This window comes from Ranitomeya imitator, chromosome 10 (assembly GCF_032444005.1).
Source record: "Ranitomeya imitator isolate aRanImi1 chromosome 10, aRanImi1.pri, whole genome shotgun sequence".
In the NCBI taxonomy this organism is placed as follows: domain Eukaryota; kingdom Metazoa; phylum Chordata; class Amphibia; order Anura; family Dendrobatidae; genus Ranitomeya; species Ranitomeya imitator.
The window spans coordinates 517,639-805,996 of NC_091291.1; the positions used below are offsets into that span (position 1 = coordinate 517,639).

Sequence of the window (288,358 nt, forward strand, 5' to 3'; positions counted from 1 at the left end):
TTACTGCTGGTGATGATATAACAATAGGAGGCAGCACTGTGTATAGTCCTGTAGAGTATATATTACTGCTGGTGATGATATTACACTAGGGGGCAGCACTGTGTATAGTCCTGTAGAGTATATATTACTGCTGGTGGTGATATAACACTAGAGGGCAGCACTGTGTATAGTCCTGTAGAGTATATATTACTGCTGGTGGTGATATAACACTAGGAGGCAGCACTGTGTATAGTCCTGTAGAGTATATATTACTGCTGGTGATGATATTACACTAGGGGGCAGCACTGTGTATAGTCCTGTAGAGTATATATTACTGCTGGTGGTGATATAACACTAGAGGGCAGCACTGTGTATAGTCCTGTAGAGTATATATTACTGCTGGTGATGATATAACAATAGGAGGCAGCACTGTGTATAGTTCTGTAGAGTATATATTACTGCTGGTGATGATATAACACTAGGGGGCAGCACTGTGTATAGTCCTGTAGAGTATATATTACTGCTGGTGATGATATAACACTAGGGGGCAGCACTGTGTATAGTCCTGTAGTGTATATATTACTGCTGGTGATGATATAACACTAGGAGGCAGCACTGTGTATAGTCCTGTAGAGTATATATTACTGCTGGCGGTGATATAACACTAGGAGGCAGCACTGTGTATAGTCCTGTAGAGTATATATTACTGCTGGTGATGATATAACACTAGGGGGCAGCACTGTGTATAGTCCTGTAGAGTATATATTACTGCTGGTGATGATATAACACTAGGAGGCAGCACTGTGTATAGTCCTGTGGAGTATATATTACTGCTGGTGATGATATAACAATAGGAGGCAGCACTGTGTATAGTCCTGTAGAGTATATATTACTGCTGGTGATGATATAACACTAGAGGGCAGCACTGTGTATAGTCCTGTAGAGTATATATTACTGCTGGCGGTGATATAACACTAGAGGGCAGCACTGTGTATAGTCCTGTAGAGTATATATTACTGCTGGTGATGATATAACACTAGAGGGCAGCACTGTGTATAGTCCTGTAGTGTATATATTACTGCTGGTGGTGATATAACACTAGGAGGCAGCACTGTGTATAGTCCTGTAGTGTATATATTACTGCTGGTGATGATATAACACTAGGAGGCAGCACTGTGTATAGTCCTGTAGAGTATATATTACTGCTGGTGATGATATAACACTAGAGGGCAGCACTGTGTATAGTCCTGTAGTGTATATATTACTGCTGTGATGATATAACACTAGGAGGCAGCACTGTGTATAGTTCTGTAGTGTATATATTACTGCTGGTGGTGATATAACACTAGGAGGCAGCACTGTGTATAGTCCTGTAGTGTATATATTACTGCTGGTGATGATATAACACTAGGAGGCAGCACTGTGTATAGTCCTGTAGAGTATATATTACTGCTGGTGGTGATATAACACTAGGAGGCAGCACTGTGTATAGTCCTGTAGTGTATATATTACTGCTGGTGATGATATAACACTAGGGGGCAGCACTGTGTATAGTCCTGTAGAGTATATATTACTGCTGGTGATGATATAACACTAGAGGGCAGCACTGTGTATAGTCCTGTAGTGTATATATTACTGCTGGTGATGATATAACACTAGGAGGCAGCACTGTGTATAGTCCTGTAGTGTATATATTACTGCTGGTGATGATATAACTAGGAGGCAGCACTGTGTATAGTTCTGTAGTGTATATATTACTGCTGGTGGTGATATAACACTAGGAGGCAGCACTGTGTATAGTCCTGTAGTGTATATATTACTGCTGGTGGTGATATAACACTAGGAGGCAGCACTGTGTATAGTCCTGTAGTGTATATATTACTGCTGGTGATGATATAACACTAGGAGGCAGCACTGTGTATAGTCCTGTAGAGTATATATTACTGCTGGTGATGATATAACACTAGAGGGCAGCATTGTGTATAGTCCTGTAGTGTATATATTACTGCTGGTGATGATATAACACTAGGAGGCAGCACTGTGTATAGTTCTGTAGTGTATATATTACTGCTGGTGGTGATATAACACTAGGAGGCAGCACTGTGTATAGTCCTGTAGTGTATATATTACTGCTGGTGATGATATAACACTAGGAGGCAGCACTGTGTATAGTCCTGTAGAGTATATATTACTGCTGGTGGTGATATAACACTAGGGGCAGCACTGTGTATAGTCCCTGTAGAGTATATATTACTGCTGGTGATGATATAACACTAGGAGGCAGCACTGTGTATAGTCCTGTAGTGTATATATTACTGCTGGTGATGATATAACACTAGGAGGCAGCACTGTGTATAGTCCTGTAGGGTATATATTACTGATGGTGATGATATAACACTAGAGGGCAGCACTGTGTATAGTCCTGTAGAGTATATATTACTGCTGGCGGTGATATAACACTAGAGGGCAGCACTGTGTATAGTCCCTGTAGGGTATATATTACTGCTGGTGGTGATATAACACTAGAGGGCAGCACTGTGTATAGTCCTGTAGAGTATATATTACTGCTGGCGGTGAGTATAACACTAGAGGGCAGCACTGTGTATAGTCCTGTAGAGTATATATTACTGCTGGCGGTGATATAACACTAGGAGGCAGCACTGTGTATAGTCCTGTAGTGTATATATTACTGCTGGTGATGATATAACACTAGAGGACAGCACTGTGTATAGTCCTGTAGTGTATATATTACTGCTGGTGATGATATAACACTAGAGGGCAGCACTGTGTATAGTCCTGTAGAGTATATATTACTGCTGGTGATGATATAACACTAGGAGGCAGCACTGTGTATAGTCCTGTAGAGTATATATTACTGCTGGTGATGATATAACACTAGAGGGCAGCACTGTGTATAGTCCTGTAGAGTATATATTACTGCTGGCGGTGATATAACACTAGAGGGCAGCACTGTGTATAGTCCTGTAGAGTATATATACTGCTGGTGATGATATAACACTAGAGGGCAGCACTGTGTATAGTCCTGTAGAGTATATATTACTGCTGGTGATGATATAACACTAGAGGGCAGCACTGTGTATAGTCCTGTAGAGTATATATTACTGCTGGTGATGATATAACACTAGGAGGCAGCACTGTGTATAGTCCTGTAGAGTATATATTACTGCTGGCGGTGATATAACACTAGGAGGCAGCACTGTGTATAGTCCTGTAGAGTATATATTACTGCTGGCGGTGATATAACACTAGGAGGCAGCACTGTGTATAGTCCTGTAGAGTATATATTACTGCTGGTGATGATATTACACTAGGAGGCAGCACTGTGTATAGTCCTGTAGAGTATATATTACTGCTGGCGGTGATATAACACTAGGAGGCAGCACTGTGTATAGTCCTGTAGAGTATATATTACTGCTGGTGATGATATAACACTAGAGGGCAGCACTGTGTATAGTCCTGTAGTGTATATATTACTGCTGGCGGTGATATAACACTAGGAGGCAGCACTGTGTATAGTCCTGTAGTGTATATATTACTGCTGGTGATGATATAACACTAGGGGGCAGCACTGTGTATAGTCCTGTAGTGTATATATTTACTTGCTGGTGATGATATAACACTAGAGGGCAGCACTGTGTATAGTCCTGTAGTGTATATATTACTGCTGGTGATGATACAACACTAGAGGGCAGCACTGTGTATAGTCCTGTAGAGTATATATTACTGCTGGTGATGATATAACACTAGGAGGCAGCACTGTGTATAGTCCTGTAGTGTATATATTACTGCTGGTGGTGATATAACACTAGAGGGCAGCACTGTGTATAGTCCTGTAGAGTATATATTACTGCTGGTGATGATATAACACTAGATGGGCAGCACTGTGTATAGTCCTGTAGAGTATATATTACTGCTGGTGGTGATATAACACTAGGGGGCAGCACTGTGTATAGTCCTGTAGTGTATATATTACTACTGGTGATGATATAACACTAGGAGGCAGCACTGTGTATAGTCCTATAGTGTATATATTACTGCTGGTGATGATATAACACTAGGAGGCAGCACTGTGTATAGTCCTGTAGAGTATATATTACTGCTGGTGATGATATAACACTAGGAGGCAGCACTGTGTATAGTCCTGTAGAGTATATATTACTGCTGGTGGTGATATAACACTAGAGGGCAGCACTGTGTATAGTCCTGTAGAGTATATATTACTGCTGGTGGTGATATAACACTAGAGGGCAGCACTGTGTATAGTCCTGTAGAGTATATATTACTGCTGGTGATGATATAACACTAGGAGGCAGCACTGTGTATAGTCCTGTAGAGTATATATTACTGCTGGTGATGATATAACACTAGGAGGCAGCACTGTGTATAGTCCTGTAGTGTATATATTACTGCTGGTGATGATATAACACTAGAGGGCAGCACTGTGTATAGTCCTGTAGTGTATATATTACTGCTGGTGATGATATAACACTAGAGGGCAGCACTGTGTATAGTCCTGTAGTGTATATATTACTGCTGGTGGTGATATAACACTAGGGGGCAGCACTGTGTATAGTCCTGTAGTGTATATATTACTGCTGGTGATGATATAACACTAGGGGGCAGCACTGTGTATAGTCCTGTAGAGTATATATTACTGCTGGTGGTGATATAACACTAGAGGGCAGCACTGTGTATAGTCCTGTAGAGTATATATTACTGCTGGTGATGATATAACACTAGGGGGCAGCACTGTGTATAGTCCTGTAGTGTATATATTACTGCTGGTGATGATATAACGCTAGGGGGCAGCACTGTGTATAGTCCTGTAGTGTATATATTACTGCTGGTGATGATATAACACTAGAGGGCAGCACTGTGTATAGTCCTGTATTGTATATATTACTGCTGGTGATGATATAACACTAGGGGGCAGCACTGTGTATAGTCCTGTAGAGTATATATTACTGCTGGTGATGATATAACACTAGGAGGCAGCACTGTGTATAGTCCTGTAGTGTATATATTACTGCTGGTGGTGATATAACACTAGAGGGCAGCACTGTGTATAGTCCTGTAGAGTATATATTACTGCTGGTGGTGATATAACACTAGAGGGCAGCACTGTGTACAGTCCTGTAGAGTATATATTACTGCTGGTGATGATATAACACTAGGGGGAGCACTGTGTATAGTCCTGTAGTGTATATATTACTGCTGGTGGTGATATAACACTAGAGGGCAGCACTGTGTATAGTCCTGTAGTGTATATATTACTGCTGGTGGTGATATAACACTAGAGGGCAGCACTGTGTATAGTCCTGTAGAGTATATATTACTGCTGGTGGTGATATAACACTAGAGGGCAGCACTGTGTATAGTCCTGTAGAGTATATATTACTGCTGGTGATGATATAACACTAGAGGGCAGCACTGTGTATAGTCCTGTAGAGTATATATTACTGCTGGTGATGATATAACACTAGGGGGCAGCACTGTGTATAGTCCTGTAGAGTATATATTACTGCTGGTGATGATATAACACTAGGGGGAGCACTGTGTATAGTCCTGTAGAGTATATATTACTGCTGGTGATGATATAACACTAGAGGGCAGCACTGTGTATAGTCCTGTAGAGTATATATTACTGCTGGTGATGATATAACACTAGGGGGGCAGCACTGTGTATAGTCCTGTAGAGTATATATTACTGCTGGTGATGATATAACACTAGGGGGAGCACTGTGTATAGTCCTGTAGAGTATATATTACTGCTGGTGATGCATATAACACTAGAGGGCAGCACTGTGTATAGTCCTGTAGAGTATATATTACTGCTGGTGATGATATAACACTAGGGGGAGCACTGTGTATAGTCCTGTAGAGTATATATTACTGCTGGTGATGATTATAACACTAGGAGGCAGCACTGTGTATAGTCCTGTAGTGTATATATTACTGCTGGTGGTGATATAACACTAGAGGGCAGCACTGTGTATAGTCCTGTAGAGTATATATTACTGCTGGTGGTGATATAACACTAGAGGGCAGCACTGTGTATAGTCCTGTAGAGTATATATTACTGCTGGTGATGATATAAACACTAGAGGGCAGCACTGTGTATAGTCCTGTAGAGTATATATTACTGCTGGTGATGATATAACACTAGGGGGCAGCACTGTGTATAGTCCTGTAGAGTATATATTACTGCTGGTGATGATATAACACTAGGGGGAGCACTGTGTATAGTCCTGTAGAGTATATATTACTGCTGGTGATGATATAACACTAGAGGGCAGCACTGTGTATAGTCCTGTAGAGTATATATTACTGCTGGTGATGATATAACACTAGAGGGCAGCACTGTGTATAGTCCTGTAGTGTATATATTACTGCTGGTGATGATATAACACTAGGAGGCAGCACTGTGTATAGTCCTGTAGAGTATATATTACTGCTGGTGGTGATATAACACTAGAGGGCAGCACTGTGTATAGTCCTGTAGAGTATATATTACTGCTGGTGATGATATAACACTAGAGGGCAGCACTGTGTATAGTCCTGTAGAGTATATATTACTGCTGGTGATGATATAACACTAGAGGGCAGCACTGTGTATAGTCCTGTAGAGTATATATTACTGCTGGTGATGATATAACACTAGATGGCAGCACTGTGTATAGTCCTGTAGTGTATATATTACTGCTGGTGATGATATAACACTAGAGGGCAGCACTGTGTATAGTCCTATAGTGTATATATTACTGCTGGTGATGATATAACACTAGGAGGCAGCACTATGTATAGTCCTGTAGTGTATATATTACTGCTGGTGATGATATAACACTAGGGGTCAGCACTGTGTATAGTCCTGTAGAGTATATATTACTGCTGGTGGTGATATAACACTAGGGGGCAGCACTGTGTATAGTCCTGTAGAGTATATATTACTGCTGGTGATGATATAACACTAGGAGGCAGCACTGTGTATAGTCCTGTAGAGTATATATTACTGCTGGTGATGATATAACACTAGGAGGGCAGCACTATGTATAGTCCTGTAGAGTATATATTACTGCTGGTGATGATATAACACTAGAGGGCAGCACTGTGTATAGTCCTGTAGTGTATATATTACTGCTGGTGGTGATATAACACTAGGGGGCAGCACTGTGTATAGTCCTGTAGTGTATATATTACTGCTGGTGGTGATATAACACTAGGAGGCAGCACTGTGTATAGTCCTGTAGAGTATATATTACTGCTGGTGGTGATATAACACTAGGAGGCAGCACTGTGTATAGTCCTGTAGAGTATATATTACTGCTGGTGATGATATAACACTAGATGGCAGCACTGTGTATAGTCCTGTAGTGTATATATTACTGCTGGTGATGATATAACACTAGAGGGCAGCACTGTGTATAGTCCTATAGTGTATATATTACTGCTGGTGATGATATAACACTAGGAGGCAGCACTGTGTATAGTCCTGTAGGGTATATATTACTGCTGGTGATGATATAACACTAGAGGGCAGCACTGTGTATAGTCCTGTAGAGTATATATTACTGCTGGTGATGATATAACACTAGAGGGCAGCACTGTGTATAGTCCTATAGTGTATATATTACTGCTGGTGATGATATAACACTAGGAGGCAGCACTATGTATAGTCCTGTAGAGTATATATTACTGCTGGTGATGATATAACACTAGGAGGCCAGCACTGTGTATAGTCCTGTAGGGTATATATTACTGCTGGTGATGATATAACACTAGAGGGCAGCACTGTGTATAGTCCTGTAGAGTATATATTACTGCTGGTGAGATATAACACTAGAGGGCAGCACTGTGTATAGTCCTATAGTGTATATATTACTGCTGGTGATGATATAACACTAGGGGGCAGCACTGTGTATAGTCCTGTAGTGTATATATTACTGCTGGTGATGATATAACACTAGAGGGCAGCACTGTGTATAGTCCTGTAGAGTATATATTACTGCTGGTGATGATATAACACTAGAGGGCAGCACTGTGTATAGTCCTGTAGAGTATATATTACTGCTGGTGATGATATAACACTAGAGGGCAGCACTGTGTATAGTCCTGTAGTGTATATATTACTGCTGGTGATTATATAACACTAGGGGGGAGCACTGTGTATAGTCCTGTAGAGTATATATTACTGCTGGTGGTGATATAACACTAGAGGGCAGCACTGTGTATAGTCCTGTAGAGTATATATATTACTGCTGGTGATGATATAACACTAGATGGCAGCACTGTGTATAGTCCTGTACTGTATATATTACTGCTGGTGATGATATAACACTAGAGGGCAGCACTGTGTATAGTCGTATATATTACTGCTGGTGATGATATAACACTAGATGGCAGCACTGTGTATAGTCCTGTACTGTATATATTACTGCTGGTGATGATATAACACTAGAGGGCAGCACTGTGTATAGTCCTGTAGAGTATATATTACTGCTGGTGGTGATATAACACTAGGGGGCAGCACTGTGTATAGTCCTGTAGTGTATATATTACTGCTGGTGGTGATATAACACTAGGAGGCAGCACTGTGTATAGTCCTGTAGAGTATATATTACTGCTGGTGATGATATAACACTAGAGGGCAGCACTGTGTATAGTCCTGTAGTGTATATATTACTGCTGGTGGTGATATAACACTAGAGGGCAGCACTGTGTATAGTCCTGTAGAGTATATATTACTGCTGGTGATGATATAACACTAGGGGGCAGCACTGTGTATAGTCCTGTAGAGTATATATTACTGCTGGTGATGATATAACACTAGGGGGCAGCACTGTGTATAGTCCTGTAGAGTATATATTACTGCTGGCGTTGATATAACACTAGGAGGCAGCACTGTGTATAGTCCTGTAGAGTATATATTACTGCTGGTGATGATATAACACTAGAGGGCAGCACTGTGTATAGTCCTGTAGTGTATATATTACTGCTGGTGGTGATATTACACTAGAGGGCAGCACTGTGTATAGTCCTGTAGAGTATATATTACTGCTGGCGTTGATATAACACTAGGAGGCAGCACTGTGTATAGTCCTGTAGAGTATATATTACTGCTGGTGATGATATAACACTAGAGGGCAGCACTGTGTATAGTCCTGTAGTGTATATATTACTGCTGGTGGTGATATAACACTAGAGGGCAGCACTGTGTATAGTCCTGTAGTGTATATATTACTGCTGGTGGTGATATAACACTAGGGGGCAGCACTGTGTATAGTCCTGTAGTGTATATATTACTGCTGGTGATGATATAACACTAGAGGGCAGCACTGTGTATAGTCCTGTAGTGTATATATTACTACTGGTGATGATATAACACTAGAGGGCAGCACTGTGTATAGTCCTGTAGAGTATATATTACTGCTGGTGGTGATATAACACTAGAGGGCAGCACTGTGTATAGTCCTGTAGAGTATATATTACTGCTGGTGGTGATATAACACTAGGAGGCAGCACTGTGTATAGTCCTGTAGTGTATATATTACTGCTGGTGGTGATATAACACTAGGAGGCAGCACTGTGTATAGTCCTGTAGAGTATATATTACTGCTGGTGATGATATAACACTAGGAGGCAGCACTGTGTATAGTCCTGTAGAGTATATATTACTGCTGGTGGTGATATAACACTAGGAGGCAGCACTGTGTATAGTCCTGTAGAGTATATATTACTGCTGGTGATGATATAACACTAGAGGGCAGCACTGTGTATAGTCCTGTAGAGTATATATTACTGCTGGTGATGATATAACACTAGAGGGCAGCACTGTGTATAGTCCTGTAGTGTATATATTACTGCTGGTGATGATATAACACTAGGGGGCAGCACTGTGTATAGTCCTGTAGAGTATATATTACTGCTGGTGGTAATATAACACTAGGGGGCAGCACTGTGTATAGTCCTGTAGAGTATATATTACTGCTGGTGATGATATAACACTAGGAGGCAGCACTGTGTATAGTCCTGTAGAGTATATATTACTGCTGGTGGTGATATAACACTAGGAGGCAGCACTGTGTATAGTCCTGTAGAGTATATATTACTGCTGGTGATGATATAACACTAGAGGGCAGCACTGTGTATAGTCCTGTAGAGTATATATTACTGCTGGTGATGATATAACACTAGAGGGCAGCACTGTGTATAGTCCTGTAGAGTATATATTACTGCTGGTGATGATATAACACTAGGGGGGAGCACTGTGTATAGTCCTGTAGAGTATATATTACTGCTGGTGATGATATAACACTAGGGGGCAGCACTGTGTATAGTCCTGTAGAGTATATATTACTGCTGGTGATGATATAACACTAGAGGGCAGCACTGTGTATAGTCCTGTAGAGTATATATTACTGCTGGTGATGATATAACACTAGAGGGCAGCACTGTGTATAGTCCTGTAGAGTATATATTACTGCTGGTGATGATATAACACTAGAGGGCAGCACTGTGTATAGTCCTGTAGAGTATATATTACTGCTGGTGATGATATAACACTAGAGGGCAGCACTGTGTATAGTCCTGTAGAGTATATATTACTGCTGGTGATGATATAACACTAGAGGGCAGCACTGTGTATAGTCCTGTAGTGTATATATTACTGCTGGTGATGATATAACACTAGAGGGCAGCACTGTGTATAGTCCTGTAGAGTATATATTACTGCTGGTGATGATATAACACTAGGAGGGCAGCACTGTGTATAGTCCTGTAGTGTATATATTACTGCTGGTGATTATATAACACTAGGGGGGAGCACTGTGTATAGTCCTGTAGAGTATATATTACTGCTGGTGATGATATAACACTAGGGGGCAGCACTGTGTATAGTCCTGTAGAGTATATATTACTGCTGGTGATGATATAACACTAGGGGGCAGCACTGTGTATAGTCCTGTAGTGTATATATTACTGCTGGTGATGATATAACACTAGAGGGCAGCACTGTGTATAGTCCTGTAGAGTATATATTACTGCTGGTGATGATATAACACTAGAGGGCAGCACTGTGTATAGTCCTGTAGTGTATATATTACTGCTGGTGATGATATAACACTAGAGGGCAGCACTGTGTATAGTCCTGTAGAGTATATATTACTGCTGGTGATGATATAACACTAGAGGGCAGCACTGTGTATAGTCCTGTAGTGTATATATTACTGCTGGTGATGATATAACACTAGGGGGCAGCACTGTGTATAGTCCTGTAGAGTATATATTACTGCTGGTGGTGATATAACACTAGAGGACAGCACTGTGTATAGTCCTGTAGAGTATATATTACTGCTGGTGATGATATAACACTAGAGGGCAGCACTGTGTATAGTCCTGTAGAGTATATATTACTGCTGGTGATGATATAACACTAGAGGGCAGCACTGTGTATAGTCCTGTAGTGTATATATTACTGCTGGTGATGATATAACACTAGAGGGCAGCACTGTGTATAGTCCTGTAGAGTATATATTACTGCTGGTGATGATATAACACTAGAGGGCAGCACTGTGTATAGTCCTGTAGAGTATATATTACTGCTGGTGGTGATATAACACTAGAGGGCAGCACTGTGTATAGTCCTGTAGAGTATATATTACTGCTGGTGATGATATAACACTAGGGGGCAGCACTGTGTATAGTCCTGTAGAGTATATATTACTGCTGGTGATGATATAACACTAGAGGGCAGCACTGTGTATAGTCCTGTAGTGTATATATTACTGCTGGTGATGATATAACACTAGAGGGCAGCACTGTGTATAGTCCTGTAGAGTATATATTACTGCTGGTGATGATATAACACTAGAGGGCAGCACTGTGTATAGTCCTGTAGAGTATATATTACTGCTGGTGGTGATATAACACTAGAGGGCAGCACTGTGTATAGTCCTGTAGAGTATATATTACTGCTGGTGATGATATAACACTAGGGGGCAGCACTGTGTATAGTCCTGTAGAGTATATATTACTGCTGGTGATGATATAACACTAGGAGGCAGCACTGTGTATAGTCCTGTAGAGTATATATTACTGCTGGTGGTGATATAACACTAGAGGCAGCACTGTGTATAGTCCTATAGTGTATATATTACTGCTGGTGATGATATAACACTAGGGGGCAGCACTGTGTATAGTCCTGTAGTGTATATATTGCTGCTGGTGGTGATATAACACTAGGGGCAGCACTGTGTATAGTCCTGTAGTGTATATATTGCTGCTGGTGGTGATATAACACTAGGAGGCAGCACTGTGTATAGTCCTGTAGAGTATATATTACTGCTGGTGATGATATAACACTAGGAGGCAGCACTGTGTATAGTCCTGTAGAGTATATATTACTGCTGGTGGTGATATAACACTAGAGGGCAGCACTGTGTATAGTCCTGTAGAGTATATATTACTGCTGGTGGTGATATAACACTAGGGGGCAGCACTGTGTATAGTCCTGTAGAGTATATATTACTGCTGGTGGTGATATAACACTAGAGGGCAGCACTGTGTATAGTCCTGTAGTGTATATATTACTGCTGGCGTTGATATAACACTAGGAGGCAGCACTGTGTATAGTCCTGTAGAGTATATATTACTGCTGGTGATGATATAACACTAGGGGGCAGCACTGTGTATTGTCCTGTAGAGTATATATTACTGCTGGTGATGATATAACACTAGAGGGCAGCACTGTGTATAGTCCTGTAGAGTATATATTACTGCTGGTGATGATATAACACTAGGGGGCAGCACTGTGTATAGTCCTGTAGAGTATATATTACTGCTGGTGATGATATAACACTAGAGGGCAGCACTGTGTATAGTCCTGTAGAGTATATATTACTGCTGGTGATGATATAACACTAGAGGGCAGCACTGTGTATAGTCCTGTAGAGTATATATTACTGCTGGTGATGATATAACACTAGGGGGCAGCACTGTGTATAGTCCTGTAGTGTATATATTACTGCTGGTGATTATATAACACTAGGGGGGAGCACTGTGTATAGTCCTGTAGAGTATATATTACTGCTGGTGATGATATAACACTAGGGGGCAGCACTGTGTATAGTCCTGTAGAGTATATATTACTGCTGGTGATGATATAACACTAGAGGGCAGCACTGTGTATAGTCCTGTAGTGTATATATTACTGCTGGTGATGATATAACACTAGAGGGCAGCACTGTGTATAGTCCTGTAGAGTATATATTACTGCTGGTGATGATATAACACTAGAGGGCAGCACTGTGTATAGTCCTGTAGTGTATATATTACTGCTGGTGATGATATAACACTAGGGGGCAGCACTGTGTATAGTCCTGTAGAGTATATATTACTGCTGGTGATGATATAACACTAGAGGGCAGCACTGTGTATAGTCCTGTAGTGTATATATTACTGCTGGTGATGATATAACACTAGGGGGCAGCACTGTGTATAGTCCTGTAGAGTATATTACTGCTGGTGATGATATAACACTAGAGGGCAGCACTGTGTATAGTCCTGTAGTGTATATATTACTGCTGGTGCTGATATAACACTAGAGGGCAGCACTGTGTATAGTCCTGTAGTGTATATATTACTGCTGGTGATGATATAACACTAGAGGGCAGCACTGTGTATAGTCCTGTAGTGTATATATTACTGCTGGTGATGATATAACACTAGGGGGCAGCAATGTGTATAGTCCTGTAGAGTATATATTACTGCTGGTGATGATATAACACTAGGGGGCAGCACTGTGTATAGTCCTGTAGTGTATATATTACTGCTGGTGATGATATAACACTAGGGGGCAGCAATGTGTATAGTCCTGTAGAGTATATATTACTGCTGGTGATGATATAACACTAGAGGGCAGCACTGTGTATAGTCCTGTAGAGTATATATTACTGCTGGTGGTGATATAACACTAGAGGGCAGCACTGTGTATAGTCCTGTAGTGTATATATTACTGCTGGTGATGATATAACACTAGAGGGCAGCACTGTGTATAGTCCTGTAGTGTATATATTACTGCTGGTGATTATATAACACTAGGGGCGAGCACTGTGTATAGTCCTGTAGAGTATATATTACTGCTGGTGGTGATATAACACTAGGGGGCAGCACTGTGTATAGTCCTGTAGTGTATATATTACTGCTGGTGATGATATAACACTAGGGGGCAGCACTGTGTATAGTCCTGTAGTGTATATATTACTGCTGGTGGTGATATAACACTAGGAGGCAGCACTGTGTATAGTCCTGTAGAGTATATATTACTGCTGGTGATGATATAACACTAGGGGGCAGCACTGTGTATAGTCCTGTAGTGTATATATTACTGCTGGTGATTATATAACACTAGGGGGCAGCACTGTGTATAGTCCTGTAGAGTATATATTACTGCTGGTGATGATATAACACTAGGGGGCAGCACTGTGTATAGTCCTGTAGAGTATATATTACTGCTGGTGATTATATAACACTAGGGGGCAGCACTGTGTATAGTCCTGTAGTGTATATATTACTGCTGGTGATTATATAACACTAGGGGGCAGCACTGTGTATAGTCCTGTAGTGTATATATTACTGCTGGTGATGATATCACACTATAGGGCAGCACTGTGTATAGTCCTGTAGAGTATATATTACTGCTGGTGATGATATAACACTAGAGGGCAGCACTGTGTATAGTCCTGTAGAGTATATATTACTGCTGGTGATGATATAACACTAGGAGGCAGCACTGTGTATAGTCCTGTAGAGTATATATTACTGCTGGCGGTGATATAACACTAGGGGGCAGCACTGTGTATAGTCCTGTAGAGTATATATTACTGCTGGTGGTGATATAACACTAGAGGGCAGCACTGTGTATTGTCCTGTAGAGTATATATTACTGCTGGTGATGATATAACACTAGGGGGCAGCACTGTGTATAGTCCTGTAGTGTATATATTACTGCTGGTGGTGATATAACACTAGGGGGCAGCACTGTGTATAGTCCTGTAGAGTATATATTACTGCTGGTGGTGATATAACACTAGAGGGCAGCACTGTGTATAGTCCTGTAGTGTATATATTACTGCTGGTGATGATATAACACTAGAGGGCAGCACTGTGTATAGTCCTGTAGAGTATATATTACTGCTGGTGATGATATAACACTAGAGGGCAGCACTGTGTATAGTCCTGTAGTGTATATATTACTGCTGGTGATGATATAACACTAGAGGGCAGCACTGTGTATAGTCCTGTAGAGTATATATTACTGCTGGTGATGATATAACACTAGAGGGCAGCACTGTGTATAGTCCTGTAGAGTATATATTACTGCTGGTGGTGATATAACACTAGAGGGCAGCACTGTGTATAGTCCTGTAGTGTATATATTACTGCTGGTGGTGATATAACACTAGGGGGAGCACTGTGTATAGTCCTGTAGTGTATATATTACTGCTGGTGGTGATATAACACTAGAGGGCAGCACTGTGTATAGTCCTGTAGTGTATATATTACTGCTGGTGGTGATATTACACTAGAGGGCAGCACTGTGTATAGTCCTGTAGAGTATATATTACTGCTGGTGATGATATAACACTAGAGGGCAGCACTGTGTATAGTCCTGTAGTGTATATATTACTGCTGGTGATGATATAACACTAGGAGGCAGCACTGTGTATAGTCCTGTAGAGTATATATTACTGCTGGTGATGATATAACACTAGAGGGCAGCACTGTGTATAGTCCTGTAGAGTATATATTACTGCTGGTGATGATATAACACTAGGGGGCAGCACTGTGTATAGTCCTGTAGGGTATATATTACTGCTGGTGATGATATAACACTAGAGGGCAGCACTGTGTATAGTCCTGTAGTGTATATATTACTGCTGGTGGTGATATAACACTAGAGGGCAGCACTGTGTATAGTCCTGTAGAGTATATATTACTGCTGGTGATGATTTAACACTAGAGGACAGCACTGTGTATAGTCCTGTAGTGTATATATTACTGCTGGTGATGATATAACACTAGGGGGCAGCACTGTGTATAGTCCTGTAGAGTATATATTACTGCTGGTGGTGATATAACACTAGGGGCAGCACTGTGTATAGTCCTGTAGAGTATATATTACTGCTGGTGGTGATATAACACTAGGGGGCAGCACTGTGTATAGTCCTGTAGAGTATATATTACTGCTGGTGATGATATAACACTAGGGGGCAGCACTGTGTATAGTCCTGTAGAGTATATATTACTGCTGGTGGTGATATAACACTAGGGGGCAGCACTGTGTATAGTCCTGTAGAGTATATATTACTGCTGGTGATGATATAACACTAGGGGGCAGCACTGTGAATAGTCCTGTAGAGTATATATTACTGCTGGTGGTGATATAACACTAGAGGGCAGCACTGTGTATAGTCCTGTAGAGTATATATTACTGCTGGTGATGATATAACACTAGGGGGCAGCACTGTGTATAGTCCTGTAGAGTATATATTACTGCTGGTGATGATATAACACTAGGGGGCAGCACTGTGTATAGTCCTGTAGAGTATATATTACTGCTGGTGATGATATAACACTAGGGGGCAGCACTGTGTATAGTCCTGTAGAGTATATATTACTGCTGGTGATGATATAACACTAGGGGGCAGCACTGTGAATAGTCCTGTAGAGTATATATTACTGCTGGTGGTGATATAACACTAGGGGGCAGCACTGTGTATAGTCCTGTAGAGTATATATTACTGCTGGTGATGATATAACACTAGGGGGCAGCACTGTGTATAGTCCTGTAGTGTATATATTACTGCTGGTGATGATATAACACTAGAGGGCAGCACTGTGTATTGTCCTGTAGAGTATATATTACTGCTGGTGGTGATATAACACTAGAGGGCAGCACTGTGTATAGTCCTGTAGTGTATATATTACTGCTGGTGGTGATATAACACTAGGGGGCAGCACTGTGTATAGTCCTGTAGAGTATATATTACTGCTGGTGATGATATAACACTAGAGGGCAGCACTGTGTATAGTCCTGTAGAGTATATATTACTGCTGGTGATGATATAACACTAGAGGGCAGCACTGTGTGTAGTCCTGTAGAGTATATATTACTGCTGGTGATGATATAACACTAGAGGGCAGCACTGTGTATAGTCCTGTAGTGTATATATTACTGCTGGTGATGATATAACACTAGAGGGCAGCACTGTGTATAGTCCTGTAGTGTATATATTACTGCTGGTGATGATATAACACTAGAGGGCAGCACTGTGTATAGTCCTGTGGAGTATATATTACTGCTGGTGATGATATAACACTAGAGGGCAGCACTGTGTATAGTCCTGTAGTGTATATATTACTGCTGGTGGTGATATAACACTAGGGGGCAGCACTGTGTATAGTCCTGTAGAGTATATATTACTGCTGGTGATGATATAACACTAGAGGGCAGCACTGTGTATAGTCCTGTAGAGTATATATTACTGCTGGTGATGATATAACACTAGAGGGCAGCACTGTGTATAGTCCTGTAGAGTATATATTACTGCTGGTGATGATATAACACTAGGGGGCAGCACTGTGTATAGTCCTGTAGAGTATATATTACTGCTGGTGATGATATAACACTAGAGGGCAGCACTGTGTATAGTCCTGTAGAGTATATATTACTGCTGGTGATGATATAACACTAGAGGGCAGCACTGTGTATAGTCCTGTAGAGTATATATTACTGCTGGTGATGATATAACACTAGAGGACAGCACTGTGTATAGTCCTGTAGTGTATATATTACTGCTGGTGATGATATAACACTAGGGGCAGCACTGTGTATAGTCCTGTAGGGTATATATTACTGCTGGTGATGATATAACACTAGAGGGCAGCACTGTGTATAGTCCTGTAGTGTATATATTACTGCTGGTGATGATATAACACTAGAGGGCAGCACTGTGTATAGTCCTGTAGAGTATATATTACTGCTGGTGATGATATAACACTAGGGGGCAGCACTGTGTATAGTCCTGTAGAGTATATATTACTGCTGGTGATGATATAACACTAGAGGGCAGCACTGTGTATAGTCCTGTAGAGTATATATTACTGCTGGTGATGATATAACACTAGAGGGCAGCACTGTGTATAGTCCTGTAGAGTATATATTACTGCTGGTGATGATATAACACTAGAGGACAGCACTGTGTATAGTCCTGTAGTGTATATATTACTGCTGGTGATGATATAACACTAGGGGCAGCACTGTGTATAGTCCTGTAGGGTATATATTACTGCTGGTGATGATATAACACTAGGGGGCAGCACTGTGTATAGTCCTGTAGTGTATATATTACTGCTGGTGATGATATAACACTAGAGGGCAGCACTGTGTATAGTCCTGTAGAGTATATATTACTGCTGGTGATGATATAACACTAGGAGGCAGCACTGTGTATAGTCCTGTAGAGTATATATTACTGCTGGTGATGATATAACACTAGAGGGCAGCACTGTGTATAGTCCTGTAGAGTATATATTACTGCTGGTGATGATATAACACTAGAGGACAGCACTGTGTATAGTCCTGTAGTGTATATATTACTGCTGGTGGTGATATAACACTAGGGGCAGCACTGTGTATAGTCCTGTAGAGTATATATTACTGCTGGTGATGATATAACACTAGGGGGCAGCACTGTGTATAGTCCTGTAGAGTATATATTACTGCTGGTGGTGATATAACACTAGGAGGCAGCACTGTGTATAGTCCTGTAGAGTATATATTACTGCTGGTGGTGATATAATACTAGGAGGCAGCACTGTGTATAGTCCTGTAGTGTATATATTACTGCTGGTGATGATATAACACTAGAGGGCAGCACTGTGTATAGTCCTGTAGAGTATATATTACTGCTGGTGATGATATAACACTAGAGGGCAGCACTGTGTATAGTCCTGTAGAGTATATATTACTGCTGGTGATGATATAACACTAGGGGGCAGCACTGTGTATAGTCCTGTAGAGTATATATTACTGCTGGTGATGATATAACACTAGGGGGCAGCACTGTGTATAGTCCTGTAGAGTATATATTACTGCTGGTGGTGATATAACACTAGGGGGCAGCACTGTGTATAGTCCTGTAGCGTATATATTACTGCTGGTGATGATATAACACTAGGGGGCAGCACTGTGTATAGTCCTGTAGAGTATATATTACTGCTGGTGATGATATAACACTAGAGGGCAGCACTGTGTATAGTCCTGTAGTGTATATATTACTGCTGGTGATGATATAACACTAGAGGGCAGCACTGTGTATAGTCCTGTAGAGTATATATTACTGCTGGTGATGATATAACACTAGAGGGCAGCACTGTGTATAGTCCTGTAGAGTATATATTACTGCTGGTGATGATATAACACTAGGGGGAGCACTGTGTATAGTCCTGTAGTGTATATATTACTGCTTGTGATGATATAACACTAGGAGGCAGCACTGTGTATAGTCCTGTAGAGTATATATTACTGCTGGTGGTGATATAACACTAGAGGGCAGCACTGTGTATAGTCCTGTAGAGTATATATTACTGCTGGTGGTGATATAACACTAGAGGGCAGCACTGTGTATAGTCCTGTAGTGTATATATTACTGCTGGTGGTGATATAACACTAGGGGGCAGCACTGTGTATAGTCCTGTAGCGTATATATTACTGCTGGTGATGATATAACACTAGGGGGCAGCACTGTGTATAGTCCTGTAGAGTATATATTACTGCTGGTGATGATATAACACTAGGGGGAGCACTGTGTATAGTCCTGTAGTGTATATATTACTGCTGGTGATGATATAACACTAGGGGGAGCACTGTGTATAGTCCTGTAGAGTATATATTACTGCTGGTGATGATATAACACTAGGGGCAGCACTGTGTATAGTCCTGTAGAGTATATATTACTGCTGGTGGTGATATAACACTAGAGGGCAGCACTGTGTATAGTCCTGTAGAGTATATATTACTGCTGGTGATGATATAACACTAGGGGGAGCACTGTGTATAGTCCTGTAGAGTATATATTACTGCTGGTGATGATATAACACTAGGGGGAGCACTGTGTATAGTCCTGTAGTGTATATATTACTGCTGGTGATGATATAACACTAGGGGGAGCACTGTGTATAGTCCTGTAGAGCAGAGGTCCCCAACTCCAGTCCTCAAGGCCCACCAACAGGTCATGTTTTCAGGATTTCCTTTGCATTGCACAGGTGATGCAATTATTACCTGGGCAAGACTAAGGAAATCTTGAAAACATGACATGTTGGTGGGCCTTGAGGACTGGAGTTGGGGACCCCTGCTGTAGAGTATATATTACTGCTGGTGGTGATATAACACTAGAGGGCAGCACTGTGTATAGTCCTGTAGTGTATATATTACTGCTGGTGATGATATAACACTAGGGGGAGCACTGTGTATAGTCCTGTAGAGTATATATTACTGCTGGTGATGATATAACACTAGGAGGCAGCACTGTGTATAGTCCTGTAGAGTATATATTACTGCTGGTGATGATATAACACTAGAGGGCAGCACTGTGTATAGTCCTGTAGAGTATATATTACTGCTGGTGATGATATAACACTAGAGGGCAGCACTGTGTATAGTCCTGTAGAGTATATATTACTGCTGGTGGTGATATAACACTAGGGGGCAGCACTGTGTATAGTCCTGTAGTGTATATATTACTGCTGGTGATGATATAACACTAGAGGGCAGCACTGTGTATAGTCCTGTAGAGTATATATTACTGCTGGTGATGATATAACACTAGGGGGAGCACTGTGTATAGTCCTGTAGTGTATATATTACTGCTGGTGATGATATAACACTAGGGGGAGCACTGTGTATAGTCCTGTAGAGTATATATTACTGCTGGTGGTGATATAACACTAGGAGGCAGCACTGTGTATAGTCCTGTAGTGTATATATTACTGCTGGTGATGATATAACACTAGGGGCAGCACTGTGTATAGTCCTGTAGAGTATATATTACTGCTGGTGGTGATATAACACTAGAGGGCAGCACTGTGTATAGTCCTGTAGAGTATATATTACTGCTGGTGGTGATATAACACTAGGGGGCAGCACTGTGTATAGTCCTGTAGAGTATATATTACTGCTGGTGATGATATAACACTAGGGGGCAGCACTGTGTATAGTCCTGTAGTGTATATATTACTGCTGGTGATGATATAACACTAGAGGGCAGCACTGTGTATTGTCCTGTAGAGTATATATTACTGCTGGTGGTGATATAACACTAGAGGGCAGCACTGTGTATAGTCCTGTAGTGTATATATTACTGCTGGTGATGATATAACACTAGGGGGAGCACTGTGTATAGTCCTGTAGAGTATATATTACTGCTGGTGATGATATAACACTAGGGGGCAGCACTGTGTATAGTCCTGTAGTGTATATATTACTGCTGGTGATGATATCACACTAGAGGGCAGCACTGTGTATAGTCCTGTAGAGTATATATTACTGCTGGTGATGATATAACACTAGAGGGCAGCACTGTGTATAGTCCTGTAGAGTATATATTACTGCTGGTGGTGATATAACACTAGGGGGCAGCACTGTGTATAGTCCTGTAGAGTATATATTACTGCTGGTGATGATATAACACTAGAGGGCAGCACTGTGTATAGTCCTGTAGAGTATATATTACTGCTGGTGGTGATATAACACTAGGGGGCAGCACTGTGTATAGTCCTGTAGTGTATATATTACTGCTGGTGATGATATCACACTAGAGGGCAGCACTGTGTATAGTCCTGTAGAGTATATATTACTGCTGGTGATGATATAACACTAGAGGGCAGCACTGTGTATAGTCCTGTAGAGTATATATTACTGCTGGTGATGATATAACACTAGGGGGCAGCACTGTGTATAGTCCTGTAGAGTATATATTACTGCTGGTGATGATATAACACTAGAGGGCAGCACTGTGTATAGTCCTGTAGAGTATATATTACTGCTGGTGGTGATATAACACTAGAGGGCAGCACTGTGTATAGTCCTGTAGAGTATATATTACTGCTGGTGGTGATATAACACTAGGGGGCAGCACTGTGTATTGTCCTGTAGAGTATATATTACTGCTGGTGATGATATAACACTAGGAGGCAGCACTGTGTATAGTCCTGTAGAGTATATATTACTGCTGGTGGTGATATAACACTAGGGGGCAGCACTGTGTATAGTCCTGTAGAGTATATATTACTGCTGGTGATGATATAACACTAGAGGGCAGCACTGTGTATAGTCCTGTAGAGTATATATTACTGCTGGTGGTGATATAACACTAGGGGGCAGCACTGTGTATAGTCCTGTAGAGTATATATTACTGCTGGTGATGATATAACACTAGAGGGCAGCACTGTGTATAGTCCTGTAGAGTATATATTACTGCTGGCGATGATATAACACTAGGGGGCAGCACTGTGTATAGTCCTGTAGAGTATATATTACTGCTGGTGATGATATAACACTAGAGGGCAGCACTGTGTATAGTCCTGTAGAGTATATATTACTGCTGGTGGTGATATAACACTAGGGGGCAGCACTGTGTATAGTCCTGTAGAGTATATATTACTGCTGGTGATGATATAACACTAGAGGGCAGCACTGTGTATAGTCCTGTAGAGTATATATTACTGCTGGCGATGATATAACACTAGGGGGCAGCACTGTGTATAGTCCTGTAGAGTATATATTACTGCTGGTGATGATATAACACTAGAGGGCAGCACTGTGTATAGTCCTGTAGAGTATATATTACTGCTGGTGATGATATAACACTAGGGGGCAGCACTGTGTATAGTCCTGTAGAGTATATATTACTGCTGGTGATGATATAACACTAGAGGGCAGCACTGTGTATAGTCCTGTAGAGTATATATTACTGCTGGCGATGATATAACACTAGGGGGCAGCACTGTGTATAGTCCTGTAGAGTATATATTACTGCTGGTGATGATATAACACTAGAGGGCAGCACTGTGTATAGTCCTGTAGTGTATATATTACTGCTGGTGATGATATAACACTAGGGGGCAGCACTGTGTATAGTCCTGTAGAGTATATATTACTGCTGGTGATGATATAACACTAGAGGGCAGCACTGTGTATAGTCCTGTAGAGTATATATTACTGCTGGTGATGATATAACACTAGAGGGCAGCACTGTGTATTGTCCTGTAGAGTATATATTACTGCTGGTGATGATATAACACTAGAGGGCAGCACTGTGTATAGTCCTGTAGTGTATATATTACTGCTGGTGATGATATAACACTAGGGGGCAGCACTGTGTATAGTCCTGTAGTGTATATATTACTGCTGGTGGTGATGTAACACTAGAGGGCAGCACTGTGTATAGTCCTGTAGAGTATATATTACTGCTGGTGGTGATATAACACTAGGAGGCAGCACTGTGTATAGTCCTGTAGAGTATATATTACTGCTGGTGATGATATAACACTAGAGGGCAGCACTGTGTATAGTCCTGTAGTGTATATATTACTGCTGGTGATGATATAACACTAGAGGGCAGCACTGTGTATAGTCCTGTAGTGTATATATTACTGCTGGTGATGATATAACACTAGAGGGCAGCACTGTGTATAGTCCTGTAGTGTATATATTACTGCTGGTGATGATATAACACTAGAGGGCAGCACTGTGTATAGTCCTGTAGAGTATATATTACTGCTGGTGATGATATAACACTAGAGGGCAGCACTGTGTATAGTCCTGTAGAGTATATATTACTGCTGGTGGTGATATATCACTAGAGGGCAGCACTGTGTATAGTCCTGTAGAGTATATATTACTGCTGGTGATGATATAACACTAGGAGGCAGCACTGTGTATAGTCCTGTAGAGTATATATTACTGCTGGTGATGATATAACACTAGGGGGCAGCACTGTGTATAGTCCTGTAGTGTATATATTACTGCTGGTGATGATATAACACTAGGAGGCAGCACTGTGTATAGTCCTGTAGTGTATATATTACTGCTGGTGGTGATATAACACTAGGAGGCAGCACTGTGTATAGTCCTGTAGAGTATATATTACTGCTGGTGGTGATATAACACTAGGAGGCAGCACTGTGTATAGTCCTGTAGTGTATATATTACTGCTGGTGATGATATAACACTAGAGGGCAGCACTGTGTATAGTCCTGTAGTGTATATATTACTGCTGGTGATGATATAACACTAGGGGGCAGCACTGTGTATAGTCCTGTAGAGTATATATTACTGCTGGTGATGATATAACACTAGAGGGCAGCACTGTGTATAGTCCTGTAGAGTATATATTACTGCTGGTGATGATATAACACTAGAGGGCAGCACTGTGTATTGTCCTGTAGAGTATATATTACTGCTGGTGATGATATAACACTAGGGGGAGCACTGTGTATAGTCCTGTAGTGTATATATTACTGCTGGTGGTGATATAACACTAGAGGGCAGCACTGTGTATAGTCCTGTAGTGTATATATTACTGCTGGTGGTGATATAACACTAGGGGGCAGCACTGTGTATAGTCCTGTAGTGTATATATTACTGCTGGTGGTGATATAACACTAGGGGGCAGCACTGTGTATAGTCCTGTAGTGTATATATTACTGCTGGTGGTGATATAACACTAGGGGGCAGCACTGTGTATAGTCCTGTAGAGTATATATTACTGCTGGTGATGATATAACACTAGAGGGCAGCACTGTGTATAGTCCTGTAGTGTATATATTACTGCTGGTGGTGATATAACACTAGAGGGCAGCACTGTGTATAGTCCTGTAGTGTATATATTACTGCTGGTGATGATATAACACTAGAGGGCAGCACTGTGTATAGTCCTGTAGTGTATATATTACTGCTGGTGGTGATATAACACTAGAGGGCAGCACTGTGTATAGTCCTGTAGTGTATATATTACTGCTGGTGGTGATATAACACTAGAGGGCAGCACTGTGTATAGTCCTGTAGAGTATATATTACTGCTGGTGATGATATAACACTAGAGGGCAGCACTGTGTATAGTCCTGTAGTGTATATATTACTGCTGGTGGTGATATAACACTAGAGGGCAGCACTGTGTATAGTCCTGTAGAGTATATATTACTGCTGGTGATGATATAACACTAGAGGGCAGCACTGTGTATAGTCCTGTAGTGTATATATTACTGCTGGTGATGATATAACACTAGAGGGCAGCACTGTGTATAGTCCTGTAGTGTATATATTACTGCTGGTGGTGATATAACACTAGAGGGCAGCACTGTGTATAGTCCTGTAGTGTATATATTACTGCTGGTGGTGATATAACACTAGAGGGCAGCACTGTGTATAGTCCTGTAGAGTATATATTACTGCTGGTGATGATATAACACTAGGGGGCAGCACTGTGTATAGTCCTGTAGTGTATATATTACTGCTGGTGATGATATAACACTAGAGGACAGCACTGTGTATAGTCCTGTAGAGTATATATTACTGCTGGTGATGATATAACACTAGAGGACAGCACTGTGTATAGTCCTGTAGAGTATATATTACTGCTGGTGATGATATAACACTAGGGGGCAGCACTGTGTATAGTCCTGTAGTGTATATATTACTGCTGGTGGTGATATAACACTAGAGGACAGCACTGTGTATAGTCCTGTAGAGTATATATTACTGCTGGTGATGATATCACACTATAGGGCAGCACTGTGTATAGTCCTGTAGAGTATATATTACTGCTGGTGATGATATAACACTAGGGGGCAGCACTGTGTATAGTCCTGTAGTGTATATATTACTGCTGGTGGTAATATAACACTAGAGGGCAGCACTGTGTATAGTCCTGTAGTGTATATATTACTGCTGGTGATGATATAACACTAGAGGGCAGCACTGTGTATAGTCCTGTAGTGTATATATTACTGCTGGTGATGATATAACACTAGAGGGCAGCACTGTGTATAGTCCTGTAGAGTATATATTACTGCTGGTGATGATATCACACTATAGGGCAGCACTGTGTATAGTCCTGTAGAGTATATATTACTGCTGGTGATGATATAACACTAGAGGGCAGCACTGTGTATAGTCCTGTAGTGTATATATTACTGCTGGTGGTGATATAACACTAGGAGGCAGCACTGTGTATAGTCCTGTAGTGTATATATTACTGCTGGTGATGATATAACACTAGAGGGCAGCACTGTGTATAGTCCTGTAGTGTATATATTACTGCTGGTGATGATATAACACTAGGAGGCAGCACTGTGTATAGTCCTGTAGTGTATATATTACTGCTGGTGGTGATATAACACTAGGAGGCAGCACTGTGTATAGTCCTGTAGTGTATATATTACTGCTGGTGGTGATATAACACTAGGAGGCAGCACTGTGTATAGTCCTGTAGTGTATATATTACTGCTGGTGGTGATATAACACTAGGGGGCAGCACTGTGTATAGTCCCGTAGAGTATATATTACTGCTGGTGGTGATATAACACTAGGGGGCAGCACTGTGTATTGTCCTGTAGAGTATATATTACTGCTGGTGGTGATATAACACTAGGAGGCAGCACTGTGTATAGTCCTGTAGAGTATATATTACTGCTGGTGGTGATATAACACTAGGGGGCAGCACTGTGTATAGTCCTGTAGTGTATATATTACTGCTGGTGGTGATATAACACTAGGAGGCAGCACTGTGTATAGTCCTGTAGAGTATATATTACTGCTGGTGGTGATATAACACTAGGGGGCAGCACTGTGTATAGTCCTGTAGAGTATATATTACTGCTGGTGATGATATAACACTAGAGGGCAGCACTGTGTATAGTCCTGTAGAGTATATATTACTGCTGGTGGTGATATAACACTAGAGGGCAGCACTGTGTATAGTCCTGTAGAGTATATATTACTGCTGGTGATGATATAACACTAGGGGGCAGCACTGTGTATAGTCCTGTAGTGTATATATTACTGCTGGTGATGATATAACACTAGGGGGCAGCACTGTGTATAGTCCTGTAGTGTATATATTACTGCTGGTGGTGATATAACACTAGGAGGCAGCACTGTGTATAGTCCTGTAGAGTATATATTACTGCTGGTGGTGATATAACACTAGGGGGCAGCACTGTGTATAGTCCTGTAGAGTATATATTACTGCTGGTGATGATATAACACTAGAGGGCAGCACTGTGTATAGTCCTGTAGAGTATATATTACTGCTGGTGGTGATATAACACTAGAGGGCAGCACTGTGTATAGTCCTGTAGAGTATATATTACTGCTGGTGATGATATAACACTAGGGGGCAGCACTGTGTATAGTCCTGTAGTGTATATATTACTGCTGGTGATGATATAACACTAGGGGGCAGCACTGTGTATAGTCCTGTAGTGTATATATTACTGCTGGTGATGATATAACACTAGGGGGCAGCACTGTGTATAGTCCTGTAGAGTATATATTACTGCTGGTGATGATATAACACTAGGGGGCAGCACTGTGTATAGTCCTGTAGAGTATATATTACTGCTGGTGATGATATAACACTAGAGGGCAGCACTGTGTATAGTCCTGTAGAGTATATATTACTGCTGGTGATGATATAACACTAGAGGGCAGCACTGTGTATAGTCCTGTAGTGTATATATTACTGCTGGTGATGATATAACACTAGAGGGCAGCACTGTGTATAGTCCTGTAGAGTATATATTACTGCTGGTGGTGATATAACACTAGGAGGCAGCACTGTGTATAGTCCTGTAGAGTATATATTACTGCTGGTGGTGATATAACACTAGGGGGCAGCACTGTGTATTGTCCTGTAGAGTATATATTACTGCTGGTGATGATATAACACTAGGGGGCAGCACTGTGTATAGTCCTGTAGTGTATATATTACTGCTGGTGATGATATAACACTAGAGGGCAGCACTGTGTATAGTCCTGTAGAGTATATATTACTGCTATTGATGATATAACACTAGGAGGCAGCACTGTGTATAGTCCTGTAGAGTATATATTACTGCTGGTGGTGATATAACACTAGGGGGCAGCACTGTGTATAGTCCTGTAGAGTATATATTACTGCTGGTGGTGATATAACACTAGAGGGCAGCACTGTGTATAGTCCTGTAGTGTATATATTACTGCTGGTGATGATATAACACTAGAGGGCAGCACTGTGTATAGTCCTGTAGAGTATATATTACTGCTGGTGGTGATATAACACTAGGGGGCAGCACTGTGTATAGTCCTGTAGTGTATATATTACTGCTGGTGATGATATAACACTAGGAGGCAGCACTGTGTATAGTCCTGTAGAGTATATATTACTGCTGGTGATGATATAACACTAGAGGGCAGCACTGTGTATAGTCCTGTAGTGTATATATTACTGCTGGTGATGATATAACACTAGAGGGCAGCACTGTGTATAGTCCTGTAGAGTATATATTACTGCTGGTGGTGATATAACACTAGAGGGCAGCACTGTGTATAGTCCTGTAGTGTATATATTACTGCTGGTGATGATATAACACTAGGAGGCAGCACTGTGTATAGTCCTGTAGAGTATATATTACTGCTGGTGATGATATAACACTAGAGGGCAGCACTGTGTATAGTCCTGTAGAGTATATATTACTGCTGGTGGTGATATAACACTAGGAGGCAGCACTGTGTATAGTCCTGTAGAGTATATATTACTGCTGGTGGTGATATAACACTAGAGGGCAGCACTGTGTATAGTCCTGTAGAGTATATATTACTGCTGGTGATGATATAACACTAGAGGGCAGCACTGTGTATAGTCCTGTAGTGTATATATTACTGCTGGTGGTGATATAACACTAGAGGGCAGCACTGTGTATAGTCCTGTAGAGTATATATTACTGCTGGTGATGATATAACACTAGGAGGCAGCACTGTGTATAGTCCTGTAGAGTATATATTACTGCTGGTGGTGATATAACACTAGAGGGCAGCACTGTGTATAGTCCTGTAGAGTATATATTACTGCTGGTGGTGATATAACACTAGGGGGCAGCACTGTGTATAGTCCTGTAGAGTATATATTACTGCTGGTGGTGATATAACACTAGAGGGCAGCACTGTGTATAGTCCTGTAGTGTATATATTACTGCTGGTGATGATATAACACTAGGAGGCAGCACTGTGTATAGTCCTGTAGAGTATATATTACTGCTGGTGATGATATAACACTAGAGGGCAGCACTGTGTATAGTCCTGTAGAGTATATATTACTGCTGGTGATGATATAACACTAGGAGGCAGCACTGTGTATAGTCCTGTAGAGTATATATTACTGCTGGTGGTGATATAACACTAGAGGGCAGCACTGTGTATAGTCCTGTAGTGTATATATTACTGCTGGTGATGATATAACACTAGGAGGCAGCACTGTGTATAGTTCTGTAGAGTATATATTACTGCTGGTGATGATATAACACTAGAGGGCAGCACTGTGTATAGTCCTGTAGAGTATATATTACTGCTGGTGGTGATATAACACTAGGAGGCAGCACTGTGTATAGTCCTGTAGAGTATATATTACTGCTGGTGGTGATATAACACTAGAGGGCAGCACTGTGTACAGTCCTGTAGAGTATATATTACTGCTGGTGATGATATAACACTAGGGGGCAGCACTGTGTATAGTCCTGTAGAGTATATATTACTGCTGGTGATGATATAACACTAGGGGGCAGCACTGTGTATAGTCCTGTAGAGTATATATTACTGCTGGTGATGATATAACACTAGGATGCAGCACTGTGTATAGTCCTGTAGAGTATATATTACTGCTGGTGGTGATATAACACTAGGAGGCAGCACTGTGTATAGTCCTGTAGTGTATATATTACTGCTGGTGATGATATAACACTAGGAGGCAGCACTGTGTATAGTCCTGTAGAGTATATATTACTGCTGGTGGTGATATAACACTAGAGGGCAGCACTGTGTATAGTCCTGTAGTGTATATATTACTGCTGGTGATGATATAACACTAGGAGGCAGCACTGTGTATAGTCCTGTAGAGTATATATTACTGCTGGTGATGATATAACACTAGAGGGCAGCACTGTGTATAGTCCTGTAGAGTATATATTACTGCTGGTGGTGATATAACACTAGGAGGCAGCACTGTGTATAGTCCTGTAGAGTATATATTACTGCTGGTGGTGATATAACACTAGAGGGCAGCACTGTGTATAGTCCTGTAGAGTATATATTACTGCTGGTGATGATATAACACTAGAGGGCAGCACTGTGTATAGTCCTGTAGTGTATATATTACTGCTGGTGGTGATATAACACTAGAGGGCAGCACTGTGTATAGTCCTGTAGAGTATATATTACTGCTGGTGGTGATATAACACTAGAGGGCAGCACTGTGTATAGTCCTGTAGAGTATATATTACTGCTGGTGGTGATATAACACTAGGGGGCAGCACTGTGTATAGTCCTGTAGAGTATATATTACTGCTGGTGGTGATATAACACTAGGGGGCAGCACTGTGTATAGTCCTGTAGAGTATATATTACTGCTGGTGGTGATATAACACTAGAGGGCAGCACTGTGTATAGTCCTGTAGTGTATATATTACTGCTGGTGATGATATAACACTAGAGGGCAGCACTGTGTATAGTCCTGTAGAGTATATATTACTGCTGGTGATGATATAACACTAGGGGGCAGCACTGTGTATAGTCCTGTAGGGTATATATTACTGCTATTAATGATATAACACAAGTTGAGGCTAAATCAGAGTAGAAATACTTTATTGAACTACAAAACCTGCAAATAACAGAACGGTCACAGCCAATTCCCCAAGATGTTGGACATTGCAGGGTCTCACTCTTCCACTGACTCTTCAGGATAAGAGCAGCTGAGACTTCAGATCTTCCAGGGCCGACTTCCCCGCCGGTGGCACGCACACAGAGAAGAGGTAACAAGAAGCTCAGTGGGGTAACAGTCCGTTCCTGTACAAGGCCAGTTGATCAGATGGTCACAACTTGGCTTCTCCAAACATATCCATGGAGCCAGGCGACTGCCGGGTCCCATTCCACAAACATATCCATGGATTTGCGATGATCAATGATTCAGATCTGTATTCTTCCAGCTGACGCACTGGTCCCCTGATCTGTCATCCTATAGAATGACAAATCTACAGGTGAATCTCATAAAATTAGAATATCATCAAAAAGTTAATGTATTTCAGTTTTTCAATACAAAAAGTGAATCTCCTATATTCTATAGAATCATTACACACAGATTGATCTAATTCACGTGTTTATTTCTGTTAATGTTCATGATTATGGCTTACAGCCAATGAAAACCCAAAAGTAATTATCTCAGTAAATTAGAATACTTTATAACAGCAGCTTGAAAAACTGATTTTAAAATCTGAAATGTTCCCTACTGAAATGTATGATCAGTAAATGCGTTCTATACTTGGTCGGGCTCCTTTTGTATCAATTACTGCATCAATGCGGCGTGGCATGGAAGCGATCAGCTTGTCACGCTGCTGAGGGGTTATGGAAGCCCAGGTTGCTTTGATGGCAGGTTTCAGCTTGTCTGCTTTGCTGGGTCTGGTGTCTCATCTTCCTCTTGATAATACCTCATAGATTCTCTATCGGCTGTAAGTCATAATCATCAACATTAACAGAAGTAAACATGTGAAATAGAGCACTCTGTGTGCAATGACTCTATAGAATATACAAGATTCACTTTTTGTATTGAACTGAAATAACTTCACTTTTTGATGATATTCTAATTTTGTGAGAAGCGCCTGTGTGTCCCTCGTGATGAAGCCATGGTGTCTTGGCTGCTGTTCTGTACAAAGTCTCTGGTTCCTTTGATCTCCGGATGTTTTGAGGTATTGGCTGAATCTGTCTCATGCTACAGAGGCATATAACCTTTTTTTATAGTTATCAACTGTCCTTCATGCAATATTCACAGGTAAAGGAGAAGAATAGTGATAAAACCGACACGCATTGTTTGATTATTTAATTTATTTGAATAGTGTTTCCTCCTGTATTTTGCAAGTCAACAAACTGGCTGGCCTGGACAATGTGTAATCAACATATCAGCAAACATCATTGTTCCATGACCCTGCATCGCTATTCATCCAGGATAAGAGCACAATATGTTCCAACAAATTGTCAACTTACAAGCCAATATGACAGGTTTACACAAGCAAAGTCTGTTTTCTTGAGCAACCAGAATGAAACACATAAATTCAGAAGTCAACATATAACAGTGTATTCCCCCTGGCTTGCTGAAAACAGATGTCTGGCTAATTAAGATAAATGCTGTGTTGTTACATGCACCATCTTGGGGTATTTTGCTGAGACTCTTCTATGTGTTATCTGCCTGTTTTGTCCAATAAAGCATTGCCACAGTGGTCTACCCTCACCTTGTGTTGTCTGTGTAGCCCTATGCCCACGTTAAAGGGAGAGCGGGCATTCGGTGGAATGATCACTGGTCCATGTGGTCTTGAGCCAGCAGACTAGAGCATCCACTGACCCCCATGTCTTCACATTATGTAAGAGCACAGATAATGTAGTAGAGGTTACATGCAGTCCTATGTAAGAGCACAGAGAATGTAGTAGAGGTTACCTGCAGTCCTATGTAAGAGCACAGATAATGTAGTAGACGTTACCTGCAGTCCTATGTAAGAGCACAGATAATGTAGTAGACTTTACCTGCAGTCCTATGTAAGAGCACAGATAATGTAGTAGATGTTCCCTGCAGTTCTGTGTGATACTTTTTACCTCCAATGTCTGCTTTGATGTGAAGGACACGGGAGTGTTGGATTTGTCCTCTGCCTGTAAACATCTGGTGGAAGCTTCAGCCCCATCCTTGCTTTTCCGCTTGTTTTTCAGGTGGAGCCTCCAGAGTCTCAGCTACAAAATACAGAAATCAATAGGGCCCCGCTGAGTACAACAAACTGAAAGTGGCCGAGCGATAATAGCCGCTGCTCGGAATGAGCTGCTGATTACCTGCCGTGACAAGAATCCTTGGCTGTACACACATCTCTGCTGGAGGTGGCTAGAAGAAGATGAGAAGATTCCCCCACAGATGAGCAGGGCAAGGTCGCCTCACATGAGCACGGCCAGATCGCCTCACATGAGCACGGCCAGGTCGCCTCACATGAGCACGGCCAGGTCGCCTCACATGAGCACGGCCAGGTCGCCTCACATGAGCACGGCCAGGTCGCCTCACATGAGCACGGCCAGGTCGCCTCACATGAGCACGGCCAGGTCGCCTCACATGAGCACGGCCAGGATGTCTCACATGAGCACGGCCAGGTCGCCGCACATGAGCACGGCCAGGACGCCTAATATGAGCACGGCTAGGTCGCCTCACATGAGCACGGCCAGGTCGCCTCACATGAGCACGGCCAGGATGTCTCACATGAGCACGGCCAGGTCGCCTCACATGAGCACGGCCAGGACGCCTTATATGAGCATGGCCAGGTCGCCTCACATGAGCACGGCCAGGACGTCTCACATGAGCGCGGCCAGGTCGCCTCACATGAGCACGGCCAGGTCGCCTCACATGAGCACGGCCAGGTCGCCTCACATGAGCACGGCCAGGTCGCCTCACATGAGCACGGCCAGGAAATCTCACATGAGCACGGCCAGGTCGCCTCACATGAGCACAGCCAGGACGTCTCACATGAGCACGGCCAGGTCGCCTCACATAAGCACGGCCAGGTCGCCTCACATGGCCACCAAATCACCACAAACTTCACCAAATAACTGATAATTCTACCAAATACTCAGAACCATAATCAAATAGTGAAAAAACGTGAAATTAATTAAACAAAAATAATCAAAAATTTCATCAAATGACCAGAAACTACAAAGAAAATCTGATATGTCAGCAAAATAGAAAGTTGAGCAAATAGGCAGAATGTTAAGCACATGGACCCATCAGTTAGCTCCAATGAATTTACTTTTATTTTACTTGATCATGTTGAATTCTAGACATTTTTTCTGGACTTCTCAGGTCCCTGCAAATTCAAATAAGTCATCACTTTTACACCACCGGCTGTTAACAAGCTCAGTCTGCTCCGCCTGTGAATACAAACCAGCAGAGCACACATCTGCCCCCAAAAGTCAAGATTTGTGGACAGTTTGCACTTTTTAGGTTAGAAAATTGTAGAATGTGCTGTGTAGGGTATAATTTCCCCGCCGGTTACATCCTTCCTCCAGCAGCTGGATAGGGAGAGGTCACCGGGACATTGAGGCCACCTTCCCACCATCAGGCAGTAGCAGCACTCTGGGCGCCACGTATGTTCGCTAAACAGGTGACTCCTGTATGATCACCGACAGCGTCCAACAGATTTCTATTGTGGACATTTCTGTTGAGGAGACTGGTATCTCCTCTACAGATAATGGACATGCTGCAGCTCGTAATCCCACACCGCGGGGGGGGGGTGTACACAGCATCAGATAGAAGCATTGAGGGTGCGGGTTTCTATAAATCCTACACTGTGCTTGTACTGTGCTGCATCCACAGCGCTGCTACTCCTGATCATGGGCAGGCACCCTGGTAAGGCCATTTTGGCATCTCACCTTGTGGTGGTGGACAGCATTGGGTTTTCTGTTATTTCAATGCACTGGACAGGTAATAATAGAGGCACAATCGATGTATTAGCACGGGCAGATGGAGGGCTCCCTCAGTTGTCCTTCGCATTGCTGTATACAGCACCACTATACATTGTACCCCAGTATGCAGCATACATACCACTACTCATACACCGATATCTACAGTAGTGCTACATTCATTTTACTATTTATCGGCCTTCAGCTCGGCCTCGAGCCTCTTGATGGACGACTGATCTTTAGGAAGGTGGATCTTGCACAGCCTAGGTAGGTCCACCAGGGTCTTCTCCGCAGTTATCTTGGTAGTATTCAGCCATCGGGTTGCTGGTCTTCCTCTTCACCTTAGAGTTAGGGTTAGCGACTGATCCAAAGCCGGTGCCCCCCTCCCCCACCATGACTAAAACCGGGAGTCTGCCAGGGGGAATAAAGTTTATTTTCTCCCCGCAGCATTTGGGTATGTGCCAGCGCCAGGCACGTTAACAATGCTATTGACCTCAACACACCTCATGAAAACAACAAATCACAGAAACAGTGTTAGTTACATTAAATGTACTGTGAAGTTAGATTAATATGGACATGATACAGGGAAAAAGTCGCAAGGACTATACCAGAACGAAGAAAAACACGACAAAAAGATCCCAAATATAATTTAAATAATCAATATAAATTTATTAAGTGATCAGGTAAAGATGGCAAAAGGGAAGGACAGGGAAGGAGGTACGACCACTAACACATGTCAAAAAGTAAGGAAATTATATTTGGGATCTTTTTGTCGTGTTTTTCTTCGTATTTTCTGGTGACAGGTTACCTTGTTGATGATTCATCCAGCGATTTTTGATTCCTTCTTCACTTACGACAAGTCCAGCCTTCCTGACAGGATGCCGTCTTGTCTGTCAGCCCGCTCTCCTCTGAACCGTGCCGGGTCGCCGTGTTCTGTTCAGGCTGTTGCTTTGTGGTTGATGTAAAGGTCCCTAATGAAGCTAGTTAGATGGTTAGGCACAACCATATCCTTCATGGTATCCACAGATTTTGGTGATCAACAGTCAGAGGCTTTGCTGTGGTCCATGAAGCAGAAGCTGATTTCCTTGTGTATTCTTTGGCTTTTTCCATTATCCATCTGATGTTAGCAATCACGTCTCTCGCTCCTCGGCCTTTTCTGAACAGAAACAAAATAAACATGTAAGTAAATCTGTAAAAGCAATGGTGCAGAGAAATAATAGTGGGGACTTCATAAACACCGTTTTTGATAAAAAAGCATAAAAGCCATCTCACCGGTGTCTATGTGAACAGATGGTCCTCACCTCTAATATTAAAATGTTACCATGTCTCAAATTAAAGTCCATGTGAATAAGGGCTGAGCAGGAGCGGGTCACGAATGGATACCTAGCGAATGGGAAGCTATATAAACATTACTTCCAGCTCATAGAAAGGAATGCCGCGCCGTTACATGCACTAAGTGCAGAAAGCTGAAACCTAGCTGAAAAAAATGGACTGGCGTATAAGTGGGTATGCATGCAAAATAGGAGCACGTTCACACTGTCCACTAAACAGACAAAACCCAAGACAGACACAAAGTGAAAATATTGGGAGTTTGGGACCATCCAATTTTACATCACCTTGACGCTGGTGAGCTGGCCTTTATGTTTTTTAATAAAGAGCATTGTTTACTAATGTAATTTATCTTAGTCTCATCAGTAACTCTCCTCAGGATCTCGCTATTCCTCGGTCCAGTCTCTCCTAGCTGTGGATCACCCCTTGGCAGCACTGCACACTTATTACTCTCTAAACGCTCCTATATGACTATGAGGTAGTAGTCTTCATTCCCTGAGGCTATCCTTTCCCACTGTGGGATAGTCCCAACTCTTAACTCTCACACTACTCTCTGATGGGCAGAACTTCCCTACAAAACAATATTTTACAGTCAACTGTCTATATCCTACTTCTTACCGTAATGTCACTAACTATGTCTTATACTGCACACTCCCAGCACTATTGTCACGGTTCACAGGGAGGATACCTTTATCATCCCCACCACTCACAGCAATTTGTCATGAAGCCAGGTTGTTTGGTTGCCCCTGGTTCTTTCTGAAGGGGATTTATCTATATCCCACTTCCCAGTTCCGATTTGGAACGTGCAGCTCTCTGGCAGCCCCCCTTACCCTCAGGTCAGTCAGATTGGTACTGCACCCAGGATAATTAGTCACCAGAACGGCTGCTTTACTTTGTACTGGCTAATGGGCACACTACAGCGAGGGCGATATAACTACTCCCACTCAGGCGGGAGCAATAATTATCAACGCCGCCATCGCTACAAAGACTCCCAAACGCACAGGACAAATCCGCTGCCACCAGCTCCGATTTCGTAATTATTAATGGATCCGCAGCCAACCCAGATTAGTAGCGTAATTCACTTCAGAGGATGTGACCGTACGTTATAGAGCAAGGAGAGACAAGCTAGTAATTTTATATTTTACTCCAAAAAAGGTAGGCAGTGTTTACAGAAGTATAAAAAGATATTATAAAGAAGAAAAATATGGGACAATGTCAAATTGTCCACCACATGAGTCCAAATCTGCTGCAACCTGTCCACCACAGTATCTACACCAGGACAGTCTGAAGACTCAACCTGCCCTGAAGAGAAACGAGGATGGAAACCAGAATTGCAGAAAAACGGCAAAACCAAAGTAGCCGAGCTGGCCCGATTATTAAGGGCGAACTCAGCCAACAGCAAAAAGGACACCCCATCATCCTGATCAGCAGAAACAAAGCATCTCAGATATGTTTCCAAAGTTTGATTAGTTTGTTCGGTTTGGCCATTTGTCTGAGGATGGAAAGCCGAGGAAAAAGACAAATCAATGCCCATCCTAGCACAAAAGGATCGCCAAAACCTTGAAACAAACTGGGAACCTCTGTCAGAAACGATGTTCTCTGGGATACCATGTAAACGAACCACATGCTGGAAAAATAATGGCACCAAATCAGAGGAGGAAGGCAATTTAGACAAAGGTACCAAATGGACCATCTTAGAAAAGCGATCACAAACCACCCAAATGACCGACATCTTTTGAGAGACGGGGAGATCCAAAATAAAATCCATAGAAATATGCGTCCAGGGCCTCTTCGGGACCGGCAAGGGCAAAAGCAACCCACTGGCACGAGAACAGCAGGGCTTAGCCCGAGCACAAGTCCCACAGGACTGCACAAAAGAACGCACATCCCGCGACAAAGACGGCCACCAGAAGGATCTAGCCACCAAATCTCTGGTACCAAAGATTCCAGGATGCCCAGCCAACACTGAACAATGAATCTCAGAGATAACTCTACTAGTCCATCTATCAGGGACAAACAGTTTCTCCGCTGGGCAACGGTCAGGTCTATCAGCCTGAAATTTTTGCAGCACCCGCCGCAAATCAGGGGAGATGGCAGACAAAATTACCCCCTCTTTGAGAATACCCGCCGGCTCAGGAACACCCGGAGAGTCAGGCACAAAACTCCTTGACAGGGCATCAGCCATCACATTCTTAGAGCCCGGAAGGTACGAAACCACAAAATCAAAACGGGAGAAAAATAACGACCATCGAGCCTGTCTCGGATTCAACCGTTTGGCAGACTCAAGATAAGTCAAATTCTTGTGATCTGTCAAGACCACCACGCGATGCTTGGCCCCTTTCTAGCCAATGACGCCACTCCTCGAATGCCCACTTCATGGCCAACAATTCACGATTACCAACATCATAGTTACGCTCAGCAGGCGAGAATTTTCTAGAAAAGAAGGCACATGGTTTCATCACCGAGCCATCAGAACTTCTTTGCGACAAAACAGCCCCTGCTCCAATCTCAGAAGCATCAACCTCAACCTGAAACGGAAGCGAAACATCTGGCTGGCACAACACAGGGGCAGAAGAAAAACGATGCTTCAACTCCTGAAAAGCCTCTACAGCCGCAGAAGACCAATTGACCACATCAGCACCCTTCTTGGTCAAATCAGTCAACGGTTTAGCAACAGTAGAAAAATTAGCGATGAAGCGCCGATAAAAATTAGCAAAGCCCAGGAACTTTTGCAGGCTCTTCACAGATGTCGGCTGAGTCCAATCGTAAATGGCCTGGACTTTAACAGGGTCCATCTCGATAGTAGAAGGGGAAAAAAATGAACCCCAAAAATGAAACCTTCTGAACTCCAAAGAGACACTTTGACCCCTTCACAAACAAGGAATTCGCACGAAGGACCTGGAACACCATTCTGACCTGCTTCACATGAGACTCCCAATCATCCGAAAAGACCAAAATATCATCCAAATATACAATCAGGAATTTATCCAGGTACTCTCGGAAGATGTCATGCATAAAGGACTGAAATACTGATGGAGCATTAGAAAGTCCGAATGGCATAACCAGGTACTCAAAATGGCCCTCGGGCGTATTAAATGCTGTTTTCCATTCATCGCCCTGTTTAATACGCACAAGATTATACGCCCCTCGAAGATCTATCTTGGTGAACCAACTAGCCCCTTTAATACGAGCAAACAAATCAGACAGCAACGGCAAAGGATACTGAAATTTGACTGTAATTTTATTAAGAAGGCGGTAATCAATACAAGGTCTCAAAGAACCATCCTTCTTGGCCACAAAAAAGAACCCTGCTCCTAACGGTGATGACGACGGACGAATATGGCCTTTCTCCAAGGATTCCATTATATAACTCCGCATAGCGGCGTGTTCTGGCACAGATAAATTGAACAATCGGCCCTTAGGAAACTTACTACCAGGAATCAAATTAATTGCACAATCGCAATCCCTATGAGGAGGTAGGGCACTGGCTTTGGGCTCATCAAATACATCCCGATAATCCGACAAAAACTCTGGAACTTCAGAAGGAGTGGAAGACGAAATAGACAAAAATGGAACATCACCATGTACCCCCTGGCAACCCCAGCTGGACACAGACATAGATTTCCAGTCCAATACTGGATTATGAACCTGTAGCCATGGCAACCCCAAAACGACCACATCATGCAGATTATGCAACACCAGAAAGCGGATATCCTCCTGATGTGCAGGAGCCATGCACATGGTCAATTGGGTCCAATACTGAGGCTTATTCTTGGCCAAAGGCGTAGCATCAATTCCTCTCAATGGAATAGGATACTGCAAGGGCTCCAAGAAAAAACCACAGCGCCTAGCATACTCCAAGTCCATCAAATTCAGGGCAGCGCCTGAATCCACAAATGCCATAACAGAATAGGATAACAAAGAGCAGATCAGAGTAACAGACAATAGAAATTTAGACTGTACCGTACCAATGGTGGCAGACCTAGCGAACCGCTTAGTGCGTTTAGGACAATCGGAGATAGCATGAGTGGAATCACCACAGTAAAAACACAGCCCATTCCGACATCTGTGTTCTTGCCGTTCAGCTCTGGTCAAAGTCCTATCACATTGCATAGGCTCAGGCCCATGCTCAGATAGTACCGCCAAATGGTGCACAGCTTTACGCTCACGCAAGCGTCGATCGATCTGAATGGCCAGGGACATAGACTCATTCAGACCAGCAGGCATGGGAAACCCCACCATGACATCCTTAAGGGCTTCAGAGAGACCCTTTCTGAAGATTGCTGCCAGGGCACATTCATTCCACTGAGTGAGCACAGACCACTTTCTAAACTTCTGACAATATATCTCCGCTTCATCCTGACCCTGACACAGAGCCAGCAAGATTTTCTCTGCCTGATCCACTGAATTAGGTTCGTCACAAAGCAATCCAAGCGCCAGGAAAAACGCATCAACATCACGCAATGCCGGATCTCCTGGCGCAAGGGAAAATGCCCAGTCTTGAGGGTTACCACGTAACAAAGAAATAATGATCTTTACTTGTTGAACAGGGTCACCTGAGGAGCGAGGTTTCAAGGCAAGAAACAATTTACAATTATTTTTGAAATTCAAGAGCTTAGATCTATCACCAAAAATCAAATCAGGAATTGTAATCCTAGGCTCTGACATCGGATTCTGAACCACAAAATCTTGAATGTTTTGTACCCTTGTAGTGAGATTATCCATCCAAGAGGACAGACCTTGAATGTCCATGTTTACACCAGTGTCCTGAACCACCCAGAGGTAAAGGGGAAAATAGAGACAAAACATACTGCAAAGAAAAAAAAATGGTCTCAGAACTTCTCTTATCCCTCTATTGAGATGCATTAGTACTTTGGGCCACCTGTACTGTTATGACCTGGTGGTCAGGACTATAATGGACCTGGTGGTTAAGAGCACACAGAATGACCTAATAGTTACTGATAATAAGGACGAGCTCTGGGACGTGGGAACTCTGCTGACCGCAATCCCTAAACCTATCAAACACACTAGAAATAGCCGTGGATTGCGCCTAACGCTCCCTATGCAACTCGGCACAGCCTAAGAAACTAGCTAGCACTGAAGATAGAAAAATAAAGCCTAGCTTGCCTCAGAGAAATTCCCCAAAGGAAAAGGCAGCCCCCCACATATGACTGTGAGTAAAGGTGAAAATACAAACACAGAGATGAAATAGATTTAGCAAAGTGAGGCCCGACTTACTGAACAGACCGAGGATAGGAAAGGTTACTTTGCGGTCAGCACAAAAACCTACAAAAAGACCACGCAGAGGGCACAAAAAGACCCTCCGCACCGACTCACGGTGCGGAGGCGCTCCCTCTGCGTCCCAGAGCTTCCAGCAAGCAAGACAACAAATTAAATAGCAAGCTGGACGGAAAAATAGCAAACCCAAGAAATACAAGCTGGAACTTAGCTTCTGATGGGAAGACAGGTCACAAGAACGATCCAGGAGTGAACTAGACCAATACTGTAACATTGACAGGTGGCATGGAGCAAAGATCTAAGTGGAGTTAAATAGAGCAGCAGCTAACGAATTAACCTCGTCACCTGTGAAACTCAGAAACACTCACCAGAGGAAGTCCATGGACAGAACCAGCTGAAGTACCATTCATGACCACAGGAGGGAGCCCGACAACAGAATTCACAACAGTAAACACGGCATAGTTACACCACTCGCTTATGGAGAAAATCGCTCTTTGCACTCATTGGGTTTAGCTTCTAGCAATTTCAGGCAGTTATAGATCCCTCGATGGACATCTGGAATATATAATCCTTATATCTGTAACCCTGATCAGTGTAAATATATATAACCTTACAAGAACAATAGAAGCTCGTGCTTTCCATACCACTTTTAGCCAGTATCAGATGGGAGGGGGGAATGAGGAGTGGAGGGAGACCTGCTTGCCGCTCATAGCCATAAAAATTCTTGAGGGAGGGGGAAAATGTATAGGATTACACACACAGGCAAAGGGACAAAGAGTGGCTTACTATTCCAGCCTTGTGTTGGCAGGCAGAGGAAACTGCAGCTGAGAGCACTGTATGTGTAAGTGAAGCAATCAGAACTTTCCTATTTCCTGACACTGCCCCCTTTTGGACTGCGCTATGGAGGCAGAACCTCATGGTACCCCTCCATGCACACCTCAGCAGGTTCGCACCGTTGCGACAACCCATCTGCATTGCCATGCTCTCTGCCCATTTTCTGTTTGACTGTAAAGTTGTACTGCAGTAGGGCAAGGCTCCAGCATAGCAACCTTCCGTTGGTTCCACACATGGCTTGTAGCCAGCGCAGAGGGTGGTGGTCAGTCACCACAGTGAAGGTGAGACCGTACAGGTAGGGCTGCAAACGTTGCAGAGCCCAGACTATGGCCAGGCACTCCTTCTCTATGGTGGAATAGGCCACTTCCCTTGGCAGAAGCTTCCAGCTCAGGTACAATACGGGATGCTCTTGGTTCCCAGAGTCGACCTGGCTGAGCACAGCACCGAGGCCAAACTCGCTGGTGTCAGTCTGCACCAGGAACGGTCGACTGCTGTCAACTGCTTTTAACACGGGAGAGTTGCACAGGGCTGTTTTCAAAGCCTGGAAGGCCCCCTCACAGCCGTTGGTCCAGTCAACTATTTGCGGTAGCTTCTTCGTGGTGAGGTCCGTCAAGGGCTTTTCCAGGCTACTCTAGTTCTTTAGGAAGCACCTATAGTCCCTGTAGTGCCCAGGAAGGACATCACCTGTTTATTAGTCCTGGGGGTGGGCCAGGATGCGATCGTGTCCACTTTCCCAGGCTCTTGCTTTATTGAGTTCCCGCCTACCCGGTGCCCCAGGAAGTGGACCTCTCTCATGCCCATCTGGCACTTTCCCGACTTGATGGTCAGACCTGCTTGATGAAGTCGCTGTAGCTGTTTATCCCAGGAGGAACTGAAGATGGTAATGTCATCCAAGTACGCCACCGCTTACTTCTCCAGTCCCTGAAGCAGGTGGTTGACAATCCACTGGAAAGAGGCAGGGGCACTCTTCATGCCGAAGGGCATGACCGTCGACTCGTACAATCTGAAGTGTGTCATAAAGGAGGACTTCTCCTGCGACTCGGGGCTCAGGGTAATCTGCCAGTATCCTCGACTCAGATCCATTATGGTCAGATATTCTGCGCCAGCTAACCGCTGAAGCAGCTCCTCAATGCGCGGCATTGGGTGCGCATCAGAGGCTGTGATGGCGTTGAGCCCCCTGTAGTCCACGCAGAACTGGGTGGTCTGATCCTTCTTTGGCATGAGAACTACGGGTGAGGCCCACGCGCATTTTGACAGTTGAATCACTCCCAGCTATAACATCTCATCAATCTCCTGGTGCATAACCTGCTGCACCTCGTCAGAGATCGGATAGAGTGTTCGCCGTAGGGGGGCATGATTCCCGGTGTCCACCTCGTGGACCGCTACCTCAGTCCTTCCAGGTCGGTTGGAAAACAAAGCCCGGGAGGGTTCCAGCGTGGTCCGCAACTGCGACCGCTGGGGTTTGGGTAACAAGGTGCTTACCTCCACGTCCTCGACGGACCCACCGGCCTTGCATTGGGCCAGCGTGTCCAGGAGGGGTCTGTCCTCCCCAGCTACGGGCAGGCTGCAAACCGATAGTACGAAGGCTTCATGTTCATGATGAGCCTTCATCATATTGAGGTGAAAGACCTTTTGCCTACCCCGAGCGTGGCCAAGCGTGACCACGTAAGTGACTGGGTTGAGCTGTTGGTGGACGACGTTCGGGCCTTCTCAGGCTGCCTGAAACTTATCTTTTGGTACGGGGAGCAGCACCCACACCTTTTGACCCCCCTGGTAGGTCCGCTCCCGGGCGTTCTGGTCATACCAGTGCTTCTGATCAGCTAAGCCTGCATCATGTTTTCATGCACCAACTGCGTAAAGGCCTGCATTTTGTCACAGAAGCGCATGACATACTCTACTATGGATACTTCAGAAGGGTTTGGCTTCTCTTCCGAGGATTCCTTTACCAACTCAAGGGGTCCCCGAACTCGCCTGCCGTACAGGAGCTCGAAGGGGGCGAACCCCGTCGAGACCTGCAGAACCTGTCCTGTAAGCGAATAGCAGGTGTGGGAGGTACCGCTCCCAGTCCCGTCCTTGGGTCTCAACCAGCATGTGTAGCATCTGTTTGAGGGTACCATTGAAGCGTTCACACAAGCCATTGGTCTGTGGGTGATACACACTCGATGCTAGATGCTTCACCTGTATTCTCTTACAGAGAGCCTCCATTAGGGGAGACATGAATTGTGTCCCTTGATCGGTAAGCATCTCCCTGGGAAATACTACACGTGAAAAGATAGCCAACAGGGCATCCGCCACCTTATCTGCCCTAGTTGAGGACAGAGCTACTGCCTCTGGGTACCGGGTAGCGTAGCCTACCACAGTGAGGACGTATTGCTTTCCAGAGCTGCTGGGGACGGCCAGTGGGCCCACAATGTCCACCGGGATCCTCTGGAAAGGCTCCTCTATCACTGGCAAAGGGATCAGGGGAGCCTTAAGAGCAGACCCCATCTTCCCCACTCTTTGACAGGTGATACAGGAGCCGCAGTAGTTTGTCACATCTGTCCCCATCTTGGGCCAATAGAAGTGTTGAGACAGCCGGGCCTTAGTTTTGCTGATCCCCAAGTGTCCAGCGATCAGGATCTCATGGGCAATCCGCAACAACTCACCCCTGAATTGGTACGGGATGACCAGCTGTCTTTCCCTCAATCAGGGACATAATATGCAACCATCCTCCCCAAATCAATCCCGAATAAAACATCAGTGGGCAAGTTATTGGACAGCCCCACTTCCTTCACCCCGCTCCCGGCACACCCGGGACATTGGCAGGGGACAGCGGATGCCCCCAATCCGGTGACAGTCAGGGTTTTTCCCAGAATAATTTCTTTAGAGGATGCTATTTCGGGTGGGATGAGGGTTCGGTGTCCTTGAGCGACATCGCCCCCCATGGTGACGTGCTGCACATTGTCATATGCAACACCCTAGGTAACCGGTTGTTGCAGTGATGTTGTATCCTTCGCGGAGGGTAATATCATGCTCAGAGGCAATGGAGTTCTCTTTATCAGGTAAGGCACTCACATGCAACATATTCCAAATCCAGGCCACGAGGGGGAGCTCAGGACCCGGATTCAGGGGAGCTTCCCCCAAATATGGATATATGGCCTGGTCTGGAGGAGGAGTTAGCCAGTCTAGGAGAGACACAGAAGGAGAAGGAAGTCTGAGAGAGCAGACAGAGAGGCCCAGCAGCCATGTTGGAACTGCAGCCTCTGGAATGAGAAAGACCCAAAGGGTTGTATGTTGTCGAGCTTCAGAGGAAAGGAGCAAAGGAGAGGAACAGGGCTCAGAGGGGAACTGTGACCGGGCACCCTCAGAGCCGAAGCGCAGTACCGGATACCGGGAGCCCGAGGCCTTAGCAGCAGCACCTGAGAAGCCCGGGGCATGATAGAGTCCCTATAAAAAGGCTCAAGCTGCTCGTCATGCAGGTACCACCTGTCCCAGGACAGAGGAAAAGAGGACTTTGCCAGTAAGCTTCAGGCAGTAGGGACCTCACTATGGGACCCCTGGGAACCCCGTTTCACCTGTGGGAAGCGTTACCATCTTTGCTGCAACAACATCCCCCAGAGGACCCCTTTAAAGCAGAGCCGGTCCCACTATTAACCGAACACCACAGGTGGCGTCACGACAGACTCATTTGCAATATCCTTTTAAAGACCATTCCCTTTCAATTGGACGCCCAAGGCCACTGACCGGGTCGCAGCAACCGTGACATCCCCTTTAAGACCGGACCCGATACCGGGTATCCCACTGCCCTGGTAGGGCGCTCCACATACACCCTCCCAACCGCCCCAACCACGAAAAGAACTGCTGCATTAGGCCCTGGGGCCTTGGCTGGGGGGTTCCTCTGCTTCTCCGGACAGTTGGCGCTGATATGACCAGTCCGTTTGCAGGAAAAACACTCTCCAAGGTCGGTGATTGGTCTGGAGCTGTTGTCAATGGCTACAGGGCCTCTGGTGAGTTGACTGGCAGGGGTACTGGCGATGGTTGCAGGCTTATCCCCTCTCCAGCTGGTGGTGACTGGCTTCCGCACTTCCGATTTTTGGTTGGCCTCATAGGCATCGGCAATCTGCGCTGCTTTAGTCACGTCTTTATGCTCTCTGTCCATCACGAACTGTCGCACCTCAGCTGGGCAAAGATGTAAGAACTGGTCTTTGATCATCAGGTCCTGCAGCTGTGCAAAGGTGGTCACTGACAGTCCTTGGGTCCACTGGTCAAAGTGGGTCCTGAGTCCATGCGTCACATCTCCGTAGCCGTCTTGTGGGCCACGTTGGAGGTTCTGGAACTTTCTATGGTAAACCTCAGGTGTAAGCTGGTACTTTATCAGGGCCTGCTTGATGGCCTTATAGTCTTCATCTTGGTCTGACAGTAGAGCAGCAATGCCTCCAGAGCTTTGACTTTTAGCCCTTGGGTCAGGTATCGGGCCCATTTGTTCCCAGGCAGCTGGTACTGTCTGCAGGCTTTCTCAAATGCCCGCAGAAAAGTGTCCAAGTCTCTGTCCTTTTCCATCACAGGAAAGTGCTCTGGCCGGGGTTTAGGGGTCTGAGTGCTGTTGGGTTCACCGTTGGACTGGGACGACCTCAACCCCTGGAGTTGGGCTAACTCCAGCCGCTGCTCCCGCTCCGCTTGCCGATCGGCTCGGGCCTCCTGCTGGTATTGCTGGATCAGCCTCAGACGTCCCTCACGGTCATCAGCAGGGAATTGTTCCAAGGCCACCTGCAGGTGGGGGTCCAATCCGCCCTGGTTGCTAGTAGGGCTGGCATTCAGTGTTTGGAACTCAGCAGCAGCAACATTTTGCGCTGGTTCTGGCTTCTGTGTCCACTTGGCTCTGAGACCGGGCTTGGTCCGCTTCAAATTGCTGAAGTTACGTGACCAATTGAGCCTTGGTTTTGCCCTGGGGGGCCAGCCGTGGTGCGTGCATACTCCAACAAGAGTGTCCTTCTTCTGCTGGGTGTACCAGCCTACTCCTTTTGCGGTCATCATTGCCAAATAAAAATAATCGCAAGTACACACAATTGTCTCAGGACTAGTAAACACTGAGCTTGTTCTCCAAAACTTTTTTGTGCCAAGTCCTCCCAAGAATGGTGCAAGTTTTTAGTGAGAGGAATGATTGCTCAAACCAGATCACTAATGCTCTATTATCCCACCACTGCCACCAATATGTCACGGTTCATGGGGTGGATACCTTTATCATCCCCACCACTCACACCAACTTGTCATGAACTGGGGTTGTTTGGTTGCCCCTGGTTCTTTTCTATATCCCACTTTCAAGTTCCAGTTTGGAACTTGCATCTCTCTGACGCCCCCTTACCCTCAGGTCAGTCAGGGTACTGCACCCAGGAAAATTAGTCACCAGAAAAGCTGCCTTACTTTGTACTGGCTAATGGGGACACTGCAGTGAGGGCGATATAACTAATCCCATTCAGGCGGGAACAATAATTATCAATGCCGCCGTCGCTACAAAGACTCCCAAACGCACAGGACAAATCCGCTGCCACCAGCTCCGATTTCTTAATTATTAACGGATCCGGAGCCAACCCAGATTAGTAGCGTAATTAACTTCAGAGTACGTGACCATACGTTATAGAGCAAGGAGACACAAGCTAGTAATTTTATATTTTACTCCAAAAAAGGTAGGCAGTGTTTACAGAAGTATAAAAAGATATAATAAAGAAGACAAATATCGTATGTACAGTACAATTACAAATAAAATGGGATTAAAGTTGAAAAAACACTTACATAGGGTTCAGATCATTTCATCTCGTGGCAAACCATGTGCTGTGGGGGAATGGCGAGCATATATCCAGATGCATCACCCATGTATAGCAGCTAGACCCCAGACAAAAGACACGTGAAGACTGCTGCTTCACCCACTTATTTTCTAGCCTAAAACCAAGACACTCCCCCTGTGGTGACCTCACTTAGAGGCTGAACCCTCCTTTTTTCTTAGAGTTATGGCAACCATTTTTATGCCTAACTCCTTGTATGAACCTCATATATGAAAGACACAATGATCAGGAGGTGAACCACTTCGGGGAGATCCTTTTAAGTGTAAACATGGCGTAGTTACAGCACCCGCTTATGGAGAAATTCGCACTTTGCACTCATTGGGTTTAGCTTCTAGTGATTTCAGGGAGTTATAGGTCCCTTGATGGACATCCGGAATATATAATCCTTATATCTCTAACCCTGATCGATGCAAATATATATAACCTTGCAAGAACAATAGAAGCTCATGCTTTCTTTACCAGTTTTATCCAGTATCAGATGGGAGGGGGGAATGAGGAGTGTAGGGAGACCTGCTTGCAGCTCAAAGCCATAAAAATTCTTGAGGGAGGGGGAAAATGTATAGGATTACACACACAGGCAGAGGGAAAAAGAGTGGCTTAGAATTCCAGCCTTGTGTTGGCAGGCAGAGGAAACTTCAGCTGAGAGCACTGTATGTGTAAGTGAAGTAATCAGAACTTTCCTATTTCCTGACAACTATGCATTAACTTATCACAGTGTATATCACAATACAGTGCAATACAATTCACGTGACATAATATAGAAAGACGCAAAGCATAATACACTCAACGCGATTGGTGTCTTCTGGAGTAGGAAGGCGACAGTCCAAACCCCGTCCAAATACACAGGTCATTGTGCATCAGAATCAGGCTCTCGATTAAAGACTTGAGCTGTGATATTGTGTTGAAGGTTTTGTAAACAGTTGTTGGTCCTTACAAGCTCTTATGTATAATGAGTCAGGGGGACAATTTCAGAGATGCGTACCCTCAGATTCTTCTATCTATGACCTGCATCCTAATGACTGTTCTCATTTGATGTTGCGCTCCTTTAAGTTGTCAGTCAGTGACTTCTTCAGAGATGAGATGAGCGGGTTTGTGTCTTCCGCTCCTCATTATCACATTGCTCAAAGGCAACACTCATCTATTCTCCAACTTCCAGATGCTAATGGATAATGGCTAATGTTGGATATCACATGGCTACGTGACCAAGGACTAGATCCTGTGTAGAAACAACGTGCTGAAATTTGGATCTGAAAGTCGGTTGAGAGCAGTTGATTGCAAGATGAGAATTTCACTGATGGAAAACATCTGATGTGGGGGAATGAAGTGTTCCTCCTTATCTTTCCTGGATATAGACTTTCCGCGAAGCTAGAAGAGAGGTCTGGACAGCGCCTTTATAACATAGGATTTCCCTCTGCAATTCCTTATTATTAAGGGCAGTGGAAACACTCTTGAGTTTCATTGTTTCAACAGAGCTGAATGAGATTGTGTAGAATCCCAACACATGGATACTCTGGCTGAAGAGAATGAAGGTTTCTAGCACATGAGATCATGAAGATGAGTCGCCCGCCTGGGCAGTGGGGTACTCGGTACCGGGTCCGGTCGCTCTTAAAGGGGATGTCACAGTGGCTGCAACCCGGTCCGTGGCCCTAGGCACTCACTTAAAAGGGGGAAAGGTCTTTAAAGAGAATTTGGTAATAAAGTCTATTCGTGATGCCACCTGTGGTTCTCGGTCAGAGAGGACCGACGCTGCTTAAAGGGGTCCTCTGGGGTGATGGTGTTATGATTATTATTATACATTTTTATAGCGCCATTTATTCCATGGTGCTTTACATGTGAATATGGGGCAAATATAGACAAATACATTAAACAATGGTGTTGCAGCAAGATGGTGACACTTCCCACAGGTGAAGCGGGGTCCCCAGGGTTCCCAAGATGTATGGCAAGGATGGTGAGATGCCAGTAATAAGGGAAGACACAGAGTTGTAAAGTCTTTACCTGGTTTACTGGTAGAAGCAGTTCACAGTCCAGGATACCAGGCACAGGTGGTGATGTGGTCCGGCCGGCTTGGAGGCAAAGGTGACCCCTCTACCTGGTGAGGTCCGCAAGCCTTCCTACTTGCGCTGGTGTGCGAAGTCCCTGCTGCCTGAAGCTTGCTGGCAAGGTACTCCTTTCATCTCCTGTCCTGCACGGTGGGCAGTGAGTCATTTTACAGGGTCTCTATCATGACCCGGGCTCTTAAGATACTGCTTCACCTCAGACTTGGTGTGGGCAAGTAACGTACAGTCTAATGCCCTCTGATTCTGCTATGTGTCCTAGAGTACCACAAAAGCCTCAGGCTCCTGGTGCCCGGTTTCTGCGCTTCGGCTCTGAGGTTGCCCAGTCACAGTTCCCCTCTGAGCCCTTTTCCACTCCTTTGCTCCTTCCTTCAATGGCTCCACTACATACAACAACCCCTTGGGTTCACGTCCTTCCCTGGAGCTGCAGCTCAGTCCAGGCTGCACGGCTCCATTGTCTGCTCTCAGTTTCAGACTTCCTCTCTCTTCAGTGTCTCTCACCAAATGCCTAACTCCTCCTCCAGACCAGAACACTTACAGGGGTTGGACCAAATAATGGAAACGCCTAACATTTTTCTCATCATAATCTTCGAACATGTGATAAACATGCAAACCGTGACTGCCAGCAAACATGACAGACCTTAATTGAGGTTTCTTTTTGTGTCTTCATTTTGTGGCAACTGCAGTTGATTGTTCCTCAAGCCATCCCCAAATGAAGTGTGTTCAAAAACACCACCATCGGAAACTCGACCATTCATGCCAACATCCACATCCACGAACTCATAGTTCGCATTGACAAGGGCCATGAGGATCACACTGAAATATCCTTTGTAGTTGTAGAAAAATGATCCCGAATTGGCTGGTTGCGTGATGCGCACATGCTTTCCATCCAAGGCGCCACCGCAGTTTGGAAACTGCCACAGCTGCTCAAAATCGGAAGCAATCTTCTTCCAGTCATCCGCCGTCTTGGGAAACTGCAAGATGAAAAGGAAACATGTACAAATTAGGAAAAATATATTGTTGTGCACATACACTCTCATGTGGACATCCTAGAGTGATTTACGCGCAGTATGGAGTAGTCAAACAAAGTCAACAATCCTGAGTATGCAGGCAGCCATTTTATCAGACTGCTTAACTGACTGAGAGGGGTGCTAAACAGTATATCGACATAATATAATCTATAAAATAACGCTGGGAGCAGCAAATTAAAGAACGGTGGCGCAAGATGGGAGCAGCACATGTCAGAATGGAGGCGCAGGATGGGAGCAGCACATGTCAGAAAGGGGGCGCAGGATGGGAGCAGCACATGTCAGAATGGAGGCGCAGGATGGGAGCAGCACATGTCAGAACGGGGGCGCAGGATGGGAGCAGCACATGATAGGATGGGGGCGCAGGATGGGTGCAGCATATGGCAGGATGGGGACGCAGGATGGCAGCAGCACATGACAGGATGGGGACGCAGGATGGGTGCAGCACATGTCAGAATGGAGGCGCAGGATGGGAGCAGCACATGTCAGAACGGGGGCGCAGGATGGGAGCAGCACATGACAGGATGGGGGCGCAGGATGGGAGCAGCACATGTCAGAATGGAGGCGCAGGATGGGAACAGCACATGACAGAACAGGGGCGCAGGATGGAGCAGCACATGATAGGATGGGGGCGCAGGATGGGTGCAGCATATGGCAGGATGGGGACGCAGGATGGGTGCAGCACATGACAGGATGGGGACGCAGGATGGGTGCAGCACATGTCAGAATGGAGGCGCAGGATGGGAACAGCACATGTCAGAACGGGGGCGCAGGATGGAGCAGCACATGACAGGATGGGGACGCAGGATGGGTGCAGCACATGGCAGGATGGGGACGCAGGATGGGTGCAGCACATGACAGGATGGGGACGCAGGATGGGTGCAGCACATGACAGGATGGGGACGCAGGATGGGTGCAGCACATAACAGGATGGGGACGCAGGATGGAGCAGCACATGACAGGATGGAGGCCATATACCAATGGAAATGCTTGCCACCCGGGCGTAGAACGGGTTCAATAGCTAGTATAATATATCAACATAACATATCACAGCAGCAAAAAACAATAGTAGTAAATATACAGTCACCTCCATATAATGCCTTAAGCTCTGCACAATGGCCTCGCATGTCTCCGGAATCACAACGCTCAGTAAAGGCCTGGAAACAGCAGCGGAAAACTGCAAATCCTGAAGAGACCTTCCTGTGGCCAGGAACCGCAGTGTCACCGCCAACCTTTCATCCACGGGCACGGCTGCACGCATCGGCGTATCCCGCCTTTGTATGAGTGGCGTAACAGCAGCAAGTATAATCTTGAAGGATTCCTCTGACATCCTAAGGTAGTTTCGGAAATCATGAGGGTTATTATCACGTAACTCTCTTATGAGACTCATGAGTGACAATGTAGATCTTTTCTGCAGCCAGCTCCGGGTCCACATGCGACGTTTTCGTTTTGGACGTCTCTCCTCTAGGAGACGTGCTGCCTCAAACACCAGAGCAGCAGCGACAGAACTCTCACCGGAAGTGAGCATACTTCCTACAAAGAAAACAAACGTACAATAAATACACATGCTTACAAAAAAATGTTTTGACCATTGATCTAAATATATATGGTGCTACCGGCTTAAACGGGGCAGTCCACCGCGCAACAGCTATATCTGTAAAAGGATAAAATAGGCCACGCTACAGCTGTCTACCTGAGGCGCTCTGGCCTACCCTACTCTCCATAAGGAATAATCGTCCACGCTCCAGCGTTAACAGGAGGTTAACAGGAGGTATCCTTGTTGAAGCGCACCATCTGCTACGCTGTAGCGTTGTACATACCTATTGCGGTAAAAGTGTAGTTTAAAGTCCAGGGAATCCAGGGATTTAGTTCTGTTTCAAGCAGTTCTGTTTCCAGCACGTGCTCCAGAGAGAAAAGAATACAGCGCTCGACAGCTCCGGTTTTATCGGCCGGGAACAATAGTATTACGTCTGTCGAATGAGCGCACAGTATTGTACCGCCCAATCAGCACACAGGAAGTGGAGATTTGGGCGCTCCTACGTATCCAGTTCCTCCACCCATTACATCGTATACAATATCGTGCACACCTATGTTACACCATGCGATCATGCCGCCACAGCGGGACACTTGACGACGAAAGAAAGTTTCAAACGATGTGCTACGACGTACGATTCTCTGCGGGGTCCCTGATCGCTGCTGCGTGTCAGACACAGCGAGATTGTAAGTATATCGCTGGAACGTCACGGATCGTGCCGTCGTAGCGATCAAAATGCCACTGTGTGACGGTACCCTTACTGTCCCCAGAGTATTTCTCGGGCAATGGGAGGTGAGATAAAGTCGGAACAGAGGTGGCAGTGGGTAAAGCTGCTGCAGCCACGGTAGCAGCCTGAACAGCTATTGCGGTAACATCCACCACCGAGGTTGCACGCTCAAGAGACGCCAACCGGCCCTCCAGAGGCTGGATGTACCCCTGCAATCGCTGTTCATCTGCCATTACTTAGCCAGATCCTGGCGCTAGTATACTGTTAGGGTTGACGGAACGCACTAAATATATTTATTAGATGGGATAGGTGCATTCGCAACCCGGGATCCACCGTGCAGGAAAGAACCTGCTGCTAAGCAAGGCGGCGAAGCAAAATAGTATAAACGAACTCTGTTACTTCACAGAGCCCGTAGTAAAGAGAACGCCGTGCCCTGTTTAGCTCACAGGGGACACAGCTACTGTGTAGAGCAGACAGTGGTCATGCAGTCCAACCAACACGCTGCTCCTCTCTGGTGGAGCCGGAATTCTAATGGCTATTAGCCAGCCCTGAATTCACTCATAAGAAACTCCTCGCCGGAGGTGCCAGCATTCTAGGGGCTTATTTCAGCCGGGTCCCTGACTGCATACACAAAACTCCTTCGCCGGAGGTGCCAGCATTCTAAGGGCTTATTTCAGCCAGGTCCCTGACTGCATACAGAAAACTCCTCGTCGGAGGTGCCAACATTCTAAGGGCTTATTTCAGCTGGGTCCCTGAGCACACACATGACCACACTGGCGCTGAGCTCGTACATATTTGATACTAACGCATGGCCTTTATAGCTGTAGCACCTACAGGACCTTCCAAGAAAGGACCAATGGAAGGCTGCCACAGAACTTGATCAGGTACAGGACCTTCCTGGAGGACCAGTGGAAGTTGCTGCAGTACCTGAGCATGTGACTCTTGATCTCCACTGAGAGATCTTACCCGGGGCATGCTCAGTGTGTGCAAAGCAGGACTTAGTTCCAGAAAATCCTGCTCGCCGCAGATCAGTGCAGGGTACAATAGTAGAGCCTGGAGAGGCAGCAGTAACCCTTTGCACAGTATCAGATTCAGTGAGACGCTGGGACCAACGTCTCCACTGAGCAGGCTCCACTGCGGCTGATGCAGAATGGGAGACCGCAGCAGACATGGTTCGAGATTCCCCCTGTGCAGCGGCGGGAACTCGACTCCTAACAGTTACACTGTTAAAGCAGAATACAGTGTCTGTTCCTGAGTGTGTGATATCGTCCAGAAACACGACTATGGGATCAGCAGGATTTGCAAACATGAGTTTTGTGCAATACTCCCACACATCAGACGGGACATTATGTTTTCTTTGCCACTTCACACAACCAGGGCAAATCCAGAACCGTTGGAGTGTAGAGACCCTTCAGGACTTAATAAGGGATTATTTCATAATGCGAAGACCCCCACCTTCAGTCATATGCTATAAACAATCTGTGTCAGTGTTCTTTGTTCAAGTGGTGCTGAGCCGATGGCGCAAATAGGAATAGGTTCAGCCACGTTTGAGCAGACAAAAACATGAGTTTTAGCAAACTCAGCATCCACCATACTGACTCCAGCTCCACTGTCTACAAACCTAGAACGTTTTTCAGACCTGCTCTCTAGCACCACCTCTCCTGTCAGGACAATACAAAAATTGCAGGTTGAAGACGAACCCACCCCTTGGTTATCAAGCTCAAGGCTCCCAAGGGTTAATCGAGTTTCTTTTTGCTTTGGAATTACAGGACATGCCCCAATAAAATGTCCCTTTTTCCCACAAAAAAATACACCTAATTTCTTGCAAATGTCAGAGGAAACATATGACATGAGCGCGCCTCCCAACTGCATGGGTTCCTCTAACTCCGCAAGTATAGGTTCAACCCTGGACCTTCTCTCCAACACCAGAATCTTGTTCCTGAAAGAGGGCTCAGAAGCAGGTAGGCTTACCCATCTGTCCCTCAGGCGTTTATCCGAATAGCCAAGGAAATGGCAGTGTCCAGTGATTCAGGAGTTTCATACACTGGTAATGAGTCCTTTAACCTTTCAGTGAGGCCCTGAAGGAATTGGCTTCTGAGAGCTGGGTCTTTCCATTTGGTATCAGTTGACCATCTGCGGAATTCGGAGCAATAAGTCTCCACTGAACGATGCCCTTGCTGAATGCAACGCAGCTTGGATTCAGCCAAGGAAATACAGTCAGGATCATTACAGATCTGGGCTAGGGTCCTGAAAAACTCCACAGATTGGAGACACATAGAATCATGTGGAAAAGAAAAAGCCCAGGACTGAGGTTCCCCCCTGCAACAGTGAAATAGCAATTCCTACTCGTTGCTCCTTATCTCCAGAGGAGTAAGGACACAGTTTAAAATATAATTTGCATATACCTCCATAACCAAAAAACCTGTCCTACCCCAAGAAAACCTGTCCGGGAGGGCAATTTTGGATTCAAGCTGGACTGGCCTACAGACAGTGTCCCCCATAGTAGGAGTCTGCAGCCACTGCCGTCACTGCTGAACCTCAGAACGAAGGTCAGTCACCTCCAGTGCCAACCTCTGCTGGCGGCTCTACAAGCACAAAAACGGGATCCATGAGCCCAGCTAAAGAAAAAACCCACACAGAAAAAAACACCACACACGTGTTTGCAAATGTGAAAGGTGGTTGATAATGTCTTGCAAAGTGTAGGAAAAGTTAAGTGCAACATGAAGGGATAAGGAAAAGGGAAGCAAACACTAGGAAAGGGAGCATGGAGCTGTGATGGAGCATGAAAAACTCGTACTGTGCTGGAGCATGGAGGACTCGTACTGTGATGGAGCATGGAGGACTTGTACTGTGATGGAGCATGGAGGACTTGTATTGTGATGGAGCATGGAGGACTCGTACTGTGATGGAGCATGGAGGACTCGTACTGTGATGGAGCATGGAGGACTCGTACTGTGATGGAGCATGGAGGACTCGTACTGTGATGGCGCATGGAGGATTTGCAATGTGATGAATGATGGAGGACTTGTACTGGGTTGGATGATGGATGACTCATACTGTGATGGAGCATGGAGGACTTGTACAGTGATGGAACATGAAGGATTCGTATTGTGATGGAGCATGGAGGACTTGTACAGTGATGGAACATGAAGGATTCGTATTGTGATGGAGCATGGAGGACTTGTACAGTGATGGAACATGAAGGATTCGTTATGTGATGGAGCATGGAGGACTTGTACTGTGATGGATGATGGAGAGGACTTGTACTGTGGTGGAACATGAAGGATTCGTTATGTGATGGAGCATGGAGGACTTGTACTGTGATGGATGATGGAGAGGACTCGTACTGTGGTGGAACATGAAGGATTCGTACTGTGATGGAGCATGGAGGATTTGCAATGTGATGAATGATGGAGGACTTGTACTGGGTTGGATGATGGATGACTCATACTGTGATGGAGCATGGAGGACTCGTACCGTGATGGAGCATGGAGGACTTGTACAGTGATGGAACATGAAGGATTCGTATTGTGATGGAGCATGGAGGACTTGTTCTGTGATGGATGATGGAGAGGACTTGTACTGTGATGGAACATGAAGGATTCCTACTGTGATGGAGCTTGGAGAGGACTTGTACTGTGATGGATGATGGAGGACTCATTCTGTGATGGAGCATGGAGAAGACTTGTACTGTGATGGATGATGGAGAGGACTTGTACTGTGATGGAACATGAAGGATTCCTACTGTGATGGAGCTTGGAGAGGACTTGTACTGTGATGGATGATGGAGAGGACTCATACTGTGGTGGAGCATGGAGGACTCGTACTGTGATGGAGCATGGAGGACTCGTACTGTGATGGAGCATGGAGGACTTGTATTGTGATGCAGCATTGAGGACTCGTACTGTGATGGAGCATGGAGGATTTGCAATGTGATGAATGATGGAGGACTTGTACTGGGTTGGATGATGGATGACTGACTCATACTGTGATGGAGCATGGAGGACTCGTACTGTGATGGAGCATGGAGGACTTGTACAGTGATGGAACATGAAGGATTCGTATTGTGATGGAGCATGGAGGACTTGTACTGTGATGGATGATGGAGAGGACTTGTACTGTGGTGGAACATGAAGGATTCGTACTGTGATGGAGCATGGAGAAGACTTGTTCTGTGATGGATGATGGAGGACTCATTCTGTGATGGAGCATGGAGAAGACTTGTACTGTGATGGATGATGGAGGACTCATTCTGTGATGGAGCATGGAGAAGACTTGTTCTGTGATGGATGATGGAGGACTCATTCTGTGATGGAGCATGGAGAGGACTTGTACTGTGATGGATGATGGAGGACTCATTCTGTGATGGAGCATGGAGAAGACTTGTACTGTGATGGATGATGGAGAGGACTTGTACTGTGATGGAACATGAAGGATTCCTACTGTGATGGAGCTTGGAGAGGACTTGTACTGTGATGGATGATGGAGAGGACTCATACTGTGGTGGAGCATGGAGGACTCGTACTGTGATGGATTGTCACTTTTCTGCTCGTTGATTGTCCACCGTTCTTGGGGCTCTGTAGAATTTATCTTATTCATTTTGCTTCTCTGGTGATTGAGACATGATCTGGGCACCATTATGAAATGTGTTTTGCAGACTGGGAGCAAACGCCACCGTATAATGCCCTAGGGTTAGGGTTAGGGTTAGGCATGGCTTCATCTTCTGTCCAGCCAGGGCTGATGGTGAGCAGTGTGTGGTGGGCAGCAGATGTAGGATGGAGTGGTCCTTCCTGCACCATTGGCTGCTTGCCTTTGACAGGCAGGCTGCCCCTCCTCCTCCTTGCTGCCTGCCTATGTGTATGTGAGAACATGGTTTTAAAGTGCTCTCGGATTTGCTGGCATCTGTATCACAGTGATCCTGTCAGCTTGTAGAGAGAGACAGCCAGAGATCCAGGCAGTGTTTGCTTCCAATGGCACAGGCGGCTGGGATTGCTTGCATGCTGTGTATCGGGGTCTCTGTTCTCATCTATGTCTCTGCTGCTGGCAGTGAAGGTAAGAGTCAGTTTGCTCTGGTCTGACACTTTCATGGCTCCACTTCTAGTTTGTTATATTGCATGCAGATTTTCTTTATTTTATTCCTTTGGCCAGAGGTAATCATTATTTACTGCGTGTTTCATCTATTACAAAGCCGCCACGATCCCCATGACATGACGGCGATGGAAGCAATATTCTGTCACTCTAAAGTTGCATCTGTCATTGATGCGGGGTGCCTTGGAGGTGCGAACAATCCTCTGAGGTCCTCCAGACAATGTCGGCTGCACTTTGCCTGGGGCGACATGGTGGGACAACTCCTTTGAAGCGAGTACATTGACTGGGGAGCTGACAAACTTGATATCTGATGACTGACACCACCACAGCTGTGTCCATGACACTCGCCTCCTTGTCGCACCCTTTAGTCACATCCAACTTCTTCCCGTTAGGCAGACCCTGCAGAAGAGCCCATCCAGGTAACATTATAGTCTTCTGATACAATGGTGTGGATTTCACTGCCCTCGGGAACTGATAGCCATATATCGGGTAGTTATATGAAGTCTGCCCATGGGGACAGCGAGCCTGTAGTCTGTAAAGCGTTGGCCAAGCTGAATGATTACTGATATCTAACTTCCCAGGAGATCTCCCTGTGGCAGCTCATCCGCCTGGGCTGATTTATGCCAGAACATGGAGAAATTACCCATTACAGGTGCTGGCTATCCAAAATGTATGGCCAGTCAAGGAGAAATTATACATCAGATCACAGCCACCATCGCACTGTACCATCAGAAATCAAAGGGACCTTCATGGTCTGTAATGAGGAACGTTCAATGTGACTGCTCCCACCACTATGTCTGACCCATGCTATTGACGGTAGCCCCTTATGCCATCGACAATGTGTAAATGAAATCCCTGAGATCACACACAACTGTTTTTCACCCATTAGCTGGACTGCCATATGAGAATGAAACTGAGAGATGCCACTCAGTGCCATCTCCCGATGCCATCCCTAGGTGCCTTCCCTCTGTGCCTTCCCTCTGTGCCATCCCCCGGTGCCATCCCGCGGTGCCATCCTCTCCATCTGAACTCTACAGTCAGAGACTGATGGATCCCTGTGTATACAATCCTCATTCCTTTACGTGATCACCACATTTAGCTCTTTAGCTGGACAAACACCTTAAATAACTATCGTGAAGGCTCATTAGTTTGACGTCAGTCCTAATTATTCCCCCACATACTATACATGTTCATTGGCATGCATGAGTTTCCCAAAAGGAGAAAGCTGCTTTGAAATGCTCCTGTCCCCTCCATAATCCTCTGTCCTTCCTAGGCCCATCTGTTTCACTGCAAATTCTCTGTTCCACTCCTGACTGTTCTGTCCCCTCCAGACTCCTCTGTCCTTCTGCTCTAGACACATATCTCCTCCAGGACCATCTGCATCCATTAGACCCCTTTGTGCATTCCAGAATCTGGAGTCCATTCTAAATTTTTCCTTCCAACTTATCTGTCCTCATAAGGCTACGTTCACATTGGCGTTCCGCCAATGTGCGTCGCTGTTGCGCCGGCGACGCAGCGGCGACGCAGCGGCGACGCGCCCCTATGTTTAACATAGGGGACGCGTGCGTTTTTAGGGTGGCGTTTTTCGACACTTGCGTCGTTTCCGACGCTAGCGTCGGACGCAAGAAAATGCAACAAGTTGCATTTTCTGTGCGTCCGATTTTGGTCAAAAAACGACGCACGCGTCGCAAAACGCGCGAGTTTTTGCGTGCGTCGCGCGTTGCGTCGCCGACGCAGGGCGGCGCAACGCTAGTGTGAACGTAGCCTAAGATCCCTTTGTCCTTCCTTCAAACTCTTCTGTATTCTCCAAACTCTTCTGTCCCTTCAAGATCAGGTTACCTTGATAAGGACCATTCTGTCCCCATACAGATGTCTGTCTCTTCCCAAGACCCAACCAACCCCTCCAGAAATTTAAGTCTCCTTCAAACTCCTTTGTCTCCTATAGACATTTTTTCTTCCAAATGATTGTGTCCTCTCATCAGGCTCTTCCGTGTCCTCTAGATCATTCTCTCCCCTCCATACACTTCAGTCTCTTTAGACTCCTTTCTCCTCTCCATAAACCCCTGCTCTGTCTAGATCTGTCTGTCCCTTCTATAGATTTGTGTCCCACGCTAAACCCATCTTTCCATGATGCAGACTCTTTTGCCCTCTCTAGAGCATGCTATCCACTCAAGAATCAATGTATTCTCTCCAGATTCATTACTTCCAGCGCAATAATGTGAACTCCAGACTTCTATAGCCCCTACAGATCAATCTGCCTCCTTTAAAATGACACATTCCTTCTAATCACTAGTTGCAATAAATGTTCTGTGTCTGGAGATCTCGGCCATGTAATGTCCGTCTTATGGGGTGGAGATCATTGGTCCTGTAATGTCTCATGTGGTGGAGGTCTTTGGTCATGTAATGTCATGAGTGTGAAGATTTCAGTCATGTACTGTCCAGGGTCGATGATGTCCCCAGTCATGTAATGTGTTGCTTGTGGGGGTCTAGGTCATGTAATGTCCCTAGTGGTTAAGGTCCTTGGTCATGTATTGCACGGCATGTAGAGTTTTCAGTCATGTAAAGCCCCGTGTGATTGAGACCCTCATTCATGTAATGTCCCATGTGATGGAGATCTTTGGTCATGTATTGTCCTGAGTGTGGAGGTCTTGGTCACTTAATGTCCCGAGTCATTCAGGCTCTCAGTCATGTATTCTCCTGTGTGTTGAGCTCTAAGGCATGCAATGTCCCATATGGTTAGGGTAAAGTGGTCCTCGGTCACGCAGTTCGCAGTGTGAGAAAATGTTGCTCATGTAATGTTCTGAGTGTTGGAGGTCTCGTTCATGTAATATCCTGCTTGTGGAGGTCTTGGTCATGTAATGTCCCATGTGGTGGAGGTCCTCTGTGATGTAATGTCCTGGATGTGGAGGTCTTGGTCATGTAATATCCTGGCTGCAGAGGTCTTGGTCATTTAATGTACTGCGTTTGGAGGTCTTGGTCACGTAATGTCCATGTAGTGTTGAGGAGTTTGGAGGAAGAGAAGGACAGAAGAGTCTGGAAGTGGACAGATGAGCCAAAGGGCAACAGATAAGAGTCTGGAGGGGAAAGAAGTCTTTAGGTGAAAAGAGTACACTAGAAAATATTATGTTATAAAAATAAATATTATAAAAAAAAAATACAGAGAAGTCTGAAAGAGTTGAGGCAGAGCATTCTGATGGGATCAGAGGAGTCTGAAGAGGTGAGAGGTGACAGAGGTCGGAAAAGAATATAGGGGTCTATAGGTGATAGAGGTTTGGGGAAAACAGAGGCAGAGGGAAAAAGAGGAATATGCATGAAACAAACCAGTATGGAAAGAGAAAGAATACATATGGGTTTGAAGAAAAAATGAGAAGTATGAAGGACAGAGAGGTTCATACTGGACTGAGGGGCCTGTAGGAGGATAAAGAGTCTAAGGACAACAAACAAGTATGGACAGGACAGAGAAGGATCTGTAGGTGACAGAGGAGTCTGGATTAGGGTTTTATGGTAACAGAATTTTTGTTTGTTTTTTTAAAAAAAGGAAATAAGATAATGATTATTATGATGATGATCAACAAAAGGAGAATAATTACATAGCAAATACAAATGGCCATCAATTTCGATCAAGGGATGGGACAGGATAAAGGGAAAGGGTATATACAGTGCCTTGTGAAAGTATTCAGCCCCCTGGAACTTTTCAACCTTTTCCCACATATCGTGCTTCAAACATAAAGATACCAAATGTCAATTTTTGGTGAAGAATCAACAACAAATGGAACACAATTGTGAAGTTGAATTAAATGTGTGTGAACACGTGTCCACAGGTAGGAATTGGTTGGCTGTGTAAATTTAGAAACTAATCCGCAGCATTGCACGCTTGGCGGTTCCAAGCGCTGTGGATTAGACTGGGGTGGAAAGAGATGATTTGCATAGCTCCGCCTACTGCAAAGGATTCTGGGTAAACCAGCTATTCTTTGTATTATGCTGCTTGCAAGTACTTTCCGTTTCAGGAAAGCATCCACTATGTATTTCCTTTAAGTAGAGGGCTTTTCGGTCTCTTTCGTCCCGCTACATTTAGCCCAACTTGGGTCTCTCCCTAAGGTGGCTAGCATGTGTGTATCGCTTGCTCACCGAGCCCCACTCCATACAGCCAACCAATTCCAGCCCTGTGCTGATGAGGGCCTAAAGCCCGAAACACGTGTCCACAGGTAGGAATTGGTTGGCTGTGTAAATTTAGAAACTAATCCGCAGCATTGCACGCTTGGCGGTTCCAAGCGCTGTGGATTAGACTGGGGTGGAAAGAGATGATTTGCATAGCTCCGCCTACTGCAAAGGATTCTGGGTAAACCAGCTATTCTTTGTATTATGCTGCTTGCAAGTACTTTCCGTTTCAGGAAAGCATCCACTATGTATTTCCTTTAAGTAGAGGGCTTTTCGGTCTCTTTCGTCCCGCTACATTTAGCCCAACTTGGGTCTCTCCCTAAGGTGGCTAGCATGTGTGTATCGCTTGCTCACCGAGCCCCACTCCATACAGCCAACCAATTCCAGCCCTGTGCTGATGAGGGCCTAAAGCCCGAAACACGTGTCCACAGGTAGGAATTGGTTGGCTGTGTAAATTTAGAAACTAATCCGCAGCATTGCACGCTTGGCGGTTCCAAGCGCTGTGGATTAGACTGGGGTGGAAAGAGATGATTTGCATAGCTCCGCCTACTGCAAAGGATTCTGGGTAAACCAGCTATTCTTTGTATTATGCTGCTTGCAAGTACTTTCCGTTTCAGGAAAGCATCCACTATGTATTTCCTTTAAGTAGAGGGCTTTTCGGTCTCTTTCGTCCCGCTACATTTAGCCCAACTTGGGTCTCTCCCTAAGGTGGCTAGCATGTGTGTTAAATGTATTGGTTATTTTAGATTTTTGTGGAAATTCAAAAACTGAAAAGTGGGGCGTGCAATATTATTTGGCCCCTTTACTTTCGCTCCAGAAGTTCATTGTGGATCTCGGAATGATCCAATGTTGTCCTAAATGCCTAATGATGATAAATATAATCCACCTGTGTGTGATCAAGTCTCCGTATAAATGCACCTGCTTTGTGATAGTCTCAGGGTTCTGTGTGAAGCCCAGAGAGCATCATGAAGACCAAGGAACACAACAGGCAGGTCAGTGATATCGTTGTGGAGAAGTTTAAAGCCGGATTTAGATACAAAATGATTTCCAAAACTTTAAACATCCCAAGGAGCACTGTGCAAGCGATCATATTGAAATGGAAGGAGCATCATACCACTGCGAATCTACCAAGACCCGGCCGTTCCTCTAAACTATCATCTCACACAAGGAGAAGACTGATCAGAGATGCAGCCGAGAGGCCCATGATCACTCTGGATGACCTGCAGAGATCTACAGCTGAGGTGGGACAGTCTGTCCATAGGACAACAATCAGTCAGACACTGCACTGGGATTAACAATCATGGTTATTCCACCAAATATTGATTTCTGAACTCTTCCTGAGATAAAACTTTAGTATAGTTATTTCTAAATGATTATGACCTTGTTTTCTTTGTATTATTTGAGGTCTGCAAGCAATGCATATTTTGTAATTTTACAATTTCTCATTTTCAGAGATAAATAGAAAATGTATTGCTTGGAACTTCGGAGACATGTTGTCAGAAGTTTACAGAATAAAAGAACAATTTACATTTTACCCAAAAATATAAAGAGAAAAATCAGAGAAACTGAACATTGTGCAGTGGTCTCCTCATTTTTGCCCAAGCTGTACATGTCCACCCTGTATATCTATGGTGATGGGGTCACACCGTACACTGATACCATCTCCTTAATATTAGGGTATCGGGGGAGCATAGACGATCGGCATATACAGCGGCTGCTGCGCTCTGCTGAGAATCTATACGGTCATGTATGAATAGAGGTATGAACCCACAGGGCCGGGACGTAGCTCCAACACCGTAATTTATCCTCTCACGGTCCTCCTCTCCAATATGCAGCTCAGTTTTGGGGACTAGCTCATGATGCCCTCTGTGCGTCAGACATAGCCCTGAGACTATCACAGAGCAGGAGCATTTATACGGAGACTTGATCACACACAGGTGGATTATATTTATCATCATTAGGTATTTAGGACGACATTGGATCATTCAGAGATCCACAATGAACTTCTGCACTGAAAGTAAAGGGGCCTAATAATATTGTACGCCCCACTTTTCAGTCTCTGAATTTCCACAAAAATTTAAAATGACCAATAAATTTCGTTCACCTTCACAATTGTGTTCCACTTGTTGTTGATTCTTCACCAAAAATTGACATTTGGTATCTTTATGTTTGAAGCATGATATGTGGGAAAAGGCTGAAAAGTTCCAGGGAGCCAAATACTTTCGCAAGGCACTGTATGACCACTCTGCACAATCGAGACTGCCCCAGAAGAGCCAATCTATTAAACCAAACATTCAGAAAAGAACGTTATACACATGGACATAATTCTTTATTTTCTTCTAGTCTGAAGCGGTCAGCTGTTCCCACCAGCTCCTGCGGTAGACTGAATGGTAGACTTCGGGCTCGCTCACATAAGCGTACATGTTGGACCATGTGTGTCTTATCGGATAACACTGTGACAAATGATATTGTATGGGGCACTACTGATATATGGTATAAAACATCAGACTGTACTCGGATGACATCCTCGGACTCAGACAATGTAGAAGATGGATAGATCTTGTTCTCCATCTTCTCACCTGTGCTGCGATGCTCTCATCAAATCACAGTAAACTGACTGCGAGTATCTCGGAGGAGAGAATCTACACTCGTGTGACCCAACAGTTCTCATGGTAAAAAAGTTTTGTATCCTCTGGTGAACGAACCTTTTTTCTCCAGACGGCATGCCCCGTTACGTGATACATCTTTTGACAGTATTTTTTGTATGGGTCATTTATGTACTTATGTATGTCGCCCCTTAGACATCTCTTCTCAACGCTAAAATTATTTTAATTATTTTAGTCTTTCCCCATAACCAAGATCCGCCCCACTGCTTATCAGTTTTCTGGATCCTTCTTTGTACTTCTTAGAGCTTAAGGACATTCTTTGTATGAGCCAGTCCCCATATTGGAGAGGAGGATCGTGAGAGGTTAAATTACGGTGTTGGAGCTACGTCCCGGCCCTGTGGGTTCATAACTTTATTCATACATGACCGTATAGATTCCCAGCAGAGCGCAGCAGCCGCTGTATATGCCGATCGTCTATGCTCCCCCGATACCCTAATATTAAGGAGATGGTATCAGTGTACGGTGTGACCCATCACCATAGATATACAGGGTGGACATGTACAGCTCGGGCAAAAATGAGGAGACCACGGCACAATGTTCAGTTTCTCTGATTTTTCTCTTTATATTTTTGGTAAAATGTAAATTGTTCTTTTATTCTATAAACTACTGACAACGTCTCCGAAGTTCCAAGCAATAAACTTTGTATTTATTTTCTGAAAATGAGAAATGGTCAAAATAACTAAAATATGCATTGTAGACCTCAAATAATAGAAAGAAAACAAGTTCATAATCATTTAGAAACAGCAATACTACTACTACTACTAATAATCTTTATTTATATAGCGCCAACATATTCCGCAGCGCTTTACAGTTTAACAGTTTCAATCACAACAGACATAAGTAACAACGTTAACAATACAATAATTAAAGCACAATAAGCCGCCCCTGCTGGTGAGAGCTTACAATCTACCATGAGGTGGGGGAGATACAAAGTACAGGTGTGTATTTACAATGATATATTTACAATGAGGGTCCGGCCATCTTCAGGGGGTGGGGGATAGATGGAGATAGTGAATGGGCTACACACACACAAACATAAAATTACTTTGATTAGGGAACGTGATGGGCTGCTGTGAACAAATGTGTTTGGAGGAAACGCCTAAAACTATGCAAGTTGTGGATGGTCCTAATATCTTGGGGTAGAGCATTCCAGAGGATTGGCACAGCACGGGAGAAGTCTTGGAGTCGGGAGTGGGAGGTACGGATTAGTGCAGAGGTTAGTCGAAAGTCATTTGCAGAGCGCAGCGGTCTGTTAGGCCGATAGACAGAAATGAGGGAGGAGATGTAAGGGGGCCGCACTGTGGAGAGCTTTGTGGGTGAGAACAAGTACTGTGAATTCTATCCTGTAATGAATGGGCAGTCAGTGTAACGACTGGCAAAGAGCGGCACGTCCGAGTAACGATTAGCCAGATGGACGACCCTGGCTGCTGCATTAAGGATAGAAGGAAAGTCGAGTGAGGGGGAGGCCAATTAATAGAGCATTGCAGTAGTCCAGGCGGGAGTGGATCAGGGCGACAGTGAGGGATTTTGTTGTTTCCATGGTAAGAAAAGGGCGTATTCTAGAGATGTTCTTTAGGTGTAAGCGGCACGAGCGGGCAGGAGATTGTATGTGGGAGGTGAAGGAGAGATCGGAGTCAGACATAACACCAGACAGCGCGCCTGCTGCCGGGGTGTTATTATGGTGCCACCCACGGAGAGGGAAACGTCAGGTTTAGGGAGGTTAGTAGATGGTGGGAGCAGAAGAAGTTCAGATTTGGAGAGGTTGAGTTTCAGATAGAGAGTGGACATGATGTTGGAGACTGCGGACAGACAGTCAGTGGCGTTCTGTAGTACAGCGGGGGTAATGCCAGGGGATGATGTGTATAGTTGTGTGTCATCAGCATAAAGATGGTACTGAAAGCCAAATCTGCTGATGGTCTGTCCAATTGGGGCCGTGTAGAGAGAGAAGAGAAGGGAGCCAAGGACTGAGCCCTGAGGTACCCCAACAGTGAGAGGAAGAGGAGATGAAGTGGAGCCAGAGAACAGAACACTGAAGGAGTGGTCAGAAAGGGAGGAGGAGAACCAGGAGAGAGCAGTGTCCTTAATACTAATGTTTTCACTCAAGAAGAGTTCAGAAATCAATATTGTGTGGAATAACCATGACTGTTAATCCCAGCTTTCCTGCGTCTTGGCATGCTCTTCACCAGTCTGTCACACGGCTCCTGGGTGACCTGATGCCACTCCTGGTACAATAATGTCAGCCGTTCTTCTGTGTTTGATGGCTTGTGACTATCCATCTCCCTCCTGATTACATTCCAGAGGTTTCCAGTGGGGTTCAGGTCTGGAGATTGGGCGGCCATGACAGGGATTTGATGTGGTGGTCCTTCATCCACACCTTGATTGACCTAGCTGTGTGGCATGGCGCATTGTCCTGCTGGAAAAACCAGTCCTCAGCGTTGGGGAACATTGCCTGAGCAGAAGGAATCAACTGTTTTTCCAGGAGAACCTTGTATGCGGCTTGATTCATACGTCCTTCACAAAGAACAACTTGCCCAATTCCAGCCTTAATGAAGCATCTCCAGATCATCACCGATCCTCCACCAGATCTCACAGTGCAAAACACTGGGGCTTGTACGTCTGTAAATAGATACATGGATAGATAATAGATATATAGGATAGATATATAATAACTGGATAAATAATAGATAGATCATAGATGCTAGATATATATATAGATAATAGATAGATTATAGATAACAGATAGATAGATAGATAGATAGATAGATAGATAGATAGATAGATAGATAGATAGATAATGGATAGATGGATGTGTAAACACTGCTGACATCACACATGAACCTGGTGTGAACTCGGTCACAGGGAGGGAAAGCTCCACATTCATATTCCGCATTATTCCTGGAACACGGGCCGATAATGGTTTAATTATCAATGTGAAGGGAATTGTTCCAAAGGAGCTGCAGCCGCCGGGAAGTCTCTCGGGAAGGCTTTGAAGTTTTAATCGTGTGCAATTGTAGCTGGAGGGGACAGTTCCTACATCACTGACCGTAGAGCTGCCAGTTATAAAAATGCTCTCATTAAAGTTCGGACTGCAGCCTCCATTATCCTTTATAGCAGCTCTATAAGTAATAATAATATAATAATAATAATTTTTATTTATATAGCGCCAACATATTCCGCAGCACTTTACAATAAGCAGGGACATTGTACAGACAATAAATTCAGTACAAGTTAAGACAAATTACACAGTGACATTAGGGATGAGGTCCCTGCTCGCAAGCTTACAATCTACAAGGAAATGGGGGGACACAATAGGTGAAAAGTGCTCGTTATTTGAGGTCTGGCAATTATAATAAATAGGGATTTTCATATAAAGCTGCATGATCCGGTCATCAGCCCGTGTGTTTAAGTGCAATAGTCAAGTATCAAGTGCAGTTATCGTGTGCATAGAGGGTGTGGAGACAGATGAATAGTAGGGGGCAGATTCAGAGTAATATTTGGAAGGAGGGAACAGGGCAATGTTAGTTTACCGAGTAGTTGATGTGGTAGCCTTGTTTGAAGAGATGGGTTTTTAAAGCGCGCTTGAATAGGTCGGGGCTAGGTATCAGTCTGATAGTCTGGGGAAGTGCATTCCAGAGAGCTGGCGCAGCACGAGAGAAGTCTTGGAGACGGAGGTGCGAATTTCGGATTACGGGGGGTGTTAGTCATTTGTAGAACGGAGGGCACGTGTAGGGCGATAGACGGAGATGAGAGAGGAGATATAGGGCAGTGCAGAACTGTGGAGAGCTTTGTGGGTGAGAGAGATGAGTTTATACTGGACCCTGTAGCGAATGAGTAGCCAGTGTAATGACTGGCACAAGATGGAGGCATCGGTGAAGCGGCTGGACAGAAATATGACCCTGGCTGCCACATTCAAGATGGATTGGAGAGGAGAAAGTTTGGTAAGAAGGAGACCGATCAGAAGAGAGTTGCAGTAGTCCAGATGGGAATGAATAAGAGCGACAGTAAGAGTCTTAGCAGTTCCAAAGGTGAGAAAAGGTCGGATTCTGGAGATGTTTTTAAGATGCAGGTGACAGGAGCGAGTGAGTGATCGGATATAGGGAGTAAAGGAAAGTTCAGTGTCGAATATGACCCCAAGACAGCGGGCATGCTGCTGGGGAGTTATGGTTGAACCCTCCAGGGTAATTTCGATGTTGGGTAGAGCGAGGTTAGTACAGTAGAAGGGAGAAACACAAGAAGTTCAGTTTTGGAGAGATTTAGTTTCAGGTAGAGGGAGGACATGATGTTAGAGACAGCAGACAGACAATCCTTGGTATTTTGAATTAGGGTAGGGGTGATGTCAGGGGAAGAAGTGTATAATTGGGTGTCGTCAGCATAGAGATGATACTGGAACCCACATCTGCTGATTGTTTGTCCAATAGGGGCAGTGTATAGAGAGAAAAGGATGGATGGAGAGATAAATAACAGATAAAAGACAGATATTAGATAGAATAGATAGATAATAGATTATATATAACTAGATGGTGGCCCGATTCTAACGCATCAGGTATTCTAGAAGTTGCATGTCCCCATAATATATTGCCCAGCCACGTAGTATATTGCCCAGCCACATAGTATATTGCCCAGCCACGTAGTATATTGCCCAGCCACATAGTATATTGCCCAGCCACGTAGTATATTGCCCAGCCACGTAGTATATTGCCCAGCCACATAGTATATTGCCCAGCCACGTAGTATATTGCCCAGCCACGTAGTATATTGCCCAGCCACATAGTATATTGCCCAGCCACGTAGTATATTGCCCAGCCACGTAGTATATTGCCCAGCCACGTAGTATATTGCCCAGCCACATAGTATATTGCCCAGCTACATAGTATATTGCCCAGCCACATAGTATATTGCCCAGCCACATAGTATATTGCCCAGTGACATAGTATATTGCCCAGTCACGTAGTATATTGCCCAGTCACGTAGTATATTGCCCAGCTACGTAGTATATTGCCCAGCCACGTAGTATATTGCCCAGTGACATAGTATATTGCCCAGTCACGTAGTATATTGCCCAGTCACGTAGTATATTGCCCAGTGACATAGAATATTGCCCAGTGACATAGTATATTGCCCAGTCACGTAGTATATTGCCCAGCCACATAGTATATTGCCCAGCCACGTAGTATATTGCCCAGCCACATAGTATATTGCCCAGCCACATAGTATATTGCCCAGCCACGTAGTATATTGCCCAGCCACGTAGTATATTGCCCAGCCACATAGTATATTGCCCAGCTACATAGTATATTGCCCAGCCACATAGTATATTGCCCAGCCACATAGTATATTGCCCAGTGACATAGTATATTGGCCAGTGACGTAGTATATTGCCCAGTCACGTAGTATATTGCCCAGCTACGTAGTATATTGCCCAGCCACGTAGTATATTGCCCAGTGACATAGTATATTGCCCAGTCACGTAGTATATTGCCCAGTCACGTAGTATATTGCCCAGTGACATAGAATATTGCCCAGTGACATAGTATATTGCCCAGTCACGTAGTATATTGCCCAGCCACATAGTATATTGCCCAGCTACGTAGTATATTACCCAGCCACATAGTATATTGCCCAGTGACGTAGTATATTGCCCAGTCACGTAGTATATTGCCCAGTCACGTAGTATATTGCCCAGTGACATAGTATATTGCCCAGTCACGTAGTATATTGCCCAGTCACGTAGTATATTGCCCAGTGACATAGTATATTGCCCAGTCACGTAGTATATTGCCCAGTCACGTAGTATATTGCCCAGTCACGTAGTATATTGCCCAGTGACATAGTATATTGCCCAGTCACGTAGTATATTGCCCAGTCACGTAGTATATTGCCCAGTCACATAGTATATTGCCCAGTCACGTAGTATATTGCCCAGTCACGTGGTATATTGCCCAGTGACATAGTATATTGCCCAGTCACGTAGTATATTGCCCAGTCACGTAGTATATTGCCCAGTCACGTAGTATATTGCCCAGTCACATAGTATATTGCCCAGTCACGTAGTATATTGCCCAGCCACGTAGTATATTGCCCAGTCACGTAGTATATTGCCCAGTCACGTAGTATATTGCCCAGTCACGTAGTATATTGCCCAGTCACGTAGTATATTGCCCAGTCACGTAGTATATTGCCCAGTCACGTAGTATATTGCCCAGTCACGTAGTATATTGCCCAGCCACGTAGTATATTGCCCAGTCACGTAGTATATTGCCCAGTCACGTGGTATATTGCCCAGTGACATAGTATATTGCCCAGTCACATAGTATATTGCCCAGTCACGTAGTATATTGCCCAGTCACGTACTATATTGCCCAGCCACGTAGTATATTGCCCAGTCACGTAGTATATTGCCCAGTCACGTAGTATATTGCCCAGTCACGTAGTATATAGCCCAGTCACGTAGTATATTGCCCAGGGACGTAGTATATTGCCCAGCCACGTAGTATATTGCCCAGTCACGTAGTATATTGCCCAGTCACGTAGTATATTGCCCAGTCACGTAGTATATTGCCCAGTCACGTAGCATATTGCCCAGTGACGTAGTATATTGCCCAGCCACGTAGTATATTGCCCAGCCACGTAGTATATTGCCCAGCCACGTAGTATATTGCCCAGCCACGTAGTATATTGCCCAGTCACGTAGTATATTGCCCAGCAACGTAGTATATTGCCCAGCCACGTAGTATATTGCCCAGCCACGTAGTATATTGCCCAGCCACGTAGTATATTGCCCAGCCACGTAGTATATTGCCCAGCCATGTAGTATATTGCTCAGCGACGTAGTATATTGCCCAGCCACGTAGTATATTGCTCAGCCACGTAGTATATTGCTCAGCGACGTAGTATATTGCCCAGCCACGTAGTATATTGCTCAGCCACGTAGTATATTGCCCAGCCACGTAGTATATTGCTCAGCGACGTAGTATATTGCCCAGTGACGTTGTATACAGCACAGAGCCACATAGTATATTGCCCAGTGACGTAGTATATTGCCCAGTCACGTAGTATATTGCCCAGTGACGTAGTATATTGCCCAGTGACGTAGTATATTGCCCAGCCACGTAGTATATTGCCCAGCCACGTAGTATATTGCTCAGCGACGTAGTATATTGCCCAGCCACGTAGTATATTGCTCAGCGATGTAGTATATTGCCCAGTGACATTGTATACAGCACAGAGCCACATAGTATATTGCCCAGCCACGTAGTATATTGCCCAGCCACGTAGTATATTGCCCAGCCACGTAGTATATTGCCCAGTCACGTAGTATATTGCTCAGCCACGTAGTATATTGCCCAGCCACGTAGTATATTGCTCAGCGATGTAGTATATTGCCCAGTGACGTTGTATACAGCACAGAGCCACATAGTATATTGCCCAGCCACGTAGTATATTGCCCAGCCACGTAGTATATTGCCCAGCCACGTAGTATATTGCCCAGTCACGTAGTATATTGCCCAGTGACGTAGTATATTGCCCAGTGACGTAGTATATTGCCCAGCCACGTAGTATATTGCCCAGCCACGTAGTATATTGCCCAGCCACGTAGTATATTGCCCAGTGACGTAGTATATTGCCCAGTCACGTAGTATATTGCCCAGTGACGTAGTATATTGCCCAGTCACGTAGTATATTGCCCAGCCACGTAGTATATTGCCCAGCCACGTAGTATACAGCACAGACACGTAGTATATTGCCCAGCCACGTGGTATATTGCCCAGCCACGTATGTCACAGGTTAAAAAATAATAAACATATACTCACCTTCCGGAACCTGCCGCATGCATGGAGTGGTTACCGGAGCGTCGCGAAAGGTGAGTATATAATGATTTTTTTTTATTATTATTTTTAACATTAGATGTTTTTACTATTGAAGCTGCATAGGCAGCATCAATAGTAAAAACTTGGTCACACAGGGTTAATAGCGGCAGTAACGGAGTGAGTTACCCGCGGCATAACGCGGTCCGTTACCGCTGGCATTAACCCTGTGTGAGCGGTGACTGCGGGGAGTATGGAGCGGGCACCGGGCACTGACTGCAGGGGAGGGACTAATCGGACTGTGGCTGTCGCTGATTGGTCGCGGCAGCCATGACAGGCAGCTGGAGAGACCAATCAGCGACTTGGATTCCATGACAGACAGAGGCCGCGACCAATGAATATCTGTGACAGACAGAAGGACAGACAGAAAGACAGAAGTGACCCTTAGACAATTATATGGTGGATAGATAATAGAAACTGTAGATAATAGATAATAAATAGATAATAGATATACAGATAGAATAGATGATAGATAATAGATAGATAAAAGATAGATAGGTAATCCTTCTATATTATTTCAAAACATTCATTTTCGGTGATTACTTTGTATCTCCGTTCATACTGCACCCACACACACAACTGATACACCATTCGAAAGGTAAACTTGCCCCCTTCAGCAAGAAAATAGCCAACAAACCACATATCCACGATGTGATCAATAAATACAGTTTAAACATTAATTTTCATAAACCTGAAGTAAGGAAAAATGACCTGCTTACAGACATCACAAACAAATCCTAACATTTGCCTTGGGGCTTTCCAGCTTGCCGAACTCCTTGCCCAGCCGATTTCAGGCACATTGGAGGATTGCACACTTTACTGCAGGTGAGTCACATATGCAAACACATTTGTAAACATGCACTGCTTTTTCAGTGATTACTTCGCCCCACACACACAAATGGTGAGTCACATATGAAAACACATTTGTAAACATGCACTGCTTTCTTGGTGATTACTTCTCCCCACACACACAAATATTACACCATTTGAAAGGTAAACTTGCCCCCTTCAGCAAGAAAAGACACAAACAAACCACACATTCACGATGTGATCAATAAATACAGTTTAAACATTCATTTTCAGAAACCTGCAGAAAAAAAACCAATAACCTGCAGGTGGAACCACAACCTCAAGACCTTTTTTTAGCCTCTACTTATCAAACGAATTTGTTGTATTACCAATCTACATATATACAGTAAATAGTTATCTGTGTTCATCATCTCATTAATTACATTAACATTTGACCAGCTTGATTTTCCTGAAATTGCCTGCACCCCCGACAACCAATAAGTGAAAATTTCGCCCGGGCCAACTAGTAGATAGATAATAGATATATATTTTTTCTTTTTCTTTTATACAAATGGATATTTGTTTGGAGGACCCTGCACCCTGAATTTATCTATACGGTGCTGTTCCATTTTTTTCTTCTAGATAGATAATAGATAGATGATAGATAGATAATAGAGAGTGGATAATGTATAGAGACATATTTCATGAATGTGAAGGTTAGGGTGACATCACAGAGGTTGCTGCCTTGTCGTGTCTGGTGGGCTCTCCTGAATTGGCCACCTCCATGGTATAAGAATGTTCTCTATGGCAAGGATGCTGTTTATCTGTCACATGTTCACAGACATTGCAGACGCTGCCGTCTTCCTTTGTTTGCTGAGAGATAATTTCATAGCTACTAGACCCATGGCTGTGAAACAGACACTAGACGGATGCTAGTGGTGCCGATGCTAACGTCACCTTTTCTTTCTTTCTAGTGAATTTATTAGACACGGCGGTGGTTCCGGGGGACTGGGGCTGGCTCACCTACCCCCCTCATGGGGTAAGTACAGTGATGGCAGCGAGCAGCATGTGTCTGTGTGTTGGAGGATGGCAAGGGCTCCGGTGCAATCGCTCACAACACTTCAGGTGTAATTGGCTGTAAAATTGGAGCAGAATTTGTGTGAGGAGAGCAATTGTGGTGTCTGTGTGCAGCCTGATCCCTTCATTCTCCTCCTGTGAGACCCCAGTCTAAACCTTCAGTCTAAACCTCCAGTGAGTGACAGCGAGGTGGCCCCTCATCCTCCCCAGCCAGAAGCGTTGTCCTGGCACAGAGGCGATCTGCAGTGATACGTGTTCTGATAAGTGCAGCAGGGTTAAGGTTGTCATCTGATGATGGCTCCATGTATATTTCTGTCTAGAGACAGAACTGTGAGATGATGGACACAAAGACCTTGGTATCTACCAAACATTCCCATCACAATGATCATCAAGGTTCGTGAAGAACTAGAAATCATATGTATTGATACATGACCTAAAATGAAAAGTGCCTGTAAGAAAAACCTAACAGAATCGTGACCCAGGTGGTGGAAAACATTGGCGCACCATGTGTAGAGAATGGATCCTCTCCAGTATCATGGAATAACCTGGACATTGTCACAAAGGTGGTGGAAGATATTGGCTCTCCATGTGTAGAGAATGGATCCTCTCTGGTATGGTGGAATAACCTGGACATTGTCACAAAGGTGGTGGAAGATATTGGCTCTCCATGTGTAGAGAATGGATCCTCTCTGGTATGGTGGAATAACCTGGAGATTGTCACAAAGGTGGTGGAAGATATTGGCTCTCCATGTGTAGAGAATGGATCCTCTCCGGTATTGTGGAATAACCTGGAGATTGTCACAAAGGGGGTGGAAGATATTGGCTCTCCATGTGTAGAGAATGGATCCTCTCCGGTATCGTGGAATAACCTGGAGATTGTCACAAAGGGGGTGGAAGATATTGGCTCTCCATGTGTAGAGAATGGATCCTCTCCGGTATCGTGGAATAACCTGGAGATTGTCACAAAGGGGGTGGAAGATATTGGCTCTCCATGTGTAGAGAATGGATCCTCTCTGGTATGGTGGAATAACCTGGAGATTGTCACAAAGGTGGTGGAAGATATTGGCTCTCCATGTGTAGAGAATGGATCCTCTCCGGTATGGTGGAATAACCTGGACATTGTCACCCAAGTCATGCAAGATATTGATACTTCATGAATAGAGAATGGATCCTCTGCAGTATGGTGGAATAACCTGGAGATTGTCACAAAGGTGGTGGAAGACATTGGTGCACCATGTGTAGAGAAATGCCTCTCCAGGATGGAATAATTGCCTGGACACCTTTACCCAGGTAGTGTCATGTCTTGGATTATAGACCTTTTGCACAGTTGTTGATTTAGGGCAGTGGTCCCCAACCTTTTTGACCTAGAGAGCCACATTCAGTACTGAGAGGGTCGCGAGCTTCATGTAGCTCTGACAGCAGGTCGTGAGCAACATTCTGCTCCTGTCCCCCTCAGTGTAGTGTCAAGCAAAGCCCCCATTATTGGTTCAATGATAACCCAAGCTTTTCGACAGAAATAATTCCAAAGCAGTGCACTGAGATCCAGGGGTTACCACAATGCCCCAATTCAGTATTCTCCCATCAAGGACTGACAACACACTGTCGCATCCAGCTTCAAGAACCTCCTCTAACCGGTAATATCATCCTCCATACATAAAACACCTGCAAACCCCTAAGACCAGTATATTTGTATCCAGATCTGCTCTTCTGTGCAGGGCTACTCAAAAATTCACCATTTTCTGATGTGCTCTTCATACCTATTTGCTAGACCTGGAGCTAATGCACCGAGCTGGCATACAGTCGCGAGCCACAATTCATGGGACCGCGAGTCACATGTGGCTCCCGAGCTACAGGTTGGGGACCCCTGCTTTAGGGTGAAGTCCATTTCTTCTTCTCAGTGCCTTGACAGTTTTGGATTGAACGCAGAACATATTGAGGACATTTATTCATGGTGACAGATATGTGACTGGTTGGCTGCTAGATCCCCCATTGATCCCCCACTGCCTGACATTTTAGGCAGTGTTTCCTGTGATCTGCAACATAGATCAGGCACATGGCCCTCTAATATTTTGTCGTTGCTGTCATGTTGAAAATGACATTGGGTCCCAGCAGAATAATAGCTGTAATGAATAATGAAGTCCATGCCAAAGAGCTGATGATAAAACCAGAGATTGGCTGGAGGAAGCTGTGCACGTAGCAGAGAGTTCATCTCATCTGTTGTGTCAAGGGTTAGGGTATGAAGATGCCGGTCTATGTGGCCAAGCAGTCATAGCTGATGGGGAGATTGAGGATCCCCAGTCTTCTACCCAGGCCAATGCCACCAGAGCAGCCCCTGAATCCTCATCATGTCCTCCATTCTAGTCCTCCAGCATAGTTTCCGTCTTTTTAGTTGACATTAACTGAAGTCATTAGAAAAGACCTGAAGTCGACAGAGTTAGATCCTCCTCTTGTTAATTAAGCTGTCCTCATATGCGTCTCGCTAGGGGATGTTATCACAATAGCAGCAGACGAGACAGGCTGAACCTCATTTATTAAAACACTGCAAGCTGAGGGATTGTGGATGAAAGTCACAGATTGACCAGGTATTGGGCCAGAGATATCAAGCTGATCAGAATCTCACCTTTCTCTTCAGTTGAGAAGATGGCTCAATTCAGCAAAAAGAGAATTTTCAGCATCCCATCAGCTTATGAAGGGCTTTTTAAAGACCACTAGTTAGGGTTTTTTTACGTTCTATTTTAAGGTGAAGAATAAAACTTCAAAAAACCCTTCTGTTCAGTTCCTCGCGTCATCTGCTGAGCGCCCACTCCCTAGGATATTCACAAATCCTTGCTCAGCGGATGGTGGGTACTTTGTGAGATGTCCCCCTGGAACTGATGGGTGGATGGCTTCAGACTTTATAGGAGCAGATTATCCAGTCCCTTCCGGGCACGATAAATGATTATCAGTAGTAGGCAAGTAGTGTTCAGTGGTGGCCTCACATGAATAATTTATGGTGGCATTAACTGGCATCACGTCCAGTTCTTACTACAGCTTTATAAGGGTGTTCTCAATATTTTACATCCTAAAGTAGAAAACCAAGAAGAAATACTATTAGCAGAGTTCCTGGAAGCTCAGGAAGACAACTCCACAACTTTATTCATGCAGGAGCAAACATGAAGGCTACAGAACAGAGATGTGATGCTTCTTCCATCTACAGACGCTGTCCAGCTAAGAAGACTAGTGTGACTGCCACTTGTGGGGCTGGCTTTGTGTTTGAGGAATGGGGCAGAACCACAAACTTATTATACTCCTGTCAGGCTGCTGGGGGCTGCCTCATTGTGTTTCCTTCTCCCATACAGCTCTGGTCCGGTGTCTCCTGTCTTCATCTAGACCTCATCTGCTCACTGACCTTCTAGTTCCTCACCCAGCTTTTCCTTTGACCATGGTTTTGTCTTCTGCTCCTCCAGCTGCTGAACTGACTAGTTAAACTATGCATACTCACTCCATCACACAGCGTGGCCAGAACCCCTTCCCTCCGGTCCATCACATAAAGCACTCAGCTCCCTCCTTCCCTATGGTTCATCATATGATGCAGCCAGCATCCCCTCCTTCCCTCCGGTCCATTACACACAACAGCCAGCATCTCATTCTATCCTCCCGTCAAACAAATGGAGCCGTTAACCCCTTCTTTCCCACTGATCCATCAGACTTAACAGCCAGCACACCCTTCTATCCTCTGGGCCATCACAAAGATTGGCCAGTATGCCCCTCCTATGGTGCATCATACGGAGCAGTCAACTCCCCTCCAACCTTCCAGTCCAACACACAGAGCATCCTATCTTCCGGTCCATTGAACGGAGCAGTCAACTCCCCTCCTACCTTCTGTCCATCACACAGAGTTGCCAACATTCCCTGCTTCCCTCCAGTCCTTCACATGGAGTAGCCATCACCCTTCCTACCTTCTGGTCTATCACAAAGAACAGTCAGCACCCCCTCCTTCCCTCTGGCGATCACTCAAAATGTCCAGTGCCCCCTACTATTCTCAGCCCAGAGACATCAGCCAGCACATCCACTCTCCAGTCCATCGCACAGAGCGACCAGCACCCCATCCCACACTGTGCTACATCATATGGAGTGGACAGCACCTTCTCCAACCTCTGGTCCATCGCACAGAGCGACCACCACTCCATACTCATACCGCACTTCATTCCAGCATATAGATTGACCAGCACCCTATCCTGCACTGTGCCCCTCATGTAGAGCAGCCAGTGCCCCCTCTAACCTCTGGTCCATCGCACAGAGCGACCACCACTCCATACTCATACCGCACTTCAGTCCAGCATATAGAGTGACCAGCACCCTATCCTGCACTGTGCCCCTCATGTAGAGCAGCCAGTGCCCCCTCTAACCTCTGGTCCATCGCACAGAGCGACCACCACTCCATACTCATACCGCACTTCATTCCAGCATATAGATTGACCAGCACCCTATCCTGCACTGTGCCCCTCATGTAGAGCAGCCAGTGCCCCCTCTAACCTCTGGTCCATCGCACAGAGCGACCACCACTCCATACTCATATCGCACTTCAGTCCAGCATATAGATTGACCAGCACCCTATCCTGCACTGTGCCCCTCATGTAGAGCAGCCAGTGCCCCCTCTAACCTCTGGTCCATCACACATAGTGGCCAGCATTCTTTCCCACCCTCCATTCCATCACACACAGCAGACAACAGCCTCTCATCCTCCAGGCCATAACACAAGCCGGCCAGCATTGTCTCCCTCCCTCTCGTCCATCGTACAAAGCGGTCAGCACCCCTCTTCACCCTCTGGTCCATCACATGGAGTGGCCAGCAGCACCTTCTTACCCTCTGGTCCATCACATGAAGGGGCCAGTAGCACCTTCCACCCTCTGGTCCATCACATGGAGAAGCCAGCAGCACCTCCTACACTCTGGTCAATTACATGGAGTGGCCAGCTGCACCTTCTACCCTCTGGTCCATCACATGGAGCCGCCAGCAGCACCTTCCCCCCTCTGGTCCATCACATGGAGCAGCACCTCCTACTCTCTGTCCCATCACATTGAGTGGACAGCAGCACCTTCCACACTCTGGTCCATCGCATGAAGCGGCCAGCAGCACCTCCTACTCTGCTTCATCACATGGAGTGGCCAGTAGCACCTTCCACACTCTGGGCCATCGCATAAAGTGGCCAGCAGCTCCTCCTACACTCTGGTCCATTACATGGAGTGGCCAGCAGCACCTTCCACACTCTGGTCCATTACATGGAGTGGCCAGCAGCTCCTCCTACACTCTGGTCCATTACATGGAGTGGCCAGCTGCACCTTCTACCCTCTGGTCCATCGCATGAAGCGGCCAGCAGCTCCTCCTACACTCTGGTCCATCGCATGAAGCGGCCAGCAGCTCCTCCTACACTCTGGTCCATTACATGGAGTGGCCAGCAGCACCTCCTACTCTCTGCTCCATCACATGGAGTGGCCAGTAGCACCTTCCACACTCTGGGCCATCGCATAAAGTGGCCAGCAGCTCCTTCTACCCTCTGGTCCATCACATGGAGTGGCCAGCAGCACCTTCCACACTCTGGTCCATTACATGGAGCAGCCAGCAGCACCTCCTACACTCTGGTCAATTACATGGAGTGGCCAGTTGCACCTTCTACCCTCTGGTCCATCACATGGAGTGGCCAGCAGCACCTTCCACCCTCTGGTCCATCACATGGAGCAGCCAGCAGCACCTCCTACACTCTGGTCAATTACATGGAGTGGCCAGCAGCACCTTCCCCCCTCTGGTCCATCACATGGAGCAGCCAGCAGCACCTCCTACACTCTGGTCAATTACATGGAGTGGCCAGCAGCACCTTCCCCCCTCTGGTCCATCACATGGAGCAGCACCTCCTACTCTCTGTCCCATCACAGGGAGTGGCCAGCAGCACCTTCCACCCTCTGGTCCATCACATGGAGCAGCACCTCCTACTCTCTGTCCCATCACATTGAGTGGACAGCAGCACCTTCCACACTCTGGTCCATCGCATGAAGCGGCCAGCAGCACCTCCTACTCTGCTCCATCACATGGAGTGGCCAGTAGCACCTTCCACACTCTGGGCCATCGCATAAAGTGGCCAGCTGCACCTTCCACACTCTGGTCCATTACATGGAGTGGCCAGCAGCTCCTCCTACACTCTGGTCCATTACATGGAGTGGCCAGCAGCACCTTCCACACTCTGGTCCATTGCATGAAGCGGCCAGCTGCACCTTCTACCCCCTGGTCCATCGCATGAAGCGGCCAGCAGCACCTACTACTCTCTGCTCCATCACATGGAGTGGCCAGTAGCACCTTCCACACTCTGGGCCATCATATAAAGTGGCCAGCAGCTCCTCCTACACTCTGGTCCATTACATGGAGTGGCCAGCAGCTCCTCCTACACTCTGGTCCATTGCATGAAGCGGCCAGCTGCACCTTCTACCCCCTGGTCCATCGCATGAAGCGGCCAGCAGCACCTCCTACTCTCTGCTCCATCACATGGAGTGGCCAGTAGCACCTTCCACACTCTGGGCCATCATATAAAGTGGCCAGCAGCTCCTCCTACACTCTGGTCCATTACATGGAGTGGCCAGCAGCACCTTCCACACTCTGGTCCATTGCATGAAGCGGCCAGCTGCACCTTCTACCCCCTGGTCCATCGCATGAAGCGGCCAGCAGCTCCTCCTACACTCTGGTCCATTACATGGAGTGGCCAGCTGCACCTTCTACCCCCTGGTCCATTGCATGAAGCGGCCAGCTGCACCTTCTACCCCCTGGTCCATCACATGGAGTGGCCAGCAGCTCCTCCTACACTCTGGTCCATGACATGGAGTGGCCAGCTGCACCTTCTACCCTCTGGTCCATCACATGGAGTGGCCAGCAGCACCTTCCACACTCTGGTCCATTACATGGAGTGGCCAGCAGCTCCTCTTACACTCTGGTCCTGTAATGACGCATAGTGTGTGTCACCAGGGGAGCCTATGGGGGTGCTAGCAGAGAGCCAGGAACCGAGCGCAGGGAGTGTGTGAGCTAAAGCACACAGGACCTGACACTAAACAGTCACGTGATCACGGGGGCGGAGCTACCATGTGTGAGGACGGGGAAGCAGCATAGAGCGAAGAATATGGGGCACAAAACATAAATGTAGTCAAATGGAGAGCCAAGGGTCAAAGCCAAATGAGAGCGAGGTACTTAGGGTTGAGACAGCAAGAGTACCGAGACAAGCCAAGGGGTCAGAGAACCAGGAAGGACAGTGCAGTACAGAGCAGAACACAGAAGCAGAAGTCAGGGGACGAACCGGGTCATACACAGAAAAGCTCACACACACACAGAAGCACAACAATTACAGACGAGTAACCTGGGTCAGCAATCCCTAGCCGAGTAAACGGAAGCATCACCGACACTGGACCCAGGAACTACAAGCATTATATTGCCACCCCAGAACCAAAGAGAGTCGAACTATCTTAAGCCTGACCTGACCAGGACAGAGCCAGAACCACCCCGTCCAGAGTCATGACTGTACCCCCCTCTCAACGGGTGGCCACCCGACCCCCAGGTTTCCAAGGAAATTGGGCATGGATGAACCACACCAGACAATCAGCATGAACCGATCGGGCAGGAACCCAGGATTGATCCTCCGGACCATACCCTTTCCAGTTTACAAGATACTGGAGGGTACAATGGACCATCTGGGAGTCCACAATGCGCTCCACCTCGTACTCCTCCTGACCATCCACCAAAACGGTTGGCGAGGGACCCAATGACCCTTCTTTGACAGCCCCCAAAGGTTTCAGCAGGGCCCTATGGAATACATTGGGAATCTTAAAAGGCAATGGGAGACACAACCAAAATGCCACTGGGTTAACCACTTGCGTGATCTCATATAGGCCAATAAACTTAGGCCCCAATTTTGCCGAAGGAACATTAAGCTTAATGTTCCTCGTAGACAGCCAAACTTTATCCCCAACCAGGAAAAGTCAGGGGACCAACCGGGTCATGCACAGAAAAGCTCACACGCACAGAGGCACAACGATTAGAGACGAGTAACCTGGGTTAGCAATCCCTAGCCGAGTAAACGGAAGTATCATCGACACTGAACCCAGGAACTGCAAGCATTAAATAGCCGTCCCAGAACCAAAGAGAGGTGAACTATCTTAACCCTGACCTGACCAGGACGGAGCCAGCACCACCCCGTCCAGAGTCATGATAGGTCAATTACATGAAGTGGCCAGCTGTACCTTCTATCCTCTGGTCCATCACATGGAGCAGCCAGAAGCACCTTTTACCGTCTGGTCCATCACATGGAATGGCCGGCACCCCCTCCCATCCTCTATTCTATCGCAGACAGCAGACTCTCTTGCCCTCCGGGACATAACACAAGAGTGCCAGCATCACCTCCCTCCCTCTGGTCCATCATACAAAGCCGTCATCAACCCTTCTCACCCTCTGGTCCATCACATGGAGTGACCAATAGTACCCCCTACTCTCTGCTCCTTCACATGGAGTGACCAGCAGCACTTCCTACACTCTGGTCAAATACATGAAGTGGCCAGCAGCTCCTCCTACCCTTTGGTCCATCACATGGAGTGGCCAGCAGCACCTTACACCCTCTGGTCCATCACATGGAGTGGCGGCCAGCAGCACCTCCTATCTACTGGTCTATCACATGGAGTGGTGGCCAGCAGCACCTCCTACCATCTTGGTTCATGACATAGAGTGGCCAGCAGCTCTTTTACCCTCTGGTCCATCACATGGAGTGGCCAGCAGCATCTCCTGCCCTCTGGTCCATCATATGAAGTGGCCAGCAAGTCCTCCTATCCGCTTGTTCATCACGTAGAGTGGCCAACAGCACCTTCTACTCTTTAGACCATCACATGAAGCAGCCAGAAGCACCTCCTACTCCCTGCTCCATCACATGGAGTGGCCAGCAGCACTTCCTACCCTCTGGGCCATCACATGGAGTGGCCAGCAGCACCTCCTATCCCTCTGGTCCATCACATGGAGTGGCGGCCAGCAGCACCTCCTATCTACTGGTCCATCATATGGAGTGGCCACAGCCCCTCCTACCATCTTGGTTCATGACATAGAGTGGCCAGCAGCACCTTCAACTGGTCCATCATATGGAGCGGCCGACACTCAAGCAGTTTTCAATCTTTAATCATTAAGGTCCAGTTAATAGCTAGTCAGCTAGAACATGAATATGACAAGACTTCCCCAAGTATCATCGTCACTCTGCACTTGGTTCATTTCTAATTATTGTCAGCCCATGGCGAAAAGGCTTAAAGTGCAGGCCACTGGGCTGTGACTCTAGATGTGTGGACTCCACACGTCTTGTGCTTGTTGGTATTAAATATGTGATTATTTTTCTGCCAACGGCAATATGTTACGGTGGGGAGTCTCCTCAGCTGTAATTAGCCTTTATGTCTGGCCGTGCGGCTTCATTTCATATTACACTTTAGTAGAATTCACCTGTAAAATACAGGAATCAAATTAGTTTCATGAATCTAATAACAGATAAGAACTTTCCAGAGGAATGCACACAATATTACTGCTGCAGATAAACAGGACGGGATGGTTTCCAGACGTCTGCTCTGTGCTTCCAATTCTAATGATATGACCCAAGAGCCGGTGTGGAGATCAGGCGCTTGCTCTTCTGGCTGGGTGCATTGTAGCCAAATCTGATTCCACCTAGTTTATATGAGGAAAGCTTCACATCCAGGGTAGTATTGATTCTAGACCATGGTCATGACCTGTCTACAGATTCTTCAGAAGAGTCAAGAAGGTATCTTACAGGAAATGCTTGGCTAATCTTCTTTCAATGGTCAAGGCTCCGGAGCATTCCATAATGTAATGTCCTCGAGGAAGGAAAGAGAGTGCAGAAACTAAATTTCTCATGATCGTCAGTATAAATTAATGGTCCTAAGTAATCACCCGATTTCTTCATTCTTTAAGTTGCCTGCATTCTCGGCCTAGTTCACCACATCAGCCTCCTCCTCCCATAGAGCATTGTCTCCTCTTGTAGAGATTTGCCTTTTCCTTAGAACGTGGCCTTTTCCCATAGAGCATGGCCTCTTTATATTGAGTATGACCTCTTCATATTTAGTGTGGCTTCCTCTTGCAGAGACTTGAGTCTTCTCATTGAGCATGGCCTTCTCATATTGAGCTTGGCTTTCTCTCATTGAGCATGACCTCCTACTATTGAGTGTGGCTTCCTCTTAGAGAGCCTGGCCTCTTTCTGTAGAGGCTTCTTCGTGTTAAGTTTGGTGTTCTCCTTTTAAGGACAGCCTTCTTTTGTTGACCATGGTCTTCTCCATTAGATTGAGGCCTATTCACATTGAGGGTACCTTTTGAAGGTTAAACAGTCTTCTCTGCTTAAGTGCGGCATCCTACTGTAGAGAGTGGCCTCTTCTCATTGAGCTTAGCCGTCTCCTATTCAACGTGGTCTTCTCCTATTGTGCCTAGCTTTCCTCCCATTGAGCATTGCTTTGTCTCATAGAATGTGGCCTCCTCCCGCTAAGCATGTCCTCTTTCCATAGAGAGTAGCCTCCTCTCATAGAGTGCAGTCTCTTCCCTTAGAACATGGCCTCCTTCCATGGAGAGTAGGCCCCATCCTGTAAAGCGTGGCCTCCTTTTGTAGATCGCGGTCTCCTCTCGTAGAGCGTGGTTTCATTTTGTACAGCGTCGTCCAATCCCACAAAGCAAGGACTTGTCCTGTAGAGCATGGACTCATCCCTTAAAGGGTGGCCTCATCCTTGTAGATCATAGCTTCGTCCTGTAGAGCGTGGCCTCTTACCGTTGTATGTGGTGTCCTCCCGTAGAGCATGGTATTCTCCCATTTCTCCTGTTTCTTTGTGCTTATGTTTTTACAACTGTTCAGAGTTTTTTCTTTTCAAGGATAAAGTATTGCAGGTGCCACATTGCCGCATTGAATGTGTTAAACATGCCACGTTCTGCCGGGTTCCCCTGCCCAGCAGACTCCGGGTCCTATCTGCATCTCACCTAATAAGACAGATTGATATCACTAATTCTGCCGTGGGAGACACGGCTATTTTCTGATGGCACAAGCTGTGCTACATAAGTCCGACCGCTCACTCCCTGTTTATAGGCTTAGGATCGATACCTGCTGTTCTCAGCCCATCTCATTACCAAAACAAGAGATCCGCGATGAGGCTCGGAAATAATCATATCATTATGCGAAGATTGTGAGAACAGTCAGAGCAGATTAATCTGCAGAGATGTCCGCACCGAGGCTGGAAACAATCCAAAATGCAGAAAGTCACCCTACAGTTAGGGGGATCTGTCACCAAGTGTTTGCTACCCCGAGCCCCTGATTCCAGCAATGTGCCCCTCAGGACACACTTAGGTTGTAGTGTCTTCTGTGCTATAGCATGCACATTACATGGAGGGACGTGTGTGACTGGCAGGTTCTTTTCCGCCCTGGAGTCTGGGAACAGATTTGTGCTTGGCTATGGCAGTCAGATCTGCTCCATACAGGGTTGGGTATCTCTAGGAGCAGGCACTGCCTGGATTTGAACCCCATTGAATTTGATGTGGTTTACGAGGCGTCTCGTACATGGTGGACTCCTGTATTGTAGAAACTACTTTTGGAGAAGTGAACTTGTATCAGATCATATCTCTGATCTTTAATGAGTGGTGTGTTTCTCATAAGTCCTTGAGCCTTCTAGTCATGAGGCTTTCACATAAAATACAAGTATGTTATCAAATCTTCCGGCAGCAGGAGACATAACCCAAAAATGCACAAGTCCATGATGTAGAGAGCTGGAAGCCATGGTGTCACCAGTGCTGCCCTGCCATGCTCGCACCACGTGCCATCAGCATTCTCCTCTCTGCCTTTTGTCCCGACATCTTTCAGTGGCGATGACTTGTCGTCTTCACAGTTTCGACTTCTGCCGAGAATCCTATTGAGTTGATGCCTCTCTCCAGCTGGTGACCTTCACAGAGAAGGGCTCCATGTCTAGCTGACCAGTTCAGTATCATTAGGCCCCATTACCAGCTATAATTCCTGGTCATGGTGCCTACAGCTACCACTGAGGGAGGCTCAGTCACTGACTAGGTGGAGCACAAGTTGTCAGGATGAATATGTGACAACATAGCTGTTTCTAGTTTTATAGTTGTGTGTATGGTTGTGAAAGGTGTTGCGCTGCTTGTTTTGGAGTTGTTTGCTATCGATTATGCATGTCACACAGTTTTCTTCTATCTTTCACAGTGGGACTCGATCAATGAAATGGATGAGTTCTTCAGCCCCATCCACACATACCAAGTGTGCAATGTCATGGCTCCAAACCAAAACAACTGGCTGCGGACAAACTGGGTGCAAAGAGATGGTGCTCGACGGGTATACGTGGAGATCAAGTTCACACTGAGAGACTGTAACAGTATGCCCGGGGTGCTGGGCACCTGTAAAGAGACCTTCAACTTGTACTACATGGAGAGTGACCGAGACCTCGGCAGCAGCACCAGAGAGAGTCAGTTCATGAAGATTGACACCATAGCTGCCGATGAGAGTTTTACCAATGTGGATCTTGGGGTACGGAGGCTCAAGCTTAATACAGAAGTCCGAGAGGTGGGGCCCCTGAGCAGACGTGGATTTTATTTGGCATTTCAGGACATAGGAGCCTGTATTGCCATTGTGTCAGTGCGAGTATATTATAAGAAGTGTCCTCCAATGGTTCGGAACTTGGCTGCCTTCTCAGAAGCAGTGACAGGAGCTGACTCATCATCTTTGGTGGAAGTCCGGGGAGAATGTGTGGGGCATTCAGAGGAGAGAGACACCCCAAAAATGTATTGCAGCGCAGAAGGAGAGTGGCTTGTTCCCATTGGGAAGTGTGTGTGCAGCGCTGGCTTTGAGGAACGAAGTGATTCTTGTGTAGGTAAGTTTGAAAAACTGGAGAAAATTCTTTCCAGTATCTTCAGAATAACTTTTGAGACTGTAATAATAACCTATATCCTATTGTAATGGGTACTAGGTGCCGGGGAGCAGAATCTGCAAGGTCAGGACAAGAGGAGAACCACAACATATCTGGGAGGTTTGTGAGGATTTGGAGGACTAATCTGCATCAGTCTCCTCACTTCAGAGCACCTCCTATTGGCTAGTGACTCCTGTGGAAAGTTTATGTAGGTGTAAGGCAGGTTGTCTTTCTGGCTCAGGCAATAACTTACTCACTGTAGCCTCGGGCCATGGCTGAACACCTCAAAATCAGCCACAGCCCCTACTAGATCTCCGACTGCAGCGTCTCCTAGATCTTCGGCCAGAGCTCCTCCTAGATCTCCGGCCGCAACTCCTCTTTAGATCTCTGGTCGCAGCTCCTCCTAGATCTCGGGCCACAGCTCCTTCTTAGGTTTCAGGCCACAGCTTCTCCTCGATCTCTGACCACAGCTCCTTATTAGGTCTTTGGCCACAGCTTCTCCTAGATCTCCTGCCACAGCTCCTCCTAGATCATCGACCACAGCTCCTTCTTAGGTATCTGGCCACAGCTCCTCCTAGATTTTCCACCACAGTTCCTCCTAGGTTTCCAGCCACAGCTCCTCCTAGATCTCCTGCCAAAACTCCTTCTAGACCTCGGGCCGCAGCTACTTCTTAGGTCTCTGGCCAGAGCTCCTCCTACATCTCCGGCCACAACTCCTTCTTAGATCTCAGGCCACAGCTCTTCCTAGATCTCCTGCAACAGCTCCTCCTAGATCTCAGGCCACAACTCCTTCTTAGGTCTCAGACCACAACTTCTCCTCAGTCTCGGACCACAGCTCCTTCTTAGGTCTCTGGCCACACCTTCTCCTAGATCTTCTGCTACAGATCCTCCTAGATCTCAGGCTACAGCTCCTTCTTAGGTCCTTATTTCTAGCACATGTCCTGATCACAGGCCTAGAACATCTTATCGTACCCGATGAAGCTCCTATCCTAGTATCGTCCTTATTTCTAGAACATGTCCTGATCACAGGCCTAGAACATCTCATCGTACCTGATGAAGGTTGTATCCTAGCATCGTCCTTATTTCTAGCACATGTCCTGATCACAGGCCTAGAACATCTCATCGTACCCGATGAAGCTCGTATCCTAGCATCGTCCTTATTTCTAGCACATGTCCTGATCATGGGCCTAGAACATCTTTTCGCACTTGATGAAGCTCCTATCCTAGTATCGTCCTTATTTCTAGAACATGTCTTGATCACAGGCCTAGAACATCTCATCGTACCTGATGAAGCTTGTATCCTAGCATCGTCCTTATTTCTAGCATATGTCCTGATCACAGGCCTAGAACATCTCATCGTACCCGATGAAGCTCCTATCCTAGTATCGTCCTTATTTCTAGAACATGTCCTGATCACAGGCCTAGAACATCTCATCGTACCCGATGAAGGTCGTCTCCTAGTATCGTCCTTATTTCTAGAACATGTCCTGATCACAGGCCTAGAACATCTCATCGTACCCGATGAAGCTCGTCTCCTAGTATCGTCCTTAATTCTAGAACATGTCCTGATCATGGGCCTAGAACATCTCATCGTACCTGATGAAGCTTGTATCCTAGTATTGTCCTTATTTCTAGAACATGTCCTGATCACAGGCCTAGAACATCTCATCGTACCCGATGAAGCTCCTATCCTAGTATCTTCCTTATTTCTAGAACATGTCCTGATCACGGGCCTAGAACATCTCATTGTACCCGCTGAAGCTCCTATCCTAGCATCGTCCTTATTTCTAGCACATGTCCTGATCACAGGCCTAGAACATCTCATCGTACCCGATGAAGGTCGTCTCCTAGTATCGTCCTTATTTCTAGAACATGTCCTGATCATGGGCCTAGAACATCTTATCGTACTCGATGAAGCTCATATCCTAGCATCACCATTTTTCTGTGGATTGTGAATATTGTATTGTTAATGATCAGAGCTGTAGGACAAACTTGCGATGTTGCGTCCGGACGCTCTATTTCTGCTCCTCGGCTCCTGTAGGAGGCTGTATGGAGAGAACATTACATCTCCAGGATCATGAAGCTCATGCCGCTCCTGCTCCAGCTGTGTAAATGCTGATAGATGGCCTGTTGGAGCAGGCTGCCGATATAAATGGAGGCGTTGGGTCCCAGTGAGACTCTTTAGAGGGATATTTGTTTGTTTGGCTCTATAATGGCTACTTAGTGGAAAGGTGTCCTCTTCTTCAAACATGAAAATGATGTTTGCGCAGATCGGCAGCGTCTCCCCAGACATCCTACGGCAGAACTTTATCCAAGGTTAATGCTGATGGTGGAGTCCGACGTCTCATTAATGACTTCAGAGAAAACCAGCTTTTGGATGATGCTGCATTAAAGGGATGTTACCGTCGTCACAGAAGGGTGTTGTTGGCGCTTGTAGAGGCATGCACGTCTATCGTTTTCTGCCTAGAAAGATCTGCAGCCATTTGTTAGATATTATTACAGCTCACCGCCTAGACCGCTGCTGTACACCTTGTAAGTGCTGCGCTGACGGTGGCCAGCAGAAGCTACGAGCACGCTCCAGCAATGGTGGCCAGCATCACAGCAGTGTTTTATAAGCCCACGGCTAGCAGCAGGGGTTGGTCTCCAAGGCAACGAGCTGTAAACCAAAAAAAATCCAAAACGAAAGAAATTATTAACCAATAAACTGCAAAATTGCCTGAACTTCTGAACATTATGTGACAATACTGTCACGAATCACAGAGAGGATATCTTTATCATCCCCACTGCTCACACTAATATGTCATGAACCGAGGTTGTTTGGTTACCCAGTTCTTTCTGAAGGGGATTTATCTGTATCCCAGTTTCCAGTTCCGGATTGGAACTTGCAGCTCTCTGGCGCCCCCCTTACCCTCAGGTCAGATTAGGTACTGCACATAGGATAATTAGTCACTAGAAAGGCTGCCTTACTTTGTACTGGCTAATGGGCACACTGCAGCGAGGGCGATGTAACTACTCCCACTCAGGCGGGAACAATAATTATCAACGCCGTCCATCGCTACAAAGTCTCCCAAACGCACAGCACAAATCCGCTGCTGCCACGAGCTCCAATTCCTTAATTAATAAAGGGTCCGGAGCCAACCCAAATTAGTAGCGTAATTCACTTCAGAGGACATGACAGTACGTTATAGAGCAAGGAGAAACCAAGGTAGTTATTTTTTTATATTGTACGCCAAAAGATAGGCAGTGTTTACAAAAGGGTAAAAAGATATTATAAAATGAGATGATTGTGTATATACAGTGCAATTACAAATAAAAAGGGATTAACAGAAGAAAAGAACACTTACAGTTCTATTCTGTCCCCGGGGCCTGTGGCTGCAAATATGGCTCTGTGAGATGCTGAATCTCTTCACCTTACTTACAATTGGCGACGTTCGCAGATAGTTTAACTCAGCTGCCGACACACATGTTATGACAAATCCAGAAGAGACTTTGATTTCTTTAAGAATCCTTGTTGAATGCATAAACAGCAGCAGGTAAAAAAGACTTTCTTGAGACAAGCTGAAAGCACATGTGCCTCTAATGAAGCAAAGATGGAGACTGAGACACAGGGAGAAGAAGGAGGAAGTGACATGACACCCAGCAGAGGGAGACAGAAGGGACAAACTTGATGGAAAGGGAGGATTTCAGCTATGCAAAACACAGGAACACATAGCAACAATAAACAATATGAGAACTGCAATACAGCATGTAAAATATACAGGACAGTCTGTAAAATGTCTCATTCATGGGACATAACAAGTTCCATATATCATTTCAGCTCATGGAAGACCATGTGGCTCGGGGCTAGTGTCTCTCAGCTAGCTTCCTAGTCAAAGGCCAATGAAAACTGAGCTCTCAGGGTCTTATACCCCTTGGTTGTGACATCACTGAGTGGCCAGAGCTATGGAATCCACTCCTCCTTTCTCAGAGGGACTCAGAGTTATGGAACATTCATATTCACCATAGCTCCAGGATGCAACCTCGTATAGCTACGACGGACTCACCATTGATCTTGTTTTGCGACTAGCATTCTAGTAAGACCAAACATGATCTGGCTATGCACCATGAGTACGTAGTAATTTGTTCCTCGGATACCAAGGGTATAGGAAATTGGAGAACGCACTGGGTGATGGCCCGGCCGATGCACATACCAACTATATAACATTCATATCTCTGTCACTAATTGGGGTCAAGTTATGCCTTACTATTAGGTTTGTACATTAACAGAAGAGTACATGGTTTCAGACAAACTGGTTTTCTGCACACTCCTGTATCGAGAGGGAGGGGGGGCAGAGTCCCACACTGGAGTTTCAAGTTACAGCTGTATTCAGGGGGTCGGAGAAGCCCACAGCGTGTGTCTGTGCTCAGCTTTAATGAACGTGGCAGAGCTCAGTTTGCGTGATCATAGACCAGGGGTGGGGAATCTTTTTTCTGCCAAGGGCCATTTGGATATTTATACCATCCTTTTGGGGCCGTACAAACTCAGCCCACAAAGTACATCCTGACTCGGGCACTGGTTTCAGAATGTAATCTTTCATTGCATGCCCTTCAGTGTTCAGCAGTGAACGCTGCATATGTGTGCTAACAGAGCAAGAAGAAATTAATGAGCTGGTTGTAATCAAAATACACCTCTCTGCCCAAGAATGCGGTCCCTGAGAATCAGCTCAGGGCCTGATTAAAGGTCATCGATTGCCATAAATGTCCAGAAGTATTTATGACGTGTAAAGGAAATGATACAGGGGTGAACTACTTATTGTAAAATATATATCTGATAATTGTGAGGTGCATTAGTATTCACCCCCGAGTCAGGGAAATTTGTTAGACCACCTGGCACTGCAATTACTGCAGCCATCTTTTGGGGTCAGTCTCTCCCACCTACCTCTGCAGTCTTTTGGGGTCAGTCTCTCCCACCTACCTCTGCGGTCATTTGGGGTCTGTCTCTCCAGCTTTACACATCTAGGTGACATTTTGCCCCATCTTTGCACACTCGCTCAGGTACATTGGATGGAGACGTCTGTGATTAGTAATTTTCCCATCCTGTCAGAGATTCTCTGGGATTTGGGTCAAGAATGTGACTGTGCCAATCACACACAGAATATGCTCTGATCTAAATCCTCCATTGTGGCTCTGGCAAGATGGTGAGGGTCATTGTGGTGCTGGAGTTTGAACATACACCTCAGTCTCAAGACTTTTGCAGCCTCTAAGGTTTCCCTTCAGGTTTGTCCTGCATTTAGCTCCTTCCATCTTGCTATCAACTTCTGACCAGCTTCCCTGCCACTGCTTAAGAAAAGCCTCTCCACGGCATGATGCAGCCACCACCTTTGAAGGTGAGGATGGTATTTTCAGAGAGGTGTGTAGTGATAGTTTTCCTCCACACATGGCATTTTAGCTTCATCTGTTTGCTGTGCCCCTTAATTGAGACTTCTTATGCCTTTCTTTGTTCTTGCCCTTCTTGCATAAAGGGCAGATTTGTGGAGTATACAGCTAATGGTTGTCATGTGGACAGATTCTCCCCCTGAGCTGTGGACCTTGGCAGCTCCTCCAGTGACCATGGACCTCTTGGATGCTTTTCTAATTAGTGTTCTAAGTGTTTGGAACGACAGGTTAGATGGACAGCCATGTCTTGGGAGGTTTGCAGTTCTGTCATACTCCTTCCATTTTTGGATGATGGAATGAACATTTGTCCGTGAGATGTTAAAAGCTTGGGCTATTATGACTGCAGAGACCCGTGTGTCGTAACCAGTGCCTTCCCCCGTCCCACCACTCCGTAATAAAAGATACCAACAATCCTGGATGGGTTGAACAGGTCGGTCACAGTTTTATTAATTGCAAAGTAGAGAAGGGCAATTACACATCGCGACGCACTCATTGCTGAAGGCCCCAGCCGACGACCGCTGGGCCAGCAAGCCGATGAGAGGTTACGAACCTTTGCCCCCCTCTACCTACCGCCACTGTGACGTATATAAAAGAACATCAAAATCCTTTTTTTTTTTTTTTTTTTTTTTAAATTTAAAATTCAAAACATTTTAACAGTAATTGCACAGCACATTTATCAATTTATAAGGGAGGGAGGGTGGGACAACAGCTTCCAAGGGTCAACCGGGGAGAAAGAGGGAGAACCTGGCCCGGTCACTAGAATTTAACCCCTGAGGGTGTGGCCTGACTCACCTCCTCTCCCCGGTTGGTCCGCTGGGCGTCCCAATCATGACCTCACCTGGGGAGGTAGTGGGAGGGGGGAATTGGGCACTGCACTGATTTCCCCTCTAGCTATCCCTTAGGGGCTCTGCAGTCAGAGGCACGTTCCTTATACAGTGCCGTGCCTACCAGACTGCAGAGACCCGTGTGTCGTAACCAGTGCCTTCCCCCGTCCCACCACTCCGTAATAAAAGATACCAACAATCCTGGATGGGTTGAACAGGTCGGTCACAGTTTTATTAATTGCAAAGTAGAGAAGGGCAATTACACATCGCGACGCACTCATTGCTGAAGGCCCCAGCCGACGACCGCTGGGCCAGCAAGCCGATGAGAGGTTACGAACCTTTGCCCCCCTCTACCTACCGCCACGGAGGATCATGTGTATGACCTACACAAGACTCCGACCCCCACACAACATCATTAGAGCCTGTTCAACACCATCCCGCAAACCCTCCAAGAATATGTCCAGTCCGATGTCCGTGAGGTGGATGCCATCTGGTCTCAGCAAAGCAAAATTGTTCCCTTCTAACTCCTGGTGTCGAACCACAATGCCGTAATTTTCTCTCACAAACTTCGACATCTTTGTGTTAATCCTTTTTCTTGCGTTTTCGATGGCTTTTACGTCCTTAGCTCCGTGCCAGACCGCTCGAGGTATTATCTCTGACCACACCACCACCATATCTGGTAATAAACAGACAAACCGCTCGATGTCCGTTGACATTACTGTGTACAGCTCGGCCCCTTTCCGCTTGCCCAAATCATTGCCTCCGGCATGTAGCACCAGAACCACCGGCCCCTTGGCCTTCTTAGCGATGTCGACCAACTCCGGGAAGATCTGACGCCACCGAAGCCCTCTGACGCCTCTCCAGTTGACTTCCAAATTCGGGAAGCCAAAATTGGTTCCCCCCGTCCTGAGTTTGGCCCTTTTGCACGCCCAGTAGACAAAAGAATGCCCCACTACCCAAACTGTGGGCTTAAAGCTGCCTGGAAGAGACAAGAAGTGTTAGAGCAGGTCTGGTCTTATGTATCTTGCAAAGCATGCGGATTTCCAGCGGCCCATTCTCTGCACCTCGACTTCCGATACCCCCGCTCTAGCTGCTTCGGTCGCCGCCCCTATTCGGAATGAATGTGTCCCATATTCCTTTGGAGCCACGCCGAGTGCCTCTAGGCACTGTCTAAAAATCGCTTGAAATTGATATTTAGTAAGAGGGGACCCGTCGGTGTGTGAAAGGAGGAATCTACCCGGATGTCTTACTAGCGCATAGTTTTTAACTATTTTTACGGGGCATATAGGGCCGCCTGACGCCTTGACCAATACCCATGTCCCCCTCCCGGTGGGGTCGCACTTGGATCTCCGTACTCTAATGCGCAGAGCTTCGCTGCATATGACGAGGTCTTCATTGATTAAGCCGCCTATTGATGCTGTTTTTGACTGGGGCACTAATTCGCTGATGCGAAGTGCCCCGAAGAAGGCGATTGCGAACGCTGCGGATATCAGCGTTGCCTCGTATTGTGATTTGCACACCGATGAAGAAATTGCAATTATGTCGGCCAGCAGCCTTAAGGAAACTGGGCGTCGGCATTCCTGACTAGGTTGCAACCTTCTCCAGCCTTTAACGGCTTGTTTGATGAAAAAATATTTGGTTACGTCCACCCACCCCAGCAGCTGAAAGAAGAATGCTATTCCCGACAGATGACGTTGCGCTAATGTCCCTGACGCACCTCCCTGCCTGAGCTTTTCTAAAAGTTCTACTAGGACGTCGCATCTCGTCCGGTTGCACCTATCGACTGGTCTTCCTTGCGTTAGCGAGCACCACTCCTCCCACGCCTTACCGTAAACCTGCCAAGTCGCCGGTGTCACCGAAGCGCGGATCAAGGGCATCAATGATTGGCCACCATGTCCAAGAGAGAAGGAGGACACCGCAGGCCCGACGTTCGCGCCCTGGGGAGGAAGAGTTTGAATGCCTGCCAATCGGAAGATAACAAAGAGTTAACAATTTTATCATCGACAGTCGCCGTAAATCTGGCCCGGCACCAGATGTTGTGCTTCAGGCATAATAGTGCTAGGCGGCGCAACAGCGCGAGTACCGGCTGAGAAGAAGAGGACATGCTGTTTAGGGCTTTTGCTGTTCTCAGCTGTTTTGTTGTAAATCTGATGTTTGTATTTTCCAATTGGGCACCCCATAGCTCGACTGATGTTACTATTGCCAAAATTTCCACCAGTGCTGGGTCACGGCCCCATGCGGCCGTGGTCCATAGTTCAGGCCATTGGCCTTTGCACCACTGGTTTTTGTATATCGCCGCGAAACCATCAGTAATATTTCCACCAACCATCAAGTCTAAATCTTTGCTTGGCGTCTCCTGCGCCATAACGCATGTATGCCCATTGTAGGACTCCAGGAATGTCCTCCAGACCAGCAAGTCTGCCTTCAGGGAACGGTTTAGCCTAATTCTGTGGCTCGGCTGGGCTATGCCCTTGGTTGCCAGTGATAGTCGGCGTGAAAACGCTCTGCCCGCCGGCATTACACGACAGGCAAAGTTGAGCAATCCTAGCAGGGACTGCATCTGCTGCAGGGTAACTTTTTTTGCTTCGTAGCAATTTTTAACCATTTGCAGAGTTTTTTGCAGCTTATCAGCTGGTAATCGAAACACCATTGCATTGGTGTCTATTTCTATACCGAGGAAAGGCAAAACGTTACAAGGGCCGACTGTTTTATCCGGTGAAAGTGGTACCCCAAATTTTTTGGCTAAAAACTTAAACTTTTGGAGAAGAAAGGAGCAGAGTCTGGAGTCCCCGGGACCGACGAACAAAAAATCGTCGAGGTAGTGAATCGTTGAGTTGCTACCAGTTTCGTATCGTAATACCCAGTCTAGGAAGGTGCTGAAAAGCTCGAAGTAATGACAGGAAATGGAGCAGCCCATTGGTAGGCACATATCAAAGTAAAATAGCCTGTCCACCTCACGGCCTAATAAATGAAAACATTCCGGGTGAACGGGCAAAAGGCGGAAGGCTGACTCTATGTCGGATTTCGCCAGCAGGGCACCGGGCCCGGCTGCGCGCACGAGCTCGACTGCCCTGTCAAAAGAAGAGTAGGTTACGGACGAGTCTTCCGCGGGTATTGCGTCGTTAACCGATGCGCCTTTTGGGTAGGAAAGGTGATGTATTAGCCGATATTTTCCTGGCTCCTTTTTGGGAACAAAACCTAAAGGCGAGATTCTGAGATTTTTAAATGGCAACTAACTAAAAGGTCCCGCCATCCTGCCCAGCTCAACTTCTTTTTGGATTTTTTGCTGTAAAATATCAGGGAATTCGCGTGCCGATTTTAAATTATTTGCAATAGTTGGCGAGGGGCTGGGTTTGAAAGGGATATAAAAACCGTGTTTAAAACCGAAATATAGTTGCTCTGCCGCTTCTTTATTGGGATAACGGCTTAGCCATGGGCCCATTGCGGTTACATTCACCGGGGTTAGACCTCGCAGGTGCTCTATTTGACTGGCGGGTACATCTGGCCGCAGGGTGTCCTCCTCCGCAGGAGGAGCATTCGTGTCTATATTTACAGGACCCTTGGAAACGGCAGTATCCATCGTTAAACAGTAAGCAGGCCCCAGGTCCGCGTGCGACCACTGTGTTCTGGCCTGCTGCTGTTGAGTGATAAGTGGTCGCTGCCGAAAAGGGGGGCTGCTTTTGGGACAACATCAGTCGTAACCAAACGTCCGTCGCTTTCACCCCCCAGCCCAAGTCTGGTTGCATGGCCAACCGCCTGCGGAACTCCTCGTCGTACCGTTTCCATGCCGCCCCGCTGTGACACTTATATGAATTATATATTAGATCTTGGTAAATAAATAATTCGGAACAACGCTCTGGGTGCTTTTGGCCCATTATACATCCGAGAACCGCGAAGGCCTGGAGCCAGTTATTCATTGTTTGAGCTATTTTTGGTTTGCTCCTATCTTGCAACCGCTCGCCAGTCCTCCTTTCCTTGTCTACGGACTGTTGGTCGGCCGATATCAGTGACCATATATCCACATAACCATTTTCCCAAATTTTTTGCTTTGTCTCCAAGTCAACATGCGCTCCCAGTGGGCTAACTCCACAGAAAAATGCATCCTTGTGCAGACTAGCTGCTTGGGTGGTGCTAGCATCAGTTGGTACGCCTGGGCGTGTCAACTGTTGAACTAGGGTCTTAATAGCGGCCGCCAGCTCGCTTTCTCCCACATTTTGCATTGTAGAATGTTCACCAACATCAAAGAACTCACCGCTGTCAGATGCCGGCCGAGTGTCTCCGGACGGAGGTACTCTGGCTCCTGCCGTGGCGCTGTCCTGGTGCTGGCCGCCCGCCCAGGAGGATGAAGATGGCAGGCCAGCGGCCAGCGCCGTGGCACGGGGATGTATTCTCGTCTGGTGCCGAGCGTCCCCTGGAGAGGGAGGTGCTCCGGCGTCAGTTGTCTCCATGGTTCGGTGCTGGCTGGTGGACCGGGGAGGTACGTATGGTGTGTCTCCCTGTGCGTCAGGCCAGGACGGAGCTCGGTGCTGGCTGGTGGACCGGGGAGGTACGTATGGCATGTCTCCCCGTGCGTCAGCCAATGAAGGAGCACGTGACGGATGAGATCTGTCATGTGCTCGATGATGAGAGGCTATTGGGGCTCCGATCTCTGCCTGGTCGGTAACGGGGGGTGTCAGTGTCTGTTCCCACCGGGTACCCGCTCTGGGTGTCCGGTGAGACCGCCGTCTTTCGGCGTGTGACCGGTACCGCCCGTTGTGACTCCCCGATGTTTCTGAACCGGTTGTGGATGGCGAACGCCATCTGGAGGAGCGGGATCTGTGGTGGCTCCTGCGTGAGTGGTGTCGGCGTCTGGAGTGGGAATGGCGACAGCTAGAGGGACAGCGGGAACGGTGGCGGGAATCTACTGATGAGGGTGAGGACGATCTGCGGCATCTATGTCTGCGATCGCCCTGTCTAGGGGTTGTGTTAGGTGCATGCACCTCGGGAGTAAGGGGGAAGTTATCTTGGCCACGGGGCGTGAGTGGCGGTGCAGGGGGTAGAGACGGGGAAGGTGCAGAGACTATTAGGCTGGAACCGCAGGGTGAGCGCAACAGGGCGGGGACTGATAGGAAACTGTCTGCAATTAGCGTTTGGGAGCATGGGGGTGTTGGCGGCGCGTAATTTATTGCAGCTGTGTTAGTGTTTGGTGCGACTGTGTGCGTGTTTGGTGCGTACATTCCTGGCTGCGGAGCGTGCTGGCTGGTCTGAATAGACCAGTCATCACGCTCCGCGGCCGTGTTCGTGGCTCTGGCCCCCGACCGCCGCCCGCCTCCCCGCACAGGCAACGCTGATGTGCCTGCTGGGGGGACGCGGTGGGCCAGGGGTGGGCTGGCCAGAGGTCCAAAGTGAGGGACCTGGCTCGGGGAGCTTGTGAGGGCCGTGTTTGAGGCGCCCCCCCGGCCAATTTGGCGGGTTGGGGCCCCGCCGCTGTTAGTGGGCGGTGCTTGGCAGTCCCAAGCCGGCATCAGGGAGAGGGGATTCCCTGACGCTGCCGGGGACCTGCGGTATGCCTGGGCCGGCTGCCCCCCGGTCCCCCTAAGCGGCTGGCGCGCCACCGAGGGGACCGAGGCGGCGGGCGGCCCCCTGCTTGCTCCTGCACTGGAGGAAGTGGGGCCGGAAGTGGGCGTGTCCTGCCCGGCCCGCACTGCACTATGGGAGGCAGGGCGGGCCTGCATAACATGGGAGGGCGGCGGATGATGTGCTAAGCGCGCCGGGCCCCGGGTTTCAGAGCGGGGACAGGAAGTGCCCGGGGCCCGGACGCGATCGGCGTATGGAGCCGGCACCCGGCACCGGCGGGCAGCGGCGCCAGGGGCAAGCGCCGAGACCTCCGCCGCGCATCCCGGCGCCACACGTGGTGTAGAAGCACGGCGACCTGGCAGCGCCGGCTCCCCCCCAACACGTAGGCGCACGGGAGGACGGGAGGACCGCCCCGAACGTCTGCCCTGGGGCGCCGCTGCGGCCCGGTCAGCCGGAGCGCCAGGGGCTAGCAGCTGGAGCCCCGAAGGACCGGAGTCTGCAGCCACAATGAGCTGGTGAGTGGGGGTCAGCAGCGCCGGGGAGACAGGAGAGGACGGGGCCCCAGGAGGGGGGATAAGCCGGGACGGAGCCCTGGGGGAGGACGGAGAGGCCAGGGGGTGAGAAGAGGACGAGGCCCCAGGAGGGGGGATGTGCAGGGATGGAGCCCAGGGGGACGACGGGGAGGCCTGAGGGGATGCCAGGGGGTGAGGAGAGGGCACAGGAAGGTGAGCACCCAAACCAGGATTAGGGGATCGCGACCATTGCTCACCTTCCTGTGCAGCTCCTTGCTGTAGGGCCTCGGTCGCAGGGGCAGCCATGGTGGTCAGGAGATCAGGGACAACAACAGCTTCCAAGGGTCAACCGGGGAGAAAGAGGGAGAACCTGGCCCGGTCACTGGAATTTAACCCCTGAGGGTGTGGCCTGACTCACCTCCTCTCCCCGGTTGGTCCGCTGGGCGTCCCAATCATGACCTCACCTGGGGAGGTAGTGGGAGGGGGGAATTGGGCACTGCACTGATTTCCCCTCTAGCTATCCCTTAGGGGCTCTGCAGTCAGAGGCACGTTCCTTATACAGTGCCGTGCCTACCATTATAACCTAACCCTGCTTTACTCCTCTCCACGGCTTTATTCCTGACCTGTCTGGTGGGCTCCTTGGTTTTCATGATGCTGTTTGATCCCTAACGTTCTCGCACAAACCTCTGAGGCCTTCACCGAACAGCTGTAGTTATACTAAGAAAAACTCACACACTGGTGGACGCAATGTACTAATGTGACTTCAGGATGTTATTTAGGGGCATCAGACTATAGGGGGCTGAATACAAATGCACCTCACAACCGTCAGATTTGTATTTTGACAATATTTAGAAAATCTTGTATAATTTCCTTTTATACTACACAAATACTTTGTACTTTGTGTTGGTATCACATAAATCCCAATAAAATACATTTAAGTTTTTGGGTGTAACGTGAAGAAATGTGGAAAAGTCCATGAGGTATGAAGACTTTTACAAGGTTCTGTATGTAGCATCCCTGTAGTGATCAAGCAGAGTGTCTGATGGTGACTAAGACTTTCACCTATAGAAAGACCTATGAAATGCCACCTGCTATAGAAGGTGCCACACGTGGGGTGAGAAGGAGGTGAATGATCAAGAAGCAGAAAATGTTGGGACTGAACTCTCCATCATGAGTGCAGGGAGCCGGGATTCCAGCTCACCAGTGTTGTAGGAGAAGCCTACAGGTGCATGGGCACATGAGCTTGTCAGATGTGAATGGGGAAAGGATATCTTCACGTTTATTTCAGGAGCAGAAATATACACAGGAGAGCTCAATCATGAAAAGCAACGCCTTTTATCAAAACAAGTGTTCCCTGCCGCCAAAAAGGTTAGAGCAATGAGACTGTTCTTACATTTTCAGACGTTGTCAGATTCAGTTATGAAATCAGCCATTTCTCAATGATTTTGTCTCCTGAAATCAAATCTGACAATGAGAATCTTTAGTTTTTTTGCTTCCATGACATCAAAGAGTTTTCCTTTTACTGCTATATACAGTGCCTTGCGAAAGTATTCGACTCCTGGAACTTTTCAACCTTTTCCCACATATCGTGCTTCAAACATAAAGATACCAAATGTAAATTTTTGGTGAAGAATCAACAACAAGTGGAACAAAATTGTAAGGTTGAATGAAATTTATTGCTTAATTTAAATTTTTGCGGAAATTCAAAAACTGAAAAGTGGGGCGTGCAATATTATTCGGCCCCTGTAACTTAATACTTTGTTGCTCCACCTTTTGCTGCGATTACAAGTCTCTTGGGGTCTGTCTCTATCAGTTTTGTTCATCGAGAGACTGAAATTCTTGCCCGTTCTTCCTTGGCAAACAGCTCGAGCTCAGTGAGGTTTGATGGAGATCGTTTGTGAACAGCAGTTTTCAGCTCTTTCCACAGATTCTCCATTGGATTGAGGTCTGGACTCTGACATTCTAACACCTGGATACGTTTATTTGTGAACCATTCCATTGTAGATTTTGCTTTATGTTTGGGATCATTGTCTTGTTGGAAGACAAATCTCCGTCCCAGTCCCAGGTCTTTTGCAGACTCCAACAGGTTTTCTTTAAGAATGGTCCTGTATTTGGCTCCATCCATCTTCCCATCAATTTTAACCATCTTCCCTGTCCCTGCTGAAGAAAACCAGGCCCAAACCATGATGCTGCCACCACCATGTTTGACAGTGGGGATGGTGTGTTCAGGGTGATGAGCTGTGTTGTCTTTACGCCAAACATATCGTTTGACATTGTTGCCAAAAAGTTCGATTTTGGTTTCGTCTGACCATAGCACCTTCTTCCACATGTTTGGTGTCTCCCAGGTGGCTTGTTGCAAACTGTAAGCAACACTTTTTATGGATATCTTTGAGAAATGGCTTTCTTCTTGCCACTCTTTCATAAAGGCCAGATTTGTGCAGTGTACGACTGATTGTTGTCCTATGGACAGACTGTCCCACCTCAGCTGTAGATCTCTGCAGTTCATCCAGGGTGATCATGGGCCTCTTGGCTGCATCTCTGATCAGTCTTCTCCTTGTCTGAGATGAAAGTTTAGAGGGACGGCCGGGTCTTGGTAGATTTGCAGTGATATGATGCTCCTTCCATTTCAATATGATCGTTGCACAGTGCTCCTTGGGATGTTTAAAGTTTTGGAAATCATTTTGTATCCAAATCCGGCTTTAAACTTCTCCATAACAGTATCACGGACCTGCCTGTTGTGTTCCTTGGTCTTCATGATGCTCTCTGTGCTTCAAACAGAACCCTGAGACTATCACAGAGCAGGTGCATTTATACGGAGACTTGATTACACACAGGTGGATTATATTTATCATCATTAGGCATCTAGGATAACATGGGATCATTCAGAGATCCACAATGAACTTCTGCACTGAAAGTAAAGGAGCCGAATAATATTGCACGCCCCACTTTTCAGTTTTTTAATTTCCACAAAAATTTAAAATAACCAATAAATTTTGTTCAACTTTACAATTGTGTTCAACTTGTTGATTCTTCACCAAGAATTTACATTTGGTATCTTTATGTCTGAAGCATGATATGTGGGAAAAGGTTCAAAAGTTCCAGGGGGCAAAATACTGTATAATTAATGCATAAAAGTGTCAGTGCTTTGAAACATTATTATTTTGCGAATATAAAGATGCAGCATATTTTGTGCCAATTTTCTGATATTTGGAGAAAACTTAGTAACAAGTCCAATAAGTAAAACATCCAACAAATATTGTGCCATATAAACAGGTACAGAAATTGCTCTACAACATTTGCTCCGCATTCAGTGACGACTCTTTTGCTTGTCTCTTGTACTCCTGCATCGGATCATCTCTTACAATAGTCCACAGTAATCTGCAGCATTGATGATGCCATTCTCCTTAATATCTCCATAGCTAGAATATGTTGGTGAAATCTCTCACCGTGCCCATCGCTCACTGCACCACATTTTGATGGGAAAAAGACTTGATGTGAATGTAAGAAATTAATCTTTAAGGACATGTTACAGCCAAGATCCTTCTATGTTTTCAGGAGATTTTCCACCAACTCTTCATAGTTTTCTGCTCTTGAGTTTCCACTAATGTGAATGCCACCAATGCAGCCTTTTCCTTATCCTGCAACAAATGGAGAAACTCCTCATCTTGAAGAAGCTTACTGATCTGAGGTCCAATGAAGATGCCTTCCCTTATCTTTGCTTCACTCAACCTTGGACATTTATCCATGAGATACTTACGATACGATACGATACACTTTATTGATCCCGTGGGAAATTATGGTATCACAGCAGCACAACTTAAATCATAAAAATCATAAAGGAATTACATAGTTGACATGTTTGTTGACAGAAGAACATTATACATTAGAATAGGACATACACAACGAGTGAACTGAAATGTAGAGAAATAAGTAGACTTTCACCTTGGTGGTTTAACCCTAGTGTTATTGTTGTACATTCCCATGGCAGTTGGCACAAACGATTTCCTATATTTTTCCTTCTTACACCTCAGAAGTATTAGCCGGTTACTGAAGGTGCTCTTCTGTCTCATGAATAGCTCATATAATGGATGTGCATTATTGTTCATAATTGCCATACACTTTCTCTGAGTTCTTCTCTCCACTACCTCCCCAAAAGAGTCCAGATTACAGCCCACAGCAGAACTTGCCTTCTTAATAATCTTATTCAGCTTACTAGCATCAGAGGCCCGCACACTACTACCCCAGCACGTGATTGCCAAAAAGATGGCACTTGCCACCACAGATTGGTAGAACATTTCTAACATTTTGCTGCACACATTAAAAGACCTCAGTTTCCTTAGGAAATACAATCTGCTCATCCCCTTCTTGTAGACAAACTCTGAGTGGCATCTCCAGTCCAGTTTGCTATCCAAATGGACCCCCAAATATTTGTACCTCTCCACCTGCTCTACCTCCTGACCAGCAATAGTGATCGGTAAGCATTCCATCTTTATCCCGCTATAGTTGGCCACCAACTCCTTGGTTTTCTTAACATTTAGTTGTAGATAGTTACCATTGCACCAATCCACGAAATTCGACACCACCCTTCTGTATTCCTCATCCCCCTGATCTCCCCTAATGCATCCCACAACCACAGAGTCATCCGAAAATTTTTGAAGGTGGCAAAGTTCAGATTTATACTGAAAGTGTGAAGTATACAGTGTGAATAGAAAGGGCGCAAGCACCGTTCCCTGGGGGGCACCTACACTGCTCAGTAATCTGCTTGACACCACTGCTCCCATCTGTACAAACTGTGGCCGATCTGATAGGTAGTCAGTTATCCAATTTATCATCCCCTCCTCCACCTTCATATCAGTCATCTTTTTGTGTAGTAAAAGTGGCTGCAGGGAGTTAAATGCACTCGAGAAATCGAAGAACATCGCTCGCACCGTGGTACCATCAGTCTCCAGAAATGAATGTACCCTATGTAACAGAGAAAGAATAGCATCGTCCACCCCCAATCTATGTCGGTAAGCAAACTGAAGGGGATCGATAAAAGCATTGACCCTCGGTCTTAAGTGAGCAAGCACTAATCTTTCCAAGGCCTTCATAGCGTGAGATGTTAAGGCTACAGGACGATAGTCATTTAGGGTTGCAGGAGAAGAAGTCTTGGGTACCAGCACCAGACAGGAAGTTTTCCATAACACAGGTACCCTCTGTGTTTGTAGACTTCCATTGACGATTTTTCATTTTATCCCTTGTCTTTACAAAGTTCTTCATTCGGCCCAACTTGATAACCAAAGTGGTAACAAAATCTTCTGTAGGTCCACAACTGCTGGATGCCAGACATGTTTACTCTTTCCTGGGTGAAGTGAATGTCGGAGAGACCGGTCTCTTATTGTCCTGACATTCCCACTCACACAGAAAGCAGCAGGACTTACCCTGGAGACTACGCAAGAGGGTAGCCACTTTCACATCACCACAGTATATATAGCGTATGTTACATAGTTGTTCTCTCATGTATATTACCATCCATTGTTACACAGAGCCCTCTCATATGTACAGCTCCGTCCTTTACATATCGGATTATATAGATGGCAAAGATGGCTGATGGAGCATGCGAAAGCGTCTTTTTTTGTAATGGAGGAGCTGATGAAATGGTCTTCTGGTCACCGACTGCTCCATCAGCAGTCATTTAATATCCAACAAAAGAGGAATGTAACGGGGTCTACCAAGCTGGGGTACCTCTTTCAGTACCACCCCGTGTTTCAGGAGGCTCACTCTGCTTTGGCTGGAGTCTGAATGAAGGACGCTGGCTGGAATTCCTTGATTACATGGGCGCATATAAAAGATCACTGCTTCTCCACGTATTTCCAGTCTGACAACACTTTACTCACAGGACACAGAATATATCACACAGATACAGAGGGCAGGCCAATAGAAAAACGGCAGGCCAGACATACATTACAATAGCCGCAGGTGGCCGGAGCCTGCCAATATTTACTGTGGGAATTACAAAGGTGGGGGCGGACAAAAGGGGAATATCATGTCCCCTCTGCCTAGGGCACAGCCTGTGGGCTGATGCATTAGGGACATGCATCTCACATGGAACCTATTATACATACATATAACTGCAACACATATTCTGGATGCTGAGTGGTTCCGTAACACGTAACACGGCTCCCCTTTTCAGCGACGCGATCGGCAAACACAGTCTGATCCTTAACGGTTCGGTTTGGGGATGTCCGAAGTTTATGGGGTTGGTACAAGTTCTGTTTGTCGACTTTGTCCATCGGCGTTACCGTTTTGTTTGCCGGGTCTGTAGTGGATAGTGAAGTCCAGAGGTTGTAGGGCTAAACTCCACCGCAGCAATCTGGCGTTGTCTCCGGAGACCCGATTAAGCCAAACTAGGGGATTATGGTCCATTAGGAGGGCAAACTGTCATCCATACAAATATGGTTGCAACTTTTTGAGTGCCCATACTACCGCCAGGCACTCCTTCTCGATGGCCGCATAGCTCACTTCACGGGGCAGTAGTTTCCGACTCAGGTAAGCTACCGGGTGTTCTTGGCCGTCCAGCCCGACTTGGCTCAGTACTGCCCCCAATCCAAACATAGAAGCGTCTGTGTGAACAATGAAACATTTAGTTGGATCGGGTGCGGCCAATACAGGGGTATTGGTGAGGGCGTCCTTTAGTTGACAGAAGGCTTCCTCACACTCTGGGGTCCAGTACAGAAATGCAAAGTCAGAACTACCATTAGTACAAAAATACAGCATCACATCCCCCATTAGAACATGAATACATCACCAGAACCACCATCAATACAAGAATACAGCATCAAGCTCAATAGAACAAAAAATTGCAATGTAAACTCAGCCCCATACATACGGTAATTATATTGTTTGAACCTACAACTTCCAGCATGTCATTAACAATAGTAAGGAGATTCTCAGATTTTTGGTATCAGTCATTAACAAACTGCGGACCATACAGGAACCACAGTATTGATGAGAAATAGCCAACATCATAATGAAACATTTACAAGTGACAGCAAAAAGTACAGCCAAGAAGCAACGAAGAGTGGTGGTGGTGGGAGACTCACTACTGAGAGGCACAGAAGCAGCCATCTGCAGACCGGACATAACTGCAAGAGAAGTATGCTGCCTTCCAGGTGCGATGATCAAGGATGTGACCGATAGGATACCAAAGCTCTTCAACTCCAAGGACGTCCACCCATTTCTTCTGATACATGTTGGCACCAATGACACGGCAAGGAAGGACCTACCGACAATCTGCAAGGACTTTGAAGAGTTGGGGAAGAAAGTAAAGGAACTGGATGCACAGGTAGTTTTTTCTTCTATCCTTCCAGTAGACGGGCATGGCACCAGGAGATGGAACAGGATCCTTGATGCAAACAACTGGCTAAGACGATGGTGCAGACAACAAGGATTCGGATTCCTGGACCACGGTGTGAATTACTTGTACGATGGACTCCTCACCAGAGACGGACTACACCTCAACAAACCTGGGAAACACACATTCGCCAGAAGACTCGCTACACTCATCAGGAGGGCGTTAAACTAGAAGAAGAGGGGACGGGAAGAAAAACATTAGACTTGAACAAAGAAGATCCAGGAAAACATACTCAGAAGGGAGGTAAGAACATTTCTAAAACAATCCACAGCGAGGAGATTGGAACAAAACAAAATCCTCTAAACTGCATGCTTGCAAACGCCAGAAGCCTGACAAACAAGATGGAAGAACTAGAAGCAGAAATATCTACAGGTAACTTTGACATAGTGGGAATAACCGAGACATGGTTAGATGAAAGCTATGACTGGGCAGTTAACTTACAGGGTTACAGTCTGTTTAGAAAGGATCGTAAAAATCGGAGAGGAGGAGGGGTTTGTCTCTATGTAAAGTCTTGTCTAAAGTCCACTTTAAGGGAGGATATTAGCGAAGGAAATGAGGATGTCGAGTCCATATGGGTCGAAATTCATGGAGGGAAAAATGGTAACAAAATTCTCATTGGGGTCTGTTACAAACCCCCAAATATAACAGAAACCATGGAAAGTCTACTTCTAAAGCAGATAGATGAAGCTGCAACCCATAATGAGGTCCTGGTTATGGGGGACTTTAACTACCCGGATATTAACTGGGAAACAGAAACCTGTGAAACCCATAAAGGCAACAGGTTTCTGCTAATAACCAAGAAAAATTATCTTTCACAATTGGTGCAGAATCCAACCAGAGGAGCAGCACTTTTAGACCTAATACTATCTAATAGACCTGACAGAATAACAAATCTGCAGGTGGTTGGGCATCTAGGAAATAGCGACCACAATATTGTACAGTTTCACCTGTCTTTCACTAGGGGAACTTGTCAGGGAGTCACAAACACACTGAACTTTAGGAAGGCAAAGTTTGACCAGCTTAGAGATGCCCTTAATCTGGTAGACTGGGACAATATCCTCAGAAATAAGAATACAGATAATAAATGGGAAATGTTTAAGAACATCCTAAATAGGCAGTGTAAGCGGTTTATACCTTGTGGGAATAAAAGGACTAGAAATAGGAAAAACCCAATGTGGCTAAACAAAGAAGTAAGACAGGCAATTAACAGTAAAAAGAAAGCATTTGCACTACTAAAGCAGGATGGCACCATTGAAGCTCTAAAAAACTATAGGGAGAAAAATACTTTATCTAAAAAACTAATTAAAGCTGCCAAAAAGGAAACAGAGAAGCACATTGCTAAGGAGAGTAAAACTAATCCCAAACTGTTCTTCAACTATATCAATAGTAAAAGAATAAAAACTGAAAATGTAGGCCCCTTAAAAAATAGTGAGGAAAGAATGGTTGTAGATGACGAGGAAAAAGCTAACATATTAAACACCTTCTTCTCCACGGTATTCACGGTGGAAAATGAAATGCTAGGTGAAATCCCAAGAAACAATGAAAACCCTATATTAAGGGTCACCAATCTAACCCAAGAAGAGGTGCGGAACCGGCTAAATAAGATTAAAATAGATAAATCTCCGGGTCCGGATGGCATACACCCACGAGTACTAAGAGAACTAAGTAATGTAATAGATAAACCATTATTTCTTATTTTTAGGGACTCTATAGCGACGGGGTCTGTTCCGCAGGATTGGCGCATAGCAAATGTGGTGCCAATATTCAAAAAGGGCTCTAAAAGTGAACCTGGAAATTATAGGCCAGTAAGTCTAACCTCTATTGTTGGTAAAATATTTGAAGGGTTTCTGAGGGACGTTATTCTGGATTATCTCAATGAGAATAACTGTTTAACTCCATATCAGCATGGGTTTATGAGAAATCGCTCCTGTCAAACCAATCTAATCAGTTTTTATGAAGAGGTAAGCTATAGGCTGGACCACGGTGAGTCATTGGACGTGGTATATCTCGATTTTTCCAAAGCGTTTGATACCGTGCCGCACAAGAGGTTGGTACACAAAATGAGAATGCTTGGTCTGGGGGAAAATGTGTGTAAATGGGTTAGTAACTGGCTTAGTGATAGAAAGCAGAGGGTGGTTATAAATGGTATAGTCTCTAACTGGGTCTCTGTGACCAGTGGGGTACCGCAGGGGTCGGTATTGGGACCTGTTCTCTTCAACATATTCATTAATGATCTGGTAGAAGGTTTACACAGTAAAATATCGATATTTGCAGATGATACAAAACTATGTAAAGCAGTTAATACAAGAGAAGATAGTATTCTGCTACAGATGGATCTGGATAAGTTGGAAACTTGGGCTGAAAGGTGGCAGATGAGGTTTAACAATGATAAATGTAAGGTTATACACATGGGAAGAAGGAATCAATGTCACCATTACACACTGAATGGGAAACCACTGGGTAAATCTGACAGGGAGAAGGACTTGGGGATCCTAGTTAATGATAAACTTACCTGGAGCAGCCAGTGCCAGGCAGCAGCTGCCAAGGCAAACAGGATCATGGGGTGCATTAAAAGAGGTCTGGATACACATGATGAGAGCATTATACTGCCTCTGTACAAATCCCTAGTTAGACCGCACATGGAGTACTGTGTCCAGTTTTGGGCACCGGTGCTCAGGAAGGATATAATGGAACTAGAGAGAGTACAAAGGAGGGCAACAAAATTAATAAAGGGGATGGGAGAACTACAATACCCAGATAGATTAGCGAAATTAGGATTATTTAGTCTAGAAAAAAGACGACTGAGGGGCGATCTAATAACCATGTATAAGTATATAAGGGGACAATACAAATATCTCGCTGAGGATCTGTTTATACCAAGGAAGGTGACGGGCACAAGGGGGCATTCTTTGCGTCTGGAGGAGAGAAGGTTTTTCCACCAACATAGAAGAGGATTCTTTACTGTTAGGGCAGTGAGAATCTGGAATTGCTTGCCTGAGGAGGTGGTGATGGCGAACTCAGTCGAGGGGTTCAAGAGAGGCCTGGATGTCTTCCTGGAGCAGAACAATATTGTATCATACAATTATTAGGCTCTGTAGAAGGACGTAGATCTGGGGATTTATTATGATGGAATATAGGCTGAACTGGATGGACAAATGTCTTTTTTCGGCCTTACTAACTATGTTACTATGTTACTATGTTACATCCAGGGACCTTATAGGAGAAATCGTCTCTGAATGGAGTCATTCTCATTGTTTCCTTCTCATCTTGTCCAGACACCATGGTGACTTTTCACATCCACAGCTCATCTCTGCAAACTTCCATCTTCTCTGTTCTTCTGAAGCACATTCTGCCATGGTGTCCTTAAAAATAACAGTGTGATTATATGCTCCTGAATAAAAAATATCTACTCTACGCTGAGTTCCTGAATATTTGCCCCTCACTGTGCTTCCTGCACAAATATGACCCCCACACTGTCTGTTTTATGGTACATGGCTCCTACCCTGCCCTCAGCCTTTCATACTGGGCCCCTCTTCACACTCTCCTCTCATTCTGTGTCCTCGCTTTACTGTCCAGTCTCTATACTGTGTCCCCTCCTCTGCATATTCTTCCCTACTTGCTGTGCCCTCAAACTGTCCCCCATACTTCCTCCTGTACATACTGCTCCTCCACACTAGCCAGTCTCTATATTGAGCTCTGCAGTTTCTCCCCTATACTGTCTCCTCACACATTCTCTCCCTTGTCCCCATTCTCAAACTGCTTCATCATCCATTCCCTGTCCTGCTCCTCATCCTGTTTCCTCACATGTTCCCCCCTCTCTCCCTCCCGCCCCATACTGTCTCCTCACATACCCCTCTCCCCATGCTGTCTTCTCCCCATATTTCTTCACCCATAATAACCGCATATGAGTTGTAGAATCGGCCGCTACAGTGAAGTTCATTACTGTAATAACACTGACATGGGATTATTTCTTGCAGCCTGCGATCTTGGATACTTCAAATCTTCACCAGGAGACCAACTATGCGCCAAGTGCCCCCCATTTAGTCATTCAGATACCTTGGCTTCCCAGATCTGTGATTGTGATAACAACTATTATCGTTCTGCTACCGATCCACCTTCTGTAGCCTGCACACGTGAGTATAGGCCAAGATGGCAGAATTTTGTGATGTTCTCCTCCAGGAATTGCAGGGTTGTTCCCTAAACCACTCATCTCTGAGCAGAACTCTCAGTCACAGCTGATGGCTCCACAGTTTTCCCCAGTTTCACAAGTCGATGGTCCCTAGGTCTTCTCTTCTCATGGCCCTTACCTCCCACCTCCACATCAGAAACTTCTCTGAAGGCCGCTCCTTCCTCCATCTCTTGGACAGTAATCTTGTAGTGACCTCAATATGACGTAAAACTGAGATGAGATGTAAGTGAATAGCTTCCACTGACAGAAGAACATGCAGCAGCTGTCGGCGGCACGCTATAGCAGACACCCTACCGCAGCCGTCATAATTGGTGTTGTCACCAACGATGGCCGTTTAACCGATTGTTGTCAATAATGACTACGGCATCTCGATGGTTAACAGAGTGTGGGGGCTCCTCTTTATCCCCATCGGCCCCCTGAGTTCATGATTGTCTGCTCCCAATGGTTATCATGGCAATTCACGGCCAAATATCGGCCTTACAGTCTGCCGTCTATAGGGACGACATTTAGGAGGCAAAAATACAATTTTTCATTCCTGTCAGGCCACATTGCATTAATTCCTGACATGCACCTGAAGGGTTAATAAACTATGTGAAAGCCGTTCTGAATATGGCGAGGGGAGCTGGCGTTAAAATGCTATCACTGTCAGATGTTCTCCGATTTAAAGATCCCCAAAGTCACTTCAAACCTAGGTCCATAGAAATAGAAGTTTGTAAATTTCCATGAAAAAGTGAAAAAGTTCTGCAACAATCGTTCCTCTAACACCCTAACTAAATAAAAGCCCATTTTACAGATGGCGCTGATGAGAGAAATGCTATTAACTGCTTGTGTGCTACGACTGTCTGCATTCAAAGGATGAACATTGGTAATTTTACGTTTCTGATATTTTTTATAAATAAACGCAAAACATATCGCTCAGTAAATGTACCATTAATCTCCTAATCACTGAGGTGTGATGGGACATAAAGGAACACATGTCAGATGTGATAGACGTGGCCTGGTCACTAAGCGGTTAACATGCTTCCCGTCATCTTCAGCAGGCCTACGCCAACAGTCTTCTGTGTGGCCCGTCTAACGCTCCTGCACTTCTCCAGTCCACCTGGTCAGTTCTTCAGTTCACATGTCTTCTTTTTATAGAGAAACCTTCATAATTTGTAATGCTTCCTAGAATAAGGACAACATAACTAATAACACATTGACGAAGGAGTCTTGTAGGTTTCATTTTAGGGCCCTTACTTCTGTACAAACGCCCATAAAGTGGAGGAAGTGTTGAGCGTTGTCCTTTTTTCACTGTCTTCCCTTCTAGGTCCACCATCTGCTCCAGTCAATCTCATCTCCAGTGTTAATGGCACCACCATAAACTTGGAGTGGAACCCACCAAGGGACACAGGTGGGCGCAGAGATGCCACATACAATGTCATTTGCCGTCGTTGTGCTTGGGATGCAGGTCAATGTGAGCCCTGTGGGGGCGGCGTTCGTTATACTCCCCAACAAATGAGCCTCACCAAGACTTCCCTTACAGTGGCAAATCTCCAGGCCCATATGAACTATACCTTCTGGGTGGAGGCTGTCAATGGGGTGTCCGACTTCAGCTTGGAGCAAAGGATGTTCTCCACAGTGAACATAACCACGAACCAGGCAGGTAGGACCCTCTGCAAAACCTATGTGTTCTATTACTGCCGCCATATTGTTCCTTAGTATGATAATTGTTATCAAAGCTTGACTAAACCCCAAGAAGGTGTTTTACTACTTTTTACGCTGAATGTTGTTAGGCTGTATATACAGTGTGTATATATATATATATATATATATATATATGATTCCTGTGCCTCTTACTGAGCACGAAGATTAAGGGTACATACTGTATATTCAGAGAGATAGCGGTTATGATGTGGAGTACAAATATACGAATAGGAAATTAAGGAAGAGTGTCCGAGCCTCCATGGAAGCATCCAAATGACTAGGTAATAAAATCAGCAGAGATTAAACTTGAGAAGTCCTAACATATAAAACCTCTTGGTCCAGAATCCAGAACTGCAGGTGATGTCAGGAAGAGAGGTTACTGATCACGAGTGGGCACAAATGGAGAGTCGAAATTAATGGAAAGTTGTTGCTGATGGACAGTGGTCACTGAAGGAGAGTGGTTACAGATGGAAAATAGAAAATGTCGGAGAGTAGTCACAAATGGAGAGTGGTTGCTAAAAGAGGGTGATCACTGAGGGAGAATATAAACAAGAGAGAGGGCAGTGAGGGAGTGATCACTTATATAGAGTGGTCGTTATTGGAGAGTGGTGACTGGTAGAAAGTGGCCGCTGAGGGCTTGTGCTCACCAAAGGAGGAAGGGTGGTTAATAATGGAGAGTGGTCACTGATGGAGAATGGAAATTAGAGAGTGGTTGCTGATGGAAAGTGGTAGCTGATGGAGAGTAGAGATGAGCAAACTTGTTCGGAAAACGTTCGCCAATCTCACATTCGGCACTAACATAGCTCATTTGGATTTGTGTTCAGATTCCCAAGCATTTTCCCTCAAAGTCTGCAAAATTTGGTAGTAGTTCGGTAAATGATCGCGCTTCCACTAATGCTTTTGTTAGTACTTTGGCTTGGATAGCGGTGCAGTATGATGAGCGCGGGGGACGTCATTTATGAGGGGAGGGGTTTGTATAGGTCAGAGGAGCAGTATAGTGTATTTTTTTCTAAATTAACTTAATAAGTGTAGATTTCAGCAGCCAATCAGGGCACAGAAGCCATCCACAACGTCCAGACACAAGAGCTTCTGTCACTGGCTGCCGAAGTCACATGACCCGCTCCATATAAAAAGCAGACATGCTGTTTAGCTGGGGCCATTTTCTCAGTGTAGCGGCACAGTGAGACTCTTGCTGCTGCAAGTTGTCATATAGTTAGATAGGATTCAGTGGAAAATTGGATGGAAATTGGTCGCTCATGGAGGGTGGTCACGGAATGAAAATGGTCACTATGGGAGAGTGGATACCGCTCATGGAGGGTGGTCACTGAATGAAAATGGTCACTATGGGAGAGTGGATACTTAAGAGTAGTGGTCGCAAAGACAAAATTGATTTCTGATGGAGAGTGGTCACTGAGGTAAATTGGTTACTAAATACAGTGGGTACGGAAAGTATTCAGACCCCATTCAGTTTTTCACTCTTTGTTTCATTGCAGCCATTTGGTAAATTCAAAAAAGTTCATTTTTTCTCATCAATGTACACTCTGCACACCATCTTGACTGAAAAAAACCATAAATGTAGTAATTTTTGCAAATTTAATAAAAAGAAAAACTGAAATATCACATGGTCATAAGTATTCACACCCTTTGCTCAAACTCTCATATTTAAGTCCCATGCTGTCCATTTCCTTGTGATCCTCCTTGAGATGGTTCTTCTCCTTCATTGGAGTCCAGCTGTGTGTAATTAAACTGATAGGACTTGATTTGGAGCGGCACACACCTGTCTATATAAGACCTCACAGCTCACAGTGCATGTCAGACCAAATGAGAATCATGAGGCCAAAGGAACTGGCCAAGGAGCTCAGAGACAGAATTATGGCAAGGCACAGACCTGGTCAAGGTTACAACAGAATGTCTGCAGTACTCAAGGTTCCTAGGAGCACAGTGGCCTCCATAATCCTTAAATAGAAGAAGTTTGGGAGCACCAGAAGTCTTCCGAGACCTGGCCGTCCAGCCAGACTGAGCAATCGTGGGAGAAGAGCCTTGATGAGAGAAGAACCCCTTGGTAACGAAGAACCCCAAGATCACTGTGACTGAGCTCCAGAGATGCATTATGGAGATGGGATAAAGTTCCACAAAGTCACCTATCATTGCAGCCCTCCACCAGTCCACCAGATGGAAGCCTCTTCTCTGTGCAAGACATATGAAAGCCCCCATAGAGTTTGCTAAAAAAAAAACCACATGAAGGACTCCCAGACTATGAGAAATAAGATTCTCTGGTCTGATGAGACGAAGATAGACCTTTTTTGGTGATATTTCTAAGCGGTATGTGTGGAGAAAACCAGGCACTGCTCATCACCTGCCCAATACAATCCCCACAGTGAAGCATGGTGGAGGCAGCATCATGTTATGGGGGTGTTTTTCAGCTGCAGGGACAGGACGACTGGTTGTCATTGAAGGAAATATGAATGCGGCCAAGTACAGAGATATCCTGGATGAAAGCCTCTTCCAGAGTGCTCTGGACCTCAGACTTGGCCGAAGGTTCACCTTCCAACCAGACAATGACCCTAAGCACACAGCTAAAATAACAAAGGAGCGGCTTCAGAACAACTCTGTGACCATTCTTGACTTGACTTGACTTGGCCAGAGCCCTGACCTAAACCCAATGGAGCATCTCTGGAGAGACCTGAAAATGGCCGACCACTAACGTTCACCATCCAACCTGACGGAACTGGAGAGGATCTGCAAGGAAGAATGGCCGAGGTTCCCCAAATCCAGGGGTGAAAAACCTGTTCCATCATTCCCAAGAAGACTCATGGCTGTACTAAAGGGGGCTTCTACTCAATACTGAGCAAAGGGTCTGAAGACTTATGACCATGTGAGATTTCATTTTTTATTTTTTAATACATTTGTACATTGCTGTTTTTTTTTCAGTTAAGATGAGGTGCAGAGTGCACATTAATGAGAAAAAATGAACTTTATAGAATTTACCAAATGGCTGCAATGAAACAAAGAGTGAAAAATTTAAAGGGGTCTGAATTCTTTCCACACCCGCTGTATGAGTGTACACTGGTAGACATTGGTCACTAAATTGAAATAGTCACAAAAGGAGTGTGGTCAGTAAGGGAAAGTGGACAATGATGGAGAATAGTCACAAGTGGATACGGGTCAGTGTGGAAAATTGGTCACTGAGGGAGAGAGGTCACTAAAATATGATTGATGGTAACTGGGAGAGAAGATTATTTATATAGGATTACTTGGATAATATTTGATAAATTATTTAGCAGGTTAAACAATTGCAGCTTTTCTGTCATCTGTCAGCCCCATCTCAAGTCATGGTAATTCGTAAGGAGAAGATGTCGCAAAACAGCGTGACCCTAATATGGCAAGAACCTGATCAGCCAAACGGCATCATATTGGAGTACGAGATCAAATACTTTGAGAAGGTGATTATTATAGTTATCCAATACATTATACCTCTTTTCTCTGCGTATTTGTATATAACTTCTCCCCCTTCAATGTTACTCATAATCCATTCAGAAGCAAATTGATACTTGTGGTTGCATAAATCTGCACTAATACTTTGGTGTAGTCCTCTGTGAATTGCTGGCAATATTCAGTCATTTTAGGTCGGATCCTATCAGTGCAGCACATCTAGACTTGGCAATCTGCCCTCATTTCCTTGCAGCAGCTCCCCATTTGTCAGATTTCGAGGGTATCTCCTGGTCTGAGCTTGGGCTGGACTGTTCCAGAACTTCCATATTTTTCTTGTGAAGCAATTGTAAGAAAAGATTTCCGTCTTGTCATCTTACCCAACAGGCCATACATATGAAGAATATTTTTCTCACATGTAGTATACAACTAGGAGTTGTCAGAAATTCCTGCAGCTCCTTTAATGTTGCTGTCGGCCTCTTAGCCATCTTTCGGATCAATTATCCCCTTGTCGTTTCATCAATTTTGTAGGGCCGTACAGTTGGAAATGTTACTGTACCCATGATCTCTCAGCTATTTTCCTTGACATATTTAACACGTTTTTACACTTTTATTGACAAATACTTTAAGTTCCTCTGAAGACTCAATATTCCCTGCGCTGCCCCTTAATCTCCATTAATCTTCAGACTTCTCACTTTCACCCCGGCAGCTGGATATCGGCTTCTGGGCAGATCCTGAGATGACTGCCTATTCATGTCTCATCGTAACTGAGTTTATAACATTTTCTGGGTTTTCTTTTGTCACTTTTTGAGCATGGACCTCAGGCTTTCAATGGGATTAAGATCTGGGAACTTTCTGGTTATTGACTCAGAATTTAGTTTTCACTTTTGCCCTGTGACATGGTCGCCATCATGCTGGAAAAAGTATGATTCATCAATACATTGCCCCTGGATATTGGGAGAATTTGCTCTTGGAGGGGATTTAGATCTCTTTCTTTATTCATGGCAGTGCTCTTAGGCAAAATTGTGAGAAAGCCCCACACATGAATTGTCTCAGGACACTTTACTGTTAGCAGACACAGTTTGAAGGCAGTCAGCAGAGAGCTCACACAGAATACCACTGCTGCCACCATGTGAGGAACCTGCACTTCTCCACCCCACCTGACATCACTATTACGTCAGACGGATCACGTGATGTGGTCTCCCCATTTTCACCAATGGAACGTTCCGCACCCCCTGGGACATAGAAGGTCAGCTTGGTACAGTTTTACACAGACACCCCCTGCCCACACTGGCCCAGGGAGGCAAGGAAAGTGATAGGATGTGGCCCATGCAGTCATTGACGTGGCACCACACTCACTCACAACCCTGAAAGGCCCTTTTCACTAGCAGCAGTGAAAGCGGGCGTGCTGCCAGCCCCATAGGATTGCCACCAGTTCCTTGTTAGATATAAGCCCGGTCCGTTAACAGGATTATAACAGGCCAGAAACAGTCCTGGCAGCATGGAAAGTTAAACCAAAAAACAGACATACAGTGCAGATCAAAAGTTTAGACACACCTTCTCATTTAAAGATTTTTCTGTGTGTTCATGACTATGAAAATTGTACATTCACACTGAAGGCATCAATCTATGAATGAACACGTGGAATTATATACTTAACAAAAAAGTGTGAAACAACTGAAATTATGTCTTATACTCTAGGTTCTTCATAGTAGCCACCTTTTGCTTTGATGGCTGCTTTGCACACTCTTGGCATTCTCTTGATGAGCTTCAAGAGGTAGTCACTGGGAATGGTCTTCCAACAACCTTGAAGGAGTTCCCAGAGATGCTTAGCACTTGTTGGCCTTTTTGCCTTCACTCTGCAGTCCAGTTCACCCCAAACCATCTCGATTGGGTTCAGGTCTGGTGACTGTGGAGGCCAGGTCATCTGGCGTAGCACCCCATCACTCTCCTTCTTGGTCAAATAGCCCTTTCACAGCCTGGAGGTGTGTTTGGAGTCATTTCCTGTTGAAAAATAAATGATGATCCAACTAAACCCAAACCGGATGGAATAGCATGCCGCTGCAAGATGCTGTGGTAGCCATGCTGGTTTAGTATGCCTTCAATTTTGAATAAATCCCCAACAGTGTCACCAGCAAAGCACCCCCACGCCATCACACCTCCTCCTCCATGCTTCACGGTGGGAACCAGGCATGTAGAGTCCATCCATTCACCTTTTCTGCGTCGCACAAAGACATGGTGGTTGGAGCCAAAGATCTCAAATTTGAACTCACCATACCAAAGCACAGATTTCCACTGGTCTAATGTCCATTCCTTGTGTTCTTTAGCCCAAACAAGTCTCTTCTGCTTGTTGCCTGTCCTTAGCAGTGGTTTCCTAGCAGCTATTTTACCATGAAGGCCTGCTGCATAAAGTCTCCTCTTAACAGTTGTTGTAGAGATGTGTCTGCTGCTAGAACTCTGTGTGGCATTGACCTGGTCTCTAATCCGAGCTGCTGTTAACCTGCGATTTCTGAGGCTGGTGACTCGGATAAACTTATCCTCAGAAGCAGAGGTGACTCTTGGTCTTCCTTGGTCTTCCTTTCATGTGAGCCAGCTTCTTTGTAGCGTTTGATGGTTTTTGCCACTGCACTTGGGGACACTTTCAAAGGTTTCCCAATTTTTCGGACTGACTGACCTTCATTTCTTAAAGTAATGATGGCCACTCGTTTTTCTTTACTTAGATTTTGTATTATGGCAAGAAAAAAGCAGCTAACAGTCTATTCAGTAGGACTATCAGCTGTGTATCCACCAGACTTCTGCTCAACACAACTGATGGTCCCAACCCCATTTATAAGGAAAACAATCCCACTTATTAAACCTAACAGGACACACCTGTGAAGTGAAAACCATTCTCGGTGACTACCTCTTGAAGCTCATCAAGAGAATGCCAAGAGTGTGCAAAGCAGTCATCAAAGCAAAAGGTGGCTACTTTGAAGAACCTAGAATATAAGACATAATTTCAGTTGTTTCACAATTTTTTGTTAAGTATATAATTCCACATGTGTTAATTCATAGTTTTGATGCCTTCAGTGTGAATGTACAATTTTCATAGTCATGAAAATACAGATACATTTTTAAATGAGAAGGTGTGTCCAAACTTTTGGTCTGTACTGTATGTATTCGTCGATCAAGATAAAAGAGCAGCCCAAAATTAAATTATATATTTAATCGACTTAAGGGAACACTAGACAATACGCTATATACGCGATGGTTACATATACAGCTCTGGCAAAAATTAAGAGACCACCACATAAAATCCCTGTCATGGCCAGCCCAGTCTCCAGACCTAAACACCATTGAATGGAATGGTAATCAAGAGGATGATGGATAGTCACAAGCCATCAAACTAAGAAGAACTGCTGACATTTTTGCACCAGGAGCAGTGTGAGAGACTGGTGGAACGCTGCCAAGATGCATGAAAGCTGTGATTAAAAATCATAGTTATTCCCAAAATATTGATTTCTTCCTGAGATAAAACATTAGTATTGTTGTTTCTAAATAATTATGAACTTGTTTTCTTTGTATTATTTGAGGTCTGAAAGCAATGGGTTTTTAAAAAAAAATTTGACCATTTTTCTTTGTCAGAAAAAAATACAAAAATTATTGCTTGGAAATTCGGAGACATGTTGTCAGAAGTTTATAGAATATAATAACAATTTACATTTTACTCAAAAATATACCTATAAAGAGAAAAATCAGACAAACTGAGCATTTTGCAGTGGTCTCTTAATTTTTGCCAGAGCTATATATAATGGTCAGATGTGCAAATACACTAGTGGAAGGAGAAGACATATAAGCAGAATATGTCAATTATCTGGTTGATATTGGACCATGTGTGTGCTGGGCCGCAGTGGGTTTGGCTGCCAGCTGTCTGATTGGTCCCATCTTAGCACATTACTCAACGCTGCCCCCATTTTCGAAGTGACCAGCGAGCATACCAGAGAGGGAGACCATATGGCCTTACACTAGCCTTCATCCCCTTTGGGTCACTCCCCTCCTGCTCTCTGGGATGAACCTAAATCCACTCCCCTTGCCTCTTAGCCGCTATAAACTGCAAGACTTAAGATGAGTCATAATTTCTTATTAGTCCTCTTTCACACTTCAGTCTTTTTGTTTCCGTCAAAATCCGTCGTTTAGTGAAAAAACGGATCCAGCAAATGTTGCTGATGGATCGGTTTTTTGCTCATAGACTTGTATTAGCGACGGATTGTGACGGATGGCCGTTTCATCCGTCGTTTCACAGATCCGTCGTAAATTCTGTGTCCGTCGCCCGAAAAACGGATCAAGTGCATCAGTTTTTTTACAATCTGCACAGGATTCGTCCTTTCAACACTTTGAAGGATTGTGACTGATTCTAAAACACTGATGTGTGAAAGAGACTTAGACAGTACTAGCGAATCGGTTTTGGTACCATTGGATCCAGCCCCTACTACATGTTAAGACCAAACACAGCTCTGTTATTTGGTTTCAACTGGCTGTTCTATGATTCTTCATACCCTTGGGTGCTACAACGGGTAAAGACCCAAGCAGGTGTTCACCAAGCTTTGGGGATCTCGGTCATATATATGATGTACAGCTAGGATGTATAGCATCTCCATAAATCTTTATGGAATCATGTTTCTAGAATATTCTTTGGCACCTACAGCATGACTCTATAGTGCAAGAAGCCTTTGGCCTGCTGTGAGTGGAGATGACTCAACGTGTGAGATCTGTCACTCACAGGTTTTGGGACTTGACCCGCCTGCTGAGCTAGCTATACACTGAAGATGGTCTTTGTGTTCTGTTACAGCTGCCCACAAAGTATATGTCACGATCCATTTTTGGATTTGTGGCAGCGCTGGTTCCACTCAGTTTAAAACTTTTTTCCTTTTGGACCATCGGGGGTTAATGTCAGTTTTTTCCCCCTGCTGGCAATCTGGTGTTACTGCAGCGCTGCTGGGTCAGCTGATGCAGGTGGTGACCACTCCCACCATCCTTTAAAAAGTCACCTGATGCATCAGCTGATTGTTGGTTATACAGTTCCTTTCTGGAGACCAGCCAAGCAGGAGCAGCGCTCTGGTGATTGGAGTCCAGTTGCTGTTGTTATCTGCGGTGTGGAGCTTAGCAGCGGTGTACCTAAGCTTAGTCTGGTGTTTTTTGTTACCTTGTCCCTTTGGTTTTTGTCACTTCCCCCTGTGTGTTTTATCTGCAGAGATGAAGCTAGTGCTCCTTGCCAGCCAGTGCACTAGCCAGGGCAGTATTAGGTGACTGCAAGGGAAGAGGTATCCTGACAGTGGTGGGGGGGAGGACCCGCATAGGGCATTAGGGGAGTGCAGGGTCAGGCTCAGGTTTGAGCTCAGATGGTGACCATTCCCCATTCCCTACGGGTAGGGCCTTCCTCTCACTTATACCATCCCTGTTGTATGAGTATTGTGCCTTTAGCTGATCAACAATCCACTGGGTCGAGTCACACCGTGAGAGTATACAAATGACTGACATGAAATTATATCTCCATATTTTTAACACAGAGTATTTTTTGCAGTGCTTACTTTTCCTTCTCCGGACAATCATTCTTCCAGCTGTCCCAAATAGCTTCAAAGTGAAATCAGAGAAATATATTTTGCTAGTCCTCTAAATTGTAATCCCTGTATTTCACCTGCTCCAGTGCTGCCATTCTCACTCTACACCATGACCACTGCTCCTGTGCTATATTCTCAGTCTCCATTGTTTCCCCTGCTCCTGTGCTGCCATTCTCTGTCTTCACCGCTTCTCCTGCACTTGTGTTACCATTCTCGACCTTCACTGCTTCTCCTGCTATCATGTTGCCATTCTCTACCTTCACCGTTTCCCCTGCTCCTATGCTGCCCCACTCTGCCTTCACCATTTCCCTTGCTCCTGTGCTGCCATTTTCTGCCTTCACCGCTTCCTTTGCTCCTCTGCTTTCACCGCTTCCAATGCTCCTGTGCTGCCAATGTCTGCCTTCACCACTTCCCATGCTCCTGTGCTGCCATTCTCTGTCTTCACCGCTTCCCCTGCTCCTGTGTTGTCATTCTCTGCCGTCACCATTTCCCCTGCTCATGTTCTGCTATTCTCTGCCTTCACTGAAACCACTGCTCCTGTGCTGCTATTCTCTGTCTTCACCGCTTCTTCTGCTCCTGTTCTGCCATCCTCCATCTTCACCACTTCACCTGCTCCTGTGCTGCCATCCTCCATCTTCACTGCTTCCCGTGCTGCCATTCTGTCTTCACCGATTCACCTGCTCCTGTGCTGCCATCCTCCATCTTCACTGCTTCCCGTGCTCCTGTGCTGCCATCCTCCATCTTCACTGCTCCCCTGCTCCTGTGCTGCCATCCTCCATCTTCACTGCTTCTCGTGCTCCTGTGCTGCTATCCTCCATCTTCACTGCTTCCTGTACTCCTGTGCTGCCATCCTCCATCTTCACTGCTTCCCATGCTCCTGTGCTGCCATTCTGTCTTCACTGCTCCCCCTGCTCCTTTGCTGCCATCCTCCATCTTCACTGATTCCCGTGCTCCTGTGCTGCCATCCTCCATCTTCACTGCTTCCCGTGCTCTTGTGCTGCCATCCTCCATCTTCACTGCTTCCTGTACTCCTGTGCTGCCATCCTCCATCTTCACTGCTTCCCATGCTCCTGTGCTGCCATTCTGTCTTCACTGCTCCCCCTGCTCCTTTGCTGCCATCCTCCATCTTCACTGCTTCCCGTGCTCCTGTGCTGCCATCCTCCATCTTCACTGCTTCCCCCGTGCTCCTGTGCTGCCATCCTCCATCTTCACTGCTTCCCGTGCTCCTGTGCTGCCATCCATCTTCACTGCTTCCCCCGTGCTCCTGTGCTGCCATCCTCCATTTTCACTGCTTCCCATGCTCCTGTGCTGCCATCCTCCATCTTCACTGCTTCCCGTGCTCCTGTGCTGCCATCCTCCATCTTCACTGCTTCCCCCGTGCTCCTGTGCTGCCATCCTCCATCTTCACTGCTTCCCGTGCTCCTGTGCTGCCATCCTCCATCTTCACTGCTTCCCGTGCTCCTGTGCTGCCATCCTCCATCTTCACTGCTTCCTGTGCTCCTGTACTGACATCCTCCATCTTCACTGCTTCCCGTGCTCCTGTGCTGCCATCCTCCATCTTCACTGCTTCCCGTGCTCCTGTGCTGCCATCCTCCATCTTCACTGCTTCCCGTGCTCCTGTGCTGCCATCCTCCATCTTCACTGCTCCCCCTGCTCCTGCGCTGCCATTCTGTCTTCACTGCTTCTCCTGCTCCTTTGCTGCCATTCTGTTTTCACTGCTTCCCATGCTCCTTTGCTGCCATCCTCCATCTTCACTGCTCCCCCTGTTCCTGTGCTGCCATCCTCCATCTTCACTGTTTCCCGTGCTCCTGTGCTGCCATTCTGTCTTCACTGCTTCCCGGGCCCCTGTGCTGCCATACTCCTTCTTCACTGCTCCCCCTGCTCCTTTGCTGCCATCCTCCATCTTCACTGCTCCCCCTGCTCCTTTGCTGCCATCCTCCATCTTCACTGCTTCCCGTGCTCCTGTGCTGCCATTCTGTCTTCACTGCTTCCCGTGCTCCTGTGCTGCCATTGTCTTCACTGCTCCCCGTGCTCCTGTGCTGCCATCCTCCATCTTCACTGCTTCCCGTGCTCCTGTGCTGCCATCCTCCATCTTCATTGCTTCCCGTGCTCCTGTGCTGCCATCCTCCATCTTCACTGCTCCCCGTGCTCCTGTGCTGCCATTCTGTCTTCACTGCTCCCCCTGCTCCTTTGCTGCCATCCTCCATCTTCACTGCTCCCCCTGCTCCTTTGCTGCCATTCTGTCTTCACTGCTCCCCCTGCTCCTGTGCTGCCATCCTCCATCTTCACTGCTCCCCCTGCTCCTTTGCTGCCATTCTGTCTTCACTGCTCCCCCTGCTCCTTTTCTGCCATCCTCCATCTTCACTGCTCCCCGTGCTCCTGTGCTGCCATCCTCCATCTTCACTGCTTCCCGTGCTCCTGTGCAGCCATTCTGTCTTCACTGCTCCCCGTGCTCCTGTGCTGCCATCATCCATCTTCACTGCTTCCCCTGCTCCTGTGCTGCCATTCTCCATCTTCACTGCTTCCCCTGCTCCTGTGCTGCCATCCTCCATCTTCACTGCTTCCCGTGCTCCTGTGCTGCCATCTTCCATCTTCACTGCTCCCCCTGCTCCTTTGCTGCCATCCTCAATCTTCACTGTCTTCCCTCCTTGCTATTGTGCTGCCATCCTCCATCTTCACTGCTTCCCGTGCTCCTGTGCTGCCATCCTCCATCTTCACTGCTCCCCCTGCTCCTTTGCTGCCATCCTCAATCTTCACTGTCTTCCCACTTTGCTATTGTGCTGCCATCCTCCATCTTCACTGCTTCCCGTGCTCCTGTGCTGCCATCCTCCATCTTCACTGCTCCCCCTGCTCCTGTGCTGCCATCCTCAATCTTCACTGTCTTCCCTCTTTGCTATTGTGCTGCCATCCTCCATCTTCACTGCTCCCCCTGCTCCTGTGCTGCCATCCTCCATCTTCACTGCTCCCCCTGCTCCTTTGCTGCCATTCTGTCTTCACTGCTCCCCCTGCTCCTTTGCTGCCATCCTCCATCTTCACTGCTCCCCCTGCTCCTTTGCTGCCATTCTGTCTTCACTGCTCCCCCTGCTCCTTTGCTGCCATTCTGTCTTCACTGCTCCCCCTGCTCCTTTGCTGCCATCCTCCATCTTCACTGCTTCCCCTGCTCCTTTGCTGCCATCCTCCATCTTCACTTCTCCCCCTGCTCCTGTGCTGCCATCCTCCATCTTCACTGCTCCCCCTGCTCCTGTGCTGCCATCCTCCATCTTCACTGCTCCCCCTGCTCCTGTGCTGCCATCCTCCATCTTCACTGCTTCCCCTGCTCCTTTGCTGCCATTCTGTCTTCACTGCTCCCCCTGCTCCTTTGCTGCCATCCTCCATCTTCACTGCTCCCCCTGCTCCTTTGCTGCCATTCTGTCTTCACTGCTCCCCCTGCTCCTGTGCTGCCATCCTCCATCTTCACTGCTCCCCCTGCTCCTTTGCTGCCATTCTGTCTTCACTGCTCCCCCTGCTCCTTTGCTGCCATCCTCCATCTTCACTGCTTCCCCTGCTCCTTTGCTGCCATTCTGTCTTCACTGCTCCCCCTGCTCCTTTGCTGCCATCCTCCATCTTCACTGCTCCCCCTGCTCCTTTACTGCCATTCTGTCTTCACTGCTCCCCCTGCTCCTGTGCTGCCATCCTCCATCTTCACTGCTCCCCCTGCTCCTTTGCTGCCGTTCTGTCTTCACTGCTCCCCCTGCTCCTTTGCTGCCATCCTCCATCTTCACTGCTCCCCCTGCTCCTGTGCTGCCATCCTCCATCTTCACTGCTCCCCCTGCTCCTGTGCTGCCATCCTCCATCTTCACTGCTCCCCCTGCTCCTTTGCTGCCATCCTCCATCTTCACTGCTTCCCGTGCTCCTGTGCTGCCATCCTCCATCTTCACTGCTCCCCTGCTCCTGTGCTGCCATCCTCCATCTTCACTGCTTCTCGTGCTCCTGTGCTGCTATCCTCCATCTTCACTGCTTCCTGTACTCCTGTGCTGCCATCCTCCATCTTCACTGCTTCCCATGCTCCTGTGCTGCCATTCTGTCTTCACTGCTCCCCCTGCTCCTTTGCTGCCATCCTCCATCTTCACTGATTCCCGTGCTCCTGTGCTGCCATCCTCCATCTTCACTGCTTCCCGTGCTCTTGTGCTGCCATCCTCCATCTTCACTGCTTCCTGTACTCCTGTGCTGCCATCCTCCATCTTCACTGCTTCCCATGCTCCTGTGCTGCCATTCTGTCTTCACTGCTCCCCCTGCTCCTTTGCTGCCATCCTCCATCTTCACTGCTTCCCGTGCTCCTGTGCTGCCATCCTCCATCTTCACTGCTTCCCGTGCTCCTGTGCTGCCATCCTCCATCTTCACTGCTTCCCCCGTGCTCCTGTGCTGCCATCCTCCATCTTCACTGCTTCCCGTGCTCCTGTGCTGCCATCCATCTTCACTGCTTCCCGTGCTCCTGTGCTGCCATCCTCCATCTTCACTGCTTCCCCCGTGCTCCTGTGCTGCCATCCTCCATCTTCACTGCTTCCCGTGCTCCTGTGCTGCCATCCATCTTCACTGCTTCCCCCGTGCTCCTGTGCTGCCATCCTCCATCTTCACTGCTTCCCCCGTGCTCCTGTGCTGCCATCCTCCATCTTCACTGCTTCCCGTGCTCCTGTGCTGCCATCCTCCATCTTCACTGCTTCCCGTGCTCCTGTGCTGCCATCCTCCATCTTCACTGCTTCCCCCGTGCTCCTGTGCTGCCATCCTCCATCTTCACTGCTTCCCGTGCTCCTGTGCTGCCATCCTCCATCTTCACTCCTTCCCGTGCTCCTGTGCTGCCATCCTCCATCTTCACTGCTTCCTGTGCTCCTGTGCTGACATCCTCCATCTTCACTGCTTCCCGTGCTCCTGTGCTGCCATCCTCCATCTTCACTGCTTCCCGTGCTCCTGTGCTGCCATCCTCCATCTTCACTGCTCCCCCTGCTCCTGTGCTGCCATTCTGTCTTCACTGCTTCTCCTGCTCCTTTGCTGCCATTCTGTCTTCACTGCTTCCCATGCTCCTTTGCTGCCATCCTCCATCTTCACTGCTTCCCATGCTCCTGTGCTGCCATCCTCCATCTTCACTGCTTCCCCTGCTCCTGTGCTGCCATCCTCCATCTTCACTGCTCCCCCTGCTCCTGTGCTGCCATCCTCCATCTTCACTGTTTCCCGTGCTCCTGTGCTGCCATTCTGTCTTCACTGCTTCCCGGGCCCCTGTGCTGCCATACTCCTTCTTCACTGCTCCCCCTGCTCCTTTGCTGCCATCCTCCATCTTCACTGCTCCCCCTGCTCCTTTGCTGCCATCCTCCATCTTCACTGCTTCCCATGCTCCTGGGCTGCCATTCTGTCTTCACTGCTTCCCGTGCTCCTGTGCTGCCATTGTCTTCACTGCTCCCCGTGCTCCTGTGCTGCCATCCTCCATCTTCACTGCTTCCCGTGCTCCTGTGCTGCCATCCTCCATCTTCACTGCTTCCCGTGCTCCTGTGCTGCCATCCTCCATCTTCACTGCTCCCCGTGCTCCTGTGCTGCCATTCTGTCTTCACTGCTCCCCCTGCTCCTTTGCTGCCATCCTCCATCTTCACTGCTCCCCCTGCTCCTTTGCTGCCATTCTGTCTTCACTGCTCCCCCTGCTCCTGTGCTGCCATCCTCCATCTTTACTGCTCCCCCTGCTCCTTTGCTGCCATCCTCCATCTTCACTGCTTCCCGTGCTCCTGTGCTGCCATCCTCCATCTTCACTGCTCCCCCTGCTCCTGTGCTGCCATCCTCAATCTTCACTGTCTTCCCTCTTTGCTATTGTGCTGCCATCCTCCATCTTCACTGCTCCCCCTGCTCCTGTGCTGCCATCCTCCATCTTCACTGCTCCCCCTGCTCCTGTGCTGCCATCCTCTATCTTCACTGCTTCCCCTGCTCCTTTGCTGCCATTCTGTCTTCACTGCTCCCCCTGCTCCTTTGCTGCCATCCTCCATCTTCACTGCTCCCCCTGCTCCTTTGCTGCCATTCTGTCTTCACTGCTCCCCCTGCTCCTTTGCTGCCATTCTGTCTTCACTGCTCCCCCTGCTCCTTTGCTGCCATCCTCCATCTTCACTGCTTCCCCTGCTCCTTTGCTGCCATCCTCCATCTTCACTTCTCCCCCTGCTCCTGTGCTGCCATCCTCCATCTTCACTGCTCCCCCTGCTCCTGTGCTGCCATCCTCCATCTTCACTGCTCCCCCTGCTCCTGTGCTGCCATCCTCCATCTTCACTGCTTCCCCTGCTCCTTTGCTGCCATTCTGTCTTCACTGCTCCCCCTGCTCCTTTGCTGCCATCCTCCATCTTCACTGCTCTCCCTGCTCCTTTGCTGCCATTCTGTCTTCACTGCTCCCCCTGCTCCTGTGCTGCCATCCTCCATCTTCACTGCTCCCCCTGCTCCTTTGCTGCCATTCTGTCTTCACTGCTCCCCCTGCTCCTTTGCTGCCATCCTCCATCTTCACTGCTTCCCCTGCTCCTTTGCTGCCATTCTGTCTTCACTGCTCCCCCTGCTCCTTTGCTGCCATCCTCCATCTTCACTGCTCCCCCTGCTCCTTTACTGCCATTCTGTCTTCACTGCTCCCCCTGCTCCTGTGCTGCCATCCTCCATCTTCACTGCTTCCCCTGCTCCTTTGCTGCCATCCTCCATCTTCACTTCTCCCCCTGCTCCTGTGCTGCCATCCTCCATCTTCACTGCTCCCCCTGCTCCTGTGCTGCCATCCTCCATCTTCACTGCTCCCCCTGCTCCTGTGCTGCCATCCTCCATCTTCACTGCTTCCCCTGCTCCTTTGCTGCCATTCTGTCTTCACTGCTCCCCCTGCTCCTTTGCTGCCATCCTCCATCTTCACTGCTCCCCCTGCTCCTTTGCTGCCATTCTGTCTTCACTGCTCCCCCTGCTCCTGTGCTGCCATCCTCCATCTTCACTGCTCCCCCTGCTCCTTTGCTGCCATTCTGTCTTCACTGCTCCCCCTGCTCCTTTGCTGCCATCCTCCATCTTCACTGCTTCCCCTGCTCCTTTGCTGCCATTCTGTCTTCACTGCTCCCCCTGCTCCTTTGCTGCCATCCTCCATCTTCACTGCTCCCCCTGCTCCTTTACTGCCATTCTGTCTTCACTGCTCCCCCTGCTCCTGTGCTGCCATCCTCCATCTTCACTGCTCCCCCTGCTCCTTTGCTGCCGTTCTGTCTTCACTGCTCCCCCTGCTCCTTTGCTGCCATCCTCCATCTTCACTGCTCCCCCTGCTCCTGTGCTGCCATCCTCCATCTTCACTGCTCCCCCTGCTCCTGTGCTGCCATCCTCCATCTTCACTGCTCCCCCTGCTCCTTTGCTGCCATCCTCCATCTTCACTGCTTCCCGTGCTCCTGTGCTGCCATCCTCCATCTTCACTGCTCCCCTGCTCCTGTGCTGCCATCCTCCATCTTCACTGCTTCTCGTGCTCCTGTGCTGCTATCCTCCATCTTCACTGCTTCCTGTACTCCTGTGCTGCCATCCTCCATCTTCACTGCTTCCCATGCTCCTGTGCTGCCATTCTGTCTTCACTGCTCCCCCTGCTCCTTTGCTGCCATCCTCCATCTTCACTGATTCCCGTGCTCCTGTGCTGCCATCCTCCATCTTCACTGCTTCCCGTGCTCTTGTGCTGCCATCCTCCATCTTCACTGCTTCCTGTACTCCTGTGCTGCCATCCTCCATCTTCACTGCTTCCCATGCTCCTGTGCTGCCATTCTGTCTTCACTGCTCCCCCTGCTCCTTTGCTGCCATCCTCCATCTTCACTGCTTCCCGTGCTCCTGTGCTGCCATCCTCCATCTTCACTGCTTCCCGTGCTCCTGTGCTGCCATCCTCCATCTTCACTGCTTCCCCCGTGCTCCTGTGCTGCCATCCTCCATCTTCACTGCTTCCCGTGCTCCTGTGCTGCCATCCATCTTCACTGCTTCCCGTGCTCCTGTGCTGCCATCCTCCATCTTCACTGCTTCCCCCGTGCTCCTGTGCTGCCATCCTCCATCTTCACTGCTTCCCGTGCTCCTGTGCTGCCATCCATCTTCACTGCTTCCCCCGTGCTCCTGTGCTGCCATCCTCCATCTTCACTGCTTCCCCCGTGCTCCTGTGCTGCCATCCTCCATCTTCACTGCTTCCCGTGCTCCTGTGCTGCCATCCTCCATCTTCACTGCTTCCCGTGCTCCTGTGCTGCCATCCTCCATCTTCACTGCTTCCCCCGTGCTCCTGTGCTGCCATCCTCCATCTTCACTGCTTCCCGTGCTCCTGTGCTGCCATCCTCCATCTTCACTGCTTCCCGTGCTCCTGTGCTGCCATCCTCCATCTTCACTGCTTCCTGTGCTCCTGTGCTGACATCCTCCATCTTCACTGCTTCCCGTGCTCCTGTGCTGCCATCCTCCATCTTCACTGCTTCCCGTGCTCCTGTGCTGCCATCCTCCATCTTCACTGCTCCCCCTGCTCCTGTGCTGCCATTCTGTCTTCACTGCTTCTCCTGCTCCTTTGCTGCCATTCTGTCTTCACTGCTTCCCATGCTCCTTTGCTGCCATCCTCCATCTTCACTGCTTCCCATGCTCCTGTGCTGCCATCCTCCATCTTCACTGCTTCCCCTGCTCCTGTGCTGCCATCCTCCATCTTCACTGCTCCCCCTGCTCCTGTGCTGCCATCCTCCATCTTCACTGTTTCCCGTGCTCCTGTGCTGCCATTCTGTCTTCACTGCTTCCCGGGCCCCTGTGCTGCCATACTCCTTCTTCACTGCTCCCCCTGCTCCTTTGCTGCCATCCTCCATCTTCACTGCTCCCCCTGCTCCTTTGCTGCCATCCTCCATCTTCACTGCTTCCCATGCTCCTGTGCTGCCATTCTGTCTTCACTGCTTCCCGTGCTCCTGTGCTGCCATTGTCTTCACTGCTCCCCGTGCTCCTGTGCTGCCATCCTCCATCTTCACTGCTTCCCGTGCTCCTGTGCTGCCATCCTCCATCTTCACTGCTTCCCGTGCTCCTGTGCTGCCATCCTCCATCTTCACTGCTCCCCGTGCTCCTGTGCTGCCATTCTGTCTTCACTGCTCCCCCTGCTCCTTTGCTGCCATCCTCCATCTTCACTGCTCCCCCTGCTCCTTTGCTGCCATTCTGTCTTCACTGCTCCCCCTGCTCCTGTGCTGCCATCCTCCATCTTTACTGCTCCCCCTGCTCCTTTGCTGCCATTCTGTCTTCACTGCTTCCCCTGCTCCTGTGCTGCCATTTTCCATCTTCACTGCTTCCCCTGCTCCTGTGCTGCCATCCTCCATCTTCACTGCTTCCCGTGCTCCTGTGCTGCCATCTTCCATCTTCACTGCTCCCCCTGCTCCTTTGCTGCCATCCTCAATCTTCACTGTCTTCCCTCTTTGCTATTGTGCTGCCATCCTCCATCTTCACTGCTTCCCGTGCTCCTGTGCTGCCATCCTCCATCTTCACTGCTCCCCCTGCTCCTTTGCTGCCATCCTCAATCATCACTGTCTTCCCTCTTTGCTATTGTGCTGCCATCCTCCATCTTCACTGCTTCCCGTGCTCCTGTGCTGCCATCCTCCATCTTCACTGTCTTCCCTCGTTGCTATTGTGCTGCCATCCTCCATCTTCACTGCTTCCCCTGCTCCTGTGTTGCCATTCTGTCTTCACTGCTCCCCCTGCTCTTTTGCTGCCATCCTCCATCTTCACTGCTTCCCCTGCTCCTGTGCTGCCATCCTCCATCTTCACTGCTTCCCGTGCTCCTGTGCTGCCATCCTCCATCTTCACTGCTCCCCCTGCTCATGTGCTGCCATCCTCCATCTTCACTGCTCCCCCTGCTCCTGTGCTGCCATCCTCCATCTTCACTGCTCCCCCTGCTCCTGTGCTGCCATCCTCCATCTTCACTGCTTCCCCTGCTCCTTTGCTGCCATCCTCCATCTTCACTGCTCCCCCTGCTCCTGTGCTGCCATCCTCCATCTTCACTGCTCCCCCTGCTCCTGTGCTGCCATCCTCCATCTTCACTGCTTCCCCTGCTCCTGTGCTGCCATCCTCCATCTTCACTGCTTCCCCTGCTCCTGTGCTGCCATCCTCCATCTTCACTGCTTCCCGTGCTCCTGTGCTGCCATCCTCCATCTTCACTGCTCCCCCTACTCCTGTGCTGCCATCCTTCATCTTCACTGCTTCCCCTGCTCCTTTGCTGCCATCCTCCATCTTCACTGCTCCCCCTGCTCCTGTGCTGCCATCCTCCATCTTCACTGCTCCCCCTGCTCCTGTGCTGCCATCCTCCATCTTCACTGCTTCCCCTGCTCCTTTGCTGCCATCCTCCATCTTCACTGCTCCCCCTGCTCCTTTGCTGCCATCCCCCATCTTCACTGCTTTCCCTGCTCCTTTGCTGCCATTCTGTCTTCACTGCTCCCCCTGCTCCTGTGCTGCCATCCTCCATCTTCACTGCTCCCCCTGCTCCTGTGCTGCCATCCTCTATCTTCACTGCTTCCCCTGCTCCTTTGCTGCCATTCTGTCTTCACTGCTCCCCCTGCTCCTTTGCTGCCATCCTCCATCTTCACTGCTCCCCCTGCTCCTTTGCTGCCATTCTGTCTTCACTGCTCCCCCTGCTCCTTTGCTGCCATCCTCCATCTTCACTGCTTCCCCTGCTCCTTTGCTGCCATCCTCCATCTTCACTTCTCCCCCTGCTCCTGTGCTGCCATCCTCCATCTTCACTGCTCCCCCTGCTCCTGTGCTGCCATCCTCCATCTTCACTGCTCCCCCTGCTCCTGTGCTGCCATCCTCCATCTTCACTGCTTCCCCTGCTCCTTTGCTGCCATTCTGTCTTCACTGCTCCCCCTGCTCCTTTGCTGCCATCCTCCATCTTCACTGCTTCCCCTGCTCCTTTGCTGCCATTCTGTCTTCACTGGTCCCCCTGCTCCTTTGCTGCCATCCTCCATCTTCACTGCTCCCCCTGCTCCTTTACTGCCATTCTGTCTTCACTGCTCCCCCTGCTCCTGTGCTGCCATCCTCCATCTTCACTGCTCCCCCTGCTCCTTTGCTGCCGTTCTGTCTTCACTGCTCCCCCTGCTCCTTTGCTGCCATCCTCCATCTTCACTGCTCCCCCTGCTCCTGTGCTGCCATCCTCCATCTTCACTGCTCCCCCTGCTCCTGTGCTGCCATCCTCCATCTTCACTGCTCCCCCTGCTCCTTTGCTGCCATCCTCCATCTTCACTGCTCCCCCTGCTCCTGTGCTGCCATCTTCCATCTTCACTGCTCCCCCTGCTCCTGTGCTGCCATCCTCCATCTTCACTGCTCCCCCTGCTCCTGTGCTGCCATCCTCCATCTTCACTGCTCCCCCTGCTCCTGTGCTGCCATCCTCCATCTTCACTGCTTCCCCTGCTCCTTTGCTGCCATTCTGTCTTCACTGCTCCCCCTGCTCCTTTGCTGCCATCCTCAATCTTCACTGCTTCCCCTGCTCCTTTGCTGCCATTCTGTCTTCACTGGTCCCCCTGCTCCTTTGCTGCCATCCTCCATCTTCACTGCTCCCCCTGCTCCTTTACTGCCATTCTGTCTTCACTGCTCCCCCTGCTCCTGTGCTGCCATCCTCCATCTTCACTGCTCCCCCTGCTCCTTTGCTGCCGTTCTGTCTTCACTGCTCCCCCTGCTCCTTTGCTGCCATCCTCCATCTTCACTGCTCCCCCTGCTCCTGTGCTGCCATCCTCCATCTTCACTGCTCCCCCTGCTCCTGTGCTGCCATCCTCCATCTTCACTGCTCCCCCTGCTCCTTTGCTGCCATCCTCCATCTTCACTGCTCCCCCTGCTCCTTTGCTGCCATCCTCCATCTTCACTGCTCCCCCTGCTCCTGTGCTGCCATCCTCCATCTTCACTGCTCCCCCTGCTCCTGTGCTGCCATCCTCCATCTTCACTGCTTCCCCTGCTCCTTTGCTGCCATTCTGTCTTCACTGCTCCCCCTGCTCCTTTGCTGCCATCCTCCATCTTCACTGCTTCCCCTGCTCCTTTGCTGCCATTCTGTCTTCACTGGTCCCCCTGCTCCTTTGCTGCCATCCTCCATCTTCACTGCTCCCCCTGCTCCTTTACTGCCATTCTGTCTTCACTGCTCCCCCTGCTCCTGTGCTGCCATCCTCCATCTTCACTGCTCCCCCTGCTCCTTTGCTGCCGTTCTGTCTTCACTGCTCCCCCTGCTCCTTTGCTGCCATCCTCCATCTTCACTGCTCCCCCTGCTCCTGTGCTGCCATCCTCCATCTTCACTGCTCCCCCTGCTCCTGTGCTGCCATCCTCCATCTTCACTGCTCCCCCTGCTCCTTTGCTGCCATCCTCCATCTTCACTGCTCCCCCTGCTCCTGTGCTGCCATCCTCCATCTTCACTGCTCCCCCTGCTCCTGTGCTGCCATCCTCCATCTTCACTGCTCCCCCTGCTCCTGTGCTGCCATCCTCCATCTTCACTGCTCCCCCTGCTCCTGTGCTGCCATCCTCCATCTTCACTGCTTCCCCTGCTCCTTTGCTGCCATTCTGTCTTCACTGCTCCCCCTGCTCCTTTGCTGCCATCCTCAATCTTCACTGCTTCCCCTGCTCCTTTGCTGCCATTCTGTCTTCACTGGTCCCCCTGCTCCTTTGCTGCCATCCTCCATCTTCACTGCTCCCCCTGCTCCTTTACTGCCATTCTGTCTTCACTGCTCCCCCTGCTCCTTTTCTGCCATCCTCCATCTTCACTGCTCCCCCTGCTCCTTTGCTGCCGTTCTGTCTTCACTGCTCCCCCTGCTCCTTTGCTGCCATCCTCCATCTTCACTGCTCCCCCTGCTCCTGTGCTGCCATCCTCCATCTTCACTGCTCCCCCTGCTCCTGTGCTGCCATCCTCCATCTTCACTGCTCCCCCTGCTCCTTTGCTGCCATCCTCCATCTTCACTGCTCCCCCTGCTCCTGTGCTGCCATCCTCCATCTTCACTGCTCCCCCTGCTCCTGTGCTGCCATCCTCCATCTTCACTGCTCCCCCTGCTCCTTTGCTGCCATCCTCCATCTTCACTGCTCCCCCTCCTCCTGTGCTGCCATCCTCCATCTTCGCTGTCTTCCCTCTTTGCTATTGTGCCTGCCTAACATTTCTGAGGCACGTTCGGAGCACAGCACCTGTAATATCTTTGGGTAATTCTAAGATAACATATAGAAATTATATTCCTCTTACAAATAAGATCAAGTATCAGCATAAAAGTCTTCAGCGTTTCACTCAGGCAGAAATATCAGATTTTGGGTTCGTTTTCCTTACTGTTCCTCCCTGCTCCACCGTACTCGTGTAGACGCTCTAACTCCACTCAGGCACTTGGATGTTGCTGCGTCTCATTCGCTCCTGTTCTCATCAGGATACTGCTTCATGCGCTATATTTTTATTTTAGGATAAGGAGATGCTAAGCTATTCTACACTGAAGGCTGCGGAGACTCGGGCGATAGTGACCGGACTCAAGCCTTCAACACGCTATATGTTTCAGGTCAGGGCGCGCACCTCTGCTGGGTGTGGACGATTCAGCCAAATGGTGGAGGTGGAAACTAGTAAAGAATGTAAGTGATCTAGAACATGAAGTGAGAAACGCATGCGGAAAACCTGAAATGACATGATGGCTATATGTCATACCTGCCTGTTACATACTGTAATATGTGATATATAGTCATTATATGCCATGTCTGCCCCATTATATACTGTAATATGTGGTCATTATACTCCATATCAGTCCGCTATATACTGTAATATGTGACATATAGTCATTATCCTGCCCGTTATATACTGTATATGTGATATTGTAACAACTCTGCCGGCATCACTGCATGGCCTCCCATCCCCCACCTGTCTTCTGCCGACTCCATGCTGTATGCCTTTTGTCTCCTGCCTGCTCACTGCATACTTCCTGGCTGTGTGCATAGGGGGCCCGCGCCAGCTTTCCCTAACTCTTATTGAGACTGTGTGCATTCTCCTAAGTTGTTCCCAGCCAATGGCCAAGAGCCATCAGGTACTTAAGGCATTCCCTCCCCTGGGGGAATGCCTGAGCAATTTACTTCCTCAGTTAGTTTCTTGCTGCTGAGGTGCCAGGTCCCATCTCTATCTCTTGTGTTAGCCACCCAGTGGGGCTTCGTGGCCTGGCCTCTACCTGTGTTCTGTTACTCTTGTGTCTGCCACCCAGTGGGGCTTCGTACCCTGGCCTATACCTATGTTCTGTTACTCTCGTGTCTGCCACCCAGTGGGGCTTCGTACCCTGGCCTGTACATGTGTTCTGTTACTCTTGTGTCTGCCACTCAGTGGGGCTTCGTACCCTGGCTTGTACCTGTGTTCTGTTACTCTCGTGTCTGCCACCCAGTGGGGCTTCGTACCCTGGCCTGTACCTGTGTTCTGTTACTCTCGTGTCTGCCACCCAGTGGAGCTTCGTGGCCTGGCCTGTACCTGTGTTCTGTTAGTCTCATGTCTGCCACCCAGTGGGGCTTCATACCCTGGCCTGTACATGTGTTCTGTTACTCTCGTGTCTGCCACCCAGTGGGGCTTCGTACCCTGGCCTGTACATGTGTTCTGTTACTCTTGTGTCTGCCACCCAGTGGAGCTTCGTACCCTGGCTTGTACCTGTGTTCTGTTACTCTCGTGTCTGCCACCCAGTGGGGCTTCGTACCCTGGCCTGTACATGTGTTCTGTTACTCTTGTGTCTGCCACCCAGTGGGGCTTCGTACCCTGGCTTGTACCTGTGTTCTGTTACTCTCGTGTCTGCCACCCAGTGGGGCTTCGTACCCTGGCCTGTACCTGTGTTCTGTTACTCTCGTGTCTGCCACCCAGTGGAGCTTCGTGGCCTGGCCTCTACCTGTGTTCTGTTACTCTCATGTCTGCCACCCAGTGGGGCTTCATACCCTGGCTTGTACCTGTGTTCTGTTACTCTCGTGTCTGCCACCCAGTGGGGCTTCGTACCCTGGCCTGTACCTGTGTTCTCTATCTTTTGTGTCTGCCACCCAGTGGAGCTTCGTGGCCTGGCCTGTACCTGAGTTCTGTTACTCTCGTGTCTGCCACCCAGTGGGGCTTCGTGGCCTGGCCTGTACCTGTGTTCTGTTACTCTCATGTCTGCCACCCAGTGGAGCTTCATACCCTGGCCTGTACCTGTGTTCTGTTACTCTCGTGTCTGCCACCCAGTGGAGCTTCGTGGCCTGGCCTGTACCTGTGTTCTGTTACTCTCGTGTCTGCCACCCAGTGGGGCTTCGTACCCTGGCCTGTACCTGTGTTCTTTATCTTTTGTGTCTGCCACCCAGTGGAGCTTCGTGGCCTGGCCTGTACCTGTGTTCTGTTACTCTCGTGTCTGCCACCCAGTGGGGATTCGTGGCCTGGCCTGTACCTGTGTTCTGTTACTCTCATGTCTGCCACCCAGTGGAGCTTCGTACCCTGGCCTGTACCTGTGTTCTGTTACTCTCATGTCTGCCACCCAGTGGAGCTTCGTGGCCTGGCCTGTACCTGTGTTCTGTTACTCTCGTGTCTGCCACCCAGTGGGGCATCGTACCCTGGCCTGTACCTGTGTTCTGTTACTCTCGTGTCTGCCACCCAGTGGAGCTTCGTGGCCTGGCCTGTACCTGTGTTCTGTTACTCTCATGTCTGCTGTTATGAACAGGTAATTCAGAACCACAATGGACATTGAAGTTCAGAGCACACAAAGTGACCTGACAAATACCAAAAACAAAGGACGAGCTCTGAGACGTGGGAACTCTGCTGACCGCAATCCCTAATCCTAACACACCACACTAGAGGTAGCCGTGGATTGCGCCTAACGCTCCCTATGCAACTCGGCACAGCCTGAGAAACTAACTAGCCCTGAAGATAGAAAAATAAGCCTACCTTGCCTCAGAGAAATTCCCCAAAGGAAAAGGCAGCCCCCTACATATAATGACTGTGAGTAAGATGAAAATACAAACACAGAGATGAAATAGATTTAGCAAAGTGAGGCCCGACTTACTGAATAGACCGAGGATAGGAAAGATAGCTTTGCGGTCAACACAAAAACCTACAAACAACCACGCAGAGGGGCAAAAAGACCCTCCGCACCGACTAACGGTACGGAGGTGCTCCCTCTGCGTCTCAGAGCTTCCAGCAAGCAAGAAAAACCAATATAGCAAGCTGGACAGAAAAAATAGCAAACAAAAATAACACAAGCAAAACTTAGCTTAAGCAGGAGCGACAGGCCACAGGAACGATCCAGGAGGAAGCAAGACCAATACTAGAACATTGACTGGAGGCCAGGATCAAAGCACCAGGTGGAGTTAAATAGAGCAGCACCTAACGACTTAACCTCATCACCTGAGGAAGGAAACTCAGAAGCCGCAGTACCACTCTCATCCACAGGAGGGAGCTTGGCCACAGAATTCACAACAGTACCCCCCCCTTGAGGAGGGGTCACCGAACCCTCACCAGAGCCCCCAGGCCGACCAGGATGATCCACATGAAAGGCACGAACCAGATTGGCAGCATGGACATCAGAGGCAAAGACCCAGGAATGATCTTCCTGACCATAACCTTTCCACTTAACCAGATACTGGAGTTTCCGTCTCGAAACACGAGAATCCAAAATCTTCTCCACTATATACTCCAATTCCCCTTCAACCAAAACCGGAGCAGGAGGATCAATAGATGGAACCACAGGTGCCACGTATCTCCGCAACAATGACCTATGGAACACGTTATTATCAGAACCCTGTCAGCACCGGCGTGCTGCCACGGCTGAGCAGGGTGACTCACCCACACTGTGGGAGATCCCGGGGTCAGATGGCACAGGGAAAGCTCAGGCAGATAGGATCTGCACAGAGAGCTAAAGGTAGAAGGAAACAGAAGGACCTGCGATCATGTGACCACAGGGGGCGGGGCTTAGCGTCCTGCTACTGAAGATAAGTACAGGATTTTACAGGCACCCTAAAATAGAGGAAAAGAAAACTCAAGTCGTACAAACCGGGGTCAGACACAGAGAGGGCGGCGCGGTACAGAAGGGACGAGCAGAGAATAGTCAGAACGTAAGCAAGTAGTCATACACAGAGATAGCAGCGCAGTACAAAAGGGACAGACAGAACTCTAAAACGGGGACAGAACCAGATCAGAACCAGACAAGCATAAATTAGCACAGGCACAAAGCACAGGCACAAAATACAGGCACAACAGGGTCACACACACTCGGCCAAGAGTCAGAGTATAAGCGACAGAGAATGGCTCCACAATGAGGCTATAAAAAGCCTCCCAAAATCCCAGAGTGAGGCCATCCAAGTTAACCCTAAAACCACCTAATCCCAGAAACTCAGCAGACCATGACAGTTATGGATGGAAAAAGAAGCTGGAAGAGTCAAACGAAAAGACACAGGATTAAGAACCTCAGAAATCCTATAAGGACCAATGAAACGAGGCTTAAACTTAGGAGAGGAAACCTTCATAGGAATATAACGAGATGACAACCAAACCAAATCCCCAACACGAAGTCGGGGACCTACACAGCGCCTGCGGTTAGCGAAACGTTGAGCCTTCTCCTGGGACAAAGTCAGATTGTCCACTACATGAGTCCAAATCTGCTGCAACCTATCCACCACAGTATCCACACCAGGACAGTCCGAAGACTCAACCTGCCCTGAAGAGAAACGAGGGTGGAACCCAGAATTGCAGAAAAACAGCGAAACCAAAGTAGCCGAGCTGGCCCGATTATTAAGGGCGAACTCAGCCAAAGGCAAAAAGGACACCCAATCATCCTGATCAGCAGAAACAAAATATCTCAGATATGTTTCCAAGGTCTGATTGGTTCGTTCAGTCTGGCCATTTGTCTGAGGATGGAAAGCCGAGGAAAAAGACAAATCAATGCCCATCCTAGCACAAAAGGCTCGCCAAAACCTCGAAACAAACTGGGAACCTCTGTCAGAAACGATGTTCTCTGGAATGCCATGTAAACGAACCACATGCTGGAAGAACAATGGCACCAAATCAGAGGAGGACGGCAATTTAGACAAGGGCACCAAATGGACCATCTTAGAGAAGCGATCACAAACTACCCAAAGGACCGACATTCTTTGAGAGACGGGGAGATCCGAAATAAAATCCATAGAGATATGTGTCCAGGGCCTCTTCGGGACCGGCAAGGGCAAAAGCAACCCACTGGCACGAGAACAGCAGGGCTTAGCCCGAGCACAAATCCCACAGGACTGCACAAAAGAACGCACATCCCGCGACAGAGACGGCCACCAAAAGGATCTAGCCACCAAATCTCTGGTACCAAAGATTCCAGGATGACCAGCCAACACCGAACAATGAAGCTCAGAGATAACTTTATTCGTCCACCTATCAGGGACAAACAGTTTCTCCGCTGGGCAACGGTCAGGTCTATTAGCCTGAAATTTTTGCAGCACCCGCCGCAAATCAGGGGAGATGGCAGACAAAATTACCCCCTCTTTGAGAATACCCGCCGGCTCAGGCAAACCCGGAGAATCGGGCACAAAACTCCTTGACAGGGCATCCGCCTTCACATTTTTAGAGCCCGGAAGGTACGAAACCACAAAGTCAAAATGGGAGAAAAACAGCGACCAACGAGCCTGTCTAGGATTCAACCGTTTGGCAGACTCGAGATAAGTCAAGTTTTTGTGATCAGTCAAGACCACCACGCGATGCTTAGCTCCTTCAAGCCAATGACGCCACTCCTCGAATGCCCACTTCATGGCTAGCAACTCTCGATTGCCAACATCATAATTTCGCTCAGCAGGCGAAAATTTCCTGGAAAAGAAGGCGCATGGTTTCATCACCGAGCAATCAGAACTTCTCTGCGACAAAACAGCCCCTGCTCCAATTTCGGAAGCATCAACCTCGACCTGGAACGGAAGCGAAACATCTGGTTGGCACAACACAGGGGCAGAAGAAAAACGACGCTTCAACTCCTGAAAAGCTTCCACAGCAGCAGAAGACCAATTGACCACATCAGCACCCTTCTTGGTTAAATCAGTCAACAGTTTAGCAATGCTAGAAAAATTAGCGATGAAGCGACGATAAAAATTAGCAAAGGCCTGGAACTTCTGCAGACTCTTCAGAGATGTTGGCTGAGTCCAATCATAAATAGCCTGAACTTTAACAGGGTCCATCTCGATAGTAGAAGGAGAAAAAATGAACCCCAAAAATGAAATCTTCTGAACACCAAAGAGACACTTTGACCCCTTCACAAACAAAGAATTAGCACGCAGGACCTGGAACACCATTCTGACCTGCTTCACATGAGACTCCCAATCATCCGAGAAGACCAAAATATCATCCAAGTATACAATCAGGAATTTATCCAGGTACTCTCGGAAGATGTCATGCATAAAGGACTGAAACACTGATGGAGCATTAGAAAGTCCGAATGGCATAACCAGGTACTCAAAATGGCTCTTGGGCGTATTAAATGCTGTTTTCCATTCATCGCCCCGTTTAATACGCACAAGATTATACGCACCACGAAGATCTATCTTGGTGAACCAACTAGCCCCCTTAATCCGAGCAAACAAATCAGACAGCAGCGGCAAGGGGTACTGAAATTAGACCGTAATTTTATTTAGAAGGCGGTAATCAATACAAGGTCTCAGCGAACCATCCTCCTTGGCCACAAAAAAGAACCCCGCTCCCAATGGCGACGATGACGGGCGAATATGACCCTTCTCCAAAGACTCCTTCACGTAACTCCGCATAGCGGCGTGCTCAGGTACAGATAAATTAAACAGTCGACCCTTAGGAAACTTACTACCAGGAATCAAATCGATAGCACAATCACAATCCCTATGCGGAGGTAGGGCATTGGACTTGGGCTCATCGAATACATCCCGGTAATCAGACAAGAACTCTGGGACCTCAGAAGGGGTGGATGATGAGATAGACAGAAATGGAACATCACCATGTCAACCCCAGCTGGACACAGACATTGATTTCCAATCTATTACTGGGTTATGGACTTGTAGCCATGGCAACCCCAAAACGACCACATCATGCAGATTATGCAACACCAGAAAGCGAATATCCTCCTGGTGCGCAGGAGCCATGCACATGGTCAGCTGGGTCCAATACTGAGGCTTATTCTTGGCCAAAGGCGTAGCATCAATTCCTCTCAATGGAATAGGACACTGCAAGGGCTCCAAGACAAACCCACAGCGCCTAGCAAACTCCAAGTCCATCAAATTCAGGGCAGCGCCTGAATCCACAAATGCCATGACAGAATAGGAAGACAAAGAGCAGATCAAAGTAACGGACAAAAGAAATTTAGACTGTACCGTACCAATGGTGGCAGACCTAGCGAACCGCTTAGTGCGCTTAGGACAATCGGAGATAGCATGAGTGGAATCACCACAGTAGAAACACAGCCCATTCTGACGTCTGTGTTCCTGCCTTTCAGCTCTGGTCAAAGTCCTATCGCACTGCATAGGCTCAGGTTCATGCTCAGATAATACCGCCAAATGGTGCACAGATTTACGCTCGCGCAAGCGTCGACCGATCTGAATGGCCAAAGACATAGACTCATTCAGACCAGCAGGCATAGGAAATCCCACCATGACATCCTTAAGGGCTTCAGAGAGACCCTTTCTGAAAATAGCTGCCAGCGCACATTCATTCCATTGAGTGAGCACGGACCACTTTCTAAACTTCTGACAATAAATCTCTATCTCATCCTGACCCTGACACAGAGCCAGCACATTTTTCTCTGCCTGATCCACTGAATTTGGTTCGTCGTACAGCAATCCGAGCGCCAGAAAAAACGCATCAATATTACATAATGCAGGATCTCCTGGCGCAAGGGAAAATGCCCAGTCTTGAGGGTCGCCACGTAATAAAGAAATAATGATCTTAACTTGTTGAACTGGGTCACCAGAGGAGCGGGGTTTCAAAGCCAGAAATAGTTTACAATTATTTTTAAAATTCAAAAACTTAGCTCTATCTCCAGAAAATAACTCAGGAATAGGAATTTTAGGTTCTAACATAGGATTCTGAACCACTAAATCTTGAATATTCTGAACATTTATAGCGAGATTATCCATCAAAGAGAACAGACCTTGAATGTCCATGTCCACACCTGTGTTCTGAACCACCCTGATGTAAAGGGGAAAAGAAAGACAGAACACAGTGCAAAGAAAAAAAAATGGTCTCAGAACTTCTCTTTTCCCTTTATTGAGAAGCATTATTACTTTGGGCCTCCAGTACTGTTATGAATAGGTAATTCAGAACCACAATGGACATTGAAGTTCAGAGCACACAAAGTGACCTGACAAATACCAAAAACAAAGGACGAGCTCTGAGACGTGGGAACTCTGCTGACCGCAATCCCTAATCCTAACACACCACACTAGAGGCAGCCGTGGATTGCGCCTAACGCTCCCTATGCAACTCGGCACAGCCTGAGAAACTAACTAGCCCTGAAGATAGAAAAATAAGCCTACCTTGCCTCAGAGAAATTCCCCAAAGGAAAAGGCAGCCCCCCACATATAATGACTGTGAGTAAGATGAAAATACAAACACAGAGATGAAATAGATTTAGCAACTGAATAGACCGAGGATAGGAAAGATAGCTTTGCGGTCAACACAAAAACCTACAAACAACCACGCAGAGGGGCAAAAAGACCCTCCGCACTGACTAACGGTACGGAGGTGCTCCCTCTGCGTCTCAGAGCTTCCAGCAAGCAATAAAAACCAATATAGCAAGCTGGACAGAAAAAATAGCAAACAAAAATAACACAAGCAAAACTTAGCTTATGCAGGATAGACAGGCCACAGGAACGATCCAGGAGGAAGCAAGACCAATACTAGAACATTGACTGGAGGCCAGGATCAAAGCACCAGGTGGAGTTAAATAGAGCAGCACCTAACGACTTAACCTCATCACCTGAGGAAGGAAACTCAGAAGCCGCAGTACCACTCTCATCCACAGGAGGGAGCTTGGCCACAGAATTCACAACAGTCTGCCACCCAGTGGAGCTTCATACCCTGGCCTGTACCTGTGTTCTGTTACTCTTGTGTTTGCCACCCAGTGGGGCTTCATACCCTGGCCTGTACCTGTGTTCTGTGTCTCTTGTTTCTGCCGTCTGTATCCTCATTTCCGTGCATTATCTCGTACCTGTCCTTGTCTGAACTAAGTCCTATACCTGTCCGTTTGTGTTCCTGTCTTGAGTCTATCCTATCTCTCTGTGTGTTTTCTTGTATTCACTCCTTCTGCTCTCCGCTCCTCACCCTGCGGCTTTGCTCTGCTCCGCATTCTGCGGCTTTGCTCTGCTCTCGGCTCCACACTCTGTGGCTTTTGCTTTGCTCTCGGCTCCTCACTCTGCGGCTTTGCTCTGCTCTCGGCTCCGCACTGTGGCTTTTGCTCTGCTCTCATCTCTGTACTCTGCGGCTTTGTTCTGCTCTTGGCTTCGCACCCTGCGGCTTTGCTCTGCTCTTGGCTCTGCACTCTGCGACCTTGCTCTGCTCTTTGCTCTTCATCCTGATTTTGCTCTGCACCCTGCGGTTCTGCTCTGCTCTTTGCGCCACACCCTGCGGCTTTGCTCTGCTCCTTGCTGTTCTGCCCTGCTCTGCTCCTCACGGTTCTGCTCTGCTCTCGTTCCGCACCTCGCGGGTCTTTGTGCTCCCTGAATCAGTCCCTTCTCCTACAGTCTGAACAGGTCCCTACCTGTTCCCATATATCACTCGCACCTGTCCGTTTTCCTGTGCCTCCCAAGGCAGTTCCTGTCCCTTCTGTCTCAGCCGTGTCCACCTGCCTGTGTCTCAGCCGTACCTGTCCGCCTGCCTGTGTCTCAGCCGTACCTGTCCGCCTGCCTGTGTCTCAGCCGTACCTGTCCGCCTGCCTGTGTCTCAGCCGTGCCCACCTGCCTGTGTCTTAGCCGTACCTGTCCGCCTGCCTGTGTCTCAGCCGTACCTGTCCGCCTGCCTGTGTCTCAGCCGTACCTGTCCGCCTGCCTGTGTCTCAGCCGTGCCCACCTGCCTGTGTCTCAGCCGTGCCCACCTGCCTGTGTCTCAGCCGTACCTGTCCGCCTGCCTGTGTCTCAGCCGTACCTGTCCGCCTGCCTGTGTCTCAGCCGTACCTGTCCGCCTGCCTGTGTCTCAGCCGTACCTGTCCGCCTGCCTGTGTCTCAGCCGTACCTGTCCGCCTGCCTGTGTCTCAGCCGTACCTGTCCACCTGCCTGTGTCTCAGCCGTACCTGTCCGCCTGCCTGTGTCTCAGCCGTACCTGTCCGCCTGCCTGTGTCTTAGCCGTACCTGTCCGCCTGCCTGTGTCTCAGCCGTACCTGTCCGCCTGCCTGTGTCTCAGCCGTGCCCACCTGCCTGTGTCTCAGCCGTGCCCACCTGCCTGTGTCTCAGCCGTACCTGTCCGCCTGCCTGTGTCTCAGCCGTACCTGTCCGCCTGCCTGTGTCTCAGCCATACTTGTCCGCCTGCCTGTGTCTCAGCCGTACCTGTTCGCCTGCCTGTGTCTCAGCCGTACCTGTCCGCCTGCCTGTGTCTCAGCCGTACTTGTCCGCCTGCCTGTGTCTCAGCCGTACCTGTCCGCCTGCCTGTGTCTCAGCCGTACCTGTCCGCCTGCCTGTGTCTCAGCCGTGCCCACCTGCCTGTGTCTCAGCCGTACCTGTCCGCCTGCCTGTGTCTTAGCCGTACCTGTCCGCCTGCCTGTGTCTTAGCCGTGCTTACCTGCCTGTGTCTCAGCCGTGCCCACCTGCCTGTGTCTCAGCCGTGCCCACCTGCCTGTGTCTTAGCCGTACCTGTCCGCCTGCCTGTGTCTCAGCCGTACCTGTCCGCCTGCCTGTGTCTCAGCCGTACCTGTCCGCCTGCCTGTGTCTCAGCCGTACTTGTCCGCCTGCCTGTGTCTCAGCCGTGCCCACCTGCCTGTCAGGGTTCCGTCCCCCAGTGGGATCAGCAGCCACAGCCAGACCTCACCCTGGAGTGGTACCTGGCACCTACCTGCTGCACAAGCCTGACCTCACCACTAGAGGCTCCAGTGAACACAAGGAAGCTGCTTAGTCGCGCCCCTTCCAGGGTAGTCTGGTCTGTGGCACAGTGGGGCCACACTCCATCGCTCGTGCCAACCAGTCAGAGTGGACGTGACAGATGTATAGTCATTATACTCCATATCTGCCCCATTATATACTGTGATGTGTGATATATAGTCAATATACTCTATCTGCCCCATTACACTGCCTTTTCAACTTTTCATCCTTTCCCCACATATCATGCTTGAAACATAAAGATACCAAATGTTTTTTTTTGGTGAAGAATCAACAACAAGTGGAACACAATTGTGAAGTGGAACGAAATGTATTGGTTATTTTAAATTTTTGTGGAAAATCAAAAACTGAAAAGTGGGGCGTGCAATATTATTCGGCCCCTTTACTTTCAGTGCAGAAGTTCATTGTGGATCTCTGAATGATCCAGTGCTGTCCTAAATGCCTAATGATGATAAATATAATCCACCTGTGTGTAATCAAGTCTCCGTATAAATGCACCTGCTCTGTGATAGTCTCAGGGTTCTGTTTGACGCACAGAGAGCATCATGAAGACCAAGGAACACAACAGGCAGGTCCGTGATACTGTTGTGGAGAAGATTAAAGCCGGATTTGGATACAAAATGATTTCCAAAACTTTAAACATCCCAAGGAGCACTATGCAAGCGATCAAATTGAAATGGAAGGAGCATCATACCACTGCAAATCTACCAAGACCCGGCCGTCCCTCTAAACTTTCATCTCAAACAAGGAGAAGACGATCAGAGGTGCAGCCAAGAGGCCCATGATCACGCTGGATGAACTGCAGAGATCTACAGCTGAGGTGGGACAGTCTGTCCATAGGACAACAATCAGTCGTACACTGCACAAATCTGGCCTTTATGGAAGAGTGGCAAGAAGAAAGCCATTTCTCAAAGATATCCATAAAAAGTGTCATCTAAAGTTTGCAACAAGCCACCTGGGAGACACCAAACATGTGGAAGAAGGTGCTCTGGTCAGATGAAACCAAAATCGAACTTTTGGGCAACAATGTCAAAAGATATGTTTGGCGTAAAGGCAACACAGCTCATCACCCTGAACACACCATCCCCACTGTCAAACATGGTGGTGGCAGCATCATGGTTTGGGCCTGCTTTTCTTCAGCAGGGACAGGGAAGATGGTTAAAATTGATGGGAAGATGGATGGAGCCAAATACAGGACCATTCTTGAAGAAAACCTGTTGGAGTCTGCAAAAGACCTGAGACTGGGACGGAGATTTGTCTTCCAACAAGACAATGATCCCAAACATAAAGTAAAATCTACAATGGAACGGTTCACAAATATACGTATCCAGGTGTAGAATGGTCAAGTCAAAGTCCAGACCTCAATCCAATGGAGAATCTGTGGAAAGAGCTGAAAACTGCTGTTCACAAACGATCTCCATCAACCTCACTGAGCTCCAGCTGTTTGCCAAGGAAGAATGGGCGAGAATTTCAGTCTCTCAATGTACAAAACTGATAGAGACAAACCCCAAGAGACTTGTAATCGCAGCAAAAGGGGCGCAACAAAGTATTAAGGTACAGGGGCCGAATAATATTGCATGCCCCACTTTTCGAATTTCCACAAAAAGTTAAAATAAGCAATAATTTCGATCAACTTCACAATTGTGTTCCACTTGTTGATTCTTCACCAAAAATTTACATTTTGTATCTTTATGTTTGAAGCACGATATGTGGGAAAAGGTTGAAAAGTTCCAAGGAGTCGAATACTTTTGCAAGGCACTGTATATACTGTAATACAGTATGTGATCATTATACTCCATTTCTGCCCATTATCTACTGTAATGTGTGATATATAGTCATTATACTCCATATCTTACCTATATATACTGTAATATGTGATTGTAGGGATTTCACTCACTCAGGTGCGACGGCTGACACTCAAGAGGCACGTTCCTTTAAAAGTTCACAAAGGTTTATTGCATCATAAACCATTTGGTAAAAATAACAGAAAACAAATAGCCTCTGGCTCAGGGAAGAAAACAAGTGTCCAGTCCTTCAGGCTCAGTCCTGGAGCCTTAACACACTCAGAAGGGTTTCACCTCCACACATATCTGCTGTGTTAAACATTAGCCCTTCTTTTATAGGACTAACCACACCCAGGAACCCATCACATGATTAGACATGTGGTTATGACATCACCACAGGTCCTGAAACACATATAGATAGGCAGGGTTATGTTACAGCGACAAGCCACCTATGTGAAACATATCTCCCGTCGACTACACAACCTTTAGCCATGCTACAGTGATCTATAGACATTTTTACTGTATCTGCCCAGTTATATACTGTAGTACAGTATGTATAGTTATAATACTCCACACCTGCCCTGTTATATACTATAATATGTGATCTATAGACATTTTTCATACACTATCTGCCCCGTTATATACAGTAATATGTGATCTATAGACATTTTTCATACACTATCTGCCCGGTTGTGTGCTGTATATGTAGTTATTATACCTGTGCTCATATCACTCTCAATGGTTTGGCATTGTTCTTATGTCTCAGTGGCTCTTAGGTATGACACCATGACGATTGTCTGGATTTGCCTGACATTAATTACCGGACTTGTTATTCTCCTCGCTGTGCTGATCTGTAAAAAACGGTGAGATTCTGTGCGATGCAGCGTGGGCCGGGGACGGCGTGCTCGTCTATATGTATCTGCTCCCATGCGAGCTCCTCTGAGTGTTGTCTGTCTCCTTCCATAGCCACTGTGGATACAGCAAGGCTTTCCAGGACTCTGACGAGGAGAAAATGCATTACCAGAACGGACAAAGTACGTTGGATTCAGCGGAAGAAGATTAATCAGTTAATATCATTAGTTGCTTCCATCGCCACAAGTTATTATCATGCTGAGGAATTACAATTACAGAAGCAAAAGTTGAAATTTTGGATCTCAACTTCCTCTTTAACCTCCAGAACAAGCTAGATATATCCTTTGTAATGATATTGCTTCCGATCTATTCTGTAGTAAAGGTGGGCTTGACTGGAGGAGAAAGTGGGACAATTACCACTTTATTACTACTCTGCAGGTGTATTGGTGGATTGCTGGATCCCCTTATGTCATCAGTCTGGTGTCAGATAGAATGGGTTCTATGAGAAGTGATGGTGGACTCTCCATTTCTCTGTCTTGCAGTCACTTTGGCAGAGTCTAAGCTCTACGTTGATCCTCACACATACGAGGATCCTTGCCATGCTGTCCTTGAATTTGCTCGTGAGATCGAGGCTTCTAGAATCAAGATTGAAAAGATTATTGGATCTGGTTTGTACAATTATGCTACATTCTAATTATTGTTTGCATGCTAATGTCACCTGGGAGCCTGATCCCTAAATGCCCATACTAATATAGAACTCGAGTCCATGGTGAGCGACTGCTTGATGCCTCAACACTTGAAAGCCCAGGTAGACCTCTTCTCCAATTAAGAGTAATCCTTGTTGTGCCTCTTCTCCTATCACTATTAGTACTTGGCGTGCCTCTTCTCCCATCAGTAGCAATCCTATGTACTTCATCAGTACTCCTCCTATCTCCAGTAGTCCACTGTGCGCCTCTTCTCCTATGGCCAGTAGTCCTTGGCACTCCCCTTCTCCTATCACTAGTAGTCCTTGGCACTCCCCTTCTCCTTTCACTAGAAGTCCTTGGCACTCCCCTTCTCCTATCACTAGTAGTCATTGGCACTCCTCTTCTCCTATCACTAGTAGTCCTTGGCACTCCTCTTCTCCTATCAATAGAAGTCCTTGGCACTCCTCTCTTCCTATCACTAGAAGTCCTTGGCACTCCCCTTATCCTATCACTAAAAGTCCTTGGAACTCCCCTTATCCTATCACTAAAAGTCCTTGGCACTCCTCTTCTCCTATCACTAGTAATCCTTGGCACTCCTCTTCTCCTATCACTAGTAGTCCTTGGCACTCCTCTTCTCCTATCACTAGAAGTCCTTGGCAGTCCCCTTATCCTATCACTAGAAGTCCTTGGCACTCCTCTTCTCCTATCACTAGAAGTCCTTGGCACTCCTCTTCTCCTATCACTAGAAGTCCTTGGCACTCCTCTTCTCCTATCACTAGAAGTCCTTGGCACTCCTCTTCTCCTATCACTAGAAGTCCTTGGCACTCCTCTTCTATCACTAGAAGTCCTTGGCAATCCCCTTATCCTATCACTAGTAGTCCTTGGCTTTCCTCTTCTCCTATCACTAGTAGTCCTTGGCACTCCTCCTATCACTAGAAGTCCTTGGCACTCCTCCTATCACTAGAAGTCCTTGGCACTCCTCTTCTCCTATCACTAGAAGTCCTTGGCTTTCCTCTTCTCCTATCACTAGAAGTCCTTGGCACTCCTCTTCTCCTATCACTAGAAGTCCTTGGCACTCCTCCTATCACTAGAAGTCCTTGGCACTCCTCTTCTCCTATCACTAGAAGTCCTTGGCACTCCTCCTATCACTAGTAGTCCTTGGCACTCCTCTTCTCCTATAACTAGATGTCCTTGGCAATCCCTTTATCCTATCACTAGAAGTCCGACACCTTGGCACTGCTCTTCTATCACTAGAAGCCCTTGGCACTCCCCTTATCCTATCACTAGAAGTCCTTGGCACTCCCCTTATCCTATCACTAGTAGTCCTTGGCACTCCTCTTCTCCTATAACTAGATGTCGTTGGCACTCCTCTTCTCCTATCACTAGTAGTCCTTGGCACTCCTCTTCTCCTATCACTAGAAGTCCTTGGCACTCCTCTTCTCCTATAACTAGATGTCATTGGCACTCCTTCTCCTATCACTAGATGTCCTTGACACTCCTCTTCTCCTATCACTAGTAGTCCTTGGCACTCCTCTTCTCCTATAACCAATAGTCTTTGGAACTCCCCTCATCCTATCACTAGTAGTCCTTGGCACTCCTCTTCTCCTATAACTAGATGTCCTTGGCACTCCTCTTCTCCTATAACTAGATGTCGTTGGCACTCCTCTTCTCCTATCACTAGAAGTCCTTGGCAGTCCCCTTATCCTATCACTAGTAGTCCTTGGCACTCCTCTTCTCCTATCACTAGATGTCCTTGGCACTCCTCTTCTCCTATCACTAGAAGTCCTTGGCACTCCCCTTATTCAATCACTAGAAGTCCTTGGCACTCTTCTTCTCTTATGGCCAGTAGTCCTTGGCACTCCCCTTCTCCTATCACTAGTAGTCCTTAGCACTCCTCTTCTCCTATCACTAGAAGTCCTTGGCACTCCTCTTCTCCTATCACTAGAAGTCCTTGGCACTCCTCTTCTCCTATGGCCAGTATTCCTTGGCACTCCCCTTCTCCTATCACTAGTAATCCTTGGCACTCCTCTTCTCCTATCACTAGAAGTCCTTGGCACTCCTCTTCTCCTATGGCCAGTAGTCCTTGGCACTCCCCTTCTCCTATCACTAGAAGTCCTTGGCAATCCCCTTCTGCTATCACTAGTAATCCTTGGCACTCCCCTTCTCCTATCACTAGAAGTCCTTGGCACTCCTCTTCTCCTATCACTAGAAGTCCTTGGCACTCCTCTTCTCCTATCACTAGTAGTCCTTGGCACTCCTCCTATCAATAGAAGTCCTTGGCACTCCTCTTCTCCTATCACTAGAAGTCCTTGGCACTCCTCTTCTCCTATAACCAGTAGTCCTTGGCAATCCCCTTATCCTATCACTAGTAGTCCTTGGCAATCCCCTTATCCTATCACTAGTAGTCCTTGGCACTCCTATTCTCCTATAACCAGTAGTCCTTGGCAATCCCCTTATCCTATCACTAGTAGTCCTTGGCAATCCCCTTATCCTATCACTAGAAGTCCTTGGCACTCCTCTTCTCTTATAACCAGTAGTCCTTGGCAATCCCCTTATCCTATCACTAGAAGTCCTTGGCACTCCTCTTCTCCTATCACTAGAAGTCCTTGGCACTCCTCTTCTATAACCAGTAGTCCTTGGCAATCCCCTTATCTTATAACCAGTAGTCCTTGGCACTCCTCTTCTCCTATAACCAGTAGTCCTTGGCAATCCCCTTATCCTATCACTAGATGTCATTGGCAATCCCCTTATCCTATCACTAGTAGTCCTTGGCACTCCCCTTATCCTATAACCAGTAGTCCTTGGCACTCCCCTTATCCTATCACTAGTAGTCCTTGGCACTCCCCTTCTCCTATCACTAGTAATCCTTGGCACTCCTCTTCTCCTATCACTAGAAGTCCTTGGCACTCCTCTTCTCCTATGGCCAGTAGTCCTTGGCACTCCCCTTCTCCTATCACTAGAAGTCCTTGGCAATCCCCTTCTGCTATCACTAGTAATCCTTGGCACTCCCCTTCTCCTATCACTAGAAGTCCTTGGCACTCCTCTTCTCCTATCACTAGAAGTCCTTGGCACTCCTCTTCTCCTATCACTAGTAGTCCTTGGCACTCCTCCTATCAATAGAAGTCCTTGGCACTCCTCTTCTCCTATCACTAGAAGTCCTTGGCACTCCTCTTCTCCTATAACCAGTAGTCCTTGGCAATCCCCTTATCCTATCACTAGTAGTCCTTGGCAATCCCCTTATCCTATCACTAGTAGTCCTTGGCACTCCTCTTCTCCTATAACCAGTAGTCCTTGGCAATCCCCTTATCCTATCACTAGTAGTCCTTGGCAATCCCCTTATCCTATCACTAGAAGTCCTTGGCACTCCTCTTCTCTTATAACCAGTAGTCCTTGGCAATCCCCTTATCCTATCACTAGAAGTCCTTGGCACTCCTCTTCTCCTATCACTAGAAGTCCTTGGCACTCCTCTTCTATAACCAGTAGTCCTTGGCAATCCCCTTATCTTATAACCAGTAGTCCTTGGCACTCCTCTTCTCCTATAACCAGTAGTCCTTGGCAATCCCCTTATCCTATCACTAGATGTCGTTGGCAATCCCCTTATCCTATCACTAGTAGTCCTTGGCACTCCCCTTATCCTATAACCAGTAGTCCTTGGCACTCCCCTTATCCTATCACTAGTAGTCCTTGGCAATCCCCTTATCCGATCACTAGTAGTCCTTGGCAATCCCCTTATCCTATCACTAGAAGTCCTTGGCACTCCTCTTCTCCTATCACTAGAAGTCCTTGGCACTCCTCTTCTCCTATAACCAGTAGTTCTTGGCAATCCCCTTATCCTATCACTAGTAGTCCTTGGCACTCCTCTTCTCCTATAACCAGTAGTCCTTGGCAATCCCCTTATCCTATCACTAGTAGTCCTTGGCACTCCTCCTATCACTAGAAGTCCTTGGCACTCCTCTTCTCTTATCACTAGAAGTCCTTGGCACTCCTCTCCTCCTATCACTAGAAGTCCTTGGCACTCCTCTTCTCCTATCACTAGAAGTCCTTGGCACTCCTCCTATCACTAGAAGTGCTTGGCACTCCTCTTCTCCTATAACTAGATGTCCTTGGCAATCCCTTTATCCTATCACTAGAAGTCCGACTCCTTGGCACTGCTCTTCTATCACTAGAAGCCCTTGGCACTCCCCTTATCCTATCACTAGAAGTCCTTGGCACTCCTCTTCTATAACCAGTAGTCCTTGGCAATTCCCTTATCTTATAACCAGTAGTCCTTGGCACTCCTCTTCTCCTATAACCAGTAGTCCTTGGCAATCCCCTTATCCTATCACTAGATGTCGTTGGCAATCCCCTTATCCTATCACTAGTAGTCCTTGGCACTCCCCTTATCCTATAACCAGTAGTCCTTGGCACTCCCCTTTTCCTATCACTAGTAGTCCTTGGCAATCCCCTTATCCGATCACTAGTAGTCCTTGGCAATCCCCTTATCCTATCACTAGAAGTCCTTGGCACTCCTCTTCTCCTATCACTAGAAGTCCTTGGCACTCCTCTTCTCCTATAACCAGTAGTTCTTGGCAATCCCCTTATCCTATCACTAGTAGTCCTTGGCACTCCTCTTCTCCTATAACCAGTAGTCCTTGGCAATCCCCTTATCCTATCACTAGTAGTCCTTGGCACTCCTCCTATCACTAGAAGTCCTTGGCACTCCTCTTCTCTTATCACTAGAAGTTTTTGGCACTCCTCTTCTCCTATCACTAGAAGTCCTTGGCACTCCTCTCCTCCTATCACTAGAAGTCCTTGGCACTCCTCTTCTCCTATCACTAGAAGTCCTTGGCACTCCTTCTATCACTAGAAGTGCTTGGCACTCCTCTTCTCCTATAACTAGATGTCCTTGGCAATCCCTTTATCCTATCACTAGAAGTCCGACTCCTTGGCACTGCTCTTCTATCACTAGAAGCCCTTGGCACTCCCCTTATCCTATCACTAGAAGTCCTTGGCACTCCCCTTATCCTATCACTAGTAGTCCTTGGCACTCCTCTTCTCCTATAACTAGATGTCCTTGGCACTCCTCTTCTCCTATAACTAGATGTCGTTGGCACTCCTCTTCTCCTATCACTAGTAGTCCTTGGCACTCCTCTTCTCCTATCACTAGAAGTCCTTGGCACTCCTCTTCTCCTATCACTAGAAGTCCTTGGCACTCCTCTTCTCCTATAACTAGATGTCGTTGGCACTCTTTCTCCTATCACTAGATGCCCTTGACACTCCTCTTCTCCTATCACTAGTAGTCCTTGGCACTCCTCTTCTCCTATAACTAGATGTCCTTGGCACTCCTTTTCTCCTATAACTAGATGTCCTTGGCACTCCTTTTCTCCTATCACTAGATGTCCTTGGCACTCCTCTTCTCCTATAACTAGTAGTCCTTGGCACTCCTCTTCTCCTATAACTAGATGTCCTTGGCACTCCTCTTCTCCTATAACTAGTAGTCCTTGGCACTCCTTTTCTCCTATCACTAGATGTCCTTGGCACTCCTCTTCTCCTATAACTAGAAGTCCTTGGCACTCCTCTTCTCCTATAACTAGATGTCGTTGGCACTCCTTCTCCTATCACTAGATGCCCTTGACACTCCTCTTCTCCTATCACTAGTAGTCCTTGGCACTCCTCTTCTCCTATAACCAATAGTCCTTGGAACTCCCCTCATCCTATCACTAGTAGTCCTTGGCACTCCTTTTCTCCTATCACTAGATGTCCTTGGCACTCCTCTTCTCCTATAACTAGATGTCCTTGGCACTCCTTTTCTCCTATAACTAGATGTCCTTGGCACTCCTTTTCTCCTATCACTAGATGTCCTTGGCACTCCTCTTCTCCTATAACTAGATGTCCTTGGCACTCCTTTTCTCCTATCACTAGATGTTGTTCGCACTCCTCTTCTCCTATAACTAGTAGTCCTTGGCACTCCTCTTCTCCTATCACTAGATGTCCTTGGCACTCCCATTATCCTATAACTAGATGTTGTTGGCACTCCTCTTCTCCTATAACCAGTAGTCCTTGGCACTCCTCTTCTCCTATAACTAGATGTCCTTGGCACTCCTTTTCTCCTATCACTAGATGTCCTTGGCACTCCTCTTCTCCTATAACTAGATGTCCTTGGCACTCCTTTTCTCCTATCACTAGATGTCCTTGGCACTCCTCTGCTCCTATAACTAGTAGTCCTTGGCACTCCTCTTCTCCTATCACTAGATGTCCTTGGCACTCCCATTATCCTATAACTAGATGTTGTTGGCACTCCTCTTCTCCTATAACCAGTAGTCCTTGGCACTCCTCTTCTCCTATAACCAGTAGTCCTTGGCAATCCCTTTATCCTATCACTAGAAGTCCTTGGTACTCCTCTTTTCCTATTACCAGTGGTCCTCTGTATGCTCTTCTGTTACTTCCAACCACTGGTACTCCTATTCCGCTACCACCAGTTTTAGGCTCACCTGCTTAGCTGGGTTCATGAAGCTGCAGGTCACGGCGGACACACAGTCCCAGTTGCGGACAGAACAGGAGTGAGGACTTGGACATACTGTAAACCACAAGACCAGGAGGGCAGTCAAAGTGAGAAACGGCAAGTCTGGCACAGTACACACAGGAAGGCAGAGGAACCTCAGGCGTATTTGCAAGGACGAATACACAGTTTTTACAAAGTCCATTAACAGATCACATGTTACTGCAACCAATGAGTTACTGCAGGAGATGGCTAGCAGAGGGTTAACCAGAAAGAAAGAGGATCTCAGAGGTTTGGCAAGATGAATACACAATATAAGTAGATGGTGGAGCACTCCAAATAGCAACTGAACTCTAGAGACTCAATACCAAGACACAGGGATGTCTTTAAGCAAACCTTAAGAGGCCTAGGGAGATTGTCAAAACCTGAGGTGGAGAACAGCATTGAACATTCAGGAAGAGTGCCGAGCTCGTCAGACTTCCCAAGACGAGAGTAATTGAAGAAAGAAGCCTGACAAACAAGATGGAAGAACTAGAAGCAGAAATATCTACAGGTAACTTTGACATAGTGGGAATAACCGAGACATGGTTAGATGAAAGCTATGACTGGGCAGTTAACTTACAGGGTTACAGTCTGTTTAGAAAGGATCGTAAAAATCGGAGAGGAGGAGGGGTTTGTCTCTATGTAAAGTCTTGTCTAAAGTCCACTTTAAGGGAGGATATTAGCGAAGGAAATGAGGATGTCGAGTCCATATGGGTCGAAATTCATGGAGGGAAAAATGGTAACAAAATTCTCATTGGGGTCTGTTACAAACCCCCAAATATAACAGAAACCATGGAAAGTCTACTTCTAAAGCAGATAGATGAAGCTGCAACCCATAATGAGGTCCTGGTTATGGGGGACTTTAACTACCCGGATATTAACTGGGAAAGTGAAACCTGTGAAACCCATAAAGGCAACAGGTTTCTGCTAATAACCAAGAAAAATTATCTTTCACAATTGGTGCAGAATCCAACCAGAGGAGCAGCACTTTTAGACCTAATACTATCTAATAGACCTGACAGAATAACAAATCTGCAGGTGGTTGGGCATTTAGGAAATAGCGACCACAATATTGTACAGTTTCACCTGTCTTTCACTAGGGGGACTTGTCAGGGAGTCACAAAAACACTGAACTTTAGGAAGGCAAAGTTTGACCAGCTTAGAGATGCCCTTAATCTGGTAGACTGGGACAATATCCTCAGAAATAAGAATACAGATAATAAATGGGAAATGTTTAAGAACATCCTAAATAGGCAGTGTAAGCGGTTTATACCTTGTGGGAATAAAAGGACTAGAAATAGGAAAAACCCAATGTGGCTAAACAAAGAAGTAAGACAGGCAATTAACAGTAAAAAGAAAGCATTTGCACTACTAAAGCAGGATGGCACCATTGAAGCTCTAAAAAACTATAGGGAGAAAAATACTTTATCTAAAAAACTAATTAAAGCTGCCAAAAAGGAAACAGAGAAGCACATTGCTAAGGAGAGTAAAACTAATCCCAAACTGTTCTTCAACTATATCAATAGTAAAAGAATAAAAACTGAAAATGTAGGCCCCTTAAAAAATAGTGAGGAAAGAATGGTTGTAGATGACGAGGAAAAAGCTAACATATTAAACACCTTCTTCTCCACGGTATTCACGGTGGAAAATGAAATGCTAGGTGAAATCCCAAGAAACAATGAAAACCCTATATTAAGGGTCACCAATCTAACCCAAGAAGAGGTGCGAAATCGGCTAAATAAGATTAAAATAGATAAATCTCCGGGTCCGGATGGCATACACCCACGAGTACTAAGGGAACTAAGTAATGTAATAGATAAACCATTATTTCTTATTTTTAGGGACTCTATAGCGACAGGATCTGTTCCGCAGGACTGGCGCATAGCAAATGTGGTGCCAATATTCAAAAAGGGCTCTAAAAGTGAACCTGGAAATTATAGGCCAGTAAGTCTAACCTCTATTGTTGGTAAAATATTTGAAGGGTTTCTGACGGATGTTATTCTGGATTATCTCAATGAGAATAACTGTTTAACTCCATATCAGCATGGGTTTATGAGAAATCGCTCCTGTCAAACCAATCTAATCAGTTTTTATGAAGAGGTAAGCTATAGACTGGACCACGGTGAGTCATTGGACGTGGTATATCTCGATTTTTCCAAAGGGTTTGATACCGTGCCGCACAAGAGGTTGGTACACAAAATGAGAATGCTTGGTCTGGGGGAAATTGTGTGTAAATGGGTTAGTAACTGGCTTAGTGATAGAAAGCAGAGGGTGGTTATAAATGGTATAGTCTCTAACTGGGTCGCTGTGACCAGTGGGGTACCGCAGGGGTCGGTATTGGGACCTGTTCTCTTCAACATATTCATTAATGATCTGGTAGAAGGTTTACACAGTAAAATATCGATATTTGCAGATGATACAAAACTATGTAAAGCAGTTAATACAAGAGAAGATAGTATTCTGCTACAGATGGATCTGGATAAGTTGGAAACTTGGGCTGAAAGGTGGCAGATGAGGTTTAACAATGATAAATGTAAGGTTCTACACATGGGAAGAAGGAATCAATATCACCATTACACACTGAACGGGAAACCACTGGGTAAATCTGACAGGGAGAAGGACTTGGGGATCCTAGTTAATGATAAACTTACCTGGAGCAGCCAGTGCCAGGCAGCAGCTGCCAAGGCAAACAGGATCATGGGGTGCATTAAAAGAGGTCTGGATACACATGATGAGAGCATTATACTGCCTCTGTACAAATCCCTAGTTAGACCGCACATGGAGTACTGTGTCCAGTTTTGGGCACCGGTGCTCAGGAAGGATATAATGGAACTAGAGAGAGTACAAAGGAGGGCAACAAAATTAATAAAGGGGATGGGAGAACTACAATACCCAGATAGATTAGCGAAATTAGGATTATTTAGTCTAGAAAAAAGACGACTGAGGGGCGATCTAATAACCATGTATAAGTATATAAGGGGACAATACAAATATCTCGCTGAGGATCTGTTTATACCAAGGAAGGTGACGGGCACAAGGGGGCATTCTTTGCGTCTGGAGGAGAGAAGGTTTTTCCACCAACATAGAAGAGGATTCTTTACTGTTAGGGCAGTGAGAATCTGGAATTGCTTGCCTGAGGATGTTGTGATGGCGAACTCAGTCGAGGGGTTCAAGAGAGGCCTGGATGTCTTCCTGGAGCAGAACAATATTGTATCATACAATTATTAGGTTCTGTAGAAGGACGTAGATCTGGGGATTTATTATGATGGAATATAGGCTGAACTGGATGGACAAATGTCTTTTTTCGGCCTTACTAACTATGTTACTATGTTACTATGTTAAAGAGAAAGCTTAGCACAAACTCTCTAGACCAAGACTGAATCACTAATGTCCTCTTTAGGGATCCAGAATCTCTTCTCAGAACCATGTCCCTTCTAGTCTATTATTCCGGTCTGCCTCCTTTTTAAGATTCCATGCTGCCATGATTGTGTGGATGGTGCGTGAGCGGTGTGAGTCGGCGTCCTGTGTGCAGGACTTCAAAGAAGTATTGGCAGAGGCGGCGCATGCGCACAGATCAAGATTATGGCTCAGTACATTTTTTATTGAAGTCCTGCACAGGACGCCAACTCAAACTGCGTACGCGCCGTCCACACAATGATGGAGACGTGACAGGTCACTTAATAATCAATGAGTTGTAGAAGAAGCAGAGGAGGCTGGTGGGGGGAGGGCGGCGAACCAGAAGAAGACCCTGCCTCCATGTCCTGCCACGAAGCACACAAGACATAATTTTATGAAAACTTCACAAGGTGAGCATTCATCAGCCGCTGAGCGGATCCCTTCACATCAGGTATCTGATTGATCACCATCACAGCCATTATGGCCATGCCTTTAGTTTATAGGGTGAAATCCTGCTGACAGGTTCTATTTAATATACCGAACAATTTGGAATAGCACAATAAACCCAGTAGCCAACTTTTTTCAACAAATCATAAATTGGATATTTTTGGTGGAAAGCTAAATCTGGTCTAGATATTATCCATGTCCAGATCAATGATATTCATTACCAGAAGCAGACTTCTAGGTGTAAGTGGCAGGGGAAGATGAAGTTGTCGGCCATACACTGTAACAATCGATGATCTCCCAGAAGACTCTGAAACTTCATTGTTGTGGGTGGATTTGGTCCAAAGAAGCAAATTCAGACAATCATCTTGAAGAGAGTTGGAGGAAATTTGTAAATATTGCTCCAAGGACTTACTGATTCTCTCAATCTGTCCATTACTTTGGGAGTGATACACTTAGAAGAGGAGATCTTTAAGTTCTTGCAGAGTGCCCTCCAGAACCTGGAAACAATTGGCAAACGTGCTCGGAGACTACGCGAGCTGGGAGGCCGTTGTACCAGCTCATTTATTTTAAAACACTTAACCATGGAGAAAATGGAAGTGATTATAATTTAACAAGATTTTGTCAGTTTAGAGCGCAGTCCACAATGACTCGGATAGTAATGAATCTTTGCACCCTTGAAGATCAGTAACCAAGTCTATGGAAATCTTTGCACAGAGTTCTTGTGGTATAAGACAAGGCTGAAGAGAACCAGGAGGTGCTTGACATGAGGATTTGAACTGCACATGATGAGGGCCAGGTATTATGTACCTTGTCTCCATTTGGGTCACCATTAGAAACCAGAAAGTAGTTCAGCAGTTCATTTAACTGGGTAACAAGAGAGAAGAGAAGACTTCACAGCAAAGTGCTTCTAAGACTGGAAAATGACCTCTAGGTGACGAAATGAAAGGTGACGAGATGGCAGCAAGGATACATATAGGTTCAATTACATGTAAGGAATCGTCTTCAGAAACATCACATTGGTCTTCAGATCTAGAGAGGGCATCATATTTGCCGGAATGGTACACAAACTCTAAAAATCGTTGGCCTCTCGTGGAGACATTATCATTCTTTTTGACCAGAGAAAAGTCCATGAAATTCTCTGCTGCTCCAGAATCATTGAACGCTTGTACTGGGAGCAGGGAGGAACCAAAGAAAACGGACATAGGCACAATTAATACATTTGTCTTTAGTGTCACCAAAAAATTCTCAGTAGGCTTTAATACCTCTCTTCTATCACTAATTGGCCGTAGCTTCTATCCACTGTGCTCCTCAATATACCTTTTCTCCTATCCCCTGTAGGCCACCTTTTCTCCTTCCCAGTAGTTGGCACATTTTCAATAATGTTGTCCTTCATACTATTTGAGGTTCTGGTGAGATCTGATATTTTCTTCCTCCTATCCACCCATTGTATCCTCACAGAAATCTGCTGCAGTCCTGTCTGACGTATGCCTTTTGTGTCTCATATCTCTTCTTTCTTAGGGGAATTTGGAGAAGTCTGCTATGGGCGGTTGAAGCTACCAGGGAAACGTGAGATTCCAGTTGCCATCAAGACTTTAAAAGTCGGTCATAACGAGAAGCAGAGACGAGACTTTCTCAGTGAGGCCAGCATCATGGCCCAGTTTGACCACCCAAATGTCATTCACTTGGAGGGTGTCGTGACCAAGAGTATGTAATGCAATGCTTTCTCATAGAATACACCATGGGGTAGAGTCTAAATATTGGAGAAGGATGGCATGAGGCATATGGTGGCATTAGATTAGTAGTCTCATTGTGAACAATACACATCTCTCTCAATACAGATCTCTCCGTCCATTCACCTAATACGATTGTATACACTATCATGAATCCTCCCTGCTGTATGGAAGATTCTGGAAGGAGCTTCTTCTAGAGGATGTCCTTTCTTCTCAGCAATTGATCTATAAGAAGCAGATAACTAATTGTACATTACAACCACATAAAGTGCGAGAGTTTTTATTCCTTTGTCTTACTCAGAAAAATGTTTTTTTTTTTAAACCAATTCAAATCAAATATATAAAGAAGTGTTCATCCATCAACCAACCCAACTTAGGTTCCACCGTTCTATCACAAGATTTTTCTAGGGCTTCATTTGAATGGAAGTGCAATAATCGAATGCTGATGGTTTATGCCAGAATACAAACCATCATTATTGCCCACCACATGATCCATACAGGGGCAGAACCATTGTCAGTAAGCCTTGATTGCTCCCATCAGGACAGAAAACGATTGCAAAATGACTTGCTGGTCGGCACTCATTATCTAGCCAAAATCAGCCCCTCTAAATGCACAGCAATAGTAAGATAGTGTAAGTGAAATGTATCATGGCCGCTCACCCATGTAGTGACACTCCGCCTCTGCTTTACAGGCAAATTAACCATGATTATAACAGAATACATGGAGAACGGCTCCCTGGACTCATATCTCAGGGTACGTACATAGTAGGAAGCGCTCAGTCTACCATTCATTATACCTTATCTGTCACAAGTCAGTGAGGAGTGCGGGTGAGTCACTGGAGTCCAGGAGCTCGCGTGTGTGTGCGTTTGGAGTACGGGCTTGCGTCTGGAGTCGGAGCATGTGTCTGGACTACGGGCTCACATCTGGATTATGGGCTCACGTCTGTAGTCGGAGCGCGTGTCTGGAGTATGGGCTTGTGTCTGGAGTCGGAGCACGCATCTGGAGTATGGGCTTGTGTCTGGAGTCGGAGCACGCGTCTGGAGTATGGGCTTGTGTCTGGAGTCGGAGCGCGCGTCTGGAGTTGAAGCTCACGTCTGGAGTATGGGCTTGTGTCTGGAGTATGGGCTTGTGTCTGGAGTCGGAGCGCGCGTCTGGAGTATGGGCTTGTGTCTGGAGTATGGGCTTGTGTCTGGAGTATGGGCTTGTGTCTGGAGTATGAGCTTGTGTCTGGAGTACGGGCTTGCGTCTGGAGTCGGAGCATGTGTCTGGAGTCGGAGCGCGTGTCTGGAGTATGGGCTTGTGTCTGGAGTCGGAGCGCGTGTCTGGAGTCGGAGCATGTGTTTGGACTACGGGCTCACATCTGGAGTATGGGCTCGCGTCTGGAGTCGGAGCGCGCGTCTGGAGTCGGAGCTTGCGTCTGGGGTCGGAGCGCGTGTCTGGAGTATGGGCTTGTGTCTGGAGTCGGAGCATGTGTCTGGACTACGGGCTCACATCTGGGGTATGGGCGCGCATCTGGAGTACGGGCAGTTTTGTCTCTGGAGACTTGGTGCCTGTGTGTCCGGTTGCATTTCTGGAGTTCAGGTGCTCGTGTGTGTGGGTGTGTCTGTTGAGTCAGTTTTGTCTCTGGAGACTTGGTGCCTGTGTGTCCGGTTGCATTTCTGGAGTCCTGCTGCTCGTGTGTGTGGGTGCGTCTCTTGAGTCAGTTTCCTCTCTGGAGTACTGGTGCTCATGTGTGTGGGTGCGTCTCTTGAGTCAGTTTCCTCTCTAGAGTACTGGTGCTCGTGTGCGGGTGCGTCTCTTGAGTCAGTTTCCTCTCTGGAGTACTGGTGCTCGTGTGTGCGGGTGCGTCTCTTGAGTCAGTTTCCTCTCTAGAGTACTGGTGCTCGTGTGCGGATGCGTCTCTTGAGTCAGTTTCCTCTCTGGAGTACTGGTGCTCATGTGTGTGGGTGCGTCTCTTGAGTCAGTTTCCTCTCTAGAGTACTGGTGCTCGTGTGCGGGTGCATCTCTTGAGTCAGTTTAGTCTCTGGAGTACTGGTGTTCGTGTGTGTGGGTGTGTCTCGAGTCAGTTTAGTCTCTGGAGTACTGGAGCTCATGTGCGGTGCGTCTCTTGAGTGAGTTTAGTCTCTGGAGTACTGGTACTCGTGTGTGCGGGTGCGTCTCGAGTCAGTTTAGTCTATAGAGTACTGGTGCTCGTGTGTGGGTGCGTCTCTGTAGTCCATTTTGTCTCTGGAGTCCTGGTGCTCCTGTGTGTGGGTGCGTCTCGAGTCAGTTTTGGCTCTGGAGACCTGGTGCCCATATGTCCGGTTGCGTCTCTGGAGTACTGGTGCTCGTTTGTGTGAGTGCGTCTCTTGAGTCAGTTTTGTCTTTGAAGTACTGGTGCTTGTGTGTGTGGATGTGTTTCTTGAGTCAGTTTAATCTCTGTAGTACTGGTGCTCGTGTGCGGGTGCATCTCTTGAGTCAGTTTAGTCTTTGGAGTACTGGTGCTCGTGTGTGCGGGTGCGTCTCTTGAGTCAGTTTCCTCTCTAGAGTACTGGTGCTCGTGTGCGGATGCGTCTCTTGAGTCAGTTTCCTCTCTGGAGTACTGGTGCTCATGTGTGTGGGTGCGTCTCTTGAGTCAGTTTCCTCTCTAGAGTACTGGTGCTCATGTGCGGGTGCATCTCTTGAGTCAGTTTAGTCTCTGGAGTACTGGTGTTCGTGTGTGTGGGTGTGTCTCGAGTCAGTTTAGTCTCTGGAGTACTGGAGCTCATGTGCGGTGCGTCTCTTGAGTCAGTTTAGTCTCTGGAGTACTGGTACTCGTGTGTGCGGGTGCGTCTCGAGTCAGTTTAGTCTATAGAGTACTGGTGCTCGTGTGTGGGTGCGTCTCTGTAGTCCATTTTGTCTCTGGAGTCCTGGTGCTCCTGTGTGTGGGTGCGTCTCGAGTCAGTTTTGGCTCTGGAGACCTGGTGCCCATATGTCCGGTTGCGTCTCTGGAGTACTGGTGCTCGTTTGTGTGAGTGCGTCTCTTGAGTCAGTTTAGTCTCTGAAGTACTGGTGCTTGTGTGTGTGGATGTGTTTCTTGAGTCAGTTAAATCTCTGTAGTACTGGTGCTCGTGTGCGGGTGCATCTCTTGAGTCAGTTTAGTCTCTGGAGTACTGGTGTTCGTGTGTGTGGGTGTGTCTCGAGTCAGTTTAGTCTCTGGAGTACTGGAGCTCATGTGCGGTGCGTCTCTTGAGTCAGTTTAGTCTCTGGAGTACTGGTACTCGTGTGTGCGGGTGCGTCTCGAGTCAGTTTAGTCTATAGAGTACTGGTGCTCGTGTGTGGGTGCGTCTCTGTAGTCCATTTTGTCTCTGGAGTCCTGGTGCTCCTGTGTGTGGGTGCGTCTCGAGTCAGTTTTGGCTCTGGAGACCTGGTGCCCATATGTCCGGTTGCGTCTCTGGAGTACTGGTGCTCGTTTGTGTGAGTGCGTCTCTTGAGTCAGTTTAGTCTCTGAAGTACTGGTGCTTGTGTGTGTGGATGTGTTTCTTGAGTCAGTTAAATCTCTGTAGTACTGGTGCTCGTGTGCGGGTGCATCTCTTGAGTCAGTTTAGTCTCTGGAGTACTGGTGTTCGTGTGTGTGGGTGGGTCTCGAGTCAGTTTAGTCTTTGGAGTACTGGTGCTCGTGTGTGCGGGTGCATCTCTTGAGTCAGTTTAGTCTTTGGAGTACTGGTGCTCGTGTGTGCGGGTGCGTCTCTTGAGTCAGTTTCCTCTCTAGAGTACTGGTGCTCGTGTGCGGATGCGTCTCTTGAGTCAGTTTCCTCTCTGGAGTACTGGTGCTCATGTGTGTGGGTGCGTCTCTTGAGTCAGTTTCCTCTCTAGAGTACTGGTGCTCATGTGCGGGTGCATCTCTTGAGTCAGTTTAGTCTCTGGAGTACTGGTGTTCGTGTGTGTGGGTGTGTCTCGAGTCAGTTTAGTCTCTGGAGTACTGGAGCTCATGTGCGGTGCGTCTCTTGAGTCAGTTTAGTCTCTGGAGTACTGGTACTCGTGTGTGCGGGTGCGTCTCGAGTCAGTTTAGTCTATAGAGTACTGGTGCTCGTGTGTGGGTGCGTCTCTGTAGTCCATTTTGTCTCTGGAGTCCTGGTGCTCCTGTGTGTGGGTGCGTCTCGAGTCAGTTTTGGCTCTGGAGACCTGGTGCCCATATGTCCGGTTGCGTCTCTGGAGTACTGGTGCTCGTTTGTGTGAGTGCGTCTCTTGAGTCAGTTTAGTCTCTGAAGTACTGGTGCTTGTGTGTGTGGATGTGTTTCTTGAGTCAGTTAAATCTCTGTAGTACTGGTGCTCGTGTGCGGGTGCATCTCTTGAGTCAGTTTAGTCTCTGGAGTACTGGTGTTCGTGTGTGTGGGTGTGTCTCGAGTCAGTTTAGTCTCTGGAGTACTGGAGCTCATGTGCGGTGCGTCTCTTGAGTCAGTTTAGTCTCTGGAGTACTGGTACTCGTGTGTGCGGGTGCGTCTCGAGTCAGTTTAGTCTATAGAGTACTGGTGCTCGTGTGTGGGTGCGTCTCTGTAGTCCATTTTGTCTCTGGAGTCCTGGTGCTCCTGTGTGTGGGTGCGTCTCGAGTCAGTTTTGGCTCTGGAGACCTGGTGCCCATATGTCCGGTTGCGTCTCTGGAGTACTGGTGCTCGTTTGTGTGAGTGCGTCTCTTGAGTCAGTTTAGTCTCTGAAGTACTGGTGCTTGTGTGTGTGGATGTGTTTCTTGAGTCAGTTAAATCTCTGTAGTACTGGTGCTCGTGTGCGGGTGCATCTCTTGAGTCAGTTTAGTCTCTGGAGTACTGGTGTTCGTGTGTGTGGGTGGGTCTCGAGTCAGTTTAGTCTTTGGAGTACTGGTGCTCGTGTGTGCGGGTGCGTCTCGAGTCAGTTTAGTCTATAGAGTACTGGTGTTCGTGTGTGGGTGCGTCTCTGTAGTCCGTTTTGTCTCTGGAGTCCTGGTGCTCCTGTGTGCGGGTGCGTCTCGAGTCAGTTTTGGCTCTGGAGACCTGGTGCCCATATGTCCGGTTGCGTCTCTGGAGTACTGGTGCTCGTTTGTGTGAGTGCGTCTCGTGAGTCAGTTTAGTCTCTGAAGTGCTGGTGCTCGTGTGTGTAGGTGCGTCTCTTGAGCCAGTTTTGTCTCTGGAGACCTGGTGCCCATATGTCCGGTTGCGTCTCTGGAGTACTGGTGCTCGTTTGTGTGAGTGCGTCTCTTGAGCCAGTTTTGTCTCTGGAGTACTGGTGCTCGTGTGTGTGGATGTGTTTCTTGAGTCAGTTTAATCTCTGGAGTACTGGTGCTCGTGTGTGGATGCGTCTCTTGAGTCAGTTTTGTCTCTGGAGACCTGGTGCTCGTGTGTGTGGATGTGTTTCTTGAGTCAGTTTAATCTCTGTCCTGGTGCTCATGTGTGCTGGTGCGTCTCTTGAGTGAGATGCGTCTCTAGAGTATTGGTGCTCATGTGTGCGGGTGCGTCTCTTGAGTGAGATGCATCTCTAGAGTCCTGGTGCTCGTGTGTGTGGGTGCGTCTCTTGAGTCAGATGCGTCTCTGAAGACCTGGTGCCTGTGTGTTCGGTTGCGTCTCTGGGGTCCTGGTGCTCATGTGTGCGGGTGTGTCTCTTGAGTCAGTTGCATCTCTGGAGTCCTGGTGTTCGTGTGTGGGGGTGCATCTCTTGAGTAAGTTTAGTCTCTGAAGACCTGGTGCCTGTGTGTTCGGTTGCGTCTCTGGAGTCCTGGTGCACATGTGTGTGGGTGCGTCTCTGGAGTCCTGGTACTCGTGTGTGCGGGTGCATCTCTTGAGTCAGTTTGGTCTCTGAAGACCTGGTGCATGTGTGTTCGGTTGCGTCTCTGGAGTCCAGGTGCTCATGTGTGCGGGTGCCTCTCTAGAGTCAGTTTTGTCTCTGGAGTCCTGGTGTCTGTGCATATTTGAAGTTCATGTGTGTTCATGTTTGGAGCCCATATGTGTGCGTAGAGGCATGCGTAGAGATTACGGTTTGTGTAAAGCCTTTGACACATATGTTTATTCTAGAGCCGGGATGGCCACTTCACTATAATCCAACTTGTTGGCTTGTTAAGGGGAATTGCTTCTGGAATGAAATACCTTTCTGACTTGGGCTATGTTCACCGAGATTTAGCAGCTCGTAACATTTTGGTAAACAACAACTTGGTGTGTAAAGTGTCAGACTTTGGTTTGTCCAGGATACTTGAGGATGACCCAGATGCCGCATACACGACAACGGTGAGATGACCTGCAAGCTGCACATGCAGTCTGATTTTTCTTTTTTCACATTGACCACTTTATCCTCTTGTTGTCTTCTTGTCATATTTTTATTTATTCACATATCATCTGCTCACGTCATTTGGTCATGTTATGGTACTCTCAGGCTTTCCTCTGGTCATGCTGTTATCTATTCCCGCGGTCATCTGGTCATTTTCTCCTTTGGTCACACTGTAAGGCTGGTTTCACATTTGCGTTTTTTTGGGTGCGTTTTTGCGGTAAAAAACGCAAAAAAACGCATGGTGAAAAAACGCATGTAAACGCGTGCAAACGCTGCGTTTTTTGACGCACGCGTTTTTGCATGTGGTGAAAAAAATGCGGCGTTTTGACGCATTTACATGCGTTTTTTCATGCGTTTGCGTTTTTTAAACGCATGCTGAGAAATGTGTGACAGCTGCCAATCATCAAAATAAAGTAAAAAACCCACTATAAATAGAAATAGTTAGGGTTAGGGTTAGGGGTAGGGATAGGGGTAGGGATCATAACCCTAACCCTAACCCTAAAGGGATCCTAACCCTAACCCTACCGCTAACCCTAACCCTAAAGAGATCCTAACCCTACCCCTAACCCTAACCCTACCTCTAACCCTAAGGGATCCTAACCCTAACCCTACCCCTAACCCTAACCCTAAAGGGATTAGGGTTAGGGGTAGGGTTAGGGGTAGGGTTAGGGTTAGGGGTAGGGTTAGGGTTAGGGGTAGGGTTATGGTTAGGATCCCTTAGGGTTAGGGGTAGGGTTAGGGTTAGGGTTAGGGGTAGGGTTAGGGGTAGGGTTAGGGGTAGGGTTAGGATCCCTTTATCACCTTTATATTGGGGGGTGGCATATCAGTGTGTTTTCTGTTTTTTTTAATATAAAAACGCATGCACAAAAAAACGCATGCGTCCCCATTGACTCCAATGTATTTTTTGACCCAAAAAAAACGCATGAAAACGCATGCGGTTTTTTTGGTCCAAAAAACGCCTCTCAAAAATACTACAAGTTGCATTTCTGAAAATGAACGCATGCAGTAAAAAAGCGCATGCGTTGCAAAACGCGACCAAACGCGTACAAACAAAAACGCATGCATTTTAAATGTTAAATATAGGAAAAAAAACGCATGCGTTTTTTTGAAAAAAAAACGCTGCAGACAAAAACGCAAGTGTGAAACCACCCTTATCTAGTCACACCATCATCTGCTCACACTGTTTTGTGGTCACGCCATAGTCTGGTCAACCTGTTCTTTGGCCATGCTGTCATCTGGTTACAATGTTCTGTGGTCACACTATATTTGGGTCACATTGTTTTCTTGTCACACCATAGTCTGGTCACATTGTTCTATGGTCACACTGTTCTATGGTAACACTATTATCTGCTCAAACTGTTCTGTGGTCACGCCATAATCTGGTCACACCATAGTCTGGTCACCCTGTTCTTTGGTCATGCTGTCATCTGGTTACAATGTTATTTGCTCACAGCATCATCTGCTCACACTGTTCTATGGTCACACCATATTTTGGTCACATTGTTTTCTGGTCACACCATCATCTGCTCACACTGTTCTGTGGTCACACTGTAATGTGGTCACATTTTTTTCTGGTCACACTCTTCTATGGTCACGCTGTTATCTGCTCACATTGCTCTGTGGTCACACCATAGTCTGGTCACACTGTTCTGTGATCACGCCATAGGTCAAACTGTTTTTTGGTCACGCGGTCGTCTGGTTACAGTGTCCTGTGGTCATGCCGTCATCTGCTCACACTGTTGTGTGGTCACACCATAGTCTGGTCACACTGTTCTATGGTCACGCTGTAATGTGCTCACTGTGTTCTGTGGTCATGCCATAGTCTTGTCACATTGTTGTCTGGTCACACCATAGTCTGGTCACATTGTTGTCTGGTCACACCATAGTCTGGCCACACTGTTCTATGGTCACGCTGTAATATGCTCACACTGTTCTGTGGTCATGCCATAGTCTTGTCACATTGTTGTCTGGTCACACCATAGTCTGGACATCCTGTTTGGTTGTGCTGTCATCTGGTTACAATGTTCTGTGGTCATGCCGTCATCTGCTCACACTGTCATATATCATTGTTACTACCAAGTAGTAATTTCCAGTTGATATCTAAACACTATAAAAGTAACAACTGTACAAACTAATGTTAGAAAGTTAACAAAATAAGATATGATGAAACAACTATTCTGTATTTTTAGGGAGGGAAGATCCCCATCCGTTGGACAGCACCAGAAGCCATCACCTACCGTAAATTCTCCTCTGCCAGCGATGTGTGGAGTTTCGGAATTGTAATGTGGGAGGTTTTGGCTTACGGAGAGAGGCCCTATTGGAACATGACTAATCGCGATGTATGTATCCACTCTTTGTCCTGTGATTCCCATAGGAGGTGTAAGGACAAACAGGGCCATCAGAGTACAGATTTTCTATAAGTGGCTTGGGAACCCTCTTCAGGGATGGAGTCTCTCCACCATGTTGTCTCCAGATAAGTTCTACGGTCTTGCTTTGTATGTATCTTTGTAAGCTGCACTATGTATAAGCTGCCATTCCATAGCTCTCAAAAGGGTTGGAAGAAAAGCATAAGATGTGAGGAGAAATATCTAGTTATTTTCATTGGTTTCAGGTTATAAATTCCGTAGAAGAAGGGTATCGCTTGCCTGCTCCAATGGGCTGCCCAACAGCTTTACACCAACTTATGCTGGACTGCTGGCAGCGGGAGCGCAACGAGAGGCCCCGATTCTCCCTGATTGTCAGTATTCTGGACAAGCTTATTCGGAATCCAGAGCACTTGAAGCTGAGCGCCACAGTCAGCAGGTACAACAGACAGTCATCACTGCGTCCCTGTCATGCTTCACTGTAGGCATCATCGAGCCTCCGCCATGCTTCATTTTAGACATCTCTGCTGAGCCAAAATTGAGCTTCACTGTAGACCTTACTGAGCCCCTGCCATGGTTCACCTTACAAATCACCATGCCCCGCCATGCTTGACTTTACACATCACCAAGTCCTCCCCATGCTTCACCGTGGACCTCCACGATTAATTTTACACAGCACTGAGCCCCCGTTGTGTTGAGTGTTCTTTTCATCACCTGCTTCATTCTTGCTTCTCCATACACATCACGGAACCATAGGCCCAAATCGTTACAGTTGTGTGTCTTCACTCCACAGATCATAATCCCAAAACTTCTGTTATTTCCCCAGTCTGAGCAGATTAAAGGTGACTTTTCATATACTTTAGGGTCAGTAGAGGTGATGTCTTGGAGTTCAGTCATGAACCCTCAGCACCTGCTGACACCAACCCTCGCTGCAGACCACCTGCCTCTCCAGAAATCTAAGTTGTGGTATCAGTTATGGTCAGCTATTTGCATTGTTCTTGTTTCATTGGAAACTGTGGAAAATTTGGAAATTTTACTAATAAACCAAATTTAGAATGGATTTACAGTGGAAGGGGGTAATTCTGAATTTTCTTGCTGAAGTTTCATATGTCCATGTGAAGTAAAGCAAATCCCAGACACTGATGTAAATGACGTTCTGCGGCAGTTCAGCCAATGTGACCCCTTCATAACCAGGTGCACACACCCTCCCAAAAAATGATAATGAGATGATAAAAGTGAATATGAGTCAGTAAAGGCAACGTCGCCCCTTCATATCGGGCGGGGGCCGTAGCAGGACGTGATGCCATCTATTCTCATCCACATGGATGTCACCAAGTGTAGCTCCCAATACAGGCGACCTCTCTTCTTCTAGAATCGCCCAACCACGACTGGACCGGGGACTGTTTGATTTTACCAGCTGTGCCACAGTGGATGACTGGCTGGACACCATCAAGCTGGGGCAATACAAGGACAACTTTTTGATGGGTGGATACCGCTCTCTGGGCATGGTTATGAGGATGAACATAGAGTGAGTACCCTGGAACACATGGGAGATGGTGTGCATGTATTCTGGAAGAAGTAGTGCGGACATCCCAGAATGGGGGGTGTACATGGTGCACATGTCCCCTGGGGTAAATAGTGCATGGTGGAAATTGTGCGGATGTACCCTGGGAGGTAAAGCACATACATAGGGGGAACAATGAGTACATACCCTGGGAAGAAGGTGCAGATGTCTTATCATTGTATTACTGTAGCGCTAACATATTCCGCAGCCCGTTACAATAAGTGTGGACATCACAGAGTAACACACAGTTCACCAGTTACAGGAGCCGTGAGGGTCCATGCTACAATCGATAAAGAAATAAGGAAGGCACAGTAGGTAGAACGTGCCTCCATGTACGGTCCGGCGATCATTGTAATAAATCATGATTAAGACTTCATAGTTGAAACGCGTTGATCCTCCTTACTGGTGTGCCAGGTGTTTGCTATGCAAAGATTTTTTTGAAGAACGATATATCGTTTTAGTTGTCTAATAGAGTCTCACAAAGTTTGAACCACCTCCGCCTTCAGCTGGATCATCTCTCTTCTTATCTCTGTTTTAAAAGTATGTTTTAAAACATAGGAGCTAGGTATTAGCCGGATCGTCGGGGGTAGTACATTCCAGAAAACTGTTGCAGCAGGAGAGAAGTCTTGGAGACAGAGGTGGGAGGTTCAGGTTATAAAGGAGGTTCGGCTTAGACCAGTTGCAGAATGGAAAGCATGGGTAAGATGGTAGACAGGGAACAGAAGGAAATGTAGGGCGAAACTGAACAGTCAAGAGCTTTGTGCGTGAAACTACAAGTGTATATTGTATTCTGTAGTGGATGGGTAACCAGTGTAATGACTGGCACAGGGGTGGAGGCATCTGTGAAGCGGCTGGACAGAAATACAACCCAGGCTGCCACATTCAGACTAATCAGAAAAGAGTTGCAGTAGTCCAGACGAGAATGAATAAGACAGACCGTAAGGGTTTATGCAGTTTTAAGGTGAGAAAAGGTCGGATTCTGGTGACATGAGTGAGTGATTGGATATAGGGAATAAATGAAAGTTCTATGTCAAATGTAACCACAAGACAGTGAGTGTGCCACTGGGGAGAAACTGTTCTATGTTGAAGCTATTGTTTTAAGAAATGCAGACTCCCTTGAGGGGTCTCATTTATAAGATGGAGGTCAATCATAACTCTTGTACTCTGTCTCCACAGTGACATCAGGAGTTTGGGCATCTCATTAATAGGACATCAAAAGAAGATCCTAACAAGCATCCAAATCATGAGGGCTCATCTCATCAATACGCTAGGACCCAGAATGCACTTGTGATGACGCCCAACAGAGCAAACTGACTGTGCTGAAGCCCAAGACTATGGAGACCTTCTGCTTGAGATTGGGTCCCTCTGCAGAGGTCCTAACATGGGGCAGCTTGTGCAGGAGTTGGCTTTTCTATAGACTCATTCCAGGCATCTTGTCTTTGGGTTCCTGTGTGCTGTGTTTACATTTATATCTCTTAGTGCTGCAGTCTTATAGCAATAGTCCAGTGTAATAATTACAGGGAGCTTCATGTATACAGGGTGGAGCGAGCCTCGGACCACAGCTGTGTGGGAGGCCTGAGAGCTCCGATGGACAATCCAGATGGACAATCCAGAAGACGTGTCTCGTTCTTCAAACACATCATCATTCTGGGTATTACTCAACACCTCTGTAGGGAAATCCACAGACCAAAGTGGGAAGGAAAGAGAAGGATCATTTAAAATATTAACTTCACTGCATTTAAAGTGGTCGACCAGCAGCATGGAGGCCGACAGGTGGTCAGGTAATGGTCAGGCCGCGTGTGATTCCCATGTGCACAGAATGATTGGTGATAGATCACAATAAGTGGTCATGGTTCTTGCACACTTTTTATTTTTGGTCGCTCGTCGGCGGCCTGTTTACACTTTATGATGATCGGCCAGTGTGAATGCACCTGTATTGAGGATAGTCACAGGTAACACTTCTCTTTTGTAGGCTTTATGCAAGCTGCTGCCTTTGGTCCTACCGGAGTGCAGGCTGTAGCCAGTGTCAGCAGTCACTTCAATATGGTGTCGATTTTGGTATTCTCTACTATTTGAGCAAAGGAGGTAGGAGGTCTCTGTAGGCATGGAGGTGTCTGTACAATGGTTGGAGGTCTCTATAGACCGAATTATAGAGAACCATCATTGTAGGAACACTGGCTCTCTCTTCTATCTATAGAGAGGTCTCTACGTCTAGGAACTTCGGCTCTCTCTTCAACGTGTAGGAACGCCATCTCTTCTATGTGCAGGAATGTTGGCTCTCTCTTCTATCTATAGAGAGTTTTCTTCCTGTAGGAATGCCGTTTCTCTCTTCTACGTGTAGGAACGCTGGCTCTCTTCTACTTATAGAGAGGTCTCTAGATGTAGGAATGCCGTCTCTCTCGTCTATGTGTAGGAACACTGTCTATCTTTTTCACGTGTAGGAGTGCTCTCTCTTCTACGTGTAGGAATGCCAGCTCTCTCTTCTACATGCAGGAACGCTGGCTCTCTTCTATCTATAGAGAGGTCTCTACGTGTAGGAATTCCAGCTCTCTCTTCTATCTATAGAGAGTTCTCTACGTGTAGGAATTCCAGCTCTCTCCTATCTATAGAGAGTTCTCTACGTGTAGGAATTCCAGCTCTCTCCTATCTATAGAGAGTTCTCTACGTGTAGGAATGCCGTCTCTCTCGTCTATGTGTAGGAACACTGTCTATCTTTTTCACGTGTAGGAGTGCTCTCTCTTCTACGTGTAGGAATGCCAGCTCTCTTCTACATGCAGGAATGCTGGCTATCTATTCTACCTATAGAGAGGTCTCTATGTGTAGGAGCGCCGTCCCTCTTCTATCTATAGAGTTCTCTACGTGTAGGAGCGTCGTCTCTCTTCTATCTATCTGAGTTCTCTACATGTAGGAATGCCGTCTCTCTCTTCTACATGCAGGAACGCTGGCTCTCTTCTACCTATAGAGAGGTCTCTACGTGTAGGAATTCCAGCTCTCTTCCACCTATAGAGAGGTCTCTAGATGTAGGAATTCCAGCTCTCTTCTATCTATAGAGTTCTCTACGTGTAGGAGCGCCGTCTCTCTTCTATCTATCTGAGTTCTCTACATGTAGGAGCGCCGTCTCTCTTCTATCTATAGAGTTCTCTACATGCAGGAACGCTGGCTCTCTCCAATCTATAGAGAGTTCTCTACGTGTAGGAATTCCAGCTCTCTCCTATCTATAGAGAGTTCTCTACGTGTAGGAATGCTGTCTCTCTCGTCTATGTGTAGGAACACTGTCTATCTTTTTCACGTGTAGGAGTGCTCTCTCTTCTACATGCAGGAATGCTGGCTATCTATTCTACCTATAGAGAGGTCTCTACGTGTAGGAGCGCCGTCCCTCTTCTATCTATAGAGTTCTCTACATGTAGGAGCGCCGTCTCTCTTCTATCTATCTGAGTTCTCTACATGTAGGAATGCCGTCTCTCTCTTCTACATGCAGGAACGCTGGCTCTCTTCTACCTATAGAGAGGTCTCTACGTGTAGGAATTCCAGCTCTCTTCCACCTATAGAGAGGTCTCTAGATGTAGGAATTCCAGCTCTCTTCTATCTATAGAGTTCTCTACGTGTAGGAGCGCCGTCTCTCTTCTATCTATCTGAGTTCTCTACATGTAGGAGCGCCGTCTCTCTTCTATCTATAGAGTTCTCTACATGCAGGAACGCTGGCTCTCTCCAATCTATAGAGAGTTCTCTACGTGTAGGAATTCCAGCTCTCTCCTATCTATAGAGAGTTCTCTACGTGTAGGAATGCTGTCTCTCTCGTCTATGTGTAGGAACACTGTCTATCTTTTTCACGTGTAGGAGTGCTCTCTCTTCTACATGCAGGAATGCTGGCTATCTATTCTACCTATAGAGAGGTCTCTACGTGTAGGAGCGCCGTCCCTCTTCTATCTATAGAGTTCTCTACATGTAGGAGCGCCGTCTCTCTTCTATCTATCTGAGTTCTCTACATGTAGGAATGCCGTCTCTCTCTTCTACATGCAGGAATGCTGGCTCTCTTCTACCTATAGAGAGGTCTCTACGTGTAGGAATTCCAGCTCTCTCCAATCTATAGACAGTTCTCTACGTGTAGGAATTCCAGCTCTCTCCTATCTATAGAGAGTTCTCTACATGTAGGAATGCTGTCTCTCTCGTCTATGTGTAGGAACACTGTCTATCTTTTTCAAGTGTAGGAGTGCTCTCTCTTCTACATGCAGGAATGCTGGCTATCTATTCTACCTATAGAGAGGTCTCTACGTGTAGGAGCGCCGTCCCTCTTCTATCTATAGAGTTCTCTACATGTAGGAGCGCCGTCTCTCTTCTATCTATCTGAGTTCTCTACATGTAGGAATGCCGTCTCTCTCTTCTACATGCAGGAACGCTGGCTCTCTTCTACCTATAGAGAGGTCTCTACGTGTAGGAGCGCCGTCCCTCTTCTATCTATAGAGTTCTCTACATGTAGGAGCGCCGTCTCTCTTCTATCTATCTGAGTTCTCTACATGTAGGAATGCCGTCTCTCTCTTCTACATGCAGGAACGCTGGCTCTCTTCTACCTATAGAGAGGTCTCTACGTGTAGGAATTCCAGCTCTCTTCCACCTATAGAGAGGTCTCTAGATGTAGGAATTCCAGCTCTCTTCTACCTATAGAGGGCTCTATGTGTAGGAACACCGTCTATCTTTTTTTACTTGTAGGAGCGCCGTCTCGCTCTTCTGCATGTCACCTATCACATTCTTCAGCCTTCTTGGGGTAGTGAGGGTGATATTACACATGTAGTTGATTTTCCCCTTTCACTGATTGACCTGCATATTTTATCCTATGATTTTGGTTCTGGCTCGAAAATTCTGTAGATCTGGAGATTTCATTAATTTTTATTTTATGTTGTGTTTGGAGGGCAGAGACATCCTTGAATGGTGACTATAGAGAGATCCGCAAATCTTGATGAGAATGAGGGAAGTTCAGGCCATAAAGTCACACCAAGTTTCGGAAAGTCTTCACATGGGTAGGCTGATCATCTTATTGGAGGTTATTATGGGAGGAGGGGGAGTTTTGGAGGTTAGTCTTCTATGGATTCTGGTCCTTCAGAGATGATGGCATCGCACTTTAGTCTGCACATATTTGGACTTCATGTTGTGTCTAGTGATGTCTCTAAATCATGGAGCATTATGCACAAGAGAGCAACGTATGTAATGCTAATGTATGTATGTAACACAATAGAAGGGTCTTCAGATACTTGTAGACCTCAGCCAGGAGGAGCTGAGGTTCGAAATACCTCACCCATTTTAGACAAGCATTTTTTCAGGTTAAAGATGAAGCAGACAATCGATTTTCTGTAAAATTCATAGGTCAATCATAAATCAGATGACTGGAAGATGGTGGTGTGTAGCCATGTCCTCCACGCATCTCTGTTGATGGCACAATGGCATTAATGAGGTGGGATTATTCATGCTGTTCAAACGCACAAAGCAGAGTCTCCATTTATTTCTCTATACTGAAGCTGCTAATGGATGGATGGTGGCAAATCAGGGGTCTGGAGCTGCATCTAACATTCCTGGAAAACTCGGGTCACGAGCACCTCGGACACCGTCTCCACTGAGCGACAATCATTGAGGTGAAATCATTAAACCACTGGATACAATACTTCTGCAAGGCCGTGGCCATTCAATGATGCATCCAACAAGATGGACAATAAATGGCTCTTTCATTTGCAAAAATGTCAACATTTCTGTTTTTTCAGTCAAGATGGGATAGAGTGAACATTAATGAGGAAAAAAAATTAACTTTTTTGAAATTACTAAAAGGCTGCAATGAAACAGAGTGGAAAATTTAAAGGGGTCTGAATACTTTCCGTACCCACTGTACATAACTTTTTTGCAAATGTTTGGGTTACTCTTTGATGCTTCCTTCAATGCCCTGGACACACGGTGACTCCTTACCAAGGTTGTGAGCAGTTGGATCTCAGTCTCATTCCCTGATACGTTGTACTTTACATTCAAGCTGCTAACAACAGGAACTATTAAAGGGAAAGATGAGCGCTTTCTGGTCGAGGAGGATTGTGGGACCCCGATTATAGAGGACACCCTGATGTCTCCGGTGTCTCAGTATGTTAGGGGAGCAGAGTACGTGGTCTCATGGGCACTTTGGTGGATTTCTGGCCATCACGATAGTGCTAACTCTGACGCTACAACCAGCTCAGCGTCTCCGCCGTGTCCCGCACATACGTGTGGCTGCTGGATTCAGCCTTCTGGTCTTTATGTTTCATTTAAAAAATGTTCCTTTTTTAATCATTAAAAACATAACATGTCTGTGACGACACAGCATTTAATCTTAATTATCCAGACGTCTATTTTCAGCAGGCCAGGAAGAATAGACTTATCTTTATGTTGACTTAGGGTTATATAGGCTGAACTGGATGGACAAATGTCTTTTTTCGGCCTTGCTAACTATGTATATGTTACTATGACTTTTGTATTTATGTCTTTCTTTCTTTGGTTGGTCAAGAGTCTGAAATGTTGATGAATGGTTGTTATTTACCGTATTTTTCGGACTACAAGACACACTTTTTCCCCCAAAAAAAGGGGGGGAAAAGGGGGGTGCGTCTAATAGTCGCAATGCAGGCTTACCGTGGCGTCAGAGGTGCGGTGGCAGAGGTGCGGCGGCAGAGGTGCGGCGGCAGAGGAGGCGCAGTAAGCGGGGTCCCTTTCTCCGGTGAGGTGATGCAGCAGCCCGGTAAGCAGCAGAGCCGGGTGAATCCTGTTGTTATCGGTGGTGGCGGCCATTTTCCTGAGGCCGCGCGTGCGCAGATGGAGCGCTCTGCTTCCCGAGGCTTCAGGAAAATGGCCGCCGCGATCTCCATCTGCGCATGCGCGGCCTTCCGTGGCCATTTTCCTGAAGCCCCGGGAAGCAGAGCGCTTCATCTGCACACGCGCGGCCTCAGGAAGATGGCCGCCCCCACCAATAACAACAGGATTCACCCGGCTCTGCTGCTTACCGGGCTGCTGCATCACCTCACCGGAGAAAGGGACCCCGCTTACTGCGCCTCCTCTGCCGCCACACCTCTGCCGCCGCACCTCTGCCACCGCAGGATTCAACCGGCTCTGCTGCTTACCGGACTGCTGCATCACCATACCGGGGAAAGGGACCCCTCTCACGCCATACCTCTCACTGTGCCTCCTCATCCCAGCACCTCCTCATCCCAGCACCTCCCCACCTCTGCCGACACCATTCCTCCTGTGACCCTGCTCTGCCACCGCCAGCCCTCAGGTAAGATACTGTAAATTTGGACAAGAAGACGGACCCCCATCTTATAAAAAATCTTTTTTTCTGCAATTTTCACCCCAAATTTGGGGTGCGCCTTATGGTCCGGTGCGTCTTATAGTCCGAAAAATACGGTACCTCTTATATCATCTCTTACACAAAATGTGGATCCTTTTCTCTAAAATCTCACATTTCTAAAAGTCTTCGGCTAACGGAGGTTCGGGAAAAGGGATTTAGTGACTTCACTCCAATACACTAAAATCTGTCGCCACCACCAATCAAGAGCATCCATGCTGGAGACCATCCTGCGATTTTCTAATATAGTATAATCTCCAGACTCCTGACATGGTTTTAGCGTGGATGGTGTTCCAGCCTCCAGCGTGGTGCCGCATGTCCTCGTACATGACGCACTACCAGTGACACCGTATGACCCAAGCTCCTGGCGAGTAGGAGATGTCCTAGGACTGGATGGAGACCCTTCATATTTAGCTGCTGTAACCCGTCTCCAGGACAAGAACATTGGCTTATGTGACGCACATAGGAGCATGCAATACTCCACACCCCGCTAGACCTCAGCTTAACGAATGGTTCACTATCTACACATGGAGAACTCTCAATATATTCTATATTGGTCATTTCTTCCTATGGAAGTGGTTTTTGTATGAACCTTGATGCCATGTTTATTGTGCACCTCTCTGTGCTTCCTGGTGACCCGTGTACTTGTCGCCCTTCGTGACCTTATTACAGATTTAACATTCTCATAGGAATAAAATATTGTCCTAACAAATCTCCGTCTCTGTGATGAAACCACTGATCTGAGCTTCTCTAGTTCCTTCTGTGGGGCCTAGTGCCATCAGCAGTCTCCACGGAAGTTTCTGCTTACCTTCTGTATCATTACATGGGCTGCCCATATTAGCACTACACGTGATGTACTGTCTGGAGGTCAGGCTGGAGGTCGCAGGAGTCGACTGCCTCTATCAAAGAGTGAAACGTATCGAGGGGAAGATATCGACGATAGTGAGATTATTGTCCAGAAATTACAGAAAAAAACTCCGGGAGTATAAGATTATTATGACTCCCCCTAACATATTATAAAATGGGAGTAGGGGCAAATAACAACTGACTCGCTGATCAGAAACAAAGGGTGGTTATTAATGGAACACACTCGGATTGGGACACAGTTAACAGTGGGGTACCACAGGGGTCAGTATTGGGCCCTCTTTTTAACATTTAGTAATGTAGTAATGGCTTTCTACAGAGTAGACCTTCCATATTTGTTGCTTACCTTGCAGAGTTTAGTAACCCCAACCCTTCACTTGCATAGAGTAGGATAATGTTACAGATATATATAATAATAATAATTTTTATTCATATAGCGCCAACATATTCCGCAGCACTTTACAATTAAGATATATATAAATGAGAAGGTGTGTCCAAAGTTTTGGTCTGTACTGTATATACACACACACACACATACACTGGTGGCTTGGGCTTATAGATGGTAATTAAAGTTTAATGAAGATAAATATAAGATCATACACTTGGACAGAGGAAATAATTATACACTTTATTTATTAAATTGAAAAACACATCCCCCCACATAATATAATGTCCCCACAGTACATTCCTCACACACAGTGTGATGTCCCCACAGTACATTCCCCCCACACAGTATGATGTCCCCACAGTACATTCCCCCCACACAGTATGATGTCCCCACAGTACATTCCCCCCACACAGTATGATGTCCCCACAGTACATTCCCCCACACAGTATGATGTCCCCACCGTACATTCCCCCCACACAGCATGATGTCCCCACAGTACATTCCCCCCACACAGTATGATGTCCCCACAGTACATTCCCCCCACACAGTATGATGTCCCCACAGTACATTCCCCCACACACAGTATGGTGTCCCCACAGTACATTCCCCCACATACAGTATGATGTCTCCACAGTACATTCCCCCCACACAGTATGATGTTCCCACAGTACATTCCCCCACACACAGTATGATGTCCCCACAATACATTCCTCCACACAGTATGATGTTCCCACAGTACATTCCCCCCCACACAGTATGATGTCCCCACAGTACATTCCTCACACACAGTATGATGTCCTCACAGTACATTCCCCCACACACAGTATGATGTCCCCGCAGTATATTCCCCCCACACACAGTATGATGTCCCCACAGTACATTCCTCCACACAGTGTGATGTTCCCACAGTACATTCCCCCCACACAGTATGATGTCCCCACAGTACATTCCCCCCACACAGTATGATGTCCCCACAGTACATTCCCGCCACACAGTATGATGTTCCCATTAGTACATTCTCCCCCAGACAGTATGATGTTCCCATTAGTACATTCTCCCACACACAGTATGATGTCCCCACAGTCCATTTTCCCCACACAGTATGATGACCTCACAGTCCATTTTCCCCACACAGTATGATGTCCCCACAGTAAATTCTACCCCGGACAGTATGATGTTCCCATTAGTACGTTCTCCCACACACAGTATGATGACCCCACAGTACATTCCCCCCACACAGTATGATGTCCCCACAGTACATTCTACCCCGGACAGTATGATGTTCCCATTAGTACGTTCTCCCACACACAGTATGATGACCCCACAGTACATTCCCCCCACACAGTATGATGTCCCCACAGTACATTCCCCCCACACAGTATGATGTTCCCATTAGTACATTCTCCCCCAGACAGTATGATGTTCCCATTAGTACATTGTCCCCCACACAGTATGATGACCCCACAGTCCATTTTCCCCACACAGCATGATGTCCCCACAGTACATTCTACCCCGGACAGTATGATGTTCCCATTAGTACATTCTCCCCCAGACAGTATGATGTTCCCATTAGTACATTCAGTATGATGTCCCCACAGTACATTCTACCCCAGACAGTATGATGTTCCCATTAGTACATTCTCCCACACACAGTATGATAACCCCACAGTACATTCCCCCCACACAGTATGATGTCCCCACAGTACATTCTACCCCGGACAGTATAATGTCCCCACAGTACATTCTCCCCCAGACAGTATGATGACCCCACAGTACATTCTACCCCTGACAGTATGATGTTCCCATTAGTACATTCTCCCCCAGACAGTATGATGTTCCCATTAGTACATTCTGTATGATGACCCCACAGTCCATTTTCCCCATACCCACAGAGAATTGGCTTGCAATGCAAAAATAGCAATGGCAAACCTGGCAATGTCAGCATGGATCACATACATTACATCATCGTACAGACACTGTCAGTGTGCATCACAGTCTCTGTGGATCTGTTTGTGGCCACAGACAGTGCCCGCAGGTGACACCTATCTTGTACAGTAAATTGCTGCTTACTCAGGCACAAAATCTCTTATTTATTTCCACCGGCGTCTGACTACGCAGATTATTATATTTTCATTTCAGAGTTTGTCTACAATTTTCTTCAGTTTTCATTATCAGCTGCTGCTGTGTCTGCCAAGAGTGGGAGATCAAGGGCTGCCATCCACTCTTCCCCAGCAACCGCTCTCCCTCATCGAATCACTCTTCCTAGTTGACCACTTTCCCCCAGCGACCTATCTCCACGGGGACAGCTCTCCTCTAACGACTGCTCTCCATCAGCGACCGCTCTCCATCAGCGACCGCTCTACCTAAGGGAATTGCTTTCTCTCAGCAACGACTACTCCTCAGGGAACCACTCCCCCTCCCTCATCAACCGCTCTCCATCAGTGACCGCTCTCCCTCAGCAACCGTTCTCCCTCATTGATCGTACTCCCCCAGCAACAGCTCTCCATCAGCCAGAGTTCTCCCTCAGCGACCGCTGTCCTTCAGCGACCGCTGCTCTCCATCAGCAACCCCCTCTCCATCAGGAAACTACTCTTTTTCAGCTACCGCTCTCCCTCTCAAGCACGCATCAGCAACCGCACTCCATCAGTGAATCGCTCTCCCTCAGGGAACCCCCTTCAATCCTCAGGCTTTCTACATCAGCGAGTGCTCTCTATCAATGAGCACTCTCCATCAGCGAACCGCTCTCCCTTAGGGAACTGCTCTCCATCAGCAACTGCTCCCCATCAATGAGCGCTCTCCCTCAGAAACCCCCCAGCCACCGCTTTCCCCAATCAACCCCTCTTCTCCAGCAACTCCTCTTCCCCTGCAAATGCTCTCTCCCAGCAATCGCTCTACCTCAGCAACAACTCTCCCCTAGCAACAACAACCCTCCCCCAGCAACAGCTCTCCCTCAAGGAACCGTTCTCCCTCGTCGACCGCTCTCCCTCAGCAACCACTGTTCATCAGCAACCACGGTCCATCTGTGACCATTCTGCATCAGTAACCACTCATTTGATAACCACTCTCATTTAATCACCACTCTCCATTAGAGATAAGTGAACCTGTTGAGGTTCGGTTCTGTGAAATTCCTGAACATACCCGATCCCCATTGAATGAAATGGGAGGCAAAACCAACTGCATAGACAATACCTTCGGGAGCCGGCACAACATTTACAGCTTGGAATTTAAGTTTAAATTAAGATGAGGTGGGTGAGGGACCGATCTAAGCCTGTTTTGCTGGGAGCCCTGATACCTCATGCAACAGCTCAAACTGCTTGCTTTTTAGGCCGGCCACACTTAGGTGGTCCAAATATTAGCACGGTAGACCACAAGTCCTAGAAAAATGTAAGGTTAGTAACACAGGTAGTTGACTAAAATTAATTCACCCACAGTTGAAATTTGCTAATGGCACAGCAGCAGTGAGTCATAGGCCATGCTGAGGTATCAGGGTCTGGGCCAGCATTTATTGCTTTGAATTTAAGTTTAAATTAAGACGACGTGGGTGAGGGACTCATGTAAGACTTTTTTTGCTGGGAGCCCTGATACCTCATGCAACAGCTCAATCTGCTTTTTTGCGCAGCAACACTCAGGTGGCACAAATATGAGCTTGGAAGACCACTAGTATTAGGATAATTTAATGATAGTAACACAGGTAGTGGCCTGAAAAGTCTAAAAGTAAGTGCAGGCCTGCCGGTCTGGGAGCCCTACTGTTACAGGCAACAAACATGAAGACCCAACTTGGAGTCCAAATATTTCAAAGAATTATTGCCACACATTGCTAAAGTGGCATAATTTTCCCCAGAGTAGAAAAAGTATAATGGCGCTCTGACACCACTTTCACTACTGGCAACCCAACAGATGTAGACCCAATTTGGAGTCTCCACACTTCAAAACAATTGTTTTTAAAATCAGCAGCAGTAGCCACAGCAGGCACAGAAGCCACAACAAAGGTGTCCCAGACTGCAATAATGCAAGATCAATGCAACAGAATAAAAGCGAGACAAACACCTAGTCTGCACCGTCTGGCGAAAACCAGGCACTGCTCACCACCTGCCCAATACAATCCCAACAGTGAAACATGATGGTGGCAGCATCATGCTATGGGGGTGTTCTTCAGCTGCAGGGACAGAATGACTGGTTGTCATTGAAGGAAACATGAATGCGGCCAAGTATAGAGATATCCTGGATGAAAACCCATCCCAGAGTGCTCTGGGCCTCAGACTTGGCCAAAGGTTCACCTTCCAACAAGACAATGACCCTAAGCACACAGCTAAAATAACAAAGGAGCGGCTTCAGAACAACTCTGTGACCATTCCTGACTGGCCCAGCCAGAGCCCTGACCTAGACCTGAAAATGGCGTCCACCAACGTTCACCATCCAACCTGACAGAACTGGAGAGGATCTGCAAGGAAGAACGGCCGAGGATCCCCAAATCCAGGGGTAAAAAACTTGTTGTATCATTTCCAAGAAGACTCATGGCTGTACTAGCTCAAAAGGTACTTCTGCTCAGTACTGAGCAAAGGGTCTGATTACTTATGAGCATGTGATAATTCAGTTTTTCTTTTTTAATAAATTTGCAAAAATTGCTACATTTCTGTTTTTTTCAGTCTTGATGGGGTGCAGAGTGTACATTAATGAGAAAAAAATGAACTTTTTTGAATTTACCAAATGGCTGCAATGAAACAGTGACAAATTTAAAGGGGTCTGAATACTTTCCGTACCCACTGTACGTCTACACTCCTAATGGTTAAGGTTTGTTAGGCGTCGAGCTCCCGCTGCTGAACAGGGGGAATCTCAAGCCATTTCTTCTGCGGTCTCCCATTCTTCCTCAGCCGCAGAGGATCCTGCTCAGCAGAGACATCAGTCCCAGCGTCTTGCTCTAACCCTAAGGCTTGTTACCCCTTCCACATATACACCAACCATAAGAATCTCATTTATTTGCAGACGGCCCAGCGGCTAAATTCTCGCCAGGCCAGATGGTTCCTGTTCTCCCAATTCATCTCCACCCTCCACTTTCTTTCTGGGGAGAAGAACTCTCGTGCCGATGCTTTCTCCCGTTCCATAGTCTCATCTGAGGAGGGAGAGGAGCCTTGGCTTATTGTCCCATTGGAGAGCCTGAGAACCGTGGCTCCTGTTTTGCTTGAGTCTGTGCCCCCGGGCAAGACTTTTGTTCCACCTAATTTGCGACCGGAGCTTCTCTTTTGGGCTCATTCGTCCAGGGTGGGTTGATATTTGGGGACTAAGAGGACATCTGAGCTCTTGGCGTGGTCGTATTGGTGGCCACATATGGCCTTTGATGTCAGAGACTAGATTGGGGCATGTGTCACCTGTGCCAAAAATTGGTCTACTGTATCCCCTGCCGGTGGCGGATAGGCCCTGGGAGGTGATCTAAATACTCCCACTCAGGCAGTCGCTACAATGACTCCCAACTACCCAGTGAAAAGGTATGCTGCCACCAGCTTTGATTAAACGGGTCCGAAGCTAACCCAAAACAGTAGCGTAATTCCCTTCACAAAACTTAGGGTACGTTTTAGAGCAGAAGAACGAATCTAGTATTAAATATTATACTCCATCAAAGGTTTAAGGCAGTGTTTATAAAAGTTATATAAAGATGTTACAATATGAGACAATTGAAAATATGTACAAGGGTAATTATAAAAAAACAGGGATTACATGAGAAATCAACACTTATATCTGTTCAGAGCATTGCAGGCAACCAGGCTAGTTCCCATATGTCCCAATGCATCAGGACTGGCAGTCAGGCTCCTCAGGTCAAAAACTAAACTGCTGGGGCCTGGCAGAAACTTATCAACCACAGCCCGTGACATCACCAACAGGGCTGGCTTACCCAGACCCTCATCTCTCTTCAGTCTTAGTACATTTCACACAAGTTTGTCTAATGCCTGTATCTCCGCTCCAGAACATGTCAGAATCATAACACATCCAGCATTCATCTTGTACTAAGATTTGCTCTCTATAGATACTAAATTCAGGCTAGTAGGGACACTCAGTTCCAGAGAAATCCATACTCTGTCCCTCTTGGACTTGGAGGCTCCTGCTTACAGTGGCGGACAGATCCGCCGATGGACGTTAGCAATATGTATTTATTATTCTCCTAGCCCAAGGCGGTGACCCAGAATCTTATCATATTAGAACAAAGACCCTCATGGATTTTGGAGAACTTCTATACCAGTCCTAGCTAGTACAGATGGGAGGGGAACGAGTAAGTTGCTCTTAGCCTGGAATTTATGGCCAGGGCAATAAAAACCTCTTTTACCATACATTCAGAAACACACAAAGAAGCAAAGAGAGCCAGAGAGAGAAGGAAGGGGGGGGGAGGGGGGGGGTTAGCTCACAGCATGGGCTAGCAAGAGAAACTAATATTTATATTATACATCTTCCTCACACTCCACAATACATTCTCCCACATATAGTATAATGCCCCCATAGTAATATCCACCCTACAAGAATATCCATCATGTAGTAATATCCACCGTATAACAATGTCCATCATGAAATTTGATCCAATGAATAACAATATCCATCATGTAATAATATTCATCGTATAACAATATTCATCATCTAATAATATCCACCGTATAACAATATCCATCATGTGGAAATATTGTCACGATCCATTTTTGGATTTGTGGCAGCTCTGGTTCCACTCAGTTTAAACTTTTTTCCTTTTGGACTATTGAGGGTTAATGTCAGTTATCTCCCCCCTTTCTGCAGTGTTGCTGGGTCAGCTGATGCAGGTGGTGACCACTCCCCCCTTCCTTTGAATGGTCACATGATGCATCAGCTGACTGTTGGTGATACAGATCCTTTCTGGAGACCAGCCTGGCAGGAGCAGCTCTCTGGTGTCAGCCTCGTCTGGTTATTGGAGTCCAGTTGCTGTTATCTGCGGTGTGGAGCTTGGCAGCGGTGTCCATAAGCTTAGTGTGGTGTTTTTGTTACCTTGTCCCTTTGGTGTCTGTCACTGTCCCCTGTGTGTATTATCTGCAGAGGTGAGGCTAGTGCTCCTTGGTGGCCAGTGCACTAGCCATGGCAGTAATAGGTGACTACTAGGGATGAGGTATCGTGACGGCGGCGGTGGGAGTGAAGGTGACCATCCCCCATTCCCTACCGGGAGGGCCTTCCATTCACCTGTTCCATCCCGTTTGTGAGTTGTGCCATCGGTTGACCAACCACCAGTTGGGTCGGGTCACACCGTGACAAATATCCACCGTGTAACAATATACATCACATAATAATATCCATCGCATAACAATATCCATCATGTGGTAATATCCACCCTATAATTATATATCATGTACTTATCCATTGTGTAACAATATACATCATATAGTGATGTCCATCCTATAATAATAATATCTACCATATAACAAGATCCATCATTTCATAATGGCCATCCTATAATAATATATATAATGTACTAATAGCCACTTATAGCAATATATATATATATATATATATATATATATATATATATATATATATACCACCATACAGTGCTCATGTAATGCTGTGTACTATTATTGTGGAGGTATATGGAGGCACAGGGGAGGTGGATGTGGGGTGAGTATTTTTGAGTTCAGGTAATATGTAGAGCTATACTGATTGTAGGTATATAGAGACATGAGGTGCTGATTACTGTCCTTCCTCCCTTCAGGTGGCGGTGACTTGTATGGGATAAGACCCCAGAGTCCAGGGTAATACTGCTGGGGGTCATGTACAGGAATGTCCGTGACTGCTCCAGAGCCGAGTGTCTCCTCATGAAAGAAACATCAGTGATAATTGTATGAGAAGTCTAAGCTGCACGCCACCTCATGTATACTTCATACCGTGCCAGCGAGATGCAAAGAAGCTGCGCACCGCTGTGTCCCCAGTAGTCAGCCTCACATCTGCCTGCAGGGTGGAAGGACTCCTTTGGTCCACATCCTGCCTCCTCCGTCTATTAGCAATCATGCTCCCCCCCAGTTATTGTCCTGTTCCCCCCAGTTATCGCACCACTCCCTACCCTCAGTTATCGTCTTGCTCCCCCCATCCACTAGTTATCATTAGCCAGGAGTTATGTTACAGAGGTCTGAGGAGCACTAGGATGAGTTAGCCAGGTCTGAGGAGCACTTGGATGAGTTAGCCAGGAGTTATCCTACAGAGGTCTGAGGAGCACTAGGATGAGTTAGCCAGTTGTTATCCTACAGAGGTCTGATGAGCACTTGGATAAGTTAGCCAGGAGTTATGCTACAGAGGTCTGATGAGCACTTGGATAAGTTAGCCAGGAGTTATGCTACAGAGGTCTGAGGAGCACTAAGATGAGTTAGCCAGGAGTTATCCTACAGAGGTCTGAGGAGCACTAGGATGAGTTAGCCAGGAGTTATGCTACAGAGGTCTGAGGAGCAGTAGGATGAGTTAGCCAGGAGTTATGCTACAGAGGTCTGAGGAGCACTAAGATGAGTTAGCCAGGAGTTATGCTACAGAGGTCTGAGGAGCACTAGGATGAGTTAGCCAGGAGTTATGCTACAGAGGTCTGAGGAGCACTAAGATGAGTTAGCCAGGAGTTATGCTACAGAGGTCTGAGGAGCACTAGGATGAGTTAGCCAGGACCTATGCTACAGAGGTCTGAGGAGCACTAGGATGAGTTAGCCAGGAGTTATGCTACAGAGGTCTGAGGAGAACTTGGATGAGTTAGCCAGGAGTTATGCTTCAGAGGTCTGAGTAGCACTTGGATGAGTTAGCCAGGAGTTATGCTACAGAGGTCTGAGGAGAACTTGGATGAGTTAGCCAGGAGTTATGCTACAGAGGTCTGAGGAGCACTAGGATGAGTTAGCCAGGAGTTATCCTACAGAGGTCTGAGAAGCATTAGGATAAGTTAGCCAGGAGTTATCCTACAGAGGTCTGAGGAGCACTTGGATGAGTTAGCCAGGAGTTATGCTACAGAGGTCTGAGGAGCAGTAGGATGAGTTAGCCAGGAGTTATGCTACAGAGGTCTGAGGAGCACTAGGATGAGTTAGCCAGGTCTGAGGAGCACTTGGATGAGTTAGCCAGGAGTTATCCTACAGAGGTCTGAGGAGCACTAGGATGAGTTAGCCAGGTCTGAGGAGCACTTGGATGAGTTAGCCAGGAGTTATCCTACAGAGGTCTGAGGAGCACTAGGATGAGTTAGCCAGTTGTTATCCTACAGAGGTCTGATGAGCACTTGGATAAGTTAGCCAGGAGTTATGCTACAGAGGTCTGAGGAGCACTAGGATGAGTTAGCCAGTTGTTATCCTACAGAGGTCTGATGAGCACTTGGATAAGTTAGCCAGGAGTTATGCTACAGAGGTCTGAGGAGCACTTGGATAAGTTAGCCAGGAGTTATCCTACAGAGGTCTGAGGAGCACTTGGATGAGTTAGCCAGGAGTTATGCTACAGAGGTCTGAGGAGCACTTGGATGAGTTAGCCAGGAGTTATGCTACAGAGGTCTGAGGAGCACTTGGATGAGTTAGCCAGGAGTTATGCTACAGAGGTCTGAGGAGCACTAGGATGAGTTAGCCAGTTGTTATCCTACAGAGGTCTGATGAGCACTTGGATAAGTTAGCCAGGAGTTATGCTACAGAGGTCTGAGGAGCACTTGGATGAGTTAGCCAGGAGTTATGCTACAGAGGTCTGAGGAGCACTTGGATGAGTTAGCCAGGAGTTATCCTACAGAGGTCTGAGGAGCACTTGGATAAGTTAGCCAGGAGTTATGCTACAGAGGTCTGAGGAGCACTAAGATGAGTTAGCCAGGAGTTATCCTACAGAGGTCTGAGGAGCACTAGGATGAGTTAGCCAGGAGTTATGCTACAGAGGTCTGATGAGCACTTGGATAAGTTAGCCAGGAGTTATGCTACAGAGGTCTGAGGAGCACTAAGATGAGTTAGCCAGGAGTTATCCTACAGAGGTCTGAGGAGCACTAGGATGAGTTAGCCAGGAGTTATGCTACAGAGGTCTGAGGAGCAGTAGGATGAGTTAGCCAGGAGTTATGCTACAGAGGTCTGAGGAGCACTAAGATGAGTTAGCCAGGAGTTATGCTACAGAGGTCTGAGGAGCACTAGGATGAGTTAGCCAGGAGTTATGCTACAGAGGTCTGAGGAGCACTAAGATGAGTTAGCCAGGAGTTATGCTACAGAGGTCTGAGGAGCACTAGGATGAGTTAGCCAGGACCTATGCTACAGAGGTCTGAGGAGCACTAGGATGAGTTAGCCAGGAGTTATGCTACAGAGGTCTGAGGAGAACTTGGATGAGTTAGCCAGGAGTTATGCTTCAGAGGTCTGAGTAGCACTTGGATGAGTTAGCCAGGAGTTATGCTACAGAGGTCTGAGGAGAACTTGGATGAGTTAGCCAGGAGTTATGCTACAGAGGTCTGAGGAGCACTAGGATGAGTTAGCCAGGAGTTATCCTACAGAGGTCTGAGAAGCATTAGGATAAGTTAGCCAGGAGTTATCCTACAGAGGTCTGAGGAGCACTTGGATGAGTTAGCCAGGAGTTATGCTACAGAGGTCTGAGGAGCAGTAGGATGAGTTAGCCAGGAGTTATGCTACAGAGGTCTGAGGAGCACTAGGATGAGTTAGCCAGGTCTGAGGAGCACTTGGATGAGTTAGCCAGGAGTTATCCTACAGAGGTCTGAGGAGCACTAGGATGAGTTAGCCAGGTCTGAGGAGCACTTGGATGAGTTAGCCAGGAGTTATCCTACAGAGGTCTGAGGAGCACTAGGATGAGTTAGCCAGTTGTTATCCTACAGAGGTCTGATGAGCACTTGGATAAGTTAGCCAGGAGTTATGCTACAGAGGTCTGAGGAGCACTAGGATGAGTTAGCCAGTTGTTATGCTACAGAGGTCTGATGAGCACTTGGATAAGTTAGCCAGGAGTTATGCTACAGAGGTCTGAGGAGCACTTGGATAAGTTAGCCAGGAGTTATCCTACAGAGGTCTGAGGAGCACTTGGATGAGTTAGCCAGGAGTTATGCTACAGAGGTCTGAGGAGCACTTGGATGAGTTAGCCAGGAGTTATGCTACAGAGGTCTGAGGAGCACTAGGATGAGTTAGCCAGCTGTTATCCTACAGAGGTCTGATGAGCACTTGGATAAGTTAGCCAGGAGTTATGCTACAGAGGTCTGAGGAGCACTTGGATGAGTTAGCCAGGAGTTATGCTACAGAGGTCTGAGGAGCACTTGGATGAGTTAGCCAGGAGTTATCCTACAGAGGTCTGAGGAGCACTTGAATAAGTTAGCCAGGAGTTATGCTACAGAGGTCTGAGGAGCATTAGGATGAGTTAGCCAGGAGTTATGCTATAGAGGTCTGAGGAGCATTAGGATGAGTTAGCCAGGAGTTATGCTACAGAGGTCTGAGGAGCACTTGGATGAGTTAGCCAGGAGTTATGCTACAGAGGTCTGATGAGCACTTGGATAAGTTAGCCAGGAGTTATGCTACAGAGGTCTGAGGAGCATTAGGATGAGTTAGCCAGGAGTTATGCTACAGAGGTCTGAGGAGCACTTGGATGAGTTAGCCAGGAGTTATCCTACAGAGGTCTGAGGAGCACTAGGATGAGTTAGCCAGTTGTTATCCTACAGAGGTCTGATGAGCACTTGGATAAGTTAGCCAGGAGTTATGCTACAGAGGTCTGAGGAGCACTTGGATGAGTTAGCCAGGAGTTATGCTACAGAGGTCTGAGGAGCACTTGGATGAGTTTGCCAGGAGTTATCCTACAGAGGTCTGAGGAGCACTTGGATAAGTTAGCCAGGAGTTATGCTATAGAGGTCTGAGGAGCATTAGGATGAGTTAGCCAGATCTGAGGAGCACTTGAATGCAGTCAGATTACAGACACTCATCTGGTAGACACCATTCTGGATTGTTGCTCAGAGGTGCGTCTAAATGGACTTTAAGAAGCCTAAGGAGATGTTGCATTAGAGATACTCCAGGCCACTAAGGTAACCCAATGTAGAGCACAGCAAAGGGCAGTTGCCACATGGGAAAGGGGTGGAGGTCGGCAGAGGCAAGAAAGGTGAATGACCATTTATACCCTTGCACTACTCTCCTCGGTGCCTCTCCCTCTAATATCTGCCCTGTCCCCCCAAATCTCCCTTCTGCTACTGTCATGACCCCCTCTAGTTAGTGCTGTGCTAGTTCGTTTATAGAAAAGTAATCGGGCGAAATCTGAAAGTCATGCGCCCATCACCAGGTCATTACCATGGTGATTTGATTGTTGTACACTTGACAATTCCCTGTGACTTCTTTGTGCACGTGGAGCAGCACTCCGATTATGGCTGTGGTGCTGTCAGGGTTAAGCTTTCTAGTGGTGTTATGAGGATGGCGCCGTGCAGAGCATTGATCTGTTTGCATGTTTCCGTGACAGGATTTTCGTGCCTGGATGGCGTGTGGCGTTCTTTCTATTCCTGTCATCCTTGTGAGAGTTGACATGACGGTGATGGTGTGCTGGGATCTCAGTGACTTGGACGCGGAGGAGAGATGAATAGGGCTGCAGACGGGGAATGTTTGTTGACATGTACAGTAGGTGCTAGAATTGTGTAAGCTCATTGACCTGGCCGGTGCCCACTGCTCCGCTGCGTGGGGCGAAAAAACCCATACATGCATCCATGTCTGGGGTACCAGTGCAGAGGTCAAGTCTTGGGCAGTAACATAGTCATTTAGTATTTCTGGCGGCAGCATTTAGTCTCTGTTACCTGCGCTGAGCCTCGAGTCCATACACTGATGCGGTAGAGACGGTACGGGACACAGCACTGTTTGAGCCTAACGTGACTCGGAAAATATACAGCGGGGGGTCAGGGCGCAGATAACGGTCGCACACCCAGTGTGTCTCAGGTCTTTTTCAGTGACAGTTTTGCCCAGTGTTTTAGAATTAAGCACATAATTATTCAATTTATTTATTAACCCAAGTTGATGACCTTACATTTATCCCATTAAAGCTCATTTGCCATTCATCAGCCCAAGCTTCTAGTTTACATAAATCCTCCTGTATTATAAAATTGTATGTTAGGCGCCAGGATTCTCCCTCTGCACTGGATAGATCCCAAGCCTTGCCTTCTCCTGGAGTCTCGACCGCAGTAGATGCTGCTCAGCAAAGACATTGGTCTCAGTGTCTTGCTCAGACTCGGGCTGTGCGCATTGTTACTACTGTTTATCCAGGTTCAGCTAGCTGGAGCCACCCATGGTGCTGGAGACGCCCAGGGTGCTGGAAGAGGCCAGTGGTGCTGGAAGAGGCCCATGGTGCTGGAGACGTCCTGGTGCTGGAAGCGGCCCGTGGTGCTGGAGACATCTGTGGTGCTGGAAGAGGCCAGTGGTGCTGGAGACGTCCTGGTGCTGGAAGCGGCCCGTGGTGCTGGAGACATCTGTGGTGCTGGAAGAGGCCAGTGGTGCTGGAGACGTCCTGGTGCTGGAAGAGGCCCGTGGTGCTGGAGACATCTGTGGTGCTGGAAGAGGCCAGTGGTGCTGGAAGAGGCCCATGGTGCTGGAGACGTCCTGGTGCTGGAAGCGGCCCATGGTGCTGGAGACATCTGTGGTGCTGGAAGAGGCCAGTGGTGCTGGAGATGCCTGTGGTGCTGGAAGGGGCCCAAGGTGATGGAGATATCTGTGATGCTGGAAGAGGCCCGTGGTACTGGAGATGCCCGTGGTGCTGGAAGAGGCCCGTGGTGCTGGAACAGGCCCATGGTGCTGGAAGAGGCCCGTGGTACTGGAGATGCCCGTGGTGCTGGAAGAGGCCCATGGTGCTGGAAGAGGCCTCTGGTGCTGGAAGAAGCCCGTGGTGTTGGAAGAGGAAGGTGGTGCTGGAAGAGGCCCGTGGTGCTGGAGATGCCCGTGGTGCTGGAAGAGGCCCATGGTGCTGGAAGAGGTCCTTGGTTCTGGAGACTCCCATGGTGCTGAAAGAGGCCCATGGTGCTTGGGACGCCTGTAGTGCTTCTGCAATAAGTGAGCGCTGTTTTGTCCACTTGATTTGGCTGACCTGAGAGGACTGGAAGCTTCAGCTAATGGAGTGCCGCGCTGTGTGTGTGCGAAGAGAGAGGTAACCAGACATGATACCGGGGCCCTGGGGGAAGCTTGACACGCTATTCCTCTCGCATGGGCGACGCTTTACACGCAACTGTTGGCACAACACAGACAACAGCCAGAGATTTGTGCCCCCCTCCTCTGCTCGGTAAAAGCTACTGCTCGTCTTCTGTCAGTGAATCTCTGCTTCTGACCTCCATCCTCTAAATATATGACCATGACAGGGCGGCCTCTCTGCACCCCACTGCCTCGTTATCCTCAGCCTCAGTGCAGATTGTTATATTTCATCTATATGCGTATGAAGTTTGGGGGCCTTTGATATGCTGGGGTTCCCATGTTCTAATCCCTAAGTGTGAGTGTGAAGTATGCAGGGACATACAGGTCCTTCTCAAAAAATTAGCATATAGTGTTAAATTTCATTATTTACCATAATGTAATGATTACAATTAAACTTTCATATATTATAGATTCATTATCCACCAACTGAAATTTGTCAGGTCTTTTATTGTTTTAATACTGATGATTTTGGCATACAACTCCTGATAACCCAAAAAACCTGTCTCAATAAATTAGCATATTTCACCCATCCAATCAAATAAAAGTGTTTTTTAATAACAAACAAAAAAACCATCAAATAATAATGTTCAGTTATGCACTCAATACTTGGTGGGGAATCCTTTGGCAGAAATGACTGCTTCAATGCGGCGTGGCATGGAGGCAATCAGCCTGTGACACTGCTGAGAGGTTATGGAGGCCCAGGATGCTTCAATAGCGGCCTTAAGCTCATCCAGAGTGTTGGGTCTTGCGTCTCTCAACTTTCTCTTCACAATATCCCACAGATTCTCTATGGGGTTCAGGTCAGGAGAGTTGGCAGGCCAATTGAGCACAGTAATACCATGGTCAGTAAACCATTTACCAGTGGTTTTGGCACTGTGAGCAGGTGCCAGGTCGTGCTGAAAAATGAAATCTTCATCTCCATAAAGCATTTCAGCCGATGGAAGCATGAAGTGCTCCAAAATCTCCTGATAGCTAGCTGCATTGACCCTGCCCTTGATGAAACACAGTGGACCAACACCAGCAGCTGACATGGCACCCCACACCATCACTGACTGTGGGTACTTGACACTGGACTTCAGGCATTTTGGCATTTCCTTCTCCCCAGTCTTCCTCCAGACTCTGGCACCTTGATTTCCGAATGACATGCAAAATTTGCTTTCATCAGAAAAAAGTACTTGGGACCACTTAGCAACAGTCCAGTGCTGCTTCTCTGTAGCCCAGGTCAGGCGCCTCTGCCGCTGTTTATGGTTCAAAAGTGGCTTTACCTGGGGAATGCGGCACCTGTAGCCCATTTCCTGCACACGCCTGTGCACGGTGGCTCTGGATGTTTCCACACCAGACTCAGTCCACTGCTTCCTCAGGTTCCCCAAGGTCTGGAATCGGTCCTTCTCCACAATCTTCCTCAGGGTCCGGTCTCCTCTTCTCGTTGTACAGCGTTTTCTGCCACATTGTTTCCTTCCAACAGACTTACCATTGAGGTGCCTTGATACAGCACTCTGGGAACAGCCTATTTGTTGAGAAATTTCTTTCTGGGTCTTACCCTCTTGCTTGAGGGTGTCAATGATGGCCTTCTTGACATCTGTCAGGTCGCTAGTCTTACCCATGATGGGGGTTTTGAGTAATGAACCAGGCAGGGAGTTTATAAAAGCCTCAGGTATCTTTTGCATGTGTTTAGAGTTAATTAGTTGATTCAGAAGATTAGGGTAATAGGTCGTTTAGAGAACCTTTTCTTGATATGCTAATTTTTTGAGACAGGTTTTTTGGGTTATCAGGAGTTGTATGTCAAAATCATCAGTATTAAAACAATAAAAGACCTGACAAATTTCAGTTGGTGGATAATGAATCTATAATATATGAAAGTTTAATTGTAATCATTAAATTATGGTAAATAATGAAATTTAACACTATATGCTAATTTTTTGAGAAGGACCTGTATGTGTGATATAGTCTGAGATATAAAATGTGTGAGGTGTGATATATAATATTGCAAGATATATGATATAATGTTATGGGCAAGGTGGTGGAACCACTGTGCCGTGGCCCAAAGAAAGCCTGGAGGGGTGTAACTAGGTGCGCCATCAAATTCGACTTTGGACATGCTGCAGCAGGTGACATCGCGATCCGAGGAGAGACAAGGGAGGTGGAATCAGGTGCTGCTCCAGGATTGACCTCGGGTAGATGTCAGCTGACCCCCTAGGGGTAGGCAAGCAGGAACGGCCCGAAGGGGGAACAGTGGATGCAGGCAGGATCGACTGTAGACAGATGAACATTGGCAGGTGCGGACTGGACCGGCTGTAGACCGATGCGCTCTGGTAAGTGCGGACTGGACCGGCTGTACACACGTGAGCACTGGTGGATGTGGACTGGACCACCTGTAGACAGGTAAGCTGTGGTAGGTGTGGACTGGACCGGCTGTACATAAGTGAGCTCTGGCGGATGTGGGCTGGACCAGCTGTAGACAGGTGAGCACTGGCAGGTGTGGACTGGACCAGCTGTAGACAGGTGAGCACTGGCAGGTACAGGCTGGACGTACTGTAATACAGATGAGCATTGGCAGGTGTGGACTGGACCAGCTGTAGACAGGTGAGCACTGGCAGGTGCAGGCTGGACCAGCTGTACACAGGTGAGCACTGGCAGATGTGGACTGGACCAGCTGTACACAGGTGAGCTCTGGCGGATGTGGACTGGACCAGCAGTTAGACAGATGAGCTCTGGTAGGTGTGGACTGAACCAGCTGTAGACAGGTGAGCACTGGCAGGTACAGGCTGGACGGACTGTAATACAGATGAGCATTGGCAGGTGCGGGTTGGATCAGCTGCAGACTGTCATGCCATAAACGGCAATAAAGGGCCAGGACGGCGTACTGGAACCCGCACCTGTCCCTTTCACTTAAATGTGGCCCTGGCTTTCCTTTATCTCGGGGGTACCTATGATGGTTAGGAGGCCCGAGCCGCCAGCGTATCCCTGTCTCCTGTGCAGGCCCTATCAGGGGCCCCCTCTCCCCCCAAAGGAGGTGGACTGCACCAGTGTAATAATACAACAAATAACAGGGTATACAGACAGGGTAACTAAAAGTCTCAAACTCACCAAATGCTCACACAACCACAGAGGAAACACAGAGAAGGGAAGAGAAGGAATAAACTAGGAAGGAAAACAGGTTAAACATGCAACCAAAACAGCAGACACCAATCTCTGCAAATAAACCTCCAACCCCAACACTACGCTCCTTCAACCTCCAAGCCAGGCAGTAGAACTGATCACTGACAATAGCTGAAGTCAGGACTGGGTCTATATATAGGATCAGATTACAAAATCCACTTCAGCTGAGAGAGACCCAGCTCTCAGCAACTCAGCAATAAGGTTAACTCCTGCACTGCTGGCACAAAGCAGCCAGGTCAGAATATCTGCCCTTATTCACACACTGAGGTCAACTCTGACACATGGTAAGGTTTTTAATATTAGACAGTGTAGGACCGTCCCGATCAGGGGCACCTTGTTGATGGTGGGATGACTTTATGCTATTTTTGATCAAAAACAGTATTACTAAGGCTACTTTCACACATCAAGTTTTCAGTGTCAGGCACAATCCGGCGAATGTTGGAAAAATTGGATCCGGCGCAGATTGTGAAAAACTGATGCGACGGATCCGTTTTTTTTGACAGATCCGGCTAGTGTGTCTAGATTATTGGATTAAAAAAAAATTTGGAGCATGCTCAAATTTGGTGCCTTTTTCCGGATCCGGCACCTTCTGGTTCCCATAGGCTTCCATTCTAGCAAACAGCCGGAAGCGCCAGAACTGCCACTTCAGGCTTTTTCGCCGGAGACAAAAAACGTTGCAGTGGACGTTTTTTCAAGAAACCGGAAGTGGCAGATTTGCCGGCGAAAACTGGACGAAGCGCAATGTCATCCGGTGCAATCCGGCACTAATACAAGTCTATGGGAAAAAAAAAACAGATCCGGCGGCAACATTCGCCTGATCCGTTTTTTTTGAAAATTAGTCGGATTTAGCCTGACACTGAAAACCTGATGTGTGAAAGTCGCCTAAGAACTCTGTATTATTTCGATGCACTTTCTTTTTATATGATTTTATATGTGAACATGTGTTCATGTGCTGCATGTATATCAACTTAATCCAAGCTCAATTTTTGTGTTTTTTCTTTATTTTGAATGGGGTGAAAGGGGTTGATTTGAACTTTTATATATATTTTTTATATATATTTTTAAAAACTTTTTTTTTAACTTTTGGCATGCTTCAATAGTCTCCATGGGAGACTAGAAGCTGCCATAACTGGATCGGCTCAGCTATATATAGGCGATAATCAGATTGATTATATGTGGCAGAATTACTCACTTTCTATGAGTGCCAACCACTGGGCGGCGCTCACAGCAAGCCAGCAGTGACAACCATAGAGGTCTCCAGTAGACTGTTGTGAATTCCGCTCTTGGGCTCCCTCCGGTGGTTGTAAGTGGCACTTTTGTGAGTTCTGCTCTTGGGCTCCCTCCGGTGGTTTTAAGTGGAATGGCTGCTCCTTGGATTTAGCAGTCTGCAGCTGCTTCCACTGATTGTCTTTCTGCTCGGCTATTTATGCCTGGCTCTTCCCTTCAGCAGTGCCACTTGTCAATGGTTCCTGGTTGGATTCACATCTCTCTTGGATTTCCCTGATATCCTGACCAGTTCAGCAAAGATAAGTCCTTTCTTTGCTCTTTTCTGTCCACATGTTGTGGACTTATTCGTTCTGTGCATTCTATGTTTTGTCCAGCTTGTCAGTATAGATTAATTTCAGTTAAGCTGGAAGCTCTGGGAAGCAGATTTACCCTCCACACCTTTAGTCAGGTGTGGAGATTTTTGTAAACTCTGTGTGGATTTTTGTAGTTTTTAATACTGACCGCACAGTATTCCGTCCTGTCCTATCTATCTAGCTAGACTGGCCTCCTGTGCAACATCCTGGTTTCATTCTACGTATGTCTTTTCCCTCTCCACTCACAGTCATTACTTGTGGGGGGCCATCTATCCTTTGGGGATTTTCTCTGAGGCAAGATAGTTTTCCTGTTTCTATCTTTAGGGGTAGTTAGTTCTCAGGCTGTGACGAGGTGCCTAGGGAGTGACAGGAGCATCCCACGGCTACTTCTAGTGTTGTGTTGAGCTTAGGGACTGCGGTCAGTACAGGTACCACCTCCTTCAGAGCTCGTCCCATGTTGTTCCTAAACCACCAGTTCATAACAGTAGACCTCTTGTTGTCATGCCAACCCATCCGTGACCTGCGATCACGGGTCACCGGTGGGCGGATTTCCGGCACGTCTGCCAGAAGCACATGTTAAATGCCGCTGTCAGCATTTGACAGCAGCATTTAACGGGTTAGTGGCCGCGGGTGGATCGCGATTCCACCCGCAGCTGTTCCGGGCACATGTTAGCTGTTCAAAACAGCTGCCATGTGCCAGGAAAAATGTGGGAAAGATGTGGGCTCACCACCGGAGCCCACATCAGAGGGAGGGAGTCTGACATTGGCGTATTATTACACCCAATATCGGAAAGGGGTTATCGCAACAGAAAGGAGCCAGGAGAACGCAGGATCTGATTTTTCCTACTTCTGCACTGATTAGAAACACTTCACCTTAATCTTAAATGGTGGCAGTGTGTTTCAGCAGTGCAGGGTTACTCTGCTCAGCTGAGAGCTCCCGGAAGTTTTCCTGCATTAAGGCTCTCAGCTGTTCACTGTTAGCCACTCCCATCTCCTATATAATCTGGACCCTGGCTAGCACTCATTGTCAGAGTAGCTTATGCTGCATGGTTTGGAGATGATTGTTTGTGGTTGTTGTTTGAGAAGGCGTTTGGATTTATCTGAGACAGTTGCTAGGTTTTGGGTGTGTGCTAATCCTCTTCTTCTCCTCCTTTTGATTTTTCCCCATCCTCCACCCCCCGGAGTATACCTCTGTTGTTTGTGTTAGTATATTTGTATGATTGCTATTTTTCATTACCCATGTTTGTATTATCATGGAGGATTCAGAAGCTAAGGCAAGGTGCGCTGCCCCAGTGTCAGAGCAAATCACCGCCACCATTTGAAGAAATGCATACAGCAGGACAAGCTAGGGTGCCCCTAGCGTTAGGGACAGGGAAGGAGCCCCTGGGCCCGGGTCACCCGTCAGCAGAGCTGTGACACTCAGTATCCAGGAGTCCTTCTCATTCAACCTGCTCCCCCTCCTCCATAATGTCAGCTCAGAGCCTGGTAATCGCCAGGTAAGGATTTCTCAGTAATCCACAGGAGCAGAGGAGCCTCTAATTTCAGAGCAATTGTCTGAAATATGTTCTGTTTACTGCAAATATTCTGCAAATGATTTCTGAAATGAATATTTTGCTATCAGCAGAGAAACATGCAATCTATTCCTATGGGCCAACTGTTCTCTCTATTTACTAGGACGTCTTACTGCTCCTCCTGTCGCCGATTACTCAGCACTCGTGCTCCTCATACAGAAAATATGAGCTTCCCCCATCCACAACGGTCATATGGAAAGGCCTAGATAAATCTGGAGGAAAGAAGCGATTATCTCCATATAACATCCCATGCCGAGGATTACAATGCCGAGACTGAAGGAATGGAAGTCACAGAGAAGTGACATGGAAGAGTCACACAGAGGACCACCAGAGAAGTCATAGAGGGGACACATGGAGGAGTCATAGAGGGGACACATGGAGGAGTCATAGAGGGGACACATGGAGGAGTCATAGAGGGGACACATGGAGGAGTCATAGAGGGGTCACATGGAGGAGTCATAGAGGGGACACATGGAGGAGTCATAGAGGGGACACATGGAGGAGTCATAGAGGGGACACATGGAGGAGTCATAGAGGGGTCACATGGAGGAGTCATAGAAGAGTCATATAGAAGGGTAATACAGGACAGTCATAGAAGAGTCACACAGAGGACCATCAGAGAAGTCATAGAACAAGCAGACAGAGGAGTCATAGAGGGGTCACACACAGGAGTCATAGAGGGGTCACACGGAGGAGTCATAGAGGGGTCACATGGAGGAGTCATAGAAGGGTCACACAGAGGAGTCATAGAGGGGTCCAACATAGGAATCAAAGAAGAGTCACACAGAGGACCATCAGAGAAGTCATAGAACAAGCAGACAGAGGAGTCATAGAGGGGTCACACGGAGGAGTCATAGAGGGGTCACACAGAGGAGTCATAGAAGGGTCACACAGAGGAGTCATAGAGGGGTCACATGGAGGAGTCATAGAAGGGTGCGACATAGGAGTCATAGAATAGTCACACAGAGGACCACCAGAGAAGTCATAGAGGGGACACATGGAGGAGTCATAGAGGGGACACATGGAGGAGTCATAGAAGGGACACATGGAGGAGTCATAGAGGGGACACATGGAGGAGTCATAGAGGGGACACATGGAGGAGTCATAGAGGGGACACATGGAGGAGTCATAGAGGGGACACATGGAGGAGTCATAGAGGGGACACATGGAGGAGTCATAGAGGGGACACATGGAGGAGTCATAGAGGGGTCACATGGAGGAGTCATAGAGGGGACACATGGAGGAGTCATAGAGGGGTCACATGGAGGAGTCATAGAAGGGTGCGACATAGGAGTCATAGAATAGTCACACAGAGGACCACCAGAGAAGTCATAGAGGGGACACATGGAGGAGTCATAGAGGGGACACATGGAGGAGTCATAGAGGGGACACATGGAGGAGTCATAGAGGGGACACATGGAGGAGTCATAGAGGGGTCACATGGAGGAGTCATAGAAGAGTCATATAGAAGGGTAATACAGGACAGTCATAGAAGAGTCACACAGAGGACCATCAGAGAAGTCATAGAACAAGCAGACAGAGGAGTCATAGAGGGGTCACACAGAGGAGTCATAGAGTGGTCACACGGAGGAGTCATAGAGGGGTCACATGGAGGAGTCATAGAAGGGTCACACAGAGGAGTCATAGAGGGGTCACACAGAGGAGTCATAGAGGGGTCCAACGTAGGAATCAAAGAAGAGTCACACAGAGGACCATCAGAGAAGTCATAGAACAAGCAGACAGAGGAGTCATAGAGGGGTCACACAGAGGAGTCAGAGAAGAGTCACATAGAGGAGTCAGAGAAGTGTTACACAGAGGAGTCAGAGAGGAGTCACATAGAGGAGTCAGAGAAGTGTTACACAGAGGAGTCAGAGAGGAGTCACATAGAGGAGTCAGAGAAGTGTTACACAGAGGAGTTAGAGAGGAGTCACATAGAGGAGTCAGAGAAGTGTTACACAGAGGAGTCAGAGAGGAGTCACATAGAGGAGTCAGAGAAGTGTTACACAGAGGAGTCAGAGAGGAGTCACATAGAGGAGTCAGAGAAGTGTTACACAGAGGAGTCAGAGAGGAGTCACATAGAGGAGTCAGAGAAGTGTTACACGGTGGGAGTAACACAGAGGAGTTAAAGAAGAGTCATATAGTGGGGTAATACAGAGAGTCATAGAAGAGTCCAACAGGAGTGACAGAAAAAAGTGATAGAAGAGTCACACAGTCGCAGAACTTCACACACCAAAGAGTACAGGAGCAGCAAGCAGAGGTATGAGCAAATAAAAATGGGGCCAAGAAGGAGTTAGGCTACGTTCACATTTGCGTTGTGCGGTGCAGCGTCAGCGACGCAACGCACAACGCAAATGTGAACGTATGCACAACGCAGCATTTTGTGACGCATGCGTTCATTTTTTCATGATTTTTGGCACAGAAAAAACTGCATCATGCAGCGTCCTCTGCGCCCTGACAGTTGCGCCAAAGTGATGCATGCGTCACAAAACGCAAGAGCAACGCATGTCCATGCGCCCCCCATGTTAAATATAGGGACGCATGATGCATGCGTCGCCGCGGCTGCCCCCGACGCAACGCTAATGTGAACGTAGCCTTACAGGGGAGAGGTCTCCAGAAAGGAGACTCAGAGGAGTTGCTGCATTTCACAAGATGGGGACACCGGGGGAAGAGCAAACAAAAGGGTCATCCAAAAGGAGTCATACTGGGAAGTCACAATAGGGTCAGAGAAGAGTAGAAAAGAATTGCATACAGGGAAGTTTCTGGATCATTTGAGGTAAGGAATCAGCTGCTATCTTGGAATGTCTCAGATGTATTCTTATTTCAGAATAATTCCAATAGAGACTCATGAAAAACAGAAGATTTCCTTTTACCCTGCAGTCCTCGTGGCACCTGACCTGCCTGACCCAACTATCTGTGTCTGAGGGATGGTGAGGCTCCATCGGGCGTCTCTGGGGAGCTGGAGTGGAGATCAATCTCTCAGTGTTTTGTGAAGTTGGAAGGACACCTTGAAAACATCCCTTTTGCTGAAAAGAATAAAGAGACACAGATTTTTCCTTCTGTTCCATTTTGAAGAACTAAACATATATCCAAGAGCAGGAGTGAATGTGAACAGGGGGTGTGCTACAATTCATCTGCATTTACTTCTCCGACCACTCAGGACAAGCACATGTGTATGTGGCCATCTGAGCGGTCTCACAAGTCATCTTCCCTTTCGTCAGCCACTGCCTGTAATCATGAACTAAATCAGAGCTGCAGAGCAAGTATGAGGCTAGCATCTATTGAACCGTGGTCAGGCTAAGTATTATACGTAGAGAAGCTCATTATGACCTAGTCAGTCCAGGTGTAGGCCTATCAGTCATTGAGATATGGTGAGTCCAGGTGTAGGCCTATCAGTAATTGTGACATGGTCAGTCCAGGTGTAGACCTCTCAGTCAATGTGACATGGTCAGTCCAGGTGTATGCCTATCAGTCATTGTGACATGATCAGTCCAGGTGTAGGCCTATCAGTCATTGAGACATGGTCAGTCCAGGTGTAGGCCTATCAGTCATTCTGACATGGTCAGTACACGTGTATGCCTATCAGTCAATGTGACATGGTCAGTCCAGGTGCAGGCCTATCAGTCATTGTGACATGGTCAGTCCAGGTGTAGACGTATCAGTCATTATGACCTAGTCAGTCCAGGTGTAGGCCTATCAGTCATTGTGACATGGTCTGTCCAGGTGTAGGCCTATCAGTCATTGTGACATGATCAGTACACGTGTATGCCTATCAGTCATTGTGACATGATCAGTCCAGGTGTAGGCCTATCAGTCATTGTGACATGGTGAGTCCAGGTGTAGGCCAGGTGTAGGCCTATCAGTCAATGTGACATGGTCAGTCCAGGTGTAGACCTCTCAGTCAATGTGACATGGTCAGTCCAGGTGTAGACCTGTCAGTCATTGTGACATGGTCAGTCCAGGTGTAGGCCTATCAGTCATTGTGACATGGTCAGTCCAGGTGTAGGCCTATCAGTCAATGTGACATGGTCAGTCCAGGTGTAGACCTCTCAGTCATTGTGACATGGTCAGTCCAGGTGTAGGCCTATCAGTCATTGTGACATGGTGAGTCCAGGTGTATGCCTATCAGTCATTGTGACATAGTCAGTGCAGGTGTAGGCCTATCAATGTGACATGGTCAGTCCAGGTGTAGACCTATTAGTTAATGTGACATGGTCAGTCCACGTGTATGCCTATTAGTTAATGTGACATGGTCAGTCCACGTGTATGCCTATTAGTTAATGTGACATGGTCAGTCCAGGTGTAGACCTGTCAGTCATTGTGACATGGTCAGTCCAGGTGTAGGCCTATCAATGTGACATGGTCAGTCCAGGTGTAGGCCTATCAATGTGACATGGTCAGTCCAGGTGTAGGCCTATCAATGTGACATGGTCAGTCCAGGTGTAGGCCTATCAATGTGACATGGTCAGTCCACGTGTATGCCTATTAGTTAATGTGACATGGTCAGTCCAGGTGTAGACCTGTCAGTCATTGTGACATGATCAGTCCAGGTGTAGGCCTATCGGTCATTGTGATATGGGCAATCCAGGTGTAGGCCTATTTGTCATTGTGACATGGTCAGTCCAGGTGTAGACCTGTCAGTCATTGTGACATGGTCAGTCCAGGTGTAGACCTATCAGTCATTGTGACATGGTCAGTCCAGGTGTAGACCTCTCAGTCATTGTGACATGGTCAGTCCAGGTGTAGACCTCTCAGTCATTGTGACATGGTCAGTCCAGGTGTAGGCCTATCAGTCATTGTGACATGGTCAGTCCAGGTGTAGACCTATCAGTCATTGTGACATGGTCAGTCCAGGTGTAGACCTCTCAGTCATTGTGACATGGTCAGTCCAGGTGTAGGCCTATCAGTCAATGTGACATGGTCAGTCCAGGTGTAGACCTCTCAGTCATTGTGACATGGTCAGTCCAGGTGTAGGCCTATCAGTCATTGTGACATGGTGAGTCCAGGTGTAGGCCTATCAGTCAATGTGACATGGTCAGTGCAGGTGTAGGCCTATCAGTCATTGTGACATGGTCAGTCCAGGTGTAGACCTCTCAGTCATTGTGACATGGTCAGTCCAGGTGTAGGCCTATCGGTCATTGTGATATGTGCAATCCAGGTGTAGGCCTGTCAGTCATTGTGACATGGTCAGTCCAGGTGTAGGCCTATCAGTCATTGTGACATGGTCAGTCCAGGTGTAGGCCTATCGGTCATTGTGATATGGGCAATCCAGGTGTAGGCCTATCGGTCATTGTGACATGGTGAGTCCAGGTGTAGGCCTATCAGTCATTGTGACATGGTCAGTGCAGGTGTAGGCCTGTCAGTCATTGTGACATGGTCAGTCCAGGTGTAGACCTATCAGTCATTGTGACATGGTCAGTCCAGGTGTAGGCCTATCGGTCATTGTGATATGGGCAATCCAGGTGTAGGCCTGTCAGTCATTGTGACATGGTCAGTCCAGGTGTAGGCCTATCGGTCATTGTGATATGGGCAATCCAGGTGTAGGCCTATTTGTCATTGTGACATGGTCAGTCCAGGTGTAGACCTGTCAGTCATTGTGACATGGTCAGTCCAGGTGTAGACCTATCAGTCATTGTGACATGGTCAGTCCAGGTGTAGACCTATCAGTCATTGTGACATGGTCAGTCCAGGTGTAGACTTGTCAGTCATTGTGACATGTTCAGTCCAGGTGTAGGCCTATCGGTCATTCCGGGTGTAGGCCTATCAGTCATTGTGACATGGTCTGTCCAGGTGTAGACCTCTCAGTCATTGTGACATGGTCAGTCCAGGTGTAGACCTCTCAGTCAATGTGACATGGTCAGTCCAGGTGTAGGACTATCGGTCATTGTGACGTGGTCAGTCCAGGTGTAGACCTATTGTCACGATCGCCGATACTTACCTGTCTGGCCGGCGCGCTCCCAACGTCCCTTCTTCTTCTAGTCGGCTCAGCTTCTTTGCTTCTCGGTGCATCTGCGGTCCGCGCATGCGCCGTAGGGTCTCCTCCGCCGCTCTGCCTGCTGGGAGGTTGTGACCCGGTGGCTCCACCTCCAATATGGCGGCGCCCACCGGGTTTTTCTGTTCAGTGCTTCCTCAGGTAAGCGCCTGTGTATCTTCGCTGTAACATTTCTGCTAGTGCCAGCGTTGTATTTGGGCCCATCCTATGGATACCTCTCTGTGCTCCGTTCCTTCTGTGTATCCTGGTTCCTCCGGTTATCTTCTGTTCCCTGTTCCCTTCTGGTTCCTGGTTCTGCCTTCACCTAATATTTGTGCTTTTTCCTTTACAGCTCTCCGCCTCGTCTCCCTCTGCGTTCCTGCTCCGCTGCTTCACCCAGTCGTCCCTTTGGCTCCGGCATTTGCGGTTCCATCCTCCTTGGGCCTGCTCCTAACACTCCCTGTATAGGGGGTGCATCCATCAGGTTTGCTCGCCCTGGGGGGCTCTGGGACCGCGACCCAGAGGGTCCACTTTTGGGTTCACTTCGTCTCTTCATCTCACCCCCGTGTAGCGTTATACCTATCAGTCATTGTGACATGGTCAGTCCAGGTGTAGACCTCTCAGTCAATGTGACGTGGTCAGTCCAGGTGTAGGCCTATCAGTCAATGTGACATGGTCAGTCCAGGTGTAGGCCTACCAGTCATTGTGACATGGTCAGTCCAGGTGTAGACCTCTCAGTCAATGTGACATGGTCAGTCCAGGTGTAGACCTCTCAGTCAATGTGACGTGGTCAGTCCAGGTGTAGGCCTATCAGTCAATGTGACATGGTCATTCCACGTGTAGGCCTACCAGTCATTGTGACATGGTCAGTCCAGGTGTAGACCTATCAATCATTGTAACATGGTGAGTCCAGGTGTAGGACTATCAATCATTGTGACATGGTTAGTCCAGGTGTAGACCTATCAGGCATTATGACCTAGCCAGTCCAGGTGTAGACCTATCAGTCAATGTGACATGGTCAGTCCAGTTGCAGTAGAGCCCAGTGGCCCAGCAGTGCTGGGATGACAGGACTGTGAGGGATGACACCAGAGATATCACGCAGAATCCCACTGCTGTCACCACTTGTGTAGGATCACACTGGAGAGAATCCCACCGCTTGTCATGATCTGCTTAGCTGTGGGATTAGGTAGTTCAGAGGTTAATCTGATCGGCCTCACTCTGGGATTCTGGGAGGCTTCTTATAGCCTCATTGTGGGGTCATTCCTCATCGCTTATACTTTGACCCTTGGCCGAGTGTGTGTGACCCTGTTGTGCCTGTGCCTTGTGCGGGTGCTACCTTATGCTTGTCTGGTTCTGATCTGGTTGTGTCCCCATTAAGAGTTCAGCCTGTCCCTCCTGTACTGCGCTGCTATCTCCATGTATGACTCCCTGCCTACTGTTATGACCTGGTGGTTAGGAGCACCCGGAATGACCTGATAGTTAAACCTCATACAGGACGAGCTCTGGGATGTGGGAACTCTGCTGACCGCAAGCCCTAATCCTATCACACACACTAGAAATAGCCGTGGAGCGCTCCTGACCAGACCTAGGCGCCTCGTCACAGCCTAAGAACTATCTAGCCCTAGAGATGGAAAATAAAGCCTATCTTGCCTCAGAGAAATTCCCCAAAGGTAAAGGAAGCCCCCCACATATATTGACTGTGAGTAAAGATGAAAGTCACAAACGCAGAAATGAAACAGGTTACAGCAAAGGGAGGCCAGACTTACTAAATAGACAGAGGATAGGAAAGGTAACTTTGCGATCAGCACAAAAACCTACAAAAGACCACGCAGAGTGTGCAAAAAAGACCTCCGCACCGACTCACGGTGCGGAGGGACCACTCTGCATCCCAGAGCTTCCAGCTAGCAAGACAAAATCATGATAACCAGCTGGACAAGAAAACAAAGAACAAATAATGACTATCAGGAACTTAGCTTCTGCAGGAGAAGGCAGGTCACCAGAGAGATCCAGGAGCGAACTGAACAAATGCAAAAACATTGACAGCTGGCATGGAGTAACGATCTGAGAGGAGTTAAATAGAGCAGCCAACCAAAGGATAAACCACGTCACCTGTGTAAGGAACCTCAGAAGCCGCAGCTTCACTCATAGCCACCAGAGGGAGCCCATAGACAGAACTCGCCGAAGTACCATTCACGACCACAGGAGGGAGCTCGACAACAGAATTCACAACAGCCTACGTTCTGACTATTCTCTGCTCGCTCCTCCAGTACCGCGCCACGCTCTCCGTGTATGATCCCCGTTTGTCGGACCTGAGTTCTCCTCTCCTTTACTCGAGGGTCCCTGTAACATCCTGCACTAACCTCCAGCAGTAGGATGATAAGCCCCACCCCCTGTACTCACATCATCGCAGGTCCTTCTGCTTCCTTCTATCCTCAGCGTCCCCTCTCGCTACACTGCTTTGATCCCATCTATCTGAGCTTTCCCCGCAGCATCTGACCCCGGGCTCTCTCGCATTGTGGGTGAGTCACTCTGCTCAGCTGTGGCAGTTTGCCGTTGCTGACAGGATCCTGATACCGCTGTCACCACTTGTGTATTGTGACACTAGAGAGATCACAGAATCACACCGCTGCCACCACATGTAAGGAACCCGCACATTGCAACCCCGTCTGACGTCACTATTACGTCAGACAGATCACATAATGAGGTCTCACGACTTTCACCAATGTGATGTTTCTAAACCCCTGGGGAAGGTAAAGTTTGGTACAGTTTTACACAGATGACTCCTGTCCACACAGGCCCAGGGTGGTATGGGGAGTGAGAAGATGTGGTCCACATAGTCACTGATGTGACACCACACTCGCTTGCAACCCTGAGAGGCCCCTTTCACTAGCACCAGTGAAACAGAGCACTGCCAGCCAAGTAGGATTGCCACTAGTTCCTCATTAGATATAAACCCGATCCGTTAACGGGATTATATAGGGCCAGAAACCAGCCCCGATAGCATGGAATGTTAAACCGAGAAACAGACTTGTGGATTCATGGATCGAGATAAAAGAGCAGCCCAAGATTAAATTATATATTTAACCACGTTAAGGGCACACTAGACAATACACAATATACATGAGGGTTACACATATACAATAGCAGATATGCAAATACAATAGTGGTAGGACAAAAGATATAAGCAGAATATATGTCAATTACTGGATTGATGTTCAACTATGTGTGTGCTGGGCAGCAGGGGACATGGGCTGCCAGCTGTCTTCTCCGTCCCTTTTCAGAAGGTTGCTTGACGCGGCCCCCACTATTGAAGAGACCAGCAAGCATACCAGAGACAGAGACCACATGGCCTTTATCCCCTTTGAGTTACTCTCCTGCTGTGCTGAACCCAAATCCTCTCTGGATCGCCCCCATGGGGCCGTGGGGTACTCGGTACTCGATCCTGCAGTTCACAGGGGGGATGTCACGGTGACTGACCCGGTCTGTGGCCCTGGGGTGTCCGTGTAAAAGGGAAAGGTCTTTAAGGGGAAAGTTCATGAAGCCACCTGTGGTATTCGGTCAGGTTGACTAACGCTGCTTTAAGGGGTCCCCTGGCTGGGGTGTTGTTATGGCAGCTAGATGGTATACCTTCCCACAGGTGAAGTATGTCCCCAGAGCTTCCCGGTGTAGATGGTGGATAGTGAGAGGCGCAAAGAAGAACGAGGACACAGGTTTGCAGTCTCTTTACCTTTACTGAAGGCTTCAACATCCACAGTCCAGGACACCAGATCACAGGGCAGGCAGAGTCCGGCCGGTCTGAAGGCAAATCCAGAGTCCCCTTGTCCAGATGGAAATCAGTAGCCTTCACTTGCACTGCAGTGGTGTAGTCCCTTACTGCCTATGGCTTCACATAAGGGTCTCACAGATGTGGTGTCTCTCTCTGTCCCCCGTAGTCGGGTAGGAATAAACCCATATGACTGGTGACTTGAGGCTGCTTATGGGGACTCTACCACACCCCGGCCTCTAAGGGGTGCCACCGTGTCTCCTGGATATAGGTGCAGACAGGTAACCTGCAATTAGCTGTCCTGCCAGTCTCTGAAGTAAAGCATAAAGGTCCTTACTCTCTCGGTGTTCCGGCCACCATGATTCTGCACCTCAGAAGGAGGCAGCCTGTGCAGGGCTTGTCCCCCTCTAGTATCATCTCCATTGTTCTGACTTTCTTCACGCTCGCTGCAATACAATTCTGCCTTCTGAATGTCTCTTTCTGGGAGCTGCAGCTCTGATGGCATGCACAGCTCCTTGGACCCTCTGTCCACCTCAGACTCAGGTCTGGAACTCACTAGCTCTCCCTACAGACTACCAGTTATATATATATATAACTATATATATATAGGGAGTGACCTAATAAATAGGAGCAGAAGCTCCCCCTGGTGGTCTGGAGTGTGAAATGTATTGCATGTTTGTGATACCTGGATGCAGTTATCCTTCTTTGCCTCCAAACGTAGCATCACTCTCCCCGAGAGGAAAGCAATACCACTGCGACGACCAGGACCCTAGGGTGCCGCATCTCCCCTTGCTTCTAGCAGCTAAAAACTCTGAAACCTAAGATGGGTCATAATTCCTTAATAGACGGTTTTCAGAGGCGGTTTTGGTCCCATCAGATCCAGCGGGGCCACTGCTACGTGTTAAGACTAAACACGCTTTCACTACCTGGCTTCTACTAGCTGTTCTAAGTATCTCCTGTTATGTTTGCTAATGACAGGTGTTATGAAGGCAATCCAGAAACACAGTGTGCTTAGCGATCAGAGCGCACACAGTGATCTGACAAATACCCAAAAATACAAGAACGAGCTCTGAGACGTGGAAACTCTGTAGACTGCACACCTGATCCTATCCTAAACACAACTAAAAGCGGCTGTGGATTGCGCCTAACAACTACCTAGGCAACTCGGCACAGCCTAAGAAACTAGCTAGCCTGAAGATAGAAAAATAGGCCTGACTTGCCCCAGAGAAATTCCCCAAAGGAAAAGGCAGCCCCCCACATATAATGACTGTGAGTAAGATGAAAAGACAAAACGTAGGGATGAAATAGATTCAGCAAAGTGGGGCCCGATATTCTAGGACAGAGCGAGGACAGTAAAGCGAACTTTGCAGTCTACAAAAAACCCTAAAGCAAAACCACGCAAAGGGGGCAAAAAAAAAAACCACCGTGCCGAACTAACGGCACGGCGGTACACCCTTTGCGTCTCAGAGCTTCCAGCAAAACAAAAGACAAGCTGGACAGAAAAAAAGCAACAAAAAAGCAAAAAGCACTTAGCTATACAGAGCAGCAGGTCACAGGAACAATCAGGAGAAGCTCAGATCCAACACTGAAACATTGACAAGGAGCAAGGATAGCAGCATCAGGCGGAGTTAAGTAATGAAGCAGTTAACGAGCTCACCAGAACACCTGAGGGAGGAAGCTCAGAAGCTGCAGTACCACTTGTGACCACAGGAGTGAATTCAGCCACAGAATTCACAACAGTACCCCCCCCCTTGAGGAGGGGTCACCGAACCCTCACCAGAGCCCCCAGGCCGACCAGGATGAGCCGCATGAAAGGCACGAACAAGATCGGAAGCATGAACATCAGAGGCAAAAACCCAGGAATTATCTTCCTGAGCATAACCCTTCCATTTAACCAGATACTGGAGTTTCCGTCTAGAAACACGAGAATCCAAAATCTTCTCCACAATATACTCCAATTCCCCCTCCACCAAAACCGGGGCAGGAGGCTCAACAGATGGAACCATAGGTGCCACGTATCTCCGCAACAACGACCTATGGAATACATTATGTATGGAAAAGGAGTCTGGGAGGGTCAAACGAAAAGACACAGGATTGAGAACCTCAGAAATCCTATACGGACCAATAAAACGAGGTTTAAATTTAGGAGAGGAAACCTTCATAGGAATATGACGAGAAGATAACCAAACCAGATCCCCAACACGAAGTCGGGGACCCACACAGCGTCTGCGATTAGCGAAAAGTTGAGCTTTCTCCTGGGACAAGATCAAATTGTCCACTACCTGAGTCCAGATCTGCTGCAACCTATCCACCACAGAATCCACACCAGGACAGTCCGAAGACTCAACCTGTCCTGAAGAGAAACGAGGATGGAACCCAGAATTGCAAAAAAATGGAGAAACCAAGGTAGCCGAGCTGGCCCGATTATTAAGGGCGAACTCAGCCAACGGCAAAAAGGACACCCAATCATCCTGGTCTGCAGAAACAAAACATCTCAGATATGTTTCCAAGGTCTGATTGGTTCGTTCGGTCTGGCCATTAGTCTGAGGATGGAAAGCCGAGGAAAAGGATAGGTCAATGCCCATCCTACCACAAAAGGCTCGCCAAAACCTTGAAACAAACTGGGAACCTCTGTCAGAAACAATATTCTCAGGAATGCCATGCAACCGAACCACATGCTGAAAGAACAAAGGTACCAAATCAGAGGAGGAAGGCAATTTAGCCAAGGGCACCAGATGGACCATTTTAGAAAAGCGATCACAGACCACCCAAATGACTGACATCTTTTGAGAAACGGGAAGGTCAGAAATGAAATCCATCGAAATATGTGTCCAAGGCCTCTTTGGGACCGGCAAGGGCAAAAGCAACCCACTGGCACGAGAACAGCAGGGCTTAGCCCGAGCACAAATCCCACAGGACTGCACAAAAGTACGTACATCCCGTGACAGAGATGGCCACCAGAAGGATCTAGCCACTAACTCTCTGGTACCAAAGATTCCAGGATGACCAGCCAACACCGAACAATGAAGTTCAGAGATAAGTTTATTAGTCCACCTATCAGGGACGAACAGTTTCTCTGCTGGACAACGATCAGGTTTATTCGCCTGAAATTTTTGCAGCACCCGCCGCAAATCAGGGGAGATGGCAGACACAATTACTCCTTCCTTGAGGATACCCGCTGGCTCAGATAAACCCGGAGAGTCGGGCACAAAACTCCTAGACAGAGCATCCGCCTTCACATTTTTAGATCCCGGAAGGTACGAAATCACAAAGTCGAAGCGGGCAAAAAATAACGACCAACGGGCCTGTCTAGGATTCAAGCGCTTGGCAGACTCGAGATAAGTCAAGTTCTTATGATCAGTCAATACCACCACGCGATGCTTAGCTCCTTCAAGCCAATGACGCCACTCCTCGAATGCCCACTTCATGGCCAGCAACTCTCGATTGCCCACATCATAATTACGCTCAGCGGGCGAAAACTTCCTGGAAAAGAAAGCACATGGTTTCATCACTGAGCAATCAGAACCTCTCTGTGACAAAACCGCCCCTGCTCCAATCTCAGAAGCATCAACCTCGACCTGGAACGGAAGAGAAACATCTGGCTGACACAACACAGGGGCAGAACAAAAACGACGCTTCAACTCCTGAAAAGCTTCCACAGCAGCAGAAGACCAATTAACCAAATCAGCACCCTTCTTGGTCAAATCGGTCAATGGTTTGGCAATGCTAGAAAAATTACAGATGCAGTGACGATAAAAATTAGCAAAGCCCAGGAACTTTTGCAGACTTTTCAGAGATGTCGGCTGAATCCAATCCTGGATGGCTTGGACCTTAACTGGATCCATCTCGATAGTAGAAGGGGTAAAGATGAACCCCAAAAATGAAACTTTCTGCACACCGAAGAGACACTTTGATCCCTTCACAAACAAAGAGTTAGCACGCAGGACCTGAAAAACCATTCTGACCTGCTTCACATGAGACTCCCAATCATCTGAGAAGATCAAAATGTCATCCAAGTAAACAATCAGGAATTTATCCAGATACTCACGGAAGATGTCATGCATAAAAGACTGAAACACAGATGGAGCATTGGCAAGTCCGAACGGCATCACTAGATACTCAAAATGACCCTCGGGCGTATTGAATGCAGTTTTCCATTCATCTCCTTGCCTGATTCTCACCAGATTATACGCACCACGAAGATCTATCTTAGTGAACCAACTAGCCCCCTTAATCCGAGCAAACAAGTCAGATAACAATGGCAAGGGATACTGAAATTTAACAGTGATCTTATTAAGAAGGCGGTAATCAATACACGGTCTCAGCGAACCATCCTTCTTGGCTACAAAGAAGAACCCTGCTCCCAGTGGTGATGACGATGGGCGAATATGTCCCTTCTCCAGGGATTCCTTCACATAACTGCGCATAGCGGCGTGTTCGGGCACGGATAAATTAAATAATCGACCTTTAGGGAATTTACTACCAGGAATCAAATTGATAGCACAATCACAATCCCTATGCGGAGGTAGAGCATCGGACTTGGGCTCTTCAAATACATCCTGATAATCAGACAAGAACTCTGGGACCTCAGAAGGGGTGGATGACGAAATCGACAAAAATGGAACATCACCATGTACCCCCTGACAACCCCAGCTGGATACCGACATGGAATTCCAATCCAATACTGGATTATGGGTTTGTAGCCATGGCAACCCCAACACGACCACATCATGCAGATTATGCAAAACCAGAAAGCGAATAACTTCCTGATGTGCAGGAGCCATGCACATGGTCAGCTGGGCCCAGTATTGAGGTTTATTCTTGGCCAAAGGTGTAGCATCAATTCCTCTCAATGGAATAGGACACCGCAAAGGCTCCAAGAAAAACCCACAACGTTTAGCATAATCCAAATCCATCAGATTCAGGGCAGCGCCCGAATCCACAAACGCCATGACAGAAAACGACGACAAAGAGCATATCAAGGTAATGGACAGAAGGAATTTGGACTGTACAGTACCAATGACGGCAGACCTAGCGGACCGCTTAGTGCGCTTAGGACAATCAGAAATAGCATGAGTGGAATCACCACAGTAGAAACACAGACCATTCAGACGTCTGTATTCCTGCCGTTCAACTCTAGTCATAGTCCTATCGCACTGCATAGGCTCAGGTTTAACCTCAGGCAGTACCGCCAAATGGTGCACAGATTTATGCTCGCGCAAGCGTCGACCGATCTGAATGGCCAAAGACAAAGACTCATTCAAACCAGCAGGCATAGGAAATCCCACCATGACATCCTTAAGAGCCTCAGAGAGACCCTTTCTGAACAAAGCTGCCAGCGCAGATTCATTCCACTGAGTGAGTACTGACCATTTCCTAAATTTCTGACAATATACTTCTATATCATCCTGACCCTGGCACAAAGCCAGCAAATTTTTCTCAGCCTGATCCACTGAATTAGGCTCATCGTACAGCAATCCGAGCGCCAGGAAAAACGCATCGACACTACTCAATGCAGGGTCTCCTGGCGCAAGAGAAAATGCCCAGTCTTGAGGGTCGCCGCGCAAAAAAGAAATAATAATCAAAACCTGTTGAATAGGATTACCAGAAGAATGAGGTTTCAAGGCCAGAAATAGCTTACAATTATTTTTGAAACTTAGAAACTTAGTTCTATCTCCAAAAAACAAATCAGGAATAGGAATTCTTGGTTCTAACATAGATTTCTGATCAATAGTATCTTGAATTTTTTGTACATTTATAACGAGATTATCCATTGAAGAGCACAGACCCTGAATATCCATGTCCACGCCTGTGTCCAGAATCACCCAAATGTCTAAGGGAAAAAAAAAAAGTGAACACAGAGCAGAAAAAAAAAAATGATGTCAGAACTTTTTCTTTCCCTCTATTGAGAATCATTAGTTTGGCTCCTTGTACTGTTATGTTTGCTAATGACAGGTGTTATGAAGGCAATCCAGAAACACAGAGTGCTTAGCGATCAGAGCGCACACAGTGATCTGACAAATACCCAAAAATACAAGAACGAGCTCTGAGACGTGGAAACTCTGTAGACTACACACCTGATCCTATCCTAAACACAACTAAAAGCGGCTGTGGATTGCGCCTAACAACTACCTAGGCAACTCGGCACAGCCTAAGAAACTAGCTAGCTTGAAGATAGAAAAATAGGCCTGACTTGCCCCAGAGAAATTCCCCAAAGGAAAAGGCAGCCCCCCACATATAATGACTGTGAGTAAGATGAAAAGACAAAACGTAGGGATGAAATAGATTCAGCAAAGTGGGGCCCGATATTCTAGGACAGAGCGAGGACAGTAAAGCGAACTTTGCAGTCTACAAAAAACCCTAAAGCAAAACCACGCAAAGGGGGCAAAAAAAAAACCCACCGTGCCGAACTAACGGCACGGCGGTACACCCTTTGCGTCTCAGAGCTTCCAGCAAAACAAAAGACAAGCTGGACAGAAAAAAAGCAACAAAAAAGCAAAAAGCACTTAGCTATACAGAGCAGCAGGTCACAGGAACAATCAGGAGAAGCTCAGATCCAACACTGAAACATTGACAAGGAGCAAGGATAGCAGCATCAGGCGGAGTTAAGTAATGAAGCAGTTAACGAGCTCACCAGAACACCTGAGGGAGGAAGCTCAGAAGCTGCAGTACCACTTGTGACCACAGGAGTGAATTCAGCCACAGAATTCACAACAATCTCCATACCCCTGGGTGCTAGAATGGGTCAAAACCCTGGAAAGCATTCCCCATGTTCTGGAGATCTTGTAAATGTACACGATTTACGGCTAGGACGTATAGTATCTCCATAACACCTTAAAGAATTATGTTTATAGAATATTATTTGGCAGCATTAGCACAAATCTATATTTCAAGCAACCTTTGGCCTGTTCTGAGCTGGCCAAGGTCTGAGATCTGTCACTAACAGCCTTTGAGGCTTGACCCCCTGCTGAGCTAGCTGCACACTGAAGAGGGTCCAGGTGGTCTGCTATGGCTGTACACTGAAGGGGGGTTTATAATCCCATGCCACCAAGGATACAGATGATCGTCATGAAATTATATCTCCATATTCTTCACAAGGAGGAGGCTGCAAAAGGAAACACTTTGCGCATTTAAAATGATTACACGTGTAATTTAAGTTGCGTGCAGGGGGTGGTGTTAATTCCAGAATGCACACAGTTGGAAGGGATAATGCCAGAATGCACGAAAGATTTAATGACAGAATGCATGAAGGGTTAGGGGTTAATTACAAAATGCATGAAGGGGAGGAGTTAATGCCAGAAAGCATGCAGGGAGAAGGGTTAATTCCAGAATGTCTGCAGAGGAGAGGCTAATTCTAGAATGCGTGTAGAGTGAGGGGTTAATTCCAGAAAGTGTGCAGGGGAGGGGTTAATTTAAGAATGTGTACAGGGGTGGGGTTAATTCTAGAATTTGTGCAGAGCAGGGGTTAATTCAAGACTGTGTGCAGGGGAGGGGTTAATTTCAGAATGTGTGCAGGAGAGGGGTTAATTTCAGAATGTGTGCAGGGGAGGGGTTAATTTCAGAATGTGTGCAGGGGAGGGGTTAATTCCAGAATGTGTACAGGGGAGGGGTTAATTCTAGAATTTGTGCAGAGCAGGGGTTAATTCAAGACTGTGTGCAGGGGAGGGGTTAATTTCAGAATGTGTGCAGGAGAGGGGTTAATTTCAGAATGTATGCAGGGGAGGGGTTAATTTCAGAATGTGTGCAGGGGAGGGGGTAATTCCAGAATGTGTGCAGGGGAGGGGTTAATTTCAGAATGTGTGCAGGGGAGAGGTTAATTTCAGAATGTGTGCAGGAGAGGGGTTAATTTCAGAATGTGTGCAGGGGAGGGGTTAATTTCAGAATGTGTGCTGGGGAGGGGGTAATTCCAGAATGTGTGCAGGGGAGGGGTTAATTTAAGAATGTGTACAGGGGTGGGGTTAATTCTAGAATTTGTGCAGAGCAGGGGTTAATTCAAGACTGTGTGCAGGGGAGGGGTTAATTTCAGAATGTGTGCAGGAGAGGGGTTAATTTCAGAATGTGTGCAGGGGAGGGGTTAATTTCAGAATGTGTGCAGGGGAGGGGTTAATTTCAGAATGTGTGCAGGGGAGGGGTTAATTTAAGAATGTGTGCAGGGGAGGGGTTAATTCTAGAATTTGTGCAGAGCAGGGGTTAATTCAAGACTGTGTGCAGGGGAGGGGTTAATTTCAGAATGTGTGCAGGAGAGGGGTTAATTTCAGAATGTGTGCAGGGGAGGGGTTAATTTCAGAATGTGTGCAGGGGAGGGGGTAATTCCAGAATGTGTGCAGGGGAGGGGTTAATTTCAGAATGTGTGCAGGGGAGGGGTTAATTTCAGAAAGTGTGCAGGGGAGGGGTTAATTTAAGAATGTGTGCAGGGGAGGGGTTAATTTAAGAATGTGTACAGGGGTGGGGTTAATTCTAGAATTTGTGCAGAGCAGGGGTTAATTCAAGACTGTGTGCAGGGGAGGGGTTAATTTCAGAATGTGTGCAGGAGAGGGGTTAATTTCAGAATGTGTGCAGGGGAGGGGTTAATTTCAGAATGTGTGCAGGGGAGGGGGTAATTCCAGAATGTGTGCAGGGGAGGGGTTAATTTCAGAATGTGTGCAGGGGAGAGGTTAATTTCAGAATGTGTGCAGGAGAGGGGTTAATTTCAGAATGTGTGCAGGGGAGGGGTTAATTTCAGAATGTGTGCAGGGGAGGGGGTAATTCCAGAATGTGTGCAGGGGAGGGGTTAATTTCAGAATGTGTGCAGGGGAGAGGTTAATTTCAGAATGTGTGCAGGGGAGGGGTTAATTCCAGAATGTGTGCAGGGGAGGGGTTAATTCCAGAATGTGTGCAGGGGAGGGGTTAATTTCAGAATGTGTGCTGGGGAGGGGTTAATTCCAGAATGTGTGCAGGGGAGGGGTTAATTTTAGAATGTGTGCAGGGGAGGGGTTAATTTCAGAATGTGTGCAGATGGAGGGGTTAATTCCAGAATGTGTGTAAGGGAGGGGTCAATTACAGAATGTGTGCAGGGGAGGGGTTAATTTAAGAATGTGTACAGGGGTGGGGTTGATTCTAGAATTTGTGCAGAGCAGGGTTTAATTCAAGACTGTGTGCAGGGGAGGGGTTAATTTCAGAATGTGTGCAGGGGAACGGTTAATTTCAGAATGTGTGCAGGGGAGGGGTTAATTTCAGAATATGTAAAGAGGAGGGGTTAATTTCAGAATGTGTGCAGGGGAGGGGTTAATTTCAGAATGTGTGCAGGGGAGCGGTTAATTCCAGAAGGTGTGCAGGGGAGGGGTTAATTCCAGAATATGTAAAGAGGAGGGGTTAATTCCAGAATGTGTGTAGGGAGGGGTTAATTCCAGAATGTGTGCAGGGGAGGGGTTAATTCTAGGAAGTGTGCAGGGGAGATGTTCATTCTAAAATGTGTGCAGGGGAGGGGTTAATTCCAGATTGTGTGCAGGGGACGGGTTAATTTTAGAATGTGTGCAGGGGAGGGGTTAATTTCAGGATGTGTGCAGGGAAGGGGTTAATTCTAGAATGTGTGCACGGGACGGGTTAATTCTAGAATGTGTGCAGGGGAGGGGTTAATTCTAGAATGTGTGCACGAGAGGGGTTCATTCCAGATTGTGTGCAAGGGAGGGGTTAATTCTAGGAAGTGTGCAGGGGACGGGTTAATTTCAGGATATGTGCAGGGGAGGGGTTAGTTCCAGATTGTGTGCAGGGCACGGGTTATTTGTAGGAAGTATGCAGGGGATGGGTTAATTCTAAAAGGTGTGCAGGGGATGGGTTAATTCCAGAATGTGTGCAGGGGAGGGGTTAATTCCAGAATCTGTGCAGGGGATGGGTTAATTCCAGAATGTGTGCAGGGGAGGGGTTAATTCCAGAATCTGTGCAGGAGATGGGTTAATTCCAGAATGTGTGCAGGGGAGGGGTTAATTCCAGAATCTGTGCAGGAGATGGGTTAATACCAGAATGTGTGCAGGGGAGGGGTTAATTCCAGATTGTGTGCAGGGGAGGGGTTAATTCCAGATTGTGTGCAGGGGAGGGGTTAATTCCAGATTGTGGGCAGGGGTTATTTCTAGGAAGTGTGCAGGGGACGGGTTAATTCTAAAATGTGCGCAGGGGATGGGTTAATTCCAGAATGTGTGCAGGGGAGGGGTTAATTCCAGAATCTGTGCAGGGGATGGGTTAATTCCAGAATGTGTGCTGGGGAGGGGTTAATTCCAGAATCTGTGCAGGAGATTGGTTAATTCCAGAATGTGTGCAGGGGAGGGGTTAATTCCAGAATGTGTGCTGGGGAGGGGTTAATTCCAGAATGTGTGCAGGGGAGGGGTTAATTCCAGAATGTGTGCAGGGGAGGGGTTAATTCCAGAATGTGTGCAGGGGTGGGGTTAATTCCAGGATGTGTGCAGGGGTGGGGTTAATTCCAGAATGTGTGCAGGGGAGGGGTTAATTCCAGAATCTGTGCAGGGGAGGGGTTAATTCCAGAATCTGTGCAGGGGAGGGGTTAATTCCAGGATGTGTGCAGGGGAGGGGTTAATTCCAGAATGTGTGCAGGGGAGGGGTTAATCCCAGAATCTTGTCTGGCTCCTGCTTTTGCCGGCTCAATGGCAGGGTGAAGGGTTGTGGATGAGGTTACAGTTTGCTGCCAGTTACAAGCTACATGCATTTAGTGATGGAAAACGCTTCTCACCTACATCAGGGGGTCGTGCGCTCTAGAGACCACGAGCGGGGGCCACCAGATTAAAGCATGAAGAGTGAGAGGGAGCATCATTCTTGCCATTACTCACTATGTGCCCTTTCCCATATAATTGCCTTCCAGGTGTTCGGCCTTCCTGCATCTGATGGGGATGGCGGCCATTCCTCACCTACAAATGAACCCTGGACTCTGTAGTCTCCCTAAGAATCCATGACTTGTTTTTGTCTATGGAACAAGGCAGGAGCCCTGGCAATAATAATGGGGCAGCTATCAGCGTGTGGCTGGTGCGGGCCTCCTCCTCTGCTCCTCACATAGGCCTCTCTCCACTGAGATGACACTTTCTGATCTGATAGAAATGCTCATTTAGATGGAAAAAGGAAGATGAAGACAAGGAGGCCACCGCAAAGAACCTCCTGGAAATGGAGAAGATTGAGGCTGGGTGTAAACCTGTCACTAAAAAAAACTGCTGACAATGTGCAAAGTGCAACAAACCAGAGCAGGCAGGAAATAGAGAGTGAAGAAAGCAATGCAGCAGCATGTCAGGAGACACCAGTGAGGTTAATGGTGACAGGAAGCGTCACGGGTGATGTGGAGGCATCATGGAGGCATTGCGGGTGACATGAAGACATCATGAGTGACATGAAGACACCGTGGGTGACATTAAGTAAGGCGTTGCGAGTGACATGAAGGCATCGTGGGGAACATTAAGGCATCGTGGGTGACGTGAATGCTTAGTGGGTGACATGAAGGCCTCGTGGGTGACTTGAATACATCATGGTTTTGACAAGAAGGCCTCATAGGTGACATGAAAGCCTCATGGGTGACATGAATACCTCATGGGTGACATGAAAGCATTGTGGGTGACAGGAAGGCATTTTGGGTGACAGGAATGCATTGTGGGTGACACGAAGGCATCGCAAGTGACATGAAGGTATTGCAGATGATGTGTAGGCATCTCTGGTAATGTGAAGGCATCGCTGGTGACATAAAGGCATCACATCTGACATGGAGGCATCACGGGTGACATGAAGGCATCATGTGTTACATGAAGGCACCGCAGACGATATGAAAGTATTTGCAGGTGACGTCTAGGCATCACGGATGACGTGTATGCATTTCGGGTGACATGAAAGCATTGTGGGTGACATGGTGGCATCATGGGTGACATGGAGGCATAGCAGGCAACATGTAGGTATCTCGGGTGACATGGATGCATCGTGGGTAACATGAAGGCATCGTGGCTGACATGGTGGCATCGCAGGTGACACGTAGGCATCGTGGGTGACACAAAGGCATCTCAAGGGACATGAAGCATTATAGGTGACATAAATGTATTGCATCGTGGGTGACATAGAGGCACCTCAGGTGATGTGTAAGCATCTCGGATGACATCGGGGCTTTGCTGGTGACATGAAGGCATTGTAGATGACATGTAGGCATTGTGAATGACGTGTCCTCATCCCTGGGGAAATGAAGGCACCGTGAGAGACATGAAGACATCATGAGTGCCATAGAGGCATTTTGGGTGACATGGAGGCAACACGGTTGACATGAAGGCATTACAGGTGACAAGAAGGCATCGCGGGTGACATGAAGGCCTCGTGGGTGACGAGGCATTGTGGGGATTTGAAGCATCGCAGGCGACATGGAGGCATTGTGGGTGACATGGAGGCATCATCGGTGACATGAAGGCATTGCAGTTGACATGGAAGCATAGCAGGTGTCATGTAGGGATCTTGGGTGACATGGAGGCATCGTGGATTACATAAAGGCATTGCAGGTGATGTGGAGGCATTATGAGTACGCATTACGCATCTCGGATTACATGAAGGCATTGTGGGTGACATGGAGGCAACGTGGGGACATGGAGGCACCGCAGCTGACATGGCATCACCGGTGACATGAAGGCATTGCTGGTGACATGGAGGCATTTCGGGTGTCGTGTAGGGATCTCAGGTGACATGGAGGCATTACGCATCTTGGATGACAAGAAGACATCATGGGTGATGTGTAGGCAACTCGGGTGGCGTGTAGGCATTGTGGGTGACGAGTAGGCATGCGTCACACACGATGGATGTATTGCGGGTGACATGAAAGCATTGCAGATGACATGTAGGCATCTCCGGTGATGAATCAGTGACACGAAAGCATCGCAGGTGACATAGACATCACGGGTGACATGGAGACATGGCGGGTGACATGAAGGCATCGTGAGTGACATGTAGGCATCTCAGGTGATCTTGAGGCAACATGGGTGACATGAAGACATTATGGGTGACCTGTAGCCATCTCAGGTGACATGGAGGCATTGCAGGTGGCATTAAGACATTGTGGATTATGTGTAGGCATGTTGGGTGAAATGTAGGCATCGTAACATAGTAACATAGTAACATAGTTAGTAAGGCCGAAAAAAGCCATTTGTCCATCCAGTTCAGCCTATATTCCATCATAATAAATCCCCAGATCTACGTCCTTCTACAGAACCTAATAATTGTATGATACAATATTGTTCTGCTCCAGGAAGACATCCAGGCCTCTCTTGAACCCCTCGACTGAGTTCGCCATCACCACCTCCTCAGGCAAGCAATTCCAATTTCTCACTGCCCTAACAGTAAAGAATCCTCTTCTATGTTGGTGGAAAAACCTTCTATCCTCCAGACGCAAAGAATGCCCCCTTGTGCCCGTCACCTTCCTTGGTATAAACAGATCCTCAGCGAGATATTTGTATTGTCCCCTTATATACTTATACATGGTTATTAGATCGCCCCTCAGTCATCTTTTTTCTAGACTAAATTATCCTAATTTCGCTAATCTATCTGGGTATTGTAGTTCTCCCATCCCCTTTATTAATTTTGTTGCCCTCCTTTGTACTCTCTCTAGTTCCATTATATCCTTCCTGAGTACCGGTGCCCAAAACTGGACACAGTACTCCATATGCGGTCTAACTAGGGATTTGTACAGAGGCAGTATAATGCTCTCATCATGTGTATCCAGACCTCTTTTAATGCACCCCATGATCCTGTTTGCCTTGGCAGCTGCTGCCTGGCACTGGCTGCTCCAGGTAAGTTTATCATTAACTAGGATCCCCAAGTCCTTCTCCCTGTCAGATTTACCCAGTGGTTTCCCGTTCAGTGTGTAATGGTGATATTGATTCCTTCTTCCCATGTGTATAACCTTACATTTATCATTGTTAAACCTCATCTGCCACCTTTCAGCCCAAGTTTCCAACTTATCCAGATCCATCTGTAGCAGAATACTATCTTCTCTTGTATTAACTGCTTTACATAGTTTTGTATCATCTGCAAATATCGATATTTTACTGTGTAAACCTTCTACCAGATCATTAATGAATATGTTGAAGAGAACAGGTCCCAATACCGACCCCTGCGGTACCCCACTGGTCACAGCGACCCAGTTAGAGACTATACCATTTATAACCACCCTCTGCTTTCTATCACTAAGCCAGTTACTAACCCATTTACACACATTTTCCCCCAGACCAATGTGACCAATCGTGGGTGACATGAAAGCATTGTGGATGACATGAAGTCACCGCTGGTGGCGTGGAGGCATTGCCTTTGACGTGGATGCATTGTGGGTGACATGAAGACTTCATGGGTGACGTGTTGGCATCTCAGATGACATGAAGGCATCACGAGTGACATGAATATATCATGGGTGACGTGTAGGCATCTCAGATGACATGAAGGCATCACGAGTGACATGAATATATCATTGGTGACGTGTAGGCATCTCGAGTGATGTGGAGGCATCATGGGTGACATGTAGACATCTCAGGTGACAGGGAGGCATCTTGTGTGGCATTTAGGCATTGTGGGTGAGGTGTAGGCATCTCGGGTGATGTTGAGGCATCACAGGTAACATAGAGGCATGTAATAGGGTAACATAGTAACATAGTAACATAGTAACATAGTTAGTAAGGCCGAAAAAAGACATTTGTCCATCCAGTTCAGCCTATATTCCATCATAATAAATCCCCAGATCTACGTCCTTCTACAGAACCTAATAATTGTATGATACAATATTGTTCTGCTCCAGGAAGACATCCAGGCCTCTCTTGAACCCCTCGACTGAGTTCGCCATCGCCACCTCCTCAGGCAAGCAATTCCAGATTCTCACTGCCCTAACAGTAAAGAATCCTCTTCTATGTTGGTGGAAAAACCTTCTCTCCTCCAGACGCAAAGAATGCCCCCTTGTGCCCGTCACCTTCCTTGGTATAAACAGATCCTCAGCGAGATATTTGTATTGTCCCCTTATATACTTATACATGGTTATTAGATCGCCCCTCAGTCGTCTTTTTTCTAGACTAAATAATCCTAATTTCGCTAATCTATCTGGGTATTGTAGTTCTCCCATCCCCTTTATTAATTTTGTTGCCCTCCTTTGTACTCTCTCTAGTTCCATTATATCCTTCCTGAGCACCGGTGCCCAAAACTGGACACAGTACTCCATGTGCGGTCTAACTAGGGATTTGTACAGAGGCAGTATAATGCTCTCATCATGTGTATCCAGACCTCTTTTAATGCACCCCATGATCCTGTTTGCCTTGGCAGCTGCTGCCTGGCACTGGCTGCTCCAGGTAAGTTTATCATTAACTAGGATCCCCAAGTCCTTCTCCCTGTCAGATTTACCCAGTGGTTTCCCATTCAGTGTGTAATGGTGACATTGATTCCTTCTTCCCATGTGTATAACCTTACATTTATCATTGTTAAACCTCATCTGCCACCTTTCAGCCCAAGTTTCCAACTTATCCAGATCCATCTGTAGCAGAATACTATCTTCTCTTGTATTAACTGCTTTACATAGTTTTGTATCATCTGCAAATATCGATATTTTACTGTGTAAACCTTCTACCAGATCATTAATGAATATGTTGAAGAGAACAGGTCCCAATACTGACCCCTGCGGTCCCCACTGGTCACAGCGACCCAGTTAGAGACTATACCATTTATAACCACCCTCTGCTTTCTATCACTAAGCCAGTTACTAACCCATTTACACACATTTTCCCCCAGACCAAGCATTCTCATTTTGTGTACCAACCTCTTGTGCGGCACGGTATCAAACGCTTTGGAAAAATCGAGATATACCACGTCCAATGACTCACCGTGGTCCAGTCTATAGCTTACCTCTTCATAAAAACTGATTAGATTGGTTTGACAGGAGCGATTTCTCATAAACCCATGCTGATATGGAGTTAAACAGTTATTCTCATTGAGATAATCCAGAATAACATCCCTCAGAAACCCTTCAAATATTTTACCAACAATAGAGGTTAGACTTACTGGCCTATAATTTCCAGGTTCACTTTTAGAGCCCTTTTTGAATATTGGCACCACATTTGCTATGCGCCAGTCCTGCGGAACAGACCCTGTCGCTATAGAGTCACTAAAAATAAGAAATAATGGTTTATCTATTACATTACTTAGTTCTCTTAGTACTCGTGGGTGTATGCCATCCGGACCCGGAGATTTATCTATTTTAATCTTATTTAGCCGGTTTCGCACCTCTTCTTGGGTTAGATTGGTGACCCTTAATATAGGGTTTTCATTGTTTCTTGGGATTTCACCTAGCATTTCATTTTCCACCGTGAATACCGTGGAGAAGAAGGTGTTTAATATGTTAGCTTTTTCCTCGTCATCTACAACCATTCTTTCCTCACTATTTTTTAAGGGGCCTACATTTTCAGTTTTTATTCTTTTACTATTGATATAGTTGAAGAACAGTTTGGGATTAGTTTTACTCTCCTTAGCAATGTGCTTCTCTGTTTCCTTTTTGGCAGCTTTAATTCGTTTTTTAGATAAAGTATTTTTCTCCCTATAGTTTTTTAGAGCTTCAATGGTGCCATCCTGCTTTAGTAGTGCAAATGCTTTCTTTTTACTGTTAATTGCCTGTCTTACTTCTTTGTTTAGCCACATTGGGTTTTTCCTATTTCTAGTCCTTTTATTCCCACAAGGTATAAACCGCTTACACTGCCTATTTAGGATGTTCTTAAACATTTCCCATTTATTATCTGTATTCTCATTTCTGAGGATATTGTCCCAGTCTACCAGATTAAGGGCATCTCTAAGCTGTTCAAACTTTGCCTTCCTAAAGTTCAATGTTTTTGTGACTCCCTGACAAGTCCCCCTAGTGAAAGACAGGTGAAACTGCACAATATTGTGGTCGCTATTTCCTAAATGCCCAACCACCTGCAGATTTGTTATTCTGTCAGGTCTATTAGATAGTATTAGGTCTAAAAGTGCTGCTCCTCTGGTTGGATTCTGCACCAATTGTGAAAGATAATTTTTCTTGGTTATTAGCAGAAACCTGTTGCCTTTATGGGTTTCACAGGTTTCTGTTTCCCAGTTAATATCCGGGTAGTTAAAGTCCCCCATAACCAGGACCTCATTATGGGTTGCAGCTTCATCTATCTGCTTTAGAAGTAGACTTTCCATGCTTTCTGTTATATTTGGGGGTTTGTAACAGACCCCAATGAGAATTTTGTTACCATTTTTCCCTCCATGAATTTCAACCCATATGGACTCGACATCCTCATTCCCTTCGCTAATATCCTCCCTTAAAGTGGACTTTAGACAAGATTTTACATAGAGACAAACCCCTCCTCCTCTCCGATTTTTACGATCCTTTCTAAACATGCTGTAACCCTGTAAGTTAACTGCCCAGTCATAGCTTTCATCTAACCATGTCTCGGTTATTCCCACTATGTCAAAGTTACCTGTAGATATTTCTGCTTCTAGTTCTTCCATCTTGTTTGTCAGGCTTCTGGCGTTTGCGAGCATGCAGTTTAGAGGATTTTGTTTTGTTCCAATCTCCTCACTGTGGATTGTTTTAGAAATGTTCTTACCTCCCTTCTGAGTATGTTTTCCTGGGTCGTCTTTGTTCGAGTCTAATGTTTTTCTTCCCGTCCCCTCTTCTTCTAGTTTAACGCCCTCCTGATGAGTGTAGCGAGTCTTCTGGCGAATGTGTGTTTCCCAGGTTTGTTGAGGTGTAGTCCGTCTCTGGCGAGGAGTCCATCATACCAGTAATTCACACCGTGGTCCAGGAATCCGAATCCTTGTTGTCTGCACCATCGTCTTAGCCAGTTGTTTGCATCAAGGATCCTGTTCCATCTCCTGGTGCCATGCCCGTCTACTGGAAGGATAGAAGAAAAAACTACCTGTGCATCCAGTTCCTTTACTTTCTTCCCCAACTCTTCAAAGTCCTTGCAGATTGTCGGTAGGTCCTTCCTTGCCGTGTCATTGGTGCCAACATGTATCAGAAGAAATGGGTGGACGTCCTTGGAGCTGAAGAGCTTTGGTATCCTATCGGTCACATCCTTGATCATCGCACCTGGAAGGCAGCATACTTCTCTTGCAGTTATGTCCGGTCTGCAGATGGCTGCTTCGGTGCCTCTCAGTAGTGAGTCTCCCACCACCACCACTCTTCGTGTGAATTCACTATGATCTATGTGGATGTATTATGGGTAACAAGGAAAAATATTTAGAATTGAGAGTCCTCAGTGGTTGATACCTTTTAATGGCTAACTGAAAAGATGGTAACAAATTGCAGCTTTTGAGACTACACAGGTCTCTTCATCAGGCAAAGACTAAAAGAAATTCTGAAGAATCACATATTTATGCACAACATAGCACAGAGAAAAAAAGGAAAAGCCATGGATAAGACAGGTGACATGAAGCACAATTACCATGAGTGATAAACAGTTATGTGCATAAATGTTGGGCCAGCTCTTAGATAAGAATTGTTTTATTGTCCTGTGATTAGGGTCTCTGTTGTGATGACCCCGCATGGTCTGAGAGGCAAGTTCCTTAGTTGATGTAAAAATACATAAATCCAAGCGACACATTCATTCCTGTATTAAGTGTGTCAAAGGTCGTCCTGTGTAGTTTTGAAAGCTGCAATTTGTTCCCATCTTTTCAGTTAGCCATTAAAAGGTATAAACCACTGAGGACTCTCAATTCCAAATATTATTCGATCTACTGGCGAACACGGTACCAAGATATATATCTTTCCTGTATCAAAATGGGGGTAACATGGAGTCATTGTAGCTGATGTGGAGGCATCACAGGTGGAAGTGGTATCACGGGTGATGTAAATGCATGGCAAGTGTCGTGGAGGCATCATAGGCCATGTTGTAATGCCCCTTGCTGAATACCTTAGTGCTAGGAAGCACTTGACAAACATCCGAACTCCGAACTTGTGTTTTCTGTTTCTTAGGCGCCTGACAGTACAAAAGTTCATCTGTAATACGGCAGCATGCGCTGCTTCCAGCTGGATCCTGACAGATGCAGGCGCCGCTGCCTTTGAAGTGTCTTCTGATTTTCCATTCTGCCTGAAGTTCCTCTGGATGTTTATGCAGCAGATGGGGGATATTCCCAGGCTGCGCCACTCTCGCTTGCACATTGCACCAGACACTCTGACTCGCAGCTTCTTAAGTTGGTCAGATTCTTAAAAAGCAGCCAGGCCCCAGGGAAGGAGGAGGGGGACGGATCCTTTATCATTTCTCTTATTTAATCAGATAGATTTTTTTTATCTATGAGAAATTATTCCTGATAAGTCCAACATGCAAGGAAGAAAAGAAAACGAGAAGTTTACGTGGGGCACAAGGTGATGTATTAGCATCTGTTTGATGGCAAGTCACAGGAAGTTTAAGATGACTGCTGCCTGCAAGTTTAGGAAAAGCTTCTAAAAAAGGCGAATAAAATGGCGCTAAATGTTGTCAGGAATCTCCTGAAGCTTTTGTCACCCCAACAGGACTTGTCTCCAGATCAGCAAACCTGAAGAGAAACCCAACTGCACCTTGTGTCAATTGTGCAAAGCGGAAGTGTCCTACGGGAGGCTCCATCACCTGCAGTACACCTGTGGATAACGTGTAATGAGTGACATAGTAACATAGTAACATAGTTAGTAAGGCCGAAAAAAGACATTTGTCCATCCAGTTCAGCCTATATTCCATCATAATAAATCCCCAGATCTACGTCCTTCTACAGAACCTAATTGTATGATACAATATTGTTCTGCTCCAGGAAGACATCCAGGCCTCTCTTGAACCCCTCGACTGAGTTCGCCATCACCACCTCCTCAGGCAAGCAATTCCAGATTCTCACTGCCCTAACAGTAAAGAATCCTCTTCTATGTTGGTGGAAAAACCTTCTCTCCTCCAGACGCAAAGAATGCCCCCTTGTGCCCGTCACCTTCCTTGGTATAAACAGATCCTCAGCGAGATATTTGTATTGTCCCCTTATATACTTATACATGGTTATTAGATCGCCCCTCAGTCGTCTTTTTTCTAGACTAAATAATCCTAATTTCGCTAATCTATCTGGGTATTGTAGTTCTCCCATCCCCTTTATTAATTTTGTTGCCCTCCTTTGTACTCTCTCTAGTTCCATTATATCCTTCCTGAGCACCGGTGCCCAAAACTTGACACAGTACTCCATGTGCGGTCTAACTAGGGATTTGTACAGAGGCAGTATAATGCTCTCATCATGTGTATCCAGACCTCTTTTAATGCACCCCATGATCCTGTTTGCCTTGGCAGCTGCTGCCTGGCACTGGCTGCTCCATGTAAGTTTATCATTAACTAGGATCAACAAGTCCTTCTCCCTGTCAGATTTACCCAGTGGTTTCCCATTCAGTGTGTAATGGTGACATTGATTCCTTCTTCCCATGTGTATAACCTTACATTTATCATTGTTAAACCTCATCTGCCACCTTTCAGCCCAAGTTTCCAACTTATCCAGATCCATCTGTAGCAGAATACTATCTTCTCTTGTATTAACTGCTTTACATAGTTTTGTATCATCTGCAAATATCGATATTTTACTGTGTAAACCTTCTACCAGATCATTAATGAATATGTTGAAGAGAACAGGTCCCAATACTGACCCCTGCGGTCCCCACTGGTCACAGCGACCCAGTTAGAGACTATACCATTTATAACCACCCTCTGCTTTCTATCACTAAGCCAGTTACTAACCCATTTACACACATTTTCCCCCAGACCAAGCATTCTCATTTTGTGTACCAACCTCTTGTGCGGCACGGTATCAAACGCTTTGGAAAAATCGAGATATACCACGTCCAATGACTCACCGTGGTCCAGCCTATAGCTTACCTCTTCATAAAAACTGATTAGATTGGTTTGACAGGAGCGATTTCTCATAAACCCATGCTGATATGGAGTTAAACAGTTATTCTCATTGAGATAATCCAGAATAACATCCCTCAGAAACCCTTCAAATATTTTACCAACAATAGAGGTTAGACTTACTGGCCTATAATTTCCAGGTTCACTTTTAGAGCCCTTTTTGAATATTGGCACCACATTTGCTATGCGCCAATCCTGCGGAACAGACCCTGTCGCTATAGAATCCCTAAAAATAAGAAATAATGGTTTATCTATTACATTACTTAGTTCTCTTAGTACTCGTGGGTGTATGCCATCCGGACCCGGAGATTTATCTATTTTAATCTTATTTAGCCGGTTTCGCACCTCTTCTTGGGTTAGATTGGTGACCCTTAATATAGGGTTTTCATTGTTTCTTGGGATTTCACCTAGCATTTCATTTTCCACCGTGAATACCGTGGAGAAGAAGGTGTTTAATATGTTAGCTTTTTCCTCGTCATCTACAACCATTCTTTCCTCACTATTTTTTAAGGGGCCTACATTTTCAGTTTTTATTCTTTTACTATTGATATAGTTGAAGAACAGTTTGGGATTAGTTTTACTCTCCTTAGCACAGCATTTATTCTTAGTTCTGCCAGACGTATCTTTAGTAAGCCCAGGGACATGAGCTAGTGTTCATATGAGTCTGAACGTTGACTCTTGATGCAGATTGGATTGATGTTTGTGAATTGTTGAATATGGCTGCTGTTTACCTATTGTATCAGTCCTTGCAGCTTATTGTTCTACTATTCTTGAGAAACAAAGGCAAAGGATAAATGAACAATCAATGCTTGTTAAAATGTTGATTACCTATTGTATCCATCCATCAGCTTGTTGTTCAGCAAATGTTGAAGGACAGCTGTGGTATGAAAAGGGACCTATATCCTTCCACAAACAGACTCTAAAAGACAGAGTTTTCCTACTAACCTCTTTTTCAAGTCCAAAAACTCCCCCCCTTGAGTATCTGTCCAGCAGTAGAGGTATTGACTAAATTGGTTACCGCAGACCTTCACGCTCCCCAACCTTCCCAACCCTGTCTGGGAGAATAACCTTTGCCGTGTAGAAAGGAAGGCCTTACTTGAACTACAAACGGACGAGAGGGAAAATCTGGTCATTTGGCCTACCCATTTATATGGAAAACAGGCCCACAAATTGTTGAATGCCCCACTAGGATATAAAAACTAACATCTAACCCTTTGCCCAATTTTCAGGATGAGTTGCTTTCCGTCTTGGAAATAGGGGTAGAAAGGTAAGTAAGATTTATATCAACTTACAATACCCAATGGAAAGAAATGGCTGACATTTTACACAAACACTGGAAAATCTTACTTTCGGATCCAGTTTTATCCAGGTCTCTTCCCCCAGCTCCATCCTTAGTTGCACTATGATGCAAAAACCTAAAGGATTTCCTTGCCCATAGCTTTTATGGCTCTAATCGTAATACGAACCATCAAGGAGCCAGCAAAATAACAATATCTGGATTTTTTCCATGTGGTCTATGCAAGGCCTGTATCAACCTCGTAAAGACAAAGACCTTTGTCATTTTGATGGCATTCGGGTCTATGATATAAGGAAGCATCTCAGCTGCAGTACCAAGGGGGCATCTATCTTGCCGACTGCCCTTGCCATAAAATTTACATTGGGCTTCCAATAGGGAATTGAGGATAAGAGTTAGAGATCACGTTCGAGATATCGAGAAAGCAAAAAACACAGAGGAGCCTTCAACTCTGAAAACCATCCCACGCCATGGTAGACAGTACCACAACTGCTGTACTGGTGGCTTTAGGGTCAGAGGTATTGGCCTCCCGATATGGGTCCTAGAGGAGGAGATCTGGGTAGAGCCCTTGCACTAGAGAGCCGATGGATTTTTCTCCTTGGTACCTTTTCACCCCGAGGTTTAAATGGGACAACAGGTTTTGGGGCTTTTTTTTCTAATATATATACTGTATATATATATATAGTCATATTGAGTGACAGCATATCAATATTTGTCTCATGAAGTTTCATGGGGGTCTTCTCTAGGAGAAATTGTAGCTGTTCTTTAACTATCTTTTATTTGTTAATGCCTTTGCTTTCCGTGACTCTTTTGTAATGAATATTTTAGCACGTCCCTTTCCTGAATCTCCGGGAGGTGCTCTGGCCTTTTTGTAGGCCTTGTGTCTTGGAGCGGCCATTTCATTGAGCGGTTGTTAATACTCCAGTGGAATCAAGAGGAAAAAGTGCAATGTATGGTAAGAAGCTGGATGAATCGTCAGGGACTTGAAAACAATATTAATCATGTATGGACAATTTGTTTGATAATGTATATATTCACTATTTAAATATTAATCTGCATGCTTTTAATAATATATACAGTGGGGCAAAAAAGTATTTAGTCAGTCAGCAATAGTGCAAGTTCCACCACTTAAAAAGATGAGAGGCGTCTGTAATTTACATCATAGGTAGACCTCAACTATGGGAGACAAACTGAGAAAAAAAAATCCAGAAAATCACATTGTCTGTTTTTTTAACATTTTATTTGCATACTATGGTGGAAAATAAGTATTTGGTCAGAAACAAAATTTCATCTCAATACTTTGTAATATATCCTTTGTTGGCAATGACAGAGGTCAAACGTTTTCTGTAAGTCTTCACAAGGTTGCCACACACTGTTGTTGGTATGTTGGCCCATTCCTCCATGCAGATCTCCTCTAGAGCAGTGATGTTTTTGGCTTTTCGCTTGGCAACACGGACTTTCAACTCCCTCCAAAGGTTTTCTATAGGGTTGAGATCTGGAGACTGGCTAGGCCACTCCAAGACCTTGAAATGCTTCTTACGAAGCCACTCCTTCATTGCCCTGGTGGTGTGCTTTGGATCATTGTCATGTTGAAAGACCCAGCCACGTTTCATCTTCAATGCCCTTGCTGATGGAAGGAGGTTTGCACTCAAAATCTCACGATACATGGCCCCATTCATTCTTTCATGTACCCGGATCAGTCGTCCTGGCCCCTTTGCAGAGAAACAGCCCCAAAGCATGATGTTTCCACCACCATGCTTTACAGTAGGTATGGTGTTTGATGGATGCAACTCAGTATTCTTTTTCCTCCAAACACGACAAGTTGTGTTTCTACCAAACAGTTCCAGTTTGGTTTCATCAGACCATAGGACATTCTCCCAAAACTCCTCTGGATCATCCAAATGCTCTCTAGCAAACTTCAGACGGGCCCGGACATGTACTGGCTTAAGCAGTGGGACACGTCTGGCACTGCAGGATCTGGGTCCATGGTGGCGTAGTGTGTTACTTATGGTAGGCCTTGTTACATTGGTCCCAGCTCTCTGCAGTTCATTCACTAGGTCCCCCCGCGTGGTTCTGGGATTTTTGCTCACCGTTCTTGTGATCATTCTGACCCCACGGGGTGGGATTTTGCGTGGAGCCCCAGATCGAGGGAGATTATCAGTGGTCTTGTATGTCTTCCATTTTCTAATTATTCCTCCCACTGTTGATTTCTTCACTCCAAGCTGGTTGGCTATTGCAGATTCAGTCTTCCCAACCTGGTGCAGGGCTACAATTTTGTTTCTGGTGTCCTTTGACAGCTCTTTGGTCTTCACCATAGTGGAGTTTGGAGTCAGACTGTTTGAGGGTGTGCACAGGTGTCTTTTTATACTGATAACAAGTTTAAACAGGTGCCATTACTACAGGTAATGAGTGGAGGAAAGAGGAGACTCTTAAAGAAGAAGTTACAGGTCTGTGAGAGCCAGAAATCTTGGTTGTTTGTTTCTGACCAAATACTTATTTTCCACCATAATATGCAAAAAAAATGATAAAAAAACAGACAATGTGATTTTCTGGATTTTTTTTTCTCAGTTTGTCTCCCATAGTTGAGGTCTACCTATGATGTAAATTACAGACGCCTCTCATCTTTTTAAGTGGTGGAACTTGCACTATTGCTGACTGACTAAATACTTTTTTGCCCCACTGTACATGGTGTCATATTAATATCTGTAAGGCACCTACCACTCCTTAGCACTATTGCCCCTCATCTTCCATCCTGATACCCCTTCTACAGTGAGTACGGAAAGTATTCAGACCCCTTTAAATGTTTCACTTCGTTTCATTGCAGCCATTTTCTTCACTGAAAAAAAAACAGAAATGTAGAAATGTTTGCAAATTTATTAAAAAAGAAAACCTGAAATATCACATGGTCATAAGTATTCACACCCTTTGCTCAGTGTTGATAAGCCCTTTTCAGCTAGTACAGCCATGAGTCTTCTAGGGAATGATGAGACAAGTTTTTCTCCCCTGGATTTGGGGATCCTCTGCCATTCTTCCTTGCAGATCCTCTCCAGTTCCGTCAGGTTAGATGGTGAACGTTGGTGGACGCCATTTTCAGGTCTCTCCAGAGATGCTCCATTGGGTTTAGGTCAGGGCTCTGGCTGGGCCGGTCAGGAATGGTCACAGAGTTGTTCTGAAGCCGCTCCTCTGTTATTTTAGCTGTGTGCTTAGGGTCATTGTCTTGTTGGAAGATGAACCTTTGGCCAAGTCTGAGGTCCAGAGCCCTCTGGAAGAGGTTTTCATCCAGGATATCTCTGTACTTGGCTGCATTCATGTTTCCTTCAATGGCAACCAGTCGTCCTGTCCCTGCAGCTGAAAAACACCCCATATCATGATGCTGCAACCACCATGTTTCACTGTTGGGATTGTATTGGGCAGGTGATGAGCAGTGCCTGGTTTTCTCCACACATACCGCTTAGAATTATCACTAAAAAGGTCTATCTTCATCTCATCAGACCAGAGAATCTTATTTCTCATAGTCTGGGAGTCCTTCATGTGTTTCTTTTAGCAAACTCTATGTGGCTTTCATGTCTTGCACTGAGGAGAGGCTTCCATCGGGCCACTCTGCCATAAAGGCCCGACTGGTGGAGGGCTGCAGTGATAGTTGAGTTTGTGGAATTTTCTCCCATCTCCCTACTGCATCTCTGGGGCTCAGCCACAGTGATCTTGGGGCTTCTTCTTTACCTCCCACCAAGGCTCTTCTCCCACGATTGCTCAGTTTGGCTGGACGGCCAGGTCTAGGAAGACTTCTGGTGGTCCCAAACTTCTTCCATTTAGGGATTATGGGGCCACTGTGCTCTTAGGAACCTTGAGTCCTGCAGAAATTCTTTTGTAACCTTGGCCAGATCTGTGCCTTGCCACAATTCTGTCTCTGAGCTCCTTGGCCAGTTCCTTTGGCCTCATGATTCTCATGTGGTCTGACATGCACTGTGAGCTGTGAGGTCTTATATAGTCAGGTGTGCGCCGCTCCAAATCAAGTCCTATCAGTGTAATTACACACAGCTGGACTCCAATGAAGGAGTAGAACCATCTCAAGGAGGATCACAAGGAAATGGACAGCATGGGACTTAAATATCAGAGTCTGAGCAAAGGGACTGAAGACCTATGACCATGTGATATTTCAGTTTTTCTTTTTTAATAAATTTGCAAAAATCTCTACATTTCAGTTTTTTTTCCAGTCAAGATGGGATAGAGAAAGGGAAAATAATGAACTTTTTGAATTTACCAAATGACTGCAATGAAACAAAGTAAAAAATGTAAAGGGGTGTGAATACTTTCAGTACCCACTGTATATTCCTGCATCTGCAAGCTATTAAATTCACCGACTGTATGTACAGTGGGGAAAAAAGTTTTTAGTCATTCGCCAAGTGACCAGTAATTGACATCATAGGTAGACCACAACTATGAGATTCAACATGAGAAAACTGTTATACCCCTCTATATTCTGAAATACCCCTGTATATTCTGAAATACCCCTGTATATTCTGTAATTCCTGCACATCCCGTTATACCCCTGTATATTCTGTAATTCCTGCACGTCCCGTTATACCCCTGTATATTCTGTAATTCCTGCACATCCCGTTATATCCCTGTATATTCTGTAATTCCTGCACATCCCGTTATACCCCTGTATATTCTGTAATACCTGCACATACCGTTATACCCCTGTATATTCTGAAATACTCCTGTATATTCTGTAAAACCTGCACATCCCGTTATACCCCTGTATGTTTTGTAATACCTGCACATCCTCTAATATACCCCTGTATATTCTGTAATACCTGCACATACCGTTATACCCCTGTATATTCTGAAATACTCCTGTATATTCTGTAATACCTGCACATCCCGTTATACCCCTGTATATTCTGTAATTCCTGTACATCCCGTTATACTCCTGTATATTCTGTAATACCCCTGTATATTCTGTAATTCCTTCACATCCCGTTATACCCCTGTATATTCTGTAATTCCTGTACATCCCGTTATACCCCTGTATATTCTGTAATTCCTTCACATCCCGTTATACCCCGGTATATTCTGAAATACTCCTGTATATTCTGTAATACCTGCACATCCCGTAATACCCCTGTATGTTCTGTAATACCTGCACATCCTCTAATATACCCCTGTATATTCTGTAATACCTGCACATACCGTTATACCCCTGTATATTCTGAAATACTCCTGTATATTCTGTAATACCTGCACATCCCGTTATACCCCTGTATATTCTGTAATTCCTGCACATTCCGTTATACCCCTGTATATTCTGTAATACCTGCATATCCTCTAATATACCCCTGTATATTCTGTAATTCCTGCACATCCCGTTATACCCCTGTATGTTCTGTAATATCTGCACATCCTCTAATATACCCCTGTATGTTATGTAATACCTGCACATCCTCTAATATACCCCTGTATGTTCTGTAATACCTGCACATCCTCTAATATACCCCTGTATGTTCTGTAATACCTGCACATCCTCTAATATACCCCTATATATTCTGTAATTCCTGCACATCCCGTTATACCCCTGTATATTCTGTAATTCCTGCACATCCCGTTATACCCCTGTATATTCTGTAATACCTGCACATCCCGTTATACCCCTGTATATTCTGTAATTCCTGCACATCCCGTTATACCACTGTATGTACTGTAATTCCTGCACATCCCGTTATACCACTGTATGTTCTGTAATACCTGCACATCCCGTTATACCCCTGTATATTCTGTAATTCCTGCACATTCCGTTATACCCCTGTATATTCTGTAATACCTGCACATCCTCTAATATACCACTGTATATTCTGTAATTCCTGCACATCCCGTTATACCCCTGTATGTTCTGTAATATCTGCACATCCTCTAATATACCCCTGTATGTTATGTAATACCTGCACATCCTCTAATATACCCCTGTATGTTCTGTAATACCTGCACATCCTCTAATATACCCCTGTATGTTCTGTAATACCTGCACATCCTCTAATATACCCCTATATATTCTGTAATTCCTGCACATCCCGTTATACCCCTGTATATTCTGTAATTCCTGCACATCCCGTTATACCCCTGTATGTTCTGTAATATCTGCACATACCGTTATACCCCTGTATATTCTGTAATACCTGCACATCCCGTTATACCCCTGTATATTCTGTAATTCCTGCACATCCCGTTATACCACTGTATGTTCTGTAATTCCTGCACATCCCGTTATACCCCTGTATGTTCTGTAATACCTGCACATCCCGTTATACCCCTGTATATTCTGTAATACCTGCACATCCCGTTATACCCCTGTATATTCTGTAATTCCTGCACATCCCGTTATACCACTGTATGTTCTGTAATACCTGCACATCCTCTAATATACCCCTGTATATTCTGTAATACCTGCACATCCCATTATACCCCTGTATATTCTGAAATACCCCTGTATATTCTGTAATACCTGCACATCCCCTGTTATACCGCTGTATATTCTGAAATACCTGCACATACCGTTATACCCCTGTATATTCTGTAATACCTGCACGTCCCCTGTTATACCGCTGTATATTCTGATATACCTGTACATCCCCTGTTATACCGCTGTATATTCTGAAATACCTGCACATCCCCTGTTATACCGCTGTATATTCTGAAATACCTGCACGTCCCCTGTTATACCCCTGTATATTCTGAAATACCTGCACATCCCCTGTTATACCGCTGTATATTCTGAAATACCTGCACATCCCCTGTTATACCGCTGTATATTCTGAAATACCTGCACGTCCCGTTATACCCCTGTATATTCTGAAATACCTGCACATCCCCTGTTATACCGCTGTATATTCTGTAATACCTGCACATCCCCTGTTATACCCCTGTATATTCTGAAATACCCCTGTATGTTATGTAATACCTGCACATACCGTTATACCCCTATATATTCTGTAATACCTGCACATTCCCCTGTTATACCCCTGTATATTCTGAAATACCTGCACATCCCCTGTTATACCGCTGTATATTCTGTAATACCTGCACGTCCCCTGTTATACCGCTGTATATTCTGAAATACCTGCACGTCCCCTGTTATACCGCTGTATATTCTGAAATACCTGCACGTCCCCTGTTATACCGCTATATATTCTGAAATACCTGCACATCCTCTAATATACCCCTGTATATTCTGTAATACTCCTGTATATTCTGTAATACCTGCACATCCTCTATTATAACCCTATATATTCTGGAATACCTGCACATCCCCTGTTATACCGCTGTATATTCTGTAATACCCCTGTATATTCTGTAATACCTCTGTATGTTATGTAATACCTGCACATCCCGTTATACCCCTATATGTTCTGTAATACCTGCACATTCCCCTGTTATACCCCTGTATATTCTGTAATACCCCTGTATATTCTGTAATACCTGCACATCCTCTAATATACCCCTATATATTCTGCAATACCTGCACATCCCGTTATACCCCTGTATATTCTGTAATACTCCTGTATATTCTGTAATACCTCTGTATATTATGCAATACCTGCACATCCCGTTATACCCCTGTATATTCTGTAATACTCCTGTATATTCTGTAATACCTCTGTATATTATGCAATACCTGCACATCCTCTATTATAACCCTATATATTCTGTAATACCTGCACATTCCCCTGTTAGACCCCTGTATATTCTGTAATACTCCTGTATATTCTGTAATACCTGCACATCCTCTAATATACCCCTATATATTCTGCAATACCTGCACATCCCATTATACCCCTGTATATTCTGTAATACCCCTGTATATTCTGTAATACCTGCACATCCTCTAATATACCCCTATATATTCTGCAATACCTGCACATCCCGTTATACCCCTGTATATTCTGTAATACTCCTGTATATTCTGTAATACCTCTGTATATTATGCAATACCTGCACATCCTCTATTATAACCCTATATATTCTGTAATACCTGCACATTCCCCTGTTAGACCCCTGTATATTCTGTAATACTCCTGTATATTATGTAATACCTGCACATCCCCTTTTATACCCCTGTATATTCAGCCATGGGCCTTGAATTCTGACTGTTCTTGAAACTTGTCCATATTTTACACCATCTCCACAGTGGCCAACTGAGAGGAGCCCATAGAAATCCACTAAAGAATGTACAACAAACCGTGCTCTAGCACTGAGAGAATCCAAGGATCTCATAGAAATCCACCAAAGGATGGACAACGAACTGTGCTCCAGAGCTGAGAGAATCCAAGGATCTCATAGAAATCCACCAAAGGATGGACAACGAACTGTGCTCCAGAGCTGAGAGAATCCAAGGATCTCATAGAAATCCACCAAAGGATGGACAACGAACTGTGCTCCAGAGCTGAGAGAATCCAAGGATCTCATAGAAATCCACCAAAGGATGGACAACGAACTGTGCTCCAGAGCTGAGAGAATCCAAGGATCTCATAGAAATCCACCAAAGGATGGACAACGAACTGTGCTCCAGAGCTGAGAGAATCCAAGGATCTCATAGAAATCCACCAAAGGATGCACAACGAACTGTGCTCCAGAGCTGAGAGAATCCAAGGATCTCATAGAAATCCACCAAAGGATGGACAACGAACTGTGCTCCAGAGCTGAGAGAATCCAAGGATCTCATAGAAATCCACCAAAGGATGGACAACGAACCGTGCTCCGGAGCCAAGAGAATCCGATGAGTCCACACTAGGCATCACACCATCAAAATGTCCTCTACGAGAGCCGTCTGATGTGTGGCACCCCCAGACATGTCTGATGTCCGTGCTCTGATCGCAGCGGCGCCTCTGAGTGTTGCACCCTCACTCTGCTGCAATCACATCAGTACTGTCTGTGCCTGACCAGTCATCAGGCATGATGCAGAGACCTGTGTAGTCTCGAAATCTTGCAGTTTGTTACCATCTTTTCAGTAAGGCCGGGATCACACACAGCGAGACACGGCCGAGTCTCACAGGTTAAAACCAAGCTCTGGCACCGGCACTCCGGAGCGGAGCATGCGGCCGCAAAGCAATACATGGAGCCCCACGCTCCGCTCTGGAGTGCCGGTACCAGAGCTTGGTTTTAACCTGCGAGACTTGACCGTATCTCGCTGTGTGTGATCCCGGCCTTAGCCATTAAAAGGTATCAGCTACTGAGGACTCTCAATTCTAAATATTTTACTAAACCATCTCAGACAGATGTCTGTCCAACCTCTGTGTGAAGACTTCCATTGAAGTCACCTTAACTCACCACCTCTCGTGGCCGTCTGTTCCACTCATTGATCACCCTCACGGTCAAAAAGTTTTTTCTAATATCTAATCTGTATCTTTTCCCTTTCAGTTTCATTCTATTGATTCTCATGTTTCCATGTGCAAATGAGAATAATCATGACACCTCTACACTGTGACAGCCCTTCAGATATTTGTAGACAGCTATTAAGTCTCCTCTTACCCTACGTTTTTGCAGCTAAACATTCCCAGATCCTTCAACTGTTCCTCGTAGGACATACTTTACAGTCCGCTCACCATCCTGGTCGCTCTTCTCTGAACTTGCTCCAGTTTTCCAATGTATTTTATCTAATGTGGAGCTCAGAACTGGACACAGTATCCAGATGAGAGGAGTAGAGGAGATAATTACTTCACGTGATCTAGACTCTATTCTTCTCTTATTTATCCCAGAATTGTATTTGTATTTGCTGCTGCATCACACTGTTGACTCCTGTGCAGTCTGTGATCTATTAGTATACCCAAGTCTTTTTCACACGTGCTGTTGCTTAGTTCTAATCCTCGCATTCTGTTGATGTAGTTTTCATTTTTCTTGCCCAGATGTACAATCTTGCATTTCTCCCTGAAAATTCCATTCTATTAGTCGCTACTCATTGATCAAGCTTATCTAGATCCATCTGAATCTTTTCTCTGTCTTCTCTAGTGTTAGGTAGCACTTCTAGCTTTACATCGTCATCATATTTGATTAGTTTACCTTCAGTTCCTTTAACTAGATCATTTATAAAAATGTTGAAGGCGGGACATGTTGTGAATGATGTGAATAAGACAAACGAGTTGAATAATGTGAATGAGGGAAATAAGGTAAATTAGGAAAATGTTGTATATGAGGGGAATAAGGAAGATGAGGGAAATTATGTGAATGAGGCGAATAATATGAATGAGGTGTGTTATAAATGAAGCTATATTTGTGCAGGTCAGAGGCTGGGGTCCTTAGATCACTGCTTGCACCTTCTTGCTGTGAACAGGTAATTGTACCAGGTTAACTGATGGAGAGCAGATATGGAGTGGCTCACGGTGGCTCAGTGGTTAGCACTGCAGTCTTGCAGCTCTGGGGTCCTGGGTTCAAATCCCACCAAGGATGACATCTGCAAGGAGTTTGTATGTTCTCCCCGTGTTTGTGTGGGTTTCTTCTGGGTTCTCTGGTTTCCTCCCACACTCCAAAGACATACTGATAGGGAATTTAGATTGTGAGCCCCAATGGGGACAGTGATGAAAATGTCTGTAAAGCGCTACGGAATAAGAAAGCGCTATATAATCAAAGCATAAGAAACAAATAATGGAGTGTACACAGAGGGATTAACAAGCAGCGGACCCTTGTGGAAGTACAAACATTAATAAAGAGGTGCGTGTAAAGGCAAGGTGATAGACTCCATGTCATAATACCTTACATGGCAATGAAAGTAGAAGGTTTTCAATGCTATGGCATATATTCCGAGTTTGACACAATCCATGGATATATCCATGATTGGGGAACATGTTCGCATCTGTGGGTAAAATGATAAAAGTGTTGGTAGCTGGCAACCCACAGGAACGCAATATCTTCCCAAATTATGGATATATCATATTCATGTATAGTATGTATACAAAGCTAAAATCATGATATGGCGCTAATATCTCCCACCTGGGACCTCCATTGGTCAAATATCCTTACGATCGGGTAACTGATCATTTTTGGTACCTGACCTGCATCTCATTTACCAGCCCCAATCTGAGGTCACTAGGGAAGGTCGCTATCTGATCAAATCAAGTTCTGACCTAGAATTCATGTTTAGTGCTAGGAGATACAGCTCGCTGTAAGGACTGCGCCATTTTCTCTACAGACTGCTTCCCTTCACAAGATCTGTGACATTCCTGTGACATCGGGTCTCGTAACTTCCTTTTGTTTCTCCTTTTTATTTTATGTGACTCGTATATTGTCCTCTCAGTAACCTCTATTGTATATTGATAAGCGCAGACTAATTGTTTGATTAAATATATAAAATGTAACAGCTTTGTTTCTTTGGTTTCATAAACCGCACCCTCGAAGCCTCGTGAGGTCCCACATTACCACTAACGGGCGTCCAACCGGCCTGTAATAAACCATTGTATTGGAAGTGCATATACTGGGAAGTGCACAATAACCGGCCTAGTATTGGCCTGTGGCCTTATCCATCAATTGTGTGATTGACCTGACGATTGGTGGCAGCGGTGGGAGATCTTCATGATCTCTCAGACAAGGCGATTTATGTAAATGAGGCAAATTATGTGAATGAGAAATCTTATAATTACTAAAAATTAAGCATCAAGGTATGGAGGAAATAAGTATCACCTCTCAAATGATGGAGGCAATGTTACTTGGAAGGTGGGGCTGATGTCTCTGGGATGGTGGGGGTGATTTCTCTGGGATGGTGGGGGTGATGTCTCTGGGATGGTGGGGGTGATGTCTCTGGGATGGTGGGGGTGATGTCTCTGGGATGGTGGGGGTGATTTTTCTGGGATGGTGGGTGATGACTCTTGGATGATGGGGATGATGTTTTGTGAATCATGGGTATAAGATGTGATTCTCTGTTCGGTTGCCATGACAACTAGAGTTGTGAGATCGGAGTCGCATTGTAATTCAGCAGGCGGATGAGAGAAGTGCTGATTCCGGGGTCATCGAGAGTTCAGCGGCTGCCGCGCTCCCCGCTGACTGTTGCCTGCGCGGCTTTTGAAGTCTTTTGAAGCTGTCGGTACCTTATTAAACCATGTCGAATCCGCACTGATCGGGAACATCCTGGAACAGGACGAGACTCGGCTCAATCACCGGCTCCAGACACGACCGTCCTCCTGATTTTCATCATTCACTGTTATCTGCTTGTAAATTCGGGAATGAGAGGACAGCGGTCATCACAAGATGATGGTAAAAATGCTGCCAAAATCAAAGGGACACAGCACAAAAAGATGAGACCCGCCGCAACCACACCACCACTAATACCCCAGCTCCAACACAACCGGTGATCCCCGCCACCAGCAGACAACCACTAATACCCCAGCTCCAACCCAAACAGTGATCACCACCATCACAAGCCAACCACTGATCATGCCAGCTCCAACCCAACCAGTGATCAACACCACCCAAACATTGACCACCCTGCCACATCCCAACCTGTGATCACCGCCACTACAATTCAACCACTGATAACCATAGCCGGTACCCAACCGGTGATCACTGCCGCCACTACCACCCAACCACTGATGAACAATGCTGTGACCAAACTGGTGATCCTCACCAACACGGCCCAACCACTGATTGTGGAGACACGGGAGTCAGTGGATGCTCTCATCCACTGGCGTTAAAAAGGCCCCACAGGCCATGGCACATCCCACTGGACACCCGTACTCCTTTCCGCTAGGCAGAATAGTACTCAGGCAACACAGGGTGAGGGTAAAACACTGCACTAATACTTTATTTGATCACCAACAGTCAACAACATATAGTACATACCCAGCAAGCACACAATATGGTGCAAATGACAGTTTCACCATTCTGCTGGTTGGAACACTCAGGAATCTCTTGGCTTGAGACAAATAAGCAGCAGAACCAAATATAGTGATAAGTCTGTATTATTCAAAACCAGGGCTCCCACTAGAAATTTCAGGGCCCCATACTGGCAAAATTTTCGGGGCCCCTTTGAGACTCCGCCCAGGCTCCACCTCAGCCCCGCCTCCACGCTCCACTCCTCGAACTGTCGACAGTCCCACCGCTCTCTCTTGGAAAAACTCCACTTCTCACCTATCACACATTAACAGTTCCCATCACCAGATCACATACATAGCTGGCAGCTTTTTTTTTGGCCAAAAGATTTTTTAAGCCGCCACCATAACACGGTAGACACTTTTGGCCGGGCCCTACTCTACTGTAACCTATTAAATATTTGTTAAAATATGCAATACAATTTAGGTATATTTTTATTTATTTTTCAATTTTTAAAATGACCAATAATATCACATACAAGGAACAAATACCGCTACACCATGACCAGATGACATATTACCACCACAGTGATCGAATAATATCACATACAAGGAACAAATACCGCAACACCATGTCCAGACCACATATTACCACCACATAGTGACTGAATACTACAATTCTGATCAGTAATTAAAAAAAAGCACCATACTATCACCATAAGTGTCATTATACACAGGAGATCTCTACTTAGTATGCAGTGTCTGTGTACAGATAATACAGTGATCACTGGTGACATTGTACACAGGAGCTCTGTATATAGTATACAGTGTATAGTGTCAGTGTATAGGTAACACTGACTCACCAGTGACGTCTCTAGGTGAAGTCCTTCATCTTTCATCCAGCACAGACCGCCATCACTTCATCCAGCCAGGGCTCGTCTCTGCAGGAAATAACAGTTATCTCGAGCTCCGCTTGTAGAATACATTACTTAATTTTTCACAACATCTACATTATACCACATGAAGAAAAAGAGGCAACATAGTATCACTCTATACAGTAACAGGACCGCCCCCTCATTTAAAACAGTATACTAAAAAAATAAAATAAATACATCACTGCAGTAATAATATCCCTAAATTAGCCCCTATGGTAATAATATTCCCCATCCTGGCCACCGTGTGTCTCATTCCTGGCGTCAGCCATATGTTCTCCCATCCTGCCCTCATGAGTATCCATTCTGCCCCATATGATCTCCCCATCCTGCCCCATATGATCGCCCCATGTGATTTCTCCATGCGGCCCCATCTGTCTCCATCATATCCATCCTGCCCCATGATTCTGCACGATCTGTCTCCAATTCTGCCCCCAGTGTCTCCAATCATGCCCCATGTCTCCATTCTGCCCCCTATGTCTCCAACCATGCCCCCGTGTCTGCAATCCTGCCACTTGTCTCCAATTATGCCCCCTGTGTCTCCATTCTGCCCCATCTGTCTCCAGTCATGCCCCCATGTCTTTCATCCTGCCCCGTGTCTCCAATCATGCCCCGTATCTCCATTCTGCCCCGTGTCTCGCATTCTGCCCCAATGTCCAGCATTCTGCCCCAATGTCCAGCATTCTGCCTCTGTCACTGTGTCCAGCATTCTGCCCTTGTCACTGTATCCAGCATTCTGCCCCTGTCACTGTGTCCAGCCTTCTGCCCCTGTCACTGTGTCCAGCCTTCTGCCCCTGTCACTGTGTCCAGCATTCTGCCCCTGTCACTGTGTCCAGCATTCTGCCCCTGTCACTGTGTCCAGCATTCTGCCCCTGTCACTGTGTCCAGCATTCTGCCCCACTGTGTGTCCAGCATTCTGCCCCACTGTGTGTCCAGCATTCTGCCCCTGTCACTGTGTGTCCAGCATTCTGCCCCTGTCACTGTGTGTCCAGCATTCTGCCCCACTGTGTGTCCAGCATTCTGCCCCACTGTGTGTCCAGCATTCTGCCCCACTGTGTGTCCAGCATTCTGCCCCACTGTGTGTCCAGCATTCTGCCCCACTGTGTGTCCAGCATTCTGCCCCACTGTGTGTCCAGCATTCTGCCCCTGTCACTGTGTGTCCAGCATTCTGCCCCACTGTGTCCAGCATTCTGCCCCACTGTGTCCAGCATTCTGCCCCACTGTGTGTCCAGCATTCTGCCCCACTGTGTCCAGCATTTTGCCCCACTGTGTGTCCAGCATTCTGCCCCTGTGTGTCCAGCATTCTGCCCCTGTGTGTCCAGCATTCTGCCCCACTGTGTGTCCAGCATTCTGCCCCACTGTGTGTCCAGCATTCTGCCCCACTGTGTGTCCAGCATTTTGCCCCACTGTGTCCAGCATTCTGCCCCTGTGTGTCCAGCATTCTGCCCCACTGTGTGTCCAGCATTCTGCCCCACTGTGTGTCCAGCATTCTGCCCCACTGTGTGTCCAGCATTTTGCCCCACTGTGTCCAGCATTCTGCCCCACTGTGTGTCCAGCATTCTGCCACACTGTGTGTCCAGCATTTTGCCCCACTGTGTCCAGCATTCTGCCCTACTGTGTGTCCAGCATTCTGCCCCACTGTGTGTCCAGCATTTTGCCCCACTGTGTGTCCAGCATTTTGCTCCACTGTGTGTCCAGCATTCTGCCCCTGTGTGCCCAGCATTCTGCCCCACTGTGTGTCCAGCATTCTGCCCCTGTGCGTCCAGCATTCTGCCCCACTTTGTGCCCAGCATTCTGCCCCACTGTGTGTCCAGCATTCTGCCCCACTGTGTGTCCAGCATTCTGCCCCACTGTGTGTCCAGCATTCTGCCCCACTGTGTGTCCAGCATTCTGCCCCACTGTGTCCAGCATTTTGCCCCACTGTGTCCAGCATTCTGCCCCAATGTGTGTCCAGCATTCTGCCCCAATGTGTGTCCAGCATTCTGCCCCACTGTGTGCCCAGCATTCTGCCCCACTGTGTGCCCAGCATTCTGCCCCACTGTGTGCCCAGCATTCTGCCCCACTGTGTGTCCAGCATTCTGCCCCACTGTGTGTCCAGCATTTTGCCCCACTGTGTCCAGCATTTTGCCCCACTGTGTGTCCAGCATTCTGCCCCACTGTGTCCAGCATTCTGCCCCACTGTGTCCAGCATTCTGCCCCACTGTGTGCCCAGCATTCTGCCCCACTGTGTGCCCAGCATTCTGCCCCACTGTGTGCCCAGCATTCTGCCCCACTGTGTGTCCAGCATTCTGCCCCACTGTGTGTCCAGCATTCTGCCCCACTGTGTGCCCAGCATTCTGCCCCTGTGTGTCCAGCATTCTGCCCCTGTGTGTCCAGCATCCTGCCCCCCGGGCCCCTCTAGACCGCTGCTCTCAAAGAAAAAAAAAACACGAGTTCTTACCTAGCCGTGCTCCTGTGCCGGGCGAAGATCCCTCCAGGCTCCACTCAGACGCACTCGCTGGGCCTGGCGGCTGATAATGACGTCAGACGCCGGCGAAGCCGGCGAGTGCGCACTGCGGCCGTATTCAGCTGCCAGCCTCAGACTGGCTGGCGGCTGTTAACTATTGACGTGCGGGCGCGGGCCCGCACGTCAATAGTGTGCCGCAGCGCCTGCAGGGGGGGCCCGGTGAGCAGATGAGACTGCTCACCGGGCCCCATACACCAGTCACGGCTGTAATGCCCTGATGGCGGCCCTGTTCAAAACAAACACTGGTGCAAAGCGTGAGCAAGTTCAAAACACAGCAAATAAGGTGAAATCAGGATAAGTTCCTTGCAGCTCGGCTGCAGGCAAAGTCAATATTCAAACGCGCAAATGTGGGTGCAGCATGTGCACAACAGTTCAAGTGGACGGCAAACTCGGTCCTTCTTAGGAATAGTTTGTTTGCAGCTTGACTGCAGGCAAAGTCTTATGGGCGTAGCACTTTCTGGGGAAATGCAGATCATAAAACACAGTTCATACCAGGGCTGGCAGTATTAGCAAAGAGTACAGAAGAAGTGCAGAGCTTAGAGTCCAGAAACAGTCAAATAATCCAGCCGTGGAAATCAAACAAGCTTAGCTTGTTAGAGAAGAATGCAGAGTATGAGAGTAATGCAGGTGAACCTCATTATTCTGTGGATATCTGTGATAAATCCTCATTATTCTGTGGATATCTGAGGTAAATCCTCATTATTCTGTGGATATCTGTGATAAATCCTCATTATTCTGTGGATATCTGTGATAAACCATCATTATTCTGTGGATATCTGAGGTAAATCCTCATTATTCTGTGGATATCTGAGGTAAATCCTCATTATTCTGTGGATATCTGTGATAAATCCTCATTATTCTGTGGATATCTGTGATAAATCCTCATTATTCTGTGGATATCTGAGGTAAATCCTCATTATTCTGTGGATATCTGTGATAAATCATCATTATTCTGTGGATATCTGAGGTAAATCCTCATTATTCTGTGGATATCTGTGATAAATCCAAATTATTCTGTGGATATCTGTGATAAATCCAAATTATTCTGTGGATATCTGAGGTAAATACTCATTATTCTGTGGATATCTGAGGTAAATCCTCATTATTCTGTGGATATCTGTGATAAATCCTCATTATTCTGTGGATATCTGAGGTAAATCCTCATTATTCTGTGGATATCTGTGATAAATCCAAATTATTCTGTGGATATCTGTGATAAATCCTCATTATTCTGTGGATATCTGTGATAAATCCAAATTATTCTGTGGATATATGTGATAAATCCTCATTATTCTGTGGATATCTGTGATAAACCATCATTATTCTGTGGATATCTGAGGTAAATCCTCATTATTCTGTGGATATCTGTGATAAATCCAAATTATTCTGTGGATATCTGAGGTAAATCCTCATTATTCTGTGGATTTCTGTGATAAATCCTCATTATTCTATGGATATATGTGATAAATCCTCATTATTCTGTGTATATCTGAGGTAAATCCTCATTATTCTGTGGATATCTGTGATAAATCCTCATTATTCTGTGGATATCTGTGATAAATCCTCATTATTCTGTGGATATCTGAGGTAAATCCTCATTATTCTGTGGATATCTGTGATAAATCCTCATTATTCTGTGGATATCTGTGATAAACCATCATTATTCTGTGGATATCTGAGGTAAATCCTCATTATTCTGTGGATATCTGAGGTAAATCCTCATTATTCTGTGGATAGCTGATAAATCCTCATTATTCTGTGGATATCTGATAAATCATCATTATTCTGTGGATATCTGATAAATCCTCATTATTCTGTGGATATCTGATAAATCATCATTATTCTGTGGATATCTGATAAATCCTCATTATTCTGTGGATATCTGAGGTAAATCCTCATTATTCTGTGGATATCTGAGGTAAATCCTCATTATTCTGTGGATATCTGTGATAAATCCTCATTATTCTGTGGATATCTGAGGTAAATCCTCATTATTCTGTGGATATCTGTGATAAATCCTCATTATTCTGTGGATATCTGTGATAAATCCTCATTATTCTGTGGATATCTGTGATAAATCCAAATTATTCTGTGGATATATGTGATAAATCCTCATTATTCTGTGGATATCTGAGGTAAATCCTCATTATTCTGTGGATATCTGTGATAAATCCTCATTATTCTGTGGATATCTGTGATAAACCATCATTATTCTGTGGATATCTGAGGTAAATCCTCATTATTCTGTGGATATCTGTGATAAATCCAAATTATTCTGTGGATATCTGAGGTAAATCCTCATTATTCTGTGGATATCTGTGATAAATCCTCATTATTCTGTGGATATCTGTGATAAATCCTCATTATTCTGTGGATATCTGTGATAAATCCTCATTATTCTGTGGATATCTGTGATAAACCATCATTATTCTGTGGATATCTGAGGTAAATCCTCATTATTCTGTGGATATCTGTGATAAATCCTCATTATTCTGTGGATATCTGTGATAAATCCTCATTATTCTGTGGATATCTGAGGTAAATCCTCATTATTCTGTGGATATCTGTGATAAATCCTCATTATTCTGTGGATATCTGAGGTAAATCCTCATTATTCTGTGGATATCTGAGGTAAATCATCATTATTCTGTGGATATCTGTGATAAATCCTCATTATTCTGTGGATATCTGTGATAAATCCTCATTATTCTGTGGATATCTGTGATAAACCATCATTATTCTGTGGATATCTGAGGTAAATCCTCATTATTCTGTGGATATCTGAGGTAAATCCTCATTATTCTGTGGATAGCTGATAAATCCTCATTATTCTGTGGATATCTGATAAATCATCATTATTCTGTGGATATCTGATAAATCCTCATTATTCTGTGGATATCTGATAAATCATCATTATTCTGTGGATATCTGATAAATCCTCATTATTCTGTGGATATCTGTGATAAATCCTCATTATTCTGTGGATATCTGAGGTAAATCCTCATTATTCTGTGGATATCTGTGATAAATCCTCATTATTCTGTGGATATCTGTGATAAATCATCATTATTCTGTGGATATCTGATAAATCCTCATTATTCTGTGGATATCTGATAAATCATCATTCTGTGGATATCTGATAAATCATCATTATTCTGTGGATATCTGATAAATCCTCATTATTCTGTGGATATCTGATAAATCATCATTATTCTGTGGATATCTGATAAATCATCATTATTCTGTGGATATCTGATAAATCCTCATTATTCTGTGGATATCTGATAAATCATCATTATTCTGTGGATATCTGATAAATCCTCATTATTCTGTGGATATCTGTGATAAATCCTCATTATTCTGTGGATATCTGAGGTAAATCCTCATTATTCTGTGGATATCTGTGATAAATCCTCATTATTCTGTGGATATCTGTGATAAATCATCATTATTCTGTGGATATCTGATAAATCCTCATTATTCTGTGGATATCTGAGGTAAATCCTCATTATTCTGTGGATATCTGAGGTAAATCCTCATTATTCTGTGGATATCTGTGATAAATCCTCATTATTCTGTGGATATCTGAGGTAAATCCTCATTATTCTGTGGATATCTGTGATAAATCCTCATTATTCTGTGGATATCTGTGATAAATCCTCATTATTCTGTGGATATCTGTGATAAATCCAAATTATTCTGTGGATATATGTGATAAATCCTCATTATTCTGTGGATATCTGAGGTAAATCCTCATTATTCTGTGGATATCTGTGATAAATCCTCATTATTCTGTGGATATCTGTGATAAACCATCATTATTCTGTGGATATCTGAGGTAAATCCTCATTATTCTGTGGATATCTGTGATAAATCCAAATTATTCTGTGGATATCAGAGGTAAATCCTCATTATTCTGTGGATATCTGTGATAAATCCTCATTATTCTGTGGATATCTGTGATAAATCCTCATTATTCTGTGGATATCTGTGATAAATCCTCATTATTCTGTGGATATCTGTGATAAACCATCATTATTCTGTGGATATCTGAGGTAAATCCTCATTATTCTGTGGATATCTGTGATAAATCCTCATTATTCTGTGGATATCTGTGATAAATCCTCATTATTCTGTGGATATCTGAGGTAAATCCTCATTATTCTGTGGATATCTGTGATAAATCCTCATTATTCTGTGGATATCTGAGGTAAATACTCATTATTCTGTGGATATCTGAGGTAAATCATCATTATTCTGTGGATATCTGTGATAAATCCTCATTATTCTGTGGATATCTGAGGTAAATCCTCATTATTCTGTGGATATCTGAGGTAAATCCTCATTATTCTGTGGATATCTGCGAAAAATCCTCATTATTCTGTGGATATCTGTGATAAATCCTCATTATTCTGTGGATATCTGTGATAAATCCTCATTATTCTGTGGATATCTGTGATAAATCATCATTATTCTGTGGATATCTGTGATAAATCCTCATTATTCTGTGGATATCTGAGGTAAATCCTCATTATTCTGTGGATATCTACGAAAAATCATCATTATTCTGTGGATATCTGTGATAAATCCTCATTATTCTGTGGATATCTGAGGTAAATCCTCATTATTCTGTGGATATCTGTGATAAATCCTCATTATTCTGTGGATATCTGTGATAAATCATCATTATTCTGTGGCTATCTGAGGTAAATCCTCATTTTTCTGTGGATATCTGAGGTAAATCCTCATTATTCTGTGGATATCTGTGATAAATCCTCATTATTCTGTGGATATCTGAGGTAAATCATCATTATTCTGTGGATATCTGTGATAAATCCTCATTATTCTGTAGATATCTGAAGTAAATCCTCATTATTCTGTGGATATCTGTGATAAATCCTCATTATTCTGTGGATATCTGAGGTAAATCATCATTATTCTGTGGATATCTGTGATAAATCCTCATTATTCTGTGGATATCTGTGATAAATCCTCATTATTCTGTGGATATCTGTGATAAATCCTCATTATTCTGTAGATATCTGAGGTAAATCCTCATTATTCTGTGGATATCTGTGATAAATCCTCATTATTCTGTGGATATCTGTGATAAATCCTCATTATTCTGTGGATATCTGTGATAAATCTTCATTATTCTCTGGATATCTGTGATAAATCCTAATTATTCTGTGGATATCTGAGGTAAATCCTCATTATTCTGTGGATATCTGTGATAAATCCTCATTATTCTGTGGATATCTGTAATAAATCCTCATTATTCTGTGGATATCTGTGATAAATCATCATTATTCTGTGGATATCTGTGATAAATCCTCATTATTCTGTGGATATCTGTGATAAATCATCATTATTCTGTGGATATCTGTAATAAATCCTCATTATTCTGTGGATATCTGTGATAAATCATCATTATTCTGTGGATATCTGTGATAAATCCTCATTATTCTGTGGATATCTGTGATAAATCCTCATTATTCTGTGGATATCTGAGGTAAATCCTCATTATTCTGTGGATATCTGTGATAAATCCTCATTATTCTGTGGATATCTGTGATAAACCATCATTATTCTGTGGATATCTGAGGTAAATCCTCATTATTCTGTGGATATCTGAGGTAAATCCTCATTATTCTGTGGATATCTGTGATAAATCCTCATTATTCTGTGGATATCTGTGATAAATCCTCATTATTCTGTGGATATCTGAGGTAAATCCTCATTATTCTGTGGATATCTGTGATAAATAATCATTATTCTGTGGATATCTGAGGTAAATCCTCATTATTCTGTGGATATCTGTGATAAATCCAAATTATTCTGTGGATATCTGTGATAAATCCAAATTATTCTGTGGATATCTGTGATAAATCCAAATTATTCTGTGGATATATGTGATAAATCCTCATTATTCTGTGGATATCTGAGGTAAATCCTCATTATTCTGTGGATATCTGTGATAAATCCTCATTATTCTGTGGATATCTGTGATAAACCATCATTATTCTGTGGATATCTGAGGTAAATACTCATTATTCTGTGGATATCTGAGGTAAATCCTCATTATTCTGTGGATATCTGTGATAAATCCTCATTATTCTGTGGATATCCGAGGTAAATCCTCATTATTCTGTGGATATCTGTGATAAATCCTCATTATTCTGTGGATATCTGTGATAAATCCTCATTATTCTGTGGATATCTGTGATAAATCCAAATTATTCTGTGGATATATGTGATAAATCCTCATTATTCTGTGGATATCTGTGATAAACCATCATTATTCTGTGGATATCTGAGGTAAATCCTCATTATTCTGTGGATATCTGTGATAAATCCAAATTATTCTGTGGATATCTGAGGTAAATCCTCATTATTCTGTGGATATCTGTGATAAATCCTCATTATTCTGTGGATATCTGTGATAAATCCTCATTATTCTGTGGATATCTGTGATAAATCCTCATTATTCTGTGGATATATGTGATAAATCCTCATTATTCTGTGGATATCTGAGGTAAATCCTCATTATTCTGTGGATATCTGTGATAAATCCTCATTATTCTGTAGATATCTGTGATAAATCCTCATTATTCTGTGGATATATGTGATAAATCCTCATTATTCTGTGGATATCTGAGGTAAATCCTCATTATTCTGTGGATATCTGAGGTAAATCCTCATTATTCTGTGGATAGCTGATAAATCCTCATTATTCTGTGGATATCTGATAAATCATCATTATTCTGTGGATATCTGATAAATCCTCATTATTCTGTGGATATCTGATAAATCATCATTATTCTGTGGATATCTGATAAATCCTCATTATTCTGTGGATATCTGAGGTAATCCTCATTATTCTGTGGATATCTGAGGTAAATCCTCATTATTCTGTGGATATCTGTGATAAATCCTCATTATTCTGTGGATATCTGTGATAAATCCAAATTATTCTGTGGATATATGTGATAAATCCTCATTATTCTGTGGATATCTGAGGTAAATCCCCATTATTCTGTGGATATCTGTGATAAATCCTCATTATTCTGTGGATATCTGTGATAAACCATCATTATTCTGTGGATATCTGAGGTAAATCCTCATTATTCTGTGGATATCTGTGATAAACCATCATTATTCTGTGGATATCTGAGGTAAATACTCATTATTCTGTGGATATCTGAGGTAAATCCTCATTATTCTGTGGATATCTGTGATAAATCCTCATTATTCTGTGGATATCTGAGGTAAATCCTCATTATTCTGTGGATATCTGTGATAAATCCTCATTATTCTGTGGATATCTGTGATAAATCCTCATTATTCTGTGGATATCTGTGATAAATCCAAATTATTCTGTGGATATATGTGATAAATCCTCATTATTCTGTGGATATCTGTGATAAACCATCATTATTCTGTGGATATCTGAGGTAAATCCTCATTATTCTGTGGATATCTGTGATAAATCCAAATTATTCTGTGGATATCTGAGGTAAATCCTCATTATTCTGTGGATATCTGTGATAAATCCTCATTATTCTGTGGATATCTGTGATAAATCCTCATTATTCTGTGGATATATGTGATAAATCCTCATTATTCTGTGTATATCTGAGGTAAATCCTCATTATTCTGTGGATATCTGTGATAAATCCTCATTATTCTGTAGATATCTGTGATAAATCCTCATTATTCTGTGGATATATGTGATAAATCCTCATTATTCTGTGGATATCTGAGGTAAATCCTCATTATTCTGTGGATATCTGTGATAAATCCTCATTATTCTGTGGATATCTGAGGTAAATCCTCATTATTCTGTGGATATCTGTGATAAATCTTCATTATTCTGTGGATATCTGTGATAAACCATCATTATTCTGTGGATATCTGAGGTAAATCCTCATTATTCTGTGGATATCTGAGGTAAATCCTCATTATTCTGTGGATAGCTGATAAATCCTCATTATTCTGTGGATATCTGATAAATCATCATTATTCTGTGGATATCTGATAAATCCTCATTATTCTGTGGATATCTGATAAATCATCATTATTCTGTGGATATCTGATAAATCCTCATTATTCTGTGGATATCTGAGGTAAATCCTCATTATTCTGTGGATATCTGAGGTAAATCCTCATTATTCTGTGGATATCTGTGATAAATCCTCATTATTCTGTGGATATCTGAGGTAAATCCTCATTATTCTGTGGATATCTGTGATAAATCCTCATTATTCTGTGGATATCTGTGATAAATCCTCATTATTCTGTGGATATCTGTGATAAATCCAAATTATTCTGTGGATATATGTGATAAATCCTCATTATTCTGTGGATATCTGAGGTAAATCCTCATTATTCTGTGGATATCTGTGATAAATCCTCATTATTCTGTGGATATCTGTGATAAACCATCATTATTCTGTGGATATCTGAGGTAAATCCTCATTATTCTGTGGATATCTGTGATAAATCCAAATTATTCTGTGGATATCTGAGGTAAATCCTCATTATTCTGTGGATATCTGTGATAAATCCTCATTATTCTGTGGATATCTGTGATAAATCCTCATTATTCTGTGGATATCTGTGATAAATCCTCATTATTCTGTGGATATCTGTGATAAACCATCATTATTCTGTGGATATCTGAGGTAAATCCTCATTATTCTGTGGATATCTGTGATAAATCCTCATTATTCTGTGGATATCTGTGATAAATCCTCATTATTCTGTGGATATCTGAGGTAAATCCTCATTATTCTGTGGATATCTGTGATAAATCCTCATTATTCTGTGGATATCTGAGGTAAATCCTCATTATTCTGTGGATATCTGAGGTAAATCATCATTATTCTGTGGATATCTGTGATAAATCCTCATTATTCTGTGGATATCTGTGATAAACCATCATTATTCTGTGGATATCTGAGGTAAATCCTCATTATTCTGTGGATATCTGAGGTAAATCCTCATTATTCTGTGGATAGCTGATAAATCCTCATTATTCTGTGGATATCTGATAAATCATCATTATTCTGTGGATATCTGATAAATCCTCATTATTCTGTGGATATCTGATAAATCATCATTATTCTGTGGATATCTCATAAATCCTCATTATTCTGTGGATATCTGAGGTAAATCCTCATTATTCTGTGGATATCTGAGGTAAATCCTCATTATTCTGTGGATATCTGTGATAAATCCTCATTATTCTGTGGATATCTGAGGTAAATCCTCATTATTCTGTGGATATCTGTGATAAATCCTCATTATTCTGTGGATATCTGTGATAAATCCTCATTATTCTGTGGATATCTGTGATAAATCCTCATTATTCTGTGGATATCTGTGATAAATCCAAATTATTCTGTGGATATATGTCATAAATCCTCATTATTCTGTGGATATCTGAGGTAAATCCTCATTATTCTGTGGATATCTGTGATAAATCCTCATTATTCTGTGGATATCTGTGATAAACCATCATTATTATGTGGATATCTGAGGTAAATCCTCATTATACTGTGGATATCTGTGATAAATCCAAATTATTCTGTGGATATCTGAGGTAAATCCTCATTATTCTGTGGATATCTGTGATAAATCCTCATTATTCTGTGGATATCTGTGATAAATCCTCATTATTCTGTGGATATCTGTGATAAATCCTCATTATTCTGTGGATATCTGTGATAAACCATCATTATTCTGTGGATATCTGAGGTAAATCCTCATTATTCTGTGGATATCTGTGATAAATCCTCATTATTCTGTGGATATCTGTGATAAATCCTCATTATTCTGTGGATATCTGAGGTAAATCCTCATTATTCTGTGGATATCTGTGATAAATCCTCATTATTCTGTGGATATCTGAGGTAAATCCTCATTATTCTGTGGATATCTGAGGTAAATCATCATTATTCTGTGGATATCTGTGATAAATCCTCATTATTCTGTGGATATCTGAGGTAAATCCTCATTATTCTGTGGATATCTGTGATAAAGTTGCGTTTCGGCAAGACTATTCCCGCTGCCAGTGCTTTTCGTGGCCCGTGGCCGTATCATTAGAGCTCAGTCGCCCACTCTCCTCCATTCAGTGCTTCCATCGCTCTCTGGGGTCACCGGCGTACATCCAGGGGGAAGCTGCACTAATCTGCCGCCTGTGGAGGAGAAAATTCGCCATGCACTCGCTGATTAAACTTGTGTTGGCCCTTCAGGGACAAGTGAACGAAGAAGATACAGTGATTGTGCCGCTCTTACGGATAATAACCAGGAGACGTGTGATACTGAGGCTCATACCATCACCAGGACCAGCACAGACAGCTGGAAACATAGTATGTACACCGATACCCAGAGTCCACATACTGTATACACATACAGGAGATCTACAGTATATGCAGAAACACAGAAATAAATACATATATATAGGAGGCACCAACAAATACAGTGGAGGAAGTACCGTAAGTATTTCATCCCTTGCTGATTTTGTAAGTTTGCCCACTGTCAAAGACATGAACAGTGTTAGGGTTGGCGGATTGCACTAAATAAATTAAATAGTAAAGTGCAATCGTAACTCGGGGTCCACCGTGCAGAGATGTTAAACTGCAACTAGTGTGAACAATGACAGAAGACACAGCGAGTGATTGCTGGCATACACTGAGTTAACCCCTTAACCCCTGGAGTTTTTTTCGGATTTGCGTTTTCATTTTTCGCTCCCCTCCTTTTCAGAGCCATAACTTTTTTATTTTTTGCGGGACGAGTTGTACTTTTGAGCGACACCATTGGTTTTACCGTGTCGTGTACTAGAAAACGGGAAAAAAATTCCAAGTGCGGTGAAATTGCAAAAAAAGTGCAATCCCACACTTGTTTTTTGTTTGACTTTTTTACTAGGTTCACTACATGCTAAAACTGACCTGCCATTATGATTCTCCAGGTCATTACGAGTTCATAGACACCAAACATGTCTAGGTTCTTTTTTATCTAAGTGGTAAAAAAAGAATTCCACACTTCACTAAAAAAAAATAAATTAAAAATTGTGCCATTTTCCGATACCCGTAGCGTCTCCACTCTTCTTGATCTGGGGTTGGGTGAGAGCTTATTTTTTGCGTGCTGAGCTGACGTTTTTAGTGATGCCACTTTGGTGCATATATATTCTTTTGATCGCTCATTATTGCATTTTAATGCAATGTCGTGGCAGCCAAAAATACATAATTCTGGCGTTTTTACCATTTTTTATCACTACACCGTTTAGCGATCAGGTTAATCCTTTTTTTATTGACAGATTGGGCGATTCTGAACTCGGCGATACCAAATATGTGTAGGTTTAATTTTTTTATTTTTTTTATTTTGAATGGGGCAAAAAGGGGGGTGACTTGAACTTTTATATTGTTTTATTTTTTCATATTTTTTAAAACATTTATTTTTACTTTTGACATGCTTCAATAGCCTCAATGGGAGACTAGAAGATGGCACAGCCTGATCGGCCCTGCTACATAGGAGCGATGCTCAGATCGCCTCTATGTAGCTGAATTGCAGACTTGCTATTAGCGCCTACCTCAGGGTGGCGCTCACAGCAATCTGGCATCAACAACCATAGAGGTCTCAAGGAGACTTCTGGTTGTCATGCCGACGCATTGATGATCCCCGATCATGTGACGGGGTCACCGATGCGTTCATTTCCAGCAAGATGGCCGGAAGCGCTTGTTAAATGCCGCTGTCAGAGTTTGACACTGGTATTTAACTAGTTAATAGGCATGGGTGGATCGCGATTCAAAATAGCTGACATGTCCCGGTTTTGAGGTGGGCTTACTGCCGGAGCCCACATCAAAGGGAGGATAATGCCATCAGCGTAATAGTACTTCCGATGGCAGTAAGAGGTTAAAGACAGCTGTCTTACATAGTCACCTTTATAATAGACTCCTGTCCACAGACTCAATTAATCAGTCAAACTCTATCCTCTACAACATGGGCACGACCAAACAGCTTTATAGGTATGTCAGGGACAAGATCATAGACCTGCACAAAGCTGAAATGGGCTACAAAACCATAAGTAAGACATTGGGTGAGAAGAAGACAACTGTTAGTGCAATAGTAAGAAAATGGAAGAAATACAAAATGACTGTCAATTGACATTGATCTGGGGCACCATGCAAAATCTCACCTCGTGGGGCATCCTTGATCATGAGGAAGGTGAGAGATCAGCCTAAGGGTATGTACACACGTAGAATGGTCCGCTGCGTTTTTTCTGCGGATTTATCGCGTTTTCTAGTGCGGATTCCGCTGCGGATTTCCATCTGCGGTTTTCTATTGGAGCAGATGTAAAAACGCTGCGGATTCCGCACAAAGAATTGACATGCTGCGGAAAATAAAACGCTGCGCTTCCGCGCGTTTTGTTCCGCAGAATGGGCACAGCGTTTTTTGTTTCCCATAGGTTTACATTGTACTGTAAACTCATGGTAAACTGCTGCGGATCCGCAGCTGCGGAAACGCTGCGGATCCGCAGCAAGATCCGCAACGTGTGCAAATACCCTCAGACTACACAGGGGGAACTTATTAAAGATCTTAAGGCAGCTGGGACCACAGTCACCAAGAAAACCATTAACACATTACACCATAAAGGTTTAAAATCCTGCAGTGCCCGCAAGGTCCCCCTGCTCAAGAAGGCACATGTGCAGCCCGTCTGAAGTTTACCAAAGAACCCCTGGATGATTCTGTGAGTGATTGGGAGAAGGTACTGTGTCAGATGAGACAAAAAATTAGCTCTTTGGCATTAACTCAACTCGCCGTGTTTGGAGGAAGGTAAATGCTGCCTATGACCCAAAGAACACCATCCCCGTCCTCGCCGTAAAAGGGAAACCCCAGCTAATCCCACCGCATGACCCGTCACCATCCCTACTGTATAAGGAAACTCCAGCTAATCCCACAGCACGACCCGTCACCGTCCCTACCGTATAAGGGAAGTACTAGCTAATCCCACTGCATGATCCGTCACTGTCCTCGCCGTATAAGGGAAACGCCAGCTAATCCCACCGCACGACCCGTCACCATCTTCACCGTATAACAGAAACGCCAGCTAATCCCACCACATGACCCGTCACCGTCCCAACCGTATAAGGGAAACCCCAACTAATCCCACCACATGACCCTTCACCATCCCTACCGTATAAGGTAAGCACCAGCTAATCCCACCGCATGACCTGTCACCATCCCTACCGTAAAAGGGAAATGCTAACTAATCCCACTGCACGATTCGTCACTGTCCTCATCGTATAAGGGAAACGCCAGCTAATCCTACCACATGACCCGTCACTGTCTTCACCGTATAACCAAAATGCCAGCTAATCCCACCACATGACCCGTCACCATCCCTACCATATAAGGTAAGCACCAACTAATCCCACCGCATGACCTGTCACCATCCCTACCGTAAAAGGGAAATGCTAGCTAATCCCACTGCACGATTCGTCACTGTCCTCATCGTATAAGGGAAACACCACCTAATCCCACCACATGACCCGTCACTGTCTTCACCGTATAACTGAAATGCCAGCTAATCCCACCACATGACCCGTCACCATCCCTACCATATAAGGTAAGCACCAGCTAATCCCACCGCATGACCTGTCACCATCCCTACCGTAAAAAGGAAATGCTAGCTAATCCCACTGCACGATTCGTCACTGTCCTCATCGTATAAGGGAAACACCACCTAATCCCACCACATGACCCGTCACTGTCTTCACCGTATAACCGAAATGCCAGCTAATCCCACCACATGACCCGTCACCATCCCTACCACATAAGGTAAGCACCAGCTAATCCCACTGCATGACCTGTCACCATCCCTACCGTAAAAGGGAAATGCTAGCTAATCCCACTGCACGATTCGTCACTGTCCTCACCGTATAAGGGAAACACCACCTAATCCCACCACATGACCCGTCACTGTCTTCACCATATAACCGAAATGCCAGCTAATCCCACCACATGACCCGTCACCATCCCTACTGTATAAGGGAAACGCCAGCTAATCCCACAGCACGACCTGTCACCGTCCCTACCGTATAAGGGAAATACTAGCTAATCCCACCGCACGACCCGTCACCATCTCCACCGTATAAGGGAAACACCAGCTAATCACACCACATGACCCATCACCATCTCTACTGTATAAGGGAAACCCTAGCTAATCCCACCACATGACCCGTCACCGTCCCTACCGTATAAGGGGAATGCCAGCTAATTCCACAGCACGACCGGTCACCGTCCCTGCCGTAAAAGGTAAATGCTAGCTAATCCCACTGCACGATCCATCACTGTCCTCGCCGTATAAGGGAAACACCAGCTAATCCCACCGCATGACCCGTCACTGTCTTCACCGTATGACAGAAACGCCAGCTAATCCCACCACATGACCTGTCACCATCCCTACTGTATAAGGGAAACGCCAGCTAATCCCACCACATGACCCGTCACCGTCCCTACCGTATAAGGGAAACGCCAACTAATCCCACAGCAAGCCCCATCACCGTCCCTACCGTATAAGGGAAACGCCAGCTAATCCCACCGCGCAACCCGTCACTGTCCTCACCGTATAAGGGAAACACCAGCTAATCCCACCGCACGACCCGTCACTGTCCCTACCGTAAAAGGGAAATGCTAGCTAATCCCACTGCACGATCCGTCACTGTCCTCGCCATATAAGGGAAGCACCAGCTAATCCTACCACATGACCCGTCAATGTCTTTACCGTATAACAGAAATGCCAGCTAATCACACCACATGACCCATCACCGTGCCTACCGTATCAGGGAAACGCCAACTAATCCCACAGCACGACCGGTCACCGTCCCTACCGTATAAGGGAAATACTAGCTAATCCCACCGCACGACCCATCACCATCTTCACCGTATAACAGAAACGCCAGCTAATCCCACCGCATGACCCGTCACCATCCCTATTGTATAAGGGAAACACCAGCTAATCCCACCGCATGACCCATCACCGTGCCTACCGTATCAGGGAAACGCCAACTAATCCCACAGCACGACCCGTCACCGTCCCTACCGTATAAGGGAAATGCTAGCTAATCCCATTGCACGATCCGTCACTGTCCTCACCGTATAAGGGAAACACCAGCTAATCCCACCGCACGACCCGTCACTGTCCCTACCGTAAAAGGGAAATGCTAGCTAATCCCACTGCACGATCTGTCACTGTCCTCGCCATATAAGGGAAGCACCAGCTAATCCTACCACATGACCCGTCAATGTCTTTACCGTATAACAGAAATGCCAGCTAATCACACCACATGACCCATCACCGTGCCTACCGTATCAGGGAAACGCCAACTAATCCCACAGCACGACCGGTCACCGTCCCTACCGTATAAGGGAAATACTAGCTAATCCCACCGCACGACCCATCACCATCTTCACCGTATAACAGAAACGCCAGCTAATCCCACCGCATGACCCGTCACCATCCCTATTGTATAAGGGAAACACCAGCTAATCCCACCGCATGACCCATCACCGTGCCTACCGTATCAGGGAAATGCCAACTAATCCCACAGCACGACCCGTCACCGTCCCTACCGTATAAGGGAAATGCTAGCTAATCCCACCATATGACCCGTGACTGTCCTCGCCGTATAAGAGAAACACCAGCTAATCCCACCGCACGACCCGTCACGTCTTCATCGTATAACAGAAACGCCAGCTTATCCCACCACATGACCCGTTACCGTCCCTACCGTAAAAGGGAAATGCTAGCTAATCCCACTGCACTATCCGTCACTGTCCTCACCATATAAGGGAAACACCAGCCAATCCCACCGCACGACCCGTCACCATCCCTACTGTATAAGGGAAACGCCAGCTAATCCCACCACATGACCCGTCACCGTCCCTACCGTATAAGGGGAATGCCAGCTAATCCCACAGCACGACCGGTCACCGTCCCTACCGTAAAAGGTAAATGCTAGCTAATCCCACTGCACTATCCGTCACTGTCCTCACCATATAAGGGAAACACCAGCCAATCCCACCCCACGACCCGTCACCATCCCTACTGTATAAGGGAAACGCCAGCTAATCCCACCACATGACCCGTCACCGTCCCTACCGTATAAGGGGAACGCCAGCTAATCCCACAGCACGACCGGTCACCGTCCCTACCGTAAAAGGTAAATGCTAGCTAATCCCACTGCACGATCCATCACTGTCTTCGCCGTATAAGGGAAACACCAGCTAATCCCACTGCACGACCCTGCACTGCTAATCCCACTGCACTGTAGTATTCTGCTACAGATGGATCTGGATAAGTTGGAAACCTGGGCTGAAAGGTGGCAGATGAGGTTTAACAATGATAAATGTAAGGTTATACACATGGGAAGAAGGAATCAATGTCACCATTACACACTGAATGGGAAACCACTGGGTAAATCTGACAGGGAGAAGGACTTGGGGATCCTAGTTAATGATAAACTTACCTGGAGCAGCCAGTGCCAGGCAGCAGCTGCCAAGGCAAACAGGATCATGGGGTGCATTAAAAGAGGTCTGGATACACATGATGAGAGCATTATACTGCCTCTGTACAAATCCCTAGTTAGACCGCACATGGAGTACTGTGTCCAGTTTTGGGCACCGGTGCTCAGGAAGGATATAATGGAACTAGAGAGAGTACAAAGGAGGGCAACAAAATTAATAAAGGGGATGGGAGAACTACAATACCCAGATAGATTAGCGAAATTAGGATTATTTAGTCTAGAAAAAAGACGACTGAGGGGCGATCTAATAACCATGTATATGTATATAAGGGGACAATACAAATATCTCGCTGAGGATCTGTTTATACCAAGGAAGATGACGGGTACAAGGGGGCATTCTTTGCGTCTGGAGGAGAGAAGGTTTTTCCACCAACATAGAAGAGGATTCTTTACTGTTAGGGCAGTGAGAATCTGGAATTGCTTGCCTGAGGAGGTGGTGATGGCGAACTCAGTCGAGGGGTTCAAGAGAGGCCTGGATGTCTTCCTGGAGCAGAACAATATTGTATCATACAATTATTAGGTTCTGTAGAAGGACGTAGATCTGGGGATTTATTATGATGGAATATAGGCTGAACTGGATGGACAAATGTCTTTTTTCGGCCTTACTAACTATGTTACTATGTTACTATGTTACTATGACCCGTCACTGTCTTCACCGTATGACAGAAACGCCAGCTAATCCCGCCACATGACCTGTCACCATCCCTACTGTATAAGGGAAACGCCAACTAATCCCACAGCATGACCCGTCACCGTCCCTACCGTATAATGGAAACGCCAGCTAATCCCACCGCGCGACCCATCACCGTCCCTACCGTAAAAGGGAAATGCTAGCTAATCCCACTGCACGTTCCGTCACTGTCCTCGCCGTATAAGGGAAACACCATCTAATCCCACCGCACGACCCGTTACCGTCTTCACCATATAACGGAAACTGCAGCTAATCCCTCCACATGACCCCTCACCGTCCCTACCGTATAAGGGAAACGCCAGCTAATCCCACCGCATGACTCATCATCGCCCCTACCGTATAAGGGAAACACCAGCTATTCCCACCGTGCGACTCGTCACTGTATAACGGAAACGCCAGCTAATCCCACCACATGACCCGTCACTGTCCCTACTGTATAAGGGAAACGCCAGCTAATCCCACGGCACGACCGGTCACCGTCTTCACCGTATAACAGAAACGCCAGCTAATCCCACCACGTGACCCGTCACCATTCCTATTGTATAAGAGAAACGCCAGCTAATCCTGAGTTGCACACCAGGGCAATGGGGATACATGGTACTGGGTCCGGTCGCAATTAAAGGGGTGGTCATTGCGGCAGCGACCCGGTCCGTGGCCCTGGGCACTCAAGTAAAGGGAAAGGTCTTTTAAGGGAAGTTGTAATAAAGTTTATATTCATGATGCCACCTGTGGTTCTCAGTCAGAGGGGACTGACACTGCTTAAAGGGGTCCTCTGGGGTGATGATACTGCAGCATAGATGGTGACACTGCCCACAGGTGAAGCGGGATTCCCAGGGCTCCCAGTGTAGTGGGCAAGAGTGGTGAGTTACCTGTAAATAAACGGAGGACACAGGGTTGCAGTCTTTACCTGGTTTACTGATGGTAGCAGGCCACAGTCCAGGGTACCGGCACCCCCTTGTCTGGGCCTCTGAGTTTTATACCTTTGCCCAAAACTAAGGGTCTTCCCCCTGGATGACCTCATGGGGTGGGCAGAGCTATGGAATGCAGTCCTCTTTCTTGAGTATAGGAAAAACCATCATCCCGTATATCTTGGCGTATGAACCTCGTAGAAAGACGACACCCGTGTCGTTATTCTCAGCGTGACATAGGGATTCGTTTAAGTCTAGACATGGGGTAGCTGGGTGTCCCAGTTATGTAGTAATGTGTTTTTCACTTTCTGCTACGTGCTGGGCTCCCGAAACCCACCACTGTATATACTATATACAGGGGAGATGACACGTATATCCTATATACAGGAGGAGATGACACACAGGTATATACTATATACAGGAGCAGATGACACAGAGGTATATACTATATACAGGAGGAGATCACACAGAGGTATATACTATATACAGGAGGAGATGACACACAGGTATATACTATATACAGGAGGAGATGACATACAGGTACATACTATATACAGGAGGAGATGACATACAGGTACATACTATATACAGGGGAGATGACACAGAGGTATATACATAGTAACATAGTAACATAGTAACATAGTTAGTAAGGCCGAAAAAAGACATTTGTCCATCCAGTTCAGCCTATATTCCGTCATAATAAATCCCCAGATCTACGTCCTTTTACAGAACCTAATAATTGTATGATACAATATTGTTCTGCTCCAGGAAGACATCCAGGCCTCTCTTGAACCCCTCGACTGAGTTCGCCATCACCACCTCCTCAGGCAAGCAATTCCAGATTCTCACTGCCCTAACAGTAAAGAATCCTCTTCTATGTTGGTGGAAAAACCTTCTCTCCTCCAGACGCAAAGAATGCCCCCTTGTGCCCGTCACCTTCCTTGGTATAAACAGATCCTCAGCGAGATATTTGTATTGTCCCCTTATATACTTATACATGGTTATTAGATCGCCCCTCAGTCGTCTTTTTTCTAGACTAAATAATCCTAATTTCGCTAATCTATCTGGGTATTGTAGTTCTCCCATCCCCTTTATTAATTTTGTTGCCCTCCTTTGTACTCTCTCTAGTTCCATTATATCCTTCCTGAGCACCGGTGCCCAAAACTGGACACAGTACTCCATGTGCGGTCTAACTAGGGATTTGTACAGAGGCAGTATAATGCTCTCATCATGTGTATCCAGACCTCTTTTAATGCACCCCATGATCCTGTTTGCCTTGGCAGCTGCTGCCTGGCACTGGCTGCTCCAGGTAAGTTTATCATTAACTAGGATCCCCAAGTCCTTCTCCCTGTCAGATTTACCCAGTGGTTTCCCGTTCAGTGTGTAATGGTGATATTGATTCCCTCTTCCCATGTGTATAACCTTACATTTATCATTGTTAAACCTCATCTGCCACCTTTCAGCCCAAGTTTCCAACTTATCCAGATCCATCTGTAGCAGAATACTATCTTCTCTTGTATTAACTGCTTTACATAGTTTTGTATCATCTGCAAATATCGATATTTTACTGTGTAAACCTTCTACCAGATCATTAATGAATATGTTGAAGAGAACAGGTCCCAATACTGACCCCTGCGGTACCCCACTGGTCACAGCGACCCAGTTAGAGACTATACCATTTATAACCACCCTCTGCTTTCTATCACTAAGCCAGTTACTAACCCATTTACACACATTTTCCCCCAGACCAAGCATTCTCATTTTGTGTACCAACCTCTTGTGCGGCACGGTATCAAACGCTTTGGAAAAATCGAGTTTTATACCTACTATACCTACTATATACAGGAGGAGATGACACACAGGTATATACTATATACAGGAGGAGATGACATACAGGTACATACAATATACAGGGGAGATGACACACAGGTATATACTATATACAGGAGATGACACACAGATATATACTATATACAGGAGGAGATGACACACAGGTATCTATATATATAATTGCCTAAGGGTTTTTCTGTCTGTCTGTCTTTCTGTCTGTCTGTCTTTCTGTCTGTCTGTCTGTCCTGGAAATCCCGCCTCTCTGATTGGTCGAGGCCGCCAGGCCTCGACCAATCAGCGACGGGCACAGCATCGACGTAGAAATCCCGCGTCTCTGATTGGTTGAGGCCGCCAGGCCTCGACCAATCAGCAACGGGCACAGCGACGATGATGTCATAAAGGACGTAGAAATCCCGTGTTTCTGATTCAGCGACGGGCACAGTATCGACGTAGATGTCATAATGGTTGCCATGGCGACGATGATGTCATAAAGGTTACCTCGATCAATCAGCGACGGACACAGTCTGCCGCGAATTCTGGAATCATCATTGTCCATATACTACGGGGACATGCATATTCTAGAATACCCGATGCGTTAGAATCGGGCCACAATCTAGTATACTATATACAGGAGGAAGTACAAATCTCAAAGTACACATTAGTAGCATATTCAAATATTTCTATACCCACTATTCCAAAGTTCAATAAGGGCATACATCATATATGCTACATATGGCGGACCATATAAATATAGGCCATTCGTTATATAGACTAAAACAACAACACACGAAAAAACAACGAACAATAGGCCAGATATATTGAAAAATGTATAACAAATCTTTATTTAAATATATACAATAAAACAGGTGAAACAGTACGTGTCCCTACAAGACATGTATGTCAATATAGTCAGCATAAACGGGACATGGGAGGTCTGGTGTTAGTACCTACAAAATTATTCATGTATAATAGCTCAATATGTTATATTTTAGTGCTGACAAATTATAGTCCCCATTCATATAAACGGTGATCAAAGCAAAACCACTTATATTTGATAATTATACATAAAGGATAGTATAGAACACAAGGAAGATTGTTCCCAGTATTCATGTATTTTAGGGTATCGCCATTGTATTCTTACCAGATGAATGGAAATGCAAACGACCAAATCCTAATGAGGGGACACACCAGAGGCTTCCACGTCGCCCCGACGCGCGTTTCGGCACAGCCTTCGTCAGGGGGCATGTCTAAATCAAAAGTGCTCGGTTTAAAAAGGTACCCGGAACCAATAAGGAAAGACCCGGAAGTGCTAATAGTTGCCGTGGTGATAAAACATACACCATACCATGAGAACAATAGTAAACTGTTAGTCCATCCAAATAAGATTAAAATATCTCCGCATATAACGCGCATCATTGCGCCAATAGTATAGCGCAGTGATCACGTAATTATTCCTCTTTATTAGGGACACATCCTTCACCCACAGTGCCGCATCATAAGGGGGCAGAGCTAATCCGAATCACGTGACATAGTGTCACTCTGAGAAAAATAATAAAGTAGTAATACTTATATATGTAGTTGAAATATAGCCCCACATGATGCGCATCGTAGCGCCGATAATATCGTGCAGTGATCACATTGAAATTCCTATTTATTAGAGGTAATTCCTACGCTCATAGCGCCGCACCATAGAGGGGCGGAGATAGTCCAAATCATATGATGTATCTACGCTCTGAAAATGACGCATGCGCCGCTGGATCTCGGACCCTGACGAACGGCGTCGGCGTCAGCAGAGGGCGTGACTGTGACAACCAGTGCCACACCCACACCACTCCAAAAGCCGCCGAAAGCCAAACAACACAGACCGGTACAGCGCGCATGCGTGCCAGGCGTAAGGGTAGATTATTGGACCCACAATATATAATCGTCAGTTAAATTGTTAGCATTATGGCAATAAATGTAGTCTATGGCCAATTATTAATGAATACTATTATCATTGGACCCATAATATACAAACATCTGGGAAGCAATAAACATTATAGCCATTACTAAGTATTGTAACCAATTATTGTACAAATGAATGATAGTAGCCATTTCCAATAGCGTCCATTTTCTTGCGTTATGCGAGATGACGATAAAGAGATGGTAATTGTCCATATATCAACGTCTCATGGTGTGATCTCTACTCGGCGTCCAATATTTAAATATTATATCGATATATAACGGGGAACCTTAATTGGTAACACAGAAACCTATAATAAAAATTAAAAAAAGTTAAAATCAACATACTGAGAAAATTAACCACATGTCAGCGAGATGGAAACCACACAGTTTTCCGCATTCAAAGAAACGGGACAAAGCTGATTTGTTCATTCAGGCCATTTGGATGTATAGTATTTAGTGTCCAAATCCAGCGAGATTCTAGCCTGGCTAGTTTTTGTGACAATTTCCCTCCTCTGATGTCGATATCTAGGGAATCAATTCCCCTAATTTTTAATAATGTGGCATCACAATTATGGTGGAGCCAAAAGTGTCTTGGAATGGTCTTTAAAGTGGATGAGTCCGTGTGGTCCATGGCTGCTAATATGCCCAGCACATGTTCCCTAATTCGAACTTTCAAGGGGCGCGTGGTAAGTCCTATATAAATGAGACCGCAAGGACAGATAGCAAAGTACACGACATATCGTGTAGTGCAATTTATATATTTCCTTATACTGTATGTTCTGGATCTGTCAGAATTGAAAAACGAGTCACATTTTTCTACATTAGGACATGCCACGCATTTACCGCACGGGACACATCCACTTTTTTTAGGAAAAAGGTCCAAGAATGTAGATCTGCTCTCACCAATGTAGTGACTGTGAACAAGCATGTCACGAAGATTCCTAGAGCGTCTAGTGGTAATAGCCGGACGCTCTGGAATATATTTTGAGATTATTGGGTCCGCCTGTAAAATAGGCCATGACTTAGTGAGAGCTGCCCTCACTTGTGAAAACCGATTATGGTAGTTGGTAATGAATCTGACTTTTTCCCCTGTTGGTTTGTTTGTTGACTTATATACCAAATCATGGCGAGAGGAATATTTGGCGCGATTGTATGCGCGTTTTACCATCCTGTGGCTATATCCCCTATCATGAAACCTTCTAGTTAGGTCCAGTGCCTGTTTCTCAAAGTCGGCGTCACTGGAGCAGATCCTCCGAATGCGGAGGAACTGGCCCAGTGGAACCGACTGAATGACATGTCTTGGATGCGCGGAGGAGGCGTGCAGCAATGTATTAGTTGCTGTGGACTTCCTGAATATATCGGTCTGAATAACATCATCTTGATCACGTTTTACCAAAACATCCAGAAAGTCCACGTTTTTATTATCAAAATGAAACGTCAATTTAATATTACAATCATTATTATTGAGTGACTGCATGAATATCTGCAGTGACTCAATAGACCCCTGCCAGATCAGAAAAACATCATCTATGTACCGCGTCCATAGAAGGACGCGGTCCATAGATGAGGTCCGATCTGACAGGAGGAGGTCCCTTTCCCACAGCCCCAAGAACAGGTTGGCGTAGGACGGCGCAAAGGCCGCCCCCATAGCCGTTCCTTGGAGCTGCAGGAAAAAGGACCCCTTAAAAGTGAAGAAGTTATGGGTTAATGTAAACTCCAGAACCTCTAAAACTAAATTTTGAAATTTAAACGGAAAATTGGACATATTGAGGTAGTATTTCACAGCACGGAGCCCATCAGAATGCTTAATGCTCGTGTAGAGAGATTCTACATCTGCTACTACCATGATGGCATCGGTATCAATGTGTAGGTCATCAACTAATTTAAGGAAGGCTGTAGTGTCTTTCAAAAATGAAGGGAGACTTTCCACAAATGGCTGCAAGATGGAATCAATCCAACGATTGACATGTTCCAAGAAGTTCCCCACTCCAGAGATGATTGGACGGCCAGGGGGATTAATGCTGTTTTTATGTACTTTAGGAAGGAGGTAAAATGTCGAGATGGTGGGCTCTGCCACATTCAATGACAATGATAGTTCTTTAGTAATTACACCCTCCTCAACAGCCCTTAGTAAAATAGAATCTAGCTGTGATTTAAATTTTGAAAGGGGATTGAATGTTAATTTTTTATAGCAGACTCCATTATTCAACTGTCGATATACCTCCTTCTCGTACATATTTCTTGGCCACACTACCACATTGCCCCCTTTATCTGCAGGTTTGAATATTATGTCTGGAAGGGATTGGAGTGTTTTTAGGCGTTCCCGTTCCACATGCATCAAGTTGTCATTGCTAATATATTTAGGTATTTTCATTAGGTCCTTGGTAACAATCTGGACAAAGAGATCAACATTGGCGCATGTGGATAGAGGGGGGAACTTCTTGGAACGTGGTCTAATCGAGGGTGGAATCTTACCATCAATGGTGGTATTGTGTTCAATATGTAGCTCCTCCAAAATTCTTAGAGTGGATTGTTCCTCTTCTGTGGGAAATAAAATATGCAAATTACCATCGTGAAAATATTTTTTAAATAATAAAGACCTAGCAAATATATGTAGGTCTTTCACCACAGAGAATGTATCAAATCTAGACTCTGGTGAAAATGTGAGCCCTTTAGTCAGGATAGATAGATCAGTATCAGAAAACACATGGTCGCTTAGGTTAATTACCTTATTGTCATTGTTAGATGTTACAGGTGACCTGTGTTGATTGCGTCTGTATGGATGGTAGTTTCTTTCACGTGTTTTTTTATAATTTGTTCCTGATCTTGTGGTGTGAGAAACAGATGCCGAGTCAGATAATTCACTCACAGATGATGCTGAGGAAAACGAAGGAGTGCGCCTATTGCGTGTGGGTACTGATGTTTTTTTCCAAAAAAATACGTTATTCGTCTCATAATCCTTTACATCCCGACTAAATTTGACAGTTTGTGTCTCATTAATTTTTTTTACCACTAGGTCCAGCGCTTTATCCAGTTGTGCCTCATAATTAAGCAATGCATCCTGAGGGCATCTGGTTTTAAAGTCTAATAGCGCAGTGTCAATAGAAGAGTCCAATTCCAAAATGGACTTTGAATTTAAGTCAATAAGTAGCTGTATAAATGTCGATGAACAAATGCTGCAAGCCCCCTCCCACATAGAAACAAATGACATATCTTCCACAGGGAAAGCCGGAATCACCTTCACCCTTAGACCTCTCGGTATAATTTTACGCGTTTTATATTTCTCAAGAAATGCTCTGTTCCACCAAATCTTAGTTCTTTTTACCAACATATTTTTAATATCCAAGAAGAGGCTGTCCCAATTCGAACCAACGGGCAACTGTGTGTCAGAGGTATCACCACCGAACACCTGTTCAATCTGATTAAGCCAGGATTTTTCCTTGGCTTTGTAGTCCATTTTGAGAGAAGAAAAACCTGTGCAGAACACAGCAATAGCAATAAGTACAAATCTCAAAGTACACATTAGTAGCATATTCAAATATTTCTATACCCACTATTCCAAAGTTCAATAAGGGCATACATCATATATGCTACATATGGTGGACCATATAAATATAGGCCATTCGTTATATAGACTAAAACAACAACACACGGAAAAACAACGAACAATAGGCCAGATATATTGAAAAATGTATAACAAATCTTTATTTAAATATATACAATAAAACAGGTGAAACAGTACGTGTCCCTACAAGACATGTATGTCAATATAGTCAGCATAAACGGGACATGGGAGGTCTGGTGTTAGTACCTACAAAATTATTCATGTATAATAGCTCAATATGTTATATTTTAGTGCTGACAAATTATAGTCCCCATTCATATAAACGGTGATCAAAGCAAAACCACTTATATTTGATAATTATACATAAAGGATAGTATAGAACACAAGGAAGATTGTTCCCAGTATTCATGTATTATAGGGTATCGCCATTGTATTCTTACCAGATGAATGGAAATGCAAACGACCAAATCCTAATGAGGGGACACACCAGAGGCTTCCACGTCGCCCCGACGCGCGTTTCGGCACAGCCTTCGTCAGGGGCCTCGACCAATCAGCAACGGGCACAGCGACGATGATGTCATAAAGGACGTAGAAATCCCGTGTTTCTGATTCAGCGACGGGCATAGTATCGACGTAGATGTCATAATGGTTGCCATGGCGACGATGATGTCATAAAGGTTGCCTCGATCAATCAGCGACGGACACAGTCTGCCGCGAATTCTGGAATCATCATTGTCCATATACTACGGGGACATGCATATTCTAGAATACCCGATGCGTTAGAATCGGGCCACAATCTAGGATACTATATACAGGAGGAGATGACACACAGGTATATACTATATACAGGAACAGATGACACACAGGTATATACTATATACAGGAGGAGATGACACACAGGTATATACTATATACAGGAGCAGATGACACACAGGTATGTACTATATACAGGAGATGACTTACAGGTATATACTATATACAGGAGGAGATGACACACGTATATACTATATACAGGAGGAGATGACATACAGGTATTGTGATGCAGTGACCCCTGTAATTGGTAGGGGGCGCTGCATGGTCTCCCCAGTATACACACGGAGGCGTATTGAGGCTGTCAGAGTGCATGGCAGTTGCATGCATGGATGGATGTGATGATGTGTTATGATCTGGTGGCCTTGGAGCAGCATGAGACGTACTCTGGAGAAGGTGGTCCCTGTACTGACCGCAAACCCTGAACCTAGCAGCGCAACTAGAAGTAGCCGTGGGGGGTACCTAACACTCCCTAGACCCCTCGGCACAGCCTAAGATCTAACTACCCCTAAAGACAGAAACAGGAAACCTATCTTGCCTCAGAGAAAATCCCCAAAGGATAGATAGCCCCCCACAAATATTGACTGTGAGAGGAGAGGGAAATAACATACGCAGATATGAAATCAGATTTTAGCATAGGAGACCATACTAGCTAAAAAGAAAGGATAGAACAGAGTACTATGCGGTCAGTATAAAAACACTAGAAAATATCCACCACAGAAAATACAAATCACCACATCTGACTAAAGACATGGGGGGTATATCTGCATCTCCAGAGAAATAGCTAGGCTGCAAAAAATCCTTCACAGACCAAGCTGGACAAGACAAAAACATGAAAATGCACAGAACTATAAGGTCCACTGCAGGTGGATAGCAAAAACAAGGCCAGGACTTATCTTTGTAGAAAAACACAGCAAACTGGAGAGACCAGCAGGGAAGTGAATCCTTCAAGAACAATGGACAACTGGCACTGACTAAAGGATCCAGCAAAGCTATATACCCCAGTCAGTTTTGCAATTAGTAGATACACCTGTCCACTCCTGCAGTCCAGGCACAACTGCATTACCCTCTACAACCACCGGAGGGAGCCCAAAAGCTGAATTCACAACAATGATGTGACAAAGTCCGGCATTGTGGTGAATGGCCGATATGTGTGTCGCAGAGGAGACTCTGCACTGCCAGCCTGAAGCGATATGGTGTTCTGGGACCTGTAGTCCTACAAGTATAGTGTTGTATAATAGTCATGGGAGGTTGGCAGGGCTAGTTAAGTGAGATGGGCGGGACAAACTAGCCACACACCTACACTCTCACTCAGGGGAGTGGTTAAGGATATATAATGTGACCAGGGTATGGGTCACATGTCGCTGTGAGTTTCCTGTTTGAAGCCTGTGTTGGAAGACCTGGGAGGAGGCTTCCTGAAGAGCACATGGTGGGGCTTCAGACCTAGTGGCCTGGGGTGTTGGACTACCGTCCTGAATAGCACCCGGACAGGTCACATGCTGGTGTGTTGGGAGGTCCTGGGAGTAGGACCGGATCCCTGAAAAGCGCACAGTGAAACTGTTGGGGAAGCTACCGTCCTTTGGTGGGTCTGGAGTGACTAATATATGCGGTACAGGCAAGTTGGTGATTCCCATGAGGCAGCTTTCCCAGAGGACTGACAAGGAGTCAGCAGGTGGAGCAGGAGCTCCCGTAAGGTACCACAGACTGCTGGTGCTTGTGTTGATTTATAAACTGTGTGGTAACCCACGGCAACTGGTCAGGAGAGGACCAGCGTGTTTAGTTGCTGCAACCGTAATGTCATATGTTGGTGCCTGTTGTGCTCCATGGACACTAATCAACTACATGGCGTGTGGTCACCCACGATAACTGGACACAGAGGTTCAGCGTGATTAGTGACTGCGTTTTCAAAGCCGTATACTGTTAATGTGAAGATTGATGCAAAGACTGTTTGCTTATTGTTCATATTTCTGTGGTTTATGGTGCCATAATAAACCATGTGGACTGTTTTGTGTGAAAAGCCGTGCCCGTGTGCTTGAATCCCGTGCTAAGCGAGTGTCCCCCAATACACTCAGTAAGACCAATCTTACAGTATATACTATATACATGGGAGATGACATACATGTACATACTATATACAGGAGGTGATGACACACAGGTTTATACTATATACAGGAGGAGATGACATACAGGTATATACTATATACAGGGGAGATGACACACAGGTATATATTATATACAGGAGGAGATGACACACAGGTATATACAATATACAGGGAAGATGACACACAGGTATATACTATATACAGGAGGAGATGACACACAGGTATATACAGGAAGAGATGACACACAGGTATATACTATATACAGGAGGAGATGACACACAGGTATATACCATATACAGGGGAGATGACACACAGATATATACTATATACAGGAGATGACACACAGGTATATACTATATACAGGGGAGATGACACACAGATATATACTATATACAGGAGGAGATGACACACAGGTATTTACAGGAAGAGATGACATACAGGTTCTCCTCCTATCTCTCTGACCGATCCTTCACTGTATGTTTTGCTGGTTCCTCCTCCTCTCACCTTCCCCTTACTGTTGGGGTTCCTCAAGGATCAGTCCTAGGCCCCCTACTCTTCTCGTTGTATACTGCCCCTATTGGACAAACAATCAGTAGATTTGGTTTCCAGTACCATCTCTATGCTGACGACACCCAATTATACACTTCTGCTCCCGATATCACACCGACCTTTTTAGAAAACACCAGTGATTGTCTTACCGCTGTCTCTAACATCATGTCCTCCCTCTATCTGAAACTAAACCTGTCAAAAACTGAACTCCTCGTGTTCTCTCCCTCTACTAACCTACCTTTGCCTGACATTGCCATCTCCGTGTGCGGTTCCACCATTACTCCAAAGCAACATGCCCGCTGCCTTGGGGTCATCCTTGATTCTGACCTTTCATTCACCCCCTACATCCGATCACTGGCTCGCTCTTCTTACCTGCATCTCAAAAACATTTCTAGAATTCGCCCTTTTCTTAATTTCGACTCTGCAAAAACTCTGACTGTTTCACTTATTCATTCTCGTCTGGACTATTGTAACTCTCTACTAATCGGTCTCCCTCTTGCAAAATTCTCCCCGCTCCAATCTGTCCTGAATGCTGCAGCAAGGATCATATTCCTCACCAACCGTTACACCGATGCCTCTACCCTGTGCCAGTCATTACACTGGCTACCCATCCACTCCAGAATCCAGTACAAAACTACTACCCTCATCCACAAAGCACTCCATGGCTCAGCACCACCCTACATCTCCTCCCTGGTATCAGTCTACCACCCTACCCGTGCCCTCCGCTCCGCTAATGACCTCAGGTTAGCATCCTCAATAATCAGAACCTCCCACTCCCGTCTCCAAGACTTTACACGTGCTGCGCCGATTCTTTGGAATGCACTACCTAGGTTAATACGATTAATCCCCAATCCCCACAGTTTTAAGCGTGCCCTAAAAACTCATTTGTTCAGACTGGCCTACCGCCTCAATGCATTAACCTAACGATCCCTGTGTGGCCTATTTATAATAAAAAAAAAAAAAAGGTTCCTCGCATCATGTTCTCATACACTTTATGCAGTATTAGCCCTCTGTGTCTGTACTGCTACATACTTAGGCAGGTAACTGGTTGATGCAGCTTTACATGAACACCTGAGCCTTACACTATAGCTGGTCCGAATAACTAAAGCAATTGTTACCATCCACCTCTCGTGTCTCCCCTTTTCCCCATAGTTTGTAAGCTTGCGAGCAGGGCCCTCACTCCTCCTGGTATCTGTTTTGAACTGTATTTCTGTTATGCTGTAATGTCTATTGTCTGTACAAGTCCCCTCTATAATTTGTAAAGCGCTGCGGAATATGTTGGCGCTATATAAATAAAATTATTATTATTATTATTATTACAGGTATATACTATATACAGGAGGAAATGACACACAGGTATATAGAGGAGGAGATGACATACAGCAGGTATATACTATATACAGGAGATGACATACAGGTATATAGTATATAGGAGGAGATGACATACAGGTATATAATATATACAGAAAATATGACATACAGGTATATACTATATACAGGAGGAGATGACACACACATATATACTATATACAGGAGGAGATGACATACAGCAGGTATATACTATTTACAGTGGAGATGACATACAGGTATATACTATATACAGGAGATGACATACAGGTGTATACTATATATAAGGGAGATGACAAACATGTATATACTGAGGGGAAAATGAGAGGTGTGAGGTGAAAATGAGGGGTGTGAGTGCAAATGACAGATGTGAGGTTGAAATGACAAGTGTTAGGGGGGAATGAGAGGAGTGAGGGGGAAAATAAGAGTGAGGGGGAAAATGAGAGATGTGAGGGGAAAATGAGAGATGGGAGGGGAAAATGAGAGATGTAAGAGGAAAATGAGAGGTGTGAGGGAGAAAATGAGAGGCGTGATGGGAAAATAAGAGAAGTGAGGTGCTATAACTAACCACAGATATTTACTATGCCCAGGCAACGCCGGGCTCTTCAGCTAGTTTTGAATAAATCCCCAACAGTGTCACCAGCACAGCACCCCCACACCATCACACCTCCTCCTCCATGCTTCACGGTGGGAACCAGGCATGTAGAGTTCATCTGTTCACCTTTTCTGCGTTGCACAAAGACATGGTGGTTGGAACCAAAGATCTCAAATTTGGACTCATCAGACCAAAGCACAGATTTCCTCTGGTCTAATGTCCATTCCTTGTGTTCTTTAGCCCAAACAAGTCTCTTCTGCTTGTTGCCTGTCCTTAGCAGTGGTTTCCTAGCAGCTATTTTACCATGAAGGCCTGCTGCACAAATTCTCCTCTTAACAGTTGTTGTAGAGATGTGTCTGCTGCTAGAACTCTGTGTGGCATTGACCTGGTCTCTAATCTGAGCTGCTGTTAACCTGGATAAACTTATCCTCAGAAGCAGAGGTGACTCTTGGTCTTCCTTTCCTGGGGCGGTCCTCATGTGAGCCAGTTTCTTTGTAGCGCTTGATGGTTTTTGCCACTGCACTTGGGGACACTTTCAAAGTTTTCCCAATTTTCGGACTGACTGACCTTCATTTCTTAAAGTAATGATGGCCGCTCGTTTTTCTTTTCTTAGCTGCTTTTTTCTTTCCATAATACAAATTCTAACTCTATTCAGTAGGACTATCAGCTGTGTGTCCACCAGATTTCTGCACAACACAACTGATGGTCCCAACACCATTTATAAGGCAACAAATCCCACTTATTAAACCTGACAGGGCACACCTGTGAAGTGAAAACCATTTCCGGTGACTACCTCTTGAAGCTCATCAAGAGAATGCCAAGAGTGTGCAAAGCAGTCATCACAGCAAAAGGTGGCTACTTTGAAGAACCTACAATATAAGACATATTATCAGTTGTTTCACACTTTTTTGTTAAGTATATAATTCCACATGTGTCAATTCATAGTTTTGATGCCTCAGTGTCAATGTACAATTTTCATAGTCATGAAAATACAGAATTTTTTTAAATCAGAAGGTGTGTCCAAACTTTTGGTCTGTACTGCATATCATTATAGGCCGTAGCAACTGAATATGGCTGATGGGTGCCGTACCTGCTGGTGATTTCAGCCGAAGCGAGGACGGAGGGGTGTCTCCAGCACGTCCATTCAGTTTAAATAAAATTTCTTTTTATTCATTTAAAAAAAAATTGTAAAATTGAGAGAGATAATCTCTACCTTCCTATGACTAAGGACGCCGTGGTGCGCCAGAAATGCGTCGGGCAGAGAGTCTCTCTCTCAATTTTACTCTTGGTTTTAAAAATGTTCGAATAAAAAGAAATTGTATTTGAACTGGATGGACGTGCTGGAAACGCCCCTCCTTCGTCCCCACAATTAACAATAGTGTAGCTCCATGTGGGCCCCTCAGAGCAGGGCCCAGGTCATTGCTCTCTGTCCCCCTCCCAGTACTTTCCCTGCTCTCTACTGTAGATTTCCCATGTTACTATGTTGTAGGACATTGCCACCTTGTGTTCACTCTTGGTACTTCACCTTTAGACCATTCACTTGGATCATTCTAGGACTAGAATGGTGGTGCTTTCATTTGCAGTCAGTCTTCTACTCCAACCCCAATAACAAAATGCTGCTGAGCTCCCAAATACAGAAAGAGCATGAACCAGTGGCGCCAAAAGGTGGAAAAAGGGTCTAATATCATCTTCAAGGCTGTTTAAACATAGACATAATTAATGGAAATTTATTGTATGATTGTGCGAGACCTTAGAGCAGCGGTCCCCAACTCCAGTCCTCAAGGCCCACCAACAGGTCATGTTTTCAGGATTTCCTTTGCATTGCACAGGTGATGCAATTATTACCTGGGCAAGACTAAGGAAATCCTGAAAACATGACCTGTTGGTGGGCCTTGAGGACTGGAGTTGGGGACCTCTGCCTTAGAGGACTGTGCTGCTGCAGGGTGTTGGACCTTAGAGGACTGTGCTGCTGCAGGATGCTGGACCTTAGAAGACTGTGCTGCTGCAGGGTGCCAGACCTTAGAGGACTGTGCTGCTGCAGGGTGTCGGACCTTAGAAGACTGTGCTGCTGCAGGATGCCGGACCTTGGAGGCCTGTGCTGCTGCAGGGTGTCGGACCTTAGAAGACTGTGCTGCTGCAGGATGCCAGACCCTAGAGGACTGTGCTGCTGCAGGGTGCCAGACCTTAGAGGACTGTGCTGCTGCAGGGTGTCGGACCTTAGAAGACTGTGCTGCTGCAGGATGCCGGACCTTGGAGGCCTGTGCTGCTGCAGGGTGTCGGACCTTAGAGGACTGTGCTGCTGCAGGATGCCAGACCCTAGAGGACTGTGCTGCTGCAGGGTGTCGGACCTTAGAGGCCTGTGCTGCTGCAGGGTGTCGGACCTTAAAGGACTGTGCTGCTGCAGGGTGCTGGACCTTAGAGGACTGTGCTGCTGCAAGGTGCCATACCTTAGAGGACTGTGCTGCTGCAGGATGCCATACCTTAGAGGACTGTACTGCTGCAGGGTGCTGGACCTTAGAGGACTTTGCTGCTGTAGGATGCCAGACCTTAGAGGCCTGTGCTGCTGCAGGGTGTCGGATCTTCGAGGACTGTGCTGCTGCAGGATGCCATACCTTAGAGGACTGTGCTGCTGCAGGATGCCATACCTTAGAGGACTGTGCTGCTGCAGGGTGTCAGACCTTAGAGGCCTGTGCTGCTGCAGGGTGCTGGACCTTAGAGGACTGTGATGCTGCAGGGTGCTGGACCTTAGAGGACTGTGCTGCTGCAGGGTGCCATACCTTAGAGGACTGTGCTGCTGCAGGATGCCATACCTTAGAGGACTGTGCTGCTGCAGGGTGCCATACCTTAGAGGACTGTGCTGCTGCAGGATGCCATACCTTAGAGGACTGTGCTACTGCAGGGTGCCATACCTTAGAGGACTGTGCTGCTGCAGGATGCCATACCTTAGAGGACTGTGCTGCTGCAGGGTGCCAGACCTTAGAGGCCTGTGCTGCTGCAGGGTGCTGGACCTTAGAGGACTGTGATGATGCAGGGTGCCATACCTTAGAGGACTGTGCTGCTGCAGGATGCCAGACCTTACAGGACTGAGGACTATGCTGCTACAGGGTGCTGGACCTTAGAGGACTGTGCTGCTGCAGGATGCCATACCTTAGAGGACTGTGCTGCTGCAGGGTGCCAGACCTTAGAGGACTGTGCTGCTGCAGGATGCTGGACCTTAGAGGACTGTGCTGCTGCAGGGTTCTATACCTTAGAAGACTGTGCTGCTGCAGGATGCCGGACCTTAGAGGACTGTCCTGCTGCAGGATGCCGGACCTTACAGGACTGAGGACTGCTGTTGCAGGGTGCTGGACCATAGAAGACTTTGCTGCTGCAGGGTGCCATACCTTAGAGGACTGTGCTGCTGCAGGATGCCGGACCTTAGAGGACTGTGCTGCTGCAGGATGCCGGACCTTAGAGGACTGTGCTGCTGCAGGGTGCCAGACCTTAGAGGACTGTGCTTGTTATGGACCTGGTGGTTAGGAGCACCCGGAACGACCTGATGGTTAAACTCACACAGGACAAGCTCTGGGAAGTGGGAGCTCTGCTGACCGCAACCCCTAATCCTATCACACAACTAGAAATAGCCGTGGAGCGTACCTAACACGACCTAGATGCCTCTTCACAGCCTAAGAGCTAACTAGCCCTAAAGATAGAAAATAAAGCCTACCTTAGGACACCTGTGTCCTGAACCACCCAAAGGTTTAGGGGAAAAGAAAGACAAAACACAGTGCAAAGAAAAAAAAATGGTCTCAGAACTTCTCTTATCCCTCTATTGAGATGCATTAATACTCTTGGCCAGCTGTACTGTTATGACCTGGTGGTTAGGAGCACCCGGCACGACCTGATAGTTAAACTGACACAAAACAAGCTCTGGGATGTGGGAGCTCTGCTGACCGCAACCCCTAATCCTATCACACACACTAGAAATAGCCGTGGAGCGTTCCTGACTCTCCCTAGACGCCTCTTCACAGCCTAAGAGCTAGCTAGCCCTAGAGATACAAAATAAAGCCTACCTTGCCTCAGAGAAATTCCCCAAAGGAAAAGGCAGCCCCCCACATATATTGACTGTGAGTTAAGATGAAAGTCACAAACACAGAAATGAAACAGGTTTCAGCAAAGGGAGGCCAGACTTACTAAACAGACTGAGGATAGGAAAGGTAACTTTGCGGTCAGCACAAAAAACTACAAAAAGACCACGCAGAGTGTGCAAAAAGACCTCCGCACCGACTCACGGTGCGGAGGTGCCACTCTGCGTCCCAGAGCTTCCAGCTAGCAAGACAAGATCATGATAGCCAGCTGGACAAGGAAACAATGAACAAATAAATAACTAGCAGGGACTTAGCTTCTGCTGGAGTAGACAGGTAACCAGAAAGATCCAAGAGCGAACTGAACCAGTACAAGAACATTGACAGCTGGCATGGAGTAACGATCTGAGTGGAGTTAAATAGAACAGCCAGCCAAAGAATAAACTACGTCACCTGTGGAAGGAACCTCAGAAGCAGCAGCTCCACTCACAGCCACCAGAGGGAGTCCATGGACAGAACTCGCTGAAGTACCATTCATGACCACAGGAGGGAGTTCGATAACAGAATTCACAACATGTGCTGCTGCAGGATGCTGGACCTTAGAGGACTGTGCTGCTGCAGGGTGCCATACCTTAGAGGACTGTGCTGCTGCAGGATGCTGGACCTTAGAGGACTGTGCTGCTGCAGGGTGCCATACCTTAGAGGACTGTGCTGCTGCAGGATGCTGGACCTTAGAGGACTGTGCTGCTGCAGGGTGCCATACCTTAGAGGACTGTGCTGCTGCAGGATGCTGGACCTTAGAGGACTGTGCTGCTGCAGGATGCCGGACCTTAGAGGACTGTGCTGCTGCAGGGTGCTGGACCTTAGAGGACTGTGCTGCTGCAGGGTGCCATACCTTAGAGGACCGTGCTGCTGCAGGATGCCGGACCTTAGAGGACTGTGCTGCTGCAGGATGCCGGACCTTAGAGGACTGTACTGCTGCAGGGTGCCGGACCTTAGAGGACTGTGCTGTTACAGGATGCTGGACCTTAGAGGACTGTGCTGCTGCAGGGTGCCATACCTTAGAGGACTGTGCTGCTGCAGGGTGCCGGACCTTAGAGGACTGTGCTGCTGCAGGGTGCTGGACCATAGAAGACTTTGCTGCTGCAGAGTGCCGGACCTTAGAGGACTGTGCTGCTGCAGGATGCCATACCTTAGAGGACTGTGCTGCTGCAGGATGCCAAGCCTTAGAGGACTGTGCTGCTGCAGGATGCCGGACCTTAGAGGACTGTGCTGCTGCAGGGTGCCATACCTTAGAGGACTGTGCTGCTGCAGGGTGCCATACCTTAGAGGACTGTGCTGCTGCAGGATGCCGGACCTTAGAGGACTGTGCTGCTGCAGGGTGTCGGACCTTAGAGGACTGTGCTGCTGCAGGATGCCATACCTTAGAGGACTGTGCTGCTGCAGGGTGCCACATCTTACAGGACTGAGGACTATGCTGCTACAGGGTGCTGGACCTTAGAGGACTGTGCTGCTGCAGGATGCCATACCTTAGAGGACTGTGCTGCTGCAGGGTGCCGGACCTTAGAGGGCTGTGCTGCTACAGGATGCTGGACCTTAGAGGACTGTGCTGCTGCAAGGTGCCATACCTTAGAGGACTGTGCTGCCGCAGGATGCCGGACCTTAGAGGACTGTGCTGCTGCAGGGTGCTGGACCATAGAGGACTGTGCTGCTGCAGGATGCCATACCTTAGAGGACTGTGCTGCTGCAGGATGCCATGCCTTAGAGGACTGTGCTGCTGCAGGATGCCGGACCTTAGAGGACTGTGCTGCTGCAGGGTGCCAGATCTTACAGGACTGAGGACTATGCTGCTACAGGGTGCTGGACCTTAGAGGACTGTGCTGCTGCAGGATGCCATACCTTAGAGGACTGTGCTGCTGCAGGGTGCTGGACCTTAGAGGACTGTGCTGCTACAGGATGCTGGACCTTAGAGGACTGTGCTGCTGCAGGGTGTCGGACCTTAGAGGACTGTGCTGCTGCAGGATGCTGGACCTTAGAGGACTGTGCTGCTGCAGGATGCCATACCTTAGAGGAATGTGCTGCGGCAGGATGCTGGACCTTAGAGGACTGTGCTGCTACAGGATGCTGGACCTTAGAGGACTGTGCTGCGGCAGGATGCCGGACCTTAGAGGACTGAGCTGCTGCAGGGTGTCGGACCCTAGAGGACTGTGCTGCTGCAGGGTGCTGGACCATAGAAGACTGTGCTGCTGCAGGGTGCCGGACCTTAGAGGACTTAGCTGCGGCAGGATGCTGGACCTTAGAGGACTGTGCTGCTGCAGGATGCTGGACCTCAGAGGACTGTGCTGCTGCAGGGTGCTGGACCTTAGAGGACTGTGCTGCTGCAGGGTGCCAGACCTTAGAGGACTGAGGACTGTGCTGCTGCAGGGTGTCGGACCTTAGAGGACTGTGCTGCGGCAGGATGCTCGACCTTAGAGGACTGTGCTGCTGCAGGATGCTGGACCTTAGAGGACTGTGCTGCTGCAGGGTGCTGGACCTTAGAGGACTGTGCTGCTGCAGGGTGCCGGACCTTTGAGGACTGAGGACTGTGCTGCTGCAGGGTGCCGGACCTTAGAAGACTTTGCTGCTGCAGGGTGCCGGACCTTAGAGGACTGTGCTGCTGCAGGATGCTGGACCTTAGAGGACTGTGCTGCTGCAGGGTGCTGGACCTTAGAGGACTGTGCTGCTGCAGGGTGCCGGACCTTAGAGGACTGAGGACTGTGCTGCTGCAGGGTGCCGGACCTTAGAAGACTTTGCTGCTGCAGGGTGCTGGACCTTAGAGGACTGTGCTGCGGCAGGATGCTGGACCTTAGAGGACTGTGCTGCTGCAGGATGCTCGACCTTAGAGGACTGTGCTGCTGCAGGGTGCTGGACCTTAGAGGACTATGCTGCTGCAGGATGCCGGACCTTAGAGGACTGTGCTGCTGCAGGGTGCCAGACCTTAGAGGACTGTGCTGCTGCAGGGTGCTGGACCTTAGAGGACTATGCTGCTGCAGGGTGCCGGACCTTAGAGGACTGAGAACTGTGCTGCTGCAGGGTGCCGGACCTTAGAAGACTTTGCTGCTGCAGGGTGCCGGACCTTAGAGGACTGTGCTTCTGCAGGGTGCTGGACCTTAGAGGACTGTGCTGCTGCAGGGTGCCGGACCTTAGAGGACTGTGCTGCTACAGGGTGCCGGACCTTAGAGGACTGTGCTGCGGCAGGATGCCAGACCTTAGAGGACTGTGCTGCTGCAGGGTGCCGGACCTTAGAAGACTTTGCTGCTGCAGGATGCCGGACCTTAGAGGACTTTTTCCCCTGTTGGTTTGTTTGTTGACTTATATACCAAATCATGGCGAGAGGAATATTTGGCGCGATTGTATGCGCGTTTTACCATCCTGTGGCTATATCCCCTATCATGAAACCTTCTAGTTAGGTCCAGTGCCTGTTTCTCAAAGTCGGCGTCACTGAATGCGGAGGAACTGGCCCAGTGGAACCGACTGAATGACATGTCTTGGATGCGCGGAGGAGGCGTGCAGCAATGTATTAGTTGCTGTGGACTTCCTGAATATATCGGTCTGAATAACATCATCTTGATCACGTTTTACCAAAACATCCAGAAAGTCCACGTTTTTATTATCAAAATGAAACGTCAATTTAATATTACAATCATTATTATTGAGTGACTGCATGAATATCTGCAGTGACTCAATAGACCCCTGCCAGATCAGAAAAACATCATCTATGTACCGCGTCCATAGAAGGACGCGGTCCATAGATGAGGTCCGATCTGACAGGAGGAGGTCCCTTTCCCACAGCCCCAAGAACAGGTTGGCGTAGGACGGCGCAAAGGCCGCCCCCATAGCCGTTCCTTGGAGCTGCAGGAAAAAGGACCCCTTAAAAGTGAAGAAGTTATGGGTTAATGTAAACTCCAGAACCTCTAAAACTAAATTTTGAAATTTAAACGGAAAATTGGACATATTGAGGTAGTATTTCACAGCACGGAGCCCATCAGAATGCTTAATGCTCGTGTAGAGAGATTCTACATCTGCTACTACCATGATG

General features: G+C 46.3%; 1 protein-coding gene across 1 annotated transcript; it reads left to right on the plus strand.

Moving 5' to 3' along the window:
* Window positions 1-58,253: 58,253 nt before the first annotated feature.
* Window positions 58,254-176,340, plus strand: EPHA8 (EPH receptor A8). The gene is made up of 17 exons (XM_069741784.1): window positions 58,254-58,401; window positions 74,890-74,954; window positions 87,237-87,900; window positions 111,614-111,769; window positions 113,132-113,467; window positions 116,827-116,951; window positions 135,932-136,094; window positions 149,070-149,166; window positions 149,270-149,337; window positions 149,698-149,823; window positions 161,723-161,908; window positions 162,627-162,688; window positions 167,935-168,144; window positions 170,374-170,523; window positions 170,796-170,986; window positions 171,920-172,075; window positions 173,288-176,340. The coding sequence occupies exons 1-17, from the start codon at window positions 58,320-58,322 to the stop codon at window positions 173,400-173,402; spliced, it is 2,952 nt and encodes a 983-aa protein (XP_069597885.1). The 5' UTR covers window positions 58,254-58,319; the 3' UTR covers window positions 173,403-176,340.
* The last annotated feature ends 112,018 nt before the right edge of the window (window positions 176,341-288,358 follow it).

Bases quoted from the DNA above. Each gene is read 5' to 3' on its own strand.
- EPHA8 (XM_069741784.1), top strand. From the start codon at position 58,320: ATGGCACAGGCGGCTGGGATTGCTTGCATGCTGTGTATCGGGGTCTCT. The intron at 87,901-111,613 runs GTAAGTTTGAAA...TATTTCTTGCAG, and splicing joins ACGAAGTGATTCTTGTGTAG to CCTGCGATCTTGGATACTTC. The intron at 113,468-116,826 runs GTAGGACCCTCT...GTCATCTGTCAG, and splicing joins CATAACCACGAACCAGGCAG to CCCCATCTCAAGTCATGGTA.